Source organism: Melospiza georgiana, chromosome 6, assembly GCF_028018845.1.
Source record: "Melospiza georgiana isolate bMelGeo1 chromosome 6, bMelGeo1.pri, whole genome shotgun sequence".
NCBI classification, from domain to species: domain Eukaryota; kingdom Metazoa; phylum Chordata; class Aves; order Passeriformes; family Passerellidae; genus Melospiza; species Melospiza georgiana.
The window spans coordinates 22,845,906-23,072,821 of NC_080435.1; the positions used below are offsets into that span (position 1 = coordinate 22,845,906).

The 226,916-nt window shown below is 43.8% G+C and overlaps 7 protein-coding genes across 7 annotated transcripts; 6 read left to right on the plus strand and 1 right to left on the minus strand.

Moving 5' to 3' along the window:
- Nucleotides 1-7,287: 7,287 nt before the first annotated feature.
- LOC131085320 (acyl-CoA (8-3)-desaturase-like) lies at nucleotides 7,288-16,438 on the plus strand. The gene is made up of 12 exons (XM_058027320.1): nucleotides 7,288-7,533; nucleotides 9,526-9,636; nucleotides 9,908-10,105; nucleotides 10,868-10,969; nucleotides 11,101-11,229; nucleotides 12,354-12,414; nucleotides 12,525-12,601; nucleotides 13,082-13,179; nucleotides 13,489-13,585; nucleotides 13,789-13,868; nucleotides 14,260-14,385; nucleotides 14,580-16,438. The coding sequence occupies exons 1-12, from the start codon at nucleotides 7,336-7,338 to the stop codon at nucleotides 14,629-14,631; spliced, it is 1,329 nt and encodes a 442-aa protein (XP_057883303.1). The 5' UTR covers nucleotides 7,288-7,335; the 3' UTR covers nucleotides 14,632-16,438.
- A 7,493-nt stretch (nucleotides 16,439-23,931) lies between these two features.
- Nucleotides 23,932-32,652, plus strand: LOC131084394 (acyl-CoA (8-3)-desaturase-like). Its single transcript, XM_058025834.1, has 12 exons — nucleotides 23,932-24,150; nucleotides 26,750-26,860; nucleotides 27,241-27,438; nucleotides 28,415-28,516; nucleotides 28,680-28,808; nucleotides 29,867-29,924; nucleotides 30,280-30,356; nucleotides 30,804-30,901; nucleotides 31,205-31,301; nucleotides 31,969-32,048; nucleotides 32,157-32,282; nucleotides 32,601-32,652. The coding sequence occupies exons 1-12, from the start codon at nucleotides 23,932-23,934 to the stop codon at nucleotides 32,650-32,652; spliced, it is 1,347 nt and encodes a 448-aa protein (XP_057881817.1).
- A 21,263-nt stretch (nucleotides 32,653-53,915) lies between these two features.
- LOC131084393 (acyl-CoA (8-3)-desaturase-like) lies at nucleotides 53,916-61,857 on the plus strand. Its single transcript, XM_058025833.1, has 12 exons — nucleotides 53,916-54,161; nucleotides 56,007-56,117; nucleotides 56,829-57,026; nucleotides 57,382-57,483; nucleotides 57,641-57,769; nucleotides 58,626-58,686; nucleotides 59,368-59,444; nucleotides 59,750-59,847; nucleotides 60,456-60,552; nucleotides 60,817-60,896; nucleotides 61,537-61,662; nucleotides 61,749-61,857. The coding sequence occupies exons 1-12, from the start codon at nucleotides 53,916-53,918 to the stop codon at nucleotides 61,798-61,800; spliced, it is 1,377 nt and encodes a 458-aa protein (XP_057881816.1). The 3' UTR covers nucleotides 61,801-61,857.
- Nucleotides 61,858-66,327: 4,470 nt separating this feature from the next.
- CAT (catalase) lies at nucleotides 66,328-80,261 on the minus strand. Its single transcript, XM_058026834.1, has 13 exons — nucleotides 80,000-80,261; nucleotides 76,244-76,415; nucleotides 75,278-75,388; nucleotides 73,821-73,951; nucleotides 73,136-73,240; nucleotides 72,675-72,800; nucleotides 72,078-72,269; nucleotides 71,188-71,340; nucleotides 70,933-71,071; nucleotides 69,782-69,912; nucleotides 69,371-69,478; nucleotides 68,740-68,826; nucleotides 66,328-68,321 (listed from the first exon to the last, which is right to left on the minus strand). Exons 1-13 carry the CDS (start codon nucleotides 80,063-80,065, stop codon nucleotides 68,256-68,258), a joined length of 1,587 nt encoding a protein of 528 aa, XP_057882817.1. The 5' UTR covers nucleotides 80,066-80,261; the 3' UTR covers nucleotides 66,328-68,255.
- Nucleotides 80,262-97,878: 17,617 nt separating this feature from the next.
- Nucleotides 97,879-209,263, plus strand: ABTB2 (ankyrin repeat and BTB domain containing 2). Its single transcript, XM_058025945.1, has 17 exons — nucleotides 97,879-98,934; nucleotides 169,748-169,894; nucleotides 172,519-172,729; nucleotides 192,720-192,872; nucleotides 194,497-194,662; nucleotides 197,701-197,790; nucleotides 198,228-198,329; nucleotides 199,736-199,832; nucleotides 200,488-200,623; nucleotides 201,658-201,884; nucleotides 202,571-202,749; nucleotides 203,116-203,221; nucleotides 203,369-203,471; nucleotides 203,920-204,010; nucleotides 205,639-205,707; nucleotides 206,107-206,220; nucleotides 207,499-209,263. Exons 1-17 carry the CDS (start codon nucleotides 98,073-98,075, stop codon nucleotides 207,694-207,696), a joined length of 3,051 nt encoding a protein of 1,016 aa, XP_057881928.1. The 5' UTR covers nucleotides 97,879-98,072; the 3' UTR covers nucleotides 207,697-209,263.
- Nucleotides 209,264-217,285: 8,022 nt separating this feature from the next.
- LOC131084660 (olfactory receptor 5G3-like) lies at nucleotides 217,286-218,227 on the plus strand. Its single transcript, XM_058026294.1, has one exon. The coding sequence runs from the start codon at nucleotides 217,286-217,288 to the stop codon at nucleotides 218,225-218,227; it is 942 nt and encodes a 313-aa protein (XP_057882277.1).
- Nucleotides 218,228-222,046: 3,819 nt separating this feature from the next.
- On the plus strand, nucleotides 222,047-223,696 carry LOC131084945 (olfactory receptor 5B21-like). Its single transcript, XM_058026701.1, has 4 exons — nucleotides 222,047-222,462; nucleotides 222,994-223,358; nucleotides 223,390-223,641; nucleotides 223,689-223,696. Exons 1-4 carry the CDS (start codon nucleotides 222,047-222,049, stop codon nucleotides 223,694-223,696), a joined length of 1,041 nt encoding a protein of 346 aa, XP_057882684.1.
- The last annotated feature ends 3,220 nt before the right edge of the window (nucleotides 223,697-226,916 follow it).

Here is a 226,916-nt window from a genome sequence, read left to right on the forward strand (position 1 = left end):
CTGATGTAAAGAGCTGTACCCGCCGGTTTTTTTCCTTTTCCCGCGTTATTTTTCTTGCCCTTCCTCTTCTTTTTTTCTCCATTCCTTTTCCCTGTTTTCTTTTTTTTTCTTCATTTCCTTTTTTGCCCTCTCTTCCTTCCTTCATTTTCTCTCCCTCCCCTTCCCCACCTTTCCCACTTCCCTCCTTTCCTCTCTTTTTCCTCCCTTTATCCCCCTTTTCCTTCTTCTTCTCTTTCCTACTTTTCCTACCTTTCCCCCTTTATTCTGTTTCCCTTTCTTTCCTCTTTCCCCCTTTCGTCATCTCTTTCCCCTTTTCTTCCCTCTTGCCCCCTTTTTCCTCCCTTCTCCTCTCCTTCTCCCCTTCCTGCCTTTTCCCTTTCCACTCCTTTTCCCTCTTTTTTCCCTTCACCCCTCTTCCTGCTTCCCCTCTTTCCACCCTTTTCTCCTCCTTCCCCTCTCCTTTTACTATTTTACCATTTTTACTCTTTTTTAAACATTTTTTCTATTTTTACTCTTTTTTTACCCTTTTCCTTCCCCCCTCTTTTTCCTACCTTTTTTCCCTGCTTTTTCCTCCTCTTTCTGCCTACCCTCCCCCAGACTTCTCACCCCACTCTTCCCTGCTGAGCTCAGAAAGGAGCTATTGCTGTTCTGCCTGAAATCTTCATTGTTTTGCTCTGTTTTTGCCAGGCTGCCGCTGGTGGCTGCCAGGTTTCACAGCTTTGCTGTGGCACAGGCAGAGCTGGTTGAGCTCTGCTGCTCCAGGCCATGCTTTTATTGACAGGTGGGATAATGGCATCTTTGCCATCTTTTCCTTGCCGTGGGGCACCTTATTGTACACAATTCCTGCGTTAGGTTATGCAAGGTGTGGTGTGGCAAGGAAAAAAACAACACAGACCTCTTTCCCTGAGGCTTTGCTTACCTCTGAGAGGACCTGTGGCCACTTTCCAGGGCAGGTATGATCCCCAGTTTCCTGGTGATAGGAATCTTTTCCAGTCATTATTTTGCATGAATAAGTGGGAGGATTATTAATCCTTTCTGTAGTGGCAGAGCAGGGGAAGGAACCCACAGGGTTAACCATAGAATCACAGAAGGATTTGAGTGGGAAAGGACCTTAAAGCTCATCCAGTTCCAATCCCTTGGACAGGGAAATCTTCCACTATCCCAGGTTTCTTCAAGCTCCATCCAACCTGGCCTGGAACACTTCCAGGGATGGGGCAGCCACAGCTTCTCTGGGAAATCTGTACCAGGGCCTCACCACCCCCACAGGGAAGGATTTCTTCCTATCCAAATCTCTCCTCTTTAGCTTTGTGCCAAGGCGTGTCAGAGCTTTCCTCTGTTTCTGCCTGGTGTTAATGCTGCAGGATGGCTTCAGCCTGTTAGACAATCTTTGCCTGTGGTGTGGGGTGAGGAAAGTCAGAAATGACAGGAATGTTTTGCTAAGACATGCAAGTTTTATTTAGTTTGGTTCAAAATAGCCCTGTGACAAGGATCAGACTAAATTACAGCCAGACACCACATTAAGGTGGACCTGAAACTTGTTGCTTGTGGTGAGGGAAAAGTTCACTGAGTTCTTTGAATTTTGGGATTTTAGTCCTGTAGATGCACTTGCATATGTACAACCCAGGAAGAAATCCTTCCCTGCAAGGGTGCTGAGGCCCTGGCACAGATTTCCCAGGGAAGCTGTGTCTGCCCTATCCCTGAAAGTCTCCAAGGCCAGGTTGGAGGGGTTTGGAGCAACCTGGGACAGTGGAAACGCTTCAAGCCCCATCCAACCTGGCAGGGGGTTGGAATAGGATGAGCTTTAAGGTCCCTCCCAAACCATTCCTGGATTCTGTGTTGATTCTATGAAATAAGCTGAAAAGGAGGTTGCTCCATTTTGGAATTTACCTGTAGATGGACAAAGAATCAAAATCAGCTCCCAGAACTCCCCACCTGGATATTTCCCATGGAAAATTGCACCATAACTTAATGACAAGCCATTGAAAGATGCTTCTGAAATAATCCCTGCTGCTCTCAGCCTCCTGCAGCACAGCCAGCCAGGCTGTCAGGCTTCAGGCAGGGCTTGTTCCGAGTTTTCTTTGGCTCCTGGGACTCAAACCAGCCCCAGCACAGAGAGGAGAACAGGCTCTGCTCTATGGCCAAGTGGGTGAAAGGCTGCGGTCGCTGCCCGGTGTAGCTTTAGCAGCACAAAGAGCTTGTGTGAGGGACATAAAAGCCCTGAGTTTAACCAAAGAGTCACGAGATGTGGGCAGAAAAGGTGAGGATTGTGAAAGGGAGCAAAGTTTGGGAAGGGGGGATGTAAAAGTGGGAGAGTTTTTGCAGAAGTGGCATGTCTGCTCTTCAGCTAATGAGTCAGTGAGGGATTTCTTACTGGAGTAGACTGGAATGGTGAAAAAGCAGGGAAAATTGGTAGCTCAGGTATCTTTACACTGTCTCATGCATTGGTTTAATGTTAAGAAAATTCCTTTTCCCTGAGGAAAGCGCTTTAATAATGTAGCAAAACCACAACATTTTCTGTGTTTGTTGTCTCATCCCATTGTGGAGTTTTATGTGGGAGGCAAGGTCTGATAAGTTTATTTTTGCCAAGGTCTGATAAGTTTATTTTAATTTGGTTTTCAGAAAGGACTAGACTTTGACGGCAGCATGCAGACTGGCACCAGCACATGGAAATGCCCTGTAGCTGTGCTGCAATCCTCATGGATGCAGGAAAATCCTCCTTTTCCACCAGTTTATAGTATGAGGCCTACCACTTGGTAAGGCCAGATGGCTCCAAGGCATCTTGGCTTGGTGGGAGAAGGAGGCAGCAGGAAAGAGCAGTGAACAGGGGAAAGACACAAAGCAGCTTTCTGAAGGGGTAGAAGGCAGGAACTGAGGGTTTGGGGAGGAAAACACAGTGAAAATCAGATTTAGCTGCACCTTTAAACTTTTTGATACTTTAATAGTCTTTTTGATACCTTTTTCCTTTCTGCCAAAAAAATACATGTGAGGAGAGAAAGGACCCCAGGTTTTCTTTGTCTTTCACAAGAGGGAAAGGCTGAGAAGCTCTGAACATAAAAATAAATAATAAATTGAATAATAAATTCTAACACAGTGGGAAACAGCTGGACAGGGAATGGGGGGCTGGAGCCTGAGGTGAGGGAACCCAATGATTAGGTGGGAATGCTGTAGCAGTCCATGCATTTAAAACAAACTGCTACCAAAGATTTCCTTGATATTTTTTTACTCTGACATATTCCACTTTTTCTCTAGTCCTGGGAGAGTGGCTGACAGCTGAGGAACTTTGAGAGGGAAACAACCAACAAAGGAACAGAAATCCCCATTGTGTGGGATCCATGGCTGGCAGGGATTCCACATTCTGCGGTGGATCTCGGGCTGCCCGTGGGTTTATCAGGGTCAGGGCACAAACTGCCAGGGGAGCAGGGGAGGGAATCACACTCAGACAGCAGCAGACACTGGAATTCCAGCAGGCCAGGAATAAGCAGATAAATGCTCTGTTCTGATGCTGTTTTGTAATGATTTCTAGTGAAAGTCCTGCTGGTATTCCCATATTATCATCAGATCCTTTCCTTTTTTTCCTTACTCAGGTTTTGCTTTCAAAAGTGTAGAACTCTAAACAATCACCACCTCACTCCCTCAGTTGCTAATCTGAATTTATGACTCCTGATGACAAAAAATAAGCTTATTTTTATCTCCTCCCTTACACACAGTAATTCCTGGGTGCTTCTCCTTTCTCACAATCTCAGTCTTTTTTGCATCTAAACAGTCACTTTTGCATTTATCAGTCAGTTGAGTTATTAGAGCAGAGCACTGAGCAAATATTCCATGAAGTTATACTGTTTGTATGGAAAATCAAGACTTTATTGTGGGTATTAAGTGTTTGCAACCCTAACAAAGAGTTCTGGGTACACCACTAACTCATTTAGGCCAACCTATTCCAGTATTCCAGCTCATTCCCAATAATACAGCAAGAATAAAGGCAATATTTCCAGTTCTCCTCTTCTGCTGGTGTTACACAGATGCTTGCAGGGGATCCCAAGCCTGGTGTAGGAATGGTGTTACAGGGAGCTGTCAAGCTCTTCCCTGGTAGTAACACAGTGACTAAATTAGTGGTTTCCGGCTGCATTTGCTTCATCAATGTGGCTGTTTTAATTGCACTGATGACAGAAGCTTGTAAATCATGCCACCACAATTCCCCTGTGCCTGGAATCTTCAGCTTTTCTTAGCCTGAATCAAAGCCAAGAACTGAGTCTTCTTTTAGGCTCTGCCCTTTTAAACTGTTTTTTGGCATTTGTTGTTTTCCTTTTATTTTTTTTTCCCTGTGGTTTCAGACCTCACCATCCATCATTGTAACTAATTTTCTCTAAAAGGAGAGAAGACAGACTGCAATCCTTTCAACTCATCTCTCTCTTTCCCTGATTACTGCTTTGGTCACCAGATGCCCAAATATTTAGTGAATATTTAGTGATCCCTCACCACCCAGGTCACTTGGGTATTTTAAAGCATGTTCCAGTCAAGTCATGGTAGTGAAATAAGGAATTTTAATATATTTTCTCCAAATTCTGGCAATTCTCAGTCACCAGATTTGCAGGCTGATCAGAGGAGTGAACCAAAGAGCATCTCTTCCCTCCCTTTGGATTTCTGGTGGTTCATGGTAGTGGGTTTGGTTCACGGTGGTGGTTTTGGCAGTCTGGGGAGCTGGGTCACAGCATGATGCTGACAGCAGGTACAGAGGTGGAAGCAGTGAAGGTAAAATAAGGAGTCAGGGCACAGAAGGACTCATTTTACCTGGTGAATTGTGTTCCAGCAGGGATTGATGCCAGGAATCCCAGCTGGATGCAGAGTGCTGGTGAGTCTATGACAGCAGCTGGTTTTTCCCTGGCAGTTTTCATGACAAAGATCCCGTTCTTGTCTCTGAGACACCCATTGAGATCCTGAGTGGGGCAAGGGCAGGGCAAACAAACACTGCTGGCAACTGGCAGGACACAGAAACCTTCCCTGCTTAGGGCTGGTGATTCCAGGAGCCTCCATGGCTTGTCTTGAATCATCTGCTGAGGGGAAAGCAATCACAGCCAGGGATGGGATTTCATGTCAGAAGGAGCTTGGAAGAAAATTCCAAGGGCTGCGGTATAATTTGTATTAATAAGGCATTAACAGCCCTTATAGCTGCTGAAACCAGAGGAAGCACATGAAGGGAACAAGAGTGGATTTTATCAAGTTTAGTGGTGCTTTTTGCCTGTTAAGATCCCTCAAAGCAAGTATCCAAAGGTTTAACTTGTGTAGGAAGATGGAATTTATTTGCTTTTAACAAATATAGGAAAAAGAAAACTGATCTCTGCATGCCCCCTGTATTCATGATAAAAGATCATAAATACCAACTACATTTAAGATAAATATTCTGTTGTGCAATTGATCATGGGAAAAAAAGATAATTTGAAATAATTACTGCACGGTTCTGAATATAATTATGTTTTGAAAGATACTAAACATCCATTAATCTTTATTAACATGAATTGCTGAAGGGACGGAAATAAAAACAGTCCATCCAGTGTTTTCCAGGCACAGAATTCCAAGATGTGATGTAGCCATCAGGTGATGCAGCCTGGTGGCTCTTTGTTTCTATGGTTACCTTCAACTGGAATTGCTGTAACTAGGTCAGATTGGAAGGTGTGAATGGAAACAAAGAAATCTGGGATCAATAACGAGAGTTCAGGGAGAAGGCTGCTGCTGTGGAAAGGGAGATGAGTGTGGGGAGAGGAATTTTAATTTGTAACTCATATGGATGAGGTCCCACACAGAGGGATTGGTCTGTTTTAGCATCATTCACTCTTCCAGCATTATTCTGCTGTCTGAAGAATCATCTGCAGGGTTTTGATGTGATTTACCTGTGGCAACACCTTCCCTCCCTCTGGCTGCATATCCAGGCATGAGCAGCCAAAAGGAGCCTCAGGACAGGAAAGGCTGAGGCAGCTGGAAGGGAGAACAGATGGAAGAGAGGGAAGAATCTTCTGGAAAGGGGAAGTAAAATCAAGGGTAGGGAAGATCTGTCACAATCAGCATAAAAATAAGGAGGAACAGGTTGTAAAAGTGGTTCAAAAGAAGGAACTTGAGTGTAAGGAAGGGAAACTCCCTGTGATGCATTGAGTTTTAGCTTTCATATGTTCCAGATTCTGCACTGCATTAGTATATAACTCTGAACTTCACATAAAGTGTTAGCAAGTTGTCTTCACAGTTTAGTTAGACAAAACAATCCTTTTCCAGCCCCAGAACCAAGGACACCATTGCAGCTTTGAGCCCAGTGTAAACAGTGGATTGAGGAGAGCAAACTGGGAGGATGGGACTTCATAACCTGAAGCTGTAATTGGACAATTAACCCCAATATGTAAATAGACCAAAACTTATAAAAGTGTGAAAACTCATGATCCCTTCATCTTAGGTGCATCTTGGGTAGAGACATGGCCAGGTTCTTGTTGTGCCCAGGATGTATCCTTTGGAGGCCTTTTAATAAATACCTGCTTTATTCCTTTAACTCTGTCTGCCCTCTGTTCCAGGTAGCCTCTCTAGGCATCACCTGGAAGGGCAGTGGGGACAGGTGGGGGTCGGTGTCTCCCCCAGGTAGCAAGTGACAGCACAAGAGGAAACAGCCTCAAGGTGTGCCAGGGGAGGTTTAAGTTGGATATGAAGGAGAATTGCTGTGAAGGGTTGACAAGCCCTGGAACAGACAGTTGGGGCAGTGGTGTAATCAGCTGGGGGGATTTAAAAACCGCATATATGTGGCATTTGGAAACATGTTTCCATGGTGCCCATGGACGAGGAGCAAAGGCTATAAACTGAAACTCCAGGAGTTTCACCTCAACGTGAAAATTCTTGACATTGAGGATGGCAGGGTCCTCTGGACAGGTGACACAGGATCCAGGTGGGTTTAGAGACTCCAGAGAGGGGGACTCCACATCCTTCCTGCGATCCCTGCGCAGCCTGTCCCAGTGCCCTGCCATCCTTGGCAGGGTCAGGTTGAACTGAATGATCCCCAGAGCTCCCTTCCAACCCGAACGCTGCCGTGGTTCAGTGACTGATGGGCTGGGCAGTGCTGGGGGACTCGCTGCTCTCCGAAATGGCTCCGGGAGCCATCCCAGCCCCGACAGCCCGGGCTCCCTTCCGTCCCTGCGCCACCCCCGAGGGCCCCGGCATGCCGGCCGCCCCTCTCAGCCCCGGGGGCGGGCGCACGGCGGGCGCAGCCCAGTGGGCGGGGCGGGGGGACCGGCCTGGGCGTGGGGGCTCCGCGGAGGCGGGGCCGGGCCGGGCCGAGCCGAGCCGAGCCCGGGCGAGCCGATCCCGGCCATGGAGGGCTCGGAGCCCGTGCGGGGGGAGATGCGGCGCTTCACCTGGGAGGAGATCGGGCAGCGGAATGGACGGGGGCCGGCGCCGCAGGAGCGCTGGCTGGTGATCGACAGGAAGGTGTACGACATCAGCCACTTCTGCCGGAGACACCCGGGCGGCTCCCGGGTCATCAGCCACTACGCCGGGCAGGACGCCACGGTGAGCGGCCGGCTGCGGCCCCGGCAGGGAGGGCTGCGGGAGGGATGAGCGCCGAGCAGGGTCCCTGGGGCTGGGAGCTGGGAGCAGGGTCCCTCGGGCTGGGAGCGGGATCCCTGGAGCTGTGAGCAGGGTCCCGGGGGCTGGGAGCAGGCACGGAGCCCGTGTCGCACGCCCGGACCCTCGGCTGTGGCACACACGGTACGCGGGGAGCGGTGTGCAAGGGGACACACAGCGCACGCTCCGCCGGGAATTGTTTGGGATTGTTGTTACGAGGAAGCGCTGCTGGAGGAATGACTGAAAAGCCGCAGCCGGGAATAAAAAATAACCCAATCCCCTCGGTAATTTTTGCACGCCGAGCAGTATCGGGTGCTGCCACCCGTGTGGCACACGCGGTGACAGAGTTGTTGTTTGCCTTCGCCCTCCTCAACTTCCCGAACCCGAGAGATGGCACTAGAGCAGAATATCACTGAAAGTCGTATTTCAGTCACGAAGAAGGAATGAATCACTCGTGTCTGAGTGCCAGCGGCTGTTGCAGAGTGGAGTAAATGCTGCTGGAGTAGGGTGGCTTTGCCAGTGGTGTTTCCTTCCTTTGTCTGCCTGTTCCTTTTCCATGAATCTCTCCAAATGCGCGTGTGTGGACCCAAGGGTGGATATGGGGTGGGAATCCACCTCTAGGTTGGTGTTGATGGACTGTGTTTCGGCCAGGCTGGAACTTGAGGTCTCCACGTGAAGATCCCATGGTAGGAATATCATTTAGAGCCAAAAATATCAATTGAATTTGCAACATTTGCGAGGGCAGAGTGCACATGTGCGCTTTCAAAGCCCTGCCACTGGCACAGGTTGCCCAGACAAGCGGTGCAGCCCCATCCCTGGAAGCGTTCCAGGCCTGGCTGGGTGGAGCTTGGAGCAACCTGCACGGTGTCCCTGGATGGGACGAATGAGATGAGTTTTGAGGGGCCTTTCTCACCCGAACATTCTGAGTTTCTGTGAGCAGAAAAGGGTGAGCCCATGGAGTGAGCAGGGCTGCACGGTGGGATTGCAGCCAGCTGCATTCTTTAGGTGATGGTGATGATATCAGTGCCACCGCCGGCTGCAGCTGAACTGCTGACCGCTCAGAAACCCCTGCCAAGTTTTATTTCCCCGTGGTTTTGTCCCTGGGGATCAAAAGAACAAGACTCCACAAAACCAGGAAAAAATGGGAAGTAAAGGAAGAACTCCTCTGATTTCTAGAAGGTGCAGTCAGCCGTCCCCTAACCACCAGCTGGGATTGCACTCCAGGTTTTACAGCCTCGATGGAAAGGATTGGTCTAAATGTGTGGTACCATCCTCCCCTGCTCTGCCCACATACTCCTCCCCATTTTTCCCCCTTTTCTAATGAGAAAATGCAAATGTTGGTTCCCCTCTCTTTTTCCCTTCTTTATTCAGTGACCGTGAGCAGGGAGGATGCTACAGCTGACCTAGAGCTGGCAATACAAGCCTGATTTTTAACCCCTTTCCTGACCAGAGATCTTTTAAAAGCACCTTTTTTTTTTTTTTAAAGCCCACAATGATGGCCTAGTAATTATAGTCATAAACAATGAATGATGCAGGAATCTTACAAAGTGATGCCCAGCAAGCAAATATTGTCCCAGAAAATTAAAAAAACCCCACATCCTTAGGTTGAGGGAGATTGTAAAAATATGCTAATTTGGGCATCAGGAGGGAAATGTCAAAAAGGAGGTGAATGGGAGATCAGGAATTAGATACCAAAGGGCCATGTGTGCCTACAGGATTTGTAATTTAAATATAGGGACAGAATCTGTAGTGATAAAAGCCACTAGTGGTTTTTTTCACCTGGTTGCCATGGAAATTGACACCACATTTAAATAATAAAAGTAACTGGTTTCCCCAACAGGAATCTTTTGAATACTCCAGCATGTCATGGAATAGATTTGTTTTGCTGCCACCTGAATGATGGTTTTTCTTCTTCCTGTTCCTCTGTCTGCATTTCAGGATCCTTTCATTGCATTCCATCTTGACAAGGCACTGGTAAGGAAGTACATGAACCCTCTCCTGATTGGGGAACTGGCACCAGATCAGCCCAGCTTTGAGCCCAGCAAGAACGTGAGTGTCATAAAAACTTGCTTTTGGGGTTGAAATTGTGCTGTTTAACTTTTCTGACTGGCAGGCAGAAGTCCCTGTACATAAGATCACAGGATCTCCTGGAATCACTGTTGAAGGTTCCTTTCACATCATTATTTGTAGTTTTAGCAAAGATTTGTCTCCAGGTGACCCTCAGCTTTCTCCCTTTTCATCCCTGAGAGGGAAAACTATGCTGCTATTGATGTTCCTGAGGTGTTTTCTGACCAGTGCATGCTTTTGTGTCTCCCCACAGAAAAAGCTGGTGGAGGATTTCCGTGAGCTTCGTGCCACCGTGGAGAGGATGGGGCTTCTCCAGCCCAACCACATCTTTTTCATCCTCTATCTCTGCCACATCTTGATGCTGGATGTTGTAGCCTGGCTCATCATCTGGTATTTTGGAGCATCCTTGGTGCCTTTCCTCTTCTCTGCTGTGCTTCTGGGCACTGTCCAGGTGAGCAACTACACAAAATAAGCCCCAAAAAGCCAAATTTGGGGCTTGGGGGCTTGTTGCCATCAGGAGGGGACAGATCTTATCATCATGGACTTCCTCAAATCCTGCTTCTCTCTGGATTCCACTAAAAGGCAAAACTACACATGCTGCTGTGGCAGAGCAGGGTTTGCCTCGGTTTTTCCTCCCCGTATTCCATCAAAGCCTTCCTTATTCCAGCCTTGCCCACACGATGAAAGCCGTGCCCCGCTCCTGAGCTCCACGGTGCCAGAACTCCGAGGCAGTGTGCAGGGGCCAAGCCACTGTGTTCCCATGGGAACTTGCAGGGAGTTAGAGGAGAGGGCAGAGCAGCTCTCAAAGCCCCAGCTATTCCTGCCTGGCCAGTGATCCCCTTGGAATTACAAGTACTTGGAGGAGGCAGCAGCAAGCTGCTCCTTAAAGGAGACTTTGTTGCCGATTTCAGAGCAGTTTTGTGAGGGAATAAATGCTGGTTCTCAGCTCTGTGGCTGTTTTTTTTCCCGTGACTTTTTTTCCCTTCCTCATGGAAACAACTGTCCAGGACTAAAAGTCATTAGGCAGAGTCTGGAGTGCACTGGTGTGTAGTGAAAAAGGAGAGTTGGGATTGGGCCCTGGCAGTGGAAGTGCTTTTGCTATCCAGGGATACGCTGTGAGGAGCGTGGGAGAGGGAGAAGAAAGCCCTTTTCATACACAGACCCTCCTGGCAGCTCTTTTTCCCCAGCAGCACTGTTGTATTCTTCATTCCAGGCCCAGGCTGGCTGGCTGCAGCATGATTTTGGACACCTGTCAGTGTTCAGCAAGTCCAGGTGGAACCACTGGGTGCACAAGTTCGTCATCGGCCACCTCAAGGTGAGCACTGGCTGTGGGCAGGGGCTGCCAGAGCCCTGCTCTGCCACCAGAACCAATCCCAGGGTAAGGAGGGAACCGAGGGCAGAAGATCCACCTTCTGTAGGGCACTTTCTCCTCATCCATTCCCACAGGGAGCCCCGGCCAGCTGGTGGAATCACCTCCACTTCCAACACCACGCCAAGCCCAACTGCTTCCGGAAGGATCCCGATGTCAACATGCACCCCTTGTTTTTTGCTCTGGGGAAAACCCTCTCTGTGGAGGTGAGACCTGAGAGAAGCTGGGAAGTGACAGCAATGGGATTCAAATTTGGGAAGCTGCAGAGAACTTGGACACTAATTAGTATGATTTTATATGGGGTGCTACTTTGCCTTCCACTACTCCCTAATATTCCTCAGTAATATTCCAGTAATTCTGAGACCTTTGTATTCTTAAAGCTTCACTCAAAGTTATTTTTGTGGTGTTGGAAGATAAGAATGAAATATTTGCCACAATTACAAGTTCCTATTGCCCTTGATGAAAGAATTTCAGTTTTATGAAGATCAGAACTACAAGTTTTTCTCTTTTGCCAAGATCAGTGTGACTAATTGTAGTGATCTGGGGATCAGATGGGAAGCAGCAGATGACAAGCCAGGGCTGTCTGGAACTTTTACAATTCCTGATCAAAGAAGCTATTTCAGTGGTCTCAGCCTGGCAGTGGGTGTCACAGTGGTTCCCATCTGGAGTCCAGTTCTGTTTCTGGTACAGCTCTGCAGTTAAATGAGTGGCTTTAGCATTTGCTGTCCTTTAAAAAAAAGATATGTAAATTCATAGTGTCACTTTTAAATGCTCTGATTTGTATTGAAATTAAGGGATGAGCTATTGGGAATTAATTTGAGCATGTACAGTGATATGGCATTCCTTAAGGAAGCCAGTGGCTTGATCTGTTATGTTTGTACAGCAAACATTGAAAAATGAGCAGCCTCAGAGGGAAGATAATCTGTTCACCCTCATTCTTGTGGACACAGTTTCATGCTTAGATGCTCACTTCTCTGTTTTCCAGAGTAATTGCAAGGAGATGGGAGTTCCACGCACTGCCATCCTCATTAACAGTATCAAAACAATACCATAGCCTGGGGTTCTTTAGTTCTGAAGCTCTGCTTTGTCAGCAAACTGTTTGTGTGGGTTTCTATTTCAGCATTTTTAGGCAGCTTGTGCCCTCTGTAGGGGCAGAGCTTCCTGTGCAGGTCACTGTGTGTGTACAAGGCACTGCCCAGCCCCTTCTGCAGGGTAAAAACTCTTCCAGGGGATGGTGGATGCTGGCTTGGTTGGATAGAACATCTCCTGGAAGTTTAGGAGTGTGTGCACAGGTGTCTTCATGGCCTGAGTAATTTGTGTATTTTAACAGCTTGGTGTGCAAAAGAAGAAATTCATGCCTTACAACCACCAGCACAAGTACTTCTTCATCAGTGAGTAACCTCCCCCTGTGCAGTTCCATGGCCAGCAGTCACTCTGCCCCTTGTTTTCTCATTCCATCCCATCCTGCTGGGATAATTCATGGCTCTGTTTGTCCCTGCAGTCGGTCCCCCAGCGCTGGTGCCCCTTTATTTCCAGTGGTACATCTTCTACTTCGCCGTGCAGCGGAAGCAGTGGGTGGTGAGTCAGCTCCACGGGGGCCAGGGGGGCTTCTCCTGGGTTTAGGGATTCATTCCAGTGCCAGATTTACTGGGAGGTGTGTGTGTGTGTGCAGCAAAGGATGTGGGTATAGATTTGGGAATGGTGTTTGCCAAAGGGGGATCTTCCACAGCCTTTCTTTGTGAAAGATCCTCTGGGGAATAAAAGATGTTCTCTGGTGTTCTGGGTTTAGGGTTTCTCACTGCTTGATTCCTCTTTAGATCCAGGGGAAAATGTGGTGCTTTAGAGCATGTCCTGTCTGGTGTTGGCCCTCTGCTGGGCTCATGGAACCAGGATAATTCCTGAGCACAGGGAATGGTGTCAGGTTACTTTGTGATGAGTCTGGGGAGGAAAAATTGATCAGTAGAAGATGTTATGGGAGATTTTAAAGGGAATTATGGTAAATTCAGAAGTCAGAAATTCTTCCTTCTAATGAAGTTTTGCCTGTCCCCTGTACTGCAGGACCTGGCCTGGATGCTGTCCTTCTACATCCGATTCTACCTCACCTACTTGCCCTTCCTGGGTGTGAAGGGTACCCTGGGGCTCCACCTGCTAGTCAGGTATCATCCAACTGACAATTCCAACATTTTCTCTGCCTAGTTTGTATCAATCCTTCGTGTCAGCTTCTCTCCAGCCCCCTGGTTATTTTTCTCATCACTCCCTGTTCTTCTCTGTCCTGATCCTTTCGGTGGGACAGGGGTGGTTTCTTGTCAGGCTGCAGGAGGTGGAAGGTGTGTGTAGGTCTGATCTGTTTGTGTTTCTGGTATTTATTTTGTCAGGCAACAACCAGCTGGTGTGTGCACAAGTGTTTTGTACTGACTTGTCACATCATGGGTGTGTGATCCGTGATGGTTTTTTGTTTTTGACAGGTTTATAGAAAGCAACTGGTTTGTCTGGGTCACACAAATGAATCACATCCCCATGCACATTGATTATGATAAGAATGTGGACTGGTTCTCTACCCAGGTGAGACCTTATTTATGGAGATACATGACAGTTCTGGGTGTGTAAAATCCATCTATCTCAGCCTGGCCAGTTTGTGTTGGCTGGAAATAACTCCTGAAGCTGTTGTGTCCAGCCAGAATTCCTGTGGGGATGAAAAACCTGTGTTTGAGACAGGGCATTGCTAAAATAATACTTAAAACAGGACTTCTGTTTTTTTCTTTCAGCTCCAGGCAACCTGCAATGTTCATCAGTCCTTCTTCAATGACTGGTTCAGTGGCCACCTGAACTTCCAGATCGAGCACCAGTGAGTGGAAACAGGGCTTGGGAATAGTTCCATGGAGTGCTAGATACACCAGGGCTGAAGAGCCTTCAAGGTCCCTCTATCAGCTGAGACAGGAACAAAAGATAATGGGGGTTCATTTTGTGCTCTTTGTGTGGGGGCAGAACAGGAGCTCCAAAATGAAAATTTCTGGAGCACCAGTGAGCACCAGCACCACTTCAGATCTAAGCTGCATGGCACAGGGGGGAGAATTCCCAGCACAGGCACTGAAGGGACACGAGAGAGACATTGCAGAGCACCCATGGCTTTGGCACAAGGGGAGCTGGAGCACTTCCAGAATTAAACCCAGCAGCAGGGCCAGGATTCCATGTGGTGGTGAGGGATGCCATTGAATCAGCACCTCCTTTTCCCACAGCCTTTTCCCTACAATGCCACGGCACAACTACTGGAAGGTGGCCCCTCTGGTGAAGTCCCTGTGTGCCAAGCATGGCATTGAGTACCAGTGCAAGCCTCTGCTCACAGCCTTTGCAGACATCGTGCAGTGAGTATTGACCCGCCGTGCTCCCAAGGCAGGGGCTGTGGAGGAAAAAGGGGAGGGAACAGACAGGGAGGGGCAGCTCTACAGGTCCCTTCTGACCCAAATCACTTCATGAGCTCCTTTGCTTCGCCTGTAGACTTCTCCCCATGAGACTCTGGTTGGAACGTGGGTTCATTCCCTTGTTTCTGTCTTGGCAGCTCTTTGAAAGATTCAGGAGAGCTCTGGCTCGATGCTTATCTACATAAGTAAGCAGCAGTGGGTCCCTGCAGAGGAATTCCCCAGCCTTGCTGCCTCCTGTGGTGGTCACCCTGAAGATCCTGCACTGAGGAGAGCTGGCTAACCCAGATTTGGGGAGGTGGTGCTGCTTAATTCCATGGATGAATGTAATTAATATGATTTTTCTTTTTTTTTGGTTGGTTTTCTTTTTTTGTTGTTTTTTTTTTTTTTTTTTTGTAATATGTGCTCTTAACTTTTTTCTTGTGCTTCTTTCATTCCTCTTCTGTGGTGCTGAGTGCTGGGGAGAAGCTGGATGGAGGAGGTTGTGTCCCACCAAGCTGGGTGCAGCTTTGGGACTGGGAACAGATTCCTTTCCATCTGCTGATCCTTCATTTATTGAGTATATAGGAAGGAAGCGTCTTATCTAACATAGGCTTTTTGGGGTGGCTCTCACTGTGAGTGTAGTAAGAAAGTTGGGACAGTGTGAAATCAAGGAATGTGGGAATTAGGGAAATGTGGAAGCTCTAAGGAATTGTGTAGGTTCAGTATTTTCAAATCCCTGTTTGTAATAGGGAGCTCCCAGACCAATTTGTACATATGTGGGTGGGGAGGTGCAGGCAACAGCTCTCTAGGAACAGGATCTAGTTAGAGCTCTAATTGAGGTAGGGAAACAGGAAAGTGGAGGTTTTTCCATGGGCTGTATTCTGTGGTAATGCTGCCCTCCACATCCCTGGAAGCCTCTGGGTTATTTGGCCACTGGTGACATTCCAGGGGGATCTGCAAGGGGTTTCCTCCGTGCCAGACTTTGGAGTGTTGTGAAGCCATTACTGAGTCAGAAGAGAGAGAAACCTGTCCTGTCCACACCCAGGATCCCTACAGGAGTGACAGAGGAAGTGAAAGCGTTCCAGATCAGGCTGGACAAGGCTTGGAGCAGCCTGGTTTAGTGGAATACAATAAACCATGGCAAGGGGTGGAATGAGCTGAGGTTTAAGGTCCCTTCCAACCCAAATCATTCTACAATGATTCTGTGTGAAGGGTGATCATAATCACTCTTGATTTGTGCCTGAAGCTTTGGGCTTTTTTGGACCTCTGGGTGATTTTTTTAAAAGGAGAGAATTCCTGCCTCCTGGCCCATGGAGAGTGAGGCATTCCTGCCTGAGCAGCAGACAGATCTAAGTTAGAAAGGTGGTGGGGGTCAGATTGCTGTTTAAAAGTGTTTAACTTTCCATTCAGCTGCATATCCACAGGCACTCCTCAGCCAAAACATTGCTGGTCTCCCTCTCTTGGATGATGTGCCTTCCAAACACATCCCAATCCTGTGGGATTTACTGAATACCTTACTGCCTTTCCTGGGGCCTTTTAGTTTACTGCCCCAACGTTACAGATGCCAAGCCAGGATGTAGCACCTGCCACATCACTGAGGAGGATGCTCCATCACCCTGGTCCACCAGGGACTGGTGGATTAGAATCCAGGAGGGATGGGTTGATGTTGAGGAATTTTTTTCCCAATCAACATCCAAAAGGAGGATGAGGTGTTGACAGAATGGAAGAAATAGATCTTCTCAGGCCAAGAGTGTTGTTAAGCACAGGATAGAATTGTAATGGGAATAATAATACTGTCATACCTGTATAATATATATAATATTGTTATTGTTATAATAATATATTGTTATATAATAACAATACATCATGCGATCAAATACTTGTTGATTAAGACCATAGAGAAAGTGGGCCTTAGTTATTGTTTTATCTTGGTTTTTTCCTGCTCCATTTCTTTCCCTCATATTACAACTGTGGATGGAGGAAAGTCTATTAATAAAATTCCTTATCTTACCAATTTGTGCTGTCATCAGAGTAAAATACATCTGTGCAAGAGTCTTCACTCTGTAAAAGGTGGAACAAATGGCTGTCCACAACTACAGAGAGAGAACTGTCATAAACCTCTTTCTCCAGAATGTGCTTCTCCTGTGTTTTCCCTGCTACAATAAAGAGGGAACATTCACCATACAATAAACCGAATGCCTGGATAACCAGGAAAAATAACACAGATGAGCAAATTCACAATCCTGAAGAGTAAGAGTGAAAGGGGACCTGACTCAACATAACCAGGTATGAATGTGCTGAGTTTCCTGGAAGTTATCCAGGCTCGAGAAGAGTTCTCCAGAGAGTTTTCCAGGCTGAGGAAATACACTGAATTACACGACCTTGGAAGAACACCAGCCCCAACTTTGCCATCTAGTGGAAACCTTTTGGCCTTAAAAATGGAACCTGAACATTTTGGAATAGCCACAGGGTGGCACTCAGACACCAGAAGGGGAGGAGGACATCTCAAAGAATCAGAAGGGAAGGATCAGATCATGAAAGAGACTTGGCAAGGGCATAGAGTGACAGAACAAGGGGGAATGGCTTCAAACTGAAAGAAGTTTAGGTGGGGTAATGGGAAGGAATTCTTCCCTGTGAGGGTGGTGAGGCCCCAGTACAGGTTGCCAAGGGAAGATGTGGCTGTCCCTGGATCCCTGGAAGTGTCCACGGCTGGGCTGGACTGTGCTTGGAGGAACCTGAGATAGTGGGAGGTGTCCCTGCTCATGGCAGGAAGAAGAGGACATTGTTCCTGAAGATGTCAGAGGTTCATAAGGCTTTGAAGATTGTCCAGTTAAGTGGAATATGATTGGACAAAGAGGTGGCTCCAACCTGGAATAAGTAGCTTTTTCCAAATCAGGGAGGAACATCTTCAGCAATGGAGCAACTGGAATTGCAAAAATGTCAGGGTGATGTTCATACAGTTAAGGGTGATGGGGCAACTGAAAGTTGCTGTAGTTTTCCCCTTGCCAACACCCACCCATTTGAACTTGTTAATGGTGTGGATTTGCAGTCCTTGCCCAACTTGTGGATGTGTTTGCATCCATTATCCCAAATTCCTGAAGAGGGAAATGGTTTTCTTTATGGAATTTTCCTCACCTTTAGAAAAGTAGGGGAAATCAAGCTGATTGTAGATCCCACAGGATGGATGATGAACACAGCTGAGTCTCTCATAAACAAGAGGATTTGCTGCTTCCCAAGGTTCTTTTACAAGGAACATAAAGAGATTTCATGACAGGTCAGGTGTAGAGGACAAGTGCAGTAATGCAAGACTGCTTATGGGTGGGAAAGGAAGAGGATTACACTGGAAGAGATTTTGCTGGGATTTGAATCTCCTGAAGGGACTGGTATTAAATGTTCAGAAAATAGGGAGGAATTTCCACCAAGAATAGTTTTGAAACAGCAACAGGTAATGATACACCCGTGACAGCTTATATGAAATGCTGGTTATGATGGTGCCCCTTAGGCAAAATTTCCAAAGGTCTGATTGATCCATAGTAATCTCCCTTGGCCTTGCTCCCAAGAACTAGCCCGGCTTTTTGATTTTTGCAGCTCATCATTTAGGCTCTTGCCAGTCGTGATTTTTTTGGTGAGAGAATAAAACTCAGCATTCCCTGAGCCAATAAAAGAAGAGGCAGTGACCTGATCATAAAATGAGAAGTTTTAGAGCAGAGAATACTTCAATCTGTCAGTAAGAAAGAAATATTCAGCAGCATGATCTGAGGTGTGGATCAATACCAGTTCAAGATACAGTGTAAGTGCAAATTCTAAGTACCAAGGTTAATTAGTCCAATTAGCAGGAGCAGTGCTAGATTGTCCTCTAAGGCTAATATAAAAATTCAAGAATAACTCAATTTTATGAGTGATAATTCCTTGTATAATGTTTGCTTTGACTCAGGAAGAGATCAGGGCAGGCCTGTGGGCAGTATTATCCTAATTAGGTCAGCTCCTGCATAATAGACTTTTTCAGATGAGCACTAACCCATCATTTAGCTGCAGACCAAGATAGAGTGATAAATTCTTCTGGCAAGAAGGGGTGCCAATGTTCTAACAAGTGAGCCTGAATTCCTTTCCAGGATCGTCTCCCAGTTGGTTAGGAAAAAGAAACAAGGTGAGGTAAGAAATGCTGGGTGTTGCCCAAGTAAAATAAGAGGTGAGTGGAGATCTGCAATGAGCTCAGGTTTTGACATTTTCTTTGTTTTGTTCCCTCTTCTCCCCTCATCCATAGAGGAAGATCAAAAACATGTGAGACTAGAAAGCCACAGGTATTTCTGTCTTCAGCAAATATTCCAAAATTGCCAAAATAAAATTATGGGGCTTAGATCCCTAGCAAGGAGGGGAGAAACAAACACAGGAGAGCATTTTTGAGGGATGAGGGACAACCTGTGAGGCTGATTGGGAATAGAAAGAACAGTGAAAAGGTCATGGAACTACAAGTAGGAGTTGCTACTTGTAGTAACTTCAGCAATTTAGTAATTGCTAAAGTGTCAAAGGAAAATTAAATTTTGCAAAAGAAGAAACAAAATATGAAAACTATGAGTGGTGCCCTTGCAGGCAGGGTAGGATGTAGAAGTTTAAGGATGAGGGACATCTCTGAGGCAAAATATTTACATTGCCCTAAGAATACACCCCAAAATATGTGGCTGAGGAAGGACAGAGGCAGATGGTGAATGCCAGGGAAGGAATAATGGCCAAATATTGGCTGTGCCACGTGTATTGCAGAGGCTGGAAGGTGGCCCAAGGCCCACAGGAAGGTCAGAGAGAGGAAGGTGCTCTGAGTGTAGGCCATGGAGCCACCGTGGGTGTTTTAATCCTGGCTTAGGCCACCTTGTTCCTAATTAAGGTTGCACAAACCAAGTATTAAACTTTCGAGCATGGGCACCTTTTGTGGAGTTTCTCTTCTGTGGATGCCCAGTTTCAGGCAGCTAGAGCATTCACAAGTTTGTAAGCAGTGGGTGCTCTGCACTGGGCACAGGAAATGCAACAAAAATGCTGCCTGGTCTGAAAAAAAACCAACCACAAATACACAACAGTGAGAAAACAAAATGGGTTTGTTACGGGCATTTAACAATTTTGACTTGGATCATGTTATGTCTTACTCTTTGTAACAATGTAGAGCACTTGGGAGAGGAGAGTTACAGAATTTATGACTTTAGATCAGCTTAATTTAGATCTCAAAGCCACAAAAGAGCCCCTGGGATTCTGATTCTTCATTCTTCTGATTCTTTCGTGAAGCTGAAGGGTGCAAAGGGTTTATTTCATAGGAGTTGCAAAAAAAATTATATAATATGTGTTTTAATGCAATTTAATGTTCTGTGGGGAGATTTAGATGAGAAGGTTCACAGGACTTATTACAGAGCCTAATTTTAGCCCTCATTCTAATTAGCATCTCAGGGTTTTATTGTTTACTCATAAAATGCAACCAAAAGCTGGGAGGGAAGGTGTGGCTTTCCCAGGTGTTTTTTTCCTCTTTTGCAAAGGGTGTGAAGATGGTTTTCACAGAGAAAAAAAACCCTGTGTTAATTTACGATTGATATCTGGACTAAGGAATGAAACAAAATTGATAAAAATTTTTAATATCTGAGCAAATTAAATCCCGCAGGGCAGGGTGTCCATTACAAACTTGACTCTGTCTATAAAAAAACCCTTTGGTTTTGCTTTAGGTTTCTCTTTCAATTTAATGGGACATGGTATTGCTGGTAAGTAGCTCCATCTGAGGTGCAGGGTGGTATTTCATCAACATCGAATATATTAAAAAAGGGAAAACCTGGTCCTTTTCTCCTCCTGACTGACATGATGCCTTATGTTTTTATCCAAAAGCAGTAAATTACTAGAGTCTTTTTCCTTTCCAAAACAAAATTTTGCCAACTGTGCAAGTTTTTTATCACTTGAAAAGATTGTAAAGATCTTTCTGAATGCAGCTTTTTCTTGAATTATGGATTCCCCATTAAGTTTTGTTCTGGAGATAAAATAATTTTAATTATTTCTATTTCCTGGCTGTGTTTGGGATGAGGCACATCACAGTCACAGAAGAGGGAGCCTTGAAGGAGAGTCCATGAAATCCAGGAAGAAAAACAGACTCTGTGCACAGGAATGTGTGTGCTGACTGTGGATGGATGCAGGTAATTTCCTTGGAGCCACTGTAGGGCAGAGCATTCCTGAACCCTCCACAATCCTGTGAGCTCCATTCCAGAGTCCCTTGAGGACAAACTCTTCAAAGCATAGTTATGTTATATAAATTAGGTGGTATTATTTTAGGTATAAATGTTATATAAATTATATTATATAAATTAGGTTATATAAATTACCTGCCTTCTGATGCAGAGACATCTCAGATCATCTCTGCTTTGATCAAAGATGCTGTTCCATGGCTCCAGAGCAGCCAGGACAGGGCAGAGAGGCTCAGCTCTGCTTCCAGAAGGAAGTGCAGGTGTACTTGTAGATGCTCATCCAAGGTCACACTTTTCCAGCTTTCCCCACTGTTGACACCTAATTCTGGAGACCTGTTGAGCCCAAAACTGTTTATCTTCTATCTAACAACTCTAGTGAGGCTTTACACTTCATAAAGTAGAGATTACGCACCCAGTTTTGCCTGGGAGCCCCACTTGAGAGGTGTTCCCAATTGCAAGACTCCATGAAAACCCTGTAAAAAAGTAAGACAGTATTACTCAGAACCTAAAGATCCTCTCTGGAAAAGAAGATTTTCTTAGAAACAAGAATCATTAATTCTTGCTGGAAAAACCTCTAAGATCATCAACCACTTCCAAATGTTCTGGGGTATTTCAGTACCAGATTTATTTTCGGATTTATTTATTTATTTATCTCCAGTGGATTAAGTGTAAGCTGCAAACATTTACGTGCCAGACAATAAAAGGGCTGAGGCAGCAACTGCCAGCTGAGCAGTCACGTAGTGTCCTTCTGGAAATCTGGGAAACTGTCAGGAGCCTGAGCAAGGAGGCTCTGAGTCACGGGAGCAGGGCTGGGGAGCAGCTCTGTGCACGTGTACCAGCTCCCGGGAGCGCAGGACACGCTTCTTGGCAGGTGTGTGGGCAGCGGTTGCAGAACACCGAGTATGGTGTAAATTCACTCCAACAGGTTTCTCAATCCTTGTTCTGGGTGAGCAGGACCATGCCTTTCACTGTCTGAGCTTCTGGAATCAGTTTGGTAACCCGGATCATATAGACAGAGGCAGCTTCTGCTTTCACATTGGGAAGGGATTTTATTTTAATTTAACAGAGTATCAGTGGGTGTTACAGGCCCCTCTGGATGGGATCTGATGCTGAATAAATTTGGACTATAAATATTTTTACACACTGTCAATACAGAGGACAATCATCTTAGAGTTCCCAAACTTAATTCCACCAGTTTGGTGCATGCTGGCACCCACAGTGTTAACAGTGAAAGTCCCAGCTGCTGACTGTGGGTATAGACAGAGACATCCCATATTTTTTCACTCCAACACATTCCTGGCTCTTTATCCTGCATCTCCTCGAGGACCGAAACCAAACCCCACATTTTTATCTCCTTTTCAGACATGTTCAAGTCTGAATATAGGGCCATGGGAAGGATTTTTTGTACTTTCAGCCAGCTATGGAGTAACTTGATATTTTCACATGTGCACAAAACCCCACATCTGCACGAAATTGCGCAAACTGTTGCATATTTTATTGCCACCACCTCAAGTACTGAACATTGATTTAGGTAAGACTCTGCACATGTACATAGATCATGAACACATCATTAGCGTGGACACTCTCAGCCTTTATTTAGAGCAAGATAAAGAGTTACAAAATACAATGTGACAGCAGGATAGAAATTATTCCTCCCATTCTTTTATCACTGTCCAATGAATAGCAGCAGTTACATTTCTCTTTTACTTTGGGTGGTTCACCAATTGCCACATGTCAGACAGTTTTAAATGGCAGTTTGGGGCTTGACTGATTAATTTGCAAGATGCTACATGATTTGAAGAATTAGACTTGCATAATATGGAGTTCTATGTCAGCCAGAAAACTGCCCACTCTGTGCTTGGGAGACAGGGAAAACGCCTGACTCTGCTAAGGTACCTTGGTCAAGAAAGTAGTTTGGCATTTTTATCTACCTTTATCTTTATCTCTCTGTCCTGCCTGGAGTCTGCAACTTCACCTGAGTGTTTTCAGTCCTTCTCAGAACTGGGAGCTCACACAACAAGCAGTTTTCTTGGAATCCCAGGGTGTGAATTGTCTGGGAAGCTCATTGTCACAAGAGATAGCTGAGAACTTCAGCTGCCTGGCTTCAGGCAGGGACTGGGCATCACTGCAGGCCACATCTGGGGTTATAGACCTAAGAAATTCAGAAACATAAATAGAACATTTGGGGCAAGGGTGAAAAGTCAGGATTTAACACAGTATTGCATTACAGAGGGGTATGATGGAAATAACCCATCTGTACCACCCCAGACTGTACCATGTCTGCCTGCTGCTTGTACCTTCCTCAAAAGCACCCAAGGCTTGGAATTTTGGATTTAAAAAAACCCAACCAGGATCAAGACACTGCTAGATCTCAAGTAGGACAATATTTAATTTCTATTGCTTAATTTTTTCTGCAAAATTGACGTGAGTTCATAGGAAACTTGGCATCGCCTTGTCAATGCATTTTATTACAGCTGAGAATTCTTTACCTCTTTATTGCGCAGCAGACCTTCACAATATCAGAGATACTTAGGCTTGGTTTCTGCAGGAGCAGTGTTTAAGTAAAGTTAGTTGTGTCAACATTGCCTTTAAGCATAGGCTTCTGAATTTATAGCCAAAGTTGGTGTTAACAGTTACTGCTATTATTATTGTTATTATTATTGTTGTTGTTATCTTTATCACTCTTATTACTATTGCTATTACTACAAAATATTTTAATGTTATAGACTTATGAATGAATGAATGACTTGAACAATTAGGTGGTTGCATGACCTCAGGAACTTAAAAGAAACTCTGAAACCAACTGTATGCAAAGTATTATCAATGTAGAAGCCAAATTAACTGGAAACAAAGAATGCTTTCTTAATGCATTCTTTCTCTACTCTGATCTGGTGGTATTTTAATCAATTTTTTAGCTAAGAAAGGCACATTAATTTGGCATGCCAGAGTCAAGAAAATTTCAAAGACCAAGAACAACCTGAAGGGTTTGGGTGGTGATAAGGCCATTTAGAGGTAACAGGTGGTCTTCCCAAATTTCTGTCTTTATTCCTGTTTGTGTTCAGTGGAGCAGTCAGACCTTGCAAAGGCAGCTCAGAAAGGACAAGAAGGAGCAAGGCTTTTCCTCACAGGCGTGTCCAAGCGTCTGAAAGAGGAGGGAACTCGGGCTGGGTGTGTTTGGGCGAGGAGAGCCAACCAGCCCTTGGAAGCGCAGGGAGTGGCTTGGAGTGGGGCTGTATAACGGGCAGGCCAGCATGGGCCACCCTCAGCCTGGACAGGGAGCTGGCGCTGGAGAGTCCCAGCACGGATGGCTCCACAGACTGGCCCCAGCGAGAAGGAGACGGGACCTGTTCCAGCCTTTCCACAGCTTTTCACCTGGGAAGAGATCGGGATCCGCAACGGCCGCGGGCAGGGCCGGGAGCAGTGGCTGGTGGTTGACAGGAAGGTTTATGATGTCAGCCAGTTTTCCAAGAGGCATCCCGGGGGCAGCCGGGTTATCAGCCACTATGCCGGGCAGGATGCCACGGTAAGAGCTGGGAAAGCAGTGGAAGAAGGTGGTTCCAGTGTCAGGGAAGGAGGACATGGTGGGGAATCCTGGCTGGTGGTGGTCATTGCTGTGCTTGGTCAGAGAGAGGACTGAGAAAGCAGCATGATGACCTTGGGCTGCAGGACATGAGGAAAAGTCCTACAAATATAGTTGAACGCAGACCTTCCAGGGATTCCTGCAAAAATCTTTGATCTAGAGGATTTATCTAAAATCATTTGGTGCTTTTTGGCAGGAATAATAAATTCTAAGCAGATCTCCCAGACTATGCTGAAAGGAGATGCTGAATTTCTGAATAGGCAGAAATCTGGGCATTGGAAACATGGGTATAAACTTGTGATGTGGGAGATTTAATTCTTGTCACGACAAGACTTTCTGACTTGAAGAAAGTTGCTTAGCCTGTCTTAATTCCTCATGTTTCAGCGTGTGGAATGGGATAGCACTTCTAATTCCCAGCCCAAAATGGACCAGATCAGTTACTTTTCCCATTTCATCCCTTGCACCCTGCTTGAAACTGGGGCAGAAAAACACCTGGTGATCCCAGAGGAAGCAAAAGGAGAGGTTTGAGTCTTGTTTGGTTTCTCCCAAGTTCACTGACCTTCAGAGCATAGGCCAGCCCTGAGATCCTGGTGCTATCTCCTGCACTTTCTGCCACTGGACTTTTACTGAAGGAGTCAAGGAATGCAGAATGCATGGAATGATTTGTCCCCAAGCTATGTTTCCCCAGCTCCTGAAAGGACCTGCACTTTACATCATTGTATTTGTAGACACCCAGGGGCTTTAACCGCAGTGAATGGGTTTAAAAATGACCTTTGATCTTACTTGCTTTTATTGTAGCAATAATTACAATCTGATTTTACTTGATCTTAAAGGTATTTTCAAACCTCTAGCTGTACTATATCCCTTTGAAGACAGGACAACAACAAGTAGCCAAAATTGTGGGTTCAATGTGGGTTTGTTTTGCATCCTAACAACACTTTCTGTCTTGACTTTGCTAATCCTTTTTGCTTTTAAAGTGCTGCTTCTCCATATAGTCCAAGAAATCCACATAGAAAAGCAGAACTGGAAGGTGTCTCAAAAAATTACTGGTGCAGGACTTTACCTAAAACCAGGATCCAGGGTGTTTTTTTTCCAACAACTCTTGACTGCTCTAGAACTAATAATAGTCCATACATAGTGAGAATTTTCTTCCTCTGGGGGGATTATTTTGAAAATACAAGGGATGACCATTGCAGAGCATTTAACTGATGTCAAATGTTGTGAGTTATGTGCATTGTAGGTGATAGTTCTTAAAGTTAATCTCTAGACTTAATCCTAAAGTTAGTAAGATGCTAATCAGGGCCTAAGACCAGAGAGGAGAAAAAACAGGCAGGACTTAAATGCTTTCAGTGATAAGAATCTGTGATAGTGATCTCATGGATAGGAGTTTCTGCTTGAAAGGATTCTGGTTCCTGTTTCCAAACTGCAGTATCGATACTAATGGATTATATCAGAATTCCTGGCAAGATGAAGGGATATATAAAAATGTATGAGGACCTGGAGGATGAGGGGCACAAAATTATGATGGAAAGATTTCCCCAGTCCTCTTGGTCTGGACAGAGTTGTTCATTTGTCACTGTGACAAAGGGTCACTAGATGTCTGTAGAAAAGCCCGAGTGTCTAAAAAGTCACCCTGTTCTGACTTTTTCTAGACTACAGTACTCAGAGACAGACTGTCTCCAGCCAAGAGGCTCCAAGGAAGTCCTCTGTCCTCTTCCAGGGATTTGATCCTGACCTGACCTGTGCAGAATATTTGGGTTGTGCTCATCCCTGCTGATTTTCAGAGCCAAAATCAGCAAAACCAGACTGTTCAAAATGAGGATTTTATTCTATCTGCTCTTTCTGGAAGAAAAAAGGGTATGGCCAGCCTCTTTACCTTTCTTCTGGAAAATCTACTGAGGACACGAGCTAAAGAGGAGTTTTGATTTATCTGGAATCTCATCCTTTTTCCATTGTTTATATTTGATTTGAAACTGTGATTTGAAATGGTTCTTGGACAGGATCTTTTGTGTCATTAGTGTTCCCACATCCCCAAAACATCAACCTGTTCTGGAAATTGGGAGGGAACTGTAAGAGACACCCAGTTTGTGCTGCTGAATATGAGACTTCAGCATCTATTTTGTATGGCCTTAGTGTTGCACAGACAGGATTTCAAAGCCTCATCCCAAGCATGGCAGAGACACACCTCATTCCCTGCTCCTGGGTCCCATCCATAGGGCAGGGCTGCTGGCTGGAGCCTTCTAGGGACAGACTGTGCTGAAACAAGCAGATGAAGGAACAGGTTTCCCTGCAGAGGGTTTTTCATCAAACCCTTTCATGTTTATTACCAGCCTCGCCCAGGGGCTTTTATGAAATCTGGGCGCTTGAAACTCCTCCAGCTTCCTTGGGCTAAGCTCCAGTTAATAGGAAAGAGTGACAGAAAAGACAAAAATGGACAAGGGGAGCAGGATTTTGTGTTATAATCCAGACTTGGGGAATGAGAGGCTCAGCTCTGGTGTTCGGTCACGTGCCCTCTCTCACTCCCTCCCTTTGTGTCCCTCAGGATGCCTTCGTGGCATTCCACAACGACAAGAGCCTGGTGAAAAAGTACTTGAAATCTCTGCTGATTGGAGAGCTGGCACCTGATCAACCCAGCTTTGAGTCCAATAAAAAGGTGAGTGCCCTAGATTCCCGTGGTGGGAATGGCTCAGGGTTCAGCATGGAAGGAGAAGGAAGACAGGAGAGGTAGCAGGAATGGCCTCTGAGGGAGCACACCTGATGCTGTGGGTGGTGACAGGCAGGCATGGAAATGTGACTGTCCCAACATCACTAAATCCACCCCTGGGAGCAAGGAACGAGCTCCAGAGCCCCAAATCTTGATCTTTTCTCCTCGCTGGGGTGTCTCAGAATCAAAGCAAAGTCTGTTGACTTTATGCTTGTTTTGGCACAGAGCCCCTACTGACAGACATCTCAAACTTCTGTGGCTGTTTTGGGGTTCCTGGCTCTGCTCTATTTTCAAAGTAAATAGTGCATTAATATTCACTTTACCCACAGAAATCCCTCTTGGAGGATTTTCGTGAGCTGCGCTGCACCATTGAGAAGATGGGACTTCTGAGGCCCAATTACTTCTTCTTCTTCCTGATTTTCCTTCACCTCCTGGTGCTGGATGCTGCATCCTGGCTCGTGCTCTGGTACTTTGGCGTATCCCTGGTGCCTTTCCTGGCTGGCATGGTGTTCTTCACCACTGCCCAGGTAAACTGCTGACGGGTGCTCAATGCTGCAGACGCCCTCGGCTTCTCCAGGTGGAGAGGATTAATGGAATGCTCCCATCCCAGGCATTGCCTCTCCTTAGATCCCATTATCTGGCTGAAGATGACAGGCACGTTCTACGTCACAATTTTTGTTGCCTGCAGCAGATCTCATTTTGCTGACAGGCTGCTCCATCGGGATGGTGGGGTTCTTGTGGAACTGGCTCTTTCACAAGATGGGATGAGCTGATTTAATCACTTACCCCAACAAAAAGAAGGAATATTTCATTCTCACTTGCACTTTTGGCTCTCTGTTTCTTCTGTCAGATGGCTCTGGTATTTTTTGTCCTTTATGAGTCCCCTCTAGACCTGAATAGTTTTCTGCTGGATTAGTAAATTCAGCCATATAAGCAAAGGATCAATTTCAGTGTGGGTGTAGGGATTTGTGGCACTTAGATGGGAGAAATTGAAGGGTGTGGTGGAGGGAGGAACACGAGATTTTCTTATTAGCCCTGAATGCTTAAGTTTGCTCAGGTCCCCCTGGAGCAGGTGCAAATGAGCTAATTTATTTAATTAATCTGTTTTAATTGCCTAATATCGGCTAAGGCAGATGTCCCTCAAAGAGCAGTCTTGTATTTCCATGGAAATGTGGAATGCAGTGAAGCCACAGACTTGCTGTGGCTGGTTACTTGGAAATTAATGATTTGTGATGGTAGCAACACAATTCCATGCTGTGACAGTGAAGTTAATTGCAGTGATGCTTCGCTGCTTTCCCTGTAATATTCCTGATGAAACTAATATCTGGAATTGAGCAGCTGTAGTGGACAGTGGCCTGGATGGAAGTTCCCAGCCCTATGAGTGTCTCCTGACACATCAGAAGGAGGATGAAGCTCACTCACACTATGAAGTTACAGAGACTCACAAGGGAAATTATTGCAATGAAGCAGTTCTCTTTCCTCAGTGATCTTTTTGTCTCCCAGATCCAGATGGGCTGGTTCCAGCACGATCTGGGGCACTGCTCTGTCTTCAGGAAGCCCAGGTGGAATCGTCTCCTGCAGATCGTGGTGATAAACATGCTGAAGGTAGTGGTGGGAATGTTCTCTGGGGCTGATCGGGACTAAGCAATGGATGGGAGTGTCCCTAAATCCAGGCAAGGTCTCCTGTGAGGGAATTGCAGTAAATAGAGATGGGATCCTTGATATTGCTCCAGTTTGAATCCCTGGTGTTGCCCTTTTCCCCACGCAGGGGCTGCCTGCCAGCTGGTGGAACCACCTGCACAACCAGCACCACGCCAAGCCCAACTGCTTCCGCAAGGACCCCGACCTCAACATGCACCCGCTGCTCTTCAGCCTGGGAAAGACCCTCTCCATGGAGGTCTGCAAAAGCAGATTTAGTCACAGAAAGCTAGAGTGTGATATGTATTGATATGTGTCTAATATAGAATAATAACAACCCAGACTGTGCCTTGAAACAAAGTGGTTTTCAAGGTCCCTTCCAACCCAGACTATTCTAGGATTTTATGATAATTCCTAAAGTTTTCCAAGATCTGAAAATCTTGTGTTATTGCAATGCTGAGGCACTTGCTCCTGAGAAACAAAGGCTCAAAATCAGTGCTTAAGTAAGGGCAAGCACCTTAAGGCAGCTCCAGGGGTGAGTCAGCCCCTTGCATTAGAGAGTGGTAGTGAGTCAGATGTTCCCTCTGGATCCTCCTGGCTGCCAGAGCTGTTGGGCACCCAAATCCTTCAGGGCTGGCGGAGCTGCCGTGCTCCGAACCAAACACAGTGAAGGGTTTCCTAATCCTGAACTTTATGGCTTTCATAAAAAGAGAAGCTATGAATAGATCCTCCCTGCTTCCATGATGGTTTCTGACAGCATCAGGATAGGCAAGGGCTCGTTTGCCTTTTCCTTGTAATTCTTTTTACTCATCATTTAGTGATGAAACAGCCTCGTTGCGAGATACACCAGCCTCTTAAAATAACGCCTCTCTCTTTTACCTGCTGATGAAACTCTCCAAGGCACATGGAAAATTCCAGCTCTGCTGTCCCAGATATATTCCTGCAATGGGAGATACAAAATGCTTATGGATAGAAAACCATTGGATTTTGTCAGGGATTTTGGGAAAGAGCTCTCATGTAGGAGCATGAACATCCAGAGCAGGCTGGCTGTGCTCCAGTGGGTTTGGTGGAGTGAAAATGTAGGAAATCAGTTCTCATGTCTTCCTGCTTTTTGCTCCAGTGTTGATCCAGTGCAGACTGGAGCTCTGAAAGTAGTTTGCTTTAGCTCCTTATTATTTTGTCTTTTGAAGAATTATATTCACAAAAGTTTGGGGTGATGTTAAGAAACTTTTTGTGCAATTGGTGAAAAATTACAGGGTGAAGAAATAAACTTAATTGTGCTTTTTGTGAATATTTCAATATCTTTTCATTTTTCAGCTTGGAAAGCAGAAGAAGAAGTTCATGCCTTACAATTACCAGCACAAGTATTTCATCTGTGAGTATCCCCTAAAACCACAAGTGCATCTGCTTCCCCACAAAATAAGGGTTTTTAAAGATATTCCCATTGAAGTGAGAGCTCCAGGAAGATTCCTTCACATTAACGAAGGTCCCATGAGGAGGAATTACCCCTTAAGTGTCTGTTTGGGTTATAAGATGTAGATGGGGGTGTATCAAACAGATACAGGGATGAGGAAGAAATGGAGAAGTGATGAGAAGAAAAGAGGAAGAGATTATGTGGGTGCATGGAGGTTAATATGAGTGAAAACAATTTTTCTTCTACTGGAAAGAGGAATTATTTTTATGATGCAGTGAAATTACAAATATCTCTCTTTTTCTGTTCTGTCCTTCAGTGCTGGCCCCACTCGCCATCATACCCTTCTTCCAGCTGTCGACAATCTACTTTGCAATCAAGAGGAAAAAGTGGTTGGTAAGCACCGCTTCCCTGTCTGGAAAACCCCAAAAATGTCACTGTATCCACCTTCACCTCCTATTGGTCAGGTGGCTGGGGGGTAAGAGAGAAGAAGGATAGAGAAGGCTGATTCTAGGCTTGCTGCAGCAAGAGAAAATAGTTTAGAAGATGCTTTTTAGCCTTTTAGCAGATAAATAAAAATTACCAGGAAATTCCCAGACCCAGAGTATGATGGCAGGGCTGTTGTCTGCAGTTATTGATGGTTAAGCAGGAATATTTCAGGGACACACCCACATTATGCAGAATGGAGCATACTCCTGACAAATCAGAAATTTGCATATCAGAACATTTTTTAAGCTGCAGTTCAAGAAAAAGGGATAGGATGGAATGGAGGCATTTGATCAACAAACGCTGATTTTCATCCTGATTTGTTTGGGGGTTTTTTGTTTGGCTTTTTTTTTACAGGACCTGATATTGGTTGTGACTTTCAACATCCGAGTTTGCCTCATGTATGTTCCTTTAATGGGATTTAAAACCTTCATGATATACTACTGGCTGTCCAGGTAACTCAGAGCACATGGGGCTCTGGAGCCCCATAATTAATATTTGTCATCAATATTGAGCTTCAAAAGAAAGAAATGAAAACTTAAACAATGATTTTCTCAGAAATAAACAGTCCAGAAGAAACAGTTTAACTTCAGGGGGTGGGGGTGGTGGCCGCTCAGGGACATCTGCATCTAAAACTTGAGTGGTTCTTAAACTCCAAAAGTGATTTTTAACTTAAGAAGAGACTTAGCCAAGTGTTTTAGTGTTAAGTTTGGATGGGATTAGAGATATGACAAGAGTTTCTGGATTTATCTGCCCAGGTACCTTGAGAGTAGCTGGTTTATTTGGGTGTCCCAGATGAACCACATCCCAATGAACATTGATTATGACAAGAACAAAGACTGGGTGTCTACTCAGGTGAGAAACTCTTTCTTCTGGAATACTGGGTCTGCTGGTCTAAATTATAGAACAAAGACAGTGTTGTTATTCTCTTAGATTTACTGTTAATGAGGTTAAATAAGCCTCTTTTCATTAAATAAACCTTTCTGTGATATTCAAGCCATTTAAAATTTTAGTTGGAAAACAAGAAATCTAGATTTAAAAAATACTGTTTATTCACTGAAAGGCCTTGACATATTTTTCACAACCCCTTCCCCTCCCTATTATAGAAAAGTACTGGTGGTATAACAGTCAATTTCCTTTTTAGGCCAAGCAAAGGGAAGCAAAGTGGGATACCTTGATTTTTACCCTACAGGCTGCAAGTTTACTACAGATAAATCTGAAGAAATTGCCTGATAAAAAAAGAACATGTAAAGAGAGCTTTGCTCACATCTATCCTGCCTCCAGCAGTATCATCCCACATAGTGGGTTTGCAGCAGTTTCCTGTTTTATCAAGGATGAAAAACTCAGCCTGGCTAGTCTAGACTGTGCTGAATTCCTCAGGGCAATGATGGCTGTAATCCCTGACTTTGCCTTGATTTTTAGGCTAGATAAGGGTGGGCAGTGATTGCTGGGGTTCAATTGTTGGACTTGCAGGAAAATAAAATCTAAATCATCTGAGGGTTTTGGGTTTTTTCCCTCCCAGCTCCACGCAACCTGCAACGTGAACCAGTCTGTGTTCAATGACTGGTTCACTGGGCACCTGAACTTCCAAATCGAGCATCAGTGAGTACCATGCTGGGGGAAAAAATGGGAATCATCTGGGGCAGGGGGATGTTTTGAAGAGGGAGAAAGCCAAGCTTTGCAATAACTCTCCCTCATCCCGTTGTGCAGCCTGTTCCCCACCATGCCTCGGCACAACTACTGCAAAGTGGCTCCCCTGGTGAAGAGCCTCTGTGACAAGCACGGCATTGAGTACAAAACCAAGCCTTTGCTGACAGCCTTTGTAGACATTTTGCAGTAAGTATCAATGAACAAGATGATTTTGCTCTGTGGTGGCAGGTAAGAGACACCCAGGCAGCCATTTCAAATCAATGTCCATGGCGAGATGAAATCTAGAGTTTATTTAGACTTCTCTAAAGTTTTAGAGTTTCAAAGCTTGTTTTTCTCTTCTTTAAATCCTTTCAGCTCATTGCCAGCAGTCAGACTTTGCTATGAGGTGTTCATGCAATTTAAAATCCATTTCTTTCCCTTTTATTTCTACAACTACAGTTGGCCTTCCTCAAAGTCGAACTCTGTCTCCTCCTAAGTGATCTTTTTTCCTTTCTGCTCCTGCAGTTCCCTGAAGGATTCTGGGGAGCACTGGCTGGAAGCATATCTGCATGGATAGAAACTGGCAACTCTCCAAGAGAATCCCTTCACCACACAACTGCTGCCAAAAGCCAGGACACATCCCTGTGCATCCCTCAGGCATGGGAACTCAGGAGCTGGGCAAAGTTAATTTCAGTAAGAATGAAATGGGAAAGTGGCTTCAAGATATATTTTTACCTTGTTTCCCACCATGAACCTCTGTTTTTTCCTGCTCTCAGTCTCTGAATTCAGAGATGTGCTTTTAAACTTGGGGAGAAGTAGCTCTTCATTCAGCTTGACCAGTTTAACTTTATTGGAAGTGCCAGCTCCTTGCTTATGGAAAAGGTTTGAAAGGAAATTCTTCTCCAAGTCATAGAATCCTGGAATGGTTTGGGTTGGAAGGGACCTTAAAGATCATCTTGCTGCACCCCCTGCTATGAGCAGGGACACCTTCCACCAGACCAGGTTGCTCCAAGCCCTGTCCCTGGCCTTGAACAGTTCCAGGAATTGGACATCCACAGCTTCCCTGGGAAACCTGCTCCAGTGCCTCACAATAAAGAATGTCTTCCTAATATCCAATCTACACCCACTCTCTGTCAATTCAAATTGAATTGTTGTCCTTAAAAGTCCTGATATACACTCTCCATCTTTCTCACAAGCCTCTTTCAGTATTAAGGTCTCCTTTGTGTTCTTGGCTCAGTGGATCAGTGAAAAAATGCAGGAAAAGTGCAGGAATTCAGGAGACATTAGGCCAGAGGGGATTTTTTTTTTAATTTTCTTGAACAGTTCAAACAAATGTGCAAAGAACAAGATAGCCTCTGGGGCACATCCCCATCACCTCTGGTCAGCTTGCTGTGACTCTTAAGGGTTGTACAGGTTCTGTTCCTGGATGGCAGGGGCAGGCAGATCAGCTCGGGGCTGCTGACACCTGCAGAGGCATTGTGAACACAGTTTGTATGGCAAGTGGTGTCTGTAGGCATAAATACATGTCTGGGTTCTGAGTGCTGACTGTGCTGTCAGATTGGATTTCTGGTGCAGACCAGCTTTGAATCAGGCTGAGGAGACAAAGCACTGAGGAGTAGGTCCAGATTTCAAGGGTATTTAGGGTACTCCTGCTTTTATATATATATATATATATTACATTTTATCTAAAAGTTTACCTCTTGCTGGTTTAGTACAATTAGTTTTATGAGAGAATTATGAATAGAGTTCTTGGTCATGAATTTTAGATTGAAGTCAAAGCCTGTTTTAGAAGGAGCTCTGATTTATCTTGCTGATTTTGAAAGCAATTATTATTCAATGACATTTCCTAATGCCACTTAGAGCAAATATATTCCATTATGGGACTGGCAGAACACCTGTGGTACTATACCCACCTCATTGATCCAAAACTAGAAAGGTTTTCATGGCAAGAACCAGTAGTGGCAAATAAAGAGATCATTTGCCCATAAACGCAAAGGCCACATGGTTCCTCTCCTCTGCCTTCACACCCAGAACTTTCAGTGGATAAATCACCCACAGGAGGAAGATGTGGGAGATATAAAAGCAGCTCTCTTGTGTTGCAATTTCTGAGTAACAAGAACAAGCCAACAAACAAAGCAGAAGAAGTTTGGAGTTTTTATTTTTGCCTTTGTCTTTTTTCCAAAACATCTCCATTTCTTCTTGGGTTTTTTTATATTTTGATGTGTAGGTGCAGGTACCAATAACACTGTTCTGGATGTATCATAAGAATGGTTGACAGGTGTCTTTGAAAGGAGTCCTGTTTAAAAAAGTAATTGTTAAAAAGTGGTTAAAATGTAGTTTGGAAATCCCTGATAACTGATCCCTAGAGCAATTAAGTGTTCCCAAATCCAGGGCTGGTTATTATAGTGATATCCATAATTATTTGCAAAAGCAAAAACATTACATAATTATTTAAGGGATAATACTGTCTTAAGATGAATGCAGGGATTTCATGGTACTACATAAAGACATTTTAAAATCTCTGTCCTGCTGAAGGTAATATAAATATTAAAGATTCCTCCTTTTTTTTACCAGTGAGACTTGAAAGCTGTGCTGATCCTGTGAAATCACTACAAAGCTGAATCAAAAGGGTTCTTTGTAGTGTCAGTCTCATAAATTAAACTGATCATTTGTACTGTTTGATTAGAATTCTGCTTATTTGAATGTCATTGATTCTTTTTCAAATCTGGTTTTAATTAAAACATTTCTGTCTCTATTTGTCTCAACAGGCTGCTCTGTGTTGATAATAATTTCTTTATCTTTTTAATAAAGGTTATTCACAGTGGAGCTGGTTTACCTTGGTTAAATTCTAACACGCTTTACAAAGTCCAAGGGGTCAGGTGAGAATTTTAATATTCCCTGAAAGACAATATTTGCCATCTGAAATACCTGGAAGAGACAAGGAAATTAGGGAGATGCTTTGCAGAATCCTCCTGGCTGCTGGAGTTTGTGCTGAGATGCTGCTGGAAGTGGTTTCCCTTATCCAGGTAGAGAAAAAGTTCTTTTGTATCTTTTTGTTCTTCCCCCAGGCCCCAGATTTAGGGGTGCAATTGGATAAGATGCTTTGGGTGGAACCTGATGAAGAGGATTTAGAAATGGAGAGAACAACTCCCACTTTGTGTGGCAGCATCTCAGTCCAGCACCTCTTTTCCTGTGTGTAAAATTATTCACTTAGGCACTGAGTCCTCTTACCAGCCACCCCTGCAAAAAAACTCCTTCAGTTTTATTGCCTAAAAAGTCTTCAATGATTGTTTGGAGGGCAACTTGTAGCCTAATTTGAGGGAAATTGCAGTTTGTGTGTCCATAAAGAAAGAGACAGCCAGAAACAGAAGTTGTATTTACACTGAACTCCAAAAAAACCCAGGTGACTTTATTCCAGCTTGCCACCTAAAATGCCTTTTGCTCAGGTGCTGCCCACAGAAGGTGTGTTCTGCTATTACTCCTCAGCCCAAAGTGCTGAGCTGTGCTCCCCTGCAAGTACAGAGCTGCCTCTGTCTGAGCAATTTTCCTCTTATCTCCCACCCGAGGGTGGGGCGTGCTCGGTTTTCCTGGCTGCCGTCCCCCTCAGGGACCTCATCCCATGGGCATGCTTGGATCACACTCCTAAAGGCAGGACTGTGCTTTCCAGAGGATATTTATGGAATTTTCTCTCAAAAATTGAGCTGGGAGAAGCAATCCTGCATCCTTTGTAATTAAACTTACAAGAGCAATGTGGTACCTAAGGTTTCATCTCAGTCCATGGCCCTTCAGTTCAACTTGTCCCTCAGGAAATTCCTCATCTCCTCCATGGATTGTGGCAGATTTACATCAAAATATTAATTCTTTCACTCTCTTCTTAACTGGGGAATGCTGAGGATGTTCCTCACTTAAGCTCTTGGCCTCCCAAGGGTATTTTTCTATTTTCTCAGAAAAATATAAATGCATCTTCCTTATATGCTCTTATCCTTGGTGATAGATGAGGAAAAATCAAGTGAAATAATCTTTACTGATTTGTCTGGTCACTAAACTCAATCTAGTCTGAAAAAAATAGTTTTCCCCTAACAGGTCTGTATTCTCTCTTGGAAGTAACACCTGAAAACACACAAAAATAGATGTGAAAATACACCTTTTAGGGATGGTTTAGGTTCTGGAAATGGTCTAGAACTCTCCCTACTGACTGTTCCATTCTTACAAATATTTACCACTCAAGTCTTATTTACCCTATCTGTGTGTTTTATCTGCAGGGTGATTAGGCTTAGAAGGGTAAATATGTTTATATTTGATATTTTGATTTTGTGGGCGTTTTTTTCCATTCTAAAAAATAACATGCTCAGCCACCATGCTATCTTTTGGTGCCAATTAATCCAGTTTATTGATTGACAGTGTTGACACAAAGGTGCCCACTGCAGCTGTTATTCCAATTTGTGATGGGTTAGAAGAGATTCAGTTTAAATGTATTCATGAAATAAAAACAAAGGCATTTTTAAAGTACTATCCCTTGCTTTTTGGGGTTTTAATAGTATATAACACCTGTAAAATCCAGAAAAACATCCAGAATCCAGCCCTGTGAGGAGATTATTGAGCAAGAACAAGCTAATTATGCAAATAAAGCCCATATTGCCTGCAAGAATTGCTGCACACAGCAATCTGCGTGACCTTCAATTTCACTCTGACTCACAATTCCACTTTTGGGAGCAGAACTGTGCACACCAGTTGGATCCCAGTCAGTGAAGGGCTGGGGTTTGCTTACGTGGGCTTTTCTGCCCCTTCACAACCAGTTGGATCAGTATCAGCTTTGGTTCCTGGTCTGTGGGGTATCCAGAACAACAAACAGGCAGGAGAGGGCAAAAGAGAGACCTCATCAGATCAGGGCATTATCCCAGTGCCCAAAAGTGGAGGCCTGAAGAAAGAAATAAACCCAGCTTCAACAGGGATTAATTAGTGTTTATTTTATTATCCTACATGGGCTGAATCCACAGGGACTTATTCCATGTGGGAAGAGGCAGCTCTGATTTAAAGGGTGGCTCCTCTCGGGAATTACTCATTCCACTTCCACTGATTTATTAGGACCTTTGGAATTGCATCCTCATGCCAGAGGTCCCAAATATTCACTTAACCTTCTTCTGTTCCTCTGGAATGATGAAATAGCCTAAACCCCTTTGACCTGTTGCAACAGTGGATTTACCAGGCTTTGGCTCCTCATGAAGCTCAAAGAGGATTTGTGGGTTTTATTTTTGTCTTTATTTTCTTGTTGATGTGGGTGTTATATCTACACACACCATGACAAAAAAAAAAAAATTCCACACCAAACCCAAAGCCCACATAAAAATTACATATTAAAATATCTATGCCATAAAAACCAAAACCAAACATAATGAAATTTCAAACTAAGATTTCCTGCATTCTGTGTGTTACGTCAGGGAGAGAGGAGCCAAACAATTTTGGAACATTCTACCTGGGCTTTTTCTAGGGAAATAGATGGGATACAAACTCCAGGTGGGATTTTCTGATGCTGTGTTTCAACACCCCATTGTGAAGCTCCAGTTTGCTGAATCAGAAATCCATCAGCTGTGCACAGCAATGAGCAAAGTAAAGCAGGCAGGGACTACCCAGCAAAATGCTCATTAAAATTATTTAAATATCAGCTGTGGGACATGAGCTAAAAGTGTGATATTGCAGCACACAAAATTTGCTCAATATAAGTGGTGGTGATGTAAGATTTTTAACCCTAGGATTGAAGTTGCAGGCTTTGGGTGTGTGAGAATGAAAGAGATGCTCTCAGGGTAGTTTTAAACCCTCTTTTATTAACCCACCTCTCCTTTTTATTGCTCCTACCAACTCTTAAATGAAAAAATCCCTTGAGTAAGAAGGTGAGACATGCTGACAGCCTGTGAGGTGAGAGAAAACTCTGCCAATGTGACCATCCACCCAACAGTCCTGAATTCTGTGGTCTCTGGAATGAGGTGAAATTCAGTAGTGCTTAAGAATGGAGTAGAAAAAGTGCTGAGGAAATTTTTCCCTGACTCAAATAAGGTATTCTTGGGCTGTAATTTACAGTTTGAGCACCTCTCTGAAATGTGTCCCCTCCAACGAAAAATATCAACTCCTTTTTGTCCCTTTAATCCTTTCAGTTCTCTGCAGCATGGCCCCGAGTTCGTCATTTTGACTGCTTATATTTAAGAATAGTTGATGACGAAAGGCCCTGTGTTATATCTTTAACCAGCATCTCCTTTTTTCAGTATAAACTCTTGATTTGCATCCTTGCTACACTCCCCAGTCCAAAATCTGAATATCCCTGGATAGTTTCACTGCCTGTGTGAGTTATCTTGCCACCTCCATCTCTCCGTAATAACGCCTTGGGAAGGGATTTACCTCTGGGCTACTCTCTCCAGTTTTGTTACTCCTGGGATTCTGCCACTCTTTCTTCCCCCACAAAGCTAGTTTGGAATAAATATTGGGGGGGATATCCAGAGTAATATCCAGATTTAGGCAGCTGTGCTTAGTAAAATCTGCTGGTATTTCTTATGATGAATACACCCAGTGACTTACAGAGCAGAGGAGGAGAAATCCCAGCTAATGTCCTGCAAATTTGTTGTCAGTGTGCCAAGATAACAGATATCATGCCAACAAATCCAAGCAGTTGGCTTTTCCAGGGAGCTGCACAAGATCCCAGTTCCCCATCCTTGTATTCCTTGTATTATGGTGCCTTTCAGGCCTTGATCAGCACCAACTGCAGTCCTTTCATGTAGCCAGGGCCTCACTGCCCTCACAGGGAAGAATTTCTTCCCAATACCCAATCCAAACCCATCCTCTGGCAATTTGAAGCCATTCCCCAGTGTCCAAGGAAATAAAAACCTTCAATTTTTCTCCTAATGAAAACATGGCTTTGGGGAAATAAAAGTCTGTGGAATATAATTTGATTTGGTGTTGCTTCTTCAGGGCTGCAATCCCATGGAACAAAAGATTCCTGGAAAAGGAATTCTCTCTTGACTAACAAGCTCTTAAATATGACCTCAGATATTAAAAGCAAGTTTGAGGCATAGCTGCCTCCTTCATGCAGTGTTTTATTGTCTGCTGTCACTCTTCAGTTGCATGAACCAGGGTGTGCCTGGTGTTCTTGTCTGAATCTGTAGACAGCAAGATAATCCCTCTTGTCTCTGCAAAGAAAATCTTTTAACAAGTTTCCCACTGGGAGACCTGGAACCCGGCAAGACCAGAACTCATCTCTGAGCTCAACTTGGCCTCTGGTCGCTGCTTGACACTTTTAGCATCATTCCCACCTGGAACTGGGAGTAAACCTTGCCTGCTCCAGGTGCACTGGTGCTTACTAAAGCTGAATATTGGCTGCAGCTGTGCGCTCCCCCCCGGCTGGTAAATGCATCCAGGTGACCATGGAATACATGTCAGGATTAGACTTTGCATTTTCTAAACCCAAAATGTGAAATCATTGCTTTTGGAATGTAATCCTCAGCTACTGGGGGTATTTTATTTGACCTCCTCAATTCTGGAGTCAGCAGTTCCCCTTATGACTTGAAATCAAATTAAAACTTAAAAAAAATTATTTTCCAGATGATTTCAAAGGAGTGTTTGAATGTGGATCTGGAGAAAACCACTGTGAGAGGTAGCTGAGTTTCTAATTGATTGCTGTTTGGACAGCTAAGGAGAGGAAGGTTGGAGAGCCTCGAGAATTTAATCAGCTGGAAGAGTTCTCAAGGAAAAAAAACAGGGCAGGGATGAGGGAAAAATGATCCAAGCTTGCCCCCCTGTGGCAGAATCCCGCTGTAGCACCTGGAAATGGGCCAGTTTTCCTTTGGATGAATTCCTCCCTGGAACAGGCACTGAGAATAACACAGAAATGTTCTCCAAATCACAATAACAAATGGCAATATAAAAAAACCCCTTAAATACAGCTGCTGTGGATAACACAGAAATGTTATCCAAATCACTATAACAAATGACAACATTAAAAAAATATCTTTCTCCTACATTTGCACTAGGTGTATTTGATAATGAAAAGGTGCAGCAATTGTAACACTTTATAGCAGCTTTACAGCTGGAGCTATTTAATCAATGCTCTGCTCTGGGAGTAAAAGAACCCAAATTATCTCCAGACAAGAATTCCAACTTTTAAGTAGCTCATGAAAGAGAGGGGAAAATGAGATGAAAACACTAATATTTTTGGGTGAGTTATTTTGAAATAATGGTGGATTTAGAAGCTAGGACTACACAGGACTTATAATTTACAAATTTCATCCCCCCCCCAACCTGTATATTTTAGAGAAGACATTCCACCTCCTGAACAAGAAGAATCATTGTCCACATGAAATTTCAGAGTGTGAGAATTTGGTTCACTTGTTTTGCCACCAAATCGTGAGGGTTTGTGCATAAAGGAGAGGCCTTGTCTGCCCGCAGCCGTGACAGGGGGGTTCAGCCCATGGCCTCACACTTATCACTGCTGCTCCCCGTGATGTGCAGGCCTGCTCCTCAGCTCCTGCTTTGTGGGGATACCCTTGGGTGCTGTGAGGCTGTGCCAGTGCCCAGGAGGACAAATGGCACATCTGAGGTGATTTTTTACCACAGGAAGTGTTTGCTACCCATTTTTTGGCACCTCGTTTACTGAGGGGGAGAGCCTCAGAGTTCGGATGGCAGGTCAGTCCTTCTCCTCCTAAACCTCTTCCCCAAGGAAAGGAGCTCAGAAAAAGCTGCACGGCCTCTCAAAAAGCCTTTTCTTTCAATTTATCTTATAAAAAATAGAAAGGGATATGGTGTTTCCATTGCTTGCTCCATGTGAGAGACCAGCAGTGGCTGGGCCTGACTCAGCCTTGCATGGTTAAACTCATTCCTTTGCTTCCCTCTGCAGCTCCCACAACACTATCATGCCTCTTCCAACGGGAAATTTAATTTCATTGTGTCCCTGATATAATCCCTAAAGGTGCAAATTAATTACTGAGCCTGTTGTCCTTTAATTATTTACTCTATTGTTGTCCCAGGGCAGGGGAGATCCCACTATGGTAAAGGTTGTATTTCTAGATCTATATGTATTTCCATCCATTATCCTGGGATAATCCCAGCTGCTCTCAGGCTTTCTGTTCCATGCCCAAAGCACAGGACCTGGAGTGCTTTGGTGCCTCCTCTGGTTTGCAACCTGTGATCAATCAGGACATGAACAAAGGTGATGGTTTTAGCTGCTCAGGGCTAAGATTATCCAATTAGTACTTGAGAAGTATCCCACAGGCACAGCCCAAGGCCTCTGTTTGTCTCATCAAGGATTAGGAGCAATTAAGGGAAGTCAGTTGCAATACTGGTATAATATCCACTAATATCCATCTTGCTGGGCTGGAGCAAAAGGATTTATAATGCAATTTCCTTCCAGGGTTAACACTCCAGGTGGCTCATGGAGCACCTAAAGAAGATCCCATACTAGAACAACAAAGCATTCCAACCACTTAACCAATGGAACAGTAACCCATGAATCCAAATAAACATCTAGTCCCTTAATGGACTTGTCTCAGTAGGAATCCCTCAGTTCAAGAATGCAGAACTGAGAGGAAAAGGACAGCACAGGAAAATTCACCTTGAATCTACACTGTTTGCATGGTTTTTATTCTCCATATTATATATTTTAGATAGATAGATAGATAGATAGATAGATAGATAGATAGATAGATAGATAGATGTAGATATATAAATTTTATTCTCCATTATTATTATAATTTTCCCAGTTACTTTCTGAGTTTGCTTCCCTCAGAAGCTGCTTTATCTGACTCATTTCTAGCATTTCATTATATTTTAAAGATGCCTTTCCCCCCCTAAAACTTTTGCTCTTGTGTTTTGCTTAGGTAGTTTTAAATGGTGCATACGCTGATAATTTCTATGTACATTTACTCTTTATTTACTGACTCATTGTCAGAATCAGAAAAAGCTTAAGTAAAAAACAGCTGGGAATAGTTAAACTGTATTTTTGCCAATATTTCTTTCAATAATACAGGTTAGTTTTGATTGAAGAGCATAAAAAAATACTCTAAAAAAACCCCAAGGGAGCATTAAATAATCTGGTCAGCATTAATAATCATTAGTGATGGAAGGTTGTTAGACTTTGAGCACTTGGTTTTCTACAGCAAATCAGATTCTTGAGATAACATATCTGATGACCTTGGAAAAGGATAATGATAAACCATTGCTGATCCATGTAAGCTCTGCAGGGATTGTGCAAGGAAATATTTAAATATTTGTTATACTTAATGAATGTTTCCATTCTACTGAATTTTTGAGACCTGTCGATCCTTTTCTTAACGTGTGTTTCTTAACAATTTTAACCTTATAGACTCTTTAAATGTTTTTTGGAGAAGATAATTAAAGGTTCTGCCTGAAAAATTAGACATTTTGATTATAGGTAAGAAGAATAAAGGAAACTTTGAACTGAACTGCTGGGTTTTGTCCCTGAGCAGGAGCAATGACACATTAGCCCTGTTTGAAGATGTTTATGATTTAAAACCCTCCTAAAAGAGGCACTGCAATGCAACACTCACTTATCTATGCTTAACACCCCTTCTATTGATTGATTGAATTTATTATCTGCTCTTTATATGTTGGACACTACCATGAAAGGAATATTTAATTATTTTTAGGGTTCCTAATAAATGGGTAAGAAGTTTCCAACAGATATTGTTATTACAGATATGCAAAGGCACAGGTTTTGATTGTCTGAGTTGTAGCCTTTGTTTTACAGCACTGAAGTTGCAGTTACCAAATCCCTGTGGTTTCCAGAGCGAGCTGCACTTGTGCACCCGGGGATGTGAAGTTAGTGTGTCCTGTGCCTATGTCACCTATGCAAATTTATGTTTCCAAATGCAACTGCAAGCCAAAATATAAATAAACTAGACCCTTTATAGGTTGTTTTAGATAAATTCTGTTTGACAAACAAGAATGGTGAGGTTTAGGTAGCATTAACTTTCCATTTCTGCTTCTTTGCCCTTCACAGGGATGCAGGAGGAGGAAGACCCCAAAAGAAAGGACGGGTTGTGATGAAATGTGGATGCAGCCACTCCAGGTGAATCAAGGCAATTAGGTAAGCCAGGTGGTGCTGGGCACAGGTTGAGCAAGGAACTGGTCCAGCTACAAAATACAGTTCCTCCCTTTTGATCTTGATAAAGGCTCCTGAGTGACAGGATGAATTATATCCCTCAGCTGCGCTCCCCCTCGTTTCCCTCCAATAAAAGTGACAAGATTGTCCTCATGGAGTGAGTGGGTGTCTGGGATTTTGTAAGACAATTCTACGTGTGGAAAACACGAGTTCTTGCTTGAAACTGGCTGAATAACTTGACTGGGCTTTTAATGTTCTCTCTCCCCTGGGGAGAATAAAGGAGAATCATTTAGGCCCTTCTGAAAGGTGAGAAAGTTGTAAAAGCTAATTGTAAGAGTGTAATTCTGCAAAGGGGTATTTTAATTCTTTGATTTTCTATTTCAACTGCTTCTGCAGACTTTTTCTGAAAGCACAGTTCCTTAAAGAGCTCCATTATTTCACTTATGAAAGAGAAGATGAGTTAAGCTGGTCACTGTCCATAACAAAGGGAAGGAATACAAAGAAATGCTGATTAGAACTCGAATACTCCAGTTGTCCTTAAATCTAGAACTCGTGCTGCCTGCAGCAATGACTGTTTAGAAAAATAACCTTGTCAACAATAACACTGAAGGACTCCCCAAATCAGATTCATCTTGTCCATCTTTATGGAGTCAAGCATCTTGTCTAAGCTGCTGCCTGGGTTTTCTTGTCAATGGAGAGAGATAATTACCTCTGGATCTAATTTATGCTGTCCATTTCCTTACATGATTATAGAGCAAGAACAATGCATTTACATTATGCATTTTAAGACAGCTAAAGCTAAGTGATTAAATTAATTTACTGTATTTGAAATATTCTGGTGCTCACATCATCCTGTTTGGAGACAGAGAGGTTTCATGAAGCACTTTCTGAACCTGTGCCACCCCACAGCATGATCCTTAAACATGTAGTTGATAAAAGGGGATGAGACTGTTAAAGGACATAATATTCTTCATGGAGTCATGCAATGGTTTTTGTTGGAAGAGACCTTAAAGCCCATCCAATTCCATGGACAGAAGCACCTTCCCCTTGAACAGATTGCTCCAGCCTGGCCTGGAAGACTTCCTGCAAACAGCAGAGGGGGAAAAAAAGAAATAAACAAGTAAGAAAGGACTAATCACATTTTCAGGTGATATTTGCAGTATTCTTCTCCAAGTGAAAAGTCACTGAAATTTATATTTTTGTGTTTAAATTTTGCAGAATAATGTGATTTCCAGCTGGGTTTAGTAAGAGCCTGTTAGTGCAAAGAACTGCAAAGGAAGTGCTTCTCAGGAGGTACAGTGAAGGACACACAAGCTGAGTCCAAGTGTTACAGAAGAAGCTTCTCAGGAAGGTAATTTGGGTTGTGCAATGTGTTTTCACCCTGATGGCTGATGGGGCCTGCCTGTACCTGCTGGCACACCTCAGGTGGGAAGGCTGGGTGGGTCTTTCCTCAGGAGGTGGAATGAGTTTGGAATTTTCCCCAAACACTAAAACAGACAAAGCTTCCTACCAACAGGATCTGTATAGTCTGTGTAGGATGTGGACACAGCTAGTAATGTGCAGCAAATCCTTGCTGGCTCCTTGCTCTTCTTCATCTCCTTGTGCTTCCTCAGCTCTTGAAATGCACAATTCCTCTCTTTTATAAGAAAAGGAGGGAATGCAGTGGCACAAAGATAAGGAGTGCCCCTCTCTGCCTTCCTTTCCAGGAGAAAATGTGCATTTACAGTGGATACTGTCACAAGTTTCTCTCAGATTTGCTTTAAGAACATGACTGTAAAAGGTCTTTTCCAACAAAAATGGTTCCAGTTTTTTTCTGCATTTCCCCATCCTTGCCAGTAGTGTGACAGCAACATAATCACCACCCTTATGAAATCTCTCTGCTGACTTTCCACCACGAGTGAGAACCATGTTTCACCTTCTATACCAGCTCATTGTGGATGGTTTTTGTTCCTTTCTTTTCCTTCATAATTCCAATGCATTTAGAGTTGCTGGGCTGCTCATTTAGCCTTTTCCAAACACTCTCTTCATCAGGACATCACCCTCTGGAGATTAGGAAAGGAAGTAATTACAGTTCTGATATACAGGACTAAGAAATTAGGAATTATGCAACATTAATCCCTCTCTCCCCCACAGACTGGCAATGTGAAGTAGAAATCAGCTCAGGATATTCCAGGTACACTTGAGAGTGAGAGGTCAGTTTAGCAATACTGTGATATAAGATTATTTGGAAGAGCCAAGGATTTCTGAGGGATTTCTGGCTCCCTCTGACTCTTATTCTAAAATAAAGTGTCTATGTTTGCAGGAGAAGAGGGAGAAAGAGAGGGACTGGTAGATTTGGACATCTCTGAAATGATGTATAGAACTGGGCCTAACCTTAATTCTGTTTTCATTTCTCAGGACCAAGTTTGAAATACTCTGTTTGAAATAGTGCAGTTGTGAAATACTTTCACTGATTTTCTGCTATTGGTAGGACTGGTAGGACAAATAATCTCTAAATTAATAAGGATAACATGAGGGAAAGTCATGCGGACTGATAAAGCTTTCAGTTGCTTTATTTATTGCTTCTTGCTCTAACAAGAGAGTAGTGCCTCCTGTGGGAGTGAGTGATCATACAACTGGTTCTATGTGTAATTTTTATGTGGAGCTGGTCTGTCCTTCTTTATTCTGGCCTCCCTTGCAGGTAATTGCTGTCATGGTGAAGTGTGAGGTGTGAGAAACAAGGTTGATGAGAGAAATCACTTCCCCAGAGATTACAAAATCCCTTGTATTATGCAGCAACTTCAGCATGTGCCAACTCCATTACTCCTGTACCCAGCATTTCCTTCAGCTTATTTCCCATTTATCCCACTAACAGCATTAGGAGTTATCCCATGTTAATATTCTGCATCCACATTCTTTGTAGTTTTTCTTCAGGTTCTTCTTTTCCCTATTTTTGTGCCATAGTTTGGCTCAAACAACTCTGAAATATGTTTTGAGTTCCCATGGAAGCGTCTCTGTGTTGACACCCTTGCCTGCCTTGCTCAGACATGCAGAGCCACATATTTAGTACCTCATCAGCCCTGAATTTGGGACTGGAAAGTTTTGGGTAGAAGTATGGTAATCTGGTGCTTGGAAAAGCCAGTTGGGATGAAGAAAATAGGAATAATGCAGGGTTTTCCTCAGAGTGTAAGTGGTTAAAAGTGAGGGAAAGTTGGTAGGAGGTGGCTTCCACATGTTTCCAGAATTTCTTCAAGGGCTTAAGGGACCTGTGGGTGCAGTTCACAGAATCACAGAGGATCACAGAATGACTGGGTTGGAAGAGACCTTCAAGATAATTGAGTCCAACCCATGCCCTGACACCTCAACTGAACCATGGCACCCAGTGCCACATCCAGCATTCTCCTAAACACATCCAGGGATGGTGACTCAAGCAGCTTGAGACTGTGTCCTCTGGTTCTGTCAGGGCTGCCTGGAGAAAGAGACCAACCCCACCTGAGCACAGCCACCTTTCAGGGAGCTGTAGAGAGTGATAAGGTCACCTCTGAGTCTACTTTTCTCCAGGCTGAGCACTCCCAGCTCCCTCAGTGGTTCCTCACAGGGTTTGTGTTCCCAGCCCCTCTCCAGCCCCGTTGCCTCCTCTGGATGTGTTTGAGCATCTCAACGTCCTTCCCAGCCTGAGGGCCCAGAACTGGACACAGCACTCCAAGTGCAGGGGCAGAATGACCTCCCTGCTCCTACTGGCCACACTGTTCCTGATCCAGGCCAGGATGGTCTTCCTAGCCCCCAGGACACACTGCTGGCTCGTGTTCAGCTGGCTGTCACCAGTACCCCAGGTCCCTTTCTGCCTGGGCACTGTCCAGCCACACCATCCCCAGCCTCTAATGCTGCAGGGGATTACTGTGGCCAGAGTGCAGGACTGGGCACTTGAACTTATTAAGCATCATCCTGTTGGACTCTGCCCACCCATCCAACTGTTCCAGGTCTGTCTGCAGAGCCCTTCTTCCTTCCAACAGATTGACACGCTATCCCAGCTTAGTGTCATTTGCAAACTTACTAATGAAGGACTCAATACCTTCATCCATGCCATCAATAAAGATATTAAACAGAACTGGCCCCAGCACAGACCCCTGAGGGACACCCCTGGTGCTTGGCCCCAGCTGGATGCAGCACCATTCACCACCCCTGTCTGGGCCCATCCAGCCAGTTCTGAACCCAGCACAGAGTGCTCCTGTCCCAGACATGGGCTGCAGCTTTCCCAGAGTGTGCTGTGGGAGACAGTGCCAAATGCCTTGCTGAAGTCCAGGTACACAACATTCCCAGCCTTTTCTTCATTGACCAGGCAGGTCACCTGGTCATAAAAGGAGACCGGGTTGGTCAAACACAACCAACCTCTCCTAAACCCTGCTGGCTGGGTCTGATACCCTGGCCATCCTGTAAGTGCTGTGTGATGACACTCAGTATAAATTGTTCCATCACCTTACCAGGTACTGAGGTCAGGCTGACTGGTCTATAAATTACTAGGATCCTCCTTCCCACCCTTTTTGTGAATGGGTGTCACATTGGCCAGCTTCCAATCCTCTGAAACCTCACCAGTGAGCCAGGACTGCTGGTAAATGATGGAGAGCGGTTTCGCAAGCTCATCTGCCAGTTCCCTCCTCACCCTGGGGTGGATCCCATCTGTTCCCATGGATTTACGAACACCCAAGTGGTTCAGCAGCTCTCTGACTGCCTCCTCCTGGATAACAAGGGGACCATTCTGCTCCCTGACACCATCTAACCAGAGGACAGCTATCCTAAGGACAAGTTGTCTTCTCACTAAAAACTGAGGCAAAGAAGGCGTTAAGCACTTCTGCCTTCTCCTCATCTGCAGTTACCGAGTTCCCTCCCACATCCAGTATAGAACAAAGGTTGATTTTACCCCTCCTTTTGCCATTAATATAGTTGTAAAAACATTTTTTATTATCCTTTACAAAAGTTGCCAAATTAAGTTTGAACTGAGCTTTGGCCTCCCTATTTTTTTTCCTACATGCCCTAGCAGCCTCCTTAAAAACTACCCGAGAGACCTGACCCTCCTTCCAAAGATGATGCATCCTCTTTTCTTCCTAAGCTCCTCTGAAACCTTTCCCATCCAGGCTGGACGTTTGCCTCATTGACTCCTCTTTTAACATACAGGGACAGTCTGTTCCTGTGCCCTTAAGATCTCTGTTTTGAAGCACACCCACCTTTCCTGAACTATTTTGTTTTTAAGGGCTGCTTCCCAAGAAACTCTCTGAATAAGTCTCCTAAACAGACCAAAGTTTGCCCTCCAGAAGTGCAATGTAAAATCTTACTGATGTTCCTCCTCATTTCACTAAATATTGAGAACTGTCTAATTTCACGATCATTATGCCCCAAGCAGCCTCCAACCACCACATCTCCCACCAGACCATCTAACATAGTCCTTTTCCTGGTGGGCTACCCACCAGCTGCACACTCTAAGAACTTCCTGGGCTGCCTCTTTTCTACTGTATTAAGTTCCCAGTAGATATCTGGTAGGTTAAGGTCACCTACAAGAACAAGGGCTGATGAACATGAAACATTCTCTCTCTGTTTATAGAATAAGTTATCCACCTCTTCTTCCTGGTTGGGTGGTCGATAACAGACTCCCAGTAGGGATATCAGCCTTGTTGGCCTTTCCCTTAATTCTTACCTACAGGCATTCAACTTCATCATCATTAGTTTCAATACCATGGCATCAAGAGCCTCCCTTAACATAATGGGCCACCCCTCTACCTCTTCTCCCTTTCCTGTCTCTTCTGAAGAGCTTGTAGCCATCCAGTGCAGTGCTCCAACTATGTGAGTCATCCCACCATGTTTCTGTGATGGAAATTACATCACAGCTCTGCTGTTGCACCATGGCCTCCAGCTCTTCTTGTTTGCTACCCATGCTGTGTGCATTAGTATATGTGCACCTCAGCTGGGCTACTGATTTCACTCCTATGTCAGGCTTACCACCTTTGGGTCTGTTTCCAGACAGCCCCTTCCCCCTTCAAACCTTCTAAACCTAGAAAAGCCCTCTGAATGAGTTCTGCCAGTTCCTGAGCTAAAATCCTTAACACAGAGATGGTGCCCATCCGGTCCCAGCAGGCCAGGTGCCATAAAAGTTGCCCCATGATCAAAGAACTCAAAATTCTGCTGATGCCACCAACCCTTGAGCCAATTGTTGATAATGTGAGCTCTCCTACTCCTTTCATAATTTTTCTCTGCCACCAAAGGGACTACCTGAACACTACCTGTGCTCCTGCCCTATCAACCACTCGACCCAGTGCCCTAAAGCCCCTTTTACCCTGGAGCTCCTCTTTTCAATCCTATCACTGCCAGCCTGGAGTATCAGCAGCGGGTAACAATCAGAGGGCTGAATCAGCCCAGGGAGTCTCTCAGTGATACCCTGCAGCTGGGCCCCAGGGAGGCAGCAGACCTCCCTGTGGGGTGGGTTGGGTCAATGGGTCATGGGGCTTTCTGTTCCCCTCAGAAGGGGGTCACCCACAAGGACTACCCTTCTTTTATTTTTAATGTCAGAGGCAGTGATCTGTCTGACAGATGAGGTGTAATTGGGAGGCTCACTGGGCAGATAATTTTCTTCTGAATCATCTGTCTGTCTCTCAAGATCCAGGGGCTCATACCTATTCTGAAGTGGCACCTGGCTAGGGGATGGGCGTCAGGAGGAATTTTTATTATTACCTCTCCAAGCAGGGACCCATTTCCAGTCCTCTTCACCCACCAGGTGTCCTCTTATTGCCTGACAGTGGGAGGCATGGGAGTCCTCTGGCTCCTGGTGGGCCTCCCTCAAGGATGGAAGGGTGGAACTCCACCTATCTATTTCCCTTTCACTTTCCCTGATATTCCTTAGCTTTTCAACTTCCTCCCTGAGCTTGGCCACCAGCAAAGGGACATCATTCACCTGTTTACACAGGAGCAGGTAGGCTTCTTCTGCAATGCCCCCTGGAACCACTGATAGCTCAAACACTCTGCCAGGAAGGGTCTGGACAGACACATCCTTTTGGAGGGTTCTATTTGGCTACATGCACTTGTACTAACTGCAGCTTTTCATCGTGTAAAAACCATTGCTAACAAAAAACCCAAAACCAACCAACCAACAGAAACACAACAAACTAAAAGCCTCACTGGCCAGAGGAAACTTGCAACCCTGCCTATGTGAATCTGCCTCACCTCGCTCCTATTGGTGCAGGAGGAAAGCCCTGCCCTCCCCCTTTGTGGCTAAATTATCACCAAAACAGGATAAGCAGCTCTACCAGTCCTCAGCAGCAGAACATCAGGACCCTCAAAAGTCCCTGCCATGGTGTCCCTTCCAGTTTGCTGTAAACTCCAAGAACTTGCTCAGATCCTGCTAGGAAAAATGAGGAATAAATAGAGAACATTCCACAAGGAGTTGCACCACATGAAAGAAGAAAAGAAAAAGAAAGAACAGGGGTTACAGACTGCAAAGAATAACTTATGGATACAATTTGCATTCTTCTATAAATTACATTTTTGAATGACTAAGTGGTTTATTTATTTATATTTAATAATGTATTTTATTTATGTTTTGCTTTGAGTTACTCAACTTAATTACTGCTCCTTTTATTTTTTTTCCCTTTTTCCTCAAGAGGTGGGTGATGCTCCAAGCCTGGCAGTGTTTAAGAAGCATTTGAGCAATGGTAGAGGTTTTAACTTTTGGTCAGCCATGAAGTGGTCAGGCATGATATTTGTAGTGATCTACATGATCTAAGTGATTAAATGATAGTCCCTTGCAACCAACTCAACTGAAATATTCTGTTGTATTCCATTCTCTTCTATTTTCTCCTGTCTCTAAGAGAGAGGAGACTCCTGCTTGTTCATTTATGAAAGTGCTTGATTTCCTCATGCCTTTGGTGTCAATCACCTAATCAATATTTCTCTCCAGAATCTGCCACATTCATGACACACAGAAAGCGAACTAACGGAGTTCCTTTGGCAGTCAGCAAATATATTCATCATTTAGGAAGTGCAGCACTTCAGTTTGGAAAAAAATCAGATTTTAGTCTGCACAAAAAGTCCATTTAGCTTTGCCCCAATTTTTTTCTTTTTTTCTTTTTTTTTTTTTTCCAGGCTTGATGACATATGTACTAAGACAAAAGTTCCAGAAAGGATTATGATGCAGCTTTGGTACAGTGCAAGGAAAGGAAGGCTGGATTACAGGAGCATAAAGATGTGGGATGTGTGAAGGAACAATGGTTATCAGATAGGTATCGAGTCATAATTTGATGCTTATCTTTTCAGCAGTTGACATCTTTGTTGTGAAAAGACAGATTGCAAAAGCAATCAGTGCTGCTTAATGTGGGTAGAAAACTGAGGAGCTGGAACCTTGGTAATGTAAGGGCTGTGGTGTAGATTAATGAAGGGTTTGTTCCCAAATGGATTGTCCCCTTTGGAAGGACCTGCTGTATGCTATAATGTTATCAGCATTCCTATCAGAGCAGTGTCTGACACGGTGATAATGTCATGAGTGTCTTGTATGTGACAGGCAGCTCCTTCTCTCAGCAAATTACCTGGCTCATCCTGAGTTATCCTTCAGTTATCCAAGGGCTTGACATAAATCCATGTAAGGTCTTAAAACCTCACTACCATTTTGGGTGCTTGAGGTCAGTTTAAAAAAAAATCTAAAACTCCAGCTAAGCTCGTGCTTGTCTCCTGACATGCCCAGGTTCAAGCCTTGTCCAACCTGGCCTGGAACACTTCCAGGGATCCAGGGGCAGCCACAGCTTCTCTGGGCAACCTGTGCCAGGGCCTCCCACCCTCACAAGGAAGAATTTCTTCCCAATATCCATCCCATCTAACCCTGCCTCTGTCAATGGGAAGCCATTCCCCCTTGTCCTGTTGCTCCAGGCCCTTGTCCAAAGTGTGTCTCCAGCTTTCTTGGAGCTCCTTTAGGTACTGGAATTGTGCACAGAAGTTGTGGAGTTTGGGATTATTTTGTGTGCTCCATACACTAAAAACCCTTTGGGGAGGAGCTTTTGCTTGTCGTATTAACCCATTTAATTCACTTATTAATTAACCTATTTAACCTCGTGCAGGATTTTAGGATCAGAGAAAGGTTGGGCTGATGATTTTGAAGGTTGGACTCAATGATCTTGGAAGTCTTTTCCCACCTTAATAATTCCATAAAGTAGCTAAGGAGGTATGAACATGGGACAAGAAGGGAGTGGATTCTCCCCCCTTTTCTGCTGAATATTCAGTATTGAGTATTCAGTGTTAGAGGAGAAGCTAAAAGGAAGGAGTTGTGCTGCATTCCTGAAGGTATGTGCTGGTGTGCAGGAAGTGGTTTATCTCAAATGTTATAAAAACACATTTTGCAAAAAGCACCAAATGTGAGCCTAAAGGGATGGCAAAGCCAGAAATCAGGAGGCAATTGTGCCTACTGTGACAGGGACAAGAAAAGAAATGGGTTGATGATAACAGCTGTTAAACTTCTTTTTGAGGCGCCTTATTGTGCTGGCTGTCTGGGAGCTGGGCTGAGAAATCAGCTTTAGAATTTCACACTTTCCTGTAAAGGAGAAGAGCAGGAAATATTGTGTAAACAGTTTGATTGAGATAACTAGATGAGATTTCTTCTGTTGCATCAACATCTCTTTTGGAAATCTAGACTGCAGAATCATTATCAAGTGTGAGCTTTACCAGCACAAGTAGACAGACTCAAGGAGCAAACAAGCACTGAAAAAAAAAAAAAAAAAAGGGCAAGTACGTGCATGAGAAATGTTATAAAGAAATAATTTCAAATTCATTAATCATCAAAAGATATAGGTATCTCAGATAAATTAATTCATGCACTCTGAAAAGCCTGTCCTAATTGTGGGCTCCTCCATCTGGGTTGTTGCTGTTGTGGGTTTTAACATATGGTTTTCTACAGGATAAATAAATCATTCAGTCAATTGCAGTTTTAAATTTTCAAGATTGGCTCTGTTTTGACAGGAGAAAATTATGTGAATGCTGTGACTGTTTAGAGGGAAAGGAAAAGTGGCACAAGTGTCGTTCTGCAATTAATGCTCATTTCCTGGAGTCCCCAGGTGTAATTAATAATTTTACAAACATGAAGGGGGCAGTGGGAGGGGAAGAAAGAGCAGTTTCACAACCTGCTATCAGAACCTGGTACAACATTCCATATGTGCTATCCCAGGTTTATCCCAGGTAACAGAAGCATGCAGGGCAGATCTTCGAGGATTGTTCCTGCCATGGGCTCTGTGGGAGCTCCCTGCTTGCTGTGGGTGTTGGAAAACTGGACTGAAATATAGAGTTTTATCAGGTTTTAACTGTTATACTGAGTTTTCTGGAGATTGGTGTAGTTTGGTTGTTGGGTTTTTTTAGTAAGACATAAGAATGTGCTTAATTCTTGTTCTTGTTTCATCCAAGGGGTTTGTGGACTGTAACATCAAAAATTAAGCTACAGATTGATATTTTTCCTGGTTAATCGAAGGAGTATTTTAAGGGAAGATTTCCCTGAGCCTGTTCTGGGAATGGAATGAACTTGCTGAGGACCCCCCACCTGAGGATACCACGGGGCATTTGGCACTGGGGATGTAGAACCAAGGGGGGAAAGGGGCAATTCTGGGGGGCAAACCCAACCCCGAGGAGCTGGAGCGGGTGGAGGAGGCGGGGAGAGGCGCCGGGGCGGCTCCCGCCCTTAAATGCCGCGGCGGAGCGGGATGCGGGGCTGCAGCCGCGGGAGGGAGGAGGGCAGGAGGAGCATGGCACCGCCGGGGGGCGGCGGGCAGCTGCGGGATAGGCACAGGGATGGCGACAGGGACAGAGCCACCGCTGCGGGCATGCGGCGCTTCACCTGGGAGGAGATCGGGCAGCGGAACGGGCGGGGGCCGGCGCCGCAGGAGCGCTGGCTGGTGATCCACAGGAAGGTGTTCGACATCAGCCACTTCTACCGGAGACACCCGGGAGGGGCCCGGCTCCTCGTCAGCCACGCCGGGCAGGACGCCACGGTGAGCGGAGCGGGGAGGCGGGAGCCGGGATGCGCCGCAGGAGGGCGCCCGGGAAAAGCCGGGCGGAGCGGGTTGGGAACGGCCTCAGCGGGAATCGGGGTGCGGGACAGAGCCGGGGGAGCGAAGTGTGACCGCTCCGTGCGAGCCTCGCCATGCCCATGCCATGGGACAGGGCAGACGAGGAGATGCAGCCCACGGGAACGGGATCAGAGCCATTGCTCCAGCTAAATCAGAGCAAGAGCGGGAGCGAGAGCTGTGACGGTGTTCACAGGGGTCTTATGTTGAGGGAAGAGACGGAGATCTGACTCCATATTTCAGAAGGCTTGATTTATTATTTTATTATATATATTGCATTAAAACTATACTAAAAGAATAGAAGAAAAGGTTTCATCTCAGAAGGCTAGCTAAGCTAAGAATAGAAAAGAAGGAATCATAACAAAGGCAGCTGTCCCAGACTCTCTGTCCGAGCCTGCTGGGCTGTGATTGGCCATTAATTATAAACATCCCAGATGGGCCAATCACAGATCCACCTGTTGCATTCCACAGCAGCAGATAACTATGGTTTACATTTTGTTCCTGAGGCCTCTCGGCTTCTCAGGAGGAAAAAATCCTAAGGAAAGGATTTTTAATGAAAATATGTCTGCGACAGAGAGCAGAGGAGCACATGGAGATGCCCAGAGGACTGGAGCACCTCTGCTAGCTGGGAGTGTTCAGCCTGGGGAAGAGAAGGCTCTAAGAAGAGTTCAGTACCAGTACCTAAAGGGCTCCAAGAGAACCAGAGAGGGATTTTGGACAAGGGCCCGGAGACACAGGACAAAGGAGAATAGCTTTAAACTAAAGAAGCGTTGATTTAGTGTGCGTATAAGGAAGAAGGTTTTGCTGATGAGGGTGGTGAAATACTGGCATAGGTGACCCAGAGATGCCCCACCCCTGGATGCACTCAAGGTCAGGCTTAATGGAGCAATCTGGTATAGTTGAAGATGTCCCTGCTCGTTGCAGTGGGGTTGGAGTAGAGGAGCTTTAAAGGTCCCTTCTAACTCAAACCATTCTATGATTCTTAAGTCTTCAGGATTCCTCTTATCTCCTGGTCTTGCTTGTGTCATTGCTGTGAGCTGCAGCAATTTTTTCCATATATAAGAGATATTTGAGGCTCATGGAAATCAAATAATTTTCAATCCATCAAGTTTAAATTTCAAATTGTGTATTAGTTGAACTTTGCATTCTGTAATTTCAGCACTCGTTTCTCAAGTTACTACTGCCAGATTTCTTTAATTTTAGCATGCTGGAAAATCCCAGACAATGGATGAACCAGATATTTTGTTTCTGGGATCTCAGCCAGGTTGGTAGGTAGTTGGTTCCATGTGCAAATCATTAAGCCCTCCAGGATCTGAGCCACTTTTGGGTCTGTCCATCTTGCAGTAGGTCCATTGCTTAATCTTTTGGATATATATTATGAAAAATAAAGAAATTATCTTAATTGAGCTGGAAGATTTTAACCGAAAGCAGAAACCCATGAAAGGTGGCAGCTCAGGAGAGGGTGAGAAGCACAGAAGGCTCTCAGTAAGCAAAGACACCTGAGGAATTAAAAAATGAGTATAACTAATGCCAACATTTTAGAAAGGGTGACACTGCACACTGAAACTGTGGAGTCCTCTTGGTGCTGCTTTTTGTTGTGGTGTTCTCTCACAAAGGATAAAAAAGGAAGGATGCCTTCCACCAGACCAGATTGCTCCAACCTGGCCTTGGACACTTCCAGGAATGGAGTGATTTAAAAGACAATTTAAAATTTTTTTTTTTTTTAAACAAAATCTGGATTTCTTTTCCTTTGTTGCTGTGCCTTTGCAGGATGCCTTTGTGGCATTCCATGTTGACAAGGTGCTGGTGAGCAAGTACTTGAAGCCACTGCAGATTGGGGAACTGGCACCCGACCAACCCAGCATTGAGCCCACTAAAAATGTAAGTCTGTCCTTACAAAACAGATCAAAGGAGACTAAAGGGAAATATTCTGAGATTACACCATGTTCTTCTCTATCAGCATAGCTCCTGGAGCAATGGGAACCAGGTTCCTCACATTTTTTGGGCTACTACTTGAAAACAATGTGTAAATATGAAATCCCTGAAGATGAATTTTTCATGTCACAGCCTCTCTACCTAAATAGCAGAGTTATCACCTCTTCTTTCCCTTGCTTTGAGGAAGAGCTAACCAAAAGGAAAAGGAATATTTTTGGAGAATAAATATTCTCCTTCAGCTGTAGGTCCATTTAATCCTCCCCTGTTAATCATGGGAAGGGAAAAGTGAAGACAAATATAAGGAATAATTTAATGCAAAAACCTACCACAAGGTGGCATGGGAAGTTCATGCACACAAAGTACAGCTTCCACTAAACACAACTTCAGCTGAGCCCTCTGCTGCCTGCCAAGGATTTGATGGAAGAAGCACTGAGGAGGATTTGTTTTAGGGGTTGGGATGCAGACATTGGGATGGCTGCTCCTGGCTCCTCAACAAAAAGCTGTAGCAGAGCAAAGATAATGTGTATTAAACCCAGCTCTTGCCCTTTTAGCCAGATCCTTTGTTCTTTGTCCCCCCCACCAGAGTGGTTTTTGGGTAATGAGGCTGCAGTGGTGCTCTCTAAAACCACAGAATTGTGACCCTGATGCTTCCCCCAGGAAATGCTGGTGAAAGATTTCCGGGAATTGCGCGCTACAGTCGAGAGAATGGGACTCCTGGAGCCAAACCAGCTCTTCTTCTTCCTGCTCCTGGCTCACATCCTGCTCCTGGATACAGCTGCCTGGCTCATCCTCCTCTACTTTGGGACATCCTTACTGCCCTTCGTTCTCTCCCTGCTGCTGCTGACCATTTCCCAGGTGAGCAATGAATTCCACAGCATGGCCTTGCATCAACCTACACACACACATGTGAGCAGTTTCTTGTCCTTTGCTCCCTCACTTGGCATAAAAACACAGCCACTATCTGGATACCAAGAAGAAATTCTGCATGTGGGGATCTCACAGTAAACTTAGTTTGGGATTCTTTCAGCAAGATGTATTCTGGGGGAAGCCTTAGGACTGTCAGGATTCCACAGTCCCTTTCTGCTGGTGACTTGGGAGCAGTGTCTGGAAGATAAATCTTGGTATTTCAATGCAAAGGATGAGTGTGGCACCATCCCCATCTCAATTCCTGTTTTTCTCCCCTCCTGAAGTTTTTTTTCTCCTCCTCCAGGTCCAGGCTTCCTGGTTACAGCACGATTTAGGACACCTCTCAGTATTCAGGAAAACCAAGTGGAACCACTTGCTACACAAGTTTGTGATGTGCCATTTGATTGTGAGTCCCTGGAAAACTTCTGGGGGTTTTCCTGTAAAAACATGTGTTCTGAAGACTCTGTAGAGCATGTGCAGCACTGGGGGGAGGATTAGGGTCAGGAAGTAAAGGGAATTCTGGCTCTGAAAGTGCTTTTCATGCTTTGTTCTTTCTTGAACAGGGGGCCTCTGCCAAGTGGTGGACTCTCCTGCACTCCCAGCACCATGCCAAACCCAACTGCTTCCACAAGGACCCTGACATTGATATGCACCCTTTCCTCTTCACTTTGGGGAAGAAATTCTCTGTGGAGGTCAGTGAGTGGGTGTGGGAAGTCTAAAACTAAGGTGTGATGGCAATTTCTGTAATGAGGTTTATTTCTCCACAGTTCACGCTAAGTCCCTTTAAGAATCTCTTGAACAGCTGATGTGCTGATGTAAATACATTAGACATGATGTAAGGGCATTGTATATAGGGTGGAAAATCCACCAGCACATTCATGGTTGGAGAAATCTAATGACCTAGAACAACAACTCAGTAATTAACGATCATTAGATAACTTGTAAACATCAATCAATGTAAGGCATGGCTGCAGTCAGCCTGGAATTATTATTTTAGTATTAATGTATGATGCTCAGTCAGAGGGTGGCTTTGATGTGTTCATGTCTTCTAGGAGAGTTTGCTGTGACAGGAACAGCAGGACTGAAAAAACCAGGGCTGTTCCTCGAACTCCAGTTGGGCAGAATTTGTTGGACTGTGTAGGATGGATATTCCCAGTTTGTCCTGCTTGGGCACTGCCAGGAGTGACAACCTAAGAGTGCTGAACCCCTTTTGCTGTAGATCCCATCAGTTCTTGACACCATCACAGCAGCTACAGCACTGAAATATTTTTCTCCATGCCATCATGGGATTGCCATTTAAGTTTAGAGACTCAGAGAAGAAATAAGGGGGAAAAATGAGAGAAAATACGTATTTCTGACCACTAACATAACTTAGCCTTGATATATCTAATTCTTCACAAAATGAATCATGAAACAAGGAATGAGGGTTGTGGGAAGTGTGCAAGAATAGTCCCTCTGGAAAATAAATGGTAAAGAGCAAGTTACCTGTGCAAATTGGCAAATTGCCTGGTCTCCACTAATATTTTTTTCTGTGTTTTTTTTCCACAGCTTGGGATCAAAAAGAAAAAGTACATGCCCTACAACCACCAACACAAATACTTCTTCATCAGTGAGTATCTCTATCCTTCAATTCCCTGTAAAGTATTAAAGAGGCTTGGAGAGTCTACTTTTGACCTGGAGAACTCGAGAAAAACAAAGGTGCCTGAGTCAAAGAACAAAATAAAAAACCAAAATAATAACAACCAGATTTTTGGAAGAGTTGGAGACCTGCCTCATCTTATCCTTGATCTCCCACATCCTCCACAGAGGCTCTGGGTTATGATATCTTACCACATCTTTCAGTAGTATCAAAGTCTGTGGGTTTCAGGTTTTTCTTTTTCTTTGGTTTGGTTTGGTTTCTTGGGGTTTTAACTGCAAGTGAGATGTCCTTTTGGAAGGCTGAGTTTGAGTTCTTCAGCCCCAAATCCCTGATAGAAAAAGGATTTAATATTCATTCCTGTTGTTCCCCTGCTTTGCACCAAGGAATAAGGAGCCAGATAATCTTTGGGCTGTGGAAGCCACTTCTCAAAGTAATAATTTCTGGCTGTTCCTCAGTCAAGAGCCTAAGACGAAATCTGAGTTTTGTAAGAACTCTCAGGTAATTGTCAGACCTAGAAATGTTTCAAGGCACCAAACCAACATCCTAACCTGGACACTTCTCCAGACTGAGCGGGAATTCAGGACCCTTCCCTCCCAGGCTGATATTGGCACCCAGTCCATGATGTCACCAGTGATGAATTTTTCTTTCCAGCTCTTCCTCCGCTCCTGTTCCCCACCTACTTCCACTGCCACACATTCTACATTGCCTACACAAAGAAGTACTGGGCGGTGAGTACTGCTGCTTGTGTGACCCAAAGGGGTCAGATGGGGACCTTCAGCCTTCCTTCTGAGCATGGAGCCAGCCCCTTGCTGGGCAAGAATACTCAGATTCACCCCCTACAGCAAGATGTGAGAAAGTATCATCAGCTTGTGTTGGATTGCTCTAGATTATTCCATTCAGAAAAAAAAAGTCAAAGCTGAAAGCAAATTGTTCTCTTTTACCTATTATATGAAGCTTAAAAAAAATAAATAAGCAAATGTAATTTATAAAGATCCAATAGATCTGCTTTTCTTGTTGTCTCTGTTTTTGGTAGGACTTGGCCTGGATGCTGACCTTCTACATCAGATTCTTTTATACTTATGGATCTTTATTAGAAACAAAGAGTCTCCTGGCATATTATTTTATATTCAGGTGATGTGTCTTCAGAAGGTTCTTCAGCCTTTTCTCTATGCATTCTTTCCATCTGTACCTGCCTGCCTTTCTCCTTTGCCACCTCATTTTTTGCCTACTTTTTAATTCATAAATTCTTTTGTTCAATTGCCAGTGCAAGTTTTGTGTTGCCCCATTAACTGAGGCAACAAAGATTTCACTGAGTGCTGACCAAACTGAGAAATACTTACCTCATATAACATTCAGTGCTTTGAGTGTTGGGTCTGCTGCTGTTTAAAGAGCACATTTAACCAAAACAGCTTAGCCTGGGCTTGCAAATGGTATTATCCAGCAGCACTGACTTGAATGGACAGCACACTCTCCACTTGGATCATTTCACTGATTCTAATCAGTTTGGGCCTTGGCTACAGATAAAACAAGCTGAACACCAGTCAGTGTTAACAAAACACATTAAATAATCATGAGTTTCATAAGGAAATATTAAACTTCCAGAGTTTGGAAGTCCTTCCAAGTGCTGGCTTAGCAAGGCTAGTGTTCAGCCATGTCTTTAAGTCTGGCTTTGCCATTATTTCAATGGCTCCTCGCTGACCTGCTCACTCAGTACTGAGTTCTCTCATCTCATTGCACAGGATGCTGGAGAGCAGCTGGTTTGTCTGGGTCTCACAGATGAACCACATCCCAATGGATATCGACTATGACAAGAATTTGGACTGGGTGTCTACTCAGGTAAAAGATTTTTCCCTTCTTAAGAATTGTGGCCATACAGGTACAAATTTTAACCATAAGCAAGTCTTCTGTTGCACTAAGGGTGAAATCTGTTGGTGGCTGGGAGGTGAAGGTTAATAGGCTGATGGATTCAGTCATGGAAAAGGTAGGAAGTAAAGCAATGAGACACTCATGGGCAATCCAAAATGAAATCCAGGTTGAGTTCTGGTTCCTAAACATACTCTTCACTTGTCTCTGACTTTGCTTTCCTCTGTCCTCCTCTAGCTCCTGGCAACCTGCAATGTGGAACAGTCACTGTTCAATGACTGGTTCACAGGACACCTCAACTTCCAGATAGAGCATCAGTGAGTACTCACTCCAAGAGGGAATTTTCTTTCTCCTCCTCTTTTTCAAAAAAAAATTTCCCCTTCTCTCTTTTATTTTTTTCCTTTCTTATTATTTTTTGCTCTGAATTCTACAAATAGTTGTGGGGCAGCAATGAGTTTATCTTTAAAACTTGAAACTTTTAAAGAGATTCATGTAATTCACAACTTCTACTGGATCCACAGGATGACAAGAGAAAATGGAACAGGGGCAGGATCAGTGCAAGAGCAGCAATAGAGTCAATCCCAAGTTTTAGGGATCAATGGAAGTGTCCTGGCTAAAGCATCTGTTTTCAGTCTGCCATAGGAGTTTAAAGCCACCTCTGCTGATTTTTTTATGCTGTTACTCTATAGAGTGAGATATGCAAGGATGAAGGCTCATCTCCTCTATGATATGGAGAGGGCTACTTCTGGAAAAAGGCATGGAGGGGAAAGTAGTTTCTTCCATAAGACAAACTGTGGAAGAGAACAGAGGGGAAAGCAGGAAGTGCCTACAAGTTCCTTGTGCTAAAAGCACAGCAGGGGGAAAGAGGAGCTGGGAGCAGCTACAGACCATGCTCACTGTGAGCAGGGTGATTCCTGGTAGGGTTTCCTGTGAAGCTTGCCTGTTTCCCGTTCACAGCCTTTTCCCTACAATGCCACGGCACAACTACTGCAAGGTGGCCCCTCTGGTGAAGTCCCTGTGTGCCAAGCATGGCCTAGAGTACCAGTGCAAGCCTCTGCTCACAGCCTTCGCAGACATCGTGCAGTGAGTAAAACAAACCTCATTCCCTTGTCCCAGCAACACGCCCCTGAGCAGCCCTGTGATGTGTCCCCTCTTTCTCTCTCTCCCAGCTCCCTGAAGACCTCGGGAGAGCTCTGGCACGATGCCTACCTGCACAAATAAAGGACAAGGCTTGGTGTGACCATTCACAGCCTGCCACAGATGCATTCCCAGCAAGCTGAGGGGCAGGGACCACAAGGGATTCTCTGGCAGAAGAAAGTCAGTAAGGACTGAGGGATAAAATTCCAATAGAGATGACACTGCCTGAATTTTTCTTCTGGTTTTTCCTGGGGTTATGGTTCAGATATGTTAAGAGTGGACAGGGCAAGCAGAATTGTGAATTGTTAGAAGAGGGAGGAGCTCTTTGCTGAGTCTGGGCATTTCTGAGCCTGGGCATGGGCTCAAGTCAGATGATGGACTGGTGGAGCTGCACACACGTAACTTCATGTCAGAGGCCTCTGATCATGGGCTTTGGTTTTGTTTTTCTTTTTCCTCATGTGGAGGGTTTAATGCTTGATACAGCATTTGCTTACTTGAATTTGAAACTGCAAAGGATTTTGGATTAACATGGTGTTCCAGCAATGTGCTTAAACTACAATAAATTAGGATAACCTACTTAAACTACAATAAATTAGGATAACCTACAAACAACACTTAGACTGTAGCAAGTGCACATGCAGTGAATAAAAACATAAATGGGTTTTCATTAACATCCTCTAGAGCATCCTCATTGTCACAAGGCCAAGAAACACATGGGGTTAAAGCCAGCTTAAGGCCTCTGCTCTCTTCAAAACTGATCTGGTTTGAGGGGTATTTTTGTATTTTGTGTTGGGCTGAGACGTCTGCACACTCCACACACACTCCCCCACCTAAACAAGACTAAGATTATACTACAGAAAGGTAAACAAAAAGTAAAATAAATCACCTACAGAGATTTGGTCATATCTGAAAGTTGCTGTTGCAGCTAAACCAAGATTAGATCAGATTTTGGCTGTGCCAGGCAGAAGGTGAGCCAGTGAAAGAGGCTGGTCCAGGCACTTTTCTTTGTCTCAGGTGAGTACATACTCAGATCCCAAAATGAAAGACCAGCTTTTGGAAAGGAGACTATGGGAACAACAAAATTCACTTAAATATTAGCAGTTACCACACTTTTTTTCAATAATTCAAGGTTAACAAATAGAAAACTCAAGAGGTAAAAAGATATAAAAAAATGTCTGATGATGTAACAAATGGACTTTGTACTACTTGTGCAATGATTGGCTGATTACTTAAAAACCTTTAACCCTGCACAGTCAGCCAGAACAAGGGAAAGATTTGCTATTAAACCATTTTTCCACCTTGAAAAAAGTTCAATTATGTTCAGAGGTTAACAGCACAAAGTACAATGCCTGACCCATGGGAGCAAAAGAAGCAATTCCCAAAAGCTCTGTGGAAGAATTAAGAAATGAAGCAGAAGTCACAGCAATATAATGTACTCACAAACACATTTCCACTACTTTAAAAAGCCTTTTAAAATTACCTTAAGCAGCCTTCGAAAATGATTTATTGGGTAGATGAAAGGCCTGATTTTGAAGATCATAATTTGATTTTTGGACCTTTGACATCACTGGGCTACTAATTCAGGACCCCTGCAAGTCAAAATGCAATTAACAAAGAGAGCTGTGAATGTTTCCATTGTTTGAGGACCCAACAGTGCTCCAGTGAGGACAGATGTGCAAGAGGACTGAGCAAGACTGAGATGAAGGGCTGTGGATAAATATGAAATAAAGCCTAAGCAATAAATGGATGAATGCCAGAGCAAACGGGAGCAGCTGCCAAGTCTTCCCTGGGTTATCTTTGAGCAATCCTAGCAGTATCACTCTCAAATAAAAGGCTGCCTGCACTCCCTCAAGAAAATATTGGCTAGCTGGATGAGATTTTACCGAGAAGATATCCCTGAGAGGCCCAAAGAAGGAAACACATACAAATTAGTCATATAACCCAACAGAAAAGCATAAACAAACAAAAAAACCAACCCCAAAACAAAACAAAAAGCCCCCCTCCCCTCCCCCCCACCAAAAAAAAAAACCCAAAAAACAAAACAAAACCCACTCACTTCTGTAAAAAAAGTTATGGTACATGAAAACAGAGTGAAAAAAAAAATCAGCATCAGCAGTAGATTATCTTCCTTAAATGTGAATGATGATGAAAACAATACAAAACATTAACTGGCTTACTCTTAAAATACAGCCTTGATTCCTGCAACTCTGAAGGGCAAAATTTCATTCTTTTCTTACACTATTATCTTGGAATCAGAGGTTCAGGGAACACAGTTCCTACTTGAAATAATATTGAAAGTTTAAATTCAAAGTGAAGTTTTTTTCCAATAAAATCTCAGTACTTTTTGTAAGAGTGGCTAAAGCACCCTGGACTCTGCACATACACAATAAGTAAAAAAAAAAAAAAAAAAGAAAAAAAGATTTCTTCATTCCTGGCTTTCCAGCTTCCCTCCACAAAGTTGAGAGTGTTGTTGAGAACACAGGAACTATGATTATGCAGAAATTCTGTATTTTAATTTGTTTTGGGGAGTGTTGCAACTGTAACTGAGTCTGTAACCAGTACCTGCCATCAATGTTCTTCCTCAATAAATCTTACAACATGCAAACACAAGGTCAAAGATTGCCAAGTGTGGAAAAGAGAATCATACAATAGTTTGAGTAGGAAAGTGTATCTACTACTGTGTTAATCCTGAATGAATAAGCACAGGTATAAGCATTTGTTGTATTGGAAAAAAATAACCCAAACAAACATCTAAAAAAACCCCCAATGTTCCCAATCCTGGTGAAAGTTTAAAAATGGGGAACCTGAGAGAAACAAGCAAAGAATAAATACTGAAATTAACAGACATAGCAAATCTATATAAGGGATTTCTGTGGTTCATCACATGCTATGAAACAGGAAACTAAGTTTTCCTTCTGACTTGGCCCATTAGAGATTTACAGTATTTGAACTGCTCTGAGTAGCAGGATGTAAAAATATTCAGTATGTTTTTTCATTGAAAAAGTAAAACTATCAGTTTATCAAGCTTCAGTCTGTGATCTGAGAATAAATTTCAGCCCAGCTCTTGAGGGCCTGCAGTGCAAGAAGATTACCAGCTGCTCTGGGTTGAAGTCTGACTTTAGGCGGAATTCCAGGGTGACAAAATCCAAGCTTTCATCAGACAATTAAACCACACAGCCTCTGCTCTGTAATCCAGGCTGGAAAAGTGTAATAATCAACAGTCACCTATCAAATACTTCACTTGTTATTTTTACACCACTGCCTCGCTGTTCAGCCTTCATTTGCCTTCCCAGATGTGTAACAATGCACCACTTTATAACCTTCTGCAAACACAGGGCTGGTTTTGGCAATCTTCTTTATCTTACTGATCCATCCCAGCTGGAATCATCCTGAATGCCACAAACCTGGCAAAACTGCCTTAAAATTCAAAAAGAGCCTCAGTTATTTTCCCAATTCTGTCCAAAATGACCTTAGGCCACTGCTGCTGTTTAATCTCCAATGTCAGGGTTGCGGTTATGTTCAAGGCCACCTCTGCATGCCACACAACTCTGACCCCAAACATCAGCTCAGACTGAGCTCAGCAATATTACCTGGGGAGGGCAAGGGTCAGGCTTTACCCTGCACTGCAGATCTCTGTGCAATTTGTTATCAGCAGGAGATAAGAACACACAAGCCATCAGTGGATCGATTCACTTCTGCAGCGCTGGGCTGGAGTCTCACAGCAATCTGAACTCACAGTGTAGAGACAGCCACAGAGGGCTCACCCAGTCCAACCCCTGCAGGGAACAGGAACAGCTTCCACCATCCCAGGCTGCTCAGAGCCCCATCCAACCTGGCCTTGAACAATTCCAGGGATGTGGCACCCAAAACTTCCCTTGGAATCTTGAGCCAGGGCTTCATCATCCTCATAAAACATTTTGTGAGAAAATGGTGACTCACCTGCCTGCAAGAATTCATGGATGAGATATACAAACAGACAACAAATAGCCTTCTTCAGCAAGATGGGCAACAGCTATGAAATATTTGGCAAAACAAAGTCACTGGTTAACTGGAAGCTGAAATTATGGACACCTTAACACTGCTTAGCAGGCAATTCTCATCAATGAGCTGCACTACAGAAAGGAAATCAGGGCTTTTCCCAACATCTTTGAAGCACTGGACAGTCTGATTCAAACCTACCTCACCCTTTTACTCCCCACATAACATTTAGCAATCCCATGAACTTCCTCATCTCCTGGCACAGTTCGCTATAAAAAATGTGATTCTGAAATCTGCTCATGGTTTTTGGATATTCAAGTTCCAATATACTGGGGAAGAAAAAATAACCTAGGAATGAAGGCCTATTAAAAGAAGAGATACTGCTGGAGAAGCTGTAATTTCCCAAACATTAGTTTCAAATTAATTCCCAAATCCACTGCTGGAGATGTGCATCTAAAATAGAACAGGAATAAGAAAATGTTGAGCAATTCTGCTTTACAGATCATTGAAATCATACTGCAACAACCTGGCAAAGGAATGTTTGATTTTAATTGAACAGAATACAAAAATAAAACAAAACTGCTGTTCTGTCATGTCAACAGTCTCTTTACTCTCAAAATAAGAAGGCGTAAATGGATTTATTGTCTTATTTATTTGAAGAAATAACATTACTGTTCTTCCAGTGTTACCTAGTGCTCTCCACAGCTTTGGGAAAAGCCAAGTTTTCTGTACACTTGTCACAGCCAGTTTAGCATAGAACACAGGTCATTTAAGTCATTTAAACACAACTGTGGAGTTGAAACATGAGTTTTTAAAACAAAGGCAGCTGCAAAAAGTACATCCAACCTACAACTTGTGCACCACCTCCAGAAAAACAGATGAAGGGATGTATGAACTTCCTAGATGAACACAAAGTATTTGAAGACATTTACACAGAAAAATATGTTGCCAAGAGATTTTTCATTCCATTTATTTCAGAAATAAAAGAAAATAACATAAATCACTTAGCAAACACAAAATTAGAAGATCAGGCCTTGTTTACTCTTTTCCAAAACTTGTCAGGATTCTCTCCAGCACAAAATATTCCCACCTAGTCATCATGCCTGATAATCCCACATGCCTGATCAGGTAAAAAGCCAATGGAATCCTAGAATACAGTAGGTTATCAGTTCATATTACTGCACCTCTACCCCAGTTGATTTTTCACAAGAGGTTGGTAGATAAATGAATTGCAGAGCAAGTAACATTCTCTGAAATTTAACAGAACAGCATTTAGTATCTACTCTTCTTTACCTGCCACCATTCCTAGGAATTCACACTTAAATCAGGAAGTAATCCTAGTCAAAATACAACTCAAGGAAGATCCAGAAATGCAGTGACTATTGACAAATCACCCCAAACTGCTATGATTTGATTTTTTTTACATTTGCCTGAGTTAAGAGCAGTAGCTGGCTCTGAAGTGCTTTGCATTTAGCTTGGATAATAATTATCACATAACTGGGGTCCCAAGATTTTTTGCACTATTTAACTAAACTGCAAATGCTGGGTAACATTACAGCATGCCTCAAATCAGGTTTTAGACATATTTGCTAGATATTGACATTCATGCAAACATGCTGCCTTAATGAAAGGATCACCCTAAAAATTAGCCCTGGCTTGATGAAGAAATAGCAACAGCAGATTACTGCAGTAAAATAAGATTGGGAATGGTTTTGAAATTTCTTGAGCTTGAATTTCAATATTAATGTATTAGAAGGTTTATTTATTAACATTTGGCATGTTTAGTATTTTTCTATTTGAAGTCTTACAGATGAGAAAGAACAATTTACTCTCCTACCCCTGAAAGGGCTGTAAGGTGTAATCAATTTAGCTGAACAGTGCATGGAATAAGAAAATATCCTTTGCTACCTCCCTTATGTCAGTTATATCCCAACACAGCATTAGTAAGCAAAGATTATCTTAAAATATATATTGGGAATAAGACTGAACTGTATTTAGATGAAACTCTAATTAGCTTTGTCTGACTCATAAGGAATGAGACATACCAACATTTTACTCAAGGTACTGGGTACCCTTTTACTTCTGGAAGGCCAAAAATTAAATTCAAGAGGTGTGTTCATAAATATAGACAGGTAATTATTTTATTAGAAATACTGAACAGCAGCAACTTTTTAAGCAGTTTCTCCATGAGGGCAACCACACTGCCCTTACAGAAATTCTACTGTGTGATTTAGCCAAGAAAGTTGTACAACAAAAAAAAATGAAGCAGTATTTTGATTAAATTTCTGTTTGCTCCTAGAAATGAAGGCAATTTCTTATCCATGAGTTGTTTAAAAAATCCCTTAAGTTATTATCAAGCAGTAAAGCACTAGGTGTTGAAAGGCACTAGGATAGGAGCTTGTGTTACCTGGTTTTGAGTACAGACGGCACTTGAAAGCTCAGTAAATCACACCTGTAAAATACTCCTGTGCTTGGGCACAAGTCTGCTACATTCATTGAAGTGTTGTACAGGTTCTTGTGCAGCTGGAAGGATGCAAAATTCAGAGCAGCTCTCTGCAGATTTACAGGTTGGATCTTTCCTTGACAGACATATGAGTTCCAGACTGTGTGTATGTTCTAATTACATCCTGAAAATAAAGCAAGAGAAAAACTCAGAGCAAGTTCTATTTAAAGTAAAGACCTGCAGGAAAAAACTGAATCAAATGAGTTGTTGTTCTTTGGAGCAAGCACTGAGCCCAAGAAAGGCTTGTGGCAATGTTTCATTACCATGTCAAAGGGTGGGTAACCAACCTGAACACATTTTATATCATGTACAGCTACCTTCCAGAAACCCTACAAACCTCAACTGAAACAAAGTCTTTGTACACCACCAGTTAATCAACATTTAATTGTTATTAGAGGACTGTCTTATTTTACAATTCTGTAAGCACTGACTTCTGGCCTTTAGCTCAAATGGGGTCCAGACTAATTTCTCATGTCATTGGATTTACAAGAGAAGCCAAAATAACTCACAGCCAGTCAAAATGCAACTACAAAAATCATTACCTTTTTCCCACCCTCAGCATTGTATTTGTCCAGCAAAGCCTGGATACAGGCTCCATAACTAGGATGAACATCATGGAAGTTTTTCACCTGCACAGGAAGACAAAACAGAAAAGGCAGTAAGAATTTTTTCCCTCCATTTCAAGAGGGTTCTTTACCACACTTCCTGGGCTACAAGCAGTAGGTATCATAAGGAAGAAAAGTTTAATTCTGATCAGTTATAAACAAGATATGAACATCTCCAAAGATGATTTCTGTTATGCCACACAGAGCTCATTCCCAATTTAAACAAAGTTGCCCTGGGAAGGATAAGGATCCAATCCCTCCTTGGTCCTCACTGCCTTCTCCTTGTTTAGAGCAAAACCTTACTCTGGCAGTCATCTGATTTTTAAAACACCAAGCTAAACATTTGTTCAACACCTGTCCCATTCTTCCCCCCAGGAACAAGTTACTTTAACATGTTATATACTGATGCTATATTGTGTAAATAGGCAAATATTTAAGTATGAGAATTCCAGAGTAAGAAAAAATCCAGCCTTTTCAGAGAATTCCTGATCTTCCTTTCCAGAAGTCATTATGAAAATGTTACTAGGCCGATAGAAAACCGGGAATAAATCCCAAAGAAGGCACTTACAGCTCGTTTCTGAATGAAGAGCTGGGCATCCTTCAGATGTTCTGCAATGTTCTTACACAGCCTCTGGCGCTCTTCCTCGTTCAGCACTTTGAGGTAGAATTCTCTCACCTAAAGGAAATAAAGGTTTATTTTGGTAGTCCCAAAAGTGAATAAAAATAGCTTTCACTTCCTAGTCAAGCAACACTTAAAATACTTAAAACATTTAAAAGGCATCCAATCTGTCAGGATTTTTCTTTGGCAAATACGCCAACAACTTCTTCTCCAGACACTAATGGCAAGAAAACAAGTCAGAGCCTCTACCTAACAATGCCCAAAATCTGAATTTCAGATTCTGTGAGAACTCACACTAACGCACACCCTACACACTCCTCATTGTGTGCCAAGCAGCACAAAGCCTTCCCACAGCCCCACCTGGGTCACGTTGTCCTCATCGGCACTGTTGAAGCGCTGCACGTCCCCTGAAGCAAACATGCGGCTCTCCTTGAGCTGGGGCTGATCCTCAGGACCAGTGAAGCTGTTTGGATAATAATTTGGGGCACCACCTGGGAAAAAAATAATCCCCAAACCAAATCAATCAGATGGGAGCACTTTCAAGTAAATCAGAAGACAGAGGATGTTATTTGCTTGGAGGAATCTAAATCAATTACTGAGACAGGATTCATTTTATTAAAAACAGCTGCCAGCATTTTTCTGTCAACACCTTCAAGCCAGTACTTCACAGCACCTGCTACAAAGAGAATTTCCACAGCTTTTTTCAGAGAATATTGCCTCAAAAATAAGAAAACCTGGCCACAACAATATTTCTCAATTATAATAGAAAGTCATGGCTGAAGTTTAAGGCAGCATAAAAACACAATCATTTACATATCTGAAGTACTACAATGCTTCCCTGTGTAGGGGGTGTATTTTAAACACCTAGTGAACTAAGAGAACTACATAAAAATAAACTCATTATATGTTCTGGGACAAGTGCAGCTGTCCTCAAGTTCCTGTTTTTCAAATATTTCCCTCTCCTTCCCCAGCACGTGTCTGAATTCATAGCCCAGAGGAACACATATTTTGGCATGAGCCACAGCTTAAGTACATCCTTGTTTACTCTCAGGTGGAAAACAGCCACTATTGGGCAAACCCTGACAGAACAGAAGCTGCTCAGTAGAGGGGAAGTGACAGCTCTACTCTTGGCATTTTCACTTTTGTCTTTCACAATCTCTCAGAAACCTGAAAGCAAAGCAGTTTAGTGATGTGGACTGAGCCAAGTCAGTCTCTAAAACCTGACTTCAGGTATTCTTCCACAAACTGCTTTCCTGTTAAAGACCTTTCTATTAAGTTTTAAACACATCCTAAGCTTTGTTTGCTTTTTATACTTTCAAACAAACTCCTCATCTCATATCCAAATATCCCCAGTCTCCTTTACTGGATTAACAGAGAAGATCTACTAGCATTCTACACAAGTACGTAAAGATAATAAACATGGATCTTAAACCCCCTGTGAGCTGAAGAGAACACTGTAGCCCATGCCTGAGCATCATTATATTGGAATTATTATATTGAAAGCTAGCTACCTTGGTTGTCAGAAACAGTCATTGGCCCATCCCTCTGGTAGTTGGCCACCCTGGCTCTGAAGGGACAGTTGACAGGGATCTGCAGATAGTTGGGGCCCAGGCGGTGTCTGTGGGTGTCAGGGTAAGAGAAGAGGCGCCCCTAAAACATTGAGCACAAACACGGACCACCACTTGTAAAACACTGGGGCATGTCAACTCAAAGCTTTCATAAGCAGCCAAGTAACCAATGCTCCTCAGGTCACACCTCCTGTTTACCTGCAGCATTTTGTCAGGGCTGGGCTCAATTCCAGGAGGCATGTTGCTAGGGTCATAAGCCATCTGTTCCACCTCTGCAAAGTAGTTGACAGGATTCCTGTTCAAGACCAGCTTTCCCACAGGGATGAGAGGGTAGTCACCATGAGGCCAAACCTGTAAGACACAACACACATCCAGTAAAACCAACATTATTACAGTATTATGCAGCTTAACCGCCAGGCAGAATTCACTCGATTTCAGTCTAGGTTAATAAAATACATTACTGAGTTTCTTTTCTCTTAACAAACATTGAGGAATGTCTTATTTTAAGAAGCCTTCTGCAATCAACACAGATTATTAATGCAACTTATTTCACCATCCCAGCATAATCTCAGCACTTGAGTACTTGAACGAAATACCCGCAGGCCCTTGAAAAGCTGCCTAGGGAAGCAGGGCGTGGGTGGAACTGGTGGCACAAATGTTTTCAGCTCCTTCAAAATGCTTAACTGGCTTAACTGGCCTTTTCTTTGCCATCTGAGCTGCACTTTTAAAGTTCAAAGGTCTTTAGCCACTTGGGGAGAATGGTGTTAGAGGTAAAAAAGAGTTTATGCAACGCTAGTTTATGTTGTCATCTTTCAATGAGGCATTCCTAGGAGCAGCTATTGGAAGTGGGACAAAATGAGACCAGCAACGCTCAGGGTGTGACTCTGATCTGAGATCACACTTCTGAAGTGCCATGGGATCTGCAGGCCTGGAATCAAGCCCTACCCATATTTCCCTGAGGAAAAGTAACATCAGATATAACACAACTACAGCTTCACTCCAGAATTCCTGGCTCATTGTGGCTCTACAATAAAGAATACACTTAAAAACTACCTGAAACTGAATATTCCCAGAATTATCAGACATACCTTAGTCAGATCAAAAGGATTAAATGGGAACTTCTCTGCTTCTTCAAAGGTCATAACCTGAATGTAGAAGGACCATGAGGGAAAGTTCCCCTTGGCAATGGCATTGTAAAGGTCCCGTATAGCATAGTCAGGATCAGTAGAAGCCAATCTTCCTGCTTCCTCCACAGAAAGGTTTTTGATGCCCTGGTCAGTCTAAAAGCAATGCAAGCACCAGTTACAGCATGCAGAAAGTACTACAGAGATGATTCATCAAGAATGGATTTTAACAAGGTTTATAATCCAAGAATGAGACTGTCCAAGTTCTGACTTCCAGTAACTTGAGTTTAGATTTATAGTACATTCAACAGCTGCCTTCCAGATAAAAATCAGTTCATTGATAGTGCTCCATTAACAAGAGACAGATGCCCAAATAAGAGTTTCTTACAGTCTAGTAAATGAATAGAAGAAGAGAGATGCCTCTCCTACTGGTTAAGGGTATGAAACTGATACCCAACAAGGACTCCACAAACCTTTGAACCTGAATTAAACTTGAAAAGTCACACATCTTTATGGTTTTTATCCAGTATGATGTATAGTTTCAAATAAAAAAATCATTACCTTGGCATGGAATTTGCAGTAAACTGCTCTTCCATCAGCATTAACCAGTTTGAAGGTGTGTGATCCATATCCATTCATGTGGCGATAGCCATCAGGAATGCCACGGTCACTGAACAGGAAAGACACCTGAAGAGAGGGATCAAACACTATGAATGGGCTCAGCATATCAAGGAGAAATTCTTCACTCCAGACTAAGTTTGTTTATTGTTAATCTGCATCACTGGGAGTTATGTTAATGTTGTCAGGAATTCCTTGAGGAATTTCTACTTTAGGTGTTAATGAAATAAAACTGACTCCCCTGTAAGTATAGGTAAGTATGAATAATTTAAAGTCATATTTAAATAAAATATAAATAAGACTATGTAGACTTCTAAATCAAACATGGAAAAGAGAGAGTTAAGAACCTGCTGTCATAACATGATTATCTTATCATACAAAATAAAGTCACAGGAGAAGCTTACTTGATGCAAAGACTCAGGGCGAAGACTCCAGAAGTCCCACACCATGTCTGGATCCTTCAGATGAGTCTGAGGATTCCTCTTTTGGCTATGGATGAAGGAGGGAAACTAATTCGTCCAGAAGTTGAAAAGGAAAAAGAGAGAAAAAGAGAGAAAAACAAGACAAAGCTGTAAGATCACTGAAAAAAAATCTACTGCCATACCCTTCCTGCCAAACACATTAATTCACAGACCAGTCAGTAAAATTAGGGTAATGTCAAACATTCACAATTAGAATAAACAGAGATAAAGAATGCTTTCATTTTGTGGTTGATAAGGTGAGAGATAAAACTGTTCAGATTTGTATATCTGTGTTTATGTGACTCATAAATGAATACAGAGATACTATGAAGTATCTGTGCAGAACTCCTGCACTCAAGGAAAACCCCTCTGCTAGCTGCTGTCAAACTTATGCCAAAAGACCAAAAGACCCCAGATTTAATAAACAAAATTGGCAAGAAGGTTTTCAAGTGAAAAGTTCAAGTGAAAAGCATGAAACCATCTAAGTTACCAAGCTTTAGTTCTTTATTACTTTTGCTTCAGAACATCTTTCCAGGTAAAAAATGTTCAGACAATCTGACCAATAACCAAGTTTTTGCTTCTGAGGGAAGCCAAAACAAGATGTGAATGAACTTTTGTGCTTACTCACCAACATTGCATCCCGAATAAAGAAGATGGGAGTGTTGTTTCCCACAAGATCCCAATTCCCATCCTCTGTGTAGAACTTCATGGCAAAGCCTCGGGGGTCACGAACTGTGTCAGCTGAGCCAGATTCTCCAGCTTGAAGAAATACATGAACACACAGAAGTGTTAGCATAGGAAATGCATATAAATATGAGCTGAAAATGGGCCATAAAATCCTGAAAGAGCAGGGTTTATTGCAGTCTTTTCTACACCAAGGAATTGTATGAATATTTTCAACAGTGCTTCAGGCACTGTGAGTTTTCAAAGTGTAAACCCAACCAAACATTCAGGCCCCAGTTAAAAAAAGGAAAAAATGAAGTATATCCACTTGAGCCAAATAAGAGTGGAATTTGCATTATCGCTAAGAGAGACATCATCAGATTTTAAGGCTGAATCATCTAAACCCACATTTGTTTCTGTACACCAAATCCCAGTGGGAAAGCTCTCATCTGAAAGGTAGCAATCTAACCAGCGTGCCTAATAAAACACTATGGAAGAGCTGTAATCCTTTTAATTCCTCCTGCTTCACCCAGGATGGGATTTTCAATGGGAATTGAGACCAGAGCACAAGTGCTTAGCACACCACCTGTACAGAAGTGTTCCAGAAGTGCTCAGAACAGCTAATGCTGAATTGTGATGACATCAGTAGGACACTCATTCCCTCGTTAAAAACCTTGTGTATTCCAGAAGAGCAGGGACGGGACGTGTCCAAACAGGGCAGGCAAAGGGAAGGGAAGGATGCAACAACCTGCTCCAGCAGCAGTCCACTTTTCAGACTCAACACAGTGTCCTTACCCTGTACAACACTCAGGACACCCTAAATCCTAAGGGATTTAAGACTGGAAACAGCCAGTAGGCCAAAGCCAGCAGCTCCCTGAGCCTTGCTGGACTACTTTTTTCTCTCCAATACTTCCAGAACTGAATCCTCATTAGGATTTCTTTCCTTTTAAATACATCCACATCATGAATTATAATTTTTCTATCAGACAAGCTACTGATCACGATCAGCTTCAACAAATAGCATTTAAGATTTTGCTAGTTTGTGAATTCCAATCTTTAAGAAATCAGAGTTTATTTAAGGAAGATTTTTTGTTTTTATTTGCCCAGTATTTAGTTTACATCATTCATCCCCATAACATTCCTGCAGCATAAGAGATGATAGGTATTTAACTTACTAGTGTTGACTGTGATCCAACCAGAAACAAAGCAAGTTTTCTGTCAGAAAAAACAGCTTGGGCTGCACTCTCTCTCACATTTCAGACAGAAAAGTGTCTCCAGAGAGCTCTGACAGAAAGGGGCAAAAGCTGCTTGAATTTCAGAGAAGATGAAACAAGCACTGCAGACATCCTTCAGTGCCCCACAATGCAAACAGTGCTCTCAGGGCACACATGCAGAAGACACAAAGGGAATTCAGAGCCTTACCAACAGTGGAGAAGCGGATGGCAAGCGGAGTCCTTTTCCCAATGTGCTCAAACACTTTTGCCTTACAGTACTGGGTGATATCATGAGTGACTTCAAAATAGCCAAAGGCTCCTGAAGAACAGCAAGTTCAAAATATCAGATCCAAATACCTTCCTCCCACTCCTAGCTTGTCTGTTAACATACAACTTGAAGTCCAAGGGAAGTACACCAGTTTAAACAATGCTCTAAACACTCCATTTTCTTTCACAAAATGAAACTGATTTAACACAAGCTATTTGCTCTTTCTCTCCTCCTTAACTGACTGTTAGCAGCTCCCAGCACAGAAGATGCTCTTCTGCCAAGATCTGTGTGTTCATCTGGGAGCAAGGTAGGTATTTCTTTAATCCTTCTATGAGTTGCAGAATTTTTGGTGCATCTGTAAGCTGGGTGAAGCAACACAACCCTTTCCACCCCCACAGAGGAACTTTTCCCATGTACAATCACATTTTAAATACAGCCCCATATTTGCTCCTTCTAGGGCAATGCATAACAAAACTCAATGTACCAATTCTACCTTACTAAGACCAAGAATAATTTTTTTAAGGTTTAAGGTTTTTAAATTTAAATATTAGATTATCAGCTTGCTTTGGCAGACATACATTAGAAGACAAAGCCAAATGCCCTATTAAGTAACATGCACACAACATTTAAATAGAGATGGGGAGGAACAGAGAAGAAGCAGAGACTACAACAGATACAGTAAAAATTGAGGGGCTATAGCCACATTTTCTCTCATTTTTGTAAATTTTCCAGTGCTTCAAGTTTTGAGTTCTTTTAAACCAGGCCTTACCACTGTTGTTTATACAGATTTATTACAGCTAGTAACACTAAATCATAAATAACAATGTAATTTAGGCATCACAATCTACACATTTACTCAAAAGCTCTTTCATTCTACACAGAGAAAATATGTGATTTTAAACATACCTGCCCCTTTTGCATGCACAACTCTCTCAGGAATCCTCTCCCTGTCAAAGTGAGCCATCTCATCAGTGAAAACAACATCTTGGACAAGAAGAGGTCCACGCGGCCCCACTGTCAGGATATTCAGCTTATCCCCAATGGGGTTCCCAGAGCCTGTGGTCAGGACATCTGGCTTCTGGAAGCAAGAGAAAGTCACTTTCAACACCAGAAATTAAAAACCCTCTGGACCTGAGCCACACAATGTGCATGACTCAATCATTACATGTCACAGAACATATCAACAAGAGGTGGCAAAATGACTTCAGATTCTGGGGGAAGTTACAGAACACACAGATGTTTACCTAAATTACAAAGCAAAGTTTTAGGACAATTTAAGAAGGAGAGCTGAAGTCATGTAAAATCCAGGAATGTTTTCTGTGGCTCAGAAGTGTTTCTTCTCAAGACCACTGAACTCATTTCAAGAAAAATATGGGATGGAAAAAAAAACTAAAACAGGAGCAGCTGCTGGAAAATAAGGGAGAAATGAGAGGAAGAAGGAGGTATTGTCAGTACAGGGGTAGAGACATAAGGAAAGAGCTACAGCCAGACCAAAATGGGTTTCCTTAATTAGTATTGGTCTGGAAGAGTTATGGAAAACAACAGAAGTAGGAATACCTGAGGAATCATCATTTTAGACTCCTGCACCATGGAAAGACTAAGATTAACACAAACCCTAAGAAGCTCTACTGGCAGGAAATGTCCTACAACTTCAAGAAACACCTGCACTAGAACTGAGTGCACTCCTACTTTCTCATAAAAAGATTCTAGTAGAAAAGACTTCATCTGCATCACATGTGGGGTTATATGTTCCTCTAAGGCAATATTCCTGTTTAATGGGTGCTGTGGAAAATGTAGCGAGAAAGGCACATCAGCAGCCAGTTTTCAATTCTTTCTGGAGTACATTTATTGTTAGGAGCCTTGTAAAGGACTTAGAGGAACACAAAAAAAAATAAGGACCAAGGAAAAAAATAAAGAAAATAAACACAAAATTTTCAACAGGGTGAGCTCAAACAGAGTCACAGATTCCAGCTAACAATAAATCCACCACAGCTTGCACTAAACTGACATAATTCCATATGGGCTCTCCATCCACACTATCCAGAAGCATCCACACAGCTGAACCACATCAGCACAAACTCCCTCAGCCCTTCCTGACAAGTTCTCCTCCTTTAAAGTTCTATAAATGAAAAGGGATGGTGGAGAGAAGGAAGAAGCAATTCTTGATGAGAAAAGCATTCATTATTCTAACAGTGACTGCATGGGGTTCCAATTCTTATCCTAAGTTCTGCTTTAAGGGGGTTAATTACTGCAAACAGACAAGATTCCCGTCTGATAGAAGACTTTACTCCCCCCCAAAAGGCAACCCACAAAGGCAAGGAAAGAATAATTATTCACATCCACACCCAGAGCTCTGGATGAGGCAGAGAACACAGGGAGTTCCAGACACCTTTGTTTCACTCAGGTCCACGAATAACCACATAAAAGACATTTGAGAGGATAAGTGAATTTCCATTGTGTTCCTACTAACGTGCAGCACGTGCTACTGCAGCTGGCTTAAATTCCCAAAATATCCACCTTCTTTATTGCTTCACCACTTCATTAGCATAAAGCTTTAAGCATAAATCCAATTCCTCTGGGATGCCTGGAATCCTCACCTACACTGAAATCTGCACAAACATTATAAAAGACAATAAGTAACTGGTTACAAACATAAACATGATGTTCAGAAAGTTACAGGGAAGTTAAATAAAGCCAAATTTGTATTTCAAGTCAAACAAACATCTGCTTAAATCAAAAGGTTATCTATAGCTTCTTATGGGAAATATGCAAGAAGAAATTGAAGAAATTGTTCTCAGTATATTTTGCACTGTTTATTTATTATAGACTATTCTAAAATGCCAATATTGAAGGCCACTAGAAGTAGTTGCTAAAACCACAACTTGTTGACATTAAGGCTGTAAAAAAACTTAACAGCTTTGTGGCTGTAGACTCCTTTGTGTAGGCAGACTTTCTAGTGTTCACATTAGAAGTAAAGAATATTCATTTACTTAGTGGAAGGAGATAGTCACTTTAGTTTCAGGATAACGTTGAGGCACACAAAGTAAGTAAGTTCCAGAGAAGAAACCCCACACCACAGTTTGAAGAAGAACTCTCACACTACTTTTGGACCTGAGTTTGTTTGAAGCCTGTGTTTCAATCTGGTTGGGAGGTGCACACAGCCCAGACCTTGATAGGTAAGAGCTTTCAGATCTGTATTTCATTACAGCACTAACCTGCCATGACAAAAAGAAGGGAAGGAAAGCCAGAAGAATTTTAGTCGCTGCTATGGCAAACAGCACACATCAAAGTACACACTTCCAGGCATTACTATACTTTGCACCTCATACAACTCACTTTAAAATTCTAATAAGTCCTCCCTACTTTCTATCTTAAAGTCTCATGACTCCTTATGCAACACAGACTTTGGGTTGCCTCCCAATCTCCAAATTAACCTTGGCCTCTTTTCAAACGCGGCTCTGCTACAGAAAAGCCGACATCCCTACAAAAAGAATTACTCATGGATAAAAAAGGAACTACTATGACACATGCTAGGATATGATGGAGTCACAAGTCATCAGGTAGTTTTTGCACTGTACCATTGGGAACCGAGAGAAAAAATAAAATTAAGACGACTTAACAGCTCCAATGGGAACTGAAACATCCACTTGCATCTTGCAAGATTGCGACTTAAAACCAGCACAAAATGTATTTAGTAGCAAATACACGTTTCGTCATAAACGACACGTGGAAACTGTCACAGCGATTTGACGAAGAAGGGAAGCGAACTCTTGCAACATTTACACCTTAACCTAAATATCTAGAGTCTATTCTACAGCTTCAGATGACTGAGTGCCATTCTGTTGATTACATGCCCTTACGATTTCAGCCAGCCACCTGTCCCAGTCCACTTCATAGGACCAGAGAATGGTTTGGGTTGGTTGGAAGAGATCTTCAAGGTCATTGAATTCCACCCCCTGCCACGGGCAGGGACACAGGGACACCTCCCACTATCCACGACTGCTCCAAGCTCCGTCCAACCTGACCTTGATCACTTCCAGGGATGGGGCAGCCACGGTTTCTCTGGGAAACCTGTGCCAGGGTCTCACCAATCCCACAGGGAAGAATTTCTCCCTAAAAATTCCCTTCGGTCTGGTCACGCAGAATACGCTGAGCTGGAAGGGAGCCACAAGGATCACCGAGTCCAAATCCTGGCCCTGCACACACTGCTGAACGTGCTTTATCTCTTCTATTATTCCCTAGTCACATTTTCACCGGGCTCTACCGCCGTGACAGCAAACCGAAACGCAAACTTCTGATTTAAGACAGAAGAACATCGCCCCCATGCCTGCCCGCGGGCCCGCGGCTGGGGCGCAGCGCAGCCCCGGCGCTGCCGGGCAGGATCGGCCGGGGCCGGGCAGCGCTGCCCGCCCGTATTGCTCGGGGCCAGCTGGCAGCCTGCAGCCCTCCGTGCCTCGCTGCTCCCGGGCACGGCTCCAACCGTGGGGGCGAGGCCGGGACGGGCCGAGGGCGCCTCGCCCTCCGCCGCTGCCCCGGGGACGCCCGGGCGCTCGGAGCGCCGCATCCCGCTTAACTCCGCGGGGCTCTGCGCCCTCCGGCGCCGCGGCTCCCGGGGGATGCGAGGCGCGGGGGTACCGGGGAGCGGCGGTGCCCGGCGGGTACCTGCGAGCCCCGCTGGTTCTTCCACTGCTTCAGCTGGTTCGCGGCGTCGTCACGCCCGTCGGCCATTTTGCGGTCTCCGGCGACCCCCGAGGCAGCAAGGGCAGCAAGGAGAGGAGCGGCGGGGCTGTGTTCGCTCCCAGCGAGGAGGAAGCAGCGGCGGGGAGCTCAGGCCGTGGCCCGGTCACGCTGTCACCCCGCAGGGACCCTGCGCCACCGCCGCGTCCCGCCCGCAGCAGCCGCGGGTAGCGGGAGGCACCGCCAATACAGCTCCGCTCCCGCCTGCGCCCGCCCCCGCTACCTCCTCGGCCAGTAGCACCGCGGCCAGCCGCCACCTCGAGGTCTGATTGGTCTAAAGACACGCCAATCATGGGCGGGGACGTCCCGCCCCCTCCTCACGCTGTGAGGGAGAGGCCGGCGGCGCTGTCGGGTTCCTTTGAAATTGAAAGGAAATTTACCAATATCCCTGCGAAATTTACCAAAATCTCTGCGAAAGGGATTTTTCGCCTGTAATCGCATTGTTGAGATGCCGGAGATTTCTAAAACTGCTGGTGGTGGAGGCGTTGTGCAGTGACAGGAAAAAGTTATAGGTTCGCCACCTATATATGAAAGCTGCACTTACGGAGTTTCTGAGGGAGGGTTTGTTTCCGCAGTGAAAAAAATGCTGAAACTTTTGTTTGCTGAAATTTGCTGAAACAAATTTGTTTGTAAATTGCAAAATCAAAGCGACCGATATATAACTATATAAATTATGCAACTATATAAATTACATCAGTGTCTAACTGTATACGGGCTCATTCTTGTATTGGTGCCTGAAATGGAGTAGGGGTGGTTCACTTTAGTCATATGCACCCAACAAAAGAGCATTTCTTTGGTGACTGGTATTTTTAACCTTTAAAATCCACCCAGTTCTGAATTATGTGGTTATACTTACAAATTGTGAGCAAATATGACACAAGTAGTTTTGATAATACTGCAGAATATCCCTGGCTTGGGCCTATGCACCTACTAAGGATGACAAGAGTGACAAAAAGCTGGTAATTTTTCCTATTTCTGAGGTGAAACCTTTTAACAACACAAATAATCCATCTCAAACTCCTTATCTGCGAGATTATATCTACATTCTTTGTCTTAATAGATACAAAGAACAGTCAAACTTGTTATTTCAAGTAGACAATTGCTTTATCTGGTACGTGTTATTATGGATTAGAGGGTTAAAGCTCCCAGATTCAGGTCTGCACTATACAGGGGATATAATTACTTCTATTCCTTTTCTGCAGAATTTAGAACAGCAAGCTCCTTTTTTTCTGCTTCACCATTTATTGGGACATTTTTTTTCATGTCTTGAAGCCTCATAATCTTTTCTGCTTCAGCATGATAACCAACATCATAAAGAAGGGCAAGGAAGATTGCTTATGTTTCTCATATTTTTATATAAAATATGCATCAGCAGACTACACTTACCACACCTAGATTTAACAATAGGATTGCCCACATGTTTTTTTTTTAATCAATAATTGCTATTTCAGTTTGCTTAACCAGCAAATTGGGGGAAATGTGAACATTTTCATCAACAGTCAATATTTTCTTTTCCTTTACAGTTTAACGCTTTAGATTTTTAGCAGGCCAACATGTTTAGGTAAACTTGCTGGTCACAAATCTGTTTCAAAGTAAGAGTAACTTGCAAAAACTTCTTTCCTTTCCTATGAACCTTTCTTATTATATGCTAGAGGAAAGGATATATGTGCATATACATATATTTATATTTACATGTGTATGCCTGCATAAAAAACAAACAAGTGATTAAATATTGGCTAAGGAAATAGCAAAACCCAGGAGACAGAAGGTGGCAACACCAGTGGCACCTATTGCAAACAGTGTTTGCACTTCAGCTTAACTAAAACCAAGTGACTGCATTTCATAAGAAAGGTCAAAGGCAAAGTTCAGAGTGACACAAATACTTTTGCCTCTCACCTTGCTCTAATTTTGTCTTAGAAAATGTCTTTTCAGGAAAAAATAAACAGTGAATGCTGGTTTGAATTCCACGGGTATCTGGCTGTGGGTATCTTCGTATTTTACCTTTCCCCCCTTCTCTATCTTGATGATATTTGTTTCCTGCAGCACTTTATTTGCCTCCTGTTATATATCTGCATTAAGTAAATAAACTTCAAACAATTCCAAATTAATCATCTTTATTTACCTGGGGAGACTGGTTCTCTGCTGCCACATGATTTTTTGAGGCATGATCCAAACCACACTTTGCCCTTAATTAAGATTTGGGGAGATTAAAAGACAGAGTGCTTAGCATTTGTGTATTGTTGTATTTAAAGTGAGTTTAAACACAAACTGCAAGGTCAGTGTCACTCACGATTGTGCTGTAAATAGAGTTTGCACATAGCTCGGTGATTTACACCCAAGGGAAGGATCTAGAATTAGTTGAGTAGCAGGTCAGCAGTGCCTCTTGCTTTGCGAAATAAGTTCCACAAGCACCCCAAGCTCTCATGCTACATCTAGCAGCCCTCTCTGGCTGCCTTGGTCCCTGCTTGCTCCGTGATTAAATCAGAGTTGCAAATGTTCCCAAGCTCCCCACAACAACATCTGTGTACTCTGAGTGCCTCTGCTGCAGAGCCGGAGCCTTTAACTCCAGCACAGAGCATGGGGGACAAGATGACTTTTACAATAAGAGATCAGGAAAGAGAAGCACAAGACAGAGTGTGCTGACTTCGTAATTAAACTGATTATTGATGAGAACACTTACCACAGGATTGGGAGGTTTATTGACCCTTCTGCTAAAGATGTTCAAACTTGTATCTTCCAGAGGATCCAAATTATGCATCTGGAGGTGAGGCTTGGATATGTTTTCTACTCTAAGCCTCAAGGAATAAGGGCAGAAAAACATCAAAGCTCTGGTTCAGTCTCACATAATAAAAGTATAATTGATATGACTGAGTGTATTTTCAGTCACAAAACAAATTCAGCTACTGCATGTGGACCAGTTATGAAATAATATAATGAATCTATTCTCAAGACCTCAAATTTTAATTGGCCTTTATCAATATCTAATATTTATAGATTTGCAGTACCTCAGAAACTTTTTCCACTCATCCTTCTGCTGTCATGCTTGGTGTAAACATCAGGGCACAGAAAAAGCATGGAAAGAGCAACAAAGAACAATAACATGGCAGAGGATTGAGGGGTAGGTATGGCAGCCACAGACAGAAGTAGGTTGCTATTCTATTATAGACAAAAGCAGAGATTTATTAATAGAAACAACAGATTAATGTCAGTTATAATGCAATAAACAAAACATTCTGTCTGTGCTGATCCCCAACACACACTCAGGGCAATTTTGTACCTCCAGCTGGCAATTACACAGCTGTGAAGTTCATGCTGTGAAAGGTCAGCCAGCCCCTGGGTGACATGTGCTGAGGTGTTGGACACGGTCTGTGGTGAGCACAAGAGATGGAACAGGAGATGGATAATGATAAACTGGGGATCTCTCCATCTGTAAGATAGGTCTGAACACATTTTACAGCTTTGATGATAAGTTTGTAACTCAGTAACTTGCATTGTGCATGGCCCGTTTAATTTTGTGTTTTCAGTCATCAGATCTAATGGAAAACATGGAAAGCACTGAAATACTTCAGAAGAGGTGGGCTTTAAGGGATCATTGAGGGGACAACAAGGTAAGCAGGCAGGAAGTCTGATTTTTATGGGAAATAGCACATTGGAGTGTCATTGGACAGAGTGAGATACTGAGATGCACAGAAAATGTGAAAAAATCACCTAGAAGAAAATCAGGGAAAGGAAGATAGGAAACTTTGCTTTGTGTTTCGCAATTTTTCACCCTCCTCTGCTGTAGTTGTTAGGGCAAAGTCTCAATTTAAATTACTAGGAAAAAATTATCCTCAAATATAGAAAAGTGTGTTAGAATATTAATAATTTATATGTTTCAAACATGTTTTTCTTTGCTTCTCTCATTCTCCGTACACAAGAATGACTTCAGTGGTTTTGGAGCAGTTCTCTTCAACCTTTGAGGTTTGTAATGGGGTTAGTAAATGCCAGTAGTCTTGTACCTAGTAATTTTTACCAAAAATAGAATTTACTTAATCTCTATTAATTATTTCTAATAATGTATTGCTTTTCATAAACTACTCGTGATCATCGTTATGAAGAATTCGTGTTTCAAATTTAGTGCTGCAAAGACAGCTGCAATCTACTTCTTGAGATCAGTGAAGGAACAAAAACAGGGTAAGAAATACACCACTTTTCAGGTTGTGGGGTTTTCAAACATCTTTAGCATCCTGGATACCTCAGTTCTGTGTTTTTACTCCTCAAAACTGCACCATTAAAATGATTTCACATCATAGACACACACTTCTTTTTGTTAATGCAGATTTGATTTCCTTTCACGTTAGAGTGCCCACATTAATGTTTTTCTCCATTTGTTCTCTGTGTTATTAGCAGCATTGTCTGAAGCATCTACCCAGTGGCAGTTCATAAAACCTCCATTTTGGAACCTGATTTTGCCCATTGGAGCTTCATTCTGCATAAGAAAAGATTTAAAGCTAAACACAGCCATATTTTGTTCTGTTGTTACAATCAGAAGCTCTTAAGCTTTCAAATGGGTCAACCCTTGGTATGACTTAGTCACATGTTCTTTAAATTAGTCAAGTGCTTAATTAGCATGCTGGATGTTTGCATGTATAAATATAGATGTTTGATCCAAGAGATACTTTGATACTCTAGGTGTCATTTCATGTGTTCCAATTCCACAGAAAGAGGGGAATCCTAAATGAACAGAGCTTGAAGCTGCAGAAAATGAAAGGCAATTAAAAATGTTGTCTGCCCAGCAGGACTGGAAAATCAGGCTATTCTTTCATGGCCAGGAAAAATCAGATACATGCCTTTGAAAAGTTTGCAGAGGTGTGTGTAGCTAAATGCATCAGTAGGGCTCTAGGCTGACACATAGAGATTATTGATATAATTCATTAACACCAGTGATGATGGATTTCAGCGTGGCTCATACCTCAAATTTCAGATAGTTTGGTACTAAACAAAGTTAAAATTTGTTTTTTACAGTGATGATTTCTGAATTTCGTTGGGAATATGGGATCATGGTGCTGACTGGAAAATAAAATATCATCACAGGGAGCTTATGGAGAAAAACCAACAACAACAGAGAGAGCAGCCAGTGGAATGGCAACAAACCAGATGAATTTGTGGAAACCACAGCAAACATGAATGCTGGAGACCAAGGAAATGCAAACAAGTGGATTTGTGAGGTACTGGGAGAAGAAATGTCATTGTCTTTGAAAGCAATAGGAGGTAGAAATTCTCCAGATTTGATCTATTCATGAAGGCAGAGCTGAGAGGTTGGAGTCAGGCAGCCAGTGGCCTTTAGGTGTCCTGAGGAATGCTGGATTGATCCCTTTCTGTTTCAGTGAGTTGGGAAAGATGGGGCACCCTGCAAGCAGAGGGACATCAAAGGCTCTTCCCAGGTGACAATGGTGGCAGGCACACGTGGCATTTGTGTGCCAGGGCATCAGCAGGCACTCCACATGGGTAGTAATCCACTCTGCTGACTGGTTGGGTCAGCTTCCCATGGAATTGCTGCAAATTCCAGTGTGGAGACAGCCTGCAAGATCCCATTGAAATAGCATTTTCTAGGTGTTTACAATTCAAATATAGTTTAAAATGTTTTCTCTTTTGCTTTTTTTGACCCTGAAAATACACACACACACTTGTATACATTTATATTGATTAATTTTCAGTGTCTCTAGCTGATTAATAGATGCTAAATATAACTGATTTTTTAAATATAATTTCAATGAATTGTGAAATAAAGGCAGTTTGAAAAATCTGCTTTATTCTAGAAGATGGATGTAGCTGTCTCTTGAGGTGCCCTGTTTAAGAGCAATAACAACCATTTAGGTTTGTCCCTTGAGATGGTAGCAAATAGAGCACAGGGAATAATTAATCCTAGGACACCAGCACACTAATTAGTATTGCTGGAATCGATAGGAGTTTCAGTACCTTTGAAAATCAGTTTTTATTTTGATGTGAATATTTTAGCCTTTTTTTTTTCTACTTGCAGTAGCTGCCATTCTCAGTCTGTTTTCCATCATAATAGGAGACATCTAAGGATTGAAGAGTGGTAATAAGTAAACCACCTGCCTAAACATCTTCATTCTGACAACATGAAAGGCTACAAAGAAATCCTTGGGTTAGTGGGATATTAGATAAATATAAAATAACTCTTGCAGCCCAGTGCCTGCCATCTGGCCAGCAGTTTGCTGGTGTCCTTTGCCCCAGCTATCAGCATTTGAGTTGTTGCTCCAGTCATTTCCTAAAAGCAATTAGTTCTAGATCATTATGGGTTGCAGAGATGGCCATTGATTTGTTTAACATTTACAAACTGCCAGGGACCTGCTCCTGAATTAAAGTCCTGGACAAGCCCCTGGCTGTTTTGAGCACAGGTATGTGCATGGAAATCAAAGGGTGGATTTTTTCCTGCTCTTTAAGCCCAAGTCTTCTTCTGTACATTTGACCTCATTTTTCTGTTCACAGAAAATTCATTGCCTCAAATAGGTAAGTTGGAATTATGGAAGCTCAAAATGTATATATTTAACAATTCCATAATTACAGTGTCTTTACTTAGACATTTAGTCCATTTTTACACATGAAGAACTGTGTTTCTAGAATGTTCATCTTTACACAAATTGCTAAAATAATTATTTTGATCTAACATGGAAACTGTAACAAATTGTTAGTGTGTTTTGGGTTTCTTTTTTCCCTGGAGGTTGATGCTAAACTACCAGGTTAATTGACATGTTTCTTTCCAGCTCCTAATTGCTACCTGCACCCTGGCTGGACGTTTCTAAGATATTTACAAGAGGTTTACAAGCCCTTTACACTGCCAAGAAACCTCTGATGTGGGGATAAAAATGAAATACAGATCATAGCTTCCAAACCACCAAACTCTAACACCCTAAATACACCAAACCCTCCTGCACAGATCTACAGGGATCTGTCCTATCAGCATTCCTACCCAGCTTTGGTTGCATTTCCTATTTTCATTGGACTGAGGGCAGTGGTTGAACAGCACAATTGGGTCTTCACCTGTAATGTGGACTTCCAAACAATTTAAAGAGGAATATACATGTTTCACTTTTAGTTTTTTTCAATACTTTTGGTTTAAAAATATTTGATAACTTTTTACAGCTACAACAAAGAGTACTACATCATATTAAGCGTGGAAACTTGGCCTAGTTTTGAACACCAACTACTTTTGATTCCCCCAGGGTGAAAACAACTCTTTTTCAGTAGTCCTCTGGTTATCATATTATTTGAGAAGGTTCATTTTATTTTTCCTTTTCTTTTGCTGTTAGTATGGTAGAGAGGTTCTTTACTTGTTTTCACAATGTGCCGATCCCTCTTTTGTTTGGTGTTTTTATCTATACCTATTCATGAAACTGAAAATAATTTTCAAGATATGGAAGGCTGAGATATCTTGATTTTCTTGAGATTCTTGAGGCTTTTCACATTTCTTCCACAATGATGGTTTCCTCCTTTTCCTCTTCACCACTCCTAGGGATTGCAACCAATGTTTCTTGTCCCATTGTACTTGAGAATTTTTTTTTAGGTATTCCCCTGTGAACTGGAGGCAAACCTGGGTCTGTCCCCATCTATTTTGATCCTTTTGAACAGGGAGCTTTTGCTGTGATCCATAATGACTTATCCTACAATATCCACCCTCCATTCTTCATTTAATTAAATCCTTTCATCCAATTCTGATACATTCTGACTCACCATTTTATTGAGTGCTGATGGCTCCTGGAACAGCCCCACTTTTACTGAATCATCCAGACTGTTTCTATACTTTTTGGGGATTGGTTTCTGGCTGTGCCATGCACAGAACACTACAGAGCACTGTTACACTTCCATCACAGGTGATGTGTCCCGAGAATTCCTTCCCAGTGATGCAGGCAAGGGGAAAAAAAGCGTCATTATCTCCCCATTGCTCCCAGCATGTGTTTCATCCTGAGTGGCAATCACAAATTGGCCTGTCAGCCATCTCCTTGTTGGAAAAATAATCCTGGGTTATGTGATAACAAGCAGCCCTGTGTCATAACTGGAGTTAGGGATCCGAGGAAGTGGATGGCATTATGTTTATTCAGGCTGCACGTTGACAAGGTGGTTTCTGAGCCTACAGTGCTAATTAACAACGTGTGCTTGTACTGAGCTGACAATTAGGTTTGAAACCTTGGTATGAGATTGCTTCCCTAATGTTTTTTCCCCCAGGATTTTACTTTTTGAGGTTGGGATTACACTTGCTCTTCTGCTGTAGCAAAACCATGGTGGGATACACATTCTGCATCTTCACAAGATGGGTGAAATGATAAAAGATTGTTCATTCATATAAAAACTGGGAAGGAATAGGCTGGAAAAGTGTGACCAGTGCATTATGGAAGGCTTTCTGACCAACATTCTTACCTAGAAAGTTCCCATTAATTACTACACTCCCTTGGCAATAAATGTCCAGCTACAAATTCCTGCTCTCAATATACTGAGTTTAAATCTTCTCACTGAAACAGGTTTCTAAAATTATTAATAAGGGTAATACAATTTAATAGTGAATGCTAGAATAGTGTTACAATATTATACAGAATAAAGAGATTTCTTTGAAACTCTTTTACAGATTATTTGAGAGAGAAAGATTTTTTTCCTCTATCTCAGACTTTCCTGTTTTAGTGGCCTACTAGTGGTACAAAACTTGGGTTTCTGGTTTGTTTTTCTTTTAAAAAAGCCAATATTAATGGTCCTGCTGGGTGAGTTATATCACACTTTTCACATAGGATTTATAAATTTTAGATATAACTATTAAAATTTCAGCCTAATTTTGGGCAACCACTCATTTATTTACTAAATTAGAATTATATGCTTTTGGTTCTGGGGTATTTAAACAATACAAATATACCTCAAACTGAAACATTTATTGTGTTCTACTGTAGATTTCTTCGCAGGTAGGCAAAGTTTTCTGGTGTTTAGTGGAAAGGGTGAAAAATTCTTGAGTTTACGAGAGAAATCAGAGATAAGAAGATTGTGGGTCATGAAGTAAAAAGGTAGGAAGTTCGGAGCAAAAAGAGAATTCTGCAATAAAAGATGTTTTGTTGTGGGTTTCCCCCTTATTCTCATGTCTGGCTTTTTTTAGGAATTATTTTGTTGCTGGAAATGATGATTCATTGTTGGGGGTTTTTCCCCCCCCCCAAACATGTTTGAACTTTACAGGATATATACCAGTTCAAAGTGAGGCACCTGAAGCCTCACATAGTTTTTGATCTGCTCCTCAGTTGAGTGGAAAAAAGCAGTGACAAAGTTTCACTACCACACTGCACTCTGTTCCCTTTGTGGAAAAATCTCTGCAACGATGCTGAGTCTGTCTTGCCAGTGGAGAGAAGGGATGTTCCCCCTTCCAGAGGCTTTAGGCTAAGGATGAGGAAAGAAAGCAGATTTCTACTTTGAGTTTTATAACTAGAAAGTCGGCAGCTTTGCTTCCACACAGTCGGGATGTTCCTCTGGACATCCTCGTGTGCGAGGTGCTGCACATGCTGGGGGGCAGGGACCTTGTGACAGTGTCACATCGTGGGGACAGCATCACCTGTGCCACGTAGGCAGCGCCTCGTCATGGCTCACACGCACGCCCATGGCACGAGGAGGGACAGGCAGCCCTTGTTCACACGGCTGCAACTCCATCGTTGCCCTCAGCATCCCGCACTCCGTTCCTCCGGGAGCAGACGGACAGCCTGCCGCAGCTCAAATGCGGCACTGCGGCCTCAAGAGGGAGGCAGCGGGTTATGTGACACGGAAAAGCTGCTAATCCTGCGAGTTCGGGATTCCTTGGGAAAATAAAGGTTTGAGCACGACCAGGGCGAAGCAGAATTTAGGCACAGCCGCTGTAGATGATGATGGACGAGTAGCTAGGAAGCTGTTGCTACACTTGGTGTATTTCAGTACCAGAACAAACACTGTGGCTGTTGTCTGATGGTTCTGAATGATCCCAGGCAAGGCAGGCGGGGTTTTGACCTTGAGTGTTCTCAATAATTTCAATTATTTTCAGTGTTGTTTCCCATTGCAAATAACCACTGATCTCAGCTTGGCCTGATAAATTTTGGGGCATCCACGTCATAGCACTCTTAGAGGGTAATAGTTTATTTGGCTTCCTGGCAACTTCCTGACTGTTCAGGGTTATGAAAAATACAACATTTAGCTGTAATTCCTTCTCTTTGGCTATTATTTCTGTTGGCTTTGCAATTACAGTGCTAGAGCCTTGATAATGTTCTTGTCAATGCTGTGTCCCTGGCCAATAGGGGAGAGCTGAGGATATGAACATTGTTTCAGGAAACATGACACACATCCTTTGCAATTGATACGCGTAATTGGCTCTATCAAGTGCCTCATGAGACAGGCTGATATTACAGCCAGTGAATGGCTGTAGTAAATGAGTGCAATTTTAACATGAAGTTCTTCCAAATGTGTGTTTTGGCACACAGGACTGCAGCAGGTTTCCACACAGACATGATATAGCAGTTGGTCCCGTGACCAGATAACTGAGATTATTTCAAGTGCCTCCAAAGAGTTAGAGTTATTTTACACTGGTAGCTATCATACACAGACTTGGCAGGCCTGGTGTTGGATCAGAGCTAAGGATCTGGCTGACTGGGGAAGTTTATCCTGCTGTAACTTTATAGCTGGATGTTATAAATTAAAAGTTGTTAAATGCTGAAGAACAACTTCATTGTCTGCAGCTATTTGGTAATGCCTGATGGCTCTCAGAATGTTCTGGTTGTTTAATTCCTACATTAGGAAGAAAATGCAGGCACTGTAAAATTGTAATTAATAGTAGGAGTGAAATGAGAAGAGGAGGAGTGGGCAAAGAGGCCTCAGTAAGTTTCAGTACATCCTTCATCTTGAATGTTGTTGTGTGATGAAGTAAATACTCTTTTACCCCCTTCATTTGATCTAATTCCAGGTAAAGTATAATTCTCCCCATGAACCCTCACTAATAAGATTTCTGATAATGATTGAGACAGTCTGATACTGTACCAAGTTTTTATCCAGGAATGTAATGCATTCTAGTCTGATATTTCTTATTCTGACAGTTTTCTCCACCCTTTGTCATCACAATCATTTTACTGGGGAAAATAATCCAACACAGATCTGTAATTTTTGTAGTTCCATAGTCTTTCCAAATAAAACCTACTATAACACTTGCTCAGTTGTCTGGTTGCACTTAAAATTTCAAAAAGCATTTTTATATCAACTCATGTCTTCATACACTCCAAATTTCAGGACAGAAACGTTCAATGCTTGTTGAGGATTACATTTTAAATTAGGTAAAATATCATTGGTTTTTTCTGAGATTAGTTTACTTTTCCTGCTTCAAAGTCTTTTTCAAAAAATACCCATGGAACAAATGCATTGCAAGTGAAACAGCTGCTGGGGAGGGAGGCTCTTTTCTAAAAGTGAGGAAAGCATCTTCACCAATACTTTTATCCTTAGAAAATGTTTGATTTAAAAATGCCTTAACATATACAATGTGTGCTGAATTGAGAGAGATTAAAAACAAAATAAACCAGAAATGTTTAAAGATCAGAGGATTCAGCAGCAGTGCTGAAAGCTTGTGAGGAGAATCATTCCAAATGTAGGCAGACTTTGGAAAGGGGAAGTTGTGTTGGAAATGGTTCCTCTGCCCTTTGCAGTGGAAAGAGTAGAATTCATGGAATCCTTCTGGTGGTTGGAAAGCACCTCTGGAATCACAAAGCAAGGTCAGCTAAAGCAGCTTGTCCAGGATTGTGTCCAGTTGGGTTTTGAATATCTCTGACTATGGAGATTCCACAACCTCCCTGGGAAACCTGTTCCAGGTTGTCACCTGTTACACCTGTTCCAGTGGAAAGGTGGGGGGGGGGGGTTAAAGTTTAAATGGAATATTTTGTATTTCAGTTTTAGCCTAGTGCTCATTCTTTTCCTGGACACCACTAAGAAGAGCCCACCTGTCTTTTTCCTTTTTTTATTCTTTGGGTATTTACAGACATTGTCCCACCTTCTCCACAATGAACACTCCCAGCCTCTCAGTCTCTCAAATGACAGAAACTCCATTCCCTTAATCATCTTTGTGTCCCTTTGATGGACTGACTCCAGTTTGTCTGCCCCTCTTTTGTACTGGAAAACCCAGAGCTGGACTCCAACTCCATCTGAGTCTCATCAGTGCTGAGCAGAGGAAGGATCACCTCCTCCACCTGCTGGCAGGGTTTTTCCTGGGTGCTGCTGGCTTTCATTGCCACAGGGGTGTATTCCCAGCTCACATCCAACTTGTTTTCCAACAGGCCTTTTTATCCAAAGTAGTTTTTCACTTAGATTGAAAGGAGCTGTTTATCCAGGAAAAAAATTCATCAATTTGTCAATGAGGATGTTGCAGGAGTGAGTGTCAAAAGCCTTGCTGTGATGAAGACAATATCAACTGCCCTTCCCTCATCCATCATACCACTGATATCATCTTGGAAGGCTGACAGATTGGTCATAATTACCCTTCCTAAATCGCTGGAGAATGGACAGAGAGCAGCCTGGAAAAGACTTGGGAGTGTTGGTTGATGAGAAGCTCAACAAATCCCAGCAACACACACTTGCAATCCAGAAAGACAACTGCATCCAGCCTCAAGTACTGGGAATTTATTCTTCCCTGTGAGGGTGCTGACACACAGGCACAGGTTGCCCAGACATGTTGTGGAATCTCCATCCCTGGAAAGCTTTAAAGACCAGGTTGGACAGGGCTTGGAACAACCTGGTCTAGTGAGAGGTGTCCCTGCCCGTGGCAGGGGGTGGAAGGAAGGAAGTAGAAGGTCCTTTCCAACCCAAACTCTGTGATTCTAAATCACCTTTCTGTCCTTAATGCTTTCCAGGCTTCTTTGTTCCACTCCTTTCCCAAGGATAAAGGTGATGCTGAGCAGTTTGTACCTGACTGGTACCTGACCAGCTTGCTTTGAAGGATCTCTGAAGCAGCAGAAAACCACTTATTTGTTCATTCTGGGCATCTGATATACTTGTGCATAGAGATTTCACTCCTAGTTCCTTATCACTCCAATTATATCTACTACAAAAGGCAGCTCTTGAGTGTAGAAAAGATATTCTTAATAGATTCTCAGTGCTTCTTACACTCTTTTCATACCTGAAAATGTGTGTCAGAAGCAGGCTGTAATATAAAATCTTCAGCAATTAAAGTTTTTTAAATGGTCTTGCTTAACAGTCACTATTAGTCATGATAGACATGACCCCTTCTTTCTTGACAGTATTAATTTTGAGAAGCTCTGCCTTATCTGTCATTATAAATAACAGTAATGCTGATCTGGGCTGATTTCTTATGCTAAGCAAATTTAAGTTCCTGATCTTATTTAAATAGAAATTATGTTTTAATTGACAGCCTAAGGATACGAGTGAGGCAAGTTATGTAAGGACAAGAAATGTCTTTTATTAGACTAAATAGTAGAGTAGGGGAAAAATGAGGCAAGATTTGTTAAGCAGGAGTGTTTCTCTTGGTAGGAATTGTTAATAGCAAAATGTAGTTTTAGGCTATGCTAAATCAGAAATAAAACCAAGACAGGGAGAAGGTGAGATGTCCATTTAGTAATAATAGCCTGAAGATTTGTTCAGCACACACAGATTTCAGTGACTTCTAACCATCTGAAAAGTTTACACAAGGGACAGTATTATTCCTAAAATTCTACATTCATGAGATTCTATGTTCTCTTTTTAAATTTTAATTAGTGCTATCAAGTAGATTTACCTAAATTACCAATCAAGACATTCTGAAAGACAAGTATTGTAACCTTGGCAAAGGCCATTTTGCACAAAATGAATGGGAGGAGACTTTGAATTATTACACATTGAATAAATTTTCTCTCCAGCTGGGAAGATACAAGAACCTGGCAGTGGTGGAGGTCAGCAGGGAGTATTTGGTCACTCCAAGTACTGGACCAGCAACTCCAGTTAGAAAATAAGTTGAGGGCTCAATGGGGATTTTGCTGTATGGTAGAAAACACACCACATGAACATTTTCTCTCCATCGGTGGTGCTTTGAAAATATGCAAAATGAATTCTCTTAACACTTTTTTTTTTTTCCATTTAATTTAGACTTGATATGTGATTCACCTGCTCTAGTCACACTTCATCTCTGCTCCCCCACATCTCCTGCTGTCTGGTCTCACATCGATTTTCAGGTATCAGACAGCAGCTATCTTTCTTTATTAACAAAAATAGTTCTGAACCTTGCAGATAAAATGCAGTTTAATGAAGTAGCTACACAAGGAAAATGCCATTAGCACGTGTTCAAAACAGAGACAGCAGCTTGAGAAGGAAATTTCCAGCAACATCCATGGAAGCCCAGCCAGCTGTTGAGCCTTTGGGCTCATTAACACTCCCTCCCACAAGTGCTTTAAATAGGGTCAGGAAAGGGCTCCTCTTTTCTTAGTACTGCTCTGAGGGGTTGGTGGCACCAATCAAGCAGCTTCTTTGAGGGCTGTGTTAAGTTTTGTTGTTAATTATTTGTTTTTTCTTCTCCTGTTGGAAATTCTTGAGTATTCTTTTCCTCAAGTGAGTAAAATAATCTTCATGGGACCTAGAGGTAAGGGATGTTTATGCTGCTCAATACCATATATATGAATATTCTTTCCTAGAAATTCACTGAACTTTGTGGATTGAACAGTAACAGGCCAATGTCAGTATTGGTTACTTTAGAAAGTACTGATTTGGAGTTTTTGGTAGAGATTAAGTTTATGGGGATTTTATATTTGCTTTGACTGCTGTAGTTCCTTAAAACAAGTGTTTGTTTTTTAAATAGGTTTTCTATTTATCCAGTTGCTTTTGGTGTATTGGAGAATGCAAAGGCATTTTATTTCTAATTAATTCTGGTGTACTTTAAAGTCAAATTTTTAAACTCTATAGTTTATCAGAGCTAGAAAAGCAAGCTCATATCTGAGCCTTTACACGAAGGAAAATGGAGTTTCTAGAGTCCCATGGCTTTGTTTATTATGAAACTTCCAATGTTACATGTTTTGTTTATGTTCCTGGAAGTCTTCTGGTGCTTTCTACTTTAACACTAATTTTAGAGAGAAATGATTATGAGAAAATCTGTCTGTGGAAAGTTGATTTTTATAGTGTGAAAATAACTTGGGATTCCTGATGACTCCACTTGAAACATGTGCAAACAACAAAAAAAAATAGCTGAGTATTTATTGTGCCTTAAAAATTAAGGAATGTTGAGTTGTTTTTATGGGTGTTTTGATGTATGACTTGATGTCTTTATTGGGTTCAACATCTTGGAGTTTGAGGTTTAAATCTTCATTTGGGGGTGCTTCTGTTCTAAGGTTTTTCCCTTGTAGAAAAGGCAGGTGGTACCTTTGCAGCAGGAGGAGAGAAGGATTTGTCTGGCAAAGGTTTTTCTTTTATAAATAAATACTACAATGAGAAAACACTGGCTAAAGGAAGTGGGGAAGGCAGACACTGCTTGTTAAACCAGATCATTTTTGGTGTTGTTAACGGACATGGAATGGCAGGAATAACAAACTGTGTGGGAGTATGGGAGAAGTGTGATAAAGAGAGGGAACAGAAGCGGTTTGTAGAAGTTTTGAGTGCTTGCACAGCTGCATTTTTCCTAAATAATATCAAGTTCCTATTTGCTAACTGTGTAGCAATTCTCTGTGTCAATTTGGCCTTGCTTTTGTGATTGGAATGAATTCTAGGAGATAGAACAGGATGAATTTCAGAGGAAGTTTTTGCAAAGCAGTATCACAGACCAAAGCATGAAGGATTTTTGGTGAGAGAGGCCAACTCTGTTGCCTTTTTTTGCCCTATTCCCATTCTTGCAGTGATCCTTGTAAAAACACAAGTCTTCTGAGCGTGATCTTGGAGGAACTAACAGAGAATAAAATAAATGCCCTGGTTTTGAGGAGGCACCACATGGTCACCCACCAAAAGTCTCATTAAGAGGCCTGCAGTAGCCCATGGCACCCTAAGTTTAGGGAATTAATACAGATGTAACTAGAAAGATTATATTTTTTTTATAAAGAAGTATATTGATTGAACACATGAGACTTAAAACTGGGTTTTTTGAAAAAGTCCTGCCTTGTCTCACATTTAGGGACCTATTTCCCGTGTTTACTGTCAGTTTTGTATTGTCAGCTCTTAAAAATATAGCCTAAAAAATACACCAAAATAGCAGAGTTAGCTTTGATCTATAAAATAACACCTGAGCAAAGCATCAGTTGTGCAGTAAAAATACCAATTTCTGAGCTGACAGTGGAGCACAAATGAGGTGCTGAGGTGATAAGATTTCCAAATAAATTGGAATTACTTTGAGAGAATTAGGTCTGGTTTTATTAGACAACTTTTCCTTTGTGTTCATGATTTCATGGGGAGAGGCTATGAAAAAGCTGAGAGCTGCATTATAGTTGGGCTTCAATATAAGAAAGATAAAAGATGATCTTATGTTTAAAAAAATATCAATTTTGGGGTTTAGCTAGTGGAAGTTAGGATGCCTTGTTAAATATTTTGTCTTTTAGTATAAACAGAAGCTGCCTGATCCTGTGTGCAGGAGTGCATTAGTAAAATAGATGACTTTCAAGTATTTAATTCATGCCTAATAGTTTTGATGCATTTTTATTGACACTAACTAATGTGTATACTGCAGTACAAAAAGACAAAGGGGTGTCCTGTAAGGCACTGTTGTTTAGAAGCAGGAAATCTCTTTTCTGTATCATCTAAACCATCCCTCTGTCAGTTCAAAAACATCCTTCTTGTCCTATTGCAACAGGCCCTGCTGAAAAGTTTGTCCTCGTGGTGCAAAGACAATTTGTCATTTTGAACTTAACTCTGGAAATCCAGGTATTGAAGCTGATCATAGTTGGAAGCTGTATCTTGTAAGGAACATTTCTGTGGAAAATATCTATTTTTATTTTTTTTCAGTCTGTAGTTAAGGACTGTGTAAGATCTGTCTTGACAGTACTTCTTGAAGTGAAAATGTCCTTTGTGAGAAGTGTTGAACGTACTCTCTTTAGGCTTCTACTCATACCCTATCATATATATCCTACAAACAGCGAGTATATGGCAGCAATAGACAGCAAAATTCAAAATCCGTGTGAACGAACAGATAAAAATGTTATCCTTTGGGCTGTGGTTTTGGGGTTTTACGCACTTTGTCACAGCGGCCGCATTATCAAGGACACGCACTCTTGCTTTATCGCGTTTTCCTGAATCGGGGCCGTAAATAGCAGCGGGTTTAAGATCTTTTAGAGGCTGCGTCCTGTAGGAAGATGCGCAAAACGCGTTTTTAAGCTAAATTCCAGGGATTTGAGGACCCGAGCCCGAAGCACAGCGAGACCCGTGGCTCTGCCCGCCGCTCCCCGCTGCGGCCGCGCGGGGGCGCGCTCGTCCCGCGCACCTCGGCGGGACGGAACACGCTGAACTCCTCCGCTCCGCTGGTGGCTCCCGGCCCAAGCCCGGTTTGGGGGAACCCGCCGTGCCTCAAAGGCACCCGTGGGGGGCTCCGGGCCCCGGGACCGCCCGCACCATGCCCGGGCCGAGCGTCGACCCCCGCCCGCCGCCCCGCACCGTCTGCACGGGCCGCTCCCCGCGCCCTCCCTCGCCCCGCCTCCCGCCCCGCCCCTCTCGCGTGTGATTGGCCGGGCCGGTCCCCCGCCGCCGCCGATTGGTGCTCGCCGCGCGCCTCATTTGCATGGTGCGGTGCGCGGCTCGAGGCGGTGCTGCGGCGGAGAAGTTGCGCCGGAGCCGCCGCCGAGCGCCCGTCCCGGCCCGGCCGCCGCAGCCTCCGCGCCCTCCGCCGCCCCGGCCCGAGCGGGACATGGCTGAGCGCAGCCTCCCGCCGGGATGGAGGTAGCCGGGCCCTCGGGGAGGGCTCCTGCCCGCTGCGCTGCCAATCCGCCCGCGCCGCTCGGGGCTCGCTAGGGATCTGCCCCTGCCTCACCTTTCGCGCTTGTCCTGCCGCTTGGCTTAACCCGTCTTTCCTATGGCTGGGATATACAGCTCGACTCTGAAGACCCTGGAGGATTTAACTTTGGACTCTGGTTATGGGGCAGGGGATTCCTGCAGGTCCCTTAGTCTCTCTTCTTCCAAGTCCAACTCGCAAGCCTTCACCTCTTCTCAGCACAGAGGCAACTGGTGGTACTACTCGGGCTCCATGAACAGTAGGAATAACAGCTGGGACACCGTGAACACCGTGCTGCCGGAAGACCCCGAGGTCGCAGAAATCTTCTCCAAGTGCCCTAAGCTGCCGGATCTCGAGGAGTACCCTTGGACCGATGAAGACATCGGCAGGATCCTGCGCAAAGGGAAGGGAGAGGGCCCGGGCAGGAGCTTTTCGCAGGAGGCTGTCAGGCGGCTCTCGCAGCTGCTGCGGCGCGCCCTGATCCGGGTGTCGCGGGAGGCTCAGCGGCTCAGCGTGATGCACTCCAAGTGCACCCGCTTCGAGGTGCAGAGCGCCATCAAACTCATCCAGAGCTGGGCCCTGGCCGAGAGCTGCGTGCTGGCCACCGTCAAGGCGCTCTCCCTGTACAGCATGAGCGCCGGCGATGGGCTCCGGAAAGGCAAATCCGCCCGCTGCGGCCTCACCTTCTCGGTGGGCAGGTTTTTCAGGTGGATGGTGGACACGAGGATCTCGGTGAGGATCCACGAGTACGCGGCCATCTCCCTAACCGCTTGCATGGAGAACCTGGTGGAAGAGATTAAGGCTAGGGTTTTGGCGAGTCAGAGCCCCGATGGTGGAGGGGAGATCTCGGCTGAAATCCTGGAGATGGTTATCAACAACGATGCGGAACTTTGGGGAGTGTTGCAACCTTACGAGCACCTCATCTGTGGGAAAAACGCTAATGGTAAGATCCAGCTTTTATGGTCTGTTGTCTTCATACCAGCAAGCTTTACTGTAAAAGTCCTCGCTCTCTGTGGACTTGGGGTTTTTCTGGGTTTTCTTTGCATCTGGATTGCATCTTGGTCGCGGTTTATGTGTGCGTAAAGCAGGCATGACGGTCCTGCCAGGCAAGAACGATCCTGCTCTGTCCTTAAGATGTACCAGGTTATAACAGGCTGTGGGAAACCAAGCCCTGTTGTCCTAACAAACATCTGACTTTACACCAGCTGCTGTTTTGAGCATTTTCCCTCTAACTGGCGTGCAAATATGTTCTCTGTAACACTAAGATGAAATGTGGTTTACAAGCTGCTGTCCAGAAAGTACTACTATATGTCTTTTAAACAAACTTTATCTTACAGCGAGTGTCTTGTAGTTTTGTCTTAAAAATGCTGTTACTACGTACAGCCTGGAGAGGGAAAACAACATTAATCTTTTTTGTTTTCCTTTGCGGTAGTAAAATTCACTTTATGAGCAAAAACTTTGAACTTGTATACTTTGGAATTCCTTGTAACTCAGCAGAAACCTTTCCTGCCATAAACAAGAGCGCGTGTGTGAGCGTAGGACGGTGTCTCAGTGATGAGAATAACACAGTGTTAAGGTACTTACCGCTGCCATTTGTTTGGAAAGCAAAGTTTCCGAACACTTAAGCAGATAGAGGAATGTTGGCACCTTCTACGGGAGCGAGGAGCAGTTTGGAAGGCTTAAGCCGTGACAGTTGTGTTAAGGGGCTGCACTGTTTGTTTCGCATTGTCACACTGAGGAATACCATATTTTTCCCATGGAAAATTCAGGGAAACGTCCAGTTTAGAAAAGTATTTTGTGTACCACCCACGGTTTCGTGACTTTTGCTGGCCTCTGTTACGGTCGGCTATTCCATGCTTAATACGTTTGTGATTTAACTCTATAAAACCAAGGGGCTTTTCAAAAGGGAATCTCATAGCGAGACAAGTAAAGGAGCTGTTTTGAGTTGAGGGGGAAAAACCCTTTGAAGCTGTCACAGATGGGCTGACTCACCTTCTCCTCCCCGGGTGCATTGATTTCCTGCAGTTTTTCCATACCCGGGCAATTCTGTTGTTCGGATCACGAGTAGGTGACTGCAGGGAGTTGTCCCCGTTGGGTCAGCATTACTAAACAGTTGAGAAATAAATGTGAAGAGCCTTTTGGATGTTCTCTTGGCTCTGCTCCAAGGCATAACTGTAAGTTTCAAGGTCAAACGCAGACATCTACGCTTCTAACTAAAAGCGCTTGGGTGATTAGAGAGGTATGAGGACGTGTCTGCCAAAACACTTGTCATTCTTCGTTTTTCATGGGGGTGTTTCTTTGCCACCAGCTCTGAGAAAAGGACTTGTTTCTCCTCCCTTGTTCCTTATTTAGGGAACCTGGAGTGAAGTATTTTGGTTCTGCGAACCTGAATGTCAATTTCTGCTCTTCTCTGCTCGGTGCTTCTGCCGCACAGGTTCTGTGTGTAAAGTGAAGAGTTGGAGCCTCACTCAGCTTCTTTTCTTCTTTAGTCTATTTCTTAGGAGAAATTTCCCTGGAAAAACTGCAGTGAGTGAATGGATGCTGGGTGTTGAATGGGAAGAAGGGTGAGTGTGCAGGGAAATGCTTATAAATATTCAGAGCACCAAATGGTCAGTTATGATAACGCTCCTGCACAGTGGAAAGCCAAGCAGTCAGTGGCCACAGAAGGATTGGCTTCTGTTGCCTCTTTTGTTGTTCCTGCCTTTCAGATCAATCCTGTCAATAATTGAATGCATTTTTTAAGTCTGGAAATTGAATAAAACCGCACATGAAGGCATCCTGTGATTTCCTGTGACAGTCTGTCACTAGTGTTTTACCTGACACAAGTCAGTGAATCCTCTAAATGGCTTTTCTTGCAGTTGGAAGGCCACAAATGGTTTTATATGGATGCAAAAAAGCTTGAAATAACTTCTCTATTCTTCTCCCTGTAGGAATTGTAAATGAGTAGTATTCACATCATTCTGCACAGTGCTTTCAAATGATCTTGTCTTTTACGTTAATTTAAATCTGAAGTAGATCTGGCAGTGAAATAACTGGATTTATTCCTGTTTAAGGAACAGGGAAACTTGCTTTACTGTCACTTTTGTTTCTTTCCTAGTAAAAGCATTTAGTGGAGCGCTGGTAAATTGCAAACTTGGGGGGGGGTGTGTGTGTGTTGGGTTTTGTTTTATAGCCCTGAGTTTGATGGCAGAGATAAAAAGCACTTAGAGGTTCAGTTCTAGCTCCAGTCAAGCATTGTAATCCCTGGATGAAATCCATGGCGCTGTCCTATGCAGAAGATTGCACGGGATTATCATAATGGACATTTCTGGCATTATGATCTATTGAATACCATTTTCATTATTAGATCAGGACAGCCTGCTGCTTTGGAGTCAAAGAAACAGTAAGTAAATACATAAATCTTCCTAAGTTCTCATGAGACTGAGGTTTAGACCTGTATTTCTTCAGTGACTAATCTCCCATCAAAGACCACAGTCCAGTCACTTGAAGCTTTGGAGGCTGAAAGAGCAATATTGTATATTACAACAAATGTGTTATAATCAACACCTGCTGTGTGAAGGGTAAAGTTAAAACTCTGTAAATGCTTAAGGGGGAATTCTAATATTGTTTTAAAATAAATAATAATCAGTGGCTTGCTTGTTTATTTGCCCTTTTTGTGAAGCTGTTCTTTAATCAACTTTTTTGCTGCTTCTGTGAGCTGTTCTCTGCCCTTAGTGCGAGTTCTGACTCTGTGCTTGGGACTTGGTGGCTCTGCCTTGGAAGGAGGAGGAATGACCTGAGCCTGTGGCCCTGAGTTCTTAATGCCCCCAAGGGTAAGGTCTCTTAGGCAGAGTTCAGGTGGGATGCTGTAAAAACAATGCAATGCTGGAAAGAAAATGAAACAAAAGCAGCAAAAAAGATAAGCAGCTACTGAACAATGTAGCTAATGAAAGGTAAAGCAAGTGTAAATTGGAATGCAGGTTTTATTTTCTGTTTTTATTTATATGGGGATCTATATATGCAGTGGTGGAAAATGCACCCAGTGGTTTCACAGGGGTTTTGAGACACTCTAATTAGGAATATTAGTGTCTATTAATTTAAAATGCTGGAGAGAGAAGTTGAAATCTGAACTTACCTTGGGAATGTGATTCTTTTACTTGATCTGCCTGTGTTTGGTGCAGGGTTCTGTAGACTCTGAGCTGTCAGCACTGCAAATACATTTGGATATCATTGCCCTGTTAATTACAGCACTTGGGTTGTAGTGAACTCTCTGGTTATGGTCAGGCACTCCTCTGTCTGCCAGTCCACCTGCTGTGCTGTTTAATGCATCAGCACATCCTGGTGCTCTGGAGATAGAAGTGTTGACAGATGTTTTGCCAAAGGAAAAAAAAAAAAAAAAGGAGAGGGGGAAGGGTTGGAATTTAACCCGATAACGCTGTTTCTTCATGTACCCCTTAGCCCAAACACTTGAAGTTCTCCCTGGACAATCTAATACACAAATGAGTCTTGTGCTTTGCTCACCTGAGGATGAAGAAAAATAGGGTCTGAAAGGGTGTCTTTGTGTTTTGAGGTGTTTTTCTTAGGAAGGGTTGAGGGGGGGAATGTGTAACCTTTCCTCACAGTGTGAGGGAGTGGTTTGGACTCTATAGAATTAAACAAGGCATGAATTTTCTTCTCTCTAATATTAAATACTGACAAACCTTATCAAACACCATACATGGGCTTAGCATTTACTGTCACCAACCCTGAGTTCTTTTATATTTCGCACTACAAGTTAAAAATTATAGCTGATTTTAACAGGATTTTTTAGAGCTACACTGTGATGAAAATTCCTTTTTATACCTATCACATGATCTGAAGTAACTTTATTTCTGCATAGTCATGGTACTGTATTGAAATGCAGCATGGGGGAAAAATAATGACATTTCAATAAGCAGAATGTCCTTTTGTTATCTGAGCTGAACAAACTGGTGTGCTCATCAAGAGCCTCATCAATTTTAATAAGCTATCAGCTCCACAAGTCTTCAGGAAAGCACTGGATGGTGGAAGGGGGGGCATTTTGGGGAAAAGAGCTGCAAATGCAATCAGTAAATGAATTTGAAGGGAAATACAGGATTCATATGGTGCTACAGCAGGTACAATTACAGGGTGGCTTGTAAATTGTTTCAGAAAAAAATAATCAAGTAACTCTGTCTTCTGTGTTACTTTGTCTGAATCAGGAGTTTGAAGCAATTTTGGAGATTTCTGGGCAGGAATTTGGTAACTTTTGGATATTGGAATGTGGTAACTTTTGTTCACATTTCCATGTTGAGTGAACTGGGTGAAGCTATGATCCTATTCCAACTTTGGCTTCACTCACCTCTGGACCCCCAGCCCACCTTGTGTGCTTCTACTCCTACACAGCCAAGAGCTTGGATTTCTATCCACAAACCCACAGGGACAAATTCTTTAAGCCTAAATATTAATGCTTGTACACACATGCTCTTCTCTCCTACAAAACAAACCACCAGGTGCATATCTGCAGATGCTTGTGTTTTTAATTGTGCATCTTATGTTAAAGTACAGAGCAAGTAGGGCTGACCTGCCTATTTTTTTTCCACTTTACTGTGTGTCTATATATATTTTTTTTAGTTTTAGTAAAGGAAAATTAATCATGTAATGATTCTGTCATAAATTAATCCTTCACATTGCTGATATTGCCTCATGGCAATAAAATTTGTGTCCTTTCAGTAAAAGTGGTTAAAGAGCAAGTGCTGAAATCCCCCTGTTACTACCAGCAACAAATGCTGCTGATGTTTAGATTTTTAGTGGAATCATTGTTGCTGGCAACTTCACCCTGTGAAACAGAGTTGTGTCTCTTGGAGAGAAAACTCTGTGACCTCTTTTGTGTAGGCTGAAATCTTTTGTTACTGCTAAAGTTGAAACCGAGCAAATATTGTTGGGGTCAGGACAGAATTTTATCCCTAAGTGACAACAGAGTTCTGGTGTTTGGTTCATTCATTAATTCATTGATTAATTGATTTTCCAGGTGAAAAACAAAAGCTGGTTTAGCTCAAAGATTAGGAGTGAACACGTGTGCAGTATATGGGGTGCTGTTACATGACATTTTGTGTGTGTGTCAGCAGAAAATGAGGAATGAGCTCTAAATGTTCATATTATTAGTAATAAAATGCAATGTGTTTAATGTACAGTCTTCTGATCCTGGAATAACTGGAATTAAAGTAGAGATCTTGCAGCTGATTTTGCTGAACTGAGCCACTAGAGTGGGATTTTTTTTCTCATGTATCCCATCTAATTTCTTATGTGATTTGAAACAGCAACTCACCTGATCAAGGGAGGGTTGCTGATTGTCAATCAACTTCCATAACTGATCTATAGGATTATGGACATCGTCCCCATCCTTGAGATCAGCACTCATCCAGAACATGGATGTCATCTATATATATATATTTTGGCTGTTTTGACATCTTAATCCACCCTAATTTGGAGTTATTCCAAAAATAACCAGTAGTAACAAAGAGTAGTGGTGAATTTTGAATACATTTTGTTCTATTAATGGGGTTGAGATGAAACATCTTTTTACACTGAAAAATCTTGTTTGGGTAGTAATGTTATAGCAATGTTTTTATGTTGTAATAATTTGTCTCTGCTGATATACATCATGTGATTCAATTACTCCAGTTAATGGTCCATTTAGAGCTTTCTTCATCTGTTTGATTTTTCTGTCCCTTTCCCCAGCTTGCTTTGTAATGGATGGGTCTGCAACAACTCAAAGGAAATGTTTCAGTTTATGAAGTCCTCTGTTGCAGGAAACATAAGTAAAAGTGCTGGAAACATTTATTTACAATAAACAGTTCCAAGTTGCAGGGTAGGATGGGTGAAGACTCAAACACTTAATTAGCTGCAGAAAACGCCGAAGCTCCAAAGTGCCCGTTTGCACTTGGGAGCTTAAACCCAAAATCTTGGTGCTGAAATAGAAGTAAATCGTTAAAAAACTCATTTTACAGCAATGCAAGAAAATGGAATAAGGCCAAAAGTGGTATTAATCCTGTGATCTTCACTAAATTAGCTTGTTGTCCTTTCTTAAAGGCTAATGCATTTTACATTTCACTTTTTCTTGAGCAATTTGTCAGTTGTGCCAGCAGAATTAAACAGAGGAGAAAGAGGCTTGTAAACACAATAAACCCACTGGATACTCTGCAGTGCCCAGTAAATCTCTCAGCTGTCTTAATTCTCCTGAATGTTTGGAAACAAGATGAAAATAATTCTCCATTTACATTTGAACTCTCACTTTGCATTTGGTCAGGGCTGAGCTTTACAGTCAGTGTATGTGGTCCTTATTTATAAACATTTCCTGTTGTTGGAGACTCAGGATTTTGCAAGCTGGACATTAAGGAAAACCTCTCTCTCCATGATGAAGTTTTGCCCCATCAGTAGACAGCAGGAGGAAATATTCATTTGCTCATGTTGAACTATGAGAATTCAGGCTGATGAACAAAAGGATAAAACCAATTGAATTTCTGGTGCTCCCTTGTTTTATTGGGATTGACTTATGTGGTATTTTGATTCTTAGTGCCTAACATGACATTCCAATAAATCCAAACAAGCCTGAGGCACCAGTACATCCAGGACAGTGGTGACTTCATGCTTTTTCATTTACAAATTGGGGCCAAAGTACTTCTACAGAACTCTTGATTCTTTTTTTGTACAGAAGAGCAGCTACATTTAAAAAACAAAGAACAAATATATATAAAAAACTGGTGGACCTTGTTGAGAGCATGAGTCAGTTTAAGGGTTCAAGCTGTGTATTTTTATGGAATACCAGGTTGGAAGGGACCTGAAGGATGACCTTTCAACCACATGAGTGAGGAGAGCCTTTGAAGTGGAGTTGCCTTGTTTGCATCACAGGACTTGTCCCAAGAAAGCAGCAATAGAAAGAGGAAAGGTTTGTTCCTTTCACCCCCAACGCATCCAGACTTGCCTCTGGCCCTGGGTCACAAGCCAGGCAGGATCTGTGAGCTCAGCCTGCTCCTTGGGAAGGCTTGGGATACAGCAGGTGACCTGCTGAGCTTGGCAAGGCAGAGGTGGCTTTGTCAACCCCTAATTCAGGTGTCTGCCTGCAGCCTGCCAGGGTGGTGGCTGCACTTCTGTGAGCTTGGGACATGTGGGATGGAATTAATAGCATGGAAGTAACTTCTGAGGAAAGGGGATGATGTGACTGCTGTGCTCTTCAGAAGGGAATGCTAAGGATTGAAGTTAAATGGAATTCCGAGCTGTAAAATCCTTGTCTTTTAAAACCTACTTGTTATGTGGTACTTGCAGGTGAAAACCCCTTGGAATTGTAAACTTCCTCCTCCTCATCTGCTCCAAACCTGTTCCTTAATGCTGTGATTCCTGGTTGGGCTAATGCTGTTGAGGAGCTCCTCCATGGGACAGGGGTTTGGGTTGGTCTGTGCTGTGATTATGTGAAGCATTTCTCTGAAATTGCCCCTCAGCAGAGCCCAAGGTGCTGGGCTGCAACCTGGGAGCATCATTAAACTGGGTCTGAGGGATGGTTTGGTGCTCTTGGTGTGGCTTTGACCCAGACACTCAGAGGTCAGCTGTACACCTGAGCACTTGTCAGTCTTGTTCTGGTTGTTTAATCTTGACCTGCTTCAAGTCTGAATTGAGCAAAATGCCAGAGCAATCTGTCATGAGGCTGCATTTGGCTCTCCCTGTCCAAAAATTAAAAAGTCTTGACATGAGCCAAAAAAACCCAAAAAATGGGAAAATGTACTTAAACAATTCCTGTAGTTTTTGTGTAGTGACACTAAAATGCTTGAGATGATGAAGAGTGTTTGTGGTAGAATCTTGGGGTAGAGACCAAGAACTGAAGCCAAATAAACATTTCAGAGCAGCTTTTCAGTTTGTGGATGTATATTTATAACAACTGATAAATTTGCTGTGGGGCTGTGCAAGATCAAAGTAAAAGTTGTTTATGATCTTTTGGGGATGAGAGGAAAGGAACACTAGAGAAGACATAATCTGCTTGTTCCATTCTGCAGTATTTATAACATCACAGTCCATGCTGGATACTTCTGTCACTTTAATTTCTATCCTAATCTGGAGTCTATTGCCTGGGACCTGGAGAATAAAGAAAAAAATACAACTCTGTTTATGCTGGGACTTATACATTAAAAAGATAAGCATGCAGAGGCATAATTATCTATTATTTTTTGATCCTATATAGCTCTGGATTTTTTCCTGATTAGTTCCAAGATGACAGTGAATAGATTTTCTTCTAATATTTACATTTTATTGTTTGTGAATCAAGCACACTACTATTGGAGCTGAAGGACGAGAGTTGAATATTGGCAGACAGTTAAAGTAGGGAATTGGGCCAGTTTTGCTTCATATTTATTCTTCAGACTATTTGGGGTTTTGATGTTTTACTAGAATTTAGTAGAAGTCAATTTCTTGTTTATTTTGTTTAAATGACGACTCAGTACTCCAGGCAGCTCTGACTCATATCAGGTAAAAACAAAACCCAGGGTTTCGAGCTGCTTTTAGGCAGTTCACTCATCTTTATCTTTGATTCCTCTTACAAGTGGTTGTGAGGTTCCTTTTTATTTCTTTTCCCAGTTTTTGTGCAATTTCCTGAGATAACACCACAGGCCTAACCAAAACCTTAGGGATGGGTGTTTGTTGTAATAATATGAGAGATAACATATAATGAAACATATTTCCTCTGAGGGGGTGGATATAAGTTCTCTTGAATTGTACATTGAATTTCTGCTCTTTGGTTGAATGTTATCTTCATTCCAGCCCCCCACCCTGTTTTGTGCTCAGCTTGCACTGGCGACTTTGTTTAGTCTAGAGATCATAAAAATGTCTCTTGAGCTGCATTGATACAATTTTATTACTATCTTAGTGTGGTTTCTGGTGCTTTTGAGCTGTTATATGAATTTTATAATGTGTCTGTGGATATTTGCACTGTAGGGACAGTTGGACTTAGAGTGGAGGGAAGAAGGTGAAAAACTATAATAGTAGTAACCAATTAATAATCTTTATTGTTGTTTTTAATAAACAGTGTCATTCTATTGTCACTAAATAAAGACTTTTAAAGCTTCCCCCCCCAGGAAGTATTATGAAAATTTCTGTTATGCTTTGTCAGCACATGTTGAAACTTTGGCTTGAATGGATGTCAGTTTTGTTCAAACCTGAAGTAAGAACAGGAGATTTGTCAGAGTTGTTGTCAATGACCTGCTGCTGAAAGAAGCTCAGAATCCATGCAGGAAGTGCTGCATTCTTTGAAGTTAAACCTTGCTGCAACCTAAGGAATAATTTCCACTTCTTTTAATAGAGATTGGTCAATTTTTGCTTAGCAGAAAAGACTGGATCCTTTCTAAAGCAGTTGCCTGGGTTCACAATTGCTTGGATTGAGGCCACATGTTTGTCTGAGGTGCTTTTGTTTTAGTGCTTTGTAATAAACTTAAAGGATTTACACCTTGAGGTGGGAGAAGCTTTGGCTTTGGTGACCATTTCTTCCATGGAAAACCTGGATTGGGGGATTTAAAGCATCTGTGCCCTCAGGTAGTTTTGTAGCTGTGCTGGTGAGTGCAGTGTAGGTGACTGGTATGTTTTTTGTTAATCTTGTTATTTTGTTGATGTTACTATTATTTGGAAAAGCGTCTCCATTCTCCAGCTCCATTCTCTAAGGTCAATGCCAGATGCAGAGCCTCCTATTAAAGCCATTCAAGGAAGATTCATGCTCAACATTTCTCCGTGGAAAGCAACCTTGGAATTGTTTCTGGCACTTCTTCCCTGTGTGTGTAATTCTGTGGCTCATGTTTTTTGTAGGAGACATGTGGAAATGCAGTTTTCACCACAGTTATTTTGTGGGATGATGTATGTGCTGCACATTTATAAAGTTGGGGAGGGGGCTGTCTTGCTTTGTTTTCAAACAGTTGAGGTGACCTGTGACCTGCTGCAATTGAGTGATTAAACTCTGAATTTTCTTGTACCTCCACAGCAGTTCAGAATATTCAAAATTCTCCTGTTATAGTGTGATGTATAAGCAAGGCTGTGTGATTGTGGTTTTTCACGTTCACTGCAGAAGGCCAGAGCTCCCCTAAGGCAAGCACAACTTACAAATGAAAATGAATATAATTTATTAGCGTGCAGGTAACCCTTGCCACACAGCCAAGACTTAGATAATTCTTATGTTATGGCAGAAGATACCGAGCTGGCACGGGGCATTTGGCCTTGCACCATCTGCAAAGCCCGCACTCCAATTTTCTGCTGTTGCCATGGGCTGCAGACTCAGACAGGAAATCATGGTAGGATGGGAAAGGCTCCAAAATACACACAGCCTGTATAAGGTTTGCAGTTAAAAGGGACTTTAAGAGAACAGGCTATCTGTTCTGCTCACCAGGCAGGGAGAAGCAAAGCTGCCTTGTGTGTGCCCGCGCGCTTTAAATGTCCTGGTATGTTTTATACGCTCATTTTTTTAAAAGCTGGAATTTTTTCCACGTAAAGTAACGTGCAGAACTTCAAATGATCCATTGATGTACGAGGGGCCTGATTCAGCCCTGGCTTAATTGGTTGTGCTGGGCTGAAAGTGGAGGAGAAAGGAGTAACCACATGGAGCTTGGGGCATGTGAGGCAGAAGAGGAGCCCCTGCCTCTCCTTCCCAGGGACTCATTTTGGGGGTTTAGTTCTATTTTCAGGGATCAAGGCTTGTGTTCTGTGGACTACAGTGTGTTGCTATGGGAGGCTATGTGTGTGTGGCCCATCAAGTGACAGGGATGCAGAAGGTGCTTGCTTAGTGGAGCTGGGTTGCTTTCTAGCCCTGGGTAGATCACAGGGTCAGAGTTATTAATGCATTTTCCTTGAGCTGTAGGTTAAAATAGGCAATACTGGGGTGATTTGCTTTGGAGAGCAAACAGTTTTATCATCTGCCTATGAGAGATAAGCACAATAATCTGTGTGTAATGAACTGCACAGTCTGCAGAGCTTCCACTGTGTCTGAAGTGTAGTGTAGGACTGGTCAGCTTAAGCTGCCTTGACAGATGGGGGAAAGGATAATTTCTCCAGCAGTTCCTAATTTAATTTTAGTAAAGGAGATACTCCTTGACTAAAATTTCCAGCAAATCCACACTGAGCATCGTGCTTGGGAGGCATTCTGGACAGACAGAACAGGAGCTCAGCAAACTTCTTGTGGTAAAAACCTGCTTTAAAACTTTCTCTCCAAGGCCCATCTGTGGTTAATTCTGACTGAAGGGAGCCATATAAGAGGGTGGTTTGTTCACTGGGCATTTTCCAGTTTGGCTTGTGTATGTAGTGCCTCTACAGCTGCTTGGAAGAATGGAGCTGTGACCAGGAGTAAGGTGAGGTCTGTGTGTTACACTGCCAAATATTGCTGGATGCACTGGTGATGTATTTGTCAAGAATGAAACTGGAGCTACCAATTAATCTCATTAGAAATTAAAAACTTCAGTAGGGTTTAACCCTGGGCCTGGGATCAGTGACTGAGGCAGTTTATTTCATGACCCTGCATCTTCCAATAACTGCTGCCTTTTTATGTGCAATATAATGTCAGAAAGATTTGCTGCTTTTCCTTTTTGATTTTATTTAAATCTGACGGGAGACAGTGTTCAAATGGCAGACTGTCTCAGCCAAGCCATCTGCCTGAGCCCTCAGCAGCGCATTGTATTCCTGAAAGAGCATTCTAGGGAAACATCCCAATTCTGAAAAGTTTGAGCTGATTCTACATTAAAAGAAGTGATCCAAAAAGCTGTTGGTGATTTACATGTGAACACTGCCAAGTATTTCTCTGATGAGAGAGCATAACAAAGGAGTGCTCGAGTGGTTGAGTAAGGCTGATTGGAACAATCTGTTGTGGGCTACAGCTCTTTCTGATGCTCCACAATGGTGAGAAGCTACTGTCACTCGTATTTTCAATCTGTATTTTGCTTAGAGGTACGAGATCTTTTGTTGTCAGATCCCTCGAGCCAGTTGAGGGGGGGAGAGACAATATTTCTTGCTTTAAAATATTCATGGAGCTTGCATGGGCTGGCTTCAGCTGACTTTGTCACCCAGAGTGATTTTTAGAAGAGACAGAGAAGTTGTATTTGATTCATCTTAATTAGGGCTTGATAGACACATTCTAATTTGACTTCTGGATCTGAATATGGATCTGCATTAATAATCAACTGCTCTCCTAACCTTGCTTTTTGTTCTCAGCTGTTACTGAGGAGTTTGCTCAGGGAATAGCTGGAAGAATGTGTAGTATTTGTTGTGTGGACAGTTCATCTGAGGACACTTTTCTGATGTTCAGGGACAGCAGGTTATTCTCTGGGCTTGTTCTGTGATGAACAGCACGAGCTTTAGGAGACTCGTGTGGGAGTGATTTCTTCTACTTTTTTTGTGATTTGCTGTTGAAATGAGGCAGGTCACATAAAGCAGCTGCTTATTTTGGAACAAAATCAGCATAACACATTAAAGAACTCATTAATCACTTAGCTTGACCTTCATTTATTATTAAAAAAAACTTATTGCATCTCTTGTACATTTTGAAATGCCAGGGATCCTAAGACATATATTGTCTATTCAGATCTATAGGTTAAGATCATCAAACAGTTATAATAGGGAGTAAAACCAAAACAGATTCCTGTTTAATTGCTGGCTCTCCTGTTATTCATTTTTAGGAGTGGGAAGTGGCTGTATAAGTACCTGCACAAAGAACTGCTCTGAACTCTCCTCTTGTGTAAATTTTTGTCCTGGGATAGTGGCTTCTTCCCTTTGTTCAGTTTTGCTAACACAAAAGACTTCACTTTCCTATAAGTCTTTCAGTGCATTAACCAGCTTCTGCATCTCCTCTCCCCTCAAAAATCCCAGCGCTTATTTTACAGCAGGACTTATTCTGTAGTTAAAACCCCAAGTTCCTTGGGGATGTCTTTCTTATATATCCCCTGTGTAGTCCTAATGCTACGAGAAGAACGTACTACATTATAATATTTAACAATGTAAACTTGTTACAGAGTTGGGTTTTTTTGAGGAGTGGGAGTAAATGGATCAACCATTAAAACTTAGATCAGTTTTGAGACGGAGGAAAGGGAGCATTAGATTTGGTCAGAAACCTGCTCTTTAATTGTCTAATAATACAATTATCTGTTCCTGCAAGCCAAAATGGGATCATAAGCACGGGACCAAGCTTCTATTCAGCCTTTAAGGAGGGTACTCAAGCAGCATTTTCATTTTATTGGGAGGGTACAGTCAGGTTTGTGTGGTCATTAATATATAGGAGTTCATAAAACTGGCAGCCTTAATTGGATAGAAGGGTTAGTAAAGCATGAGGTGAACCAGAATGAGATCTCTTGGGGTCTGAGTTGTGCCTCCTCTTAAAATACGCATGGCTTGGCACAGTGAGTAGCTGGGGCTGAGAGCAGAGTAGTATTAATTTTGTTTGAATAATGGCATTCATGTGCCTATGCTAATGAGTGTGTTCTGCTGCCCGTCCTGCAGATTGTGGACTGGACTCTGATCTTATTTCACATCTCTAGTGCTTATTTCACATCTTTAATGGCTTCCTTCTGCAACAGAGCCTGTCTTGATTCCCAGTGATGTAATGGATCAGAACCTGACCTTGCTGCACTGCTTTTCCCACAACTGTTGTGCAGCAATCACACAGCTGTTCACTAATTATTATTATTTTTTTCCAATTGGCTTCTTTGGGATACATTATTCTTTGGCCTCAGCTTCCTAATGCAAGTCATCAGCCGCTCTTTGGTAACAGCATGCAGGCAGTGGTGTTGAAGGCTTTAAGTATTGCTGAAGTGTTTGGGTCTGCTCTAAACGTTGAATGAATATTAGGTTTATTTTTGTTGGTGGGGAATTATGTGCTTCCTTTGCCCCTCTCTTTTCCTCAGCTTATGACAAGCTAAGACAAAAGCAGTATTTAATAAAGGAGTGAGATGTTTCAAATAGAAATATCTCGTAGGCTTCTTTTCCCAATAATGTCATGGATATTTGCTCTGTTACATTCAGCATTAGGGAAGTTGCCTGGACTAGCAGTTCAATGTGTTTTGGGGTTTATGTTTTTAGGGGATTTTTCAAGTGTTTGTGATTAATTGTGAAAGCATTGTGAGCTGATAAAGCTGAGAAAGGGTGGGAAGAGGAATATATATCAATACTTCACAAGCTGGAAATCTCAGCTGCAGTGCACCTCAGAATCACTAAAATGCTGGTTAGGATTTGCTCCTGGAGGTTGTTGAGTCCATTTCCACTTCTGGTTGGACTCATGCCAGAACTGGATCAGCTGAGTGATGGCTTTGCATCTCTAAATCTTGGAAACACCCCTGTGGTAGATCGCACAGCCTTGCTGAGCAACCTGCTCACTTTTTTAGTGAAGATGTTTCTCCTGATGTCCAGCATGAGGCTCTTAACTCACGTTTGTGCCAGTGCCCATCATGCACTGCTTCACAGAAGAATTTGACTCCATAAATTTTCTAGCCACCCTTCAGATAGTTTGTCGGTGCTTTTTAAATTAGCCTTTAGTGTCCTCAAAGCCAGACTCTACAAACATAGCTCCTCTACCCTCACAATTTCCAGGCAGAGACCATCTGGTCTCTCTGCAGTTTAACCATGTCCCACTTGAAGTGGGGAGCCTAAAATTGTGTTCCCCACAAACCTGCTGAGGCTGCTCCTGAAGGGATTGAGCAAGCTGGACCTCAGGATCAGCTGCTGTTCTCTGACCATTATCAGTACATTGTATTGTGTGGTTTGCTCTCATCTCTGCCTCACCCTGATTGCAGGAGACCTTTCAGGTTGGAAAGTGCTGCTGAACTATGTTGTTGAGGTTGTGACTTTTTGAGGTGGAAAAAGAGAAGTTTCAAATGTAGAATTTTCATTCTGTCAGAGCATGAAACTCGGAGGGCCCTTTGGAGTTTCCATAGAGAAATGACTTCATTTCATGACTGGGATGCTTGCTGCCACAAGCAGGGGTTCTTGAGTTCCTTTGTATGCATTAGTACAGTCAAAACTATTTCTGATGTTTAAAAAAACAAAATGAAACAAAAATGAAAAAGCCACTGCATCTCCAAACCACCGAAAAACTCCCCAAAAAGCCTGGCAAAATCAAACCAACAGAAATCCTTAAAGTCTTCTGTGTGGCAATTGAATATTATGGTTTTTTTGCAAACTCACCTGAGTTACAGCTATTGCTGTATAGTGTGTGAGAATATCAGTGTTTTCACTATCCAGACACCTTCAAAACCAAGGGTTTGAAGTCTGGCTGCGAGTCTTGTTTCTGCCTGAGATCTGGTCTCAGGTTTCAGTGCTTGTTTTCTTTCTCCTTTCCTTTCCTGTCCCCACAACCAGAGTTGAAGGCATAACTTGCCTGATGATTTTAAGCTTAGAAGATGGTAAAGAAGGTTACAGCAGACTCTCTTTTATAATTCTTCATCCCTGGCTGCCCTTTCTGAATTTGCAGTCACTTACATGAATGCTGCCTCCATGTACTTGGAGAATTGAGGCACTCTGTGCAACTGGAGAAGTGAGAAACAAATATTTTGGTTTCTCTACTCACTGCATTGTGGAGCTTTCACAAAAAACTAAAGGCTCATTCAACATCTCTTTGGAAAAATGTGGCTCTAAACACTGCTTGCCCAGGAAAACAGGTATGGGATTATGTTGTAGTTTTACATAACCCTTAAAAACATAACGTCACCACCAAAAATTACAGACCAATAATATTAAAGCAAGCAGTTGAAGAGGATTCTATTTCAATTAAAATAGCAATGCTGGTGACTGAGCAACTTTCAATGTAGCCACACTGCTTATCTTCCAACTTTCATTTATTTTACTTCTAAGGTTATAAACTTTGGGAGAGAGACGGGGAATGGAGACTGTGACACTGAAAGTTATTCTGTCTTAACTTGTTCAGCTCTTGAACAAAGCTCCTAAATCTCGAGCTTTTGAGGTAATTAGTACAAACAACTGATAAGAGTGGTAACTTTCTCTCCTGTGGAAAAGTTGAGCTTGTGCCGAACCCTTCCTTGAAGAGGCTGGATCCCATCAGCCAGCAGTGCCATTCCTGGATGCAGGCTTCCCTCAGAGGAATGGAAGATGGAAAAAGAGTAGAGACTTCTTTTTTTACATAATTAAAAACTCTGGAAAATGTCAGCAGAGATAATTCTGACTAATGAGGTATAGACTGCAAATATTGGTATATCCCAGAAAATGGTGCTCTCCTGTCTGGGGCAGTGGAACTAAATTGGGTTTGGTAGTAGCAAGAGGGAAGTGCACACAAATTCATGTCTGTCTTGCTCTAATTGAAGTAAACCCCCTGTGAAATTGCTACCCAGAAATGACCTCACCAAGGCTGTTTGCTCAAGCTCTTGGCAATCAGTTTTGAATACTTAATGCAGTAGCCAGAAAACAGCAAAACCTCCCCGCCATGTGCTAGAGAATGAGTGAGATGGTGGTGTTGTCCCTTACATCAAAATGATCTATAGTTCCTCTCTGCTTTCAGCTGAAAAAAAATAATTAAAATGGTATTTTAATGTTGCATTTATTAGTTACACCCTGCCATGTGGAATCCAAAGAAATGGCTCTGTGTAGATGCTAAAAATGCCGAGGTTAACAGTGTTCCAACATTTCATATTAATCTGAGTAACTGTAGTGGGCTACTTAAACACAAACATTGGGGGGGAAAAAATCCTGCACTACCCTTATTGCCAGTGAGATTTTGAATCTAGGTAATTTCATGCATGCAGAGGTAGACTTTATTTTTCCTTCATCAGCTAAAATAACAATAAAGCCCAACTTGGTATATTTATTTAATGAAACACAGGATCCCTGTCCTGATGGTTTTAATCAGTCCCCTCGCTATGTGGTAATTAGGGGTTCTCTCCCGTGGTTCTGTTTTTACTTAACTTTCAGAATGTGCAGCCAGTTTAAGTTTCGAGAGATACTTGCAGCTAAATGTTGCCTCATTTACATCTGGATTATCCGGAGGGGACCCTTAAACGCGCACTCACGTTACAGAAATGCAGCCCCTTTCAGCACTTTCTCATTCAGGGAGCAGCGTTCTCCAGGAAAATGTTATCTTTTGTCAGGAACTAATTCATTCCACTCGGGGGATGTGACCAGCCCTTTGATTCCTCGCACACACGAGGATTCAGAAGCTGGAGGTGGCTCAGAGCCAGGTTTGCGTGTGTCCCGATGGATGCAGCTCTGCTAATGCAGGAGAGCACCCCTGGAATCAGGTTCGGGCTGTGCATCTGTCACAGGCGAGCCCTGTATTAAACACAGGGCGAGAAATGGGCTTTTCCTGACCAGACACAGCCTGTCAGTGCTTCTCATCTTTGTTTAATAACCAGATCCCTTCGAGGGACCTGAGAAGTGTTGCATTTGTGCCTCTAACTGTGCAGCTGGGTGCCATTTGTTCCTGGCAGCTACGGAATCGCTGGAGACGTGAGGAAGTAGCGCAAATACAGAGTATTTAAAGCTCTCTAAAACAGCTTCCCTGTATAATGTGTGATGTTAAAATACTAGGTGGCAGTTTGGGCCGGTGTAAAAGTTTTATTGGTGTGAGTTTGAGCCAGCCACATTATTCAGGAAGCCACTACTGAGCTCTCAAGTCATCTGAAACGTGTGCTAGTAAAACCCTTTATATAAAGCAATACAACCCCATGCAAGCTCCCTGTGTAACTCATCATCTCCGTCCTGGGATTTAGCTGGTGGGATGTTTGGACTGCTGGTTTGTACAGGTATTCTGCTTGTAAATACAGACAGGAGTGAGCTTCTCCCAGTCTCAGGATTCTGGAGAAACCACCTCTGCACTGTTTTGAAAGCTATTAATTAAATAAACTTTGCTCATTGCAGAACTGAGCCCTGCTGCTGGTTAATTCCCTCCCCAAGTGTTAGGAGGGAATTTGTAAAGTTTTATCCAGCACACCACGTACTTACATGTTTTTGATCCTACTGCAGTTGTATCTGGACAAATATCGAAAAGCCTTCCCAAAAACGTGACCATAGATGGTGGAACTGGAGTTTGGGATTGCAAAAGGGGAAGGAAAGTTCTCTTCTTTTTATCTCAGAATAAATTAATCTGAGACGAGATTAACAGGAGATTAAAGCATTTGAGGTGCAAATACAAGTGAGTATCTGGAGAGACTGGGGGTCAGAGCTGGGACTAGTGGTACAGGAGCATTGCTCCCCAGATGTGGATATACCCCTGACTGGTTCCAAAGCTCCTGAGCCACAAATACCCCCCTGCTCCCATTCTTGGGAATACTGATAATTGTGAAATACCCTCATAGCAGAAATGCAGTGTTAGGATGAAGGTCTCTTGTGTTCTGAAGGCAATGGGATCTCTTTTATTTGTCTAAAAAAGCTGTTCAGATTCTGAGCTAAATAGGTCTTTCCAGACTTCTTCACTCATGTCTTTGATCTGGTTTGGCTCTTTTCTCTTTCATTCTGTTGTAATTTTTTTTCTTTGCTGCTCAGCTGCTCTTAATCACAACAGCTTATGAATTTGGGTACATAGCTTAGCTCTGACTTTGAGGGGGTTCATCTTTACATTTTTATCGTAAATAACAAGCCCAAGAAACTGGCAATGTGCTTTAAACAATTTCAATAGGAAGGCTTGTTGTGATGCATCGTGAGAAACCTGTTTCACTGGTACCAGCAACAGTCTATTAACAGCAGCTTAAGTTTAAACTTACACTTATTGCCCACAAAAACTCTTATACACTTAAAGCAAAAGTAATTTTCTGGTGGGAAGAAGACACAGATACATAAGTAATGCAGTTGTGGAAGAGCGGTGTGTGAATACTGTGGTTTGGAAACCAAGCAGGATGTGGAGATTGCAAAACAAATTGCTTAGAATTCTTCCTTCATTCTCCTCACCAAAAAAAAAAAAGGGAAGGATGACCAAGAATGAGAATTATGACCAAACAGCAGGGAACCCAGCACTGAATGGATTTACTGTAATAGTCGTACACTGTAGTTACTTCTGTAGTAGAATCCTGTGAAGAGCATGTAGGTGACTGGAGGACTAGGAGTGTCCCCTGCTTTCCTGAGGGATCAAATATTATTCCTGCTTTTATGTTGATTGGCCTGGATGCAGTTGAAATATTTGAAATATTTGCAAACCTCTCCAGGTTTGTCCATGTTATTTCTGGGGAATGTAGCAGTGGATGGAACACTGTGGGTGAATAAACATGGCAAGATTTAAAAAATGGGATCTGTATTCACTGCTGCGGTTGTTCTGTGGGAAAAGGAAAACTAATCCCTTTGGGGACAAAAGGAAAAGGAAAGCAGATCCCTTTATGAAAATAAAGACATATATGGGATAGATTTTTCTTGTACTTTGAGTACCTTTTTATTTTTTCAGCAAGGCCTGACTTTATTTAAGCTGAATATTGATGCTAGTACAGCACCCTACCCATTATATTGATGTGGCACTGAAAACTCAATTCACTGTCCAAGACCACCTTTTAAGTCAGTCCTAAAGTTGGGATTGAATTCTAGATGTTCTGTCTGGTTCAAGTTTTGAGTTTTTGTGTTCTCCTGGTGTGAAAGTTTAGAGCTTAAGATTCCAGAGGACAAGTTGCACTTGGGACAACACCAGTAGATGATGGGACTCTTTAGCAGTGATTTTATACCATGAGCATCAAGCCTTCAGTGAAAATAACTGCAAGATCTTACTGCAGTAAAAATCACTGATGCTTGCAATAAATTTTCACAACTGCTTGCTCATCTGATGTTTTCTCTGCAGCCTGGTAGGCTGGGACAGCCATGAGGAAGAGCAGTGAAAATCTGAGTAGCCAGATAACCCTGGGGATTTCCATTCAGCTCAGCTGTGGCATTCTGTCAGACTGAAAGTCAGTGTATGATGATGGAATATTCTGAGGAATACCCTGTGTACAGCCAGCCACATTTGGGTAACATTTCCATGTTGTAGGAGAGCAGAACACTGTGAAACCTCATTACAGAACATGTTGGGGCAGCTCCCCAGCAGCAACCTCCACGTTATCTGCCTGGTGACAAACGCTGCCTCAGCCCAGCAACTTCTCTTTTCTGATAAGCCAAGGTGGTTTCCTTGTTGCAAATGATGGGAAGGTCTCTTTCTCTTTCTCTCTCTGAAGCTCAGTCTTCTGTTTTTGGATTCAGTTTGCATGGTGTGGTGATGACTCTGCTGGGTATGTCAGAGGTTGTCATGGTTCTTTTTGAAAATATTCTCCAGCTGGGCAGAATTAGGGCATACCAGGCACATGAGGAAAGCCTCTTTTCCCCTTTCAGCAATATAGAAAAGCTGTGTGGGTTCTCTGGGTGTTTGTGTAGATTTCCAAGCATTGTAGGCAGCGTAGAGGTGGAGAAGATGACACACAAGAAGTTGTGTGCTGCTTCTACCTCACAACCTGCTTACAAAACACTGCAAGGGCTCAAGCCTTAAATAAAGAAACCTATAAAACTTACTATTATAATAAATAACGTGGATTTTTTAATGAAGAATTTCTTGTTGGTATTTTGCAAGTACTAAATAAGCTTTGTAGTCCTTATTAAGGCAGAAGGTATTGCAAGTTTAAAACAAAAAGGAAAATATGAAATGTATGCAGAAGTGATTTGTTTGAAATGACACCAAAAAGCGGCAAAACTGGAAAGAATCCTTGAATCTGAGTTGATATTGTGGTGCTACCTAATGGCCAGAAGTGTTGTTAGTTCAGGACTTGTACCAGTTCTTCAGGAATTGAAGCAGAGTATCCTGAACATGAGGCTGCAGCAGAATTCAGGAGTTTTCAGAGCAACCCCAGGACTGCATGAATTTACAGCCCACAGACAGTGGAGGGGGGACATAACACAGCAAAGCATCTTCAGCATCCTACTCTATCCCCAGACAAGAAATGGGATGCTGCCTTCCTGAAATTCCTTTGGGTATTGAGAAGTTGTCAGAGGGTGGTCTGCTTGAGACTTAGGGAGCAAAAGGTTGTGCCATCCTTAGGCTGTGGAGTGCTGATGTTCATTTTAAGGAATTAGTCTGGTTAGAGGTTTTGCAGGGAATTTTGCTGGAGAGAGATGCTCCTGCAGCAAGGTGAGAATGGGAACTGCCTTCTTGGATTGAGCCAACTCTCAGTGCATCACATATGACTTGATTACAAAACTCCTTTCCATGCTGAAAGTGAAATCTCCGTCTGTTTCCATTTGGTCCTTCCCAGAAGGAATTCTTCTTTCTTTTATAGCCTCTGGTAGATGCTGAAGTTGAAGGGGGATGCATCTGCTTCTGCATTTTTCTTTATGGAAGCTGTATAGAGAGTTCATTACTGTCTTATTTTATAAAATTTCACCAAAAAAATAATCAATCCCTCATTGTTTTGATGGCTTCTTTTAGAACTGCAACTCAGTTCAGTGTTACACTAAATAAGAACTGGTTTCTCACAGATAAAAGCAGCTTCTGTCATTAATCAGCCAAGAATATGATTTCTTTTTTTAATTAGAAATAGAAAATTCCAAAGGCCTGAGGAAGTTCACTAGCATAACTTGAATATAAAACAAAAAGTTGTGATTTATTGCTTTCAGATCAGGCTCTGACTTTACCAAATGGATCTGGTGTTCATCTGAGCTCCAGTCATGTATCTGAAATGAGCATCTGGGCTCCTATCTCTTATCTACAAAGAAACCTGTTTTAAACAATGGCCCTTCAGACGAATAAAAATTAGTTAGTCAGTAAAATAGGTTATTTAAGGTAAAAGCAACTTCTGCATGGAGATTTAGGCTTGTTCCATAAATATGTGTGACTATAAATTTATCTGGTTGAGTAAGCTTGTAACAACAGTCCTAAATTAGACATAAAGAACAGCTTTTACATAAGTCATGTTAAACCTCTGGAAATGTTATTGATTTATGTGCAGCTGAATTTCCTTGTTGCTAAATTTGTTCTAAAATGTCTCTTCCTCTGGAGAAAAATAATTTTGAAGTGTTGGTCTCTCTGGTTCCGCGTAAGCTGTGGGGTGGATTCATCCTGGTGTGCCTTGCAGAGCTGGTCTAACACCTTCTGGTGTTCCTACCTACCGCAAGGCAGGACAGGACTTGAGTGTGGATCTCTCCACCTCCTCCCCAGCCTGCCTGGTTACCTGGGCACCCAAATGTTCTTCCAAGGAAAATGGGAATTTCCAGCAGAGTTACAGCAGCAGAGTTGGGAAAATGGGACTGCAGGGAGTCCCTGGAATGGTGCTGGTTTGGAGTTGGGCACCACTGATGGGTGAGGACCAAGTGGGGCCATGCCAGCATCCTAGGATGGGGTGATACCAGAGATAGGCAGAGCATTCCATATCTGTGGGTAGGATTTTGACATTCGGATTTGTAGTTTCATCTTCTGCACGGCAGTGAGATGTTCATGAAAGTATTCTCCAAACAGATCCCAGTAAATAATAGAAATATCTTAATGACAGCTAATTGTTCCTTATGGGGGAAAAGTTTCATTTTCAACACTGCAAACTGAAACAGTGTTGGAGGTGGCTGCTTGCAACAGAGGCCAGACTTGGCTCTGAGAACTGAGCTCACCCTTTCCCAGGACAGGCTCTGGAGTGCAAATCCTGCCCTTCCAGCATGGGTGGCAGCTGCCCTGAGCTGTGTTTGTGCTGATGAGGGGTTGGGATCCCAAAGCAAGCAGCACCTCTGTTCATCTGCAGCAGGAGAGCACTTGGTAAATAGGATCTCATCCTCCTCATACCCCCACTGTTGTGGTCTTTTATTTGGTGTCTTGCTGTTAAATGTTTTCCCCAGTGAAAATTTCTGGTGTGATTTTTTTTTTTTCATTGGCTAGAAATTCAAGTAAAATAACAGAAAAGTGCAAAAGGCATGATGTGTGCTCTAAGAGCAGTGATCTGGCTCTGTGAGAAGGAGCAGAGCGGTTAAGAAGAGCTCATCAAGCCTTTAAAGTGATTTTTCAAAGTGGAAACACTCCTGAAACAGAAACCTGAAGAGTCAGGTGCTGGTGGAAGTAAAACTGAACAGAACACTGGCACTAAAACAAGTTAACTGCACCATCCAGTTGGATCTTGCTTTGAAATTCATCAGCTCTGAGTTTTGTTCTTGTAACTGGAACTGCATTGCATTTTTTGAGGAATATTCACTAAAATGAGTATTGTGACAGAGTTTTTCCAGGTGTTGATTTCAATGCAAAATAAGCAGTGGTAAACATTTGATAAGGCTGTCTTAAAATGGAATAAATGGAGTTGCTCTGTGTTTGTCAGGGTTGGTACCAGAAAGAAAAGGGCACCCAGAAAGTCATCCCCATTTATGCCATGGCTTGATGATGAATTACTAAAGCTTACACACTGTACATCCTGGAATATAACAACTCTGCAGTTGAGGGGGAGAAAAAAATGATATTTCAGAATATTCTTAATGCCAGTGAACAAAGAGAGAAGATCAAAGCCAACCAATCAACCCCATTTTTTTGTTTTATTGAATTGATTTCTAAAGGCCCCGTTACTATAGTAACTCCAGGAGGTCTTTTAATTACAAAATTTATAAAAACGCTTTAATTATTCAGAACTGCTTGGCAGGGGGGGAGGGAGCAGTGGCACAAATCATTTTTTAAAAGATGTAGAAAATTTGCAAACAAAGCTTGACAGACTTCCAAAGCACACCAGGGGCTGCCGCACCATCAGCACAAACACACTGAGTTCAAGTTCTCAGCAAGCAGTCCCCTGTGAGAGGGTTCCCTTTGGCTAAAAAGAGGCAAGTCCCAAACAAATCCCCATCCCAGTCCAAATAAAGTACTTCCCTCTGCACAGATACAGATGGCAGAGCTTGTTCTTTCTGTACCCTAAGTTCAATTACAGTGTATCTGAGAGGAGCCCTGGTGTTATCACGTTAATTAGCAGTTTAGGGAACTGCTCACTCCTGGGAGTGTGGAATTCCAGTGCAATACCAGTCTGTGCTGCAGGTTCTGAGCTCTATCAAAGAGGAATCATTTAGCACTAACGAGCACCTTTCAAATAATAATTGCATTTAAAATAGATGCTGTCATCTTTTATCATCAGGTACAGTTCCAGAATGGATTTAAACTCCAAACAGACTTATATTTATGGTATCAGAGTAGAATTGGAGACATCATGTGAGCAATTTTGAAATGCCATCTCTTGACTTGAATCCATGCTGAGCTAATATATTTGGCAGAACTGCTGGAGCTTCAGGAAGTCACTGACACCCCTCAGAAATGCAGTAGTGAAATTTGGGTTCTGAATCTAATCTCTGGATTGAATTTGAGTTTTAGCCCAAATCTAAGTGGCTTTGCCTGTACTTAACTACTCCACTTGCTTGGCTGTGTTGGAAACAGAGTCTGCTTCTCTTGGAACCTCTTGCTTTGCAGTTTCCCATTTTTATTCGTTTTTCTGCTTACATGCTCCCTACTTGCCCTCTGTATGTCAAAACCTGTTTGCTTCTATGGTGTGGCCAGGGTTTAATCCTACATTTCATATTGCCTGTTCCATTTCTGCAAGACTTGGACCCTCTGAAGTAATGGGAGTTGTAGCAATGTGGGCCAAGAAGTCTGGATTCTGTTAAATCTACTGTGCAAGTGCAGGGGGGAAAGAAAAAACAAACAAAAAAGATCATCCTAGATTTTGAGGATGGTTTGGCTTGGAAGGGGCCTTAAAGACCATCTTTAACCCTCTGCCATGGGCAGGGACACCTTGCATTAGACACCTAACACTGATTTTTTTTTTTTTTTCCCATTCTTGAAGAAGCTAGTTAGTGTCCGGTGTTGGAAACAGAAATAAGGAATTGCTGTATAAAGTAATAATGGGTGTGGATACCATTCTGACCCTGGTAATTAGCACTTCTCTCTCAGCCTCTTCATTAACCCCTGGTGGCAGCTCTGTGGTTTGAAGTGCATGTGTAGTTATTAGGCATGACTGGGTTCAAAGCAGGTTTGGTGAGGTTTGTTTTCATCCTTGGAAAGGCATCCCCAATACCTGCTGCATGTAAAGATGCAGGTTTTGAGCAGAGGCATCCCAGGAACTCAGTGGGAGGTGAAGTTGAACTTTTCCTTGTCAAACAGCAAATGCTCTGAAGGTCTGGGAACAACTCCCCTTCAGCCAGTTGTGTTAATGAAAATAAAATATTTTGTGAGTCTTCCAGAATCTCAGTTACGTAAAATTTGTCCTTTCTTCTAAAACAAAGAAGCAAAATGAGCTTACTGCTGCCATGGGAAGGTTACTGGTTGTATTCTTTCCTACTTGTGTAGTTCCTAGTGCTACAAGGAACATCCTGTACCTGCTGTTTACTGAGCATGGGATTGTATCAAACAGAACAATGAAGGATGTTTAACTCCCCTTGGGGTGGTTCGGTGTGAGCTGCATTACTTGGCCACAGTGAAAATGAACCACAAGTTTTTGAAAAGGTTCTCCAAGACTCTTGTGTGTTTACACAATGTCAGCAGGTTGCAAAATTATTCCCCTGAGATGCTTTCACAAACACCACCCTGGTGGTGGATGCTTTTTCACGTTTTTCAAAGTCTGGGATTATGTAAATCCAAGGAGTTGTGGTTAACAAAGCTCCAGTGTTGGTGAATTCCTGGGAAAGAATTTGTTGCTCCTTAACATCTTGCATTCTGTGTAAGGGAGAAAATGGGAACTTTCTTCACCTGAGGAATAATCTATGCCAATGTAAAAGGAATCACACTGTGCTCAGTTCTGGGCCCCTCCATTCAGGAAGGACATTGAGGGGCTGGAGTGAGTCCAGAGAAGGGAATGGGTCTGGGAAAGGGTCTGGAGTGGCAGGGGGGGCTCAGCCTGGAGAAAAGGGGGCTCAGGAGGGACCTTCTGGCTCTGCACAATCCCCCAACAGGAGGATGCAGGCAGCCAGGTCAGGCTCTGCTTCCAAGGACAGGACAAGGGGAAAGGGCCTCAAAAGAGGTTTAGTTTAGATATTCTGATATGTTTTCATGGACTTAATCCTTTATTGGCTTACCGAAGGTTATTTCTCAGTGTGTGAAGCAAGTTAACGGTACAGAATTTCAGAATGCAGAACTGTGAGAAGCCCTTGTTTATCCCTGTCTTTAAAAACTGCTTTCAAAACAATTTATTTAAAAAAAAAAACCAAAAACCTCTGGAGTTTTGGGAAGAGGGCTGTAATTTGGGTGTTCTTGTGAAAATAGCAAATGTCTTGTATAGCATCACAATATTGTAAGGAAAGTGGAAAACACTTTTCTTGAATGTTAACTTTTAATGGTTAAAAGTAGCACATCTGTTGTGTCTTAATAGCACAACCTCCTTAAGGTTCAAAACTGCCACAGATGATGAAGTTTCCATTAAAGGATAATAAAGTCTCTCTGTCAATGTGACAAAAGAACTCCCTTATCTCTTTGGAATAAGAATGCTCTTTGAAGAGCGTCATAAAAGGCTGTGCTATGAAATAAGTCTGGTGGATGGTTATTTTGAATTTCTATAAAGTGCATCAACCCAAAGGCTAAAGGGATTATCTGGCAAGTGCCAAAATGTGAAAGATGAATGCTTTCCTTCTGTGCAGTGAATGACATCTCTTTAGAAAGCACAGGTATGATTTGTTCTTGTCTCATTGGGAATGATTCCTTGAAATTAGCAGAGCCTCTCAGATCCAAGGGATGCAGCTACACAGGAGCTAATTCAGCTTATCTTGAATGTAGATCTGGAGTGGAAGTAAATAGCCATATTCCTGGTCCAGCCCATTTATCCACCTCTGCCATTGGAACACCTTCCTTCTTTTAGTTTTCACTACACCTTTAGGTCAATTATAGTGACAGGAACAGGCATTTTCCACACATGAATTTAGTTAAGAATTGCTCTCCCTGACCTAGCTAAGTGTTTGCAAGTCTGAAATCACAAGAAGGTTGGATCTGATGAGTAATATTTAACATTTATGCATTACTTTTAATTATTTTATTCATAAACTATTGAAATACTGAGCTTTTATTCAAAGGCAGTGGGAATGAGGCTGAGGAGAGAGTGCATTTTAATTACTATTGGCCATATACACAAAAAATTTTTTTTAAATTTTTAACTAGCAAAGAAGAAACTGTTTCCATTTCATCACATTCCCTGTGTGCCAAAAGTGTAAAAGCCCCTTTAAGAATGAACGAATTTGGAAATAATTGCCACAGCACTGTTCTTTTATGATGGATATATCTCTGAAATCAAAGGCAATGTGAAATTTATTCACCAAAATTTGAGTTATTAAAACCTTTGAATGGTTTTGGTGCTTTTCATTCATTAAATGCCAGGACTCTGGGGAAAAAATAAAGGGATGTAGGTGAAAGCTGTGAATTCAGATTTCCAAGCCCCTATCATTCCCAATTAGGTTTGGCAAATGGCAGAACAAAATTAATGATGCCAAATTATCCTTCAGTGCAGTGTGTGATAGCTTAACTCTTTTAGCTGTTCCAGGGTTGTAAATGATGAAACTGATAACACACTAATGTGATCCTTTCAGGCTTCTCGTTTATATTAATGAGTTTTAGTCATCTAAGGCAAACTGATAACCACTGATTAATAGCTCAGCAACTTCCAGACTGGCATCAAAGCCTGATCTCTCTTTTTTTTTTCCTTTTTATTTTTTTAACTCTTTGATGGGTCAGGAGTTAAGGCAGTTAACAATTAACTCTGAGCTTAATTGAAATCCAGATGTAAAATTTTTGATGGGAGTTAACTTAATTCTGGTCTCTATGCTTATAGCTGATTTCAGTCTGAATTTTTTTTTTAAGTAGGTTTGAACTTGCAAATCAAGAGTGTAATTTGTTTCACAATTTTTAAAAAATTTATTTCTTCACATGTGCAGTCTGTTGGAGAAGGCTTGTTAAACAAACATTGGCCAAAGATAAGTTATCATAGAAGCATCAAATCACTGCCAGCAAAAGCAATTAAAAGCTCTCAGAAAAATCTCAAAATTAGCAAGAAGAGGCAAACTGCTCAAGTCTTTAAGTTGTTTTTAATTTTTATATCTATCTATCTATCTATCTATCTATCTATCTATCTATCTATCTATCTCTGTCTATATATAATGAAGAACAGAAACCACATTTCCTGGACACTGTCATGGTAGAGACCAGAGTGAGAGTTAGAGAAGTCAAATAACCATCACTTGATTAAGAAAATAGGTTGGAGGGTTTGGAAGAAAAAATATGGAGAGTGAAATAACAATCCTGGGTATAGGATTGACCAAAACTCTTGAAACAGTGGATGTAAGGCACTGTATTAATAAGAGACCATATTACTGTGGGCTTTGCTTACACAAATACCTCCGTGACACTTCCAAACATTCCACTCCTGCAGCAATATGTTTTTCAAAGACAAGAAGACAAAAATTTAGAGGAGTGTTTGTGCAATTATTGTCCTGAACACTCTGCACTTTCCCTGGCCTGATTACTAAAAATTACATCAAGCAGCTGAAGTTCTTGCCCTGACACTGATAATCCAGGTCAGCTTCTACTTTTCAAACAACTGCCTTCATTGTTTTCCAGGAGGAATATTGCTCCAGGTTTCCAAAGAATCCATTCCTCAAAATAAGGAAACCTGATCTGCTGAGAAGTCTTGGCCTAGAGATCAGAAGCAACATTCTTTAATCAGTATTTCTTTAGAATATAGTGCTGTGGACACCTCATCTTGGTGCCTGGATTTTAAGGCTGTCCCACAGATTATAGGAACTAGATTTGCAAAAAACCAATCTCCCTGAAGAAAGGGGGTTATTGGTGTACATTTTAGTCATCACTTTAGATCAAAACCTCTTGCAATCACTGGATATTCCACACAACATCTGCTGGAAAGATAAATCCATTGTAGTGGAAATGAAATGCATATTTTAAGTTCAGGCAGTTTTGTATTGTGTTGTCAGTGATGGAGAGGCAAAATAAATGTGAAAGCCATTTAAAAAGCCTGTGTAAAACGTGCCTGTGTGCTAAAGGATGTTGTCCTCTAGAATTAGACCCCAAATCTGACTCTCTTGTCAGATTGTCTGGGTTGTTTCTAATCTTAACAGTTCTTTTCATCTTTAGAAACTCAAGTTTGAAAAAGAACTTTAATATTCTGCAGCAGAGTTATACATCTGAACAAAAAGCATCTGCTGCCATTCGGGATTCTTTCCTCCCTTGCAAAGTGCCCTGGTTCAGAGTGTGCTGGTGTTGGTGTTGCTTGGGGAGTTCATCTTGGGCAGCTTAACCTTTTTGCTCAGTTTTATTTAAACTACCCCCTAACTCCAGCTGGGCAGGTTCTGTTTTACCAGGTGAATTTCCAGGACATGCAGTTAAGACCTGCATGGGAGAAATAAGGTAATTACAATGTGAATTCCGAAATTCCAAATTTTCCCCTCACAGCTGGCATAGGATTCAAATACCAAAATTAGTAATAATAAAAAAAGACATTAATAGATGATGATATAAAAGTTTTAATACTTATAATTGACATCCTTTAAATATTCAAGATATTAACCACAGAAGAAAAGAGCACTAATAACTGGAACTTGATATAAATTACTGGAGATTTTTGACTAAATCAGAAGGACCCTTCTAACAGAAAATACATTATATATTGTTTTGATATTGATGATAGTCCTGGAATGCTAAAGAGTTCTTATTTGCAGGATCAATGCTTGGCTCTTTTAGCATCTTCAATATTCTAAAATTCTGGCCTGGCTATTCAAAAGTTAGGAGCCTGTTTTGTTTTGTTTTGTTTGTTTTTTTAATACAGATCAAAACAAAAAACCCCTTATTTTTGGTTAGGTTTTGGTTGTTTTCTGTTTTTAGCCTGCAGTGTTTAAATTGTCCTTACCTATGAAAAATAAAAATATGGATATTTTGACTTTTTTGTTCTTCTAAAAAATATTTTTCTGCTCATTTAACACTTGTGTTTGAGAATTGGAGAAAGCCCCACATTTGCAATAGAGTGGCAACTCCTGACTCTTCTGGAGCTGTGGCTTCGCACTGAAAACTGCTAAGAGCTGGCATAACCCTCATAATAATAATTAGTAATTTGGTAAATCTTGTTTTTCCTGAGTCCATAGCATGTGGACAAGGTTTCATCAGGAAAGTCTCAGAATTGCTTTCTGGATCTGTTGTTCCTCTGTTTATCCAGAGCTTTGTGCCAACCTCTGTCACCACTTACATATGAAAACTGTTGCAGCAAAATCCTTAACATCTGTTCCATGTTCACATATGGGACAGAAGAGGAATCAGCCTCATGCACAGCAACTTCTGTAGTTGTCCAGAGATCCTTCAGTGTCCTGTGAGTCAGTCAGAGACAATTAGGGTGCAGGTTTGTGTTACATGGAGTTCAGCCCCAGTTTGGGCTGCCAGTGAAATGAGATCCTGTTCTCCCTGGGCCAGCCGTGTGCTCCCTCTGTTTGTGTTTGCTCTGGCAGCTCTGACTGTGGGCAGGCTGGATCAGTTTGCTGACTTAATGGAAAACTGGCTTTCCAAACTATAAAAGCGATTTTTCTATTGGATTGGATTCTAAGACACAAAGCTCTGCAAGGCTGAGGGTGTGAATCTGCTCCTTAAGGGAAAAAGAAAATAGGATTTCACTTTTTGACAGCACCGGTGTGATGTGACCTCGGTGGTTAAGTTCTGATAACACTTAGCTGAGGTTTACAGAATAATTTGGACCTTTTTAAGACATCATTTGGTACCTCCAGGTGAGATCCTGGTTTCTGTGTTGTTGGCTGTGAGCTGCCCTTCGTGATGGTAGCTCTGCATGTGGAAACACTGGAATGGGTGGAATTTGACAGGCAAATATCCTGTCCTTTGTACCACTGACTCACCCCTTGCCAATGCATCACCTGCAGTCCTGAGCAGCTGTTACATCATGGGTATTTCCTAGAGAAGGGTGAGATAAACCTGAAACTTCCCTGCAGCCTTATCAGAGGGTGTGGAACAAGTCTTGAAACACCTTGCTTTGAGTCAGGAGCAGGAGGAAGCTGCATCCCAGGTCAGAGTTCTGGGTGAGTGCTTCCACTTGAGTTGGTGACACACTTAACCAGCAGGAAACTGCAATTTCCAGCATGAAAACAAATGCTTTATCCTCTCATCTCCTGTGGGCTAATCTCATCTTCCTGATTGGTGATACATGAAGGAATGAATGGACACACTTCTTCCTTTTCTCTTAGAAGTTTTATGCAAGATGCCATCTCATTCTGATCCGCTTTCCATTCACTCTGATATACATCAGGAGTAGTTCTGTTTGAAGTCAAGGTGCTCATAAAGCAGAATGTTACCCTTTATTCCTGGAAGTAGTCCCTACAGGTAACCTGGGGAAATATGTACTGCAGAACCAAACCTTAAATTGGTGGAAATCATTATTTTTCTGGACCAGGTTTATGGCGGGAATAAATACTACAAAAAGCATTTAGTAACAAGTTATAAAACTCTCTGTATCACTCTCCCACCCCTCAGCAGGGGAAAGTAGAATAAATAAATTAATTTTCTGTTGTTAAGAGAGCAATATCCCTGTAAGATCTATCCCAGACCTGTGAGCAGACTCAGCCTGATGCAGCTGCCCTTGGAAGTTCCTCCCACTGAGAAGTGGAGTGAAGCCACACTCAGCCATGTTTGCACATTTTTAGGGGGACCATTCCAGAAACTCACTTCACTTTGTGTGCTGCAGATCAAGGTTCTTTATTACAGTAGCTGCTAAAAAGAGCTTTATCAGGTTACTCTGCTTTGTAGCTGGTTCTTGCATCTGTCTCTCTTAAACATTTCCCTGTTTATTGCAAGGACCATGCAGTCCTGCAGCTGTGCCTGTGGTGCTGAGCTGTTCCACAAACAGGAGTTTGCATGGAACAACTTTCCCAGTAATAAATCCTCTCCTTCCAACTCTTCACAATTTCCTTTGCCAGGCACTCACTTCAACTGGCCTGAACATATACATTGTGGAAAAAATTGGCCAAAAACATCAAAATGGTGCTATCAAATATGAGCCAACCACTGAAATGCAAAATGTACAATCCAGTGTGTTGTATAAAGCATGCAAAAATATCTTATGGCCATGGTGCAAATCCTTGTGCTTTACCTGCTTTTATTCAGGTACAGAATTGGGGTAACAATAATAAACAGCCTCTCGTGGCTCACAAGTGCATTTTCTGAAGCTGCTTTTTCATGTTAATATGGTTCATTGTTAATGTACAAGGAACAAATGCAAATCTGAAGGCCAAACTCCAGGCTTTTTAATGAAAATTGAAATTAGTGTCACAACACTGGAAGCAAGAACAGAGGCTGTGCTCTGACATTGGGAAGAGAGCAGGAAATTCAGATGGATAATTCTGATTAGCCCTCTGTTAGAGATATTGTTTACTAGTACTGAGTTTTACATTCAGAAAATTACTATTATTGTATACAATTAATTTTCCTTAATGTGTCTTTTTCCTTACAGTTACTAGATTTCTTAATTTTTTGTTTGCAGATCTGCTCAGTGAAAGGGATAGAAAGTGGCAAAGTTGTTTTGATCTCTTTCAGCATAACCTCTGGCTAGAAATTCATGATATTACAGAACAGGAAGGAAAAAAATGAGAGAAATGTGAAAGCTCTTGGTGTTGTGAGTGGAAGCTCTGCTCCCTGAAGGATAGAGCTATTTCATGTCCCCTATTCCAATGGAGCATTACAGCTTATAATGCAGCAATTATTTTGTTGGGTAGGTGTTTCATTACCAACCTGGGCCTTGGAGGTGATGAGAGAAAATTTGTCTTGACCTTCCAGGGAAACCATAAAAGAGAAATAATGTCTAAATAATAAATGTCCAGGAGAAATGAGGAATGCCTGACAGTGTTGCACTTAGTTTTCATGATATCTGGGCATTGTAGGATAAAGAGCTGGTATGTGGATAATTTCAAATGCTGGAATATTTTCTATTGTTACTCTGCATTTTTGACCTTCCTCCTCCTGGTTCAATCCCTATCAAATAGGGTTTAATTTTTTTTTTCTTTTTTCTGCAGAATGTGCATTTTTCTGGTTTTCCCTTCAGACTGAGGCAAACCACAAAAGCAGATCTTGGAAAAAACCCTTTTGATTCCAGAGTGAGGGTGATGGGATCAGGTTTTTATTTGCTGTACTTTGCCATATGTGCAGCATTTGGGATTGGAGCCACCCAAGAAGGAATCGTGCCTTCTGCCTTTGATCCTGTGACAGTAGAACCAATAATTGTGTGGAAGAGAACATGCAGGAGTAGCTGTGGTGGCATGTAACCTTGCTTTGTATTGATGCTCAGGAGTAGGAGTGCAGGTTGCTCTTGGTTTGGGATGTTGTGGGGTTTTTTCCTCTATCATTTCCCAAATTTAAATGTAATCATTTCCAGGACCAGCAGTTGAGGACGTTGTCATTCTGAAATTCCAAAACTTTCTAATTCCCTTCTGTTAGTCAGTCCCTTGCTGAATATTCATATTGCTTTCTATGCTTTTGCTCTTTCAAATTGTTTTGAATTCCTCTGTGAGGGATCTATGATAAAACTGATTTTAATGAAAAAATAATTGTTCTAGAATAAATAGTCCATTAAACCATCTCATTTTTTAAATCTTCTAAACAAGGATGAGTGTTGCCATGTGCTGCTGTTCTTATTTTATGTTCCTCTGCGCGTAGTGGAGATGGAGATTCTCTTTTGCCAAGTGAATGTAATGTCCCCCAAAGAACTGCAGATCTGGGCAGATAAATGACCATTATATTGGGGTTTAATGTTCCCAGGAAATCTTGTGTAACATTATCCATCCTAGCAGAGCATAGGAGGAACTTGTGATTCTGTCTGTCCTGAGTGATCTGCCTCATTCACTGGAGTTTTACAACCTCAGCAATTGCAGATACTGATCGATCAGCTGAGGGGTTTCTGTTCATGGCCCTGATTCTTGCACAGAATTAATCCTTCCAAGAAATAAATGCTGAACAACTCCCCTGCTGCTTCATTGCAGGTTTAGCTCTCTGAGGTTTGGGGCAGTGTATCTGGACACAAAAGCTGATTAGGAAAGGTTCAAAGCAGAGTGTTGAGGCAGGTGTGGAGCAGAACTCGACAGCCAGGTCCTTCAGCTGTGGCATCTGAAGTATCAGCCAGGGCAAGGGCTGCTGAGCTCAGAGAGCCGCTCCCTCCTGCAGAGATAAGGAGCTGCTTCAGAAACCCTGATAAGGAAATAAGCAGGGTCTTGCCTCTTTTTGAAGTCACTTTGTAACTTTAGATTCCCATTGGGAAAGGAGAATCTCATCTGATACCTCGGCCTCAAAATGTTGCCTGTGGTAAGCTGAGCTGGGAATCTAAGGAAGCACAAAGGGAACACTGTCCAAAAGCCTCTTTTTGTCACAGGAGTAACTCCTAATGCTTCCATCGTGCCTGTTGTGTTTCTGAGGTTCTCCTCCTCCAAACATAGCTGTGCTTCTCTTCCTCCTCAATTTCAACCTCACTTTTCCACAGCTGAGAGTCTTCCTCAATGGATTCCCCCAATACGACTCCAAACACACATAATTTGTGCAAGCTGAGTGCTCTGCCACTGAACTGACTTTGGTGACCTGCCCTAAATCCTCTTTCTGTTCTCAAGACTTGCTCAGATTCCTTCTCCTTCCTTCAAGCATCTTTCTTCACCAATTTCTTTCTACCTCCTCACACCTGCAAATACTCAGAGTTGGATTATTGCAGCTTCATTTTAGTTTTTGTCTCTTCCTTGGAGTGTGACCTTTTGCCCATAAAAAAAAAAGCCCTTGGTAAATATTTGTTATAGAACTGGGAGCTGCTATGTCCCTGTGATGAGGCTGTGCCTCTGATTTCACCCATGGCTGGTTCAGTTTTGAACCATAGGCCCAGTCATGTGCTGTCTGAACCATGTCATCTTCATAGGGAGAAAATAGGTGTCTAAAGTGCTCTAAATGAGTATTGGTTTGGAGGTTTCAGATGACTGGGGGTAGTACACAACTCTGGGGGCGGTGAGAGTGTGAGGGATAATTTCTAAAAGCAGAAACTGGATGAGTTGAGAGGACAGAAAGTGTGATTCATCAGTTCATGTCACTATTACAAACCTAAAAATATCCCCAAGGAGTGGCTCTAATGTTAAGTGAGCTTAGCTGAGAGGTGGTTTTGATCATGGGAAGAGCTGCCAGTTCTCAGGATTTCCAGACAGCCTGGGTACCACACTGACATCATGATCACTGTCAAATATATCTTTTCATGTATGTACATGCAAAAAAGATTTACACTTGTGGTCCCTTATCTCATGACAGATGTGTCTTGCTTTACTTTGCCTCAGAACAGCATCACTGCTGATATGTTTTCTCTCCTTTTTTACTGCCTGTCAGTCCCTTGGTTTTGCCATAAAGTGGTGGTTTAAAAAAAAAGTACCAATGTGTACATTTAGATGATCACATTGGTGTTTGCTGTCAGCAGATAGTTGAGATAAGCAAAAGCACATTCCAAATTGGAAGCTGGAAGGAGCAATCATCGTTGCCCTGCAGCACGGCAGTGGCAAGAATGATGATAACAAAGCCATGTGGTTTTCTTAATTTCCTAAAAAATGAATCCTGCTCAGTGTAATGGGGCTGCTCAATAGGGGGTCTGTGTAATGTATGTAAAGTGAACACCAAGATATTTGAGATAGGAAGTTGTTACTGAAGTTAATTATTTTATATAGACTTTAGGCATTAGTTAAGCAGTTGCTTGCCCCAAAATTCCATGCAGATAGTAGGAAGAAATGCCATAATAGCTGTGACTGAAGAAGAGTGTGTGTAGTCTGTCCATCCATAACTGAAAGGGATGCAGGAAACCATCAGGGACAAAAATGGGAAGAGCAGAATGAAGATGAGACCTCCAGGTTTCAGCTCTGGAGTGTGGCTACCCAAGTTTATCTCGGAAATGCAGAGGCAATTACAGAGCCCACAGGTAATTCTGAAGAAAGAATTCTCCCTCTTGCCCCCTGCAGAGACCTTCAAGTGCCATCTTGACACAGCCTAGGATCCAAGATTTTTCCTAGTGAATATAAGCAGATAAAGGTCCCATGCAGGATTGCTGTTCTGAGTTAGTCTCACCTGGAAGTCTGAGCAGCACTACACCAGATTTAATCATCTGTTAGGAATTAAGCAGAGCAGTGCCCTGACTTTTCATCCTATCCTTACTGATTTTCTGGGCTTTGTGTGCCTTTTTCTTGGCTGTTGGTAAGTGTCCCCCACAGGAATTGGCTGCTGAAGTGTGGTGTCCCCCCAAAACCTACCCTGGAGCACAAAATTAAAAAGATTGTGTGTGTACAGCTGCAGAGGAAGAGTCTTTAAAGGAGTGCTCTGAAGAGCATCCCTTGGGATACTAAAAATATATGGGACCAATTAGTCTTCACGGCCCACTAATGAGTTTGTGAGTGAATTGGAGATGGATCCTACCTGGTGTGTTTGCTGGAAAACTGGAGTTGATGGCACAAAAAAATGCCACTTGATCCTTGGGATGCCAGCCAACAAAATTCCTGGATTTCTGTCACATTCCCTGTTAGCACTCTGGCAGGTTTGCCTGTCAGGGCTGGTCCTTCCCCTTCAGAGGGGTTAATTTTGTCTCACTTTGAGAACACAAGGGAATCAAACTCAGCCTCTTTATTCTTTTGTTCCCCCTCCATTGCCCATGTTAATTTAATTTGACAGCCTGGCGAATAGGATTTGTCAAATATGGTAACCTTAAGCATCTGAGATATTGAAAACTGTGCTTTAAATTTATATAATCCAGATGTGAGAACCAATAAAAGGCTTGGATGAAATGAAATGTCAGGCTTTGTGGGGAGAGAAAGGGGAAAAATACTCTTTGCCACTTATTTTTCCACATGGCATAAAGTGCAGAGCAGGGTCCAATCAATTATATTAGTCAAGAATAGAAGCAGGTTTTGTCATCTCAGTGCTGGTAGTTCGCAGTAAATCTGATTGATAGCAAAGTGCTGAATCTCACAAGACTGGGTAAAGTAAAAACTTCAGCATTTGGGCAGCGAGAAGATGAGTCTTGAGAAGTATTTAGGTATGATGAACACAAGGCATTGCTCAAAGAGAATATTTCTCCTAGTACTAATAAAAAAAATCCTATTTAATGAATTTAGCTCTGTAGGCATTAACCAAATAATATCCCGCTCACTCGTTCTGCAAAATATATTCTCAGATTATACACACAAAACAACAATATTTGTTCTCCTGTATGCAGAAAGAGCCTGAAAGATGTTGAATAATTATCTTAAACTAATTCTCAGCTAAAGCTCTTCATTCCCTCTGGTGACCCTCCTTTGGCAGGAGGGAAGAAATAAATACTGAGGGAACACTAGGAATTATTAATCAAATAGTTCATTCCCCAAAAGTGCAATTTAATTTTAGCTCAAAATGGGTATTCATCAAATTCAGAACATTGGCCTAATCAGTAGGATTAAAATTTGGAAAGTTTAAAACATTTCATTTTGGACTTAAAAGGCAAAGATTTTAATGTCAATATGAATTAAAATTTTTTATTTTCCTGCATTTAATGTGAAAGCTGAAGAAACTTTCAATCAAAACGAACCAGTTTTTCATGTTGTGAAAACAATTCGATAGTAGGCCCGAAGTTGTATGCATAGCTCAATAGGTAAATTGATAGAATTAGACTTATTTCCATTCTCTCCCATATGCATTCAGTGTTCAAAAATAGTCATAAATTAAACTATATTTAAACCACCACCCTCAGTTCCACTCTCAGGCAAAACTACCTTTAATTTTTAAATAAAGTTAGACCTGAGTCAAGTGATCTGTGATTTTGATTACATAAAGCAAAACATGCAGGATAAGATTTTGCAAATCCAGACCAACCACTGGCTCTGTGTGTGTGTGTGTAAATTATGATTTGTTTCATCATAAGCTGTAGAAAAAAACCCACAAAGGTTTAAAACTGGGAAAATAAAGAGTCGGATGAGACAGCGCTTGTGCTGGGATTTTTGTTACTGCTGAGACACAAACCTGATATTTAAACTAATGATATTGAAAGATATGACATTGAAAGAGCTTCTTTGGGCTGGTGGAGAGGCAAAGCTTTTATCACAGGGAGCTCCTGGAATGCAAATCTGGGGCAAAGTCTGCTGTTCTTGCTGGAGTCTCCAGGTATTCCAGCCTCTTCAGGGTGTGCTTAGGGTACAAACCAGCTTAGAGGTTCAGGGATATTATTACTAAAAGGGAAGAATTTGAGCAAATAGAACTTCACAGCCCTGGATATTTTCCAAGAGAAGTGTCCTGTTAGGATTGCCTGGTGCCATAGGTGTATTTGAGAGGGAAATGCTCCCGAAGTTGTTCTGTCCCAAGTTTTGTAGAGGCTGTCACAGAAGTTTTGCATTAGTGGAAGCTAATTTGGATGGAGACAACGCTGATGAAAGATGTCAATGGGGGCAGATCCATACTGAAAAATTCCACAGTTTTGGAGGTTTTTTTAAACAATTCAGTGTCTGTCTGGATCCTGGCTCTTTGAAACCTCAGTATAACCATGCACAAAGACCTAAGCAGTAGAAATGCCATTTCAAAAAGTGAGTCCCACGCAGCTGATGATATGATCTCCCCTCTCGGGTTTATTTGATTCATTCATTGGCCCTGTAATCCATTCCTTTCTGCTGGGCTCCCATAAATATGCTTGCCTGAGTGGAGAGGGTTATTTGAAAGGATGGAAGAGCCATTAAGTAGGAATGAGAGTGTGTGTAAAACACTCACCTCGGCATAGCTGGGGGGGGATGAGCCCTGGCCTCTCTAAGTGTGGAGCCCAGCAAAACCTCAGCCATTTCCCCTCTTTTTGGTTAAAGTAATAAACATGAGGCTGAGCTGCTCCCAGGAGGGACATCCTGCAGCTTCCAAAACTGGGAATGGCTTTCTCCCGTCACGCTCAGCCGTGGCTTTGTATGTTTTCCCTGGAAATTACAACATGGTTTTAATCTAAACAGACATTGGCTCTCTATGCCAAGCACATCAAATCTGTACTGTAGGCATCATAGAATGGAAGGAACATGGCTCATGGAATGACAGTGCATGGAAGAGGAGGGGGAATTGGAGGAAAGGGCTGAGCAGGGAATGGACCCCTCAAGGAAAGCAAGCAAGAGAGGTTAATGAATAGTGGTATTTTATTTGAATTTGTGAAGCAGAGTCCGCAGGGAAAGGTTACAGTCCAGGAGAAATGAAATCTCCTCTCAAAAGTTCTTCTCTGTTTGGGTACAGGCCTAGTGAATACCTGGGAGGAAGCAGAATTAAAAATATTTATCACTTACGCTGTAATTTACGTGTCTGTACAAGTGTCTTGTTTTTGCCTGGGTTGGAAATGCTATGTCATCAGGAGAGTCTGCCTTTCTGGGAGATATTTTCATGTAGGATCTCTCAAGCACCTCCTCCCATTTATTTTCATTATTTTCTTACAGTTTTCCATGCGTAGTGCTGGAGGAAGGTCCAGACTTTTTCCACAGTCAGTGCAAAACTGTTCAGAGAATAGAGTCAGCACTGTGTGGGTCCCACACTTTGGTGTCTCTCCACCTTCAAGGAGTTTTGGAAGGGAGTGTGACTGGAGAAATGCTGGCTTTGGAAGCCTTAATCTTGTGTGAGCTCCCAAATTTGTACAGGCAGGGGATGTGAAGTGCACGCATGCGTTATGGACTGCTTCAGGTTATCCAGATACTGAACTTGAATAAAATTAGTTATCAAACACATAGATATGCACATCTATTTAGCAGATCAAAGGTATACTAAACCAGAGTCATCTGCAGCTGCCACTAACATGGTGAGACAGACTGTGATATTTGTATTGTTTTTAGAAAGTTCTGCCAAACTTTTTGGAAAAAAGACAGATTACAGAAATAGTCATGGCCCAAAAAAACCCCAGGCCCAAAACCAGCCATTCTCAGAGCGTGAGTGAGAGCGCAAGGGAAACAAGCTGCTTGTAGAAGGTGTAGAAATGGCTTTAAAAAACAAAAATCAAGCTGAAACATGTTCTCTTTAGTCTCTGGTCTCAGTCTACAGCTGCTCCTTCTCCAGCCAGGCATGCAGCAGTTTCCTTGCAGCACTCCCTGAGGACTTGGCATTGCTCGGTCTGTCAAGACCAACAACAGCTCAGCGCTGCTGAAATGTATGAAGCACGAGTTGAATGGTGCCAACACTTCATAATGTTACCGGGCTTTTCCCCCACAAATAGAGGGATCCTGCACTGAACTGCTTTATGTTCAGTTCTCTTTACAAATCTACACCTTTGACTTGTAGTTTTGGAGAGGCATTTGTGGCTTTTTGGAGGTGTGGTTCGTTCTCAGGCTTGTGCTTTGATGTTGAGTATTTTGACATTTGGCTTCAAAGCTGAAGGGGATTGGGCTCTGGAGGGCTGGAAGTTCAGACTCCAGTTTGAAATGGATGAGAATGAGGGAGGCAAGTCAAGTATCAAAACAGAACCCTGGGAAGCACAATGGTACTCAGATGCAGAGCCAATACAATAATGCATGACCAGAGAGCCAGAAGCAGAATTACAGGACAACTGGGGCTAAATTCATGTCTTTCTGAATTTTTTTTTCTCTGGAGCTCCTTCAGTTTCTTTTATGGACCAATGGAAATGGTCTAAAGTCAAAGACTAATGGTGAAATGCTGAATTTCAGGCACTGTTTTCACACTGACTCTCCCTTTGTGGCCAGAGGTAAAATGTTTTGTTGTTTCTAATGTGTAGAACAGGCCAGACACTTCCCTTCTCAGAGAGACATATGGGAATTAGCTTCCACTTCCAAAATATTTTAATGTGCTGTCGTCCTTCATGGCTCGGAATGGACTTTAACCGTGGAGATCTCTGCCTGTGGCTCAGCACAGACCACACCTACCACATTGCTGTGAGCTTCATGCAATTGAGTCACCAGAAAAAAGCTCACAAATTGGCAGGAGCTCACAGGGGAGCAACCCAAACAACTCAGGGACTGGCTGGAGGGGATAAATTAATAGCACAAGATTAAAAGAGATAAATACAGGTAGTTTGGTGAAAGCTGTTCCCCTGGAGTTAATTATGCCATATTATTTGAAAGATGTAAATGGTGAAGGATTTGCTTAGTGCGCTCTGGAGAGGTAATTGGCAGAGGAAAGAGGATGCAAAAGGGAACTTCAAGTTGAATACCAAAGGATTTCCTGACAGTGGATGTCTTGCTCTGTCAAGCAGACTTGCAGGAAAGCAAGACTTTTATGTTTCGAACAGTGGTGCTTTCACTGTTGGAAACATAAAAGTCTCCTCAAGAGAAGAGAAATCCTGAGCTGAGATGAAGATGAAACCCAATGAGTTTTGTCTGTTCCAATTACTGTAATTAGAGAGACAATTGATACATCAGTAATGCCCCGGAGCTCAAATCAGAGAGATGCTGTAGGAACTCACAAGCAAGTTTTCCCTTTCTGTCATAAAATGTGTGGAGTAATCTGGATCTAGACTGACTCAGAAGTCAGTCCTGAAGGGCCACAGCCCTGAATATTCCTCCCTTTTCTGTTCCTCTCTGCCCTGGAGTACCCAAGAGTGGAATACAGCTCCTTAACTCATTCTCCATGTATGGGCTACAGTTCACAAACCCAAAAATGCTGTCCCTGGCTTCCAGGGTCCTTCTGATCTGTAATTATAAGAAAAGCTATTAGAAGCTTCAGAAACTACAGAGAAAAACTAATTTTCCTGGAGGTTTTCTACTTCAGTTAATTTCCCAATTAGTTCTGAACATCTTTTCCCCTTCTTAAATATTTTCATTTCTCTCAGATTCCAGGTGTTCCTATGCTGCAGTACAGAGAGTTGACCTGAATATTTGAGAAAGGACAGCTGGGGTGCCCTGGAGTTCCTTGCAGGCAGATTTATCCTGGAGTCCTAGCAGGGTATATTAACCCATATTTAGTGCTGTGCTGTTGCAATTACTGCACTCCCAGTGATTAACTTGTTTACAGTTATCATGAGCATCTCTGCAGCGCTCAGCAATCAGCTGAGCCTTTTTTCTAGAAAACAGTATCAGCAAAAAATCAGTATTCCTGTCAGCTAAATAAGCTGCAGTCCTAAAATCAGACCACTCTGGGCACTTTATTTAGACCAGGCAAATCTTGAGCTCTGTTCTGTAGAGTAAGGAAGAAATCAACCTAAACAGTCATGGCTTTTAACTTGCCACACACTAGGTTTGATCTGAAAGCTGGATCAAATTGTCCTTTGTAAACAAAACAGCACATTGGAAACCACATGTGAGAAACGACAGCTATGAAGCTGTAATCATATTGCATGGGAAATACCAAAGTGAGTTGTTTAACAAGGAGCATTTAACTTTCTGGGGGGGAAAAGTCTGAAGGGTTAACACAATTATTTTCTTTTTTTTTAATCTGTGATAAGCACATGAGATCTGCCAAGCTTCATTCCCTGTGCTGATGAGCCTTCCAGGGTTTTGTTCCCAACCTGTAATAGTCCAGGAATGGAATTTCAGTTCCATTCCCTTTCCCATGTCAGCATTTCATGGCTTATCTACAGCTTTCTGCCAGACCAAGCCTCAGCCATGGCAGAGCAGCTCTTAGCATTGTGGTCATGATTTGTGGTTAGCAGGACATTGTATTTACAACATGAAGCTTCAAGACATCTCAGATGGAGGATCTAAAATCCAGGGAGATGTGGGTGTGGGATTTCAACCTTTTCAGGTTATTTTCTTAGGATACTTCTGTTTTGTGGCATTAACTTGGAGATGGCTGGGTTTTTAGGAAGCAGTCCTGCTGGAATGAAAACAGCAAGATTTAGTGTTGCTGAAACTTCAAAGAATTCCCTGCTGTTCCTGTGCTGGGTAACTCCAAAACAGGAACACGTACAGCAGCATTTTTATAATTTTAAGTGCTGCCAAGCACTTCACGAAATGTGGGAAAACTCGTGAGCTGGAGCTGAATGTGTTTGCTCTATTCTTTCAAAATAAAAATACACGTGCCATGACAAAGCTTCCAGAGTACTGATGTAATTCTGGTTACTTAACCAAAAATTGAAAATTTGAAAAGCCTGTAGTATTTTTGGGTTTGTTCAACCCTTCACTTCAGCCTTGCTGCTTCCCACGGGGAAAGCATATTAATGCCAAGGTGACAATTCTATTCCCAGGCCCAATTCTGGAAGTGGGAGCAGAGTGCCTGACTTATCCAGGCTGTCCCAGCTTCCCTTATCCTCTGTGCCGCCCTGCACCCCGTCACCCACACTGCTCCAAGGAGAAATGCCGCGATAAGGACAGCTGGGCTGTCCCGTGGGTTCCGTGCTGTGACTCCCCGATAACATAAATTGAATCGGCTGAGTAAGTGCTCTGTGGGCAGGGTGCCAGCCCTGCTGGGGGTTCCTGCTGCTGGGGCAGGGCTGAGATAGGAGCTGCTCTCACCGTGGGCACCGCTGCAGCTTCGCTTCCCATGGGCTCATGGCTCCCAAGGGATGGGTACGGACACACACGGCTGGCTGTGCCCTCTGCTGCTTGGGGGCACTGGGGTGTTTTCCTCTGGCACAGCAATGACAGCTGGAATGAGCTCTTCCCAGATGGAATTCCCTGCCTGGGTGACATGTCCACCACCAGCCACACTTTCTTCTCCTTTGCCCCCTCAGCTCTCTATGTCCCTGGCCTTGGCTTGGGGTGGTCTGTGGCTCTTTACTTGCTCCCTTACCTTCTGCCCTCTTCATCTCTCTGGCAGGAGAGAAGTAAGAAGCAGGAAAACTTTTTCTGTTGTCTTTTGGACATTGGCAAACCCACTACTAGCATTGTCCCTTTTCATTTACTACTTCTGTGTGTTATTCCTCAGAAATTCTGCTAGGAAATGCTGCACTGCTTCAGATACAGGGCTCAGCCTTCTAGTGATGATGCCACTGCATCAACCAGACACAGTATAAACTACAATAGTTACTGTGCTGATGTTGTCATCAGGAGCTGGACTTGGATGATCCTTGTGGGTCCCTTCCAACTGGGGATATTCTAAGGGATAATTCCTTGTGATCCATATGATTGCACAGTATGTGTGCATTACCAATATCTGAGTTCTTTCATTGTTCAGTCATTATTTTTATTCAGGGACAGGTATACATAGTGAGAGCCATTTGAAGTATTTATTGCTTCAGCTGGTTAGAAGTTCCTTGGCCTTAACTAAAAATCTCATATAGAGGGGAAAAGTGTGTGTATGTATGTATGTAGCTAGAGAGACAAGGGCAGTCTTTTTAGGTATCCTGTTTTGTTCTGAACAGACATATCCTATTCCCATTTTTCCCCCTCCTCTGTCAAATTTGGAGCTTCAGCAAGCTGATTCTAACTACTAACATATGTCTGGGGGTGGGGAAAGTGATGCAGGAAGGAATACTCCAAGGAGTACAGTAGCATTTCTATATTCAGCAAGTTAGTCAGCAGCTCCTTCAGTTGTAACACAAAAAATAAAATGAATGGTCTGTAAAGGAGCTGTAAATCTGGGAGAGCAAAGCTTGTGCTGTTCCTGAAATGATCACATAGCAGATCATAACTGTACCTACTGTTTTCTCTGTGAGGAGGAGGAGCTCAAAGTACTGCAGTGCTTTGAAGTAACAGAGATGTTTATTGCTTCTACTTCACAAATGAAAACATGAAGTGCCAGACAAAGACAAAGCCAGATCCTGAATTTCTTGCTTCTCAAGGGCCATTTGCTGTTTTCAGTGTGAGTTGCTGTGTGGAAGGAGTTTTGACAATTCAGCAAGTTGTGATGGAGTGGGAGATGAAACCATGTCTGAGGTGGGGGAAGACCAAGATCTCTTGCTTCTTAATCTGTTCTTTGAACCTTGGAATCATCTTAACTTTTGTCTTCCAAGTCAAGCTCCACTAACAGCTCTACCTGAGCAGGATCTATCCTTGCCTGAACTTTTTGAAATCTCTCCTTTGAACCTGCCCCAGTGGTGATCCCTTTGAGCCAGAGTTCTCATTTTAGTTTGGCCTTTTACTGTACAAATCGTGACCTGGGGGTTGTCTCAGCACCTCATGTTCTCACCTCTGCCTTTGAGTGCTTGAGAATGTTCTTTCTGTGTTCACCCCTCCCAAAACAGATAGTTGCGCCCTTCTATTTTGAATGATACATATCCCTACACCTGGAAGTGTTCAGGACCAGGCTGGATTGGTCTCTGAGTAGCCTGGTATAGTGGAGGATGTCTCTACCCAGGGCAGGAGATGGAACTGTGGTGATATTTAAGGTTCCTTCCAAGACAAACCATTCTAGAATTCTATGGCATAGATCTATTTAATTTTAGTTCTTAAGGATCAACAAGTTGTTTTTTAATTGCTGTCTCCTGAGTGTTTCTTGGTTAGGCAGGTAGCTGGAGAAAGAAAAGCACTAATAGTTGTGCTTTAAATTAAATTACTTTAATGTATGCTATGTGTGTGGTCAGTATCTCCATTAATTTTTGGTCTCAAATATGAGTTGCCCATAAAACCTCTATGACTCTTGCTGGGTGTGAGCCAAGAGAAAGGAGAGCTATGAGGAGTAGAAGCACATCTTCCCCATAATTGCAATCACATTTGAGTCCACTGGTGCTGCAGATTCAACCCTCTGCTTCTGTGCATTCCTTCACTATTATCACCTGGGGTTCAGCACTGGGCTGAGGCTTTTGCTTCAAGTCTCATCTTGAACACACGCTCTGCCTTTCTTCTTTTTTTTCCTTCCCTTTGTGTTTGCTCAGACTCAAAACTCTGGTTACAAATCTCAGTGGAGGAGTCCTTTGAGCCCTGCCAATTGTTTCTGGAAGCTAATTATTGTGTGTTAGTAAATGAACCAGGTAGAAAGAATGTTAAATATATCAGACTTGCAGCAACACGTCTCCTGTCAAAAGGCAAAACACTCACCTCTCCCTAGCAGATGAGATAGCAGCAGTTGCAGCCGCCAGCTGGTAGGAAGGTGAGGCACAGAATAAACCAGGAACAGGAATAGAATTGTGATTTTATACAATGAGCTGCTTCATGTAGAAAGGAAACTTTCTGAAAAGTGGAGCCCAAGACTGTTTCCTGTAGCACACACATGGTTGTGTGCTGCCGGCAGTGTAAGGAAAGCCTCTTGTCTCTTTTTTATTTCCTCTTATCCTTTCCAGACTTAGTAAATGCTGCAGTGGAACAGGAATTTGAATGCTGACTCAGAGTATGTATCCCATCCTGGTTGGTTTGATTCCTGCTTTTCCAGCTATAGCAGGATTTCTCCAAATGAAGGCTCAGGCTCTGAAATGCATCCACTTGCCCAGAGGGGAATAATGAAATCCAGAACATGGCAATTCAAATCATCCCTGATTCCAAACCTATCCCCTGAGTCACTTGGTTGAGGGGACACCATTTAATAGTGAGCTCGGTTCAAAACAAACCTGCAGTTCATTATCAATTTGGGCTGGTTTAATCTTGCAGCCCTTTTATTGTTCCTCGTTTTGGGGACTGTCTGAGGTGAAGGCTGCATCTCCCACTGCAGAAAGTGCCTCATGTCAGTGCTGCGCAGCACAACCTGCTCCTGTTTATCTGACAAACTCCAGGAACTTTGCAATCCAAAAAGGAAGCTCATGCTGAAAGTAGGGCACAGTCAAAGAGTTTGCCACGAGTCTGTGAGCTCCTGGTGCCTTTCTGGTTCTACCCATAAAACACAGGTGATCAACTCTGAAGCGCTGCATTTTTTAAAAATTAAATACACGCTTCTCCCTCTGTTTTTCCTGAGCCTGTGCCGTGTCAGGGGAGGGGATCACTGTGTTCCAGCACATGCTGTGCCAAGGTAGCAGATGCTGAGGCAGTATCAGGTGTCTCCAAAGTTCTCTCCTCTCATGGAGTCTTGTCCTGGAAGAGCAGAACTGGGAATCGATCTCAGGTGTCCATGGCTGCGCTGCATAATTAATTATAACTTTATATGGCAGAGAGAGCAATGCTGCCTCTGGGTGCTAATGGTAATAAATGGATCTGGTTACCAAGGATCTGTATCACACTTCAGGGGTTTTTTTAATCTTTCCACTGGTGTATCATTTAATCCAGACATTACCATTAATTAATTATGTTGTAATTAATCCTTATTGCTGTTCATATCTGCTCCATCTCAATAAAGTTCACTAAAAACAAAGGCATTTTTTAACATCTCTCAGTGCAGAAAGTGACCCCAAGTAAACTATACTTTTAATCCTGTGGGTATCAGTCACTTCAGCTCCACTAAAGTATATATATTTCTATTTTGTAATAATACGTCTTTACCTTTACACACACATGCTGTGAATTTCTTTTCAGTAGGTGCTTTATGCAGCCTGTCCTGTGAATCCAGAGGTTGGGAGCTGGTGTGATGCTTGTGTTAGGTTTGCTCTCTCTCCCTCTGCAGACACTGAAACATCCTCTAGATGCACTCTGTGCTCTTCTTGAATTGGGACAACAGCTAAAATACAAAACTATTTCCTTTACAAGCTACACCTCTGCACGTTTTCCAGGTGTAACCTAAGGATGTCACTTAATCCTGACACTCTCCATCTGCACAGTAACCATGACAGCTCCAGTGAGTTCTATTTTCAGTGTGCAGGAGAGGTGTGTGTATTATTCAGGATGCAAAATGTAACACAGTGAACAGGTATTTGTGGTTTCATTCAGGCCAGTTATTTGACTCTCAAAAAACCCAGCAAGTAGTAGGCTGGGTTTTCCTCCCTCCTGCTTGATTGCACTTTATCCTCTTTCCTCATACTCTTCTTATCTATTCTTAATTCTCTATAGAAATGCTTCACTGAACATGTCAGATGTTTAATATTCTGGTGTTCCCTGCATGGGCTCAGGCATTTTAAGCAGTTGCTTTAAAAGACCTATAAAATGATCTACTAAATATGAATAATCTTATCTTAAATTGGTCTGCTTTAGCAAAAATAAAGACATTGGAATTGCAGAGAAAAGTTGTTGGTTAAAATGTAAGCATGAATCAAAAATTGCTTCTGAGGATATCTGAGTTTTGATTGTTTCTAGTGCAAATGCTGCACAGTCAAATTTTGATCTGATTTAAACCCCTGGCAGGCCTTTGATGTCAGCGAGGTTATGCAAGGCTGGCTTTGCAAGCCTCTCACCATTTCCTCCCACGAATCCAACCCAGACTCTCAGTCTCTGCAGGATGAGCAGATGGTTTACTGGGAAATTCACTTGGTTTCACTAAGGTTTTCCCAAGTTTCAGTGTGGAAGTGAGGCAGAAATGAACACAGGCCACCAAAGCAAGTCTGATGTATTATCCTGGCATACCTGCCATCGGAGCTCAGCACTGGCTGAATGCCCAGTGGATGAAGGATCCTGTTGCTGAACTGGGAGGTGGGGGATTCTCCTGGTGTTGAGAGGAAAGGTTGCACTTTCAACCTTAACTCACCCTGGATTTGTCTGGCCAGTGACAATTCCCAAATTGCCTGGCACGTTCTCAGTGTTGTTGCTTTAAGGTAAGAGATCTGGAGGCTGCTGGAACTTTAATAACCATGTCTGCAGATACTGGCGTGGCCTGCATAACTCAGCTCTTGCCTGGGCTTTTTTGCAAAGCCTTTCATGTGCCAGAACAGTGTCTGAGTCTCAGGCTCCTCTTGCTCACACTGATTGTTGGCCCTAAGTTGTGCAAGTCCCTGGTGTCACGTCATCCAAACGAGAAATCTCTGGTACTTTTGTTACACATGGGAGTCTCCTCAGCATTGGCTGTCTGGCAATTAATAGGGCTACTTAAATATGTCCATGCCTCCATTTGGGATAGTTTAGGCAGAATGTTTACTAGTCCAGTGTGCTCCATTGTTGCAGTGGAGAAGGAATGTGAAGGAGTAGATGTGGCACTTCATGAAATGATTCAGTGGGCACAGGGGTATTTCATCTTAATGATCTTGGAGGTCTTTTGCAACCCTAATGATTCTGTGATTGTCTTTTTATAATGAGGTATTATGCACTCAAAGCAGAACACTCATAGCCCATCATAAGCCTTCTCCCAAATCCAAAGCTCACCTCTGGGCACCGTTTCTAAATATTAACACTCACGGTGCAAGACACTGAATTTTCTGTCTGAAAGACCTTTCTGTCTGAGATGAACCCTGCTAAACAGCTGTGACAACCATGGGAGAAAAAATAAGTAAAAAAAGGTGGATGGAGATGGCGTGAGGAGAGGAGAAGGGGGCTGCATGCACAGAGAACTATGGAATTATGGTTTTTCAGTTCAGCAGAATTGACTGCTCTCAATAGAAATTGATGCTGCCTGTTCCCTGAGTATCCCTCAACCTGGGCAGTGTTTGTCCTGACAAAGTGTGGTCAGTGCAGTGGATCCAACTCCAGTTTGTCCCACAGTCCTCTCCTAGGGGAAGGCAGGGCTGCTATGAAGAGCATAATTTGGGATTTGTTTGCTTTTGTAGCCTTCTGCCTTTTCCTGTAGGTCTCCCATGACTGTTGAATGTAAAATAAGAGAACCTGGAGCCCCAGGGGGCTGTGATCACACTGGCCTTACAGTGGGGCTAACAGAGCTCGAGTGTGTACCTGGTTTTGCTTGGAAGAAGAAGTGGAGCGTGTTTTTAAGGAGCATATTTCCTTCCTACCGTTCCTCAGTGCACACAGATGTTATTCCAGAGAAACTGCAACTACACAGCTTTGTAGAAATCGTAGGCTCTGCTGTTTCCTTCTCAGTTTCATGCATCTGTACAGCCTTGTAACTCAGAAGGGCTCTGTAACTCAGAAGTTCTTATCGTTTCCACCATGAGATTTATTTTCTGGGCCTTACTGGAAACATTACCAGAGAAAACTCGGAGCTAGCGATCCATCTCCGTTGTGTTTTACTGTCTGGTTTTTATTATGCCTGTGGTTTTCACTAGATTTGCTTCAGCTGTGATTTATTTTGGTCTCCTGCTCTGGCATTTGCTGGGTAAGCTTGCGTATTATTTGCATTTTGTTGTGTTACTACATTTCTCTTCTCTGAATTGTTATTTTTAGGTGACTTTCAGGCCTTTGTCTTTCTCCTGAGTACTGGTATTCCAGATCCCAGTCAGAGACAGATTCCATGTTGGCTCAGCACCTCCTGCTTGACTCAGGGGTTCTTGCTGCCTTTTTTATCTTGCTGAAAAATAGTCAGAAAACTATTTTAGTAATGGGTAGGTAATTGTAGTCAGGGTGTTCAGCAGTTTAATGTAGTAAATAACAGCTTGGTAGTGCTCAGAAGCATCCCAGTAAATCTTTTTTATTTAACTCATTATTACAAAGATCTGAGGCAAGTCTTCAACAGCAAGGGATGGTGGGGTACAGTAGGAGCCAGAGTTTTCTCAGTAGGTTTGGGGTTCTTGTGTTCGGGGAGACAGATAAAGTGTGACTATTCCAGAGCCCAGGTTCTCTCAATTTTTTTTTTTTTTTTATTTTTTTTTTTTTTTTTGCGGTTCAGACTCTTTTGGGGGCTTTTCCAGCTCTCAGTCCGTGAGCTCAGGGCTGCTGCCTACACAACCTGTGGCCCAACACTGTGTGCATTGTTTGGGCAGGAACTTCTCTGATTACCATATGATTCACAGCTCTGCTGTGCCACCAACTTATGTCATACGTGTCCCGCTCCCACACCCACCGTGCTCACAGCAATCCTCTGCTCTGCTTGTATTTATTTTGTTTCTTTTGTAATAAAAAACGGTGGCTGGAAACCTCAGCTGTGGAAATCAAGTGTGGTCAACTCTGACAAGGTTTTTTTGGCTTTCCTTTTGCTTTTCCTCCATGTGTGTTTACATGCAGAGCACAGCCTTGTCTTTCCTCCCCAAGCCAGGATCCAATTACACCCTATCCCTGTGCTGTTCCCGCTTTTCCTCAGCTACTAACCCAAATCTGGTTGTTAATACAAGCCTCCTGCAGGTTCCAGGTTCTGCACCTTCCTGAGCCTTCTCTACACAGTGCCAGCTTCAAAAGCCACCAGGCTGGTGCTGATGTGACACTAGTGACTTAAGCCTGGCTGCTCTCATCTCCAAGTGTAATAGTTTAATCCTCAGTTGTTCCCATGCAGCAGGGAAGGGTGGTTTCTCACAGGAATTAAACATGAAGGTTTCCTGCCACGGGCTCTTACCTTGGGGACAGAGCTGGTGTGTGTCCCTGTGGGGATGGGACCCTGCTCCTTCTCCTCAGATCCCCCTGGGATCCACCAGGGTGAGTTTCCAGTGCAGCCATGGCCCCGAGGGTGGCATTGCACTGGCTGCTCTTCTGCACATGCTCGGGACATGGACAGTGGTCCTTACCCAAGGGGACAGGAACTTCCGAGGCTGATTGCTGGTTATACTGTGCTGTATCCCACTGGATGCCTGTGAGGGGATCCAGGTCCAGGCATCTGCTGAGAGCCTCCAGGACAGAGATAAAGCACAGATATTCTGGTGGCCTAGTGTGGATTCCCATTGGAATTTTATTGTTTCCAGTGAAAATCTGCATAGTCATTTAAACTACTTCATTGTTGTCAGGGCTCTGTCCTGAGCACAAATACAGAGAAGCAGAGAAATGTCACTTGTAAACCACAAAAACTGCAAGAAAATTGAGTGTGAATAAGCCTTTTCCATCCCTTTGCATGAGTCTTCAGTTTGTGATCTAATGAGCCAAAGCTACCAAGTGCTTTCTTGGCGTGAGGATTTTTTCCCCCAGTTCTTTGTTATCCATAATTCTTTATTTTAGCCTTTAATTTGGTATTGCAGACTCCCAGTTTGACTTTTGTTGCCTTAAACTGAAAGGGAACCACTATCTTAATACAGTTCATTTTTCAGAATATAGAGAGATTGCCAGAAAACCTTTTTCACTTCTGGTTTCTGCCATAGTGGTTTGGAACCATGCAGACTTGCACACTTTAGTTGGTGAAGTACTGTGGGAGAGGACGATTTGTATTTCTTTGGCCAGCACAAAACAGAAAATACTCCAGTGAAGGTCACAGTGTAGAAATTCCAGCAAGATCTGCCTCCTTGCCACTTCCTCAGCCCTTACTTCCAGTAGTAAGCTACAGGTGGTACCTGAGTCGTCTCTTGTTTTCTTTTTGGCTTTTGGGGTTTTTTGTTTGTTTGTTAATTCATCTAGATTTTATACGTGGCAGGATAAGCTGATTCCAATAATAGGCTGTAAAGCATAACAGGAACAATAATAATAAATAAAGTTATTTCAGTCTCTTTTGTGATGTGATTTATGGGCACTCCAAAATCACTCTTCTTCCAGAGTGCAGCATCAGATGATGTTAAATAATAAAATTAACAGGGAATGTTTATTGGGAAAAAAAAAAAAAAAGACTGTGGAACAGCAATAGCCTAGTTGGTGAGGAAAATGTATGAATACAGCAAAGAGATTAAAGAGGCACGAGGGTGAGCCAAGATGTTACACTTTTTAAGAGATCAGGAAGGGGAAATTCATCCCTTTCACAGCCTGGCTGTGAGCCTGCCAGCCCTTGGTCATGACCTTGGGAAAGGCAGCAGAGAAGCTGAACTGACCATTTACTTGCCTTTTATTTTTGGAAGGGATTGGTTTGGAATTAAAGTAAAAATCAGTCTCTTATGTGATGAAATAAGCCTTTTTTTTTTTTTTGGCTCTGCCTGTCACAAACTTGTCTGCAGTTCAGCCCCAAGGGATGGAGCAGCAGGTCCTCACAAGGGCAATGTTATTAATGTCATATGGAGATGGAATTGCTCAGAACCAGTCAGGGAATGTGGAAAACTGCAAGGAAAGAAATAACTTTGTTTTAAAGATGACAGTTGAAGTCAGGAGTAAAAGCTGAGGGTGATAAGTGCAATTTCAGCATGGATTGGTTCCATGCAAGAGGGAGATGCTGGAGCACGTGGGTTGGGAGTAGCTGCTGATAGAGTCCAGCCAGGCTGGGCTGCAGGGAAAGGCCTTTTCCTCCTCTGGGAAGTTCCATGGATCACATGCTGGATTTGGAAGCCCTGTGAGTTCATTACTCATTGCAGAATTATTGCAAACTGTCCTCTCTGCAGCCTCTGTGTCAAACTGAAACAGAACTTTGCTCAGAGAGAAGCTGTGCTGCAGAAATGAGCCTTGCCCATCAAGAATTGAAACTAAATATTGAATAGAAATTCCTCTGCTATTCCTCAGTTCCCAGGCATGGAAAAGAAGGCATGGAGTAAAATGTCCTAATTGGGGGATATAATCCCCCAACAACAACATCCTTCTGTGCTCTACCTTGTGACAGAGCAAGCCTCGTGCTCATCTCTTGCTCCAAGGCTCCAAGTTTCAAACAAAGTGAAGCTTTGTGTGAAGCTCAAAGTGAAGATGGCTGATGAAGCTGGGTGTCTTTTAGTCTCACCACAAGGGATTGATCTTCTTCTTTAATTGATTTTTTCCCCCCTCTCTGGTCAGACAGAGCCTGTAAAGGGAGTTTTCTGTGTGTGTCACTGGTGATCTTTAAGTCATTTGCCTGCTCCGACTGGCATGCCCTGGCTTGCCTTTCATCTCCCTTCAGGCTTTTAAAGGCTGGGGAGAGAGCAGAGAGAGATTTAGCCTTATCTCATAATTTGTTGTAAAACAGCTTCTTTGCTGCGTAATTTGGTTTGGAAATGTTAAAAAAAAATTATATTTTTATCAGGACATAGATGTTGCCACAAACACAGAGGCAACGAGCAGCCCCTTTGGTGGATCTGAACAGAACTTCTGGGTTCTTCCCAGCTCTGCCTTGTCCCTGCACTGGTTGAGAATTAATGATTTAATTGCAAATACCAGAAATCTGTAATTGCAGCAACACCTGCCTCGCCATAGACAAGAAAGTGCTTGTTTTTCAGGTTAATACTTGTCTTGAAGCAGCTGTTGACTTTGTCATGGCTGTGTTCAGTGAGAGTTGTCTTGCTCTGTGTTGGTTGAGGGTTTTTTTTCCCCAAGAGTTCTTTGGAGGAAACCCAGAATTCTGAAGTTGCCTTGCTTTGAGGCTGATATATATATATATACAGCATTATGTTTTATATAAAGCAGCAGACTAATGCTCAGCTTTGCTCTCAGTGGATCAGGAATTTAGTGTTCAGTTTAGAGCTTTTCCCTCGTGCAGACTGAGAGCTTTTGTCTTGCCTTGCCGCTTCCTTCCTCGCATCTCGGAGCGTTTTCCAGCATCGGGAAAACGCAATGCAGAGGCAGGGTCTGTGGAAGCAGGGTTGGGAACTGTTAAACAGATGAGAAAGCTGAGGGAAATGCCTTAGCCACATGATTTAGTGGCAGACTGGAATAAGTTCCGTATTTCTGCTGCTGGGTCCCAGGAGCTGTGTACTAAACCTACTGTTGCCTTTCCAGCCTCCGAAGGCTTTTCCCACTCCAATCTCTGTTTCAGCACAGGCTTAGGGCTTTTAATGTTGTCTCAAAAATAGCTGTCCTTCTCTTCTGAGAATAGAGAAGTTTTTCTTCAAAATACCTTCCCTCCCCCAGTTTTTTTTAAATTTTTAATCATTCCCTGCTGAAAACCTCCACATCAATCTGATCTCAGCTTGTCCTTCTAGCAGGAGAGGGGTTTGCACAGGCCCCATCCAGAGCGGGGAATGTCAGCGCCTCTCTGGGTTATTTAAGATACTTCTGCTGTGCAATAAATCTCATCTTGTCATTCTAGTGGTACAATAACTTGGAAATGAAAGAAGTCAGCTGGGGGAATATGTGTGTGCACTGGAAAAACCATCCAGAACACTGTGCTGGAACAGGGCTTTGGATATTGTTGTGGAAAAAGCTTGGAAGCCGTTAGCCTGGTGCACAGGAGCAGTGAAGCACAACAGGGGTGCTTGTTTAACAAAGGGAGAAAATAGGAGAGTGGCAGAGTGAATGTGCCCATTCCTTCCAGACTCTTCCATTGCTTTTAGGTAGAGGTGCATGTCTTGTTGGCACTGTCCCTCGAGAGAAAGGGCACATAAAGAAAACAAGCCAGAGGGTAACTAAAACAATACTGATGTAGGCTAGCACTGCCATGATTTATTTTTCTCTTGTACCTCCCAGCTGAAGACACTGAATAAACCATATCCATATGGAAATGCCTTGAACTTTTAGGCTGTCAGGCAGGTTCCATGGAGGATATTTCATAAATCTGCTTGGAGAGATGGATTTCACCTGGACATGGCACCAGGTGCCATGTGGTCACCAAAGATGTGCAAACAGGAAAAGAGTTATTGATAACCCCTTCTGTTCTCCCACCCTTTTCCCTGACCTCCTGGGCACTGGGTTTCCAAGGGCTTTGAGGGCTGTGCCTCTGTTTCTCCTGCTGGAAAACAAAGACAGTGATATGGATCTTTGCTTTGTACCAGGTATTGTTTAAAACTTCAAACTGCTTTAAAAGGAGGAAGGGCCAAGGCGATTCAAATCCATAAATCAGTGTTTCTGCAAAGAGCGGTTTGGGTCTATTCATTGCATCCCAGAAGAAAAGAGGAATTGTCAGTTTGTTTTTTCAGTCTGTTACATGAAAATAAATTCAGAGACCTTTTCCTTCCTACCTAAGAAGTGCAGAGATGGAAATAATTCCTAAAGGCTCCAGTTAGACCCAAACCTCAGCTTTTTAACCATGTTTGAAACGAGAGTGGTGACTGAACCTAATTTTGACAAAATACTGTGTTTGTGTAGTAGGCTCAAATATTCCTTCACAGCTTTTTGTGTTAGTTGGAAATCCACACCTCAGATTTCAGGCAGGTGTGGATAAAAACAAACAAAAACCCTAAACAAACAAATAGCCACCAACCCCCTGTGATTTTCCTCCTCAGTGGTGAGGAGAAGAGAAATGCTGATGTATCTGAAGTGCATTTCCTTTTTCATGACAAAATACAGAAAGTGAAATTGGGAATGAAACCTGATGCAACAAATGCTCTTTTATTCATGGAGAAGACATTTGGCAGCAGAAACACAAATGACAACATAACCTCTTTTAAACAGATGACCTCTGTTTGCCCTGTAAAATTTCCTGCATTCTGCTTTTCATTAGCTATTTGCTTATGTGGTTTATGTATTTTATTGATAAAAAAATCACATAAAATATGAACTATGGTATGATTTAGATCTAACATGGGTCTTATGGATGATGTGACCAAGCTTGTAGGAACTGAGCTCTCTGTGGTTGGATGCAATGTGGTTCTTACTTGAGTCAATGTTTAAGTGGCATTTTTCCATCTGGGCATACCCATGGTATTCATGGAGGTTTCGGGTCAGGATATGCTGATAACTTGGAGGGAGCCTCTTCATCCTGGGATCATGTACTGAAAGCTTTAGCTCAGGCACTAAGTGCTTTTGGTTCAGGGTTGTATCCTGGAACTTCCCCCAGCCCCAAAGGATTAAAGATGATTATATTTTTGCCCCAGAGTGTGGTGAGAGATTAATAGGAGATTACTGGGGCTGTTAAAGAGGATTCACCATTGTAAGAACTGAATGTTCAGAAGCAGAACCTCATTTCAGACCTTTTTTCCTCAGAATGCTCCAGTGTGAGGGGAGAGAAAGGCTCTTTCCAGGAAGCACTGCTGATGAACCACCTTGTTTAATGTATAAGAAAGTTCTTTTAGATGCTTCAAGATAAAAGGCATCTATAGTGCTGCTTCAGAATTAATGATGTCATGCCAGCTTCATCAGAGAGTTTATGAGTCTTGGCTTCTTAGACTCTTATAAAATAGGTAATTTATCAGAGCTGCTAAATGAGAGAAATCACCCTGCAGCTGCAGTGGGGAACACTCAGGCTTTGATTGCAGTGGGAGAGGAAGAGAAAGTTGTTGGATGAGCTGTCATGTTGTAGCTGCTCCGTGCTGTGTTTTATTTTGGAGGGAAATTGTCTAAATATTGCAGAGGTGTTCTCTAATTATGATCTTTGAATTACTTAAGTGTCAGCTGACCTCTTTGCCTGTGCTGTGCTTTCCTTGTTTGAACGTGGCACCACAGAATTCCTTGGCTTGCTGGCAATATACTTAATTCCAACTCCCCATTGGCACCAGGGGCTCTGTGGCTTTTGGGCTGGATTTACCTTGTAGTCATTCCTCTTTCAGCATGAACCAAGAAAGCTCATGTGGAGTACAGAGAGTTCTGGAGGCCTTACTAAGAGATGCTCACTGCCCTAAGAATCTTAAGATGTTGTAAAAACAAAAAACCATCTCCCCATCCAACCAACCTCAGGAATAAAGAGAAGAAATCCTTTGTTTCTGGTCACAGGGAGTGAGTTTAGAAGCAGCCTTGCCCGTCAGAGCTGAGGAGAGAACCCAGACCTCCTGCAAAACCATTTCTCCCTGCCTGTGGTACCAGCAACTTGCTAATTTGAGAGCAATATTGTTCCAGTTCTCAGGCTATCTGGGCTGATGTAATATTCTTGGCTTCAGTCAGGTGGGTCATAATAAATTTTCTGGAACTACTTCCAATTCTCTGTTTCTTTTCTTATAAACAACTTCTTGCACTTGGCAAATTCCGTTTGCTTCAGAATGCCAAAACTGTGGAGAAGTTTTCTGTTGACTTCTAAAAGTAAGTCTTTTAGTATTTTCTCTGAAAGCAGAAGAGATTAAATTTAAGAGGTTTTATTTAATTTATGATTTTTTTCAGTATTTCAGCAGTTTCTGTTATTTCTACAAGATGTGGTGGCACTGGCAGGGTGGTGTGATTTGGTGCCAGTTTTAGCTGAACTAAATCGGGGTGCTGCAGTCTCACCCATCCTTTTTTGCCCCCAAACATTTCCCCACTGCCCTTTTATGCCTGCACTTGCATTTATGTGTTTATACAGTGCTTACACTGAGGCAAGGAATTGATGTAGCCAAAGCTGATCCTGCTGAGGGAGAATATTGACAAAAGCCAGGAACACAAAGCTTGGGACAAAGAGCAGGGCTGCTCTCACTTAGGATGTAGTTCACTGGAAATTTAAAACAATGTAGGTGGTAATGAGAGCATCTTCAGCTCATTTTTAATGCCCTGGGTGTCTGAGATATTGCCTCTTATCAGTGTAATGTGGAGACAAGAGGGTGGAATCCAGCCTGGAGCACATAATATCGATGGTCTTTCATCAGAGAGGGTGAGAGGTGACTCAGTCTGCAGCAGGTTAAACAAGTGCCACTCACCTGTGGAATTTGAGTTTCCCAGGCTGTCTCAGATCCAGAGTGAGCTGGGAGAGCAGCCCAGGCACAGAACCCTTGTTTTCACAGAGCCAAGTGTCCAGGCTCATGTCACAGACACAGGACAAGCTTCACTCTTTTCTTGGTTTGGGCAAGTCATACACGACTTTTGCATCTGGGAAATGCCAATGGTGGGAGCTGCAATAGCTGCAGGGCTTGGATGTGTTTACTGCTCTCAAACCCTGCACCTTTGCCACCAGCCAGTGATGCAGTGCACTTGAACCACTCTTTAATATAATACAGTACAGCTCCAGCTACTGCACATGGCCAGAACTGAGAGGTTTGGCCTCGACTCCCGCTGAAGTTTTTCTCTGCGTACAATAATGTTTTTTCCCTCACATATGTTTTTGGCAAAATTGCAGTTGCCAGATTTGATCCAAATGTGTGGGTTTTGCTGCTGGCTTTGTATAGTTTTGTACTTTGGCAATATCAGATACCAGGGAGAAGGCTTGGGGTAACCTATTTGCAGCTTCCAGTACCTGGAGGGAGCTACAAGAAGGGAGAGAGACTTTAGACAAGGACTTAAAGTGACAGGACGGGGGGGAATGGATTCACACTGACAGAAGACAGGGTTAGATGGGATATTGGGAAGAAATTTTCCCCTGTGAGGGTGCTGAGGCCCTGGCACAGGTTTCTAGAGAAGCTGTGGCTGCCTCGTCCCTGGAATTTTTCCAGGCCAGGTTGGACAGGGCTTGGAGCAACCTGGGACAGTGGAAGATGAACATAGCAGGGGGTTGGAATGAGAGGATCCCTTGAGATGATCCCTTCCAGCCCATTCTGTGAGATACTGAGAAAGTTTTTCCATCCAGTCCTTGCTGAGGTACCATCTATGACCTGCTGGTTTACTGATAAGAATGGGATTACAGGCAGAAAGTCAGAATAAAAGAAATCTTTTATACTCTAGAGATAGTTTTGGTGGGCACTGTGGTGACATTTCCCAAGGGGAGATGGAGGAGATGGATTGCTCACACCTGAGCGAGAGCAAAATGCAAACAGAGGAGCAGTGCAGCTGCAGATCAGGATTCCTCCTGGCTTTGCACAGCACAGATTTCCACATTAGTTCCTGTCAGCATGGAGACCCCTTGACATTATTGGGTCAAAGAAAGGTGCTAATCCATCACAGAAAATGGCTTAGCACTTGATTTATATTCATTTATCTTCGCTCTGCACAAATGCTTTGTTCCTTACCCTGCTTTGAATCAGACCAGCCTAATATATTGGCATCTCAATCATCATTTGGCTCCCACTGAGATGAAGAAGCAATGGTCGAGCCTGCAGGGCCCTAACAGTAAATCAGTGATTTATTAGGAAGAACAGGGCAGGAAGGTGAAGATCATCTTGAAAATAGGTAGTAAGGAGACTGCTACATTTTTCTGTTTGTCTGATTATTCTGCCCTGAAGAACTATAAAACAGCAAAAAAGCACCCAAATCACACCCAAGGTAACTTCAGGTTTCAAAGCAGGGTGTTAAAAAATTGAGACATTTATTTTTTTTATCTTATTATGGTGATCTTGAAATTTGCCTGGGAAGGGTATTGGAAGCTGAATGACTTTGCCCACACAGCTACAGTGGGTATCAAGTTCCATCAGCACAGGGCCAAGGCATGTCCAGCTCTGCTCAATCACCCTTTGTTTGTTGTGCCACTTCTCAGGGAATGGGATGAGGGAAAGGGAGACAAATGATCCTGGAGGTTAAAAGACAGTGTCACACGTTCCTCAATAATTTTGAGGAAAAATAAAATATTTCCGAGGTAAAGGTGCAGAATTTGCTCTTATTTATAGGACTGTTTTCCATTCTTTCACTGATTTCTTCCATCAGGGAATGTTAAGGGTTTGGGGGTTTTTTCCTGTTCCTTTTCCACCATCCTTCTTCCATATATCTATTTCCAGCCTCTCTGAGTCTTCTATATGCTCCTTTCCCTTCCTTGTTGTATTGTATTATAATTGTATTACTTCTGGAGGAAAAGATTGTTCTGAAGTACAGTTTGAACTCCAAATAAGTTTCTGTGTTAGTTCCAAGTGATGTTCCCTATCTCCTATTCTAGTCTGTTCCCACCCATAAGTAGAGCTGCAGGGCAGCCCAGTTTTAGCCTTTACCAGTTTGTCCTTTTTTAACAGAACAGTCTCTTATTTGAGCTATCACTTCCATGATTTGGTGAAAAGAACCAAAAAAAAGCGCTCTTAGACAGTTGAGCCTCCCCAAATCTGTCTCTGCTATGGTTCTGCCTTTTGCTTTATTCCATGACAAATCTGAAAAGCCTTCTAAGACGTTTTTCCCTTGGCAATAATCAAAGCTATTAATATTGCTGGGATATAGTGGTTGCAGACAAACAGCTGGATCCAAAAAGTGATTACTTCTGTGAGATGGGGTTATTTGTGTGGGATGGACCTTTGCTTTTCAAGTCCTTCCATGCTGTGCATCTCTGCCTCGCAGCAGTGGAGATGATCCACATTGCCCTCAGAGAGAAAATCATAATTTAAAACAACAGAGAACCCACAAAATAGAAAATAGAGGTTTTATTTTGTACCTTAATGACTACAGAAGTTTTATGAACAAAGATAACACTGTGATTGTTCGTTAAAATAAAGAAGTTTTTTTCCAGCTGTGCAGCTTTTGTCAGATAAAGAATCTTGCTCTAAAAAGTTCTTTTGTTTTAATTTCACTTTCTTCTGCTGTGCGGCAATTTTCCCTGTTTTTCCATCATTTTACCTGAAATGATGAAAAATGTTTGGGTTTTTTTTTTCCTTCATTTCACCTCCACAAATAACAATGTTCCGAGTGTCAGGAAAATAATTGCATGCTATGAAATGGGGTAACTGGAAGTCCCATGCAGGAAAACCCTGAGACAGCAGCAGGCTGTCAAAATCAATTGGGCTGAATGTTTGAATCCATTATGGATCTGCTGCACGGCTGTGATAGAGATATCAAAGTGTATTTTTATAATAAAATACAAGATTGGGATTCTAATTTTCATCCCCTACGCAGATGCTGTGTTAAAAACCCAGAACATGTGGTTGCGTTTCCAAATTCTTCAAAGAACCGTGGCCATCCTGAGAACTGCTGCTTTTTATGCTTATGCAAAAAATTTACTGTTTTAAAATAAAAATACTGGTTTTCTTGGGTTATGAAACAATGTTGGGGATCCATTAATCAGAGTGGTTTCCTGACCAAGTATTCAGATCTTAATGTAAATGTCTGTAAATAATATAGTGGCAGCAACATTCTTTTGGAAACAAAATTCAAAGAGGTCCTGTTTGAGCAGCGAGTACTTGCTCAGGGCAGTTATATTTAGGGCTCTAATGGAAGTGTACAAGTTATGCTTTTTATACAAACTATAAATGGCTACAACCAAGAGACTTAGACTTTGAAATGCACTTGGCACTTGTGCAATAGTGAGACAGGCCAGAGCCTTGTAGTACAGTTGGGTTTGGTTGTTTTTTTTTTTTTTTTTTTTCTTTTGCCTGCCAGCTTTACAAATATTGCCAAATTCTTACAGTGTTGCCACCCCTGAAGGGCACTTTCAAAAAGATGTTGGATCTGCTCTCGTTTGGGACTGGTGTGGAGCCTTGGAAAGGTTGGACCCTGAGTGCGAGTGTGATGACAATGAAGAGGTGATGGGGGACAAGAAAGAGGAATTCAGATGCAGAAGCAGGGGGTAAAATAGGTGCTGAAACCAGAGCAAGACGTCATGGAAGGAAGCCAGGCATGAATGTGGATGGTATGAGATGGTCCTTGAGTGCCACACACGATGCTAGAAATGGGCTCAAGTGTTGCAGATCTTTCAGATTGAGGGTAATGCTGATCAGTTGGTGAGTAAGTGGAATTCCTCAGCTTCACTTCTGAGTGTCTAAACAATTGGTCATTGTTGACAAGATCTCCAGGATGCTTTGATGTGAGGAAGCAGAAAGTTGCAAAATACTGTCATTAGTAAGAGACTAATCAGCTGTATTGGGGGTGAAAACTGCCAAATACTTCCAAGTGTTTGTTTGAGGAAATGAAAATTGAGAGAGGCATAGCTTCTGTCCTGGGCTAGAATTGCTGCTGGTCTTTAGTGCTATCAAAATACTCTTGGAGAGCAAACCCTGCCTAATGGTGCTTGTCAAACACAAACATTGTTATCGGGATGGTGAAGCTTTTTGTGTTTGTCTTGTCCCAAAAGCTTGCACTAATATGGGGCTGTGGGCAGAGCTGGGGTGAAAAATGACAAAGTTTGTGATTCATGAATTACTCATGCATGTAAATGCTGCTGTGAGCAATCTGCTGTGCTGAAGTAATACTGAAGGTTAAACTGGAGGTATCAAATCTACAATGGTGCTGGCTCTTTTCTCCTGAACTGCTCACCATGCACCCGCCCCAAGTTTTGTGCTGTCTGGCCGGTGACTCCAAAGCTGAATCATTTTTGTCTGCAGGCAGGGTAGGAATGTGCTCATCCTGGGGAGCCTCCAAGCCTTGCCCTCCTGAGGTCAGACTTCACGGGCTCAGCACTGCACTGTGTTTCTCTTAGATAAAATTTCAATTTCATATTGAGTGACAGATGCATATTTCTCCCTGACAAAGCCCAAGCTGCTGTTGCTGACAGCTAAAGGAGACAGGCTCTGAGTTGTCTAAAAAATTCCTTTAGGAGCAGTGAGTTGGTTACTTCTGAGCTCCTATTTCCTCGTGGCTTTTTAAAAATAAACTGAGAGTAATCAGCCCTTATGACACTCTGATATTTTAGGTCATTAACTGATGTAATTGTAGTCTTGATGTTTATTATTAAGTGACCATGGTTTCTGAAATCTGATTTTAATGGCTTGCAACAGCCAGGAGAGGCTAAGGAGGGTAGATTTTATCAGGCCAAGGACTCACCTGTCTAAAGAAGCAGCTATGCTGCTTCTTTGGTAATTTCTTCCCAAAAATTGCTCTGGAATACTTTAGAAGGGATTGCACTGGATTATTCTGGAGTACTTCCCTGGTCAGATTCCCGGTCTTGACATTCCATAAGAAAAGGAACTGGGAGTGGCTGAGGATATAAATTTACTATCCTCTTTGTTTGGCAAGCATACAGATCATGGGATGTATAAATAGAAGAATTGAAGGCAAGCAAAGAGAGGTCATTATGGGATGTACAAAGAGCTTACTCAGAGCACATCTGGGGAACTGGGCATGATTCAAAGGCCAGATTACAGGAAGGACAGTGAACAATAAGGAATGGATTAGAAAAGGGTATTGTGGAGGGTATGAGGGCTCGAGCTGGTGCCTGCAGTTGCTGCAGTCCCACTGCTTACACCACATGAAGCTGATTTTACTGTAAAAGCACCTAAATTGGAGACTTCTAAAGAATTCCAGGGGAATGGAGACAGAACCCTCTTCTTCCTAAGCCTTCTGATCCCCAAAGAAGTGCTACTAAAGGACACTTAGCACTGCTTACCTGTCATACCTCTCTCCCTGTTTCAAAAATAAAGCTTATTTTTCTAGCTTGCATGCATATATATATATATATATGTATATATATATGTATATATATATATATATTCTTTATAATTTTTTATGGTACTTCTGCTCTGTTTGTCAGAACAACTGTCCAGCATTGTCCACATTCATGTCTCTGCAGGGCTAAAATAATTTTGCTTTCCTTAACCCTCTCAGGGTTGGGTAAAGCTTCTCTTCTGATGTCATAATTTCCGCTGAGGTGCAATTAAATATCGTCGTAAAATCTGTACTTTCATCTCAGAAGTAGCTGCATCTTGGGGAGCCTTGAAGGTTAAAAGGGCTTTGTAAATGAAAAAAGGGATGTTGGTAAGGGGCAAAAAATGTGCTACTGGCACATATGGGAAATGGGGACACTGCTAAATGTTGAGCAGCATGAAAGGAGTAAGTTGAGGATGAGAAATGAAGCAAGAACACTGCTGCTGTCACACCACCCTTACCAGGAATTAAGCAATATCCTCATTTTCCAGATAAGCAGACTGAGACTCTGAGATTATTCAAACTGGTCGGGGTTTACACAAGTAGGGAATTCTAAGTCTTCAGCCTCTTGGACCACAGTAATTTTTTGGCACAGGACTCTGGTTTTCTATTTCTTTCACAGTTTTCATAATCTATTTATACCACTCCTCATAAAACTGTTTTTTCATTGATATTTCTAACCCAGTATGGGGTTTTCTCTTTAGTGTGCCATATTGGATCCTGAAAATAAGAGTCCTGGAAGCATGGATTTATTCATAATTGGTGGAATTTTTAACACTGATATTACAGTGTAGCACAGGTCTTTGCCTGCCCTTGGGCCCTGCATAGAAGAGCCAATGCCTGGAAAATCACATGTACAAAATTCCAAAAGGATCAGCCGAGTTTAAGGGATGTATTTGTTGACATCTGAGCACACACGCTCCTCTTCAGAAGTAGTTGTAGGAAGTAATAATAGTGGGAAGCATTTACAGTTTATATTTACAGATTATATCCCCAAAGGCCTTTTATTAGGACATATAAAACAGAAAGCATAATTCTACAAACCTAGATTTAAAGCCACATAGTTATTCCATTTATTTCCAATCTCTGGATCCAGGTTGTGGGAGGAGTGGCTCTGTGCTGCCCAGTTTCATCCTGGGAATTTGAACTGGGAATTTTGAACAGGGAGCAATGGCTCTGTGCTGCCCAGTTTCATACTGAGAATTTGAACTGGGAGGTTTGGGCTTTGCCAAGTGCTGGTTCTGGTGCAGGAGTTTGGTGGTTGCTTCTCTTCCTTTTGCCTGCGTTTCTCCGTCTCGGAAATAGGAACGAGGACAGTCATTGTGCTGTGTTTTTTGGCAGTTATGATAATGCAAGCCCAGGATATGTTCCCTTGTGCTTATGTTCAATTAAATGCTTGGGGCCAGGCCAGGTTAGTGGTTGTCCAGAAGACCACAGGGATATGGAAGTGGGATTAGTGACTCAGTAAATTCTGACTCGGTATTAAACCAAGGCCTTTCTCCTACTTTCATAGTCATTTGCAAGCCCATATATCACAGCTGGATTCAAATGGAATACAGATCCTTCCTACCTTTGTCCAATTCCACCATTTTCATAGCAAAAGGGAAGCAAAATGTGTGGGATGAAGACAGGCACAGGGAGTTTTGTAGGACTAGGGAGGCATTTTTAGCGATGGTCCACCGGCTCATGCCCTTTCCCTGGCTGTGTGCTCTGTGGATTTCCCTGCTTTTTAGACTTCCAGTTCTGCAGTGACCTGCACCCCAGGAGGAAAGAGTGCTGAATTTTGAGAGTGCTTTATAAGTCTCTCCTGGGTTATTTTGATACCTAACTTGAGCAATACCTGTTAACACTGAGCTACAGGAAGACTGTGAGCGTAAAGGCGGCTCATTCTCTGATAACATTCCTGAAGTCCAGGAAAACTGTATTTTGTTAATTTGGAGAGAATATTGTCTCTTTGAGCAGTAGGACCAAGACTGAGGGCTGTGTGACTCTGAGGTGTCAAGAAGTGTCCCCTTAGGACATCAGCTCTTTGATGGAGAGATCCAGGGTAGCACTTGCAGAAAATTTTAAAATCTTCTCCACTTGCAGCTCCTCCCTCCTCTGCTTCTACTCCTGTTTCCAATTACAGAATTACTGTTTAATGTGGATGCAGATATAGGAAACTGTGTTTGATTTTTCTTACTGCTGACAAACTGGGAGAGATGCCTGCCTGCTTTCTAGCAGAAGCCACACTTTTTTCCTATATATGAGCAATTAGGTGCATTGTTCCCTGATCACAAGCCTCTCTCGCCATCTATAACATGGCTGCAGTTGATTATAGAGCCTGATGTGTTTAAAGTTTGAGGGAGCTCCATCAGGAACACTTTGGTTGCTGTTTTGTGGAGGGATTTGTTTATATTCTGTCAAAATGATCCCATCTCATTTCATAAAATAAAGAGGGGTTGAGCTTTCATAGCCGCGGTAGGTCAGCAAGGAGAAAACAGAACTCCAGGAACTGGCATTAATTCCTGCTGGTGCTCCACACTGGGAACTGAATGGCAAGAGGGAACTGCAGGGCATTGTGTGGTGTGGGAGAACGGGGAAGGGAGAACAAGGAGAGCCTTGAATGCTCCTGGCCATGAGGAATGGCAGGACTTTGTGCAAGGTGACAGCCGTCCCGATGTCATGGCCACGTTCCAACGTGGGAACTGCACTTGCACTTGGCTGAGCTTTCCCCCGGCTCCCTTGGAATTGGTGGGATTTGGCAACTCCAGCACAGTCAGGTCGTCACCGTCCGCCTTCAAAACTTGGGCCTTCCAGAATTTCACTTCACAGGGATCAGCCATCATTCCCACCCCCCAGAATGTTTCTTGCAGAATTTATCCCAAGCCAAACATTACAAAAGCACGCTGCTGTAGGGATTCCTGCTTGGTTTCCTAATGCATTTTTCAAGCATACTCACAGCACTCCTTGTTTCACACGTGGGGATTTTAGCAGCAATTTATAATGTATAGAGATGATTTTGAATTTTCCAAGGGCTGTCTAGTTGGTTTGGCCAAATAGGTGCTTTTTTTTCCTACTGTTGTGATTTGTTTTATGGAAGTGTTTAGGTATAAATAGCACATTGTATTGCCCCATGCATTTTGCTAGGTTTATTTTTAAAAAAAGCAGTTTTTCCATGTCAGTAGTTTATGGTGTATATCCCTGTCCTAATTATATTCCTGATTCTTTGCCTAATCTGTCATGAGCAGAGCCAGTGCATTTCTGAAATAAGGAAATCAAGTACCCTGGGCAATTTCCATGAGGAATCACAGACAGCAGAATTCAAGTGCTTTCCAGCCAAGACTCCTTGGCCCTTTGCCACTTGTGAGTGGCCCCATCTTAACCTCTCGACATCATAGAAGTGTTTGAAAGCCATCAAATTGCTGATGAGTTAATCTCTAGGAAGCTGTCTGCCAACATCAAGGGTCCAGACTGGAGAAAGCCCAGAGAAAACCATTACAACAAGGTAAAAATGATGGCAAGTCCCTTAGCACAACCATGGCGTGCAAATGGTTGGAGCTGTGAAGGGGCCATGGGTAGTTGAAACATCAAACATTCCAATCTCAGAGCAAAATTCATGGAAAGGTCTGCATTTGCCTGCATCTTGAGAGCAAAATAACAGAATTTGATGCCTGCCTCTGAATTATGAGGACATTCAGAGGTGGACCTGGGGTTTCTTACAGGAATTATCCTGCTTGAGGAACTGAATTGACTGCCCAGCCTGGGGAGTCATACAGTCAGGCAGTGGTTTGGCTTGGAAGGCACGTTTAGAGATAATTTAGTTCCAAACCCCCTGCCATGGGCAGGAACAGCTTGCCATAGACCAAGGTTGCTCCAAATCCTGTCAAACCTGGCCTTGAACAGTCCCAGGGATGGGGCAGCCACAGCTTCTCTAGGAAACTGTGCCAGGGCCTTCCCACCCATATAGTAAAAAGTTCCTTGCCAACATCCCATTTAAACCCACCCTCCTTCAGTTTAGGGCCATTCTCCTTTGTGCTGTCACTCCATGCCCTTGTCCAAAGTCCATTTCCAGCTCTCTTGGAGCCCCTAGGGTGCTCTCTGGACCCTTCCCCTCTCCTGGTTGAACATTCCCAACTCTCCCAGCCTGTCTCCAAAGCAGAGGTGTTCCAGCACGTGCTGGAAACCACACAAGAGCTTTGCCCAGCCCTGCTCGGGGGAGCCGTCACGTTACAGCCAAAGCTCTCTGTAGAGCTGCTGCACCTCTTAAAGCAGAAAGATGTCCAGGAGTGTGAACAGACTTTTCCCTGGATCTTGCTCAGACTGGAAACATTTTCAGTTGCTATTAAAAAGCATCAGATTACGGACAACAATTTCAAACTCTTTAGGCAAGCAGAATAATTTGAGTTTAAGGAACTGCTTAACTGGAATTCACCCAGTCGTGACTGCCTTTTAAGAGCATTGGCAGCAAGTGCTCGTGAACAGGTTTCATATTTAACTGAGGCAGAATAAATATTGCTTTATTTCCAGCTGCTGTTTCAAAAGCTATGGAAAGATCAGGAAAAAATTGTTAGCCAGCCATGCTTTAATTGAGAATCAGGCCGTTCCAGAGGTGACTTGTGAGCTCTTGCTGCTCCTGAGGTTTGAGCTAAGCCACACTTGAATTTAGTCTCTCCTTAGCTCCACCATGGCCTGGATCCTGTACTTAAAATCTTAATTAAAAATACTGCCCAAGTGGTTCATTCCTGCACAGTAATTATGTGTTGTTTCACATTGTTTTGTGGGAAAAACACAGTTTGGAAAGTCAGGAAATAAAGGTGGATATCAAACTGAGAGTGTTCTGACCTGGATTGATTTATTTCAGTTGCAGTTTTGCTTATCTTGCTTGTCGTTATTAAAACCAGTGTTGCCATGGAATATGAAAATGCAGGATTGTGAATGCCAGACAGAAACTGCCCATGGTTTATACCATTTTAACACCTGTAGACTGAAAATTTCATGATTTGGGGAGTAGGAGAGCAAGAACCATAGTTTGGGATACAAATAATCAGCACAAGGCACTTGCCTGTTACCAAAAAAGGAGGTTTTTAATTGGTATTAAAGATTAAGTCCTGTTCCTACTTAAAACATCACTGGGCAAAGCTTGACTGCAGATGTCCTTGTGCCTGAATCTCTTATCTGAGGAGCAACAATGATGCTTTTCCAGCTCTACAGAGTTACTAGGAGTGGATCAGAGAGGAAACCAAGATTAGGTTGCTGCAAGATAGAGCAGTTGTGTGGTACATTTCTGTTTTGCTTCCCAGTGTCCCAAAATCAGTGTTGGGAGGCATGTCCTCATTCCCAGGCCTGCTTGTACCTGTGGAGACCTGCCAGATGTGGGGAGCCTTGGGAATCTGTGTGTCATTCATCCCCCTCTCCCAGGGAAAATCCCCAGTGGCATCACTGGACTTTGGCACATGGCCAAAGTCTTGGTGAGTTCCTTATTCCTCTCTGGTGCCTAAAGGATGTTCCTCAGCTCTGCCAAGGCAGGTGACAGCAAAAATCTTGTCCGTAGCTATCTTGGATTAGTCATTTTTCCAAAGGTAAATAAATCCTCCCAGTTTCCAAGCATCACCTGACAAACTGTGAACTGGAAAATGAGAAAATGGTGTTGCCTTTTGCGAGCCAAAGCATTCTGCAAATCTTTATTTTTAATTCCTTGTTAGAAAACAGAACCAACGTGCCCCACTCCTTTCCCTCTGCCGGGCTCAGCAGTGGAGCTGCCAGTTTCTGTTTTCGCCTCTGTAGAATTATGTGCCTCTATTTGAAAGTTTTGACAAATCAGGCTGTTTTCATTCTCCCTCTGCCATAAATTCAATCCATATGTCTCTCAAACATCCTTTCATAGCTTTGGCATGGAAAAGGAAGTGGCTTAGGCTCTGTATAGTGTATTTAAAGCAAAGCTCTCCTAGTTTGCATGCATGGCTTCTGGTAGCTCTTAAAGCCTCAACTTCCTAATTATTCAGGTTAAGAGGGCATTGGCAGAGCGTTCTCCATTAACCAACAGTGATGTACAGTGAAGAAGCACAACAGGATAAATCATTCCCTTATTCTCATGATGTCCAGGAAGTTTTTGATACAGCCCTTGGCTTTGCCACAAAGCAGGATGCAAAGAGGATGTGAAAAGGGTAGGAGAGATCAATCCAGCATAAAATCTCAAAAGAAAACATCAAGACAAAGAAACAAAAGGTCTTGCACAATAAGTTGCAGGGTTTTGTTGGGCAACAATATCCAGCACCTATGTGACAGGAGGTCACTGCCACAGGAGTAAAGGATCTCCACATCCCAGCCTGAGCCAGGGTCAGGAGGTGAGGGTGGAAGGAAACGTGGGTCCGAGCTGAACTCTATTGCTGGGGATCAAAGTTAAAAAGCAGAAATACAGGATACAGCAGGCTAAGAGCACAGGCAGTCGTGGCTGCTCTGAGTGCCCTTGTCTAGAACCAGGGAAAATATGGGCCAGGAGGTGCTGCTGGAATTGTGGGATGGATCTGTAATTAAAAACAGGGCAGTAGGGAGGGCACAGGAACAATGGCCGAGTGACTGCAGGTGGCTTTTTGGCATCCACGTGCCTTGTGGATGCAGATCTACCCCAGGGTGCCACAGGACAGGGCAGGTCACTCTCCCAGCCCAGCCTGTCACACACCCTCCTCCCTGCCTCACATCCACTCCAGAGGTCACGCTCCCCCTTTTCTCTGTGCCACACAGAGCAATCAGGTCCTGTGCATTTGATGGAGAGGAGATGTGTGTGGTAAACATACGTGTGCAGTGTAATTACCTTGCTAATCTCTCTCTCTCACATGGGGTCATTTACAGAGATGAAAATTCAGGCAGCCTCAGAACTGCTGGGCGCATCCAGAGGCGTGCACATGCAGAAACCACAGTCTGAGCACCTGAAACTGCATGGCAGGTTCAAAGGGCTGGCACAGCCCCTGGTTTTGTTTGCAGGGTTGCAGGGATGAGGTGGACTCCAGGCTATATTCCACATCTCTCCAGATCAGGCCCTTCTATCTGGGGATCTGCATACAGCTGTTCAGCAGCAAGCCGTGTGTGTGCAGCCCTGTTGTTGTATAAACAAGAGTAGAGACTTAACCAAAGCTTTTCATGTAGTTTTATCTCGACTGCAATTTGTTTCCAGCTCTTAAAGGCTGTAGGAACATCCAGCCTTACTCCCTGGAGCCTGTTTCAGCCGTTCCAGCAGTGTTCACAGCACTGTTTGATTTCCTTTGAACCGTTCAAAAATTCCCGGAGAAAGGTGCAAGTTCTGTATCCCTCCTGGAGGGATTTGCCTTTGCACACAAAGTGTGGGCTGATTTGTAAGAGGTGTGCTGTGTGCTCTGTCGCAGGTGTGCTGTCCCTCCCTGCCTACTTCAGCCCCTACCACGACGGCTCGGTGTGCAGCGATGGCCGGGCCGACGCCTACGCGCAGCTGGAGCTGCGGACCCTGGAGCAGTCCCTGCTGGCCACCTGCGTCGGGAGCATCTCGGAACTGAGTAAGTCTGGGATGGAATCCTCTAATCCACCATGGGGTTCTTGCAGCAGGGCACGAGAGCCCATCCCTCCTCCGCTGCTGAGGGGCAGCAGGAGCGCTGCCACTGTTGGCAGCGTGAGCAGCATTTAGTGTTGGGTGAGATGTAATCGTCTGGTGGTGCTGTTTATGAAAATCAGCTGGTTTCATTAGTCTGCTTAATGTCTAAATCACCTGGAGAGGTGTGAGAGGTGCTTCTTTTGGTTTTTTGGTGGTTTTTTTTTTTTTTTTTTTTGGTAGAGAAGTTACTGCCAGCTGAAGTTGGATACTCTTTCCCAGATGCCTCTGGAAGCTCTCCTGTGCATTTGTGAAGCACAGCAAACCTCCCAAAGACACCAAAGAGTGTTCTCTTGGTTAGTGTTTCTGCTGTGGAAATGTCTGGGATATTCAAGGAAAAGCTTTTTGATTACTTAAAAAACAAAAAGCGAAGGAAAAAGAAAATCTGAGAGCACTCTCCTCACAAAAACTTGTTCAACCCCCTTTTTTTTTTAAAGCTGACCAAATGAAATGTTCCATTCCTAGAGTACTCACAAAGCCCCTTTAAAGTAAACAAAAATGATTTGTGTTTTCCTGGTCTACTTTCCCCCTTGCAACGTTTCTGCTGGCATCACTTTCTTAGCCTGCACCATCTGAATGCTAATGAATGCCAGGGCCAGTAAGGAGTTTGTGTGTTTCACCATTTATTTTGCAACCTGCCGTAGTTTGAGGTTTTCACATTCCTTCAACACACCTCTATTTATCCTGGAACACAAGAGAACATTTGTAGCAAGGGGCTGGAATTGAATACAGCTTCCTCTCTCCCTCTTCCCCCATCCCTGCCTGGCCAACTTGGTCCGTACATCCAGTGAATGGCTCTCCTGATACAGTTGCCTTTTTTTTTTCTTTAAAAAAAAAACAAAAAAAACAAAAAAAAAACGTTGCTGCCCATTGCCAGAAAAATAGAGTGAGTGTGCAAAGGAGAAGGAACGTTATTCTGAGCTGAAAATTTGAATTCCAGATGCATTTCTGCTATAAACTGTGCCGACTTCTGTGTTAGCACCAGCGCTGGAGGATCCGTGATGCTCTCGTAAAACGTGCGGATCCTGGAGCTACTGAAGTGGAAAGGCAGAGTTGTTAGAAGGATTTTTTTATTATTCTGAAGTGGGTCCTTAAAGCTGAATGTGCTGTTCAACAAAGGAGTGGCAGGGCTTTAGACTACAAGCTGAGATTTTTAATACCCCGTTGGTCTGAACCACTAAAAATGTCATGTTTAGACATACAGTAGCTTTGTGGGGCTTTCTCCTGTGTAACAGTAGAACCCCAGGGCTTCTGACTAACAAATTTAGTGTATTGCTTTTAGATATAAATGAACAAATAATAACTTCCCAAGAATTTCAGAGGGATGTGTTGCTAATGCATATGTGGCACCACTAAACTCAGGTTGATTTCCCAGGAGCCAGCTTTGTGATGGGGCGACTATTTTGGTTCCATCCTTTCCCAGTATTGTAACTTTTGGACACAATAGAGCAATGTTTCCTGTGAGAGTTTGAGGGGACTGTGAAGCATAAAGCAGCAGAGATTCTCCCAAGGAAAAAACATATCCTAGCTAAGTATAGTAATAATTTAGCTCACTGATTGGTAGTCATACTACTCAAATATGAAGCTTTTAAAGCTTTTTGGAGCTTCTAATGCACCACAACACAAGGAGATTAAACAGGGTTGTGCCTAAAGCAAGCTTATTGCAAAAATACCAACTTTGGGTCATTGCTCTGGGAACTTTTTAAAAATCTGCAGTCCTAAAATTCTGAGTGCAACTGTGTGATCCAGGTCACCTTAGTCGAGGCCTCCTCAGGTCCACCATGCTCCGACAGCTTGGCTTGAGTTCAAAAACCAAGAGGAATGAGAAGCCCAGAGACCTCCTGGACTGAGATTCTTATAGTGCTCAGGGACAGATTTCTGGCACAGCTTGAGACAGCCAGCATGATAAAGATTGGCTTTTTAATAAGAGAGTCAGGTCTTGGCTCTTCTGGAGAAACCTGCAGCTGGAGTGAGAATGGGAGCAGCAGACCCCTCAAAGAAGGGGTTTCTGTTTTGAACATAATGTCACTAATTTGTCTCAAGTGCCTGGGCAGGAGGGTAGAACAGCATGACCCAGTTGGAAGAAATGGGAGCAACTTCCTAAAAAAAGGAGAGTGAAGTATTGGTGCTACTGCCTTTGCCTTGTGAGACTGTCGCTGCCAGGTTGGGCAGAGAACATTTTACAAAGACATCAGTAGTTTTTGTAGGTTGGCAAAAAAATTCGGTATTTGTGGCTGGAAAGAGGAGAGCACCAGCAGTAAACCAGCCAACTCACTGTAAAGAATGTGTGCTAACTGAGAGGTGTTGCACTTCATGTTTTCTAACTGATAACTTGGTATTTGAAAGAAAGTGTTGCCGAGTGGCAGCCTGAAGGACAGGACACCCTCTGCTTTCGTGGAGGAGGTTCTGTGCACACAGCAAACATTCCTCTGAGCTGTGAGAGCTTTGATTTCTTCAAGAAGCATGATTTAAAGTGTTGTGGGTGCCTAATAAAGAAATGATTTTGTGTTTTCTCCCTGTGTGTGCGCGCAGGCGATTTGGTCTCGCGAGCCATGCACCACATGCAGTGCCTGAACACCATCCGGCCTGGCATGAGCCCTGTGAGGCAAACCCGGCAGCAGCAGCCCATCTCCTGGTCCCCTGATGCCCTCCACACCCTCTACTACTTCCTACGCTGTCCCCAGATGGAGTCCATGGAGAATCCCAACCTGGACCCTCCGAGGATGACGCTGAGCAATGAGCGGTAGGTCGGTGAGCTGGGAGCGGGCACGGAGCAGGCTGAAAGGGCTCCTTCTGTTGGATTTCCAGGGCAGGTTTGTGGGATGCTACCTAGGAGGCATCACTTATTCCTGCAGCCAGGCCACATTAGCTTGTGAGCCCTGCCAAGTTTGCGAAGCCTTGGAATCGGAGCTGGAAAGTGAGCTGGTTTTTCGTGCGGTCTTTCCGAGCGAGGCACAAGGCTGTGTGCTGCCAACAGGGCTTGTCTGGAGACCTTGCCAAAAGTACATGTGGTTGCCTAAAGCAGGAAAGGCCTTCCCAAAGAAAATGTTACCTCCTGAATGGTGCTAATTAACAATTGTCATCGTTCTGGGGAAAAGCCACGCCGTTTGCTGCGGGGAGGGTTCAGGGGATTTATGAACAGGGGTTTTATGAACATCCTACCTGAGGGTTACTTCAGTTGGTGCTGTGTGTCTGGAGTAGAAAGAAATTTCTACAGGAAGCCAGGAGCTAACCAGGGAAGGCAGTGGGTCTCCCTGCCTTCTGCCAGCTCTGTGACCAACTCTCAAAGTAGGGCCATTATTAGAGCAGTCAGAAATTTTCCAGTGGGATGTTTTTGCTCTTGGAAGCCTCCCTGGTTTCCTTCCTGCCCAGCCCCTTGGCAGGCTGCCTGACAGGCTGGTGGCACAGGAGAGCTGAGGAGCCCTCAGAGCTGAGTTCCTGGACAGGTCAGGCAGCTTCTGCTCCCCAGCTGCATTCTGTAAGGAGACCTAGGCCACTCCAGACTTGTTTTCTCACTTCTAAGTGCACATCCAAATTTTTGTTAATTTCAGAAATCTTAAATGGGGAGTTTTGTTTTCTATTTATCCATTATTTATTCCAGCTTGCTTTTTGGATATCTTTTTGGGCTGCTGGACATCAGGCTGAGGGAAGGCTCTATCCTGGCCCTTCCCAAAAGCAGCCTGTGGCTGGGAAGTTTCCTCATGTATTGATGTGCTGAGGCCATACTCATAAAACTAAAAAGCAAAATGCTAGTTGGACAGGTGAGCAGGGAAGGGAGAACATCTCTGCAGTTTTGTAAATAACATAGTTTCTTCTTCCCACCTTGGGCTTTACTGTACTCAGCCCAGCTTCTGAGATCTGTATGAAATTGTAGTAACACACAAATAATTAATTACAGGAGTAAAAAAAGGTTGCCTTTCTGTTTGATCCTCCCCTGAAATCTTTTCAAAAAGAGCAGAACACCTCAAAGAGAGGGAAGAGATGTACAGATATGAAGAATCAGGAGGAATTAAGTTGAATAAATAGGAGTAGAGAGAAGCATGGCTGCACACCTCAGCCTGCTATTGGCTCAGTTTTTTGTGCTCACTAACCTTAATCTAGGTTATCCCTACATAGTGCAAGGCCATTTATTTTGAACACTGTGCAAAAAAAAGTTTTCATGAGGCCAGATTGTGTAAAGTTGTGCTGCTGGTTCCCACAGTGATACAGCTGAGGCTGCTGAACAGCTCGTATCAGAAATGTAGATTAGGCTTTCTGTTTTGTATTCTTTTCAGTCCTCTCAGTGTAATGATGTTACTGTAGCTACTTGTTTTGTACACTGGGGATAATAAACGAGTTAAATCAGGAGAGCAGTTATCTCTCCAATTGCTCCCAAACAATGCTCTTCTCATGGTTCACCGGAGTTTTTCTGGAGGCTGCAGCTCTGTTCTGTTTTGAAATCCGCACTAGATCCTGCAACAGCTGGGGTAAGGGAAATTTCTGCCATTTTTTCTGACCAGTACTTAGCTGTAAAGGAAATTAAAGAGGATATATTAAAATGGAGCAAAAACTGACATGAAGAAAAAAAGAAAACAACCTGAGCACTTAAATGACTGGCTTCGAAAAATTTATGGAAGCTGGAAATGAAATTAGTACTGCCCATCCAGCCCTATGTTCTGTTTGCTGCAGGATGTGTTTGTGTCTCGCTGTCCTGAGCTCTGGGCACATATCTAGCACAGGCAGGGGATGAATCCTGCTGGCAGCACTTTGCAGAGGGTGCTTTGCTCTCTCCTGGCCGAGGAGGAGAGAGGCAGCCGAGGCTGCGTGCGAGGCGCTGGACTCGTGGCTTGAGAGGCGAGGGCACTGATTGACCTAATGTGACTTGGCAAGGCTGTGCAGCCCAGTTCTTTTATTCTTCCCTGAGCTGTGCTAAATCAGCTGCAAACTGGGCACTGCTCTTTTGTGTGTGTGTGCTCACTTTCTGGAATACACTTCGTGGAACACACGTGTTCCATGCTCTGCAGCCCCAGCTTGCTTTCTGCTGGAAAAATCCCGGTCACAAGCAGGGACAGTATTGCTGACCAGTTCTGCCTTTGCTTGTGCTTCAGTCCCCACACTCCTGCCTAAATCTGTGCATCTATTGATCTGAAATTCAGCAGAGAGGGGTGGCTGTTAGAGCTGCAGGCTTGGTAAGACCTGGTTTTGGGGAAGATCCATGAGACACAGTGATTCAGTGGAAGGAGCTGCAGTGGTTCATCCACAGACCTTACAGTCAGCTGTGCAGTTTGGCTTTCTGTGTGTCACACTGCCATTCAGAATGCTGTGAAAATCATAACCCTGTAGGGTCTGGAAGATCTTCACTTCAGCATGAAGGCAGCCTAAGATTTGTTCTGAAACCATGCCTAATGGAGGCTGTCATGTGCAGTGAAGGGCTTTTAAAAGCCTGGCTGAGCTTCTGCACTTACCCTGCAGCAAACTGCAGAGGGTATGAAAACAGACACACTTGCAGATTTGAGGCACCCTGTTGAACAGAGCCAGTTTCAACGCACACAAGTGGGTTTTTATCCATGCTAAACACCTTGGCAAAAGACCTGAGGTGAGGAAGGTGGAGAAGATTGCAGCAGCGGGGTGGATGGAGTCACCTATACAGCTTTCTGGAGTATGTGGATGCTTTGGGATACCCAAAAGGCTGAAACTCTGCAGAGTTTGTGGATTGGGGATGTTTGCTTCTGGCACCTTCAGGTGAAGGTGTTGAAGCAGGAGGAGGAGAGGAGGCAGAATTAGAAAGCACTCAGATAGGCAAAACATGAAGCATTTCCAAAGTGAATGCAGCTGCTGTGCAACCAAGCTGTGGCCCACTTAGAACCCCAGAATGACCTCATTTGCTGCACAGACAGTAAAGCATCTGCTGTTTGGGGTCGAACAGGACACCTGAGGAAGCATTTTGCAAACACAGAGTGCCACTTGTGCAATATTTTGGCAAGGGAATTAGACCCTGAGGTGAGCCCTAGCTCAGTGAGGATACACCTGAGTGCCCCGAGGCTCGGAGCTTTTCCGTGTCAGCAGAGTTCTGTCTGTGCTGCTGCTGCTGCAAAAAAGGCTTCTGCTGGGCAATAAGATACTTTTATTTTCTCTGAGATCATAGTCTGTGTTGTGTTAGGGGTCAAACTATGTGGTTTTGGACCAGGCACGTGGCATTTCTGCTTTCTTCACTCTGTTCCTGCTCTGGGATTTCTCCCATTGCTTATGTCAGGCAGGCTAAGCTTGGGAGCACTCGTGCAGTGTGAGCTCATGTCCCAGAGCATGTTTGCTGGGGTTGTTTGGGATCCTGTGACTTGAGAAGAGCCATTCAAAGGTAAACGAAGTTCCTTTCTCCTTTTTCACTTTTCCCCAAGTGGGATATAAAGCTTTTGTTTTATTTTTAATGGTGTGTCAAGGCAGGAATGCTCTTGCAGTGATGCTTATCTTGGGGAGTATTTGTCAGCTCCCACAGAGCCCAAATCGAGATCAATATTTAGGCTCATTTTACTGCTGAATGGACTGCTCTGCCCTGGGTTAATTACTTGGCCAGCATAGTGGTCCAACCTGAAAGTTGGGAATAGACACCACTGACTGCCCTCATCCTGTCTCTTTTTGGTTATCATCTGCCTGCAACACTTATTGTTGGAAAGTCAGCATGATCTAATACCTAAGAACAGGCAAAAAAAGTTGGATCCTGCTTCCTTGTGTAGCTGATTATCTGTGGCTTTGGGTAGACTGGGCTTCTTCCCCTTCCAGCTGCCCTATTAAAAAAAAACCTCTAAATTTTTGTCTGTTGTTGGTCCTGTTGGTCTGTAGAACATTGTGGAGCTCATTCCAGGCTTGTCCATCAGTGCCTGTTGATCCAGCCATGTCAGGCCTTTCCAAGCTGTCCATGCTGCAGCAGTGCCAAGTTTTACATGTTGTCTGAGTTTGCTGGTGCATTATTTTATCCCAGACATCAGGGAGGGAGTATAAAACAGTTTACATCTGCAGGAGCCCACAGACTGTACCCATCTTGAGCTTGTCAGTGGAAATCCAGCAAAACGCTGGGGAAATTCCAGAGCTGATGGAGAATTTGTCAGCTGCCAGCAGTGAAATTTTGGGACTTGTCAATTTAAAGGAAACTCACAGCTCTTAAGCTGGAAAACTGGAAGAAGCCCAGAGGCCACCTCTTAAGAGAAGAGAAAGCTTGGTTAGGTTTGCCATGTGTAGGCTCCAGATTTGCTGCTTGTAAACAAACCTGGCCTCACTCAGCTTCTCCCTTGTCACAGAAAATCCTTCAGGAAGGCTGCTGCTCATCCTGCCTTCAGCTCAGCGGCTGCTCTCACCTACCAGGCTCAAAAGTGACCTGGATTTGTTTTCTGCTTCCACCAGGAGTCTTCCCATTACATCTGTTACCTCTCATGATCCAAAGCCAAAGGATAAACATGGAAACCATGTTTTTCAGGAGAGTCAGGCAGAAAAAAAGGACTCCTCTGTTAGCTGGGCAGAAGAGACAGAAGCTGAGCTGCCTACTTGGGTTTTCTCTGTGGAGTATTCCCAGCAAAGTTATTTATTGGGAAGGGGTGAAAAATGCATCTGAGTCTGAAGGAAGATATATCAATGCTACAAAAGGAAAGATTGCAGCCCTTTCATGCTGTGTTTCAGTGCTCTTTGCTTAAATACTCTATTCTTCCAACATCTGAATTATTGATTTAAATCATCATTGGCTGGAACACTTGATAATTTTTGTCATGGGTGTAATCTAGACTTACTTTGGCTGGAACAGAAACCAGAGTTGGGTCTAAATTAATTCTTCCTGGTAGAGTGTCAAAATCCTGCCCAAGCAGGATCAATTGATTGATTGATTTGCAGTGGTCAATGCAAATAAAGAGCCCCTATGGCATGGCTGGCTTTTAATCCCTAGTGACCCTAGGTCTCCTCATCATATTTCCTAAATTCCATGTTTTAAAAACACATGACTTTGATCTTACCTAGTTCCTTTTTACTCAATGATTTCTAGGTGCATCATTAGAAATAATGAGAGCCTGCAGCTCCTTCCCTCATGGCTCACTGGGTTCTTCCCCTGTGTTCAAAAAATGCCTGCCGCTACTAAATGTTCCTTCTGGAATTGCTTGAGACAGGAGTGATTTGGTCACATGGATCACATTTATGCAAAGATTCTCATTCAGATTAAAGAGAATATTAATAGCCCAGTTATTAGTGGGAATTGTCTCCAAAAAGTCTTGCTTGGCATAGCATGGGCATCCAGCTGGCAGGAAAGGAAGGAAAATCAGGAATAACCTGCAGAGCCTGCTCTGAGACCTGTGTTTGCTTGAGCTGCATCCTCAACATCACTGAGAGGAATCCCTGCTTTCAGAGCTGGTTGAGGCTTTTCAGGACAAATCTCTTCTCCAGATGGATCTTTCCAGACTCTCACTGATCTGTCATGAGGCTTTTTTCCCCTCTGCTCCTTTTAACTGCAGGTTTATGGAATTTTATTAAGTGCCATAGCTACATCATTGCCTGTCTTTTAGATTTATCTGTGGCCTAGTCTTTCCTAATTCCACTTTAATGTATTTATGTCTGAATTCTTTTATTTTACAGCCATACCCTATTGTTTCCATGCAGTATCAGGAGCAGAACTTGATACACTTAGTTCCTTTGAAAAGGTCTGCAATAAAACAAGTTCTGGGGTCTCTTGTCTGAGAGCTCTGAGTATCTTTCCATTCTGTCTGCAGCTGCCTCACCACTCAAAAATAGGTGGACAGGAATAATAAAAGCAGACCCTGACCCAGTCATTTGCCTTGAGAGAGCAAAATGCTGTGATCCTGCAGAATTTGACAGTACTTAAATCCACTCAGAGTATCCCTGAAGTCAACAGAAAGTTGTGTCCACACATTCCAGCCCCATCCCCATGCCACACTCCACTGATTTTATTCTTTCCCCCAGAGCTGTTTTGATGGGAATATAGTGATTAAATATAGGGAAAGAGAAGGAAGCCTTTCAGTGAACTGTGTCATTAGGGCATTGCTTGTGCAAAGGGCACATATAAATGTGCCCCCCTTTATAAAGGGAAAAAAAAAAGCTATTTGCTATCCATGAAAGCCTAGTCTGCTAGATTTATTAGTAGAATAAAAAGGTTGTAAACAGATAAGATCAACTTTCTTCACCAGCACAGGGAGAGAGGCTGCTACCATGCATTTTTCAGACTTTGACCAGTTAATGTCAGCCTGAATTGTGATTTTGAGGTGCTCATTCACAAGGAGATGACATGAATAACCCTATTTCAGAGGCCAGTAAGCTGCAACCCAAATGTGTCTATTGACTGAAATTAACTGTTAAGTGGCAGTGCTGTTCCTGACCTTAGACTGGATCGTTTGTTTGCTGAGTCCATACTAAATAGTTCAAAACATTGAATATATTACACAATTTTGAGATCTGAGGACATCTATCCTTTTTAAAAGCGAGTAGCTTTAGCACATTTATGATGAGCAGCTTTCACTTTCCTGCTGTTTATGGGACATCTCAGCGCATATTCAGCAGTAACTTCTAGATCAAAATGAAAAAAAAAGACATTTTGACAGAGTCAGAGCCCATGGAAGTGGGACTCCTGCATATGTGCTCCTGGTATTCTAACTGAAAGGCTGCAGAGTGACACAGGATGAAGTGTTTATGGAATATTAAATGGAATGGAATTAAAACAAGTCTGGCTAAAGTCAGTAGGTGACAGACCCCAGGTATGCTTCCATTCCTGGAATATTCCTTCCTCTGCCTGGCATCACCTACTGAGGTACTTTAAACTGTGTTTTGAAGGTGTTGAGGTATTTTGAGCTGTCTTTTTTTTTTTTTTTTTTTTTTTTTTTTTAATTGTTCATTTCTTTATAGTTCAAAGATTGCAGAACTGGAATGTGAGAGATGACCTTGGCAGTGGTGAAAGGAATTAATTGCAAAGCCTGAGGATCGAATCCATCCAAGTGCAACTGCTGAAGCTGGCAATGCACTCTACTCTCAATTAGATACTTTCCCCCCCTCTCTTTTATGTTGTTTGTATAAACATGCACTGCTCAGTTTTCATTTTTTTCCACCTCTACATATCTCACACCTGGGACAGACCAGCCTTTCTTCCACGTTGCTGGCTGTAAGCAGTTTGTAATGTTACTGTAGTGCTTCCAAAGGAGCCCCCCTGCATCTTCTGATCTTTCTGTTTCAGAGCAGGGGTGTGATACAAACACAGATTATTTAAATTCTCTGCAAAAGTGGGAGGAGAAGACTCCCCCTGTGTATGAAGTGGAGCAACACAGAGCAGACTGTGTGGAGAGACAGGGGAAATATTACAGGTACAAAAGAGAGTACAGTGAAACAGAAGTTTGATGACAAAGGCTGTGTGTGAAGCTGTAGGGGGAGAAGTCAGGTTTTTGGCCTGTCTTGAGACCTGGCTGCTGTTTTTCATGCTCTGAGTCTCAAGTGTCACTGGTACAGGTGGGACAGGACACCTGAAAAATCACCCATTTCATGTGGTCCTCCTGGGCAATGTGCTCAGCTGACCCTGCTTTTGAGCAAGGGCTTTGGGCTTAATGGTCTCCAGAAGTGCCTCCAACCCCAGCTGTCCTGTGCTGCTGTGGTTCTAATTTTGGTGTTTGCCCTCAGAGCTGTTTAACATCTCTCCACCTGGTGATTTCCCGCTCAACAGGAATCAATACCTTGTTCCCTGGAACTGCTTCTTCAGCAGGCAGTGGTTGATCCTCACCACCTACCTGGAGGTGTCTGACATCAGTTACAAAATGTTTGTTTGAAAACCACAATTTTCTGCTCTTCCAGTGGTTTTACCCCAGTGCTGGGTGGAAATCCCCGCAAAGATCGTCACTGACCAAGGGCACTTCTGGTGAAAGTCCCTGTTTGTAAAAGTGTTGAGAAGTGGAGAGATGATTTCTGGCTGTGCGGTTCAGCAGTGAAGAGACAACAGACACTATGTGTGTGTGTTTGTGTTACCACCCTGCAATTACAGCTCCAGTAATTACTGTAACTAAGGCAGAGATGCCCACGTTGAGCTCTTGGCTCCTGCTCTTGAGTTTCCATCTGCTCAGATAAAAAAAGAAGGTGTAAGAAGATGAGAGCCTGGCAACTCAGCTGCCTGGAATCTCGGGGCTGGTGCACTCAGGAATCTCCAGTGCCTGTGGGCAGCCTGGGTTGTACATTGTTTGTTGTTCGCTCCTTGTGATGAGCAGCAAACCAGCATCAAGATTGAAAGGAAAATAATCCAGGGAGACCTAAAACAAAGCTGTTAGAGCATTACAGAAACACAGGAATGAGTTAGGCAAGCTCTTCTGCCTTCTTTTCCTGCCTTTTAGATAGTGCTTGCGGGAATAATAGAGGACTGACTGAGAGTTTGCACCTCTCTGCTTGACTCTTGCAGGTTTCTGTCTTTCCGGTGTCCATCTTTCCTTAAGGACAGCCTCCTGATAGCAGCACAGTGCTCTTGTAACTAATGCAATGAAAAATCAGTAATTCTGGGGATGAAAAGTTCTGTGCACGTTGCAAAGAACAGTGATGGTAACAAGCCAACAAGTTTCTCCTTTTTCAGTAATTGCTGCTGCCAATTGAAGTTAATATTGTTTCCTATTGGACTAAATTGCAGCCCTTCCCTTGCAGAACTTGCCTGTTTCCTGAGGAAGGAGTTATCTGGTGCTTTTAAACAAAGGCCATACTAAATAAATACAATCCTGAGCCTTTGCTGTGCAGCAGCCAGGGCTGGCAGGTTGTTGGGGGTTTTGCTGTTATTGTTCCTGACATCTTTGTAACACATTGCTAAGAGCTAAGCTGCGCTGCAGAATAAATATTTCTGGGTGTAATTTGTGATAATAGCAGCTATCATTCTCTGTTTGACCTTATGGAGATTAGACCTAAGCTTTCCCTGGGGTAACCTAGGTTGGTGAGTCTCTGCTAGTTTCCTTTTCCAAGGCAGTTTGCACTTCCCCATCTCATCCCTGTGCTGCCCTGACCTCGTGGTCACTTACACAGCTAAACTGCACCATTTTAATCACATGGTTTTTGCAGCAACTGCTGAAGTGAGTGTTTCAAAAAGCACCTCTGCTCTGCAAGACAAATCCTATTCAAATGAGCTGCATGTCTGAGCTGATTCAGCCCTGGGTTTAGACTCTTCTGGAGCTGAAGCACCTGGTGTTGATCCCATGGTGCTGGTCTAACATGTTTGCTGAGAGAGGAGGGACCAGGCTGTGCTTTGCTGGTGATGCTGATGGAAGGGGCATTTCCAGCCTGGAATCAAACCACTGGCAACTCAAGTTCCACTGGAGAGTTTGTACCTGCAGGTCTCTCTTCAGGGATTGGAAAGACTATCATAATGTCTAGAGAACAGAAGGGGCAGGCAGAAGCTGGAAGGTTTTATTCCTAGGCTTGCTGGAAAACTCTCTGCTGCTGGAAGGAATTCAGTTAACAATTCCTCACCCCTTTGGCTTTGTTCAGAAATGGAAAAGATCTTTCTGGAGAAACAGGGGGCTCTACTTGGGCAGATGCTGCAGAACTGGGGACATTTTCAGTGGGAAAGGATGAGTTGTTTGTGATGCAGTTCTAAAAGATGGTCTGAGAGGGAATAGGAGCATGTTAGTATGAAATTGTAACAGGGCTAACATAACCTGCTCAGAACTTAGCTGCTTGTAATTATCCTGCTCCCAGCAGCCAGACTGGGTGATTAAGAGTTCCCTCTGTCAGCCCTGCACTGTGCCAGGTAGCCAGTGCTCAGTTCCCTGTTGGGGCTGCCAAATTCTTCAGGAAGTATCTCTCTGAAGAGCTGGTGCAGTGGAATATCACAGAAACATATGTGCTTTAAGTGACTTTCCATCTGGGCATCCCAATCTTCCTTGTACAAGAAGTTACAATAGTTTAATTAACACACTTTGGGGCTACTTCTGGGCTGCTAAACTGTCTGTGCTCAGATACTCAAGATACCTAAAGATAAGTGGCTTAATCTGAGAGCACAGTTTGCCCCAGCATAGTGACAGAATTTGGGCTCTGTACAGCTTCATTCACAGTCAGGGCTCAGTGGTACCTGCTGCAAAGAAAATAAAATGAAAGCCAGTTTGTTTCTCAAATAATTTTGTTCCTTCGTGGTTCTTTTGAGGTAGAAACCCTGCGAAGAAAGGTGTGTCCCATGTGTTGTAAACATTTCATTGATTACCCTTTATTTGTGCTTGAAATGCAGAGCACTGGATGCTGAGAGAACAGTTTATTAAAGCAACAGGTACTTAAGTGTAGAGCAGAATTTTAGAATGCTGGTATTTCCCTCAACAAGCTGAAAAAGAATCATTGTGCACATTGAATGCAATGGTATCAGAATATGCTCATGTTCAGCTTTGTCATTTTTATCGTATCAATCATTGATGCTTCTGTGGTTTGAGATTTGCCTTTTGGCAGCAGCATTTTAATGGAGCTGAAAAGAAAGAAAAACCCTGCCATTTGGCATTAGAAAGAAAAATTATTGGTTTTTCGTGCTGGTCATTAGCTGAGAGAGCAGCTGGAGCTTGAAATTCCTTTGTGTTCCTGTAGGAAGGCCAGAGCTGCTCCCTCTGCCGTGGTCAGCATGAACCAGGCTGGGCCTGTTGCAAGAACAGGTTTTATCTGAGCATAGGGAAACTTCATTATTTTATCCCTAATATAATGTTTATCTAATCTATTAATATGAGACTATCTAAGTGTGGCTTTTTAGAGAGAGAGAGATGGGGTAGCAGATAACTTGATATGGAGACTTGAGTGACAATTGGATTTTTTCATCTCCCTGTGCTGCAGGTGTCGGGGTGTAAACAAATATTGCTGGTGTCTTACTCAGGCATTTGCCATCTGGGCACAAAATCCGCAACTCTGTAGTTCACAGTCCATGAGAAATAGATATGAAACTCTGGTAATTTGACAAGTTGCTTTGTAGGAGGGCATTGGTTATGCCTCTGGCCTCCTGTTTGTGTTGGTATTTGACCACAGCATCCTCAGGGTGTCAGGGTAAGAGCTTTTTTTCCATGTGTCCTGTCAGCATTGCTCTTGGTTAGGCCAAGCTGTGACCTGCTGAAAGATCTCCTGCATCCATATATTGAGGTTTGAATAATTATAGTTACTCTCATTTGAGATTCAGTAGAAGTTCATACACTGTAGCAGGCAAAGCAAGAGGCTGCTCAGCAGCACTGCTGGCACTAAAAGCAGACTTAATAGCTGGAATTTGTGGCATCTGCTGAGAAGCTCCAAATGTTGAAATGTAGTGCATGCGTGCTCTAAATTTAGGATATTTGAAAACTGAAAGAATTTGAACTTGGCCAACTAAATCCACCTACCAGAATCCCAGAGTTAAGCTGTTGTGTCTGCCATTCCCAGTGCTGCTTAGGTTCAGTGATGATGCCCATTGATAGGATCATAAAAATCCCAGAGATAGAACCATAAAAAGAGTTTGAAATTAGGAGATTTCACAGTCTTAAACACAAAATGGAAGAACAGGATGATTAAGATGATTTCTTGACTGGCATAGAAAGACTTCATTGCAACAGTTGTTTTCTTTAAATTCAGGACACGTCTGTTGCTTGTATTTCTCATATCTGTAACTTTACATGGTGGTGTTTATTCAGTTTTTTAAGGCAAAATGCAAACATGGAACTCTATGCTTTCCACTAAAAAGCAGAAACAAATTAATTCACCACTGGAATTTTCTCTTCATTCTGCACAGCAACTCTTCAGTGTTTCAAGACAAGAACTGAGGAGCAGAGCAGAAGCTTCTTGAAGATTTAGGTGAAATGTGTTCATTGAGCAGTTTGCCTTTAGGACAGAGTGATGTCTTCCTGCAAAATAATAATTTAAAACTTTAAAAATGCCACAGTGGCATCTATTTGATCAGTGATGTTACTTCTCCTTCTGAACTTTGATTAATGGCAGATTTTGTGTCTTACATGGCACTATTAGAAAAGTCCTGTCCGTTCATTCACAAATGCTACACCCCTGGGCTTTGAATACCCTTTATTTAAGCAAATGGACTCTTAAATTACATTATTGGGTGGAGTGGGTACCTGATTTTAGAGCACACATTGCATTATTTCACCTAAGAGAGCTGCAAACCCGCATGTGTTGGTGTGTTCTTAGTGCCTTTATGCTAAATTAATTCCTGGAACATCTCAGATTCTAGGAAAGTGAAAAGCCAAAAGATTTCTTGGATTTTCATGAAGAAAGCACTGACATCAGCAGTGGGGTGACTGATGACACACAGTGTCCCTGCTCACAGGAGTGTGACGTGGCACAGGAATGCCACATCAGTCAAGTCTGTACAAAAACAGTGGTTTCATCAACTTTTTCTTAGTCCTGAAAAGGGAAGAAACATCTTAGAATCATCTTTTTAACCCTGAAATGTTTTGCCTCTAGATACCAGTATTCTGTAGTTTAAAATGTCTTATTTGAAACACTAATTAGGTTTTGGCTCGTGCTGGGATGTAAATGGGAAAGCTTTCCCTGTTTATTGTGAAAACCCCTTTGCTTCGGTAAGAATTGTCTTTGTTTAACAGAACAAACTTTTCCAGCTATAATTAATTGAACAGCTTTCAGTGTTCCAGAACTGCAGAAAAAAAACATTTCTCCTCCTGGCTCTTTGCTCACCCAGCTCTAACTGGGGAGCTCCGGGCAGTTTTCAAGAGCGTGGCAACGCTCCGTGTCAGGATTTTACAAGTGGGCCCTGAAAACCAGTTCAGTGATTGAATCTGGCACATTGGGTTTGGCTCCAGAGCCGGCATATGCTTTTAACATATGCACATTGGCAAATCAGATTGAAATAATAACTAAAAGGGCTGCTGTCTCAATCCTGCTCCTGCTGCTGGGAATAATGTGTAATGGGCAAATAAAATTGGGGAAGGAGGAGTCTGGGCTGTGGGTAGTGAAGAACCAGCTGACCCCTGGTAAATCTGCTTGCAGGTAGTTTGGGATATTTTTTTGTTTTGTTTTTGATTTGGTTTTGTTTTGTTTTTGTTAGTTTGCCAGTGTAGCTGCTGGAATGCACCGTAGGAGTTGCTGCTTGGTTTTTCTGCCCACAGGATCAAGGCTGATCCAAGAATAGCAGACACCCCACTCTGGCTCTCTGCCCGTGTTTATCTCTGACTATCACCTAACGTGCAGCTACAGGCTCATTCCTTTCATGCGTTTAAATTGTGCCTCTGTCCTGCTCCAAAATGTACCAGTTTTTTCCTTTGCTGCTGGAATTGTTGGGCATGGCAAGGTTTTCCTGGGTCAGATTCCTCAGGGCGAGTCCTGGCCACCAGGACTCCGCATGTTGCACTGGTTGGATCTTGTCTGGAAGGTGTTTTGTGCTTGCAAACCAGAGCAGTCACTTTTTTGTAGGAGTTGGGAAAGGCCTGGATCTGATGTAGATGGCCTGGCCAGAGCCACTGTTGGATTAATCATGGAATCAGGATAATGGGATGGTTTGGGTTAAAAGAGGCCTTAAAAGTGATCTTGTCCCACCACACTGCCATGGGCAGGGACACCTCCCTCTAGCCCAGGTTGCTCCAAGCCCTATCCAACCTGGCCTTGGACACTTCCAGGGATGGGGCAGTCACAGCTTCTCTGGGAATCTCTTCCAGGGCCTCCCCACCCTCACAGGCAACAATTCTTTCCCAGTATCCCATCTGTCCCTGCCCTCTGGCAGTGGGAAGCCATTCCCTCTTGTCCTGTCAGGTCCCAAGTCCCTCACCAGGTCTCCAGGAGCCCCTTTAGGTGCTCCCTGGAGCCTTCTCTCATCCAGGCTGAGCAATGCCCGCTCTCCCAGGCTGGCTGCAGAGATCGAGTGTTCCAGACCTTGGAGCATCTCCATGGCCTCCACTGGACTCACTCCGTGTTCCCTGAGGTCAGGACTGCAATTAGGTCCAGACACATGGAAGAATAGTTCATCCCCCAAATTGTTTGCTGTAGTTTTCACCTAATGAGGAGCTTTAGGGCACTGAGGAGTTGGGAGCCGCAGCAGGAGCAGGATTGGTGATTTTCCTTCCTCTGCATTTCCTCCATGTCCATCAGGGCTCCAACAGCTCCGTGTGGGGCTGGGGGGACAGATGGAAATCTGTCACATCTTGACCCCATAACTGTGACCATATTGTCATAGTTAAACTATCATGTATGTTTATCTGCCTCTTAACAACTGTATACATTTGAAGTTGGTTTTCATTATTTTCTGCCTCTCTAGAAACCTTCCTCCTGCCTCAGCTTTGCAGATGTTGCAAATATGTTTTTCTAATGAGACACATGGCACATTCCAGAGCAGCACCAGTGCTTGTTTCCAGCCTGAAAATGAAATCTTTTCCCTGTTGGTAAAGTAAGGTTTGTAAAATGTGATTACAATAAATAAACCATAGACTTGAGAGCTCTTTTTAAGTTTCATAGTGAGTTCCCAATGATTACTTCATGTTATTTTTTTAGTGAACTCAAATTTAATTTTTCCTTTGATTTGTAGCAACATGAAGTAAAACCTGTCTGAGGCTGCACCTTATTTTTAAGTGTGGTTTGCAAAGGATGGAAAAGGTGTTATTTCTGTCTGTGGGAAGAAGGATCAGAGCTGCCAGTTCTAGATTTAAACTACTCTTGTACCATTTTATATTCTGTATATAAAGAGGAAACTCTGAAGGCAGATTCAGTGGAGAAAGGATCCCAATAAATATAATATTAACCAGATGGCTTTCATTCCATTAGTGTCTTGACTGCAGGATAACTCTCTAAACTCATGGCATAGCCAAGCCAAGGCCTTAGTAACTTGATAACGATCCACTAAAATTTGAGAACTCTTATCTTCTGAGATGTGAGCCAGTCATTGTTTTAAGGGAAGTCAGAAGAACACTTTTTGGGGTCAGTTGGATGTGGTTAAATTTCTTCTTCCTTTTCTGTAAGGATCTGGACTGTCTGCCTTGAAAGATGTTGCACATGTTAAGATGATCCTTGAATAGGGCCCAGCATGGTAATTCCTATTTTTTCTCCTGTAAATGTGGGAAGTTCTTGAAATTTTGTGAAATACTTTTGAATCTGTGAGGAATAGCTCCTGTGTGAAGCTGGTTGTATTTTGGAGCAACAATTTTGTGTTTCTTCTAAATCAACATCTCTGTTGTTATTTTATTCACATATAATTACATACTCTAAGATACATTTTTTTCCTCCCTGCTGCTTGAAGAGAGGTTTTAGTGTTTGAGAATCCAAATTGTAAATATGCCACTATTTTCCACATCAGTGTGCCATGGTTTGAGTTTTGGATACTCTGTCTTGCCTCAGAATCTTTTCCCTTCTCCAAGTAATGAGACTTCACTCTAATTTCTTTTTGACTCTGTTGCCATCCTTGGGATTTTTCCATCTGAGTGATTTTGAGCCATAGAATTTGATTCCAGCAATAAATTCAAATATTAGCTCACTGTACTGAAAACCTTCCCTTTTCATTTTTTAGTCCCTTGCAAAAACTCACACTGATCTTTAAAGATTTGGGATTCTTCTCTGCAGGAGCCTCTGTGTAGTTCCTGTAAGTAAAATATGGGGGTTACCATGGGTCCCTCCACTCTGACCATGAATATTGTGAGATCTCCACATGCTTTAGTTCACTCAGACCATTTAGAAGGCCTGGGCACAGGCAGGATGGAGACTGTGCCTGTGCAGCTCAGGCCCTGCTCAGGCTGCCAGGAGGGAGGTGAATTTTGCCATTCCCACCTGCTTCCATTAGGACAGGATTTTCTTTCCCACTTTAGAAGAAGGAGAGCCTTGTTTAGAGGAACAAGGTTTTTCTTTCTTGCTGTTGCTGTCACTGTTGGCTCCTGCTTTGTTTTGCTGTAGCAGAGCAGAAGGCAGTGAAAAATAGAGAAAAGGTGGGGCAACAGGGAAAATTATTTATTCCTTCTTTTTCCCTCCAGTTGGAAGGGGCTCTGAGCAGCCTGGGCTAGTGGAAGGTGTCCCTGCCCATGGCAGGGGGGTTGGAACAGGATGAGCTTTCTCCACCCTAAACCATTCTATGACTGTGATTTTTCACCAGTCTTGTCACTGAATCCTCCTGGGGGCACAGCCAGGGGGAAGGAATGTGATAGAATGGCTGTTTTTGTGGGAAACCCCACTGTCTTCACCTGAGTTAGCAGATGCTCAAAGCAGGGGATGGATGATGTAATTTTCTAACTCCTCTGGAGTGCTTTCCTTTTTGCATACAATTAACTTCCCTTTGCCAAAATATCTTGATCCCAGTGCTCCTAGAAATCCCCAGAAGAGCCCACTTTGGGAAAGATTTCTTTGTGATGGACATCCCTGAAAGTCTATGATCCCACAGCTCCTTCTCAGATGCTGCTGCATGTGCTCTCCACATGCCAGTCATGTCCAAAGCCATTCTAATGAAAACACCTTTTCCAGGAAAAAGTTATCCTAAAACTTGCTGTAAATTCTCTGCCAAAAGCTGCTTGGCCTCCTCAGCTATGTATAAATAAAACAATGTGGTTTAGCTCAAAGGAAGGGGGAAAGCCCATAATAAAGTCTGTTCTTTCTCAGAGCACTCTCACCCAGCTCCAAGGTGATCCCCTCGGGAGTGGCTGTCCAATTCCAGATGGAGGGAATTTCAGAGAACTTATGGGTGCAATATTGACAGCCCATGACAGTATCAGACATCAGTGTGATCCTTCACAAGGTGTACAGAAGAGGAGCAGTTCCTATTCCACTTCCCAGTCCTGTGCACATTCTCAGTTCACACTGGCATCCCTCCAAAACAACTTAATGGCAAAAAAAACGGGAAAAAGCCATGGTGGCATTGTGCTTCCAAGAAAACTGAGGGTCTGTGTCCCCAGCGAGCTGCTGCTGGAATATGACAGCTTCCCAAGGCTGGATCACTTCATGTGTGGAATTTAATGAGCTGCAAACGCTTCTAAATGTCAGGAAGACCAGAGGAAAATGGCACCAGGCAGAACATGGCACAGGCAAGAGCGCAGAGACAGAAATTAATTCTTTAGCTTGCAGCATCTCCCAGTTAATTTTCCACTAAGGTTTACCCCCCTTCCCCTGCTGCAGACTGTGAAATGATCAGTGATTCCTTGGGGGAAGATGGATGCCCAGGTTAAGGGCCACAGGGTTGAGAACGGCATTTTATTTTCTAGGAAATGAGTAATTTCATTTATTTTCTTAGTGCGACGTGACCCAGTGTTGGTGTTTGATTCAGCTGAACTGCACCTCTTCTTTCTGCTTCAATCCTGGGATAATGCTGCTTATCTGGTGGAGTGTCAGTGAGCAAAGGAAGATAAAGCTGTTCCCAGAGCGTGGCCAAGTTGGGAGAAAGGAAATAATTGAATAAAAGCAGGGGAAAAGAGTAAGAAGCTCATCTTCAAGCTAAAAATTTTGCAGAGAAACAAAGTTTTTTCAGCAAAATTGAAGAGATTATAGTGACCCTCGATAGAATAATGAATAATAAAGAATGATTTATCCAATTTGCACAGCAATGCCAGCAGTGGGGTTTGGAAAATCAGGACAGAGGGATGAGAACATCCTTCCTGACACTGCTTTTTGCATTCCAATGTCTGCTCCCCTTTGTACACAAGGAGAACCAGGCAGTCTGAGCTGTCACTTTTAAAGCCTTTGGAAAAAAATCTGTTGAGATTAAAAAAAGAAACAGAAGGGGGAAAAAAAAGTTTTTCTTCTTGCTATTCCTCCCAAAGCAAGTTTTCCACATCCAAGGTCTGCTTGTGTGGAAGCCATTTATAACCTTGGCACATGTGGATTTTTTGCAGAGTGGAAATTCCTTCACGATAGGTGTTATTTCTGGTGCAGACTCTGTGGCATTTGCTGCTGGCTGACCATAGGTTCTGGCTGCCCAGGCCTTGAGTCAGTCACCAGAGTTTGATCAGGGCTCCTGCCCAGCGGTGTTCCCACCATGGGAGTGTCAGGGAAGCTGGGATGTGGCCTAAAGCTTTGTTTACCACAAAAGGTGGCAGATGGAATCTCTTGTAAGATGAGCTTTTCCAGTGCTCCTGAGCGTCCCCAATCTAAATATAATTTAATTCTGTATTTAGTTTTGATGCTTTTGGCCTCCCTGGCCCACCTCTCTGCCCTCACCACCTCTGTGGAACTTGGAATTCCATGCTAGAGGCTCTGCAGAGTACATAGAAAAGATAAATAATTATTTTGGCTCCTCTCTTAAGTACCTGCATTCAAAAAGTGTGAATGGCTCTTTTCCAGGCTGGATAAGAGCTGAAAGTCTCTGGAGCAGAGAATTTGCTTAAAGGCATCTCCCAAATGCCTGTGGACAATTCCTGCTCTTCCCTTGGGGAGGTCAATCAGCTCTGAATTGGATGAGCTGGAATGATTCATCCCATCCCTTTCAGAAAGTCTTGGGAAGGATGAGCTGCTGGATGGTTCTTAAAGTGGTGATTGTTGCAATATCAGCAACCCTGATATTCTGATTCTTTGGCAGAAAAGTGAACTGGTAACAGGAGAAAGTCAGTGTCCTGTTAGAAACACCCTGGCCCTGGGCAAGCCAGGATCCGGTGCTTAAAACACCTCTGGTTTTGTAGAAGCTGTTTCACAACTCAGAAGAAAAGGAAGAAGAGTAGAAGAGGGAAAAATGGTGGGGGTGTGTGTAGAGTGATAGTGGCAGCGTTTCAGGGTGCACCTTGCAACTGGGAAAATGAGAACAGAACATATTTTTACAGAGTGGAGTTATTCCAGCCTGAAGGGTGTTCAAAGTCGTGATAAAGGGAGTTGTGCTTGTAAATCCCATTATGAATAAATGGTTTCTAACGGGATTGGTGCAGCTCCCTCTTCCTGCCCTCACACATGTACACAGGCACAGCTTTGAAAAATGCCTTTCATGACTTCAACTGCTTTCATTAATGCCCAAATCAGTTCATATTCCCTCATATATATATTTTTCTCTCTGAACTTTGTAAAGGAATTGATCCTTTCTCCCCTCAGTTCATTTCTTTTGAATGGTTAAATGGCACAGGTTTTTGGTTTGGTTTTTTTTTTTCCTTTTTCCACAGCGTTAATGAAGTCGTTTCTGGGAATGGGAGAGGTGTTTTCATTACAGCCAGCACTTCCAAGCCTTCCACTGGGGTGGCAGGTATCCTTGGGGAAAAATCAAGCAAAATAGATCAGTCTGGCTGTATATTGAGAGGGTAGATGAGATGTGTTGTGTATGAGAGTATTATGGTAACTATACATTAATGTGTAATCTCAGTGCTGTGTTCATTCTTACAGCAGGAGTAAGGGGAGCTAATCACGAGCTGGTGCTGCTGTTATTACCTAATTTATATTCCTTTATTGCCTTGCAGCCCTTCATATTGAGTAAAACTTCATTCTTCCACCAGTTCTGTGGTCTGGAGACTCAGGGGAGCAAAGCTGAGGGTCAGGTGGGCATAACTGAGCTCTGCATAAGAAAGGCAAAATGCAAAAAGTCGTGGGGATGGCAGTAATGTGAAGATTAATGGAGGCAGGACTGAATTTATCAAGGTTTGAAGTTGCAAACAGTCAAGGATATTTGTAGCGTTCCTAGTGGAGGAGTGTAAAAATAATAATAAATAATAAATAATCCTGTGCCTATGGGTTATTTAGAATAACAGACACAGCTATTACATAAACTGTTCGGGTGACCGAGGCTGAGCGACTGTGACCTTACAGTCCAGTTTCCTTTATCCGTGCCAGGCTCCCCCTTGCACACCCAGGAACCCACAAAGTGCCCTGCAGCCCCAGCCCTTGTTCCCTAATGGATTTCTGCCCTCCCTCCACAGCCCCTTCATGCTGCTGCCGCCGCTGATGGAGTGGATGCGCGTGGCCATCACCTACGCCGAGCACCGCCGCAGCCTGACCGTGGACAGCGACGACATCAGGCAGACGGCCAGGCTGCTCCTGCCGGGGCTGGACTGCGAGCCACGCCAGCTCAAGTACGTGGGCTCAGCTTTGGGGAGCTCCTCTGGTCCTTGGAGCTTCTTAAAACTTTCCTCTAGTGGTTTTGGCTCGCCAAGTTGAGATTTCCCGGCCAATGTGCCAATTCGTGGGGTGGGTTCGGTGCTGGCCAATCACCAGCACAAAAATGGGCAATATTAAACAGCAAAACCTCTTGCTGCTCCAAAAGAGGTGACAAATTCAGAAAGTCCCCTCTGTGGGCTGTAGCTCAGCTCGCTTAGTCTCTTATCAGTCCCTCCAGTGCTGGAAATGCCGCAGCCCAGGCCACAGGTGGGAGCTGCCAGTGCTCAGGCACAGAATATTCCTAGCTGGAAGGGACCCACAAGGATCATCAAGTTCAACTCTTAAGAATTGGCACCATGCTGTAACCATGGAGCTAATCTCAGGGTCACACTTTCACTACATTTCCCACAAGCCAGATCTCTCTGTGCTGCACAAGCGATACATGTTTAACTTTCTGGTACTTCCAGAGATAAAGGAGCTTTGGCCAAACTCTGCAGCTGGGGCAGAAAGATTTTTTTGTCTTTCTGAAAGTTAAATATGAAATGCAAGTATTTGGGTTCAGGGTTTTTCTGTGCCTCAGACTTAATTACAAAATTATTCTTTGCTTTATAAGATAGCTTGAATGAAAGATCTAAACTAGCAAAAAAAAAAGTTAATTCCAGATTGCATTTTTTGATCCTTTAAAGCAGTTATTTTGTATCCAGCATGTTCAGGGGGAAAGAAGGTCTTGAAACTGGTTTGTTTGTTTAATTATTTATTTATTTATTTATTCCTGACTTGCTGTAGGATAGGAACAATGTGCAAAGGCAAGTTCCATATCTTCAAAAACCTTTGTTTTTTTGAAGTTCACTAGATTTCAAGTGGAGTAATTTTATTTCACTTTTTTTTTTTTTTACATAATTCTTCTTTTTTTCTTTCTTCTCACTATTGTATAAAGTAATTACATGTTATTCTGGGTAACACTGTAAATTGTGATACCAGTTAGAACAAGATTATGGTAGGATTTTATGAGAGATTCATCCTGAATCTTCTGTGAGGTGATGAGTGGCCTGTTCCTCTGGCAGGCTGTCCAGGCTCTCCAGAGGAGGATGGCTGTGCTGAAAGCATCTCATTTATCAGAGGAACTGGCAGGCTGATATCTCACTCACTGAGAGGTTGCTCAAGAGCCTGTGCTGGAAACCAGGCAGGTACTGTGGAAGGCATTCACCCCAAAATAACATCAAAGGGCTGAGCTCCCAGTGCCAGCCTCCAGCTGGGAAGTGATCCTTCAGTGAAGGAGACACATTTCCAGGTCTGGAATTCAGAAGAGCCTGAGCAGACAGCCAGAGGATTTACAGTAATCCCTGGGCTCCTTCCAGATGACATAAAAGTTGAAAAGTTGTCCTGATAGTTATCTAAAGGATAAGGATTTAGTGGATCCTCATAGAAATGTTAAAACATTTCCTTCAAGTGTGTTGCTGGAAAAGTGTTGAGGGTGTTCTCTGCCTAACTTTAGTACTTAAAAAAAATTTTGATATATTTTTTGCCCAGAAAAGACTAAGGATCCATAAATTTTTTTATGGTATGGGCACCATCCAGGAATTCTATTGTCTTTCACAGACCTGAATGCTGCTTCAGCTCCTTCAGGAGACTGGATGCTAAAGCTGCTACTGAGAAATTCCAGCAGGACCTGGGCTTCCGCATGCTGAACTGCGGGAGGACGGATCTGATCAACCAGGCCATCGATGCACTGGGCCCCGACGGGGTGAACACCATGGATGATCAGGTGTGCCACAGAACAAACCCTCACCGCCCCAAAACCCCCTGCATCAGCAGCTCCCTCCTTCCTTTCCACGTGGCAGATCAATACCAGGTCGTGTTTGTTGCCTCTCCAAGGGTTTTCTAATTCTAGCTTGTGGTTTAGGCTGAAAATGCATCCCTTAAAACACAGAAAAATACGTCCCCACCCCACTGTCATGCCACCCCTCCAAAAAAACAACCCCATTAGAGCCTGGAGTGAATTGTTTATCAGCTGGAATGTCTGTTCTTCTTTGGATGGGCTGTCTCAGGCACTGATGGCAGGCAGGTTAACACAGGGGCAGTGAATGGAAAGTCTGATACGTGCTGAGAGGATGTCAAAGCAAAGTGCTTTCTTTTCCAGTGACACTCTCCTCTGTCTCAACAGCCCAAATCCCGGCTGGGTTAGTGAGGAGTGACCAAAAGGTGTTTTTGTCTCATGGCTTTCGGGCTCAGAGCAGTTTGGAATACAAGACACAACACTGAGGGCCCTGCCCCAGTGGCCTGGTGTCAGTCAGTGTTAGATTTGCTCATAGTCCCTCATGCTGATGTGTCTGTTTATCCATTTTTAACTGTTCCCTGCTCAGCTACTCTGAACCACAGGGATTTGATAGTCTTGGGAGTCTCTGGCTGCTTCTGCTCATGCTGTCAGTCCCATCAAGTAACAGCAGAGTCTGTCCTCTGGGATATCATTCAATGCATGGAATTAGCTTTTAATTTAAAAAAAGGGGGGGGAAAGCGACCTCTCCTAAATAAACACTCGTTACAGCTGTCACAGCGAGGAGAATGAGCTGTCACATCTCTGGAACTAGAGGATATTGAGCAGTGGGAAGGGCTTGTGTTCAGGTAGAGAGGTTTTCTCACTGCCAGCATTTTACTGCAGTAACATTTCAGACCCAGCTCTGAACCTGTCACATCTTCCAAAGCACTTCCCACCATCCTACAGTTTTAAGGGAAGTGTGAATGTATACACAAATAGCAGAAGCTGCTCCTGGACATATCTGGGTGTGTAGTTGCCTTATTTACAGGTCCAGTACCAGGAGCTTTGTGGTCACTGGGATGGGTATCTCATCGTAGATATTCACTTCAGTAAAGTGACTGAGGTTGCAGATTTATATTATAAAGGTTTCCCACTTTCTCTTTATATTTTTTAAAATAAGCTTTTGCAGTTCCTGTAGCCCAGAGGCCACTCAATCTCTCAAATATTATTTTGTGATTTCTATTATGAGCCACTGTGCCCCAACACCTCAGACACTGGTGCCAGGACTGTCACTTCTTGCTGCACAATGTCCTCTACCTCTCACACAGCCAGCAAACTGGGAGCTGTCTGGCTTTTGTCAGCACAGAGGCTCCTGTGTGCAGCTCCTCGGGAAGGCTGAGGAGTTTCTGCTGTCACTCACTGATGTCTTATCCTGTGGGTGGGATCCTCTTGCCTGCCCTGCTGTGAGAGGGGCAGCTCTGTGTCTTTGGCCCTCAGAAAATGTTTTGGCACCAACAAAAAGGGCAGGATAGGCCCCCTCTGAAGACATTGTTTCTTGGAAATTCTCCACTTGACTCTGGAGCAACTCAGCTTTGTGTGCAAGCAAGTGCCTGCGTGGCACTGCCCACCCCAGGCAGAGTTAAATCCAAGTTCTGAGAAGGAGCTCTGCCATAGCTGGAACAGGAAGCCAAAGCTGGACTTTGCCACCGGCTTGTTTTGCTCCCTTTGGAAAACAGAAAGACAAAGCCAGGTGCCCAAACTTGGGAAATCTGACTTGGGTATGATAGAGCTGATGGATAATTTAATACAAAGGTTTTAGATCCAGGCTGAGATTTTGACTACTCCCAGGGTGTGAGCATGTCCAGGATGTTCAGACCCACTTGCCCATCTGTGTACATGGAAATCTGTGGAAAAGAACTCAGAACATGCCCTCAGAAACGTGAGTTTGGAGCAGGACCCTGTATTCAGTTCTGATGGGGACCAACAAGCACCCTGGTTTCAGGGGATTGGAGATGTTTAGGAGAACAGTCTCTTCTTTTCTTTGCAAGGAGCAAGAAGGAAGTGCAAAGCTAACATTCAAAATTTAAAAAAGGATAGTGTAAGTCTATACAAGTTTTAGAGCCCTGACTGGGGTTTGTGCCTGCAGACCCGTGATTTGAGTTCTCAGTTTATAATGAGTGTGGAGTCTCCCAAGCCCCACAGAAGCCAGAATATCTCACCCAGAAATATCCTCACCAATGGAAGTGCCCCAAAGCAGGAAGCTGGGAGTTGTGGCTGCTTTGAAAAGACACCTTTACAGAGTCAAGAGCAGAATTCCTGTGTGAGAGATGTAATTCCATTTTACAGTGCAGCTCCATTAAGGATGAAGCTCTGTTATTGCACACTGAGCTGCAGAGATGCTGCCTGTAAAAAATTCAAATGCCTGCAATAATTAAGGGGAGGGGGCAGGAAAGCTGTGGGATGTGAGCAGGAATGGATTTTACCAGGCCATTTCCTTTCTGTCCTTGGCTACTTCAGGAATGAGCTCTATAAGTAAGGCTCATTTTTCTCATAATTCATCTCTGAGCCGTCATGGTTTGCTGGTTAAGTAGAGGGAGGGAGATTTATGGGATTGAAATGCTGAAATATTGAGGCAAATAGGATTTTAGCAATGGGGAGAAGTTGCCAAATAAATTCATCGTCTGTATTTTTGTGTTGCTTTCTGCCTTCAGTTCATTTGGCTACAAATGAGCCAAGAAATGGCATTTCTTTGTTGGCAGCCTTGGGAAAGCTGGAGAGTTGTGGACAATACAGGGCTAGGATTTTCAGTGATCCTTTTTGTGTTCTTTCAGCCTTGTCCAGTGATGTTTTGTCCAGGTTCATTTCCCAGTATCAGTTGTGTCCACTCGGCACAGAAATCAGAAATGCTTTATAAATACATGTATGCTGTCCCTACACACACTTTGTAGGTTAAGATTCAAACTGGCTGTGTCCATGACAGTGTCACTGTTGGTAGGGATAGAAAGATAACTTTGTTTTTGTTTTTATTTTTTGTTTCCTTTCTGAAGGGTATGACCCCCCTCATGTACGCCTGTGCTGCTGGAGATGAAGCCATGGTCCAAATGCTTATAGATGCTGGAGCAAATTTAGATATACCAGTGAGTAACCCTCTGCCCATAACTACCGAGCTGTAAACTAACAGGAGCTCTGAAATCTCTCCTAGCAACTGAAGGCTTCAGTCCTGAAGCTTCAAGCAAGCATTTCTCCCAAAAACCATCACTTCAGGGATTTGGGAGGGGGGAGAAAACCTTCCAAACCCCTTGGAGTACTCAGTGGCTCCAATTAGGATTGGCACTGGCAAGTCTAATGGGCAGGGGAGGGGGAGGGAAGGAACTGCCACAGGGAGAAACCAGGGAGCCCATTAAAAGTCCCAGGGGATGGGGCAGAGCGAGTGGTGGTCACAGTGTTCTCTAAGTGGCCCAAGTCCCCGTTCCCTGGGTCTGTCACTCACAGAGGAAGAGGCTGGTTCTGTAGAAGGCAGGGGAGGAAGGCAGGCAGGCTGCAGTGGGTAATGAGTGCTGCTTCCCTGCTCCAGGTGCCCAGTGGCTCTCCACGATACCCCTCGGTGCATCCCGACAGCCGGCACTGGACTGCGCTCACCTTCGCTGTGCTGCACGGCCACATCTCCGTGGTACAGGTGAGATTCCAGCCAGGAATCCTTCCAGGAGGCACAGGGCACTGAAATGCAGCCCTGGGAGCCCTTGTTCCCAGCCTTCCTGAGCCTCCTAAACACCAGTGAAAAAACTGCCTGCTGTTTAAAACAAGGAGAATGAAAATTGGTGACATAATTCCTAGTAAGGCTTTGATAACAAAGCACAGCGTGTTTCTGTATTTTTCTTTGGTTTTAGTGTTGTTCACTGCTCCTAAAACAATGCTGCACAATCATTTCTTTAGTTTTAAATAAACTTGTGCTTCACGTGGAGTCGTTGCAGGTTGGCTGTTTGATCGGGAGCTTTATAACAGTAGATATTAATTGGTTTATAAATTTACATGCAGAAATCCAGTGTGTGCTGATGTCTGCTTTAATGGCAGCAAATCATCTGTAACTTCCTTCATAATCCTTGAGAACTGCATGAGCAAGACTTAAGCTGTTGTGGGATTTGAGCCTGTGGCATCCTCCCTGCTCCCTTTTTTGTGGAATTATCACAGGGGGCAGCAGGATGGGGTGGAGCCCCAGAAATGCTACCCAGACTTCCAGGGGAATGAAAAACTGATCACAGCAGACAATCAATTGCTGTTGAATTTAATTTACCTTCTGCTCAAAGGGAAGGAATAAAATTAAAAAAAAAAAAAAAAAAAAGATGTAAGTAAATGGAGGCTGCACACACTCATCTTTTGTTTGTGTACATTTGTACATAATTATAAAGATTAGATTCCACCTGGCAAACTGCCCAGGCAGCCTTTGGTATTCCAGAGGTTGGACAGCCTTAATTTATGTGTGAGATACGAGTTTGATTCTCCCAGGAGATGAAGCCAAGTGAATCAAAGCTCCTGTTGTGCACTGCAGTGCCCACAGTCGTGGAAGCATGGAATATCCTGATGGATACACACACACAGGGCTGATCCTCCCTGCCAGCCCCTGCCAGCCCTGCTCTGGTTTTTCCAGAGCCTTCTGCCAGCCCCACCTGGCCATAAAACATCCCCATCATATTGGCACCTTCTCCCCTTCACTTGGAGGGGGCTCTTCCCCTCACAGCAGCTCAGTGAAAGCAGGTTCTGTGTGACAGTCCTGCAGCTGCCAGGCCTCCCTACACAGGCTCCAGAGCTATGACCAGCCTGGTAATTCCCTGGGGGAACCATGCTTCCTGTGCACAGCATGGAGCTAGGATGGACTTCCTGCTCTGATTGCAGAGCCCTTTGGGGTTGGAGATTCCAATTGCACAGCCACGACCATAAAGGAGATTAAAAAAGGAGGAGGTGCTCTCCAGATGGGCCCTCCTCACTCTGAGCCCACTGGTTCTCCTTTCTAACACCCAGCCCTGGCTGCTTGGTCCTTCTGAACTGCTCTTTTCCCAACTCCCTGTCTTTCCTGTGCCCTTGCAGCTGCTCCTGGATGCTGGTGCCCACGTGGAAGGCTCTGCCGTGAACACTGGGGAGGACAACTATGCTGAGACCCCCCTCCAGCTGGCCTCAGCTGCAGGTGAGCTCCCTGTGGCCTCAGCACTCTCCATCTCTTCCTGCCACCAGCCTGATGGGCCCCAAGTATCTGTTTTATCTTGTCCCACTCTTGACTTCTCCCCAGAGCCTGCACAGCAGAGCTGATGGCACCAACTCCTTCACTCAGCACTGTCAAGAAACATAAACTGTCTAGTCTGGGCATGTCTGTGGGCCTAAGCAACACCCAGATGTGAAAAATTAACAAGTTTCCATTCAGCCTGAGGAAAAATAACTGTTATATAAAGACATTTGGTTTATTAGTTTATTAAATGCTGGTAAAAATTCTGCATTTCTTATAGCGGGCTGTCAGGAGCTGAACATTCTCAGAACGAGTCTGTGCTGGCCTTGTTTGTCAACACTTCTCACCTCAAAGTGGTTTTAGTTTTTTTCCTTTTGTTTCTTTCTCTGTTATCTTTGTGCTTTTATGAAGAGGAGTGGCTGGCTTGCTCTGTTCCAAGCTTTATGGAAAGGATAAAAAAGGCCTCTTCCTCTCCCAGTGACACCCAGTGCTGGATGTCCTGCCACCACTCCCTACTCCCTCTAATGGGAACGGAGCCAGGGAGTCCTGCCTGTGGCCAGTCCTGTGTTTTGTGCTTCCACAGAGGGACCATGCTGATGTTCCTGTCCTTTTTCCCCAGGGAATTATGAGCTGGTCAGCCTGCTGCTCAGCAGGGGCGCTGATCCACTGCTGAGCATGCTGGAAGTCAACGGGATGTCATCGTCACTCCACGAGGACATGAACTGCTTCAGCCACTCAGCAGCACACGGCCACAGGTAGTGCTCTGCTCCTGCTCACAACAAGACCTTTTTGCACTCTGGGTGTTGCTGTGTGTCCTGTGGGACTTTGTGACCCAAACCCCTGCCTGTGCAGTTCAGCAGATGGGGTTAAGACTCTCCTGACAACAAAGAACAAAGATCTTTGTTTGCTGTTTCTTGTCCTTACACTTGCTGGTCTGGCTCTGCAGCACTGAGAGTGAGCTAGTTTTAAGCCCCACATCAGCAGACCAAGTCCCACCTAAGGTGGGACTCTCATCGTGGGACTCTAATCTCATAGGTTATGAGATCAGGGTTGTGAGATCCTGGTTCATGTTCTGAGATGGAATCTAATCAGGTTGAGGTGGCAAGAATAATTTACAGCAGAGCCTCGGTGTCTGCATCTCTGGTTTTTGGGTGGCCAACCAAGAGGTGAATCATTAAACCAGCCAGCCTGGGCTCTCCAACCCTGTTTTCAGGGTGGTTGTTCAGAAATAAGACATTACTTGCAAGCTTCTCTGTGTTCCCTGAAAAAACATTAGTGAGATCCAAGCTTGTTCTGCCGTAGGATAGGATGGGGTGATCCTAAAGCTGGGTCCTTAAATAATCCGGATTTAGCCCCAGGGTGTGGTGTGGGTGCAGGGAGAGCAGTGGCTGGTGGCAGTGCAGCAGCACAGGGAGTGCTGGGTGGCCCTGCTGGGCTGGGGAATGTCTGGAGCAGCTGTCCCCAGCTGGCTCAGGGACACCCGTGATGCAAACTCCCCAAACAAGACACAAACAGAAAAGTCTGTTTCTTGCAACTGCCGTGTGAAATTCCAAACAAACCCCCCGTGTGAGGAGTGTAGGCCATGTTTCTGCCCTTGCTGAGGGGCACCAGTTTCTAGGATGTGGGGTAGGGAAGGACAAGTGGTTTCCATACTGCTCCACAGTGCCAGCTGTCTTTGGGAAGGAAATTACTGTTTACTGAGCCGGATCCCTAATCCCAAATCCCCACAGTCCTGTGTGAGTTGTTGAAATTTCCTTTGTCAGTAAGCAAAACCTCTCGTCCTGCTCAGGAACGTCCTGCGCAAGCTCCTGAGCCAGCCGCAGCAGGCCAAGGGGGACGTGCTGTCCCTGGAGGAGATCCTGGCTGAGGGGGTGGAGAGCGACACCTCGAGCCAGGGCAGCTCCAGCGAGGGGCAGGTGCGGCTGTGCAAGACGCGCATGAAGGCGCTGCAGGAGGCCATGTACTACAGCGCCGAGCACGGCTACGTGGACATCACCATGGAACTCAGGGCCCTGGGTGAGCCCTTCCTTCTCTGCACTGTGCACATAAGGCATAGAAACCCTCCTTTCTGCCTCTCTCACTTAGAAGAGCAACAACTGCAAAGCTGTCTAATCTAAATTTTAAAAGTGTTTAAGGCTCCTCATAAGTTTGGGTTCTTTTCAAATTCCTGGTGCTCTGGGATGTCCCTTACCCTTGGCTGGATCTTCTGTTCACACGTATCAAAAGGAAGGGGCATCTCACCCTGTCAGATACTTACACCTAAAATTCACTCTATCAATGGTTTAAGGTGAAGGAACTAAACTGATCTCAAGGTAGGAGAGATAAAAGCTTTGAAGCTTGTGTGTAACTGGGAGAAAAGACCTCACACCACAGTTGTGTGGCATTATGTATCCTTACAACTTCAGTTCAAATTTGTCTTGTGGTTCTGACTAACCATGAAGCTCAGAACAAAACAGAGCATCTCTGATCCTTAAAAATCAGCAGAAATTTCCAATTTATGATCCTGGTCCCAATCCTTTGCTACTTAACCTGTCAGTGACCCAGTTCAGTCACCTTTAATATCAAGATAAAAATCTATCTGCTGTTAGGATGTAGGTAGAGCTACTTCAGTGCTGCCAAGTGTTAGTAATAGGAGCAGGATAATCTCCTCACAGGCACTTCAGGAAATCATTTTTCACTGTCCCTTTTCCCTGTGGCTGCAGGAGTGCCATGGAAGCTCCACGTGTGGATTGAGTCCCTGCGGACAACCTTCTCCCAGTCCCGCTACTCCGTGGTGCAGACCCTGCTGAGGGAGTTTGTCACCATCAAAGAGGAGGACTACAATGAAGAGCTGGTCACTGAGGGGCTGCAGCTCATGTTTGACATCCTCAAAACCAGCAAAGTAAGTCAGAGTTTTATAACTGTGCCAGAGCTGAGTATTCTGGGGTTTCATTGTTGTTGTGCACAACAGGAAAAAGGGAATGGCTGGGCAAAGTCCCTTGGAGCTATGGCATGGAAATGGCCCTGGAAGCATTTATCTAAATTCATAAATAGCCCCCAGACAGTCCTCAAACATACACCTGGGGCAAGCTCTGCAGCTCTTTATACCTCCATAACTCCACAGATATTGTAATTCTGCCTTAATTTAAAGCTGTGGGGAGGTAACTCTTGTGGGGTGCAGTTGCTGCAAGCCTCAGGTGAGCCCTTACAGCACATTTGGAACCTGCTAAATGATGAATTGCTGATCCCTGTTCCATGCTCCTCACAGAATGATTCCATCAACCAGCAGCTGGCATCCATCTTCACCCACTGCTATGGCAGCAGCCCCATTCCCAGCATTCCCGAGATCCGGAAGACTCTGCCAGCTCGGCTGGGTAAGGTGCTCACCTCAGCAGTGAGCTTCTTTTGGTTGCTGCTGGGGTGGGGATTTTAATTTGTTTGCTTGGATTTCTTCTCTGAAAAGCATGGACAGTATAAAAAAAAAAAGTGCCACCTTTTTTTTTTGTCACTTTACCCAACAGATCCTCACTTTCTGAACAATAAAGAAATGTCTGATGTAACTTTCTTAGTGGAAGGAAAGCTCTTTTATGCACACAAAGTCCTGCTGGTTACTGCATCTAACAGGTGAGTCACTAACCATAATGAATCCATAATGAATAATGAATCCAGCCATGATTATCCCTGAAATCATGTGTGGTAGATGGAGTGTACATATCAAGCCATTCCCTGCCTTCCCATTCCTTCTCCCAGAGTTTGCAGGGAGAGCTGCACTTGCTCCAGCTTTCACACTGGCCTGGTGCACTTGCAGTTTGCAGTTTCTTTCTCTGTTCTTGGCATAGAAACAGGGTTTGCCACCTATCACAGGGTGGGATTAGATCATATCCAGCCAATTTACAGTTTTAAATTGTCCCTGAACTAATCATCATTAAATTAAAGAAAATGTTTCAATTTTCAGCTTGCAAAGAACAAGGAGGGATCTTTGTTTTGCCCTTGCTGTTTGTGATGAGTGTGTGGCACACTAATACAGTTAAATCAAATCTTCTCAATTAAATCTGTTTAAAACCATTCCCAGGTTCAAGACACTAATGACCAATAAAACAGAGCACGACGGCCACGGCAGCAAGACTGTAGAAATCAGTGATATGAAATACAACATTTTCAAGGTATGGGACTTAATCCAACTCTTTCTTTATTCTTTTTCATCTTTTTCTTTCCTCAACTACTTGAAGGTAAGACAAACCCAAGTAGTAATATCATAAGTAGATAATAAGTAATACCATAATTAGGTAATATTACAAGTGGAAATGGAGTACTTTTCAACAGATCTGAATTTAAGGAGTTTTCTGAAATACCCTTTTCCCAAAGTTCCAGCCTTAAAACAGACTCTTCCAGTCTACATTCTTATTGTCTTCCTAGGCAGCTGACTTCTCCATAATGCAGGAGAAACTAGTCTTCTACTGAAAAGTAGTTTTATACTTTTAACACACCATTTTCATACTTTTTACACCACCATTTTTATGCTTTGCTAAGCAAAAAGTAACTTATTTACAGCAGGTGCATTGCCAAGCATCATATTAATTCAAATCAGATGATAAGAAATCAATGGTGTCCCTGTCAAGAAAGGCTCAGAACTGAGAATTGTGCTTTGCTTTTATGACATTTCCGTGTTTAGTGGAGGAACAGGGAGATGTGAAGTGCAGAATAGGTCATGTTACTGTTTCACTAAAGGGTTGAGGGTTTTTTTTCTCTTTTTATAAGCAAACAAACCTGGTCTGTTGGTCAGCAGTGCTGTTATCCCACTAGAGGGAAATAAGTTGACCATGAGAACATCTTTGTTCTGCTTGTAAGGGGCTGTACAAGTTTTGTGTTGGACAAGTGACATCCAAATTTTGCAGCTTCAAGCCACAACAGAGAAGAAAATGTAACTGAGTATTGAAATAAGCTTCCTTAACAGCATTTGTACATCAAAAGGTTTCTAAAGATAAACTTGTGCTTCAGTGGAGGGAGAGAGACAAATCAGAAAGAATTGAAACAGTGCAGTATTTGACAATTTGATGGTAAATACAGTCAGAGGAGTTAAGGAGAGGCAGGCTCAGGTAGGGTGGAGGATGCTGAGCCACCAGAGATGTGGGTCCTGCTCAGGGTGCTGCATGTAACTCTGTTAAACAAATAAGGCAATCTCACAAGGACCAGCTCAGTTTTGTTCCCAGCCCTGTTAGGAATGGCAAGCAGAGCTTGCAAGCCCCACACAGCACCCAGGACATTTCTGTGATCCAACAGCAGATCCATTCCCTCCCCTGACGCTGCCTGGGCTGGGGGTGGCACATGCAGATCAAAGAGCAGGAGCTGCCTCTTGCTCTCCCTGCAGACAATTAATGCCTTTTCCTCCGGGCCTGAAGAGGGGCTGGAAGCTGATTAGAAGCCCAGCAGGGATGTGAGTGGCTGGGAGGTCCCCGGGATGCTCACGCTGGGCTGGCTGGCAGCTCCGCATGTGACCGGCCTGCCCGGCTTCAGCAGCCCAGATCCCAGACAAGGACAGTGGTGTTGCTCAGAGACACACTGTCACCCTCAGCCCAAGGTCCCCAGCAGGGCCCTTTTCAGGGCCCAAGAGAAAAAAGGACTGCTAGAAAGCAGCAGATTTGCTACGCCAGGGAGTGAGAAAAAAGCCACCAGCGGAGGTGAGAGCCAGCACAGGACACGATTCCCGTCTGCTCAGGAAGGGGAGCACAGCCATCAACAGCCCCTTGTGACTGCCCTGATAACTTCATGCCTGGCCTTCTTCCCATTCCAGATGCTGATGCAGTATTTATACTATGGAGGGACAGAATCCATGGAAATTCCCACCACTGATATCCTAGAGGTGAGAGAGCTTTTTCTTCCAAGTCTTGCCAAGTGCGCTGGGGCATAAAACAGAGTTGAAAGGCAAAATCCAGGAGCTAACAGCAGGCTCCCATTCAGTCCAGGAGCATATTTAACGCTTGGAAATGAGCTTTAAAATTTCAAAACATCGCTGCTTGGTGTTTCTGTGTCGTGCTGACAGAAAGGAAAGCAAATATGCTTGTGGGAGGAGCTTTGCTTAGAGGGGAAATGTGTCAGTCTGTCACTTCAGCATGGAGCAGCCTTTTTGCTGTTTGATGAGGACTTGGTCATTAAAACAGCGAGTCAGAGACTTTTCAGAGAGGAAATCATCCGTCCTGTTTGCCTTCCCCAGGCCTTTCAAGCCTCATGATCTCAAATAGCCTCTCTCTTGTCCCCATAGCTGCTGTCGGCTGCCAGCCTGTTCCAGCTGGACGGCCTCCAGAGACACTGTGAAATCCTCTGTGCCCAGACCATCAGCATGGACAACTCTGTCAACATCTATAAATATGCAAAGGTAGATCCAACCCCCCTGGTTTGAGAACCCCAGTGAGCAGCCTGTGTGCTGCTGCTGCTAACTAAAAACCCCAGGTGGGCACCCTCCCTGCAGGTAACTCCTCCCAGCCACAACACGAGGGAGATGATTCCCAGCTCCAGGCTGGAAAGTCCTGCACAGCCCCAGTGTGTTTTCTTGTCTGGAGCAATCATGGATGAAATGGATGGGGGATCCCTGCAGAGTAGGGGAAAGCTGTCTTAACGGGCTGATACAGCAACATCAGCAAATCCTGAGGGATTCAAATCCTGGGAGCAGCAGGGGCAATTGATCACACCACAGCAACTACAGAGTGAACCCTTTCCTGGCACCCCTGCTGCTAGAAAATATTCTTTTCAGCTCCAAAAGGAACATAAAGTCTGTTGTGTGACAGATACACACCTCTGTAGCAAATAACATAAATCAGAGAAATGCTCTGCTCTTCCTGGAATTTTGCAGGATCAGATCCTCTAAAGACAGGGAGAAAACTGCACAGAGGGCTGATAATGATTTTTTTTCCCACTGTGTGTGTATTGTCCCACTGATGTTTTTCAATTTTTTCTCACATTGGGTTGGTTTCTTTCAGACCTAAAATTTAACAGTGTGCAGTGGTAAAAAGGGGAAACAGCATTCCCTACTGGCCATTATGTACTTTTCCTTAAATTATTATTTGCACAGAATTCCCAGGAAGAGGCTGTGTGTGCACAGAGCTTCTTAATATTGAATTTGAGTTTCGTTGTTCTTGTTACTGATGCTGAAGCAAAAGGAGCCAGGTCCCAGGCAGAAATCACCTCGTGGTGGTTCAGGAGTGCGGCATCCATGTTCTCCTGTGTTCAGCCCCTCCCTGATGGGCTGAGGCTCCCGTCCTGTGACCCGTGTCCTGATTGCCCTGAGCCCTGCTCACCATCTGCCGGCACAGCAGCGTTGTTGTGTGCTGTGGCTCAGCCAAACAGGTACCTTGGCCACCTCATCAGCCAGCTGCTCTGCTGCAGGAAGGGAAGGGGCTGGAGTGCAGGCCAGCAGCTCTGCCAACAGCAGGCCAGCAGGGAAAGGAATCAAAAAAGCCTGGATGCCCCCCTGCAAAAAGCACCAGGAGAAATGATCAGACAAAATCCTGCCTTCGGTGCTTTTCCACTGTTACTCCTGTCTTTTAATGCTTTCCATGAGACAAAAAGCAGAAGAGCATTAGGAATGAGAGACTCAGGGATGTCATTTAGGTCTGTGATGTACAGAAGGAGTTAATAATGCTGCTGTCTTCCTCAGATTCACAATGCACCAGAACTGGCCTCTTTCTGCGAGGGCTTCTTCCTCAAGCACATGAGCTCCCTGCTGGAGCAGGACTCGTTCAAGCAGCTCATCTACAGCAGGAACAGCAAAGTGCAGGGCCTGGACCCTCTGAGGGACCTGCAGGCAGCCCTGGCCGGGCGCCTGCACTCGGTGTACGTCACCTCCAGGGTGTGAGGCAGCCCCAGTCCCGCTGGCAAACCGCGCTGCTCTGGGGCTGGCTGCCCCCTGCACCTTCCTGAGAGTGCCCTGGAGCCTGAACGGGCACCCCCCGTGCCCAGGGAGGGGAGCTGCCTTTCTGTGCTGCTGCTGCTGCTGCTGCTGCCACAGGAACAACACTGTCACACAACCACACTGCCATGGCCCAGACACCAGCTGGGCTGCAGGGGAGAGCCCCAACCGCGGCCAGGGGCGCTGCCCTTTCCACGAGCATGGCGCCGGCCCGTGGAGAAAGAGGCAATTGAGCTAAGCCCAGCACTAATACATGGGCTTAGGTTCATCCACACAGATGTTTTCCCTGTAAAAAGGCTGCCTAGAAGGAGTTTCCTGATCCTAAAGCCCATCCCACGAGCCATCTGTCTGCACACAAATACTTCCCCTCAGTAGTACCAGCATCTGTGCATCGCTACAGACTGACAGAAACTTCCCCCACAACTGTTTGCACCTTGAGAGAGAGGTTTTGTATGTTCAAAGCTGAGTAGAAACTAATACTAACACTGAAATTACTCACTCTTTAAGCCTAATATGAGGAGCTGAGCTGGGGCGGGGAGGGGAGGGGAGAGTTCGGGGTTTGAGTGTTTTGAAATACAATTTCACTGTGCCAGTTGTTAATCTGGATCTGTTTTGAGGAGAAAGAAAAAGACTGTCTACCCTTTTGCTGTCAAGGTCTGATAGTGTCAGTCAGTCATTTTCTTCACCTTAAAAGCCTGTTTCTGGACATTGCCTGTGAGACCTGATCTCACAAAAGACACTTTGTAGAAGGCTCAGGTGTAGCAGGAGCTGGCAATAGGCTGAAACACTGCCCAGTTGCAATAAAAGCAATAAAAGCCTCCCCTGGCCTCCAAAGAACATCCAGTTCAGTGGCTTGCTCTCTCTCTGGAGCTGGCTGGGATTAAGGAAAGACCTCTAGCTATTCCCACTGAGCTGGGCTAAGCACCCTCCAAAAATCATTTGCCAGGACATTTCCATTTGTTGTAGATGGGTGAACAAGAGGAAAACAAATTTTAAGTGGAGAACTATTTATTCCTTATTAGAAATTCAACAATTTATTCCCATTGTATCTAAACACAGTGGAAGGAGGAGGCTCAGCTGGGCCCGGGCTCCAAAGCCCAGCACAGACACAGTTTAGATAAAGGGAAGGAGAAGGAACCACCAGCATCTCCCAGCAAATCCATCAAAATCTGACATGGCCTTGTTCCTAAAGGATTTACACAGAGGCAAATTGCATGCATGGATAAGGATTTTTAGTCAGCTGACAGGTTGGTCAGGGCACACTCCCTTTGTGCTTTAGGTACACATCTGCTGAACATCACCAGCTCCAATAACCCTATTTATTACAGAAAGCCATACAGGGGGGTCAAAATTATCACTGAGAAATGCCACAAAAGGCTTTATTTTGGAAAGTATTTTCAAGTAGCTGCTCCAGCTATCTGTACAAATATGTAGGTCCTCTTTTGTTGCTGTAATATTACAATGCTTTGTTTAATTGTACATTAATGTTGTCATTTATGTAAATGTACCGGGATTTTATTAACAACGTAATTTTAAAATACACAGGTGCTGTTATTTGTTCTGTGCCTCTTAACAGTAGGAAAAAAAAAGATTTAAAGACACTTATGTGGAAAAGGCTGTTGCAATTGAAGCATCTTAAATTGGTTTTGGTGTACATAAATCTAATTTAAGGGATACAGAGGCATTCATTTCCCCTTCTTAGGCTCAGACATTTTTGTGAAGTTAAAAAGTTTAACTTGCATTTTTCCCTAGCTGGAATAAGATTACCTGCTTTCCACCAGAAAGCAGCAAATGTAGTGTCCAAGAAACCCCTAATTCCAGGATTCTTCTCTGCAGCAGGAAAAACAGTGAGGGTTAAAGTAACTCTTAGGTCAGAGGTATTAAAAAAATAAACAGGTGATCCTTCCATGTCACCTCAGATCCCAAAGGCCAGAAGGGCTCTGCTTGGGGCTCTCTGGGAGGATTGATGGAGCACAGGACTCATCCAAGAGGTAAGGAGTATAAAAGCTTAAGAGCAAGAATTTGACCCAGAAGTATCCTTTTTTTCTCCTTATTTGGAAACCTGCCAGCATAAACAGGGACTGGTTCTCAAGAATCATGGAATACAAACACCTCAGATTCCCTTTGGAGCACTTTAATGAGTAGGCTAAACAGAAATTCCTTGTGAAACCAGTTGTACACTGCCTGTATTTTATAGAGTGCTTCCCGGGGAGCCTGAGAAAGTACCAGAGCAGCTTGCCCAGCTTTGGGGAAGCACAGAACTGGCCACAATGACATCATTCCAGGGAGCAGAGGAAATAAACATCTGCCTGAACAGGCTCGATGACTTCCAGCCTGAAATAAAGCCCTTTTGGCTCTCTAATAAGGCTTTGCACAGCAGGCAGGCCCTGGCTAATGCAGCAGCACCACTCAAAGGCCCTTTGCCCTCGCCAAATGCTGCCCAGGCAGGCAGCCCCTGCTTCCTGCACCTGCCACAGGGGGGAGGCAGGACACTCCCCAGGGAATGGGGCAGCAGGCTGCTGTCACACTGCTTGTGGCACAGGACAGGGCTCCAGAGCTGGACCTGCCTCCCCAAAGGGCAGACTGGAGCCTGAGGGATCCATTAATCCACAGAATGGTGCACTTGGCGTTATTTGCTCAAGAAAAACAAGGGCAGAAAAAAGAGTATCTTGTGATTAAATCACAGCAGAGCAAGGAAAATGGAGTGACACAACCCAGAGCTGGAGTCATCTCAGTGCTGTCCCTATTCCTGTTGTTCCAGGCACAGGATTCACCTGCTGATCCTCTCTCCATGCTTAGCTCAGGCAGGAGAAGGGTTCCCGTGTCCCTCTCTCCATCCACAGCCCTGGCTCCCACACAAAGCCCTGCCCACACACCAGGGCCCTCACCTGCGATTCCCAGGTGCACAGGCAAACAGAAACCCAGCTCTGTAAGTTAAAAATTCCCAAGGGAATATCACCAGGAAAGGACACACCTTCCTCCTGCCCCTTACCCAGTGCTTCCCACCCAGCTCCATTCTCCCTCTTGCTGCTCTGGGATGCCAGACCTGTCCTGGCAGCATTTCCAGCTGGCAGCAGCCTCAGTTTCCCTGGTTCTGCTCCCTCCCAGGACAAGGCTGGGTTCAGCTGGCTCCAGCTGTCAGAAGAGCTCAGGGCTCTCCAAGCAGGGCCGTGATTCCAGTGACAAGTAGGTCACATCTCGCCGCCACCTGCAGGGAGCTGCTCAGCCAGACGTGGCTGCCACATTTGCCTGCAATGAGCCACGGGACCCCGTCACTGTGGGGAAATTGTGGGAGAGGAGGGAGAGATCCTGCTGCAGTGGTCAGGAATGGGCAGACAGCGGCCTGGAGGGTGTGGAGCAGGCCGGGACTGATGCACCCGGGTGCTGGGATGTGCCCAGACCTGTCCTGGCGTGTCCCCGTGCTGGGACAGGCTCACAGGCTGAGCTGGCTTAGGCCGGGATTAAAGGCACGCTCTGCAATTAGAGGCACACCCGGCTCCTTCCGGCATTCCCAGCCCCATCTGTGCAGGGTTTGGAGAGAGGGAATGCTGAGAGTGTTCATCCCTAGTGTCCAGGCCATCTCTCTGCTTGTCATTCCTTGGAATAACAAAAAAAAAAGCATTTCCCTAAATGCATCAGGATGTTTCCATCCCTTTTTGGGGAGGGAAATACACCTAGAAACTAAGATCCTAAGGATTTCCAGAGAAGCAAAACAAGGACAGAGATGATGGAGTAAGCTTCCAATTTAAAAATTATTTCATGGACATAGGAATGATTCTTGTATGTTTTACAACTCCCCTTTTTATTCCTGGAATAATTTTAGATTTTATTTTCTTTTAACAAATCATCTAAATTTGAGAGGAAACAATAGAAAATTAATGCAGGGAGAGACTGTGGAATCATCCTGGAACGGTTTGGGCTGGAAGCCTCATCTCCGAGCCTGTCCTGGGCTGGCTCCTGTCCTTCAGCCACTCGCTGCAGGTGGACGTGGAAGTGATGGAGATGTGCAGGGAATGCTGCTTGGTTTTCCCTGCCTCTGGCAATTTGGCCATTCAAAAGACCAATTGACCTCTTCCAGCAGGAAAACATTTAAACAAGAGGTGCCAAAAAGAATTGGAGTGTCTGAACAATGAAATCTGAAAGAATCCGACTTCAAATCCCCCTGAATTGTCACTGGTCCAAATTCCATGGACAGGTCACTGTGGCCAGGAGTGTCCATTCCTGCTGGGAATGCCCTGGACCAGGATGTCATTTTCATTTTATGCTGGTGAAGACCCTCTGGGTGACCCCCAGTGACTGGAAGGACCAGACTGGGCTCCCAGGGCACTAATTCCAGGGGTTCTGTTTTTGGGAACAGCACAGGAGCCATTCCCTTGTCCAGATGAGCAGCCAGTGTTTCCCTGTCTGGGACAAGGGAGGTGGAAAACACGCTGGGTCAGTGGAGAGGGGCCTCCATGGGGATGGGAGGCTCCCGCTGCCGTTCCCATCTCCCTGCGGGCACGGAGGGCTGATCCCGGACCAGGACAAGGCGATGCTCCCGGCGCATCCCGGGGCGAGCGGCCCCAAACGGGCCGGGCCCTGCTCAGGTGCGCGGGGCGGGACCGGGGGATTGAAACCCCGGAGCCACCCCGGCCTCCTGTCCTCGTTCAGCGCTCGGTGCGGGGGCAGCGGCCGGGCCGGGCTCTCCGGGGGTCCAAGGTGAGGAATGGAGGCCTCGGGGTCCCATCCTGTACCTCCCTCTACCTCTGCTTCCTCCTGCCCTTATTCCCTTTTCTGCCCCCTTCTCCCTCCCCTCCTCATTCCCCCCTATTCCCCCTTCCTCTTTCCCCCGGGGCGCCGCACAATAAAGCCCAGAGGGCCGGAGCGGCGCCCCCGCTGCCCCTGGAGCCCCCACACGGGGCCGGGCCCGCTCGGCGGGACCCCCCATTGCAGTGCAAAGCACGGCCCGACACCGCCGGGGCTCCGGCTGTCCCTACATCACACTGGGGGGCCCCGGGGGGGTTGGGGCAAGTCCTGCTAGTCCGAGCTCAGAAATAAAACCCGAGGTTTTTTCTGGGACCAAACTCAGGAGCGCCGCGGCGGAGCCCGGAGAGCAGCGGGGCCGGGCTCGGAGGTGAGCGGGGAACGGGAGATTGGTGTCCCGGCACGGGGATCGCTGTCCTGGCACGAGGATGGGTGTCCCGATCCTGGGATCGCTGTCCCGGTGCAGTGATCGCTGTCCTGGTGTAGGGATCGCTGTCCCGGAGCGGGGATCGCTGTCCTGTCCCGGGACACGGGGCACGAAGGCGGCAGCAGCGGCGGGAGCTGCAGGCAGGGGACACCGGAGCTGCCTCGGCCGAGCGGGGCCCGGGGCAGATTCTGTAGGGGCCAAAATGAACATTTTAGAGTGAAATGTGAATTAATGTGCAGGGGCCAGAACGCACAGTTTGGGGTAAGGATGAAGTGGTCGATGCTCTCCGGAGGGACCAGCTCGGGCTGGCTCTGTGTTGCTGTGAATAATTTGCTTTATGGAACGAGACACCTGAGACTGCAGCGGGAATCCAGGGCTGGAGCCGGGAAGGAAACCTGGTCTGACCGCGGGAAGGGGAGAGGGGGTCAGGTGGGGCCCCCGTCGGTCACTGGAGCCGCCGCCGTGAAAGCGACGTGTAAGGATGAATAGCGAGATATAAGGGACGTATGGATTGTAGGGTTACCGATAACGATACATAACGGAGCTATAGAACGATCCTATAACGAGATATAAACAAGACTCCCCCATCGTCATCCTTCTCCCAGCCCCGCTGTGTTTTCAGGATCCTGGGGGAAGAGCCGGGCTCCGGACAAGGCTCCCGGGCACGGCGGGGAACTCTTGGGGTCCTGTGCGGGGCCAGGATTTGTCTCGGTGCTCCCCGCGGGTCCCTTTTGGCTCGGGGGATGCCGCGATCCTGTGCCCTGGAGGGTGGCACAGGGGCATCGGGGGGTTCTGCCCGCGGCGTTCGCGGCCCCGCCGGCCCAGGGCGGGTCAGAGGCGCGGCCGCCCCGGGAGCGCCCGGTGCTGCCGCCCCGTGGGCAGCGCCGGAACTGCGGCCCGGGACGGCGCCGCACCGCGGGAGCGGAGGGGAGCGGCACCCTTGGGAATGCTGGGGCACCCCGGGAGTGCTGGGATATCCTGGGAATGCCGGGGCACCCCGGGAGTGCTGAGACATCCCAGGCAATGCTAGGGCGTTCCGGCAATGCTGGGGCATCCCTGGGAATGCTGAGACACCTCGGGAATGCTGGGGCATCGCTTGCCCGGGGCGCTGGGCTGCACATCCCTGATGTGGTGCAGAAAAAGGAAAGTCCTGGGTTAGTGGGAGGACGTTTCTGGAATGGAACTGGGAGAGGTGCCGATCATCCCATGGAATCCGGGGCTGCTTTGGCTCGGAAGGGAGCACGGGATCATTGACACTCTCCCGTCTGATTGCACAGCCAAGAACATCCCAAAGGGCCTCCTCACCCTCATGGACAGCAGGAATGTCTTCCATGGCTCCTGTTTGGGAATGGCAGTGGCTGTTGGGACCTCTGGCAGGAGCACCTGGAGACCAGGTGAGAGCAGCAATGGGATCATTCCAGCTGCTGCTGGAGGTGGTTTTCTCTATTTAGGATGTTCCTCTGATTGATCTTTTCACAGGAATTTTCTTTAGTGTATTTGAGAGTAATTCCAAGAATTTGGAAATAGTTGAAAAACAGAGCGGGAAAACTGTGAAGCTGATCCATTTCTAGTAATTCCAAACTTCTCCCACCACACCATTCTGTGTTTGGAACCAGCACAGGAGTGGGATCTTTGTCTTGTGCTGAAGAGCCTGTGGGTTGAACCTCGAGTAACAGACAGGGTTGAAGTTGTGTGGGAACTGCTGCTCCAGCTGGATCCCTATAAATCCATCAGGCCCGATGGGATTCATCCAAGAATCCTCAAAGAGCTGCTGATGTCAAAAACCTCTCTCAATTTTTTGAGCCGTCTTGGGAATCTGGAGAAGTTCTAGCTGACTGGAATCTTGTCTGGGTTTGAAAAGACAGATGTCTGTTAAGGAAGAGAGGAACTTCTTGTGAAATGGAAAATGTAAACTTCTCTCATGATTACTATGATTTTGAAACTAAGAGTTTCTCAGGCAAAGCTATGGGAATAGGAATAGCAGTTCTTTACTTGGGAAAAATTAAAATACAAATGCAATAGTACAAATAAACAACAAAAAAAACCACTGACAGAGTCAGAATACAACCTGACACTGTTGGTCAGGGTGTTGATAGCAGTCTGAATAGATGGTATTTGCAGTCTTCTTGGAGAGATAGATGTGGTTTTATTGAGGTAGTGATCTTGTGGAAAGGTGTAGTTTTCTTCTGAAGGTCCAGTGGTAGTGTAGATGGGCTTGGTTTTCTTCTGGGAATTTAGTGGAGAAGAAAGCTGTTTGTCTGGGAATCTAGTGGGAAAAGGTTTTCTCTGTTGTTCTAAATTTTAGATTATATCCAGGTAGGAATGTTTGGTTCCTCCCTCTGGGTGGACTCTCACAATGGGATGATGTAATTTTTATTATTTATGTAGTGGCACTCACTGGCCCATTAACAGAAGATATCTTTTGGAGGGAGGATTGGTTGTGGAAGAGATAAAGGTTTAAGCTGGGTGTTTGAAAAATGCTCCTCACCCAGAGGCTGGTTGGACTGACTCCCCAGACCAGAGGTCACAGCACCAAATATGACAGAGCTCAACAAAAATTTAAACAATGCCCTCGAGTACATGGTGTGACTTCTGGGGATGGGTTTGTGCAGGGCTGAGAGCTGGACTTGGGGATTCTTGTGGATCCCTTCCAACTCAGCATATTCTGTGATTCTCCTGGATTCTTGCAGCCTTCTTCTCTTGCAGCAATTTCATAGAATGCTGGAATGGTTTGGGTTGGAGAGGACCTTAAAGCTCATCTTGTTCCACACCCCTGCCATAGGCAGGGGCACCTTCCACTAGACCAGATCCCTCCAACCTGACCTTGAACACCTCCAGGCATGGGACAGGTGAGCAGTGGTTTGGGTCTAAGGAATTTGGAATGGGTAGAAAGGTGGTTCATCATCTCTGGTGACTGGAACTGCTGATGGATACCAGCTCCCATGGGACTGTGCCCCACCAGTGAGATTCCCCTCAGCTCACTGGTGTGATAAGGCCAAACACAGCATTTGTAGAGCTGAAAATCTCTAGAATGCTCAAAAATTGGTCACAACAGGGGGGGTTTTGCACTGTGGTTGCTCTGGGGAGTCCCCAAAGCCCTGTGGCTTACTCAAGGTGAGATAATCTCCTCTGTGTAATCACCTCCAAAGTCAGAAGCTCAGGGAAGCAATAACAACCTGCCTTGGGCTTTGTCACTCTCCCGGGGCTCCAGGAGCCTCTAAATCCCCAAATTACGTGGACAAATGTCTTTGCTGACAGTGGTATCTTTTTAAATTCACCTGCAGAGCACCTTAATAGCCACCTTGAAGAGCATCAGGAGGGAAGCAGGGAGACTGCAGGGATGTAGGGGAGGATCATCCTGGAGAACCATGAGTAGGGATAGCACATGCTGAGCCAGCCATCTCCTGTTGTTTTCTCTTGCAAAGAAGAAACAGCTTCAGCCTTCATCTCAGCTCCTGCCTGGAGGCTCCTGGGCTCCAGTTCCTCATTGTACTCTGGGATTAGCACCAAATCCAGGGGATCTGCTGCAGATGTGGGGTGAGGACACCCCGTTGGAAAACTCCCTCTGGGTACCTCTCACTGACCACAAAGGGCTCCTGGATGAGGTCTGGCAGTTTTCCTGTAAGGAACACTTATGGATCTTACTATTGCTGATTTAAGGCATGTCCAAAAGGTGATTTTTAATTCTTTTTCCCCCCAAAAAAATAAAAATTTTCAGGAGGAGATTGCTGAGCTTTCAGTGTTGCATGTTTTTGTTTGAAGACTGCAGGAACAGAATAATGAGCTGGGAAAATCTTTTAGGAAAATCATCAGGAGGGAGGGGAGACTTCATAGTCAGGAAGTTTTGGGTGCCCCTCCTCTGGAAATGTTCAAGACCATGCTGGATGGGGCTTGGAACAATCTGGTCTAGTGGAAGGTGTCCCTGCCCATGGCAGGGGTGCAATGAGATGGTCTTCAAGATCCCATCCAACCCAAACCCTTACAGGAGTCTGTGGAGAAGACACAAAGCAGGTGGTTTGCAGATGCCCTTCTACAGAAAGAAGAATAATCAATTCTGTGCTGTCTTTTACAGCTTTATTGGGTTTCTCAGTGTTTCAGGTTGTGCTGGATGATTTCAAAGTCCCAGGCTGAAGACACACAGGGGATTGAAGGCAGCACCAGGGTAAAGCTCCTCAGGGCTGTGTAACCTACAGCTTCTCCCTGCCCATGCCATGACTTCCACCCAGCACTGTGTATCAATCTGTGCCTAAACTCTTGTTTTAGATCTTGTAGGACTGTCTCCAAACAGATCCCACTGCAAAGAGGGTTTTCCAGCTGGAGGAAACCTCCAGCAGGGAGTTCACACAGACAACACACTTTGAAGCAATGCCAGGAATAAATTGCACCCAAGCAACGGAGTTCAGCTTGGCAGGATTCACCGAGGACTCGGCAACTCAGGTCACCCTCTTCCTGCTCTTCCTGCTCACCTACCTTGTCACCATCCTGGGGAACCTGGGCATGATCACCTTGATCAGAGCCAGTGCCCTGCTCCATTCCCCCATGTACTATTTCTTGGGCAACCTGGCTTTTGTGAACCTCTGCACTTCCACCACCATCACCCCCAGGATGCTGGCTGGGGTTTTTCTGGGGAAGAAGGGAATCACCTATGCTGGGTGCATGGCTCAGATATTCACTTTTGGCCTGTTTCTGGTCACTGAGTGTTTCCTGCTGGCTGCAATGGCCTATGACCGATTTGTGGCCATTTGCCACCCCCTGCTCTACCTCCTTGTGATGTCCCCAGAGCGCTGCTCTCGGCTGGTGACCGGCTCCTACCTCCTGGGGCTGACCAACGGCGTGGGACAAACCTTTGGCATGTCCAGCCTGTTCTTCTGCAGCTCCAGCACCATCGACCTGTTCTTCTGTGACATTTCCATGCTGATCTCCCTCTCCTCCTCTGACACCACCCTCAGCCTCCTCATCCTGAGGACTTCTTCATCCTTGCTCGGTGTTCCCAGCCTGCTGGTGGTCCTGGTGTCCTATGTGGCCATCATCTCCAGCATCCTGAGCATCAGCTCAGCCGAGGGCAAGCGCAAAGCCCTCTCCACCTGTGCCTCCCATCTCGCCGCCCTCAGCACCTTCTATGGGCCACTGATTTTCATGTACCTAATCCCCAGGGCAGACACCTCCAGGGGAGGGGATAAATGGGCTGCTGTGCTCTACACTGTGGTGATCCCCATGCTGAACCCCTGGATCTACAGCCTGAGGAACCGGGAGGTGAAGGAGGCTTGGAGGAGACTCAGGAAAATAAAATTAGCTTGGACATTTTAACGTTGTGGGGATGTGGGTGATACGCTGGGATTTTTGTGAAATATGTAGAGAGACATTTCTGGGGCCTTCTGCACTTTGATTTAGATGATGTGCTGGCTGATTCAGTATCAGCTGAAAATAGCAATTTCACTCCAGTTTTGGTGTTTGGATGAGGCTTAGAGCAGCCTGGGCTAGTGGAAGGAGTCCCTGCCCACAGCAGGAGGTTGGAACTGAATAAGATTTGGGGTCCCTTCCAACCCAAACCATTCCAGAATTCTGTGACACATTTGGTGTTAAAGCACTGCATATATGAAAAAACCCCAAACCCTCCAAATCAGTGCATTATCTCACCCTGTGCCAGATCCATGGTGAAATCCAGAGTGATGAGACTCTCCTAGATACTCAGAACAACTTGGGATGGAGGAGAAGCTGCTCAGTTGGATTAAATCAAGCCAGAACCAAGGTAGTTTGCCGATTTAGTGATGACACAAAACTCATAGGCACTCAGGGTCAGTCAGCTGAATCCTTTTTTCCCAAATCTTGCCAATAATTCCCTGGTTATTATTTAGTCAGGCTGCCTGGCTGAATCCCCCTGAGCTGTTTGTGCTCCTGTTCCTCTTTCCTCAGCTGTGCTGAGCCCCCATGGCAGGCCCCAAAGGGCCTCAGCTCACACGTCCACAGATGTGGAGACAACATTCTCAAGAGGCACTGGGGGAGGTTTGGGTTGGAAAGGGAAAATTCCTTCATGGGAAGGGCTGTCCAGCCCTGGAACAGGCTGCCAGGGCAGTGGTGGAATCCTCATCCCTGGAGGGGTTTAAAAGGTGTGTGGATGTGGCACTTGGGGGCATGGATTGGTGGTGACCTTGGCACTGCTGTGGGAATGGTGGACTTGATGATCCCGGAGGGTTTTTTTCCAACCTAACCAATTCTGTGACTCTGTGATCAGGACCATGAACTGGGACCTCTTTGTGTATCTCCTGCTCTTCTTCCACCCTTCTGTTCCTCCCTGCCACCCTCAGGGCATTGTTTAATTTGGGTGCAGACAAGATTGTACATTTTTTCTTTAAATAGGACTAAAGATTATTTTAAATGCTTTATTTAAAACATAAACCCCCCATAATTTTTAATTGATTAAAACATTAAGGCATTTAAAACATAAGCCCCAGAGCAGCTCTTTTTGCTCCGAGGCCTTACAGCCATTGTTTGGCAATACAAAAATATTTGAAAAATATTCAATATTTGGAAAATGTTCAATATTTTAATAATATTTTGAGAAAGCATTTCATGGTTTTAATTTCTTTGTCCAGCTGGTCTTGCCTTGGCCATCAGCTGACCTTTAAACAGGAACGTGAGCCCTTAATGAATTAAACCCTGAGTCTCTGGCCGTGGCACTGTCACTGTGCATGCTGTGGCTTTGTGCTGGAGCTGCTGCTCTCAAACCCAAAAGGTTTTGGGTTGTGGTGCAAGTGGGGATTGGGGAAAGGAGGGTGAACTGTGTCCAGCTTCTGTGGGAACAGCACCTGACCATGCACGAGAGGAGCTGGAGGCACCGTGTGGGAAGGAGATGGAACGTCCAGCACTGATGTTTGCTCCTGGTGGACACACATTCCTCACACCTTCCTCAGGGGCCACCCTGTGTCCCTGCCCCTGGCAGGGCATTGGAATGAGAGGAGCTTTAAGGCCCCTTCCAACCCCAGCCATCCCAGCATTCTCTGGCTGGCACAGTTTACTCCCCGTGAGTCTCCTGAACTCATTTTGGAGAACACATTGCAAAATTGCTTTTGAAAATGAGGTTTCCTGATGGAGCTTGTGGACTTCAGCTCCAGGACCTGTATCTTAACAATCAGAGAGGGTGAAATTTTAGGTGGTTTTGAGACAATTTTTTGCTGGTTGCAGAAAATTGTCCTTCCCAAGTGTTTGCAGAAGGATATAATAACAAATAACTCCAGGAAATTGTGAAGGTTCCTCCTGATTGCAAAACATGTATTCCAGTACATCTGAACCTTCATTCCTAACTCCAGTTTTGGATGAATGTTCCTCATATCAGCAGAATTAGGAGGCACACTCTGGCCAAATTGACTGAAGGGTCAATATGAACCTAAAAGTCTTAAATTCAGCTCATCATTATCACCAGAAAATGTAAAAATAAATTGTAGCAGGAAAGTTCCTGCAGAGTTTTCCTTTCATCCTGATTGGCAATTGCAACACTTCTCCAAACCCTGGGCTGTCTCTCAATCCCCAAATCTCCATTTCTTACACCAGTTCTTTTTAATTCCCTGTGATTCCAGGAAATTATTTATATATTCTAAGAGATACATTTAAATGTATGCAATTACATATAATATATAAAATAAAATTATATTATTACTTATAATTTATAAAACAAAATTATATATATTAGGAAAATATTAATATTTATTAAGTAATTACATCTCTAACTGCATATATAAATTAAACCTCTGTATTAACTTTATATAGTAAAATATTCATATATTTAATTATATATATATAGTGGTAAATAAATTGTCAAACTGCCTGAAACTAATTTAATTATTTTAACTAATGGTCTTTATTTACCAGTGCAGGTCTCCTTTTTAAGGAGCTGCTTCCAAAGTCATCCATTCCCAAGGGAAATTTCCTCCTCCAGGGCTGGGCAGTGACAAACCCCTTGGTGTTCCTGTGAATGAGGACTGCAAACAGCAGATTTTTTGGTCAAGTTTTAATGCTTTTTGTGAAGGTAAATTTGTGAAGGTAAATTATTCCCACACTAACACTGGGTTTATTTCTTCCTGGAAATTTTGGTCTGGGAGATAAAATCTGATCAAGCAAAAAGGACCCTGAGAGGTGAGGAAACAGGTGAGTTTTTGCCAAAATAAGGCTGCAGGGAGTTGATCTGTTGCAAGGAGAGGGCTTGAGGGCTCACAACAAATAATCATCCAGGCTCAGGGTCTCTGAGGTGAAACCCAGGAATTTATCATGAAATCCATGCTTGGGTTGGAAGGGACCTTATGGATCCTCCAGTGATGATCCATGGGCAGGGACACCTTGCACTTGCCCAGGTTGTTCCAAGCCCTGTCCAACCTGGCCCTGAAGATCCATCACTGCATACAGCACTACCTGGATTATTTCCCAAATTATAAATATTCTATTTATTTGAACTGTATTATCAGCCTCTTACTCCCCCTGTTAATTATGGCACCACAATGTTTTTGGGGCCACCAGACTTTTAAAACCCTTTTCTTTCTCCACACTTCTCACGGGAGTGACACAAGTATCACCATATTTAAAGGATTTTTTAATACACTAAATCTCCTGTTTGAACTTGAATTTCAGTTTCATGGGAAGGAAGAGAATAAATTTGGTTTATTTTAATTTGTTCTAACTCTCCTAAAGAAAATTTTAAAGATGTCCTGATCTCTCACCAGTGCTTTGTCTCCTTTGGATCTTCTAAACCAATGAGGTTTGGGGCTTTTTTTTTGTTGTTTTCAGTTTGTTTTTCAAATTCATAATGATTTCTAAAGTCAGGGTAAATTACTAGGGTTAATGCTTTGAATCTAATGAGATTCCCTTAATTTCTTCAGGAGGTGGTATAAACCTTCCACTGTGCAAAGTGATTTATCAAACCCAATCAGTGGCTAAACCTGACTAAAACCATTAGAAACAAACTCAGTAGGGAACTTTGACTACTTTAAAATGTATTTTGAACCAAACAGTAAATTCTGAAGTTCCTGAATTCCAGGCTGTGTTTGCCGATAAAAACACAGCCATTTTTAACAAGTTTGTGCAGAAAACGAATATCCTGACTCTCCATCTGGGCTTTCCCACAGCACCTGCATTAGGATGGCAGCCAAAGGAAATGGAAGCACCAGTGCTCACTTTGTCCTCTTGGGATTCTCTGAGCAGGGCCATGTCCAGGTTGTCCTGTTTGTGGTGCTCCTGGTGCTCCATGTGATCACCCTGCTGGGGAATGCGGGGCTGCTGGTGTTGATCAGGCTGGTTGCCCAGCTCCACACCCCCATGTACTTCTTCCTGAGCAGCCTGTCCTTCCTGGAGCTCTGCTATTCCTCCTGCATCACCCCCGGGCTGCTCCAGGCTCTCCTGCATGAGGACAAGGCCATTTCCCACACAGAGTGCCTCATGCAGTTCTATTTCTACGTGGCCTTCGCCACCACCGAGTGCTGCCTGCTGGCTGCCATGGCCTACGACCGCTGCGTGGCCGTCTGCCCTCCCTGCTCTACCCTTGTCCATGTCCCGAGGTCTCGGGTTGCTGTTGATATTTGCTGCCCCAAGATGTGCAGGATGTCTCTGCTTCGGCCTGCGCAACTGAAGAATGAGTCTGAACTCTTCACTTTTCGGTCTTGAGGTTGTTTATTAATTCTTATCTATAAAATTTTCTTTCAGCCCAGCAGAGGTCTGTTCAGCAAGGCAGCCACAGGCACTCTGACCGCCCCCGAGGCAGTGTTGTCCTTTTATACTACAAACTACATATATCATATTTACACTTAATTCCCAATATCTATCACCTATGCTAGACAGTGCATTTCTATTCTAAACCAATCCCAAAGTGCCAACATCACTGCAGAAAATGGAGAACAAGAAGAAGAAGGAAAAAGGCTAGACACGCCCTGATTCCTCCATCTTGTCTCCATAACCCCCATATCAAAAATACTAAAATTTACATTTTCACCCTTTGGTTATTTTGTTATTACACTATTCAAACCTGTGTGACTTTCACGTCCTCATACAAAGCTGGTAATTTGCTCCAAGCGTCAAAATCAAATCCCCAGGTGTTCTGGGCAGCATGCCAAGGTCTCCAAGCCCCCCGATGGGGTCTTTGGCAACTCTGGACACCTGGAGGGATGTACTGAGTTCCGACACCGAGGGATCTGTGCATGTCTGGTGGCCGGCTCCTGCCTGGCTGGGGTCACCAACGCCGCCCTCCACACAGGCCTGGCCCTCAGGCTGAGCTTCTGCGGCCCCATCGACTACTTCTACTGCGAGGGGCCCCCGCTCTTCGCCCTCTCCTGCACGGACCCCGCGCCCAACAAGCTGGGCATGTTGCTCATGGCGGGATTCAGCCTGGCTGCCACCGTCCTGGCCATCCTCCTCTCCTACGCCCTCAGCCTGGCTGCCACCATCCTGGCCATTCTGCTCTCCTATGCCCTCATCCTGGCCGCCGCCCTGGGCCGCAGGGAAGCGCGAGGCCTTCTCCACCTGCGCCTTCCGCCTGGCTGCCGTGGCGCTCTTCCACGGATCCCTGGTGTCCATGTACTGCCAGCACAGCTCCAGCAGCTCCCGGCAGCCAGACAAGGTGGCCTCTGTGTTCTACACCAAGGTGATGCCCATGCTGAACCCCTTCATCTACAGCCTGAGGAACCAGGAGGGGAAGGCCGGGCTCTGGAGGCTGATGGGGAGGAAACACTCAGTGAAAAATAGTATTTCCTTTTTGGTTTGTGTTTGCTGCCTGGTGTTTCAATTTCAGGAATTTAAGCCCTTCTTGACCACTTGTAAAGCTTGGGGACCAGGGACTCTTCATCTCCTCTGATTACAGCTACTTGGGACCATTTCCTTCTTTTAGGGAAAAAAAAAAGAGAAACTTTGCTCCATCTGCCCAATTGTCACACTCTTGGGTTGTTTAGACATCAGGATATCCCAGATAATGTAAAAATAAAATGCAGCAGGAGACTTTCTAAAGTGTTCTCCCTTCTTCCCAGTTAGCAGTTGCAGCATTTCTCCAAACCCCCAGCTGTTTCCCAGTCCCTGAATCTCCGTTTCTTACACTGGTTCTTTTTATTTCTATTTATTTATTTATATCCTTGAAATATATAATTGACCCAAGAAGTCAATTATATATTTCAAGGACAAATTTATATATATTTAAAGTTAAATATATATTAAGAAAAAATATAAAGAAATTCTATAAACAACCTTTCTTTATATGCATAAAGAAATATGTATTAAGATCTGTATACATATAAATTTATATATATAAAAAGTGGGACATAAACCCTCAGGCTACAATATATAGAATATATATATATATCAAACTTCCTGAAACTGATGGTGTTTACTTACCAGTGCAAGTCTCCTGCTGAAGGAGCTGCTTCCAAAGTCATCCATTCCAAGGGGAATTTCCAATGTACCACCACAGGGTGGGCAGTGACCCAACTCAAGGCCCAAGCTTGCTCAAAGAGCAGGGAGCCCTCATCTGGCATCTCCCATGGATCATGGTGGTATTACAACTGCTGCTCTCTATCCCAGGAATTCGTTCATATTTTGGTTTTATTATCAAACAGGCTTTGCTTAGTTTTGAGCAACTGTGTGATTTCCCCTCTAAAATAAACTGAGACAGAGAGGAAGGAAAAACAAACTGTTGGAACTACAGTGAAACTGAGCACAGAAGGAGTGGCAGGAACGCTGACCAGGAGTAAATATGGGGTAGAAGCAGTTACAGAATCCCAGAATCATTTAGGTTGGAAAAGCCCTCTAAGATCATGGAGCCCAACTGCTAACCCATATCTGAGCTCAGTGTGTAGAGTCAGACCTGAGAGGCCCTTCCAGACCTAAAGGGGCTCCTGGAGAGCTGCAGAGGGACTCTGGGCAAGGGCCTGGAGTGGCAGGACAAGAGGGAATGGCTTTTAGATTGGATATGGGGAAGAAATCCATCCCTGTGAGGGTGCTGAGGGCCCTGGCACAGGCTACCCAGAGAAGCTGTGGCTGCCCCATCCCTGGAGTGTCCAAGGCCAGGCTGGGTGGGAATTGGAGAAGCCTGGGATAGTGGAAGGTGTCCCTGTCCATGGCAAGGGGTTGCACTGGATGAGCTTTAGGGTCTCCTAACACAATCCTGTGCCAACACATTGACCCTCCAGCTTTTTGGCCCCAGGGCCTGGATTTGACAAACAAAGTACCTGGAGAAGTTCACTTTCTCTTTAACAAGGAAGAAAGTTTCTTCCTTATTTTCCTTTGCTAATTAGTCTCTAATGGCTTGTTAAGATGAATGAAAGAAGTTGTTGAGAAGCCCTCTGAGAAGTTCCATGATGATGATGATGATTAGGAAACTTTCTTGGCAAAGCCCAGAAGATCTTGTTAAGCTGGTGATCCCTTGAAGGGTGGTTGGTCTCCCAGGATCACTTCTTGCTCTGGGCGTGGGAGCAGCATCCCTTGTGCTGGAAATAGCTGAGTACCTGTATAGTGGGACCCTGGAGCTCAGACCTGCTGGTGGGCTTTCTTAATTCCTCATTTAAACCTGAAAACTTTGAACTGAAGGAGCTTACATTGGATATAGCAAAGAAATCCTTCCCTGGAGAGGGTGCTGAGGCCCTGGCAGAGGTTGCCCAGAGAAGCTGTGGCTGCCCCATTCCTGGAAGTGTGCAAGGCCAGGTTGGACAGGGCTTGGTCTAGTGGAAGATGTTGGAATGGGATGAGCTTTGAAGTCCCTTCCCACCCAACTTTGATATCTATATTTGACATTTATACTTTATCATTTAATTATATCAATTCCAGGTCCAAATCTACCCTTCCCGCTTCCCCCCAGACTTAAAGCATGTCTTCTCCTGCTGCTTTTTCCCAGAGAACAAGGAGACTACTCACAGTCCATTTACTTTTCAAACAGAAGTGAATTCTCACGTAACTCCTCAGAACACAATATCTACAACATAACACCAAAGGGAAAAGTTTTCTGCTTCCACCTTTCCCTGCTGCAGCCAGGGCTTATCGCTCTGCAGAGGGAACTCATTCCACTCCCAAAGGTGTCAACAGGTGAGGGACAACCAAACTGGGGGGGAGGAGAAGAGGAAGAGGGGGAAGTGTCTGCTGAGCTTATCCAGACCATCTGAATTGTGAAAGAAAGTTGCAGGATTATCCTCAGTTTGCCTTCAAAAACAACAAGGGTATTTATCCTTTGGAATTTAGGATCAGCAGAAAGTGGGAGTTTTTTTCCATTCTAAGTGCCTGCCAGGAAAAGATGAAGGATTGCTGGTCTCTCCCCAGTGTTGTGGCCATCCCTGTGCCTTTTTTATTGAGCCATACATTGGAGAACTGTTGTTTTTGGCTTTTTAGGGCCTTTTCCAGACGCAAACAGCTCCCAACTATCCATAGATCAGGTGTTGAGGATTCTCTCATCTGTGGAAACCAAGTTACTTAAGTCCTTAAACTCTGGGTGAAATGCACCTGTTAGGTTTTCCATGTGTTTTGCATTCCCCTTGATATTCTAAGGTGTATCTTGAGATCCTGGCTTGCACCAGCTCTTTGTCCCTCTAAGTCAGAAAAAAATGCACTTTGAAAGCTTTTTACCTTTCTCATTTATCGACCAAATTTAAAAATACTCTTATTCTTCCCATATGCTCCCTCCCATCCCAGCAGCTTGGCTTTAATAAATAACTCACAGGTAACAGTGAGGAATTTTATTGGAGTTTAGGAATAAGGACAATAATCTTGCAAGAAAAATACATATTGATCAGTGCAAAATAAGTTATAAACCAATAAAGCTGTCATTTGCTTCTCCTGAGAGAAAGAAAGGTTTAAGTGGAATAATACCCTGGAATAATTCTGGGTGATTTCTTCTAGCAGCCTCATGGCCACAAAGGAAATTCAAGTTTGAGGCTCCCACTCCTGTTTCCTTCCAAGGAATATGTGAGTGTGGGATCTATTTCTCCAGGATAAATATTGTAATTGAGTTTTGTGAGGAACTGTGGAAGAACATATATAAAAC

What these genes read in the sequence shown, in the direction of transcription:
- LOC131085320 (XM_058027320.1), top strand. Translation starts at nt 7,336, where the DNA reads ATGGAGGGCTCGGAGCCCGTGCGGGGGGAGATGCGGCGCTTCACCTGG. An exon ending in TGCTTCTGGGCACTGTCCAG is followed by an intron (nt 10,106 to 10,867) that starts GTGAGCAACTAC and finishes TCTTCATTCCAG; the next exon opens with GCCCAGGCTGGCTGGCTGCA. An exon ending in TCGTCATCGGCCACCTCAAG is followed by an intron (nt 10,970 to 11,100) that starts GTGAGCACTGGC and finishes CCATTCCCACAG; the next exon opens with GGAGCCCCGGCCAGCTGGTG.
- LOC131084394 (XM_058025834.1), top strand. Translation starts at nt 23,932, where the DNA reads ATGGCTCCACAGACTGGCCCCAGCGAGAAGGAGACGGGACCTGTTCCA. An exon ending in TCAAGAGGAAAAAGTGGTTG is followed by an intron (nt 30,357 to 30,803) that starts GTAAGCACCGCT and finishes TTTTTTTTACAG; the next exon opens with GACCTGATATTGGTTGTGAC. An exon ending in ATATACTACTGGCTGTCCAG is followed by an intron (nt 30,902 to 31,204) that starts GTAACTCAGAGC and finishes TTATCTGCCCAG; the next exon opens with GTACCTTGAGAGTAGCTGGT.
- LOC131084393 (XM_058025833.1), top strand. Translation starts at nt 53,916, where the DNA reads ATGGCACCGCCGGGGGGCGGCGGGCAGCTGCGGGATAGGCACAGGGAT. An exon ending in GCATTGAGCCCACTAAAAAT is followed by an intron (nt 56,118 to 56,828) that starts GTAAGTCTGTCC and finishes TGCTTCCCCCAG; the next exon opens with GAAATGCTGGTGAAAGATTT. An exon ending in ACACAAATACTTCTTCATCA is followed by an intron (nt 58,687 to 59,367) that starts GTGAGTATCTCT and finishes TTTTCTTTCCAG; the next exon opens with CTCTTCCTCCGCTCCTGTTC.
- CAT (XM_058026834.1), bottom strand. Translation starts at nt 80,065, where the DNA reads ATGGCCGACGGGCGTGACGACGCCGCGAACCAGCTGAAGCAGTGGAAG. An exon ending in TTATTCGGGATGCAATGTTG is followed by an intron (nt 73,241 to 73,820) that starts GTGAGTAAGCAC and finishes TGGACGAATTAG; the next exon opens with TTTCCCTCCTTCATCCATAG. An exon ending in TCTTCATTCAGAAACGAGCT is followed by an intron (nt 68,827 to 69,370) that starts GTAAGTGCCTTC and finishes CTTCCTGTGCAG; the next exon opens with GTGAAAAACTTCCATGATGT.
- ABTB2 (XM_058025945.1), top strand. Translation starts at nt 98,073, where the DNA reads ATGGCTGGGATATACAGCTCGACTCTGAAGACCCTGGAGGATTTAACT. An exon ending in CCACCACTGATATCCTAGAG is followed by an intron (nt 205,708 to 206,106) that starts GTGAGAGAGCTT and finishes TTGTCCCCATAG; the next exon opens with CTGCTGTCGGCTGCCAGCCT. An exon ending in ACATCTATAAATATGCAAAG is followed by an intron (nt 206,221 to 207,498) that starts GTAGATCCAACC and finishes TGTCTTCCTCAG; the next exon opens with ATTCACAATGCACCAGAACT.
- LOC131084660 (XM_058026294.1), top strand. Translation starts at nt 217,286, where the DNA reads ATGCCAGGAATAAATTGCACCCAAGCAACGGAGTTCAGCTTGGCAGGA.
- LOC131084945 (XM_058026701.1), top strand. Translation starts at nt 222,047, where the DNA reads ATGGCAGCCAAAGGAAATGGAAGCACCAGTGCTCACTTTGTCCTCTTG. An exon ending in ACCCTTGTCCATGTCCCGAG is followed by an intron (nt 222,463 to 222,993) that starts GTCTCGGGTTGC and finishes TCAAATCCCCAG; the next exon opens with GTGTTCTGGGCAGCATGCCA. An exon ending in CACCATCCTGGCCATTCTGC is followed by an intron (nt 223,359 to 223,389) that starts TCTCCTATGCCC and finishes GGCCGCCGCCCT; the next exon opens with GGGCCGCAGGGAAGCGCGAG.